At 39.6% G+C, this 238,263-nt stretch overlaps 1 protein-coding gene, 1 non-coding gene and 2 pseudogenes across 12 annotated transcripts; 2 read left to right on the forward strand and 2 right to left on the reverse strand.

Annotated features, from left to right (window-relative positions):
* Positions 1–19,888: 19,888 nt before the first annotated feature.
* Positions 19,889–152,958, reverse strand: ADD3 (adducin 3). Of its 10 annotated transcripts, none has more exons than XM_043475476.1 (16): positions 152,673–152,958; positions 70,034–70,079; positions 48,984–49,207; positions 37,529–37,667; positions 35,665–35,816; positions 34,598–34,678; positions 33,610–33,759; positions 32,994–33,137; positions 32,783–32,881; positions 31,486–31,668; positions 30,671–30,928; positions 29,245–29,364; positions 28,723–28,809; positions 24,543–24,666; positions 22,774–22,869; positions 19,889–22,147 (listed from the first exon to the last, which is right to left on the reverse strand). In XM_043475476.1, the coding sequence occupies exons 3-16, from the start codon at positions 49,176–49,178 to the stop codon at positions 21,855–21,857; spliced, it is 2,121 nt and encodes a 706-aa protein (XP_043331411.1). In that variant the 5' UTR covers positions 49,179–49,207; positions 70,034–70,079; positions 152,673–152,958; the 3' UTR covers positions 19,889–21,854. The 10 variants fall into 10 exon arrangements, with proteins under 10 accessions (XP_043331411.1, XP_043331414.1, XP_043331410.1 ...); XM_043475479.1 differs by lacking the exon at positions 152,673–152,958 and adding an exon at positions 151,517–151,730; XM_043475475.1 differs by lacking the exon at positions 152,673–152,958 and adding an exon at positions 150,500–150,782.
* Positions 113,189–113,295, forward strand: LOC122446867. Its single transcript, XR_006271027.1, has one exon. It is a non-coding gene; the product is annotated as a U6 spliceosomal RNA (small nuclear RNA).
* LOC122445927 lies at positions 129,254–129,765 on the forward strand (annotated as a pseudogene).
* Positions 152,959–166,037: 13,079 nt separating the features above from the next.
* Positions 166,038–167,794, reverse strand: LOC122445926 (annotated as a pseudogene). Its single transcript, XR_006270727.1, has one exon. The product of XR_006270727.1 is annotated as a protein SET-like (transcript).
* Between the last annotated feature and the right edge of the window lie 70,469 nt (positions 167,795–238,263).

Here is a 238,263-nt window from a genome sequence, read left to right on the forward strand (position 1 = left end):
CCTTAGAAGAAATGGAGTAGCCCTCATAGCCAACAAAAGAGTCCAAAATGCAGTACTTGGATGCAATCTCAACAATAACAGAATGATCTTTTGTCATTTCCAAGGCAAACCATTCAATATCACAGGAATCCAAGTCTATGCCCCAACCAGTAATGCTGAAGAAACTGAAGTTGAATGGTTCTAGGAAGACCTACAAGACCTTTTATAACTAACATCCAAAAAAGATGTCCTTTTCATTAAAGGGGGCTGAAATGCAAAAGTAGGAAGTCAAGAGACACCTGGAGTAACGGGGAAATTTGACCCTGGAGTACAGAATGAAGCAGGGCAAAGGCTAACAGAGTTTTGCCAAGAAAACACACTGGTCATAGCAAACACCCTCTTCCAACAACACAAGAGAAGACTCTACACATGGATATCACCAGATGGTCAACACCAAAATCAGACATTATATTCTTTGCAGCCAAAGATGGAGAAGCTCTATACAGTCAGTAAAAACAAGACTGAGAACTGACTATGGCTCAGATCATGAACTCCTTATTGCCAAATTCAGACTTAAATTGAAGAAAGTAAGGAAAACCACTATACCATTCAGGTATGACCTAAATCAAATCCCTAATGATTATAAAGTAGAAGTGACAAATAGATTCAAGGAATTAGATCTGATAGACAGAGTGCCTGAAGACCTATAGATGGAGGTTCATGATATTTTACAGGAGGCAGTGATCAAGACTATCCCCCACAAAAGAGAAATGCAAAACAGTAAAATGGTTGTCTGAAGAAGCCTTACAAATAGCTGTGAAAAGAAGAGAAGTGAAAGACAAGGAGAAAAGGAAAGATATACCCATTTGAATGTAGAGTTCTAAAGAATAGCAAGGAGAGATAAGAAAGCCTTCCTTAGCAATCAATGCAAAGAAATAGAGGAAAACAATAGAATGGGGAAGACTAGAGATCTCTTCAAGAAAATTAGAGATACCAAGGGAACATTTCATGCAAAGCTGGGCACAATAAAGAACAGAAATGGTATGGACCTAACTGAAGCAGAAGATATTAGAAGGGATGGCAAGAATACACAGAACTATACAAAAAGATCTTCATGACCCAGATAAACACGATGGTGTGATCACTTACCTAGAGCCAGACATCCTGGAATGCGAAGTCAAGTGGGTCTTAGGAAGCATCACTATGAACAAAGCTGGTGGAGGTGGTAGAATTCCAGTTGAGCTATTTCAAATCCTAAAAGACGATGCTGGAAAAGTGCTGTACTCAATATGCCAGCAAATTTGGACAAGTCAGCAGTGGCCACAGGACTGGAAAAGGTCAGTCTTCATTCCAATCCCAAAGAAAGGCAATGCCAAAGAATGCTCAAACTACTGCACAATTGCACTCATCTCTCACACTAACAAAGTAATTCTCAAAATTCTCCAAGCCAGACTTCAACAGTGCATGAACCATGAACTTCCAGATGTTCAAACTGAATTTATAAAAGGCAGAGAAGCCAGAGATCAAATTTGCCAAGTCCATTGGATCATTGAAAAAGCCAGAGAGTTCCAGAAAAACATCTACTTCTGCTTTATTGACTATGCCAAAGTCTTTGACTGTGGATCACTACAAACTGTGGAAAATTCTGAAAGAGATGGGAACACCTGACCTGCCTCCTGAGAAATCTGTATGCAAATCAAGAAGCATCAGTTAGAATTGAACATGGAACAACAGACTGGTTCCAAATCGGGAAAGGAGTATGTCAAGGCTGTATATTGTCACCCTGCTTATTTAACTTCTTTGCAGAGTACATCATGTGAAATGCCAGGTTGGATGAAGCACAAGCTGGAATCAAGATTGCCAGGAGAAATATCAATAACCTCAGATATGCAGATGACACCACCCTTATGGAAGAAAGTGAAGAAGAACTAAAGAGCCTCTTGATGAAAGTGAAAGAGGAGAGTGAAAAAGTTGGCTTAAAGCTCAACATTCAGAAAACTAAGATCATGGCATCTGGTCCCATCACTTCACAGCAAACAGATAAGGAAATAATGGAAACAGTGAGAGTATATCTTGGGCTCCAAAATCACTGCAGATGGTGACTGCAGCCATGAAATTAAAAGACAGAAAAGCTTGGAAGAAAAGCCATGACCAAAAAAAAAAAAAAAAAAGAAAGAAAAGCTATGACCAACCTAGACATATTAAAAAGCAGAGACATTATTACTTTGCCAACAAAGGTCTGTCTAGTCAAAGCTATGGTTTTTCTAGTAGTCATAAGTGGATGTGAGAGTTGGACTATAAAGAAAGCTGAGGACCGAAGAATTGATGCTTTTGAAGTTTGGTGTTGGAGAAGCCTCTTGAGAGTCCCTTGGACTGCAAGGAGATCAAACCAGTCAATCCTAAAGGAAATCAGTCCTGAATATTCATTGGAAGGACTGAGGCTGAAGCTGAAACTCCAATCCTTTGGCCACCTGATGTGAAGATCTGACTTTTTTGAAAAGACCCTGGTGCTGGGAAAGATTAAAGGTGGGAGGAGAAGAAGATGACAGAGGATGAGATGGTTGGATGGCATCACCGACTCAATGGACTTGAGTTTGAGTAAACTCTGGGAGTTGGTGATGGACAGGGAGGCCTGGTGTGCTGCAGTCCATGGGGTCGCAAAGAGTTGGACACAAATGAGCGACTGAACTGAACTGAACACGAGATAATGCAAATCAAATGCTCAGCACGGTGCCTGGCAGGTGGCGGGTCGGGAGAGACCCCTTCTCCCCAGGAGGCGGAGGGGCTGGCGCTCAGGTGAGGTGGGGAAGGACACACGACAATGAGGAAAGAGTACGCGCAGTGACACGTGTGTGAGAGCAAGTGGCTAGAGACCGGTGAGTGGCTGAAGAGTGGAAGTAAAGCTGGCCGGTTCCACAGTAGGCTCCTTGAGGGCAGAGAAAGCTGGATTTTATCCTTCCTGTAAGTCATTGATCCTGGGATAGTTGTGACAGGACCACTATTTGCATTTTTTTTTTAAGGGTTATTTTATTTTATTTTATTTATTTATTTTTTATTAGTTGGAGGCTAATTACTTCACAACACTATTTGCATTTGAAGAAGTTCCCTGTCCAGCAGTATGAGGCTGGAGCAGAGAGACCAGTGAGGGGGCTATTTAAAGAAATGTAGGTGAAAAATGAAGAGACTAGGCTAGAGCCACAACAGTGGGAATCGAAAGAGTGGCTTAAAGGGGAAGAAATTTCCTGGTGGTTCAGTAGGTAAAGAATCCATCTGCAATGTGGGAGACCTGGGTTCAAGTCCTGGGTTGGGAAGATCCCCTGGAGGAGGGCATGGCAACCCACTCTAGTATTCTTGTCTGGAGAATCCCCAGGGACAGAGGAGCCTGGCGGGTTGCAGTCCATGGGGTCACAAAGAGTCAGACACGACTGAGCGACTAAGCACAGCACAGCAGTGGATAGGATGACCATGTGGCCTCTGTTCTGGCAGAACATTCTACTTATGGATCTCGCCTACTAAACCCTCACGAGTCTTCAAGGAGGTACCGGTTTCCCAGGGATGGATTAGGAAAGAGGCTGGAAGAAAGTAAGTCACTTGCTCAAAGTCCTAGCACAGGGCTATACTCTGAACCCAGGTCTGCCTGCTTTCTTTATTTTGGTGGCTCTCTGGGTGACGCTTAGCTACACAGCAAAACCCGGGCCGCACTGGATGGGTGGGGAGAACAGGGGGAGGACAGTGCTTCTCAGTGAGGGCTTGATGGCCAACTCAGAGTTCAGGTGGGGCTGGCTGAGGACTGGAAGGCCTCTCCGAGGAGCAAGACAGAAGGGGAAATAAGAGAATTTGCTCCAAAGGCGTTGAGGTGGTTCTCATCCTCTCTCATCCCCCAGGGCTGCCCACAACATGAAACCTCAGAAATGAAAGAAGTGTGTTCAATATAAACCATGATCCAGTTCTCCCAAGCGTGGAGTAAGGGGGACACATGGGCCCGGAGGAGAACACCTTACTTCCTCCTTCCAGAACGCCATCCTGGAGTGAGACGAGATCCCCTGGGCTTGGGGCCATCTCAGGGGGGTCACAGGACTGGCGGCTGAGGCCAGGCTCTCCCAGATAGCCTGGGGCCTCTTCCTGACAGCAGGGGTGCCGAGACCCTCACCACCAACCTGCAGAAAATGTGCACACTCACAGAGCGTGGTGCTGTCCCAGGCCTGCATCACAGGAGCGGGTGATGGGAGGAGCAGTGTAGACGCCACACGAGATGCCCCCTCCTGAGCTGGGGCTGAGGGAGGGGCACCTGGAGGGGCATCCCGAGCTGCCGAGCCTCACACACGAGGGGGAGCCCCTTGCTTCCTCCTCTTCCCCAGGCCCTACCCCCATGGCCCTCTTCACGTGGGCATCAGCCTTTGTCCCTGAGGCCCAGATGGGGACACAGCAGGGAGCCATCTGGTCTTCTCCCAAGACCCTCAAACCCCACTCCCAGTGCCTTGCCTGCCTCACCCCAATCACCCCCTTCTTCTCTGCCCCCTGGGTCTTTATCTGTGTTTACTGTCTGTCAATTAGGCAGCCTCAATACCCTGCACACAGAAAGCCAACCAGCCAAGCGTGGAGACCCGGGGGCCCCCTCCCCTGCCTCTCTTTTCCTTTGGGTTGGGGGACTATGGGGCGGGGAGGAAGTCAGTCTCCCCTCCAGCTAAGTGACCATGGCCATTGCCTCTTTGCAGTCAATGGTTTCCCCTGGACCATAGCTGGAACTCCTGGGGTGGGGGTCGGGGCGAGGAGGGAGGGGGGCCAGCAGGTGCCTGCGAGTGAGGGGTGGGCGGGGGGCTCGGGGGCTCAGGGGCCTGGGGTGTGGCTGTCACAGGTCATGTGATCTCTGGTTGACTCAGACCTGGCTCAGCTAACCCTTACCGTTGGAAGGTTCTAGGCCATCAACAGGTGTGTCCAGTGACCCCTTCTGTTGTCACTGGCCACTCAGCCACATCTCTCGGGCCACACAGAGGCCTCCAACCCCAAAGAAGGAAGAGGGAGACGGAGAATGGAGGAGGAGAAAGAGGAAGGAGACAGGAAGAGGAGAGAGGTGCAGTGGGGTGGAGCGGGGGGCCCAGGGGGGCCTCACAAGCCCTTTGGGGACACCTGAATCCTGGAGTGGCCAGCTCCAGGGCGGGCGCAGGGCTCCCACTCGTTTCATCCCTAATATCAACCCCACGAGGCGTGTATGCTCATTTTCACTTTACAGCTGGGAAAATTGAGCTCAGAGAAGAAATCTGCAAAGTTCACTCAGCTGATCCTCAGCAGAGACTCCGACACCAGAGTTTATGTGTTTGCTTCCTTCTCAGCAGCTTAGCCTCTGCCCTCTACCCCTGGAGTGGAGCCCACAGCCACGACCCAGTACCTCCTTGCCAGGCTGGGCCCTGCCTTCTCCAGGAACACACTTGGCCCTGTTTCAGGCCCCAGATCTGTCCTGGAAAATCCAGTCTCACAGCAAGGGTCACGGGCACTTCCCAGGGTGAGAGGGCCCGGCTTGCGTCCTCGGAGGAGGGCAGAGCAGAGCAGAGGCTTCAAAGAGGCAAGAGTTGGGGGTCCCAAGCATCCAAGAGGTGACTTATCTCAGGAGAGACGTGGTGGCTTGGGGGCACTCTCAAGTCAGAGATACCAGCCTCCTTTGAATCCCGACGCCCACTCATTGACTTCTGTCTTGGGCAGGTAGTGTAGCCTCCACGGGCCTGAGGTTCCTCACTCAGAACAGGGTGAGTAATAGTGAAGCTTGTTCCCAGGGGCATCCTCAGGGATGCAACCATCCTTCTAAAGTGCCCAGAGCACTGTCTTGGACAGTTCAGGGGCACCACACATACTAGCAGAGTTTATCATTCCTGTGCTTTTCAGCCTGGACCAACCTCTCCCAGGGCCCAACCACACACTCTTGGCTTCCCTAGTAGCTCAGATGGTAAAGAATCTGCCTGCAGTGCAGGAGACCCGGGTTCGATTCCTAGGTCGGGAAGATCCCCTGGAGAAGGGAATGGCTTTCCACCCCAGTATTCTGGAGCTGGTGGGCTTCAGTTCACGGGGTCGCAAAGAGTCGGACACGACTGAACGAGTAACATTTTCATTTGGGCTCTCAGGACCACGTGGCAGGAGTTTGTTCACCTGCTTGTAATGTGGTCTGACCCTAACTTGCAGCTGCCCTCCTGGCACCGTTGTAGGCTCACCCTGCTTCTTTCATCAATGTCAGATGTCCCGAGGCTTCCAAGTGAGGGATCTGCCTTAGCTATAAAGATAGGGAAAATTCAACCTAATTGTGACCAAGGTGGACAGCCAGCAGCCAGTGTGTGGTTCACTTCCTCCCAGAGTCTCCCTCTGTTCCAGCGAGGACAGCTCTGATCCACCCCAGAGGCCCTGGCTGCCCCCTCTCACACACTACTCCAACCAGGGCAGACAAGTCCTGGTCCTTGCACATGCGCTGACAGCTTGGTGGTAGTTGTCTGTTGATAACCTCTCAATATTTGTTGCTCCTTTTCTTGGAGAGGAGGCTGAGCACAGACGGAAGGGTGGAGGGCCAAGTAGGGTGGGGTGGGAGCAGCAATGGGCTTCAAATGCACAGACCACACCCGGAGAGAAAGCCCTGCTGTTCACCAGATCTTCACCTTTGGCAATTAACTGATGTGAGAGGTCTCAACGCCTTCCCCTGCCTCGGAGTATTTCATCATAGTATTCTTTGAGTCACAAACGGTTGAAAGATACCTCCTAAAAAGTTGACATTCTTCATCCTTTTTATCTACAAGGATGGTTTTCAGTGCCCTTGTAGACTAGAGCCTCGGTTAACAGCCCAACTGACCTACTTCTTACTCCAGCTCTGCCTCTAACCACAGCACTGGTTCCGCGGCTTCCAAACCCAAGAATTCTCTGTATGAGGAAATGTGACTTAGGAACTGAGATAGCAGTGGAACAGAAGTCCAGGGATTCCCCAGGTGTGAGTTCTCAGCAGAAAGGACTATTGACCAGAGAATCTATCAGCAGATCGTTTGTGGGACTTCCCTGGTGGTCCAGTGGTTAAGACGCTGTGCTCACAATGCAGGGTGTCTGGGTTCCATCCTTGGTCAGGGAACCAGATCTCACATACTGCAACTAAGACTGGGTGCAGCCAGAATAAATATTAGAGAAGGTTATTTCTTAAGGGGAATGGAGTGCGTAATGCTGGAAAGGAAAGTAGGGGTAGAAGGAATTCCCCTGGCAACCAGTGGTTAAGACTCCATACCTCCAATGCAGGGGGTTGCACATTCCATCCTCTCCTTGGGGAGCTAAGATACCACATGTGGCTAGAAAACCAAAATATAAAGCAGAAGCAATATTGTAACAAATTCAGTTAAGACTTTAAAAATGGTACACATTTAAAAAGAAAAAAAGTTGGAGGAGGAGGGATAAGGATTCAATGTTTCTCCATTGCCCCCCAAGCAGGAGCTGGTCTTGCCCTGGATCAGGTCCCACCTCACAGCAGCAAAGAGGCTGCTAGTTACCTGCAGAGAAAAGTACCCATGTGACAATCAACAGATGGAAGGGCAGCGTCAAGAGAAGTCTAAGTGGAAGAGGATGCTGAACTGGGTGGGTGATGCCCTGGCCTTATCAGGGCCCCACAGTCCAGCGTAGCACCAGGGCAGATGGCCTGTTTGATCTCCACCCTATTGGGCTTGGTTCAGTCCCCACCAGAAGGAGGGCCTTGTCCTCACACACCACGGTGCTGTGTCACCCTGCTCCATTGACCCCACTGGCCCCCGTGTTACAGCCAGCTGCAATGGGAAGAGAAGTGGCTGCCTTTCAAAGTCTGGGGTGAGGAGAGGCAGGGCCTCTGCCTGGACACCTACTGGCAATGGCAGAAGGCAGGGGAGGTGCTCCTGAAGGAGAATTAACACGTTTGATTCCAGAGGACTTAGAGGTGAATTAAACAGCTCTATTAGAATTCATTCAACTTGAAGTATTTACGACATTTCTCTCTGGTGGCCCAGTGGCCATGGCTTAGGGAAATCAAGGTGGCAAATAGCTGAGAATGCTTTCCATTTCCCGCTGGGATGGGTGATAACTCAGCTGTGACCTCAGGCTGACGTGTGCTTGACAGGCACCTCTGACACTTACTAGCTCCGTGATCGTGGACAAGTTGTACAACCTCCTTGAGTCTCGCTTTCCTCATTTGTAAAAATTAAACACAATCCCGTTTGTGAAGGATAGAGCTCAGGATAGAGCGGGGTGCTCAATGGGTGTGTCCTCCTTCTAAAAGTGACCTTCCTTTACTTCTTGTGGCCCTTACCATTTCATTTAACTAATTTGATATTGATTTATTTGGATTTTTTATTATACCCTGTGGTGGTTTTTAAATATGACCACAAATTCTTTGACCACCTCTTTTCAAAAGGTGAAGCCAAATAGCCCTCCTCCTGAAGACTGGCTGGACTAGGTGACTCATTTCTGAAGAGGCTGTGGCAGAAGTGAAGGTATGTGACTTCCGGAGCAAGGTCATAAGAGGATGTGGCTTCCACCTTGTTTTCTCTTGGGTTGTCTGCTCCCTAGGCCACCCTGCCCCGAGGACGCTCAGGCAGCACGTGGAGAGGCCGGTGTTGGGAGGATTGAGAACCTCCCACCAACAGTTACCACCAGCTTCCTGACCTTCCTAGAATCAGGGTCTCCAGCCCCAGCTGAACCCTCAGATGACCACAGCTCTGGCTTATGTCTCAGCAGCAATCTCTTGAAAGATCCCAAGCTAGAATGCTTCTGAATTTCTGACTCAAAGAAATATTTCTGTGAGATACAATAAATGTATATTGTTGTTTTACGCTTCTACATCTTAGAGTGACTTGTTACCTATCAGAGGCTTCCCAGGTGGCTCAGTGGATAAAGAATCCACCTGCAATTAAGGAGACACAGGACACGGGGGTTTGATCCCTGGGTTGGGAAGATTCCCTGGAGGAGGGCATGCAACCCACTCCAGTATTCTTGCCTGGAGAATGGGCTGAGGAGCCTGGTGGGCTACAGTCCATAGGGTCGCAAAGAGTTGGACACAATTGCATCGACACATACGCATGTTACCTAGCAATAGATAGCCAATACATAGCCATTGCCTTTCAAAGAAGTTTTGAAACTGCATCTAGGAGAAGGAATAGCTCTAACCAAATGGAAAGCTATGAGAACAAGATTTGAAATATAAGAGTGGAGTAATAAATGGGGTGTGTCTTGGTAAGAGTCTGACTGTCCCCCTCAACCAGAAAATCTGGTTGAAGGCAAAACATAGCTCTAGGCTTCTTGGAAGCCAAGGCAAAAATGGAAACTTGATGACTCATATTAAGGCTAGTTTGGTTTTTTTTTTTTCTTTTGGTTCTAAATGAGGATCTGCATTTGACATGTGGGCCTTTAGATAAATAGCACCACAGAACGTGGTGCAAGGTATCCTGGTATCTTGTAGACATTCTACCTACTGTAGATCATACAGAGTGTGCTTGAAATATATGTATAGTTAATTTATAATGATATGCTTTGTACAATTTTCAGGAACTTTTGACGTTACAATGGGGAAAATATACTGCATTTTAAAAACTTTTTATATAGGCACTCAATTAAAGAAGTAGAGTATCAAAGCATTTATGGTGAAACATCTCCCACAGGGCACTTCTATTTCCCATGGTCAATCCTATGCCACTGATTTCCGGTTTAATTTTCCTGGCATATTTTATACACACACAAACACTATGTATACTTTGCTCCCTTTGTTGCATGAATGGAAGCATATGATTGGCACTGTTCTGCTCTGTGCTTGTCATTCAGGGTTGACATATGACTTAAAAATAGCATTTCCCCTAATTATCATAATTTTTGATACTCTGTGCTTTTCATATTTCCTTATTCAAAATTTGGAAATCTGAAAGAGTCAAATAAAAAGCACATGTAATCCCACTACCAAGATATTACCACTGTTAGACTCAGACATAGAGAACATAGAGAACAAACTCGTGGTTGCCAGGCGGGAGGGTGAATGAGGAGGGATGGGAGTTTGGGATTAGCAGATGCAAACTATTACACAGGGAATGGGTAAACAACAAGGTCCTACTGTATAGCACAGGGAACTATATTCCATATCCTGTGGTAAACCATAATGGAAAAGAATATGAAAGAGAATGGATATGTATAACTGAATCATTTTGTTGTACAGCAGAAATGAACACATCATTGTAAATCAACTTACTTCAACAAAATAAATTTTAAAAAAGATATCACCACTGTTAAACACATTCTGTTTCGGTGTATTCTTTCCTGTCTCTCCCCAATAAATATGAAAGTGTATAATGTGCTTAATTATTCAAACTGTCAAACGAATTTTACATTCTGTGCCCCCTTCCCATTTACTTTTACACACCCCTTTTTCCTCTCCCCTACCTTTAATCAGATTTTGTGCATATGCAGGTTTTTCTTATGAAGCATATTTGTTTTCCTACTAATGTTCTGCCCAGCCCAGGACTGACAAGAACATGCCTTTTCTGGGACTTGTTCATGCTGCTTGGAGAACAGTTTTGGTTAACTTCTGTCACCAGAGCATCCCCCAGAGGGAAAACCAAAATTGTGACATATCATTTAAGCTTATTCATAAAGGACTTTCTTAGATTTCCAAGATCAGATAGTTAGAGCCACAGAGGCTGCAGATGGCCAACCCCCTACATGATGGCACTCAATTTTCAAGGGAACAAAGAGAGCTAGGAAAATCCTTTCCAACAAGAGCCCCAGAGGCGGTTGTTTCCACAAACACTCCTTAGCACCTATGGGATTCTCCATGAAGCTGCCTTAGGTCTAGGCATCCCCTCTGGTCTTGAAGTTGCTGCTCTGGAGTATCCTTGTCTGGGAGTAATCAATGCAGTAATTCCTTTATCCATCACCTTCCCAGATTACAAACCTTGTCTCCCAACAACAAAATTTTTTTCTTACTGGTAAAGGGCCAGTTATAAATTATGTTCATCCCTTGTCATTTCTGCCCTTCTTTTTCAAGATTTTTTTTTTTTTTTGATGTGGACCCTCTTTTAAAGTCTTCATTGAATTTGTTACAATATAGCTTCTGTCTTATATTTTGATTTCTTGGCCCCAGGGCAAGTGGGATCTTAGTTCCCTTACTGGGGATCAGACTAGCACTCCCTGCATTGGAAGGTGAAATCTTAACCACTGGATGGCCAGGGAAGTGCCAGCCCTCTTTCAAAGACTGGAAATCTAGTCATAATTGTACAGAGAATTTTGAAAAGAAAAGGAATGACAACATTTCAGATAGATAACATTGAAAGGGATAAGCCATTTACAGTTTAATCTTTTTTCTAATATGCATTCTCTCCTGGCAGATAAAGGAGACCAAAGAAAGTGATAATGCTAACAATACCAACATTAATTGAGGGCTTATTGATTCTGAGCTCCATGTGAAGTTTTGTGCATATTACAATTTCACTTAATTCTTATAAACATTCTAAGAGTTTAGTACAATTATTCTACCCATTTTACAGAAAAGTAAAGTGCCAGGAGTCAAACTCAGGTCCCTATGACTCCAGAGCATAAGCTCTAGACTATAATGTTCCACTATTGGACAAAGAAAAAAAGGCTACAAGGATTTCAAATGTGGAAATTTCAGAGTATTATTGGTCCAACAGTTGGAATTAGATACTATGTAATGTATCATGTGCCATAGCTAGCATTCTAGAACAAAAGAGTATTCTAGCACAAAAGTGACAGAGTGAAAGAAAATTTGAACCCCGAATCCTGTATAATGTAATAGCATATTAATTAATGTCTGCTGTCCCCAGAGATCCATGTAAGTGAAAAAGATGAATAAAACAGCAGTTATCCTTGGGAATCAAAGACAGTAAAAGAATAAGCTCTCAACTTTGATTATGTAGGTTTCAACCCCGGCTTTTGCCACCTTAGGCATCTTCTCTAAAGCCAGTTTTCTCATCTGTAAAATGGAGGATAATAGTGTTTATCTGGAGGTTTGCAGTAGTAAATTAATGCATCCATTTAAAGCACATGATGCTCAGTAAATCCTAGCTATTACACTTTACCCAGGGAGTTATAATGTGCCAACAACTTCTATCAATGACAGCAGCCTTCAGTTAAACAATCTGCAGAGATTCAATGGGCAATATTGGGCAATACATGCATTAAGAAACCACACTGCTGATCAGGACACAGTGACCGTATCACTGTTAATTTAGTAGCACACCTGCAGTAGTGTTTGCTAAGAAAAGACCAACACCAGTCTTCTTTTCTATACAGATCCTCTAAGCTGTCCTCCGGTTCCTAGACAAAACTATATTGAATATGTGCACAGGACGTTCTCTCCTACTCTGAGTTAGTGATTGCAGTGGGGCTGCCCAGGCACTCTGTCCTGGGTTAACTCTTCCTCACCTAGAAGCCAATTTGGCCACGAGAGAGACAGCCTGGGGAAGGCTTCTCTGTTATTGCTGCAAGTTCTAACACTTGATTTTTCTACCAGCTGACAAGAGGGCTGCATTTGGTGAATAATCTGGCAGAGAGTAAGAAACAGACTTGGAGTTTGAATCCTGGATCTACCATTTACTATGTAATGATATGAAACAAAGTATTAGCTTCTCTCTAAACCTCAGGTTCCCTTCAGTGCAGGAAAGGGAATTAAGGTAATGTTATAAAACATGTGGGACAATGCTTACCTGTGGTGGGTGGGCACTTCGTAAACTGTAGCAATCATTTGCTGTGCAAACTAGTGACTCTAACCATGGTTTTCACCTCAAGCCGCTTCCTGATTTTGGCTATTTAAGATACACAAGAACATCTTTTTGCTATGTACATATTGTTAAGATGACATCAACATGAACAGTATTGTCTATCATAAGCAACAAAAATTCAGCATCTATGTTCAATGAAGCATGGTGGAGGACAATAAGAACAACAAGGTATAACCTCTGCTTTCCCATGGTTCATAATCTTGTAGGGGGGAATACATAACAATGTTAATTTAAGACAGACTGAGATAAGTATGACCCTAAAGTGACATTGGAGTCTGATAAAGAAGGAAGTTATTTTGATGAGAGTAACATGCTTCATCAACAGGGCCAGGTGGAGGATTCCTGGAAAGCTAGGAAGACACCGGAGAGGCTGCAAGCCTTCTGCTAGGTAAGCAGGTTAAGGGAGATGGGTTTGAAGAGATTGTTTGCCAGGGAGTAGGAACAGTTCTACGGACAGCTCCTGGAGTAGAGGACAGAATGATTTAAACAGAGGATAATGACAGACATGAGGTTTGACAGGTAAGGGCCTGAGGAAGTCTTCCTCTTGGCAGCAGGCTGGAGGAGTGGACTGAGAGGTCATTCTTTGGGCAAGTGTGGTAAGACAAATTGGTGAGGACTCCTGCCCCAAGGGCAGAAGCTTGTTACCCATCACCCAAGGGTCTGGAGACATACCATGTAGAATCAAGGTTCTTCTGCTCACCTAAAATCATAGCCTCATTTACTCCCGGAGGAGGAGAAATACAGACCACCCTCTGATTCTCTTCTATCCAATTACTAGTACTCTTTTTAAAGTATATATTTATTTATGTATTTGTCTGAGCCAGGTCTTATTTGCAGCTCACGGAAACTTTTGATCTTCATTGTAGCATGTGGGATCTAGTTCCCTGATTAGGGATCTGCATTGGGAGGATGGAGTCTTAGCCACTGGACCACCAGGGAAATCCCCAATTACCAGCACTCTTGACGAGCAGCTTATACTGACTTCCAGAAGGGGGGCCAGATTTGTCACTAAAGCTCATTTTCTGGGGTAAACTCTGTATTTTCTTAGAGAAAATGAGTTCCTGAGGAACACAGGGCCATTCTGACAGCTAGTGTTTTGGTAGTGCTTGGCCCTTGTCCCCCTCAGCTGGGTTCTAGGGTGAAATATTAATAACCCATCCTGGCTGCCCCGCTGAGTCTGTTATCACGTGGGGGCTGCTTCCATCATGAGCGTCAGGCCGGGTCCCCTTCCTGTCTCTGCAGCACTCCTTGCCCCCATTGGCTGGAGCCACTTGACCCCCTCACCAGGCTGTGGGCTTCAGGGCTGGTCCTGATGAGACAAGAACTAAGGTGGGTCTGGGACTCAGTAAGAAGTCATGCCTGTTTGCAGGCCAGTCATGACCTTGTGTCTTGGCTCCGAGCACTGCTTTGCTCCTGGGACCCTAGGCATTACCGTGTACCTCAGCTCTGATCACAGGATCCCTGTCTGTCCTTCTTCCATCTGAGTTTCTGTTCTAAAGAACTATACTCAAACCCCTAAGCCCAAGTTCCTTCCCCGATCTTGCCATTGCTCCACAGGAAGTGGAGGAAGCACTGCTCTTAAAGCTCAGCCCTGGGCTGGGGCTCCGACACGAGCTACATGGTTGCTACAGTCCGATTCTCCTGCTCCAGGTTCCTGACTGGGTCTTAACTTCCTGGATACGGACCACTGTACCAGATTGTGCTTTTGGTCTACTGCCACGTCCTCCGGATTCCATGCTTCACCCGCTGGGCTGGACTTCCTACTACCTGCTTCAGCTCAAGCTGCTGCCCCAATGCCAGGCTTTGCCCAGTGAGTGGGTAGGATTCCAGAGCTTGCCCCACCCAGTCTGCCCTGTTCTTCTGCAGTTAACTGAGCCACGCTCAGCCTGACTTCAGCAAGGGTATGTGCATGTACTTTTGCTCAATGTTAACCTAAAGGTCAAAATGGAGACAGGAGACCATACCTATACGAAGTTATTTCACACACATGGTACTATAATATAAAATTACCTAAAAGATTATTTTAAAAATGAAACACCTCAATTATCACACACAACGTATTTTAAAGGGCTTAATAGGCTTCCCTGGTGGCTCAGACAGTAAAGAATCTGCCTGCAATGCAGGAGACCTGGGTTTGATCCCTGGGTTGGGAAGATCCCCTGGAGAAGGGAATGGCTACCCACTCCAGTATTCTTGCCTGGAGAATCCCACAGACAGGAGAGCCTGGTGAGCTGCAGTCCATGGAGTTGCAAAGAGTCGGACGCAGCTGAGTGACTAACACACACTAACAGACCCAAACATCCAAGTGCAGTGGGAGCTTCAACCCTCCCCTCTTTTCCCCTCCTCCTCCCAGCACCATGGCCTGGTGGGTAATATTTGGAATACATTTTGGTTTGTCTTAATAGCCTCAAATGACCTTCATTTCAGTTGAAACAATTGAAGCCAACATTTCCAAAATAGAAATCAGGTAAGAAGTAATGTTTAACCTTGTTAGTCCAGTAAACACCTTTGGAAGAGTAGGCCTGTGCCTGCCAGCAAGTTGGCTGTATCTACATGTTCTCTCATAAAACCCAGGAGGTCACCTACTCTAAAGTCAAAGTCTGCCCAACCAGCCACCACTGAAATCCAGCCCCCAGAGCATTACTCAACAGGAAAGGGGTGAGTTATAGAGTGCTGCAACGACTTCCTCCATAGCTCCTGCTCGGTAAGAGTCTTCTGAAGCTATTGCTCTTGGAAAAAACAATTAGTTTAGATCCTGCTTATAAAACAAAGTGCCCTTACATGAAGTAAGTCTAGCAACTCACTGGAAAGCGTCTGGCAGCACTGTACTTCCGAGGTCCAGGCTGGGACTGTCAGGGTTTTTCTTTTTTTTTAACCCAGAAAATATAATTTAAGTCAAGAGGACCAGTGGGAAATTCACAGAATAGTCTGCCTCTTACAACCACACCACTTCCTCATTTCCATTCCTGTCTGTTAGGATATTACTGCTTTGGAAAATTCTTTTTTTTTTTTTTTTTCTTGAAAAACCCTCATGTCTAAATATCAGCCCAATAGGACATTCTTTGGTCTAAGAAGTCCAATAATTAACACTCCAAATTGGTCCTTCCACAGGGCTCATACTACTGACCCTTTGGAGTGAAAGTCGAATATAAATGGACAATGAGAAAAAATCTTGTCTGTAAGAGTTTGAAATAATATGTAGTACAGTCTCTTGCGGACAATATTTTTTACTCGTTTGTCTATTACTTTAAAAGCATATTAAAAATTTTAAATCACTTCTTAGGAATTTATTATTACTTTTGTGTGTTTAAAAGCAAGTTTATTTAGAGAGGTACACATTCCACAGGCAGAATCCAGTCTGATTCAGAAGGCGAGAGCCTGAATGATTTCTCAGAAAAATAGTTTTTCTGTGAACATCCAAACTGGATTAATAAAATCAATGCTATTGATTTTAAGGTATAGAGATTAACCAGGAACTAATATGTTGCCTAGAGATAGGAGTTACTCGGGACTGAAAATAAGGACTTTTTTTTTTTTTTTTTTTACTATTACAAGCAAGGTCAGCACTGGCCCAAGAGTAACAGAACCTAAAGTAGTTTGTGCAGAAATAATCAGTAACTTTCACTATTGCTTCATTATCAAGACTTAACCAACTATAAATTACACAGGCCTTAAAAATAACTGTTAACTGGAGACATGTCCACCTGTCTGCTAGATAAGACATGTAACATTTGCTATGGAAGGAATATTAAAACATATCAGTTTGTCATTTAAGGTATAAATGGCATTTAAACATCACAGGTTGTAGTAGGAAGGCAATCACTATCTGAATTCACTTGAGAGGAAACACAGAAGAGTGTCACAGAGCATCTAACCGACTTGAAATTTTAGGAATAACAATTATTGATAAATAATACATGAGCTCTGTTCTGCAATGTTTCTCTTAACTATTCCTGTAATAAAGTCCTAAACATTAATTTGCAGGGAATTTTAGATAACTGTTTTATTATATATAACTGTTTTATTTATCTGTTTCTAGGTTATGATCCAACGGGCTTCCAAGGGAGACTGCGGTATTGCAGACAAGTGTGAGATGCAGACTTGAAGATCTGTGCTTGGATCTTGGCTGAGTTGTCTCTGAATGACTAGTGTTAGGCAAGCACAACTTCTCTGGAGGACTAATTCTTCCTAAGTCAGAACAAGATAACTAGGCTGTAAGGAATGCATGAAGTAATTCAGTGTTTATAAACTGTCCTCAACCTTATTCTGACAAAGGTCCATCTAGCCAAAGCTATGGTTTTCCTAGTAGTATGGATGTGAGAGTTGGACCATAAAGAAAGCTAAGTGCCCAAGAATTGATGCTTTTAAACTGTGGTGTTGCAGACTCTTGAGAGTCCCCTGGACTGCAAGGAGATCCAACCAGTCAATCCTAAAGGAAATCAGTCCTGAATGTTCATTGGAAAGACTGATGCTGAATCTGAAACTCCAATACTTTGGCCACCTGATGCAAAGAACTGACTCACTGGAAAAGACCCAATGCTGGGAAAGACTGAAAGCAGTAGGAGAAAGGGATGGCAGAGGATGAGATGGTTGGATGACATCACCGACTCGATGGATTTGAGTTTGAGCAAGCTCGGGGAGCTGGTGATGGACAGAGAGGCCTGGCATGTTGCAGTCCATGGAATCGCAGAGTTGGACACAACTGAGCGACTGAACTGATTCTGCATCCAGTAATACATAATCAGAAAACAGATGCAAATCCAAGCCCAAAATAGACATTTTGAAGTAACTGGCCTCCATCAACTAAACTAAATTTAGACCCAGGATTGCCCCCTAATGGTCATCTCTTAGAAATGAAATCTCTGAAAACTCCCAAAGGCTGGCTTCTTGTTCTGATCTCCAGCATGTATGCTAGAATTTTTCTCCAAGGAAGATCATCTCCAAGTATGTCCATTTAAATAAGATTTAAGTTGGTACAGTTTATCTTTAAAAATACTTCTATAACTAGATTAAGCAGTCTTTCCAGGTTTTAAAAATAACTTTCCTTAGAATGTCTCTCCTTGCCCCCAACTTTGGAAAATTTTTTTTTTTTAAAGCAAAGATAAACAGCTTCTGCCCAACTCTTTTTTGCATCTTATGCAAAAGTACAGATATCTTGTCTTCTGGGTGTCATGATGAAGGTTCAAGAGCTGGTTCTTTACCCTAAAGGATCGTATTACCACAGATTGTTCCCACTTTTCAGGTATTCATCAATTTCTTAATTCTTGGGGTAAACTTAAGTCTTCCAAATCAAAAGTTAATGTTTCATCCCAAATCTACAGCCCATCTTATATCATAACATGAGTTCAGCATGGGTGGACTTAAGAGTTCACACTAAGTAAGCTACCACTCCCTCCAGGAAACATACACATCGGACCTGGCACACACACAGTACTAGAATTGTAAAAATTTGTATCTCAAAGTGAAACACTAGCACCTCCTTTTTGTTGTCTGCAAGCCTTAGTCTTTATCTACAAAATGAGGATAATATCATCTACTTTCTTAAGATGTTGGAAAGGCCAGAGGAGGTAATACATGAAAAGCATTTAGCATAGTTTTTGATAACACAGAAGGCGTCAAAAAATGACAGACATTATCAGTTATCTCCCCAGTCAAAAAACTGTCAGTTATTTTTTGGAAGCAGGTATTATATTGCCACTCTCAGGAGTGAAAACTCCCACCATGGTTTCTTTCTGAGACCACACCTCAACAATTGTCAGTGTGTTCACTGGCATTAGAGTCCCTGCTGATGGTATCTGCATTGGTGAAATGGGCCTGCTGAGACAACAAAGTTGAGAACAGTCTAGCTGAGCAGAATGATAAGCAACAAACTCTTCTAAGTTCTGGTATTTGACAATAAACATGGTGGTGCTTAGCCTTTCAGAAAAGGAAAGTTCAAGGACTAGAAATACGCAGGATTGTTAGGTCTACTGCACCCTCTAGTGGCCACAGAGAAGATTGCTCGTTTAAAATTCTAGTTTGGTTGAAATTGCAATATTGATGCATATATACATCACTCTTGAATTTAAAAAATAACCAATTTGCCTTTTTGTGTTCTCTGCCTGTGTCAAAACAAAACAAAACCTACTATTAGGGAAATCCAATGCTGTCACAATTTGATCCATTTGGTTTTCTCTATTCCCTGCTGAATGAAAATACTAATCAATAGAGGAAAAGGTACACAGGCAACGCTACCTTTCATGCTCTATGGACTCTCAAGTGAGGACTGAAGATAATTGCCTTTGTTGCTTTATGAAAGGGAATTTTCAAATGAGCATCTTTCTAAAACAGCAATTTTTTCACCAAAGGGTTATTTATAAGACAAGGTAATAATTAAATATGCCCAAGACTATGAATCTATTCTCTGCCCAAACCCTTCATTTTTATAATGGGTAATTATAGTAAAAACTTCAATTAACCAGAACCCTCAATTAACATGATTTCCCCTCTTGCACTCTATTTTTAGGACAAAGTGGTGGAAAAAAATCATAAGACATCATTCATGTGAGTGATTTAGTTTGAAAATCTTTCAGGATAGAATATGCTATAGTATAGTAGGTAGAAAAAAATCTAGAATAAAATTACATCCATACCATGATAACCAATACACAGGAAATACATACATAACAAGAGCTGGAAGAGAATAAATTATTTTGTTGAATATTGTGGTATAATTGTAACCTTTCTATTCTGCTATCTTTTTAACGTTATGTTGTTACATGAATCAAAATCAAAGAGAAGTAATGTATAACCTCAACATATATACTGCATTTTCTATTCTACATCCATGTAGCACTGAGACTGAGAATCAGAATCTTAAATCCTTCAAAGATCTCTATAGATGCCAGAAAAATATTTAAGACTGTCACATCCTATCAAGAAAGAAAAATAGGTCACTTGGGGAATATTTCCTCCAAAATGAGCTGAAACAAGAAGGGCTTATTAGTTAATTTTCAACTAATTTGAAAATAAATGTATCAGGACATTCCTTATTCAGAAGTGTCAGACTTACTCAAAATCTCACTGCAGTACAAAACTCAACAGTCCACAGAGTAGTTCAGGATAAGTAACCACTCCTCAATAGAAAGCTCATGATACTAAGTCCATCTATTTAAAATACTGTTTATTTGTGATTTTACATTAATTAGCATTACATCTAAGAGCAATATCAGATAACATTTATACATTTTCCACAGGACACAGAGGTTCATTGGCTCATTCTTTATGCCAAAGCAAGTAAATAGAGGCATTAGCAAAAGGTGCAAATAGTTCACTGTTGCATTTAAAAAATACTTATGCACATTGCATTCATTTAAGATATATATATTTTTAAAAAGTTATGGAAAAGCATAGTTCACAGGTTACTGTTTCTACATACGTTGTAATACAACATAAATGATGTAGAACAAAAAAGAATCCTCAAACACAGAATTAAGCAACTGAAGGTTTCCACTAAGATTAAAACACTGACTCCAGTAGTTAGTGAGATCTAGAACGAACTTTCCAGGCTCCATTTCAACTTTGCATCATCAAACACTCACAGTCAAACAGAACCAGCCCCGCAACACACTATAATCCATGGAATTTTTTTTATACACCAACTCACCCTCCAGAAATACTTTGGATTATTTTTTACTCATTGACTATTTTGGATCATTGATTTTACAATGATTTGTGACATTACTTGGGTGAAAGGAAAAAAAAAAACAACTATATTTAGCCTAGGTTTAAATTTGTATTTACATTAGAAAGAAAGTTAACTGAAAAGAAAAATTGGTAAAAATTAAGAAGTGGTAGTTTTTTCATGGTGGGGGTGTGGAGATTAGACCCACTGCTTTCTTCTTGTGCCACCTTCTAAAAATCATAACGTTAAAAAGGATTTCACCCTTTTAAAACTTGAATGTCAACTAAGAAATACAATGGTTTTGGTAGAGAATCAGGATTTTAGCAATTGGGGACATGCTGAAATTACACTTCAAATCCTATCATGACTGTGCAGCATCACCCTAGAACTCTTCTCATAACACCTCTCTTATTCCCTTCACTGCTCACCTCCTCTCTCAGTCTCTTCCTTCCCATTTGGTTACCATGCGAGGGCTTTTTCATTCATTAGCAATACTAAGAGAAAAATACATTGTAAGGTTCAAATATGAATCTTGTTATGCCTTTAAATGCTCTAATCCCCTTTTGATACTAAGTCCCTGGATTCTTTAATTATATTTAAAGTATACTTAGTACCAAGCAGCCTCAAATGTGCTCTACTGTTAAATGATTGGCTAATAGGCTTATGACATTTTTATACTGAATGGTATACAAACGTCTCAACATACAAAAATCGTTTTTGCCAGAGTTAAACTAAATAACCCATGTTATGTGTATAAAATCCCCTTCATTGAAAAATAAGGGGGTTTCTAAACTAATAAAAAAGGAACTTTTCAAAAATTATAGTTTACTAAAATGACCTTATTTTTTTCAAACAAAGTTACTTCAGGTGAGGAAATTTCATACTATGAATAAAATTCCAAATGAATCTTTTCTTAACTTTAAAAAAAACAATTATGTGCCAGTGTATACTAATGCTATAGATTCTTATCTTAGAAGCTTTTAAAGCATTCTGTTATGCCCATTGAAACAATGGAACCCAAAAGTTACAGTCAATAATCATGATAAAAAACTATAATCTCATTACCAAGTGAAGCAGGTTTTGAGAAACAAAAATTCTCTCACTTGTTCACTGGTAATTTCTTTCCAGATATTATGTAGAAGGCCTGAAGTAATTCAGACAGATATCTGTTTGTGGGGATTATAATAATACTTCATGAGGGCAAAGCTAATCAAAACTAGCAATTGTTTAAAAATTCAAAACCTTTTTGGGACATAGAAAATGAGAGATGACTTTGAAAGTGTTTTTCATAATATGTTTTTCTTTTAGTAAAACTCTTTCCAGTTCTTAAAAGTCCAGTTTGCTACAGACCCCCAATCTGATCTACCACTGCATATTAATGATCAACTTATATGTGGTTTTTAAATGTGCAACGTCACATTGTAATAACAATTATAAAAAGACTCTATTTAGGCTTCAACTTTCTCCTTTTTTTTGTTCTTTTTCAGAAAAGAAGGAGTGCGGAATTTCTTCTTTTTCTTGGATGGTGATTTTGAAGGTGAGCCTTCAGGTGACAGGACTTCTTCAATTTTTTCTGGAGACTTGATGGTTATCTCGATGCTTTCTATGGTGGTGCTTGTGGTTAACCTGCTTACTCGCTGAGCAAGCTCATCTTCAACACCATGCATGTCATCCTTGCCATTCACTATCAGGACGGGTACGTCCATGGAGATGAAGCTCTTGGAAAATAGCTCATGGTTTTCTATAAAAGGGGAGGATTTTTTTTGTTATTTTATATAGTCAACATCTTTGCTTTATTTTACAAAACTGAAATGCTTAAGCAATGTACTAAGGCATTACTTTGATCCCAATAAAGACAGATGGTTATTTTAATAGACTATGGGCCTATTAGCATGAAGCTAATGCTCTTAAATGGTATAAAGGGAACAAAGTTGTTAGAACAAAGAATGAAGGCTAGATAAGTCCAGTTTGATGACTTGACAGTTTCATTGTAAATCAAGTCAGTATAAATGAGGAAGACAACATACATATATTTTTCTTTAATTTTGGAGTCATCTGGAAATCAAAGTTGAAAAAGATTTCATGCTTCTGACTGGAAGACATATGACAAACCAATTTTAATTTCACAAATTCTTAAGAACTATTAGGTTGCCAAATATCCAGATTAAGGTAAGTCAGTATAAATGCTGAACAAAAGTAGCACCCCATAATAATAAAAGAAAATAAAATCATTGGGAGCTGTAAGTAAAATGCATGGTAAGAAACTTACTGTATCAGGTGTTCAATTTCTTTATATGAAGACAAATGACAGAGGGACAGACTCTAAAGATTAACTGGGTGAAGGCTGTGGGAAATTACATTGAATACCTTCTAATTTTTCAGGGATATTTTGCGGTGACTGAGTTTGAGACTGAATTTGTGAAACAGATGAAGCGTCATCTGAGAGTAATTCCTGCTCAGCATCTGTTGGATAAGAGTTTAGTTAAAAGCCATGCAAAACAAAAAAGCATTAAGATTTCAGGAAGGTTAGCGCATACATCAAATACCTGCATACACAGGGATGATAAACGCTTCAGCCATGAGCTGAGCATGCTCACAGTTATCCCACACATCGACCATTATGTGTGGAAAGAGGAGGTTCATGTGTTAACACTCCGGCTGCTACTGCTAATTTGACATACATGCTTTAAGGAAGCATGGCTACTGACAGCCCAGGCAAATAATATGTTAAGCATTTAGCTTTTGCTACAGTGTTAGAAAACCAAAAATACATTGAGCAGCCAAATGAAAGGAAATCTGAAAGCCTCACCAATGATGCTACATTAATGAGGCAAAATGCCTCACTGAATTTTTGAATAATATCCAATTAGTGATTCCTCTCAGAGCAATATTAGTGAGCTAATTCAGGTCACAATGAATGTGGAAGAAACTCCTTATAAAGTTATATATACAAGGAGATGGTTCTATTGTGCTATATACTTGTTACCTGGCATCTTTAGGCTTTCAAAAAATAAGAGATTAAAGAGGGACATTTTACAAAATACAAAAATAAAGTTTCCAGCCTTATGTTAGAATGAACATAAGTTGAAGAATACCACTTAGAACACTTAATGTGATTATATTAATGAATCAGGATGACTCCCTTTTGTCACAAAGACACTATCACACTAATGAGAACTGTTTCCTGAATGATCCAGATGTCATTAGTTCTTTCTACATGATATCAAATAGGCACAAAGATTCTTTAACTAGTGGTTCTATTTTGCTTTGGGTAAAAATTTCAACTGTGTGTTGAAGATGCTTTAAAGCAGAGGCTCTTACGCTCTTTGGGGGTCATAGTCTTCTTGTCCTCTACCCTGCACCCCTGACTTCCTCAAATATAAAATTAAGCAAATATTAATTATATTTTATATTATATTTAAGATATTTTTCAGATGGCTCATAGATTGTCTGAAGCTTATCCAAAGAGCCAAGACTGAGAACCCTCTCTATAAAGAATCTCTTATTCTTGAGTAAAAGTGAGCTAGTATTCAATTGGTGTTTTCATGAACAGTTCTTAAATGCAACCCTTATTTAGGGTTCTGAAGTCAGAAAAAAGAAACCTTACTAGAGTGCCCATGTGCTTAAGGGAAGTCACATAAAAACTCTAGCATCCCACTTTATTTTAGATTTGGAAATTATAGTACTGACATCTTGAGACATCCAGGAGCAACAGAGATTTTACAAAACATTAAAGCTACATACCTGTGAATTTACAATTATGTCAAAGTAAAACAAAATTTTTTAAAAAGCCACATTTTCTGAAATGTTTAAATCTATTAATTTATCTACATTTACTTTAGCTACTGATTCTTTACTCATCTGGGGATTTCACTTTACTATAGAAGACTTTCTGCTAGCAATCAGATGGCTTTCTAAGGAAAACAGTCTTTTCTACATGTTAACTTACGTGGTCTGTGGTAACTCTTCACATTTTAATCCTACTTACACTCAAGTAAAGACTGAAAGAGAGCACATGGAACAACTGATGGTAAAGAAACATTAAAAAAAAAAATCCTGACTGCCTTCTATCATCCAACTCAAGGGGCTCTGTTAGCAGTGTGGTTAGCTGGGGCTTAACTTCAAAGTGAACTAACCTTCCAGGCCTTGCTGTTTACGTTCGATTGTCCTCTTATACTCTTCAAGTTCTCCTTCTGTGAGATGACTGAAGGGGTTGGGAGGAGCTGGTGGGGCATGATCATCATCTTCAAACTGCATGGTCTTGCAAAAAAAAACACTGACTTGTTACCAAGAGTAATACTCATATATGTATATTTATTTATATATATTTACATCTACATATACCCACAACTTCATATACACTCACTTAAATGTATATATGATGTGACACCCTAACTCACAACACCCATAAGAAATGATAAAGTAACACGTTTTAAAATATTCATATCCAGATTAGTGATTTTAGACCACTGATCCAATAGACTAAAACTGCCAGTGATGCTTCCTCAAGCCTGCATAGGTCAATTTTAATAACTTTTTAAAAAAAAAAGAAAACTAAACCAAGTTCTAGAAATTTCCATGTAACTAAGAAATATCTTAAAAACCAAGAATGTCAAAAAGCCTTTGTAAAAAAAGGCTTCGAAAAATGAAACGGCACCAAGAGAACTTTTAAAATCTGCCGTGAAAATAAACTTGTACCTATTTGCTCTAGGAAAGAAATCAATGAGACTTTGAGCTAAATATGGCAGATTGAAAGCATGCATTAAAAGAAAATTCCTCCCCAAACCCTACTAAAATGATAGTAAAGGAATAGTAGCAAAAATGGTATAAACTTTTAAGGACAAAAGAATGGAAGAGGAGACAACACAGGATGAGAAATGGTAACACATGGTCTGAAGATGGAAAACAGGTGGAAGAGTAGGTGGCAGAGATGAGAGAACTGAAGCCTTAGGCCTGCAAAGAAGGATGCAAAAAAGAATGCTTGTGTGCCGTGGAGGTCTGAAAAAGGCTCAAGTACCACAGAAAGTTGTGGTGAAGAAAAGCTGAAAAGGGGCAACTTAGAAGTGTGAAGAAGGAACAGATAGATTCTCAGCTCCCCTTTCCTGTTCCACACACATCAGCAGTGCTCTCTCTCTCATCTCTGCAGAAGATCAGGGACTTATTCTTCAGAACGACTGATTTGGGGACAGAAAACACAGTTAAGGGCTCCCAGGATGATGGAGGCAGACTGGCAAGAGACTAGAGAACTCTCTGGATAAATTAAATGACCCCAGATAAAAGAACTACGGATACTAGCATTTGGGCATTCCTGAAAGAAACAACCTGGTCCATATCCAGGCACCCTGCAGAGGAGCTCACCAGTTCCCAAGCTCTGCACACACCTGAGCTCTGACTGGCTTTCAGTGTCTCATTCTTAAATACAGACAGACTACCATGGACTTCCAGACACTTGAGGAAAAGTTTCCAACATGGAGGAGACCAGAATTAAGAAGAAAAAGGGAACTCAGAAGAAACAGACAATAAAGGCAGCTGAAGAAAAATTAAAGTTGATATCCTCAGAATAAGAGGGGAAAATAGGAAATCTATAAGAGAAAATAAGACCAAGATATTATAAGGGAAAAAAAAAGGAACATTCAGGGAATAAGAAGTCTTAAAATTAAAAAAAAAATCAAAATAGAAAATTAAATAGAAGGCTTAGAAAATAGAGTCAAGCAAATCTTCCAGAAAGTAGGATTAAAAGACAAAGAGAAAATAGGAAAGAAAAAAATCAGAGGCTTAATCAGAGATCCAACTAACAGTATATTAATATATATCCTGTGAATAGGAACTGAAGAACCTCTTGATAAGGGTGAAAGAAGAGAGTGAAAAAGCTCAACATTCAAAAAACTAAGATCATGGCATCCGGTCCCATCACTTCATCACTTCCTCAAGTAGAAGGGGAAAAAGTGGAAATAATGACAGATTTTATTTTCTTGGACTCCAAAATCCCTGTGGACAGTGACTGCAGCCCTGGTATTAAAAGACACTTGCTCCTTGGAAGAAAAGATATGACAAGCCTAGACAGCATATTAAAAAGCAAAGACATCACTTCACTAACAAAGGTCCATCTAGTCAAAGCTATGGTTTTTCCAGTAGTCATGCACAATGTGAGAGTTGGACCATAAAGAACACTGAGTGATGAAGAATTAATGCTTTCAAACTGTGGTGCTGGAGAAGACTCTTGAGAGTCCCTTGGACTCCAAGGAGATGAAACCAGTCCATCCTAAAGGAAATCAGCCCTAACCCTAACCCTAACCTAAAGGTTAGGGTTCACTGGAAGGCCGCTGAAGCTAAAGCTTCAATACTTTGCCCACCTGATGCAAGGAGCCAACTCACTGGAAAAGACCCTGATGCTGGGAAAGATTGAGAGCAGGAGGAAGAGGAGGGTGATAGAGGATGAGATGGTTGGATGGCATCACCGATTCAATGGACATGAATTTGAGCAAACTCTGGGAGATAGGGAAAGACAGGGAAGCCTGGCGTGCTGCAGTTAAGGGGAGGCAAAGAGTCGGACATGACTTGGTGACTGAACAACAACAATATATAACCTGACAGAAAAAGAAACTGAAGGGAAAAAAGACTACTTAACTGAAGAAATACTTAAAAAATCCCCAGAACTGAAGGACAAGACTTTGCAGATTGAAAAGGGTTACTAAATGCTAAAAATGGAAACAAAAAAGAAATCTACTACAAAGCACACCAACATAAAATCTCAGAATAGCAGGAATGTAGACAAGGTCTTAAAAAAGAGGCCTACAGGAAGTCACATGAATCACAATACTCTCCTGCTTTCAACATTAATGGGAGTTAGGGGACAACATGGTGATGTTTTTCATATTACTTGCAAAACAGAATTCTGTATCTATTACATGCACATATGAAGGTAGAATACAGGTTTTCAGACTGTTCCCTCTTATGACACGTATCCTTTCTCAGAAAGCTATTAGAGGATGTGCTCAATGATAAAGGAATAAATCAAGAAAGTGGGAGACACGCTGGAAACAGAATGCAGGAAACAGAACCACACAGCGAGAAGCACAGGACCCTCAGGACGAGCCAGTGTGTCTGGCCTAAAGAGCAGCTGGCTGAGATCTGGACCCTAATGACAATGGCAAAGAGCTGGACCTGAGAGACTACCTGTTACCTTTGACTCTATGGAAAATAATAGTAAGAAAAGTTTGGGAAGAACTAAGCCTCAGTTCAGTTCAGTCGCTCAGTCTTGTCCGACTCTTTGCGACCCCATGAATCACAGCACGCCAGGCCTCCCTGTCCATCACCAACTCCCGGAGTTTACTCAAACTCATATGTCTATCGAGTCAGTGATGCCATCCAGCCATCTCATCCTCTGTCATCCCCTTCTCCTCCTGCCCCCAATCCCTCCCAGCATCAGGGTCTTTTCCAATGATTCAACTCTTCACATGAGGTGGCCAAAATATCAGAGTTTCAGCTTCAGCATCAGCCCTTCCAATGAACACCCAGGACTGATCTGCTTTAGGATGGACTGGCTGGATCTCCTTGCAGTCCAAGGGACTCTCAAGAGTCTTCTCCAACACCATAGTTCAAAAGCATCAATTTTTTGGCGCTTAGCTTTCTTCACAGTCCAACTCTCACATCGAACTAAGCATAATGTATCCCAAATACTAAGCCAATGAAAAAAGGAGGCAGCTTTTTCTCCGGAGGCAGAAAAGTTGTCTAAGAAAGGAAATGTCATCTTGGAATACTATCTGGCTCAGCAGTGAGCATTTAAAAATATAAACACTGAAAGCTACCTAGACAAAACATCGTGATACAACCTTACTGGGAGAATGCAAACGGGAAGCCTTGTGTAAATAGGCTAAATCCTCATCATCCATAAAAGAAGTCACTATTATCTTTCATTAATTCTAAGATGTGCTTTTCTCTCACAATTTCTCATCTCTGAAATTGGGATTCATCTTATCATTGGTTTCTTAACAATGATAAATGTCAGCATTTAAATCTCTTTTAGTGATATATAAAACAATGGTTTAAGCTGATGAAGCAGATTTGATGACATAAAAATGAAGTCTAAAACTGATAAATCAAGAAGGAGAATAAAGATGTTCTTTAGAAACCAAAGTAAATGCTAGAATAAAGTCCTTGCCCCTAGAAATTGGGAATTGAAGGTGACATTTTAAGTCTTGTGGATTATTTGACTTTTTAACTTGTGTTTATATTAACTTTAGTAAAAACAATTACTCATATTTAAAAAGCAGAAATTATTGGGAAAACAAAGATCATATTGCTTCATGGACTTACAGAAGGAGGCTTATCCACAACAATTCCAGCAAGCAACTGAGACTGTGGTCCTGCTGTTTTCAAGTCATATCGATTTTGTTCTCGAATCTGAATTGAAAAACAGTAAGAAGTTCTTAGGGGCAACTCTGCAGGTGACCTTTGGTTTACTATTTGACCACCCCGGGTAAGGGCTGCTTTAATTCCCCCTCCATAAAGCTCTCTCTCACCATCTTAACAACTCACATTAATCTCCTCCACTTCTCTTGACATGAGATTTCCTATTGTCTTGCAGTGTTAGAGAGCTACATTTTTCACTAATACAGCAGAAATATGTCTAATACTTCTTCCCCATATAGCCCTCTTATCAGAAACCAGAAAAGAGCTGGAGGTATTCCATACAAGTTAAAATTATACAGAATTAAATGGCAAATTCTTCTGTATTCAAACCTCTAAACTTAGCATTAATCAGATTCAGTCCCTAGTGATTTAAACATAAAACTGCATAAAAATGCCTCCTCCAGCCACAGAAGACCCATGTCTTACCTTATTTCTCTTTTCTAGTACCTCATTCGGGTTGGTGTTTAAAGGAACAAACTGATTTGGATCTTCAATTTTGATAGGTGTTCCGCTACTAACTTTAGAAGAGTCCTCTGCTTTCATCCACTAAAAAAAATAAAAAATTTTCTAGAATGAAGCTTTGTACTAAGGAAATATGGTAGATTCTTGATAACTGTTTATTGACTCAAGAGGGTGGGGGCATATACCACCAACATGTTAAAGAATTTCACTAAGCAGTTTTTGGTGGTAAATTAGTGTATCTCCCATACTAGTTAAACTTAGCATTCACTTAAAAACAAACAAACAAATGTTGGTACCATGAAGAACACTAAATTATGCAGCTATTTAAATTTTCTCCTTTTGGCATTTTAAACATGTTGGTGAAAATATTTCAAGCATATAGAGCTTGATCTCACACTAACTCACATTTAGAGTTGCCACCTGCACTGAAGTTTTATCATGTGATGATGGCTAAGAAGTCATCAAAAAGGACTCAAGAAATCTCTTAGGATTTAGTTTTTCAGATTGAATTTTAAAATTTTGGCTGACAGAATGGGCCAAGCCCCTGATTAGCATTTTGCAAAGGGGATAATCTGGTAGTAATCTATAGTATAATGGCACCACAGGGGTGGAAGAGCCTTATATAATTCTCATTTATCCATCATATCCCTCAAAGAAGGATAATATTTATCAAGATTAATGATGACTAGCCATTAGTTCTTTCAAGAAAATTAATTCTAGGAAACATATGTTCTTTTACTAGGAGATAAGAAATCATATTGACTAGAGAAAAAACACTGATGCCTAGGTATTTCCATACTGAATACTACTGATTTATATGATAGGATGAACTAATTCTGAGTACCTAGAGAATATTTAATGATAATGATAAGCACTCCAAAATTAAACCAAATCTGAGACAAAACGTTGAAAACTTTTAAGATTACCTGTTTCTTTATCTACAAGATCTTGCCTAAGGGTAGCTACATGCAGTAATTCACAAAACTTGGCACCATTAGGAGTTGACAACTTTTATAGTTCTGATTCATGAGTACACTATAACTATAAACCAGTCATCATGCAATGGATAGAACTGGGTTCCAGAGTCAGATTGCCTGCTTTCAAACCCTGATTCTACGATTCACAGATGATTAGTTAATCCCTCTGTGCTTCAGTTTTCTCATCTATAAAATGGAGGAGAAAAACAGCATCTGCTCCATAGTAGGAGAAATAAATAGAGATAATTTATGTACGGCATGTGGAACAAAGTGCCTTGCACAAATGTTATCTAGTAAGTTATAGTCATATTATTATATTCTACTTTCCCAATATCTTCAACACAGACCATTCAATTCATCAGTAACTAGGCAAAATCTTTAGTAAAGGCAAAGCATGTTAAGTAGGGACATACTGTGATTTTGGTCCTGGGGCTCGTCTCCCCATTCCGAGACTCCTCAGGCACGTTCACTTTCATGTAGGTGTTTGGCGAGTTCAACCATCTGGTTTTTTCACGCTGCTGCCTCTGTGCCATGTATTTGAGAGGTGAGAGGGGCACTGTATCATCTTCGAAGGAAAAGGCAGTCACAGTGGCTGGGATCTCTACATCACTCTTGTGCCTTGGCTTTTCTCGAATGAGAGGGTGCCTATAAGCATAGCCTGTTCTATATCCCTGGGGGAGGGAGAAACCACATTTGAAGCAATCAAACTTGTCCCAAACACAGCATTTAGAGGCTAATTCTTTAAACAAATGATTCTTTCGCTGAAAAACAAAAAGGGGGAAATCCTTCCAAACTCCACATAACTGCCACATAACACTAGAGTTGAAGTTAAGCAAATTTCAAGATCTAGTTAAAATTGATTTCAGCTGACAAAGCAATTTCCACTCACACAGCTATTTCTGACAAAGGTAATTTCAAAACTGCTGACCAGAAACACTTTCCAAGATATAAACCGGTTTTCTGGAGGCCAAATCTCAGTGCTCACTTAAGTCTTTGTTCCTGGGTCTGAAGGCAATCTGCTTTCTGACTCTTAGCAGAAGAGGGTAAAAATCTAAGATAAGATGACAGTTGCCTGTTTCACCAATTCTTAAAATACACCAAGTTCCTTCCTAGGGTCACACTGCTCCCAGAGGAGTAATGAGCATGTTCCCAAACCACAGGGAGGAGGGGACATCTGGTCCTAAATCTGGAAACATGAAATCAAGTTCATGGTCAATTTTTTACCTACCAAGTTGTCCAGAGTCCTCATCAGCCCTTCAAACTCAATCTCGCCAACCTTCCACTTTTGATGGGAACCCATATTCACTCCTCCTCCTCCAGATGCCGCTACAGTGTGAGTGGAAGCTTTGTACTTCTGAAGGTCCAGCACAAGCAGATTGTCTACCCCACCTGCCCCCGCCAGTGCCCGCACCTGTAATTGATGGCACAGTATTAGAGGCACAGGACTGGAAAGACTGGAACGAGCACTTCACTTTGAAAAAGGCACAAGTTTGATTCTGCAAGTATTTGTAACATGTCTTCAGGCTACCAACAAAGAAACTTGTGAAAGCAGGCAGCTTTAGGAGCTTTTCCATCTATCCATACCTTCCAGGGCTCTGACCCTCCCTGATGGAAAACACATTTAGAGCCATACCCTTTAATATATTTCAAGTAACTGAATTCTCTTGCCAAATTTTAAAGTTCTTTCCTTGCAGTTTTCCCATGGCCGTCCAGTTTAAACTTTTGTTGAAAGTTATAATTTTAAAGGAATATAAACACCATATTGTGAATTTAAGAATACTGAAGCAGAAGTCACCTCGTTATTTCAATATAATGAAGCTTTTCATAGCCTCATTTGAGAAGACTGACCATTAAAGCAAAAAAAAAAGAAAAGTTGGTAGTTAACAACAGTTAAAGTTGGTAGGAAAAGTACACCCCCCCTCTCCCCTCCTTTTTGCAGCCTTTCCAATAAATTCAGATTCTAACCATTTGCTTCAAGAAAATCTGCCTGGTTTTTCTTAAAGGGGGGAAATTAGGGCTGTTAAATACGCCCAGCTTCTCTGGGGTTAATAAATATCTAATCCATTTTAATAATGAGGCTGAGGCTACGGAACCTCTGGAAATTGCATGAGTTCCTAAAACTTCTGGTGCTGCTCTTACCCTTTTTATAAAAGTGACCACAACACAGCTGACCTTTGATAACTGGCAGTCATCTCTGTTCATCAATTAGCACCACACCGCGAGAGGGTGAAAAGGGAGAAATGTGCAGCTATGCCGTCTTGAAAAGTAGGATTATGAAGAAAATTATGTTTATGAAGCCCTTAGATTTGGTGTGTCTATACATGAATTTTGATTTTCTTTCTTCCTGTTTTCAAAAGATACTCAGTTGACCCTTTTTACTCAAGTAAAGCACAAGTTCTCTTAAAAGACAAAACAAAACAAAAAGACACCAACTGATAGAACCCTGGAAATAAGTAAACACAATACCCAACCCAACAAATAATAAAGCAAAAAAAGGCAGGGAGAGGGGTAAAAATTTTTCTTACTTGAGTCTCACAGGCTATCTGCACATTAAAAATGTAATGAAAAGCCTCCTCAACTGTTTCTCCAAGTGCTACCACACCATGATTTCTGAGTACCAGCACCTAAAATAGAATCCCAAAGCAATCACTTTAAATAACTGGCATAGCTCACACTGCTTTCATCAACAGTAACAGCAACAAAAATAGCTCCTTTGATAGAGACTCTACTACACACCTTACAACTTGGCCCCAGAACTTTCTGCAGTTGAATTCTCTCCTCCTGTTCATCAAGTGACCCTTGGTAATCATAATAAGCAACATCTCCCAGGATCAGGGACTCTTGAGAAATTGGAAGGATCCCGCACTTCATGGAGGACACCTATTTGATCGGGTTCATGCCAAGATAACACATTTGGTTACTGATTACACCTTCACAGGAAGAACTGGATTCTTCAGTCAGCTCACGCAGCACTGGCCTATTCACTGTGCTCAGCACTCCAGACTCCTCCCATTTTAGTTCTTTGCTTCTTCAAGAGAAAGAAAAGAACTTGTGGATTCTATTTACATGCTGTGCCAGATATTAGGAAAGAAGCTTTGCTCTAAAGAACTCAATGACGCAATTATTAAACTGATTCATTAAAAATGCAAATGCTCTCTCTCCAGTTTTTTCCCAGAACAGTAGCATTTAGTCCAAAGGGCCTTTTGCTTTCTTATGCAGAGGATTAATACTTTGAAAATGACTTCAAATGGTGGGGTCTGAAAGAATGAAGATTATAAAGTATCATGGAAGGAAAGCCATGGAAATAACACTTCCCAGGGTCATTGTTGGTTTTGGCCCTTCAGTGACTTACAGCTGCTGTTGCGAGGGTATGGATGTGTATCACACACTTAACATCAGGACGTGTTGAATATATCGCAGCATGGGGACTGAAGCCTGCATGGTCAATTTTCAAATTAGTACTTCCCTGATCAACCACTTCTCCTATTATATTGACTTTCACCTGGAAAAATCAGAAAGACATACTTAATTGGTACACAAGCATCAAAGTTTCCCGTGTTCCACAAGTTAAATTGGTGGGTGGGGTTGGGGTGGAGGGGGTGGCAAACTTCTTTGTCAAAAGCCAGAAGGCAAATATTTTAGATTTTGTGGGCCTCTGTTGCAACTACTCAACTCTACCACTACAGTAAAAAAGCTGCCACAAAGGACTGTGAAAGAATGGGTGTGGCTTTGTTCCCACCGAATTTTATTTACAACATGTAGTCTGCAACAAAATAGCATTGAGCAAGAAGTACAGTTTTTAAGAAACTGAATAACTTAAGCTCTTCGCTGACGGTCTGGCATTTACTGAACTTGCTGGAAAATGTCTATTTGCTAATTAACACCACAGCACTAGAATCAACAAAGTTCCTACTGCTCTAGAGGCCAATGACAGTACTCCAGAGTACAATCACGAAAAAATAAATGCTAGAATGTCACACCCTATACTCACACCAACTGAACTTTGTTTAAATCTATCTATAAAACATATAGACTGTGTGTGTGCATGTTTAAACAAATTACAGAGTACAGAAAAAAAAAATCAAAAGATTCTCTTCAAAACATGAATGGGTTTACTGATTAGATCAATTCATTTATTAGGCTCTTCAACTACCCTGCTTTTCTTGAACCCTAAAGCTCTTCTTAAAAAAATCAACATTAACTTTCCAAATTCTTCCCTGTTCACTAGTAAATGTTTTTCCATCCATACCTCTTCTTGTTCTGTCTGCTACTAAAAGCTAAAAGCTGTCAGAAAAGTACAAGGAAGCACAGAAAAAGTAACATAGGAATGAAAACTGTACCAAATTGGAGGCTGTGGCTTCAGAAAAAGACAGGCCTCTGGGAATTATTATTATGTGGTCTTGCTCCTTACTTATTCTTACCTGGGAGAAACAAAACAAAACAAAATAGAATTAGTATGAGGTGTTTATATTTCACAGTGTAAACATGACTAAGAATATACTCATAATGAATAACTGTAAGATATCTGGGTGGGGGGATGGACAAAGCAGAAATTAAAGGCATGCAACATGAAACTTGCCTTGAAAAGTTTTCTTCCCTCAAGCCTTCAATACTTGCTAAAAAAATCTGACATTAGGTCTTCATTTACTGGACTTACCTAAAGTGTTATTTTGGGAGTTCTAAGGTTGTTTAGGGTCAGGTCATCTCAGGATAAATGAATGCCAATATTATTCAACCTAATGAGATATGACTATAATTTTGATTTACTTTATGGAAATTAAGGGGAAACAGGCAAAGGAAAGAGAAAAAAATCTCTTCCTAGGAAGGAATTAAGGTGGAAAAGAAAGGGAAACCAAGGAATAGCTGGAGGAAGGAATGAAAAGTTGTAGGAAAATTGTATCTCATATCTGTGCCATTTTCATAACACATTATTTCCATACCTTTTGCTTCCAAACATTGTCTTGTTTCCAAGTGTGGCAACATGAAAACAAGATAATGATGAAAAACGGGGAAAATATATTTAAAAAATAAAGACCAAGGAGGAAACCTCCATTGCCTCCTCTACTTTCCCTGCCCCAAATGCTTTTTAAAGCATTAAAAAAAAAAAAATCACTGACTCTCAGATATAATTGATACACAGAGAAAATCCTGCCAGGAGGATTTCTTTTCAGATAGGTTCTGCGACTGGTCTGAATTAAAGAAACAACACAGGTAACAAATGGAGAAGAAAGTTGGGGTTAACAGTAGCCTCTCAAAGATAAGGTTTAAATCAGGATGAGGCTGTGGTCCAGCTTGCTATGTTCAGAGAACAAGGTCTGAAAACTGGACTTCTGAGTAAAGGTGAGGAGAGCACAGTTACCTTCAAGTTGGGATTTTAAAAAAAGGAATTGAAAGCTGAAGGACTCACTGAGATGTATGTATTTGCCAGGTGGGCCCATCCAAACAAGTCTGCAAGTCTGTACAGGCTGGCAAGTTTACAACGAGTAAGCTTTTCTCCCTTCACGTACGAGGATGTATCTGCTCCAGGAAGGTCATTGATAGGTGTGACCATGCCGAGACCTAAGAGGAAAAATTGGGGAGAGAGATTCAGGTCAAATAATTCCTTACCTGAAAATTAGTTGCCAGAAAGTGGCCTGAGTCTGGGAGTGTTCCAGCCTGTAAATGATGATCTGAAACTTACCAGCCCACACAATGTTGCATTAGCTTATCCTCCTTCAGGAAAGTACACTGAGAGTGAAAGTACCTATCAGCTATTGCCTTGCTGTTTCATCTAGTACTTGGTAGGGAGTGATGTTAGGGAGTTAGGCTCATGCCACTGGGGGAATATGGTCACATGATCCCAATGGTAACAGCTGATAAGATCTTAAAAAAAAAAAAAGCTACCTTACCTCTTTTGACTTTTATTCAAATAAAAAATATTTAAGAATGCAATCAAACAGTAGTCTGGTTTCTGCCCTCAACAAGCAACAAAAACTGGTCTTAATCTCTCATGACCTAATTGCTAAATTCAACTTTTGCTGTCTTCATTCTCCTGGTTACCATTACCCACCTCTTTCCTAGACTTCTTCTCTAGGCCTGTGTGATACTATTGTGGGCCTCTTGGCCCTTAGCCCTACATACTCTTGTTAGGGTGCATGGCATATGTCAGATAATCAGTATTATAGAAAAAGTGGACCAAACTAGCTCAACCTTTCAATTTTCCAGTTTCTCCCAAGTGGGAAGAGTGAGTGATGTTGGAACTCATCGTTCCTCTCACCACTGATCTGCCACCCCCACCATCACCACATTCAAACCTGTTGATAAGTCTTCTCTCCCCTTCCTTGGCTATGCCCTTCTCACTGATCTCTTCGTTCTCATTCCCACAACCACTACTCTAGTTCAAGCACTTATAACTCACTCTGGGACTCTTTCAAAGATTCTTTAACCAGATGTGTGTGCCAAGATACTGATCCACTTGAGTTCTACCCACACCTTGCACGTTCCCACCATCATGTCTCTTTGCATGCTATTCCTCTATTTGGGAAGTACTTGAACTCATTGAACTCCTACTTGTAAATCTTTAACAAAAACCAAAAAAAAGGAAGTAACAAAGAAAGAAAGAGAAGGAAAAGAAAAGTCCCTGAGGTCTAGGATTCTGTGCCTGCCCAGGTGCAGCAGTCAGTTCTGTGCATGTCTCTCTGAGATGTAAAGTGCTTGTAATATGACTCTTGGCATCCTGACAGCGTTCAGTCCACCAAACTGGCACTCTCCGTAAAGGCCTGGTGAATGGATAAAATGTGCTAACACCTCTTCTACATCAAGTCTAACTGCTACTGCTCCATCGTTTTAAAGTCTAGTTACTTGAGGACTCTCTTCTTTCATAAAGTTCTTTTGGTCCACTTCACTCCATAATCAAACCCAACTCTGAGTTCATAGCAAGATGACTTAGAAAAAGTCAGTAGACAATTTCTTTTACGTTGCTTTGTAATTTTTTTCCTCTACAGTTATCTTGCAGTTTTAATCTTTTGTGCATTCAGTGTATGTCTCCTCAACTCAAATATGCATTTATCTGGGGCAGGGACCACATTTTATAACTATCCTGTAAACCTCACAAAGTCTAGTAAACGTCTGGTTGGTATGAAAAAGTAAGAGACCCTAACACTATGTTACTCTTAAGTATTAGATGTTATAAACTGAAGCACTGAACCAGATCAGAACATGCTGCTAGAAATGTACACTGTTCAAAGTGGAGATGAAATTACAGCTTTTCAAACTTTACAAAACTGACGTACTGAGGGGAGGTGAAGTAAAGCCCGAGAAAGAACTGGTCATGATGTAATCCGCAATCTGTTGTAACGCTAGTAATCCAGTTGGATTGTGGCCTTTCTTCATCTGTTCTTGAATAAGGCATTCCAGGTCTTCCCGAAAGGCCTGTAATACACAAAAATAATCACTGAGCACATGCGTGAGACGTGGAGCAGAATGACCCCAACATAACTTGCTCTGATATAATCAATCTTTCCCCCATTCCTCTCAGGAATAACTTTCATTTACACTATTTAAAAATAAATATAAAAATAAATAAATAAATATAAAGCACAAAATAAGAAAATTAAAACACTGGAAGCAGCTGCAAAAAGCTTTGCTTTCAGGGGATAGAAAATCATTAGGCATTCTTAATCTCTAAGAAAATGAGCTTTACAACATCCACAATACAAAGGCATGGGTAAAGGCAACTCTGTTAATAATATGCAACTAGAGCACCCAGTATAGCCTGATGTAAAAAGAGACCCATTCCTTGCCCAGCAGCTTATTATCTAGGTTAGGATAGACTCCTTATCTGAATGGAACATGCCTCTGACTATAGCAACTCCCAGCAAAAGTCTTCACTAAGACATAGTAAATCAAGGCTTCCATTTTATGATTTCCATGGCAATTCCTTAGCTCTATAAACTCTGAAAACAAACTCATAAAGGGCAGAGAGCTGATTACTCCCCTCTGCAACACTGTGCTAAAGAACGAACTTTTCTCCCAACTCTGGGTACTAAATGTTCCTGTTTTGGAGCTCTGCTTTTCTTCTTTTGGGAAGGGGGATGTAAGTGTGGCAGATAGTATTTATACAAATAAAAATACTGAATATTAAAAGAACAGTTTCTATTCCAGTAAGTTTTGAGTTGCTAATATAATTCATCATTTGAAAAATCCCAAAAAAAAACAAAAAAAAAAATAAATAAAATAAAATAAAAAAAAAAAAAGAAAAATCCCCCAATCCTTCACATTAGTTGAATTAGCTGGTTTTGTATTTCTATCACACGCAACCAACACTTAGTTTATTAATCACCTATTCTCTTGCTCATGTCTATATTCGTTCACCTTAAACATGAAGGCGCTTGCATTGTAAATTATCCAGACCTTGCTCTTCCATTTAAGATTAGTTACACGTGTAGCAGAATGCCCTGCTGGAAAGTATATTCAGTTTGTTCCCACTTCACTCTCCCTCCCACAGAGGGAGATGGCAGAATATACTGCTTTGTAATCATTTCCTCCAAGAGAGCAGGTATAAACACCGCGGAGATCACTGGGAAATTCTCCCGAGAAGAGTGACTCTCCTTCGAGTCCCTGTGAGTAGTCTTCCTTGTAAGGCTGGGAATACAATCTCCTGGAGTGGCTGCTTAGATGGAGCCTTGCTTAGAGAAGGCTGAATACACCTCAGAGGTTTTCAGAAGGAAGAACATTTTTAAAAAATTTAGATAATGGCATAGAAGCTCATGCTGAAAGGGGAAATGTGGTTGTAAGGCTACGAGGTGGTAGTACATATTAGAACCAGTCCTGACTCATGCTTGCATTGCTTTTAGAAAACAGCTGAAAGGCATCTGTGATGTGAAATGAAAGAGCTGAGTGTTAATAACTGTAATCTTGGGAGCTCAACCATGGAGCACCAAAGAACACCTTAACTGAGCCTAGCACGGGAAGAGCGGAGGAGGTCCTTCTTCCCCGTTGCACCGCGATGGCCTGCAGAGGCATCTGAGTCAGCAGTGAACCTGCATCTCCTGTTGGGCAAGGGTTTCAACACCACCACCACGTGGCAGTGAGAGGCAGGGGCAATGGCAGTCAGTGATGGACAGACTCTGGTGTGACGCTTTCAGAGATGCAGACGCGTGTACCACACACCACAGCTTGGATATGGAAACCACTGATGAACCTTTTTGGACTATGTAAACCACTTTAAGTTCCTGGGACAATTTAGGGGAAAGGAGAAATTCCAAGAGAAAGATGCTGCTTGAATGATTAATTTAAAAAATACTAGTTGTGACCATATTTGAATTCTGAGTTCATAGTGCAGTTTATACCAGTTAAACATGGTTTTCTTTTACAAATGCAAGGGTTGTTAAACACAAATCCTTGGCATAATTATAAAAAAATTCTAACCATCTAATTCCGTTGACTTTTATCTAGTTCATTTAAGTATGTGATTTAAACCAGAGATACTATTGTATAAAATATCCTTGACAAAGACACATTACACTTATCAGAAAAACTCCATTAATATATTTCTAAGACCTTGTGAACATAAAACGGCTGTGAGCTGCATATAAGATGGATGGACATCTTCATATTGATGACTAACATGAGTGTTTTAACATGTTTAAGGCTGAAAGGAAAAGAATCTTCTAGACATACTCATTTATCTTTATATAAACTACAAAAACTTCTAGACATTTGGCAATGGGCCAATCTGTTCTTCTGAAACTTTATCTTCCCTTCAAAATCAAACTCTATTTAAAGCTTCTTTAATTCAAAGAAGCTATAACCAATATTCTTTGATTCAGTGAGAAAAAAAAATTATACCTACTATATGTATCACAATAGCTCTGCGAAGTAGGCATTATTTATTTTATTGAATACTGCACCTTATGTTGGTCCAGCAAGAATTTAAGGCAGATTCCATAGATTAAAATGACACAAAAATAAATATTGGTAAGAAAAATCAAGCTAAAGAGAAAATAAGCATATGGAGGTTAGACTGAGCCAGGAATGAGGTTGAGATACAAACAGCACACTATAAAATTGTATCATTTGCTAGAGATGGGCCAATTTTTATCTAAAGTTTCCAGCAGCCAACGTGAATCAAGACAATTGCTCAGTATGCTGATTTACAATGGCTTTAAGAAAAAAAAAACAAAACCAAGTAGTTGCTCAAGAGAATCACAACTATTTACGATCCTGATGAGAAATTTCTGCTGGGTATATTGAGAAAGCTAAATAAGAAAGGTTGAAAAGTTTGTTCAAGGTCACAGAGCTAGTAAATGTCAGAGACAAGGACTCAGGTCAAATGCTTTTTTCATCAGTGAAAATGCCTTTTTAAAAAACTTCCATTTATCCTATAAGATAGTACCATCCTAAAGCTTTGAGATGATCCACGGTGTCATAGAGGAATGCGTAAGCCCTTCTGAAATTAAGATAAATATATAAATTTCCCTTTTAAGGCTAGTAAATAGCTTCCATGCCGTACAGGAGAAGAAAATAATTTTCAAAGTAAATGAAAAGCCTTTTTATATAGTTGACAGTGCTTCAACAGATATGAATTCTTTTATTCCAGAAGATTTAATATTTTTTGTCATGGACATTTATAACTCAGTTCTTAATGTTGTAAATATTTTTGAAATATTGTTCAGATAATTACCTCAGTCATAAAACTGTTAGTATAAAACTTACTAATGATATAAAACTGTTTCAGCTGGCTTTAAAATTTTATCAATAAACATATTAAGCTTTCATTAAAATATTATGTCAAAAAATAAAAATTTTGTTTGTCTTTATGGTGGATAGTTAATCATGTTCCTACTAAAATTCAATATTAATAAAATAATCCTTTACAGTTCATTCATTTGAATCTCACAATAAAGTCCTAAAACAGGCAATTACTTGCTTGTGGTTGCATAGCTAATAAGTAAATGGAATAGTGATTCAAATCTCAGACTCTGTTGGGTATAGGATATCTGCCTAATTGTATCAGAGATGAGTAGTATCACTGAATCCAGTTACAGGTATGCCTTGTTTTACTGCACTTCACATTATTGTGCTTTTTTAGGTACCATGTTTTTTTCTTCTAAATAAATTGAAAGTTTGTGGCCACCCTGTGCAGAGCAAGTCTAACAGTGCCATTTATCCAACAGCATTATTTTAAAATTAAGGTATGTACATTGTTTTTTTTAAGACACAATGCTCTTGGACACTTAATAGAATATAATATAAACATAACTTTTGCCTGCACTGGGAAACAGACTCTGTGTGACTCACTTTATTGCAATGTTTGTTTTACTGCAGTGGTCTGCCACTGAAGCTGAAATGTCTCTTTGGTGTGTCTGCACGGCTAATAAGGCGGTAGGTGTGCCGTGATCAGAAGCACGAGCAAACCCCGGGCTAGATTAGAGCTTTAGGTCATAGTGAGAGATAAAGCAAGAAAAATCATATAGCAGATCTTGGAGTACCAAAACTCACCCTCTTACAGCTAGGAATTCTCCCACCAAAGCAGAATAAGAAACTCACTTTTAAGTAGGGCAGCAAGATCACATGCTGGGCTTCTGAAGTCAGATTAAACCAACAATTCCCTAGGGTCTCTGTTAGAGGAGTCAGGTTAAAAGATCAAACGACACACACACATATGTGGTTTTACAGCATAAACCATCTTCCTTCTCACATAGAGACCAGAGAAGAGGAGATATTGGGGGCTGTTACACCCTCAAGACATGAACGCGAATAAGGCAGAAAGCCAACGGAGTGATAGATTCTATAAGGCCTTCAAATGCCAAAATACAGTCTAATGAATGATGATTCTAACCTTCAAAAGTGTTGTCACGAAAGCATAAAACCGCTTTACATTAGCAGTACTGTATTTAACCCCATGTACATACATTTCCATAAAACAGTCATCTACTCTGTGCTAGGCACTGCACGATATGCTTCATGTTATTTAACTGTCAAAATCACCATGTGAGGTCCATCTTTGCCAACAAGGAAAGAGAAGCTCAAGTTAAGTGAGTTTCCTAATGTCACAGTGCGATTAAGTGGTGGTGAGCCCAGATCCAAAACAAGCACTATATGCATGTACAAAAAATTGATACAAACAGATTAAAACTAGAAATGATGAGAAAATTGGCTGACTTCTAACTTAGGTCACAACAGTCTGGTACTCCAGGATCCCTACAATCTGTTAGGTTAGTTTTTGGCTGTATCTCCCATTACTACCTCATGCTCTGATCCACAACATGTACTTTTCTATCCTTGCTCACTATATTTCATCAAAGGGAAAAGCTGGCTTCTACTGTTCCTCTACCAGATAAATTCTTACCCTTCATACTCAACACTCATTTTAAATGCCACATTCTCCTTGAAGTCTCTCCTTTAATCACTACTGTTAGGAGGGATCTCCATATTACTTCTCTTCCCACTCCACTTTGAATTCTTTTAACATTTTAACATTTTAACATACTGCATTTAGGGTACTTATCAGGACTGTGATTTATTTTTCCTACTCTACTATACAGTTAAATATCTGATGGCTGGGACTGTGTTTTTCATATTTCTAGAGAATCCCTGAGTGGCTAGTTCAGTGCTGAATTATTATAGTCGATAAGTTAGAGCTTCTTTTCTTTGTATTTTCCTAGATATAAGGAAAGAAAGCAAAGAATCTGATCTCATCTTAATTGAGTTAGTGATAGGAAAGATCCATTTCACAGGTGATTAGCACTGGAATCTGAGGCTCTAGAAAACAGTCTTATCAGTCTGTCACTTGAATGAGAAATTCCTCCTGTGTAATTAGGCCTGTCCATCATCTAAGGGAAGAAATTCATTTTTTTTTAAACTAAGAAGTGAATCTTCACAGAAAGTTATAAATTTTTGAAAAGTCATTTAATTCTTCAACTCAAACAAAATCCTACTTGAAAACTTGATCTGTCCCCAGAACATTATAGTTGGGATAGCTCTCTCAGCAAACACATGTCCAAAAAAATGTGGTTTTAAAAAAAAATCACTAGGTGAAAAACAAAATGTTTAAGTTAGAGAGAGGGTGACTTTTAAAGGCTTTTCTGAATCTCATACTGTTTTATTTGTGTATCTCCTGTCAGTTAAGGGAGTGATCCTGTAATTCTGAATTCATAAATGTATGGATAAAAATAATCTTGTAAAAACATAAAGGATTCAAGAGATTTGAGATTCACGTAAGGTAAGAGTATAGAGTATACACATGTGATGGTGGTTTAGTCACTCAGTCATGTTCGACTCTTGCGACCCCATGGGCTATATGTAGCCCACTAGGTTCCTCTGTCCATGGGGTTCTCCAAGCAAGAATACTGGAGTGGGTGGCCATCTCCTTCTCCAGTGGATCTTCCTGACCCAGGGATTGAACCCGGGTCTCCTGCACTGCAGGCAGTTTCTTTACCAACTGAGCTACCAGGTATACACACATTCATGTATATTATAAAGCAAAAGTAGGAGTAATTTGAAATATCAGATCTTAAGGCTTCTGCAGCTAAAATCAGAACTGTCAGAAGAAAGTGGTAATAAATGAAAGAATTTTTATTTTTAAATCACAGAAAAGAACCTATTTTATAAAAGAAACTGATGATGTGATAGTTTTGGTTAAGGCTAAAAACACGGACTGACCTATAAGTAATGTCTAACTTACAAAAATCAGGTTAACAGAATACTGATAAATCTCAGAGCTGGATTTTAAATACCCACATCTGGGTGTTGTACCTCATAATAATTACTAGAAAGAAAAACTGGAGCAAAAAGAAAAACAGATTACAGACTTGCTGCTCCCAGGGCACCCTGCAATTATGTTATTAGATCTCTCCTCAAGTGGAATTAGGAGCATAACAAACTTACTTAGAATTTCTCCATTAAGAAATGTATTCATTTGGGAATAGATTACCACTGGTCCTGTTGAAAGGAGAAAAAATACATAAACCAAATTTTCTTCTGGATGATCTTTCTCATATATCTACGTGTAATTAATATAAAGCTAAAGATTAGAATAATATCTTTTCTTAAAGCTGGCATTTTAATAAAATCGCAAACAAAGTTAATAAAGAATATTTCCATTTGAAACTTCCAAAGTGACCAGATAAATCAAGGTAATTCTGACCTATTTTAACTAAGGTGACCTGTTAAAAAATTTTAGGCCTTAATTATAGAGACAGGAAATTTTAACATGAATATGACTTTGAAGTTTCTCCTATCTTTAAAATAAGTTTGACGCATTACACGCTGCCCTGTTATTAAGAAACGTTTTACTGTGTCTCAGGATCTACTGTCTAGGACATGGAATTCTCTGCTCAGTGATATGCGGCAGCCTGGGTGGGAGTCTGGGGGAGAATGGACACATGTATATGTATGGCTGAGTCCCTTCGCTGTATACCCAAAACTATCACAGCATTGTGAATCGACTATGCTGCTGCTAAGTCACTTCAGGTTAATCAGCTATATCCCAACACAAAATGAAAAGTTAAAAGAAAAGGCACTAGTGTGTCATGGGCCTGACCAACCAACACCTACACTGCTGTTGTCCTATCTTTCAGAGTAACATTATACACTTCTCTCAACAAGTCTAATTGCTTTGACACTGATATGACTTTAAGAACTTTCATTCTTTTTCTGAAACTTGCCAACTGTTTTTCATTTAAGCAGTACAGTTCAGTAGGAACTTACTGGACAACATTCAAGTGTTTAATGACTCAAAGTCTATTTAGCCATTCATATATCCATCCATCCAAGCATTCAGAATTTACTAAATACCTACAACGGTCTGAAGTTTTCAACTTACACGTTTCTTTAACTTTGATGAGGCCCATCATTAAATTCTAACCATCTGCCCTGGATACTTCATTCTTAGACAAGGGCAATCACATATATGTCTCCAAAGACATATATACAAGTATACTGGACAAAGAAAACTTGTAGATTCTCTTGAGTGCATTAACAAAATCTCTAAATAAGTTTATTCACCAGCACTTAATTTCTAAGACAAATACTTCATTAAAATAAAAAAAAAACATGTCAAAAGGCCATGAAATTTCTAGAAAGAAACAATATTTGAAGTTGAGATGAGACAAATTGCTCTTCTCCTATTTTCTCAGCTCAAGGCAACAAGGCATTGTGTTTGTCATCCAAATTCACAGACACCAAAATGTCTTATGATTTGAAACTCCTCTTGAGCAAGAGAATTTGAAGAAGAATAAAACACAGGTGGAACGTTCTCATAGTTATTGAATGCTTTATGCCTAGCAGGAAAGGGTGTAAGTTTGAAGTTTAAATTCAGACCCCGCTACTTAACTAAGGGTATAAAAACTTCTGCAAGTTATTTAATGGCTCTAAGTTTCAGTTTATTCATCTGGAAACTAGGGGACAGTAATACTTCTTTGACTGAGTTGTTTTGAGGATTAAATAGGATTCAATACTTAATAGTTGTCTGGTATACAGTAAGCAGTTATTTAAAAAAAAGTATTATACTTTGCTTTTATTAGTTTCTTTCCTGATTTACTTTCTTCCCAAATGAACTCAGCATTTCAAAGAGAAAACTTACAATTTGTTTCTTACAACATGTACTAGTAATACCTTTGATTTTGATCTTCATTGGTTATGGGTTTTGTCTAACAGAATGAACCTCAATATTCACAGGAGACACATAAAGTTTTTAAGAAAATTATATTCACAGAAACATTACAAGCTTGGACTTAAAGAAACAAAGAGTACAAAAAGAAAAGAGGTCTTTGAACTCTAAAACCTCCACAAGAAGGAAGCAGGGTGAGAAAAATACACAGCTGCAAACACAGGCTACTTTTTAAGGAAAAGGAAGAGTAATTCAGAGAATGAACCAAAAACCCAGAGGGCAGAGCCAAGAGCCAGGGAGACTCATTTCTACTAAATAGAAGGACTGAGTTCTTATCAAGCGAACTTTCAAACATTGGCCCAGATGGATTTTAGAATTGCTATGAACCAGTGGCTCCTCTGTCCTCAATCTTCTCCCTTTTTGAACAGGAATGTCAGCAGTTAGCTTTGGGTGTGTCCCACCACTGAATGGGTGTGAGGGCACTTCTCAGGTCTACAGATTGAGAGGAACTATATTTAAGGAATTTCACTTGAGGCAGATCACCTATATCTGGACCAGATTTAGACGCCAATATTTTGGATTCAGGCTAATGTTGTAATGGGATGAAACTTTTGCAGGGGTAGTAGGAGATGGTGAGTGCATTTTGCACGTGGGAGGAAGGTAGATAAATTATGGCAGACTGTGGTGCTTTTAAAATAAATTGTGATCAGAGAGTGGACAATCCTCCCCTCCAAAGGTGGAGCTTCATTCCTCTAGAGTATGAGCTGAACTTAGCGACTCACTTCTTAACTAACAAATATGGCAGAAGTATTGTGTGAAATGTCTGAGATTAGGTCATAAAAGGCACTGCAGGCCCCTCTTTGCTCTGAGATACTTCCTCATGGGGAGAGCACTCAAACAGCCTCAGTAAAGGTCCATGTGGCAAAAAACTGCAGCCTTTTGCCAACAGCCAGGTGAGTGACCCATCTTAAAAGAGTGGAAACCTCCACCCCAGTCAAGCCTTCAGATGCAGCAGCCTTGACAGATGCGTCATGAGAGACCTTAAGCTAGATCCACTCAGCTAAGCTGCTCCTGAATTCCTGACTCACAGAAATGATGAGATAATAAAACCTTGTTGTTTGAAGCTGCTAAGTTTTGTTTTTTAGTAATACAGGCCACCATACATCATTTCCTTTGGTGAAAAGTTTGTTATAGTAAAAGAAATTTGAAAGCCATGTCCTAAAACATGGCAGAAAGATAAAATGTATATACTTTTCCAAGTCTTTCACAAACAAGATTTTAAATTCACTAGCAAAGAACTAGGGAAAACAATGACCTATCCACAATTCTTTTAAATCTTCTTTTGTACAAAAAGAAAATTCTTTTGTTTCCTTCTGGGCTGAAAATTATCATTCTTTGCCATATAAACATGGAAATGACAATCTACACACCTGCCCTTTACCATTCTTTCATTAAGTTCCCCAAGGCATAAGTAAAATTGGTATTTTAAAGTCAATCTTACAGTGGCAATACACAAGTAAAAAAAAAAAAGAAAAAATTAGGTAATCTCAGTTATGTTGTTTTAGTTTAATGGAAAAATTATTTTTTAAAAATCCTGGCATAAAAATGTAGTTTGGTACTTTTTCCTTTAAAGCTTTACTTAGAATTGAACGATTCTCTTTGAAGCACTACCCAAAGAAATCTTGGTATTTAATCTTGAACAAAATCTGAACTTCATCTCATTCTTTCAGTTACTTTATCCTATATGCTACCATAATTCTTTGGCTAATTAGTTCTTCAAAGTGGAGTCTGCCCTTCAAGTATTTATAAACACAGAAACTTGTTTGCATAAAATAAGGCACTGAACATTTACTCTCTCATGATAAGTGAAGTCAAGTCGCTCAGTCATGTCCAACTCTTTGCGACCCCATGGACTGTAGCCCACCAGGCTCCTCCATCCATGGGGATTCTCCAGGCAAGAATACTGGAGTGGGTTGCCATTTCCTTCTCCAGGGGATCTTCCCGACTCAGGGATCAAACCCACGTCTCCCGCATTGCAGGCAGACGCTTTAACCTCTGAGCCACCTAAATTTTCTGGCTAATCTCCTTTCCATTAGAAAAGGTTTCTTTAAGGGTTTATTTAAAGGATAGCTTTATATTTAAGCTATACTTGAATTCCTGAAAGCCTGCACTGCTTTTATAACTTCTATTTGCTTTTATCTAGGCCACTGATACAGGAGAATTAGTCAGGAATGGAATTCCCCTTTGGCTTTGGACTCAATCTCTGTGATTAAATCCACAAGGGCACAACAAAAATGATTTACCAGGGCCACCTCAGGCAGTTCTATGTCTTGGTGCTTATTTTAGTACCTAAGTTGGAAATCTAATACAACCCTATCCTGGGCATTGTGTGTCTATGTATGATGAACTCTATCTTAAGGGGCCCATGATCTTCATTATACATACAGTTATGAATTCAATTTGCATGTTAAATCAAGTTGATCACTCATTTTCCCACACTTATATGTGACCTTTACAATTCCACTAAAGGTGTATAGGAAACTTAAATCAATTGAACATGATTTACAAAGTCTGGATATTACTGTGCGGACAGAATTTTCAGCTTGAGTTAAGGTTAGAATCTATGTTTAATCCAGTTACTTTGGTGTGCATGCACATATGTGCACCTACATTAGGTGCATGGAATATTAAGCTGCCAAATGACAGTTATCTTCATAAACCTTAAGTCTTCCTATGATTGTCAAGATACCCAAAGGAAGAAGATATGCGCATGGGGTGTATCTAACTCATTTCTTGGTTCCTAACTCTTCACTCATGCCTTTCTTTTCTTTACAGATATTCAGTCTGAAATGGGAATCCTTGAATTTAGTAGCATCTTTTGTTTCCCTGTAATGAAACATTACACTCAAAAATCACATAAGAAAAGTTACCACCAAGATGGTGCTAGTTTATTATTAAATTGTTGCAAATTAAATTTATAAACTAGGTGCTTACTTTGCCTCTAAAAGATTGGGGACAACCAGTCCCCCTTCCTACACCACTCTTCTAACCCAAAAGCAGATACCTCTGACCTCACTGTATCATGGTTTCCAAAGAGTAAAAAAAATTAATGCTTCTGAATCATTTTGACTCACCGGACTTTGCAAGATCTGAGTAACTCGTTTCCTCTGCTCCATCATATTGAAGTCTTGTCGCAGATCAGGAGACATGTTTCTCTCCCTTATGTATTCTGGGTCATTTTCATTGATGCGGTCAAAATACCTCTCTTTGTGAGGCATGCTGGGAGGAGGAGGAGTAGTGACCACGCCTTGGCTAGCATCTGAACTCATGCTTCCTGTCTGCCAACTCTCCTTGTTATCTGCATTAATAAATACAAAGTGCGACAATCATATTAATAATAAATTCATTATTAAATTCGAATTTTACACTGGTCATGCAGAACTGTTACCCTGTAACGGTGGCCATTTTCTTTAAAAAGCAGCTTTTCAAAAAATGTTAGGACACTTTTTTTCATTAGGGTTAAAATAGATATAATGCTAAATTGTAGATTGAATATTTTCAGAGCTAGGAGAAACTTGTGGTCCAATTACAATAATGTCATCAACTGCCAAACAGATTTTTTAAAGGAGCAATAATCAAAATATCCAAAAGTAAAATGCCACATCTAAGACAGCAAAATTTCATCATTAGTGATTACTGTTAGTGGAGATTCTCTTTTCTCTCTTACTCATGCTTTTATGTTAGACCAAACTTGAGCCATATTTAACAACCACTGTATTTTATAGTGAATGTAGCTTATTAACTTAAGAGAGAGAAACAGCTATAAGTTTTTCAAATGATTCAGTAAATTCTAGGGAAAATGTAGGAATTATTAAGGCTGCCAGACTATACAACTTCAACAGATAGTACTTTAAATCCAGTGAGAAACAATAAAAAGCTATTCAGAAACCACAGGAACAGCTGATTCATTTAATGATTACTGACAGGATAATCCTTGCTTTTATGCCAGGGAAACATTCATTTGGGCTTTGCTACAATTGAGCATGTAATCAATCAACAGTAGATAGACTAATAGGACAGTCATTCAACATCCATCCCCCAGCCCCAGGCTGTGATGGCTTGTATCAGAAGTTGAGGAAGCCATCTAACCTGGTACTTCTCAAATCGTCTATGGTGAAGAACTTTCTCCAATTTGCTGTGGACTAGTATTTTTGTAAAATACAAAATAATGCACTCAGATGTCAAGGCAATGTCAAACTACAAGAAGTTTCTAAACACTTACTATCATATTTTGTCTGCAGACTGGCACCAGATCCTGGACAACACTTAGAACATCACTGCCCTAGCGAGAGCTGCAGTCACTGCACACTAAAGGAATGCTTCCTCTCACTTTTAGATGTGAGGCAGCACAAGGCTAAACCATGAGAAAAGGACACCACTGATTAGTGTACCCCTTTTACCTAGCTGTTCTTTTGAACTGAATATAGAAAGTGCAAAAATGTGCAACAAGGAAGAAGAAAAGGAAACAATTTTTAAAAAGGAATTGTCAAGACAGTTTTGTGTAGCAAAATTTTCTCTGCAGGTGGTAACAAATGCAATCCTTTCAACATAAATGACTGGGTAACAGAAAAAAACATTCTCACTACAAATGGTATTTAACTGATTATCTGCCTGTAAGAAGAATCACTTCATACATAATAAGGGAAGTTAAATGCAGAACAGTTTCTAGATAGATCCAGAAGGGAAAAGGCAAGGGCTACCTTTTTCTTAGGGATCTGAATCCCTGATATAGACCAAAGATACCAGATCTCATCTCCTGAACACAATTAACAGCTAGTGAGGTTTCTGTATTTGTCTCTAATAATAGTCTTCTCTGATAGAATTCATTTCTAAAGCTACCTTGACCCAACTTAGCCCAGGTAAACTCTCTGTAAGATATTAAAAACTCTTGCATTAATTCTGGTCCTGGAAATGTAAACTTATTTTGTTAAAGATAAATTTTTGCAAAACATGCTAAAACTGATTTCTTTTACTTGAAAACATCAATCTGATGTACAACATTCTACAAGCTACCTGAATTGTTCTAGTATACAACTCCTCAAATTCATAAAATATGGTTAAAATACTTTACCTCACATGGCTTTAATGAAATTCTGATCTGATTACTAGAAAGCAACTTATTAATATCAGTGAAAGAAATGTAAAAAATAAGCTTTTCTATAATTGAATCTTCCACATCCTAATTCATTAATTTAAAAATTGGAAGAAAACACTAAAGAATGGATATCTGTTCATTATATGTGTTCTCCACAGGAAAAATAGTGTTGTTTCTTTTTCTTTTTAATATAAATTCACTACTAATGGAATGACCCTGGCCATATTATACTCTTCCAAAAATAAGCTTTTGCTACACTGTTATCAGATTGACATTAACCTATAGTATTTTTCATCATCTTGCTATTATCCAAAAATATGGTGCACAGAGCACCTATCACAAGAAACTTTTTCACACCCATTTGAGTTATCAGCAGTCTAAAGGTCTAACCGATCTCTGGAACCTAGTTTTCTTAGAAGTTGTTTGTAACAAGGCCATTTGAACTCCTTAAAATAGTTTATAGCTAGCAGATAAAAATTCCAAGGAGAAAGTTTTTAGAGAAACAAACAAACTCACATATAATAGTAAATGTCATGCTGCCTTGGCCAAGTACAGACTAAGTGGGTACTCAATAAATGCGACATCAATTAACAAAGAAATCAATTCTCTTTAGTTTACCACACTAGGTCACTGACTATGAATAAGCCATTTTTTAAAAAGAAATCCCATAAATGTTGCCTTTAGTTGGATTTTAACCTATTCCTCAACCCCTAAAGCACTATTTAGCCTAATGGAGGAACAGAGTTAGATAATAAGCCTATGTCTAACTGAATTTGCTGATGCTTATAAACTAATTTTACTAAAAACACAGCAAAAGCAAGGAACCGTGGTAGTAGATTTATTTTGTTGTCCCAGCACTGGTTTAAGAAACTGATAATAGGAACACTGATAAGTAAAAGCTTAAGAGTTTAAAGAACTCCTGATGAACGCATTTTTAGATGAGTGAGGTAAAAAGGAAAATACATCTAACCACTCATTTTAGTATTAAAAGAACATATTACATATGTGTTAACACTTTATATAGTTTATACTATGCTCTTACATCTTTCTATCTTATTCCATCTTTGCAACTACACAATGAGATAGAGATTAATAATCTAGAGATTCCATGGATTAAATATCCTGCCAAAAATCCCACTGTTAATGTCAGACAATATTCAAAGCCACAGTTTCCATCTCCTAGTCCACTTTACAATGAAACGTATCATAAAACACAAGAGGGCTAAAATTTTGAGACTTTCAGTCTACATTCTGTCCTAAATATTAGGCAACTGAGAATATACAGAATCTGTCAAAATTAAGGAAATGATACCAAAAAGGGGAAATAAGATTAGAAATGACTCAAAACACTCTGATCTTTTTAAAACTTCAAAAGCTCAGAGACTTCTGGTTGCCAAGGGGGAGAGGGGCGGGGGAGTGATGGATTAGAACTTTGGGATTAGCAGATGCAAACTATTATATGTAGAATGGACAAACAATAAGATCCTACTGAATAGCACAGGGACTATACACAGTATCCTATGAGGAACCACAATGAGAAAGAACAATAAAAAGAATGCATATACATGTGTAACTGAATCACTTTGCGTAACAGTAGAAATTAACACACACTGTAAATCAACTACAACTTCAACAAAATAAATTTTTTTTAAAAAGTTCATTATTTACCATGGCTTTTTAATAAAAAGAAGTTTCAAAGTTTTATGTACTTGGAGTAAGGATTGGGAATTAACAAGGATATAGAAATAAAGAATAAGGGCAGTAGTCTGTCATGCAGGTGCTCTTCTATACCCAGATGTTCAACAAAAGTTTTACACAGATTTTTAAGCCAATCATAAGCAACAACTGATTATCTGCAATTTTACAGATTACGGACAGAACTGCTATTTCAAGCCTGGAAAAAACCTAGGATCCACAAGATTATCTGAAATAAACAGAATTCAGAAAAAAAAAAGAGAGAGAGAAGCTTTCAGCATCATATACAACAGCCAAGACATGGAAACAACCTTTGTGTCCATCCAGAGAGATGGACGGATAGAGAAGATGTGACATACACAGTGAAATTATTCAGCCATAAAAAGGTGATTCTGCCACTCGCAACTACATGCATGGGCCTTTATGGCGTTATGCTAAGTGAAATAAGTCAGATAAAGACAAATGTGGTATGATCTCACTTACATCAAGAGTCTAAAAACATCAGACTTACAGAGAGTAGAATGGTGGTTGCCAAGGGCTGAAGGGTGGGGGAAATGGGGAAGTACGGGTCAAAGTACAACATTCAGTTGTACATAAAAACAAAGTACAAACATTCAGTTATAAGTTCCAGGGATCTAAGGTACAGTAGGATGACTGTAGTTAACAATACCATATGATATATTCGAAAACTGCTATGAAAGTACAACTTTAATGTTTTCACCATAACAACAACAAAGTAAGTATGTGAGGTAAGACTGCTGTTAGCTTACCATATTATGGCAAGTATTTCACTATACATGTATCAAATCATCACACTGTACACCTTAAACATGTACACTGTACTGTCAATTATATTTCAGTTATATAGTTACCCACAGGACACATGTCACCAAATACCTTTCTGGAAGATTATGATACCAATGTTAAAGACTAAATAATTTTTACTCAACCTAATACATTTTGCTCATATTAATACAAAATTAAGTGATTTCTATGCTTAGTGAGAACTCCTAAAGTAGTCTGAAATAATGATAAACAGGCCACAGTTAAATAACTTGCTATAAATAAGTATATATCAGGTCCTTCTTTCCTTCAGCAAGTATCTACTGAGCATCTACTATGTTCCAGGCCTTATACCAGAGGTATTGGTGAACCGTTCCGTCAAATCCTCTGAGAGCTCTGAGAGTAGTTCAGAGGTTTCTATAACCCAGTGAAAAGGATTCTACCCAGAATAAGGGGAAGCTTCCTAGAGAACATGACATTTTCTCACATTAAGGAGGGTACAAGCCCAGGTAAACAGCAACGTGTCAGGGAATTAAGTTAGCAATGGAATAAACAGCACATCAAACAGACAGCAAAGCAGTTGTTTGAAGATTTGGTTAAAAATCATTCCTGCAGGTAAATTAAATCATTTAACATCAATTTTTTTTTTTCTGTATGCATTTTTTTTATTATTATTATTATTTTTTTTCCAGTGGGTTTTGTCATACATTGATATGAATCAGCCATGGATTTACATGTATTCCCAATCCCGATCCCCCCTCCCACCTCCCTCTCCACCCGATTCCTCTGAGTCTTCCCAGTGCACCAGGCCCGAGCACTTGTCTCATGCATCCCACCTGGGCTGGTGATCTGTTTCACCATAGATAGTATACATGCTGTTCTTTTGAAATATCCCACCCTCACCTTCTCCCACAGAGTTCAAAAGTCTGTTCTGTATTTCTGTGTCTCTTTTTCTGTTTTGCATATAGGGTTATCGTTATCACCTTTCTAAATTCTATATATATGTGTTAGTATGCTGTAATGTTCTTTATCTTTCTGGCTTACTTCACTCTGTATAATGGGCTCCAGCTTCATCCATCTCATTAGGACTGGTTCAAATGAATTCTTTTTAATGGCTGAGTAATATTCCATGGTGTATATGTACCACAGCTTCCTTATCCATTCATCTGCTGATGGGCATCTAGGTTGCTTCTAAATGTAAGACCAGAAACTATAAAACTCCTAGAGGAGAACAAGGCAAAACACTCTCCGACATAAATCACAGCAAGATCCTCTATGACCCACCTCCCAGAATATTGGAAATAAAAGCAAAACTAAACAAATGGGACCTAATGAAACTTAAAAGCTTTTGCACTACAAAGGAAACTATAAGCAAGGTGAAAAGACAGCCTCAGATTGGGAGAAAATAATAGCAAATGAAGAAACAGACAAAGGATTAATCTCAAAAATATACAAGCAACTCCTGCAGCTCAATTCCAGAAAAATAAATGACCCAATCAAAAAATGGGCCAAAGAACTAAACAGACATTTCTCCAAAGAAGACATACAGATGGCTAACAAACACATGAAAAGATGCTCAACATCACTCATTATCAGAGAAATGCAAATCAAAACCACAATGAGGTACCATTACACGCCAGTCAGGATGGCTGCTATCCAAAAGTCTACAAGCAGTAAATGCTGGAGAGGGTGTGGAGAAAAGGGAACCCTCTTACACTGTTGGTGGGAATGCAAACTAGTACAGCCACTATGGAGAACAGTGTGGAGATTTCTTAAAAAACTGGAAATAGAACTGCCATATGACCCAGCAATCCCACTTCTGGGCATACACACTGAGGAAACCAGATCTGAAAGAGACACGTGCACCCCAATGTTCATCGCAGCACTGTTTATAACATCAATTATTTTTATAATAAAAAGTTACATGACTTTTGAAGAAACAGGTGAATTTCATGCTTGCTTAGAAAGCAATGCAAACTTACAGACTAATAAAGCAAGCAAAGAAGTGATTCCTACCATTTCTCAGCACTTTGTACACAGTAAGAAGTGAAAAAAAGGGTTCCAAAGTAAAAACTTTAAAGAAGTATTAGTAATCAGTACTTCTTAATGCATATACTCTACTCTCCTTCACTAAAAAGTTTTCTCATAGTATTTTGTAACAAAGTTTAATGGTTTTACTAAGACTAGGAAATCAAGCCCATGTAACCCATTCATGTTAAAACATTCTTTTCCGGGAGCTGGGGGATAAAGTAGTCTAAGGAAAATAATAATAATAGGCCTTTAAAGACAGCAGTTAAGTTGTCTTCTTTAAATAAAAGTTTTCTCCTCAAGCTAGTTTTAGGAGTAAGATTTTAGGTCCTTGAACTTAAAAACAACAACAACAACAACTAACAATTTATATGCAGCATATGTAAAATGGCCCCAGTTTTATGAATCTGAAGCTGATTTTTCTCAATTTGTTTAAGTTCCTGAGTCAGAAATGTCACAGAAAATACAGGCAAGTCCATTTAAATGGGGTGTGAACACTTTCCCACACCTTTGTGTCAGTCTTGCCTGACTAGAGCCTATATTCCATTCTACCAAGAGTTATCTTTCTTAAAGTCCATCTTTTAATTTGATCTGATTGTCTTTCTTAGAACCTTAAATGGCTTCCTGTCATTCATGGGATAAAACCCTTTATGGACTACTTGTTTTATCTTTTCCTCATCACCTCTGTTTCTTTCATAGAAAATACAATTGCTTTATCTGTAACAGAAATATCCAAGCCTCAACTTTCACAAATATAAAGAAAACTCCAATAAAACCCACCATACTATCCTTACAGGCTCGCATTACAAATTCTTTTGCTTTTCTTCACAATTAATGTGTATATACAGAAACTGTAGGGATAGGGATTCTCTGAAAGCTTTAAAATAATTCTGTTATTAATGGCCCTTGCAAGATAGCCTTTTCAAAAAATAGTGAAGAAACTGTACATCCATAGGCAAAGGAAGAAAAAGAAAAAGAAAACCTCAACCTGAGTCTTGTTGTTCAGTCACTCAGTCTTGTCCAACCTCTTTGCAACCTCATGAACTGCAGCACGCCAGGCTTCTCTGTCCTTCACTACCTCCCTGAGTTTGTTGAAACTCATGTCCATTCAGTCAGTGATGTCATTCAACCACCTCATCCTCTGTCGCCCTCTTCTCCTCTTGCCCTCAGTCTTTCCAGCATCAGGATCTTTTCTAATGAGTCAGCTCCTCGCTCATTAGGAGTGAGGTGACCAAAGTATTGGAGCTTAAGCTTCAGGACCAGTCCTTCCAATGAATATTCAGGGTTGATTTCCTTTAGAATTGACTGGTTTGAACTTCTTACTGTCCAAGGGACTCTCAAGAGTCTTCTCCAGCACCACAGTTCAAAAGCATCAACTCTTTGGTGCTCAGCCTTCTTTATGGTTCAACTCTCACATCCGTGAATGACTACTAGAAAAACCATAGCTTTGACTGTACAGACCTCTGTTGGCCAAGTGATGTCTCCACTTTTTTTCCTTTTTTTTTATGTTTCTGCTTTTGAATATGCTGTCTAGGTTTGTCATAGCTTTTCTTCCAAGGAGCAACCTATGTCTTATACCTTATTAAAAAATTAACTCACTTCTAAGAATCTACCCAAAAGAATTGAAGACAGGTATTCAAATAAAAACTTGTGCATGAAATGTTCAAAGCTGTATTACTCACAACAGCCAAAAGGTGAAAACACACCAAATGTCCATCAACTGATGAATAGATAAACAATAACTGTGGTGTAGCCACTAATGGAATATTTATCCATAAAAGAAATGAAGTATTGCTACATCTACAATATAAATGAACTTCAAAAACATTAGCTAAGTGAAAGAAGCCAGACACAAAAGGCCACATGTTATGTAATTTCACTTATATGAAATATACAGAAGGGCAAATCCATGATACGGAAAGCGGGCTGATGATTGGCAGGGGTGGGAGTGGAGGAGAAATGGGGAGTGACTGCTTAATGGGCACTGGGTTTCTGTTTGAGATGCTGAAAAAGTTCTGGATCTAGAGAGTGGGGATGGCTGTACAATATTGTGAATGTACTCAGTGCCACTGAATTATACACTTTGAATGGCAAATTTTATGTTATATATATTTTACCACAATAAAAAATTAACTCAAACAGAAACTATAAATCATTTAGGAAAAAAATCTTCAGGATCTAGGCCCAGGCAGTGTTCACAGATTTGACACCAAAACATGATCCATAAGAGGAAAACTGACATATTGAGCTTCCCCTCAATTTTAAATATTTATCTGCAAAAGACACTGTTAAGAAGATGAAAAGACAAGCTATAGGCCATGACAAAATATTTGCAAACCACACCTCTGACAAAGGACTAGAATGTATAATATGTAACAAACTCTCAAAACTCAGAAGTAAAAAGAAATCAAACAATTCAATTAGATAATGGGCAAAAAGACAGGAACAGCCATTTCACTGAAAAGGATGCATGGTAGAAAAGCACATGAAAGGATGTTGAACACCACTAGCTCTTATTGGTAGTAGACCACATAAAGGACTGGGTGAGAAATGTGTGCTCAGTCGTGTTCAACTCCTCTGAGACCCCATGGACTGCAGCCTGCCAGGCTCTTCTGTCGTGGGATTTCTCAGGCAAGAATATTGGAGTGGGTTGCCATTTCCTTCTCCAAGGGACCTTCCAGACTCATGGACTGAATCCATGTCTCCTACATTGGCAGACAGACTCTTAACCACTGAGCCACTTGAAAAGCCATTAGTTATTAGGGGAAAACAAATTAAAATCACAAAGTATTACTACACAGGTCCTGTTCCCACAAAGGCTAAAACAAACAAAAAATAATGATAACCTTAAATGCTGCGGAGGGTACAGAGAGACTGGATCCTTCAAACCTTGCTAGTGGCAACATAAAATAGTAAGCAATTTCAGCAAATGTTTGGCATTTTAAAAAACAAAACATGCAACTACGCAATGACTCAACAATTGATCTCCTGGTCATTTAACCCCCCAAAAATAAGGAGAACATATGTTCACACAATGTCACAATCTGTATACAAATGTTCACAGAAGTTTTAGTTGTAACAATCAAAGACCAGAAATAATCTAGATATCCTTCAACATGTAAATGATGAAACAAACTGTGGTATATCCATACTAGAAAATATTATACATGTAATAAATGGAATGAATTACTGATACACATAATAGCCTGAATAAATCCCTGCTGCTGCTGCTAAGTCACTTCAGTTGTGTCTGACTCTGTGCGACCCCATAGATGGCAGCCCACCAGGCTTCCCCGTCCCTGGGATTCTCCAGGCAAGAACACTGGAGTGGGTTGCCATTTCCTTTTCCAATGCATGAAAGTGAAAAGTGAAAGTGAAGTCGCTCAGTCACATCGACTCTTAGCGACCCCATGGACCGCAGCCTACCAGGCTCCTCCGTCCATGGGATTTTCCAGGCAACAGTACTGGAGCGGGGTGCCATTGCCTTCTCCAGAATAAATCTCTAGTGAATCACAACTGAGTTAACAAAAAAAAGCCAATTCCAAAAGATTACATACAACATGATTTCATTTATATCATATTCTTTGAATAACAAAATATAGGAATAGGGGATAGATTCGTGGTCGCCAGGAGTGAGGAAGGCGCATGCTCTGGAGGGAGAGAGGAGTACACAGGAGGAAGGAAGGTATGGAGGATTATAAAAGAAGAGATCCTGGTGGGGATGGAACTCTTTTATGTCCTGACTACAGTGGTGGATACATGAACATACACATGAGATAAAACTGCACAGAACTAAACCCACAAACATACATACAAGTCACTTACAAGCAAAACTGTGAAAATCTGAATAATACCAGTGGATTACCACAATGTCAATATCCTGACTGTGATATTACACTATGGTTTTATAAGATGTCACCATTGAGGGAAAGTAAATGAAGGGTGGGGCTTCGCCGTCGGTTCAGAAGGTAAAGAATCTGCCTGCAATGCAGGAAATCTTGCATTCAATCTCTGGGTCAGGAAGATCCCCTGAAAAAGGGAATGTGTACCCACCGCAGTATTCCTGCCTGGAGAATTCCACGGACAGAGGAGCCTGAAGGGCTACAGTCCACGGGGTCACAAAGAGCTGGACGTGACTGAGCGATTAATACTACTTCAAGATGAAGGGTACACAGGGTCTCTGTATTAATTCTTACAATTGCATGAGAATCTATGATTATCTCAAACTTTGAAAATTTAAGTTTAAAAAAGGTCATTCCATAATGATGGAAGAAGTCAAATTGCTAGTTTCTATTTCATATAAAAATGTGATCAACTCTACAGCAGAATAAAGCTTACACTGTAGTTACTTTTTGGATATTTTCTGTACCAGAATGTATTTTAAAAGCAGTTCTGTCAATACAACTAAATAAAACACATGAATAAAAATGTATACATTCCATTAGCATCAACTGGTCACTGAAAAATACTTCTCACGATGATTAGAGTCACTTTGGAACTTACTATCTGGTTACATAGTAATTTACTCAAATTAAGGACAGTCAGAATATGAAGCCCCCAGCAGAAAATAAAATATTGTAAAAAGCATTTAATGGATACTGTTCAGATTTCACTACTAGTCTTTATAAACCAGGGGACGTAGCGAGTGAAAATACTAACTCAACTGTTGGTTCTGTTAAGGAAATGTAAAAAATCTTGCTGTGGTCAGATCAATTAATATTATTGCTTTCTATGAGAAATAAAGTCACTGAGAAGTAGCTCATTTCAGGTCCAAGAGCTAGCAAGTGCTAGATCAGGGATTTAAATCTACTTTGTTGATTCAGTTCAGTCGCTCAGTTGTGTCTGATTCTTTGCAACCCCATGGACTGCAGCACGCCAGGCTTCCCTGTCCATCACCAACTCCTGGAGTTTACTCAAACTCAAGTCCACTAAGTCAGCGATGCCATCCAACCATCTCATCCTCGGTAGTCCCCTTCTCCTTCCACCTTCAATCTTTCCCAGCATCAGGGTCTTTTCAAATGAATCAGTTCTTCACAACAGGTGGCCAAAGTATTGGAGTTTCAGCTTCAGCATCAGTCCTTCCAGTGAATATTCAAGACTGATTTCCTTTAGGATGGACTAGTTGGATCTCCTTGCAGTCCAGGGGACTCAACAGTCTTCTCCAACACCACAGTTCAAAAGCATCAATTCTTCAGCACTCAGCTTTCTTTATAGTCCAACTGTCATATCCATACATGACTACTGGAAAAACCACAGCCTTGGCTAGATGGACCTTTGTTGGCAAAGTAATGTCTCTGCTTTTTAAGAAGCTGTCTAGGTTGGTTATAACTTTTCTTCCAAGGAGCAAGGGTCTTTTAATTTCATGGCTGCAGTCACCATTTGAGGTAATTTTGGAGCCCCCCAAAATAGTCTGTCACTGTTTTCACTGTTTCCCCATCTATTTGCCATGAAGTGATGGAACTAGATACCATGATCTTAGTTTTCTGAATGTTGAGTTTTAAGACAACTTTTTCACTCTCCTCTTTCACTTTCATCAAGAGGCTCTTTAGTTCTTCGCTTTCTGCCATAAGGGTGGTGTCATCTGCATATCGGAGGTTATTTCTCCTGGCAATCTTGATTCCAGCTTGTGCTTCATCCAGTCCAAGACTTCTCATGATGTACTCTGCATATAAGTTAAATAAGCAGGGTGACAATATGCAGCCTTGACGTATTCTTTTCCCAATCTGGAACCAGTCTGTTGTTCCATGTCCAGTTCTAACTGTTTGTTTTTTGACCTGCATACAGATTTCTCAGGAGGCAGGTCAGGTGGTATGGTATTCCCATCTCTTTCAGAATTTTCCACAGTTTGTTGTGATCTGCAGATGCAAAGGCTTTGGCATAGTCAATAAAGCAGAAGTAGATGTTTTTCTGGAACTCTCTTGCTTTTTTGATGATCCAACAGATGTTTGCAATTTGATCTCTGGTTCCTCTGCCTTTTCTAAATCCAGCTTGAGCATCTGGAAGTTCACAGTTCACACACTGTTGAAGCCTGGCTTGGAGAATTTTGAGCATTACTTTGTTAGTGTGTTTGTTATGACCACTGCGTTCTCTTGGCAAAACTCTATTAGCCTTTGCCCTGCTTCATTCTGTACTCCAAGGCCAAATTTGCCTGTTACTCCAGGTGTTTCTTGGCTTCCTACTTTTGCATTCTAGTCCCCTGTAATGAAAAGGACATCTTTTTTGGGTGTTAGTTCTAAAAGGTCTTGTAGGTCTTCAGAGAACCGTTCAACTTCAGCTTCTTCAGCGTTATTGGTTGGGGCATAGGATTGGATTACCGTGATATTGAATGGTTTGCTTGGAAACGAAGAGAGATCATTCTGTCGTTTTTGAGATTGCATCCAAGTACTGCATTTCGGACTCTTTTGTTGACCACAATGGCTACTCCATTTCTTCTAAGGGATTCCTGTCCACAGTAGTAGATATAATGGTCATCTGAGTTAAATTCACCCATTTCAGTCCATCTTAGTTCGCTGATTCCTAGAATGTCAGCATTCACCCTTGCCATCTCCTGTTTGACCACTTCCAATTTGCCTTGATTCATGGATCTAACATTCCAGGTTCCTATGCAATATTGCTCTTTACAGCATCAGACCTTGCTTCTATCACCAGTCACATCCACAACTGGGTATTGTTTTTGCTTTGGCTCCATTCCTTCACTCTTTCTGGAGTTATTTCTCCACTGATCTCCAGTAGCATATATTGGGTACCTACCAACCTGGGGTGTTCCTCGTTCAGTATCCAACCATTTTGCCTTTTCATACTGTTCATGGGGTTCTCAAGGCAAGAATACTGAAGTGGTATGCCATTTCTTTCTCCAGTGGACCATTCTGTCAGGGCAACGGTTAATAGAGTTTTGCCAAGAGAACGCACTGGTCATAGCAAACACCCTCTTCCAACAACACAAGAGAAGACTCTACACATGGACATCACCAGATGGTCAATACTGAAATCAGATTGATTATATTCTTTGCAGCCAAAGATGGAGAAGCTCTATACAGTCAGCAAAAACAAGACCGGGAGCTGACTGTGGCTCAGATCATGAACTCCTTATTGCCAAATTCAGACTTAAATTGAAGAAAGTAGGGAAAACCACTACACCATTCAGGTATGACCTATATCAAATCCCTTACGATGATACAGTGGAAGTGAGAAATAGATTTAAGGGACTAGATCTGATAGACAGAGTGCCTGATGAACTATGGACAGAGGTTCGTGACATTGTACAGGAGACAGGGATCAAGACCATCCCCACGGAAAAGAAATGCAAAAAGGTTGTCTGGGGCGCCTTACAAATAGCTGTGAAAAGAAGAGATGCGAAAAGCAAAAGAGAAAAGATTCCCATCTGAACTCAGAGTTCCAAAGAATAGCAAGGAGAGATAAGAAATCCTCCCTCAGCAATCAATGCAAAGAAATAGAGGAAAACAACAGAATGGGAAAGACTAGAGATCTCTTCAAGAAAATTAGAGATATCAAGGGAACATTTCATGCAAAGATGGGTTCGATAAAAGAAAGAAATGGTATGGACCTAACAGAAGCAGAAGATATTAAGAAGAGGTGGCAAGAATACACAGAATAACGGCACAAAAAACATCTTCCTTCATGACCCAGATAATCACAATGGTGTGAACACTCACCTAGAGACAGACATCCTGGAATGTGAAGTCAAGTGGGCCTTAGAAAGCATCACTACGAACAAAGCTGGTGGAGGTGATGGAATGCCAGTTGAGCTATTTCAAATCCTGAAAGATGATGCTGTGAAAGTGCTGCACTCAATATGCCAGCAAATTTGAAAACTCAGCAGTGGCCACAGAACTGGAAAAGGTCAGTTTTCATTCCAATCCCAAAGAAAGGCAATGCCAAAGAATGCTCAAACTACCGCACAATTGCGCTCATCTCACACGCTAGTAAAGTAATGCTCAACATTCTCCAAGTCAGGCCTCAGCATTATGTGAACCGTGAACTTCCAGATGTTCAAGCTGATTTTAGAAAAGGCAGAGGAAACAGAGATCAAATTGCCAACATCCACTGGATCATCGAAAAAACAAGAGAGTTCCAGAAAAACATCTATTTCTGCTTTATTGACTATGCCAAAGCCTTTGACTATGTGGATCACAATAAACTATGGAAAATTCTGAAAAGAGATGGGAATACCAGACCACCTGACCTGCCTCTTGAGAAACCTGTATGCAAGTCAGGAAGCAAAGGTTAGAACTGGACATGGAACAACAGACTGGTTCCAAATAGGAAAAGGAGTACATCAAGGCTGTATATTGTCACCCTGCTTATTTAACTTATATGCAGAGTACATCATGAGAAACGTTGGGCTGGAGGAAGCACAAGCTGGAATCAAGATTGCCGGGAGATATATCAATAACCTCAGATATGCAGATGACACCACCCTTATGGCAGAAAGTGAAGAGGAACTAAAAGGCCTCTTGATGAAAGTGAAAGAGGAGAGTGAAAAAGTTGGCTTAAAGCTCAACATTCAGAAAACTAAGATCATGGCATTTGGTCCCATCACTTCATGGGAAATAGATGGGAAAACAGTGGAAACAGTGACAGATTTTATTTTGGAGGGCTCCAAAATCACTGCAGATGGTGATTGCAGCCATGAAATTAAAAGACGCTTACTCCTTGGAAGGAAAGTTATGACCAATTTAGATAGCATATTAAAAAGCAGAGACATTACTTTGCCAACAAAGATCCGTCTAGTCAAGGCTATGGTTTTTCCAGTGGTCATGTATGGATGTGAGAGTTGGACTGTGGAGAAAGCTATGCACCGAAAAATTGATGCTTTTGAACTGTGGTGTTGAAGAAGACTCTTGAGAGTCCCTTGGACTGCAAGGAGATCCAACCAGTCCATCCCAAAGGAGATCAGTCCTGGGTGTTCATTGGAAGGACTGATGTTGAAGCTGAAACTCCAATACTTCGGCCACCTCATGCGAAGAATTGACTCATTGGAAAAGACCCTGATGCTGGGAGGGATTGGGGGCAGGAGGAGAAGGGGGACAACAGAGAATGAGATCGCTGGATGGCATCACCAACTCGACGGGCATGAGTCTGAGTAAACTCCGGGAGTTTGTGATGGATAGGGAGGCCTGGCGTGCTGCGATTCATGCGGTCGCAAAGAGTCGGACATGACTGACGAGTGAACTGAACTGAACTTGATAGTGTGTGAGATGAGTGCAATTGTGCGGTAGTTTGAGCATTCTTTGGCATTGCCTTTCTTTGGGACTGGAATGACTGACCTTTTCCAGTCCTGTGGCCACTGCTGAGTTTTCAAATTTGCTGGCATATTGAGTGCAGCACTTTCCCAGCATCATCTTTCAGGATTTGAAATAGCTCAACTGGAATTCCATCACCTCCACTAGCTTAGTTTATAGTGATGCTTCCTAAGGCCCATTTGACTTCACAATTCCAGGATGTCTGTTTGTTGATTAGAGAAGATTAACGCCCATGGTCTTAATTACAAGTCAGATTCAGGCAGGGGTAACTAGTAGTTTCTTTTCAAATGCTAATTCAAGCCACTATTCAGTGGCACTGAGGGGTTGAAAAGATTTTATTCAGGTCCCAGAACTGCCATGGCTTAAAAGGGAGTCAGCATCTTCACCACACTGAGCCCTAAGGAAGCATGTTTAAAGGGAAGTAAGTAGTAGATTCTATATTTTCTTAACCTTTTATGCTTAATTCTAAAAGCATAAAAATTTCTGCTTCCGGGTGATATTTAAAACAACTCAGTTCTAGGACTCCTTCTCTTTAAAATTAACCAATCCTATTACATAGTCATGTCTTCTTCTTCAGAACAATATGACAGCACAAACCAGTTTGAACTCCACTGGTGGGAAAAATAGTCTTTCAACAATGTCCTCTGAATTGAAAATGAGGCAGAAAACAGATTTTAAAAAAGTAATATAAAACTTAACACTATGGGTTTTCCTCTGGATATGCAGATTAGAAACAAGATATCAAGCATAAACAAAGTTCTAGCTTTAAAAATTTCATCCAAATATTTATGCAGTAACTAGTATGTATGTTTAAAGAACATTGGTTTCAAGACATAATTAGATGAAACATTTTGGAATGATGGCTTTTGAACTTTTAAAAAATGGCAATCTACAATAAGAAATATATTTTATATTATAATCACATACAAATACATGAGATGTACAACTGAAACAAATTCAGGACATGATACTAATACTTTCCCTTACTATGTGGTATATTCTGATATTTTCTATTTTAATCTCTTCCTTTAAAAAAATGCTGGTCAAATTTATTTATGATCTACTATTAAGCTGTAATCTACAGTTTGAAAAACACTGCCCTAGGCACTCTAAGTCATGATCAGATAAGAAATAGAAAGGAGAAGAGTGTATGAGAGAGAGGAGGGAGGGAGATGGGGGGGATGAATATGAGCTAGAGAGATGGAAGGGAATAAGTGATTCCTTGATTCTTTTAACCATAATATTTATGGCAGATTATAGCAATGAGATACTAGTGCTTTGAGGGATAACTAAATTTTCCTGCATTTGAACACTTAGAAAGTATTGTCTGTGTTATTCAATAATAGGGGTTTTTTTTCCTTCATTTTTTCTTGACTCACAGCTACTTCCACTTCACTTTTTGAGATCTCTCTGCTTCTGTTTGTAGTCCCCAAAAGGACAGAGTACTCCATAGCAGCGGCTGAATTGAATTATTTTACTATATCACAACTCTTTCCAAATCAATCTGGTTTGTGTTACTTCTAGGCTGGGAATGGTAAAAACAATCCTATGAAAAGTTATTACTTATAAAAAGTCTTTCCAAACTTGAAACTCTTGGTACTTTTAACAGCTTTCTCCAGAACATAAGCAAAAAGATGGGTGTACTTTTCAAGTACTAGGCCCATTGTTTCGTATTTAAAACAACAATCAAATATATGCTGAGACTTCAAAGCAGCATATTTGGTTAACAACAACAATAACAAATGCTGGTTTATTTAGTTTTTCTTAATGAAAGTTACTATAAAACTGAACGTATTTAAAGTTCCAGAAAACAACTTAGACTCTGCATAAACTACGACAGGCCACATCAGATCCACCAATGAAGTTTTCATTCATTTTACACTATAAAGTACATGAACTACTTTCAACTGCTAGCCAAAATTTTATACACAAATGACATGGAAATTGATAGATATGGAAAACTGAACTAGAAGTAGATAATAGCCAAGAAAAAAGAAAAAAAAAAGCTATGGAGTGGCATTGAGTACTACAAATGGCACTTTCTAAATGCCCAAATGGAAGAAGATTTAATGAGCCCATGAAGCATTGTGATCTTATTGCTATAATGGCTACTGATTCTGAGAGTGCTCTTGGAATATTTCAGACCAGAATCAAGGAACACATTTTACTGATAAGAGGAAACTACACTCAGAAGTGTTGAGCAATTTTTCTTAAGCTACAATGCGGAAGTATCAGATACTGCTATAAAATTATATTAATATTTGTAATACTAATTTATTAGTATTACCATATCAATCACAGATAGCCCCATGGTCAAAATTTATGCCTCAAATGAAATATAAGAAAAAAAGAAGGCCCACCATACACAAGTATTTCATAAATACTATTGACTGAGAGGAATAGGCAATATAGAAAGCCTAAAAATCCCAGTGCTTGTAAATGGACTTAATGTTATGATTGTCTGTCTAGCATGCACAGAAAAGTAGATGCACAAATGAGGTAGCTGCATAGTGGTGCTTTGCATGACTAAAACGGTCTAACACATTTTCTTTAAGTAACTAGACTTTTAAAAATTAAGAAGTATCTACTAACCGAATTACTAGTAAATTAAGGATCTGTCTTTTCACTTTAATTCTTTATAGGCTTTGAAGCAAAAATTAAGAGAACAACCAGTCCAAATGTCTAGTTTTCTAGATTAGATAACTAATGAAAGAGGTCTTCATTCAGAGACATGCCCCAAGATTACACACCTAACACCATCGGGGTGATCTAAGTTCTCCTAGCTCTTTATGCAACACAATATTGCTTCCTCATTCATTGGCCTTCTTTTCTATCAGTGCTCAGCAACCCAGATAAATAAGATACATAAGAATAAGGAGTATTAGGAGATGGGCAGACCAAGAAGTTTAGTAAGATAGGCAAAGATGAGTAGTATCATAAAATATCATGGAACATTCCATACAATTTTGTTTTTCAAACAAAGAGGAACTAATTAACACATGCAGGGTAAGCGTCCTTAAACTGGCTCAAGTCCATATGAAAACACCACCACCCGGGCAATGATCAGTATTTTGGAAGTTGTAATTGTTACCTAGCAGATAACTGTTATGTCTTAATGAGAATTATCAGAATGACACTGACTGTGCCCTGGGTTACCAATAAATTATGTTCAGGTTTATATTTTTATCTCTAAAGTTAATTTAGCATCACTTGAAAAAGAGTTGAGGGTCTTTAACTGTGTTCAGTTCAGTTCAGTCGCTCAGTCGTGTCCGACTTTGCGATCCCATGGACTGCAGCACTCCAGGCTTTCCCCGTCCATCATCACCTCCCAGAATTTACTTAAATTCATGTCCATTGAGTCGGTGATGCCATCCATCTCATCTCATGTATAATGAGACAAATCCATCCTCGAAAAAAAATTATGTTGGCAGTAGTTCCACTATATAGATTAAAAAAAAAAACCCTGAGATTTAGCAATTTGCCTTGGACTACCAAACAAGGAATTAACTCACAGTTATAGACCTTAATTAGGTGTGGAAGAGTGGACCAAAAAAGATGGAACAGCTCAAAGGGCTTTATTTCCTACAAGTACATACAGCTATTACAGACTTAATTACTGTCTTTCTTTACTGGGCACCTGAAAATATATTCTAGAATTAAAATACTCAGCTCCAAAACAGAAATGATAAATATTCTCAAAGTAGTAAAGTAAAAAAGTCTTGGATGGCTACCAAACTGGTATAAATTTAATTCTCTGTGGTCTACTGCCAGAATCCTAAAATTGATCCAAATCATTCTTAAATTTCTGAATCCTTTTTCTGTTCTTCTGAAATGACTTCTATTGCTATTGTTTAGTTGCTAAGTTGTGTCCGATTCCTTTGAGACTCCATGAACTGTAGCCTGCCAGGCTCCTCTGTCCATGGGATTCTCCAGGCAAGAATACTGGTGTGGATTTCCATTCCCTTCTCCAGGGGATCTTTCTGACCCAGGGACTGAACTGGTGTCTCCTGCATTGGCAGGCGGATTCTTCACCAGTGAGCCACCTGGGAAACCTTACTTCTGTTCAGTACACCTTTAAAATAAAACTATAAACTCTAAGCTTCAACACAAAAGTCTAGGATTCAATGAATCTACAGTTGATTGGCAAAAGATACTATTGATTTGGGCCTGAGTTAGAAATTCAACTTAACTCAAAAAACTAAAATAGAATACCATATGATCCAACAATTCCAATTCTGGGTATATATCCAGAAAAACAAAAACACTAATTGAAAAGATAACACACACCCCAATGTTCAAAGCAGCACTATTTATGTACACAAGATTCAGAAGCAACCCAAATGCCAGACAAATGAATAAAGAAGATGTGGTGCATATATATACAACGAAATATTACTCAGGCATGAGGGAAAAAAATGAAATGCTACCATTTGCAGCAATATGGATGGATCTAGAGAATATTATGCTTAGTGAAATGAGTCAGAGAAAGACAACTACTGTATGACATCACTTATATGTGCAATCTAAAAAAAAAAAAGTATATGCAAAACAGAAAGAGACTGATAGATGTAGAAAACAAACCAGTGGTTACCAAAGTGGGGAGAGAGGAGGAGGGGAGCAAATTAGGGGAATGGAGTTAAGAGATACACTCTATTATGTATAAAATAGATAAACAACAAGGATATATTGTATAGCACAGGAAATTATAGTCATATCTTATAATAACTTTTAATGGAGTGTAATCTGTAAAAATAGGGAATCACTATGTTGCACACCTGAAATTAATACTGTAAATCAACTATACGTCAATTAAAAAAAAAATCTGTCTTAAAGTCAAGGAAAACAATGCCAACAATAATAAAACAAGCTAATAACAGTAACAACAACCCTTCATGTTTCTAAGGGTCTTGTACTTAATGGAAACTGATAGCTGGCTCAGCATGAGAAAGGAAACGTATCAATTGGAGAGCACAGCTTTGGGAGTATTTTGGCTTTAAACTGTTTTATAAATAAATGTAATACTTTTAATTAAGATAAACTATTTTAGCAAACATGAAAAATACACCCTGTGCTTGTGTAAGTGGAACACAGTAGTAGTTCTATATATCCATAATACAATGTTGTTCAAGTAGGTCCTTGCTGGGTTACACTGAGCAAAGTGACTCAAAGACTAGAGACATTCACTGTTGGACAAACAAAATGAATCTTTCTCACTAAGGTATTAACAGTTGATGAAGAATATTGCATTGATCAGCATTACCTGTTTGAAGGAACAGTGAGCTGGTCTTCTATTTGAAGAGTAGGGGCTGTGGAAAAGAGAAAGTCACTTGCTTAGACATTGCTAGGACTGGAAAAAACGTTTGTCAGTAAACTGAAAAAGCTCTCATTATAAATAGGTCAAATTGACCAGTTCTAACAGGCATGCAAGGGACAGAGTTACAAACTTGAAGACATGAACCAAAAGTTCAGAAGTGTAATTTTTTGAAGCCTAAACTTAAATCACTTTTTAGGCTTTGCTCAAATTGCTCCCAACATGAATCATTTGAAAAAGCAAATATAAAACTGATTTTTAAATATATATATATTCCTGTAAAATGATGAGTAAAACAACCAGAGAGAGAGGAACTCTCTCAAGTATCTTACAGAATTCAAAAACACATGGCCTCGGTGCCTATACCCTCCTTTCTACAAAATATGATGAACATTCTGTATATATCCCTCCAGTCATCATTTGTCTTCAACATGGAGTGTATTTGGAAATGGTTAGGAAAAAACCAAAAGGTGGATTTTTTTTTTCCCCTAAGAGAAAGTTGACAGAGACTAGTGGATTGATTACTCAAATGTGCCTCTAAGACATTTAGTTTCTGTTATTAAGTCCCCTGGTATCAGTGAAAATTTTTAAATTGAGATCCAGGAAACTATCCAAAACCTGACAGCTCATGATAAATGAGAGGTTTTAAAAAGTGGAATCACTGGAGATTATGATTTTTAAAGAAAGAGGCACTGCTCTCAGTTTCTGGAGATACCTTAAATCTTTGGCTCTTTACTATTTAGTCCTGGAAAAAAGCTTTTAATAAAAAATTTACTCGTGCAGTACTGAGCTTGAAAAATTTAAAGTCGCCACTTTTGACATTTTCTTGAGAGGAATGTTTGAGGAAAATTCACTCTTACCTATTACTGCATATCTCCTCTGAAACCTCAGGAAAATTTTTCCAAAGTGAGTATCAGAATACAAGTAATATATAAAACTTAACTCCCTCAAATTCCAACCTTACATATACCTATTTTTTAAAAAAATTCTGAACTCAAGAAATTCTAGCTTCTCATTCTGAAGAAATGCAAATGATCCTACAAAAGTTCATTACAGTATTAAAAACAAGTTGAATTTGCAAAATAAAACATTCACCCAAAAGGTTGATCTAGTAAACTGAGTTGCTATTGTAGATGGTGCTTCTAATGTCGATTCCTAATGTCATCATTATGACCAGTGAAGACAGGAGGAAGACTGATACAGAAAATATGAGGTAAAGTTTCTTATTTTAAAAATTCAAAGGAAAATATACAGAAAATGTTAAAGAACCCACGGTATGAGTTAGTTCCAAGAATTCATTTTGATCTACTATTTCAGGTATCTCAACTAAGGATTTCTGGATTTCATGATAATAAATTATAAAGTACAGCAAAGTCAATCCAAAAGCTGTAGGTAACTCAATACATAGCTCCTGCAAAGAAATCTGATTTGAAGAAGTTCCTCCTACCAGATTTTGGATGGTAAGTAGGATTTCAAGATCATCACAACCTCATCTGTTTTCTTTCTATGGAAAGTCTAAGACTGTGTCATGAAAAGGTAATTTATTAAGCACAGGTAATAGTGGGGCTTCCCAGGTGGCTCAGTGGTAAGGAACCTGCCTGCCAATGCAGGAGATGCATTCGGTTCGTTCGGGTTCAATCCCTGGGTCAAGAAGATTCCCCTGGAGGAGGAAACCCACAGTATTCTTGCCTGGGAAATCCCATGCACAGGGGAGCCTGGTGGGCTGCAGTCCACCGGGTCGCAAAGACTGAGACAAGACTGGAGCGACTGAGCACACACAGGTAACAGTACTTGAAAATCATTTCCCAAAATACTGGTCATAACCTGTCATTCAGAACTCTGATAATGATTTTAAGTGGAAGTCCATGGAAAGAGATGTTTATCAACCACAAAAGTGTTCATTTTTTAAATTATTAATGTGGAACTATTATTTTCAAATGGATTATCCCTTAAATCTAAATTTTTTTACTACATACTGTACTGGGTTGAATAGTATCCCCTAAAATTCATATCATTACCTAAGACTGTGACCTTATTTGAAAATAAGGTCTTAATTTGTAATCAAATTAAAATGAGATCATAAAGACTAGTGTCTTTATAAGAAAAAACTGAGATGTGGACACAAAGACACACAAGGGAAAAAGCCATGTGATGGAGGCACAGACTGAACTGATGCAGTCACAAGCCTAGGAACACCAAAGACTGCTAGCAACTACCACAAGCTAGAAGAGAGACACAAAATGGCTTTTCCCTCAGAGCCACCACAAGAAACCAACCCTGTTGACACCCTAAATTTTGGACTTCTGTGCTCAAGAACTGTATGAGAATAAATTTCTGTTGTTTTCAGTCACCCATTGTGTGGTACTTTGTTATGGTAGTCCTAGGAAACTAACATACATACTGTTCCAATGGAATTTCCATCCTAATAACACCTATTTTAGGAGGCATTTTACCATCACAACAGTTGGGGAGGATAGCACACCTTTGCAAAATCAAAGTCAGCTCTTTAAGAAAGACAGAAATCAAAATAGCAAGCCAAATGACATTTGATATATCATTTGATATAAGTAAGGGCAATGCAACATAAATGTCTTCCACAATGGCATGATTTTCCCAAACTATCACAATGTTAGACCAAGAAACACTGTTCCCAAGAAAATCTGCAGCAAAAAGATACGAATGTTCCTGTTATATCAGATTCTGAACAGAAATTTCTTTGTAAAAGTCCATGAAGATTCACAATGAACATCAACCACAAATGAAAGATGCAGTGGGCTCTACTGGTTCCACCACAGCTGAAACAGTAAGGCAGTTACCAAATTACAAAACACTGCAGTCTGATGGAATGTCTTTTCATTAAGCAAGAGTGAATTTAAAAAGGCACGCACTCAGTTTTATCAGGTTTCCTGTCACGTGTACACACAAGCTGCATTTCTGCCCTCTCCCCACATTAGGGATCACTAAACCCTAACCTGCAGATTCAGCCTCCTGCCAGGTCTGGGGGCCCCCAGGATTACAAGAAACCTTAAGAAACTAGTTTAGCAGCTCAGCATCAGGTTAGACCTGCTGTTGCTGCTCCCACTCTGATGTTTGACTTTCACTTCAGCAATACTTTTATCTGATTATTAATAATCAAACTCTGTTCTCTCGTAGCCATTCACTCACTCAAAAGTGAACGTGTTAGTTGCTCAGTTGTGTCCAACTCTTTGCCACCCCATAGACTGTAACCTGTCAGGCTCCTTTGTCCATGGAATTCTCCAGGCAAGAATACTGGAGTGGGTTGCCATTCTCTTCTCCAGGGGATCTTCCTGACCCAGGAACTGAACCTGGGTTTACCTGCATTGCAGGCAGATTCTTTACTGTCTGAACCACCAGGGAATGCCTTTCTTGCCTTTCTATCAGGTAAGCCTTTCTATCAGGTAACTCCGAAACACTTTCAAAAGTATTTAAAGTATTTCTAAAGGCCCTCTTTCCCAGATTTTAGTCTTAGACCCTTCTATCAGTTTCTACTGTTCCCTGAGGTAACCTAATAGCACAAATCTTGATTTTTGGCAGGGGACTGCAGATGCCATGCAGACTTCCCTGGCTTTAATTCCCATCCAGACTTCTACCAATGGCCACCCTTTCCAGATCACCCTGTTCCTATGCTCTGCCTACAGGCCAGGGTTTGAAACCTACTGTCCAACCTCCCTTACACTAACAATCGCACACCTGGGCTTTTTCCTACTGCCTGTTGCGAGGAATCTGTCCTGTCCTCAAGGGTCTTGCCTGGATTCCAGATCTTTGTCAGGCATTCAGCCGTTCCAACTCTGTTACTAACACCATCCTTCTTAGTAATTTAGCTTTTGCATTTTCCCACTAAACAAATTACACCAGACTTTTTAAAAACACAATTTTTGAACGTTTTTATGAAGACAGGGATAATGGCCAGTAGTCAACATTTCCTGAGCATATTACCTAACATTGTTTTAAAAGGTAGCATGTTTTAATTCTCATTTAATCCTCATAATAACCTTAGGCAGGTAGGTGCTATTACCATACTCAGTTTACAAACAAACAAACAGCACATTGAAGTTACATGTCCAAGGTGACACAGCAATGTGCGTGTAGCTATGATATAAACTCAAGCATGTGGGCTCCAGAACCTACACTATGTTGTATCTTGACCTTCTACTATACCTGTCCCCATCACTAAACTTCAGGGTTTTCAGATTTTGAGTCATTTCAAATTTATACCTGGTTAAGCTCCTTTGGTAAATGTTTCCAACTCCTCCTCTATCTACTCAGCTCCAAATCCAAGTCCCCACCTCTAGTGTGAACCCTTTGATTAAGACATATGTTTTCATAGATTGTATTTTCTTACAATCAAGTTTACCTGAATGTAAAAGCATGAAGTACAGAGTGTGACTCTCAAGAATTTGAATATCAAGTCAATAATAAATAAGTAAAATCCCTTGGTCAATTAACTATATTTTATCTTCTGCAAAGTACAATCTAAAACTGTAACTTTAGAAAGAGGTGCGGGGAGTCCTTTCAATCCTAATGTCTAGATTACATATGCTTCATTATTTCATCTAGAACTGTATTAGACATTTACTGCCATATAGGCTTGTAGATTCATTTAAAGACGTCTAGATTCTGACCTGGTATACAATAAGAATTAGCCTTGAGAAGTAAGCCTAGTCAGTATGAGTAAGAATCTTGAAAATGTGTGTGCACACATTTTGATATTTTATCACAATTCATAGAAGAGAAAAGAGACAGATTCTTTTCAGACATGAACATTGAGAAGACTGAAGATGATGGGAAGATCAGCTGTTTCCACAGCTGGAAACAGAAGTCTTAATAAAAAGTTAAAAAAAAATGTGAAAGAAGATTTAAAAAATCTAATGTCAGATTCAGGGGAAAAGAGAAAATATGAGAATAACATCTTTAATTTACAGAGGCAAGCTTATTAAAAACAAGAGGCTGGAAAAATACCTTTGTAGGATAACAGAGAAACAACCAGCATTTATAAATCTAAATGGCAACTCCTCCAAGAAATAAATACTGTCTTTCCTAATATTATCTAATTACAAGCAAAAGAGGAAGAGCATCTCTAGAAGTTAAAGGTGTTAGAGTATTATTACAAAGTACCACCCCCTCATGTCTCCATAGGAAGAAACAGGTCCTAAGAGACTGTGACTCACACCAGTCCCGCAATCTATCTTACTCAAGACTTTTCACCTTATTTAGAGTAGCATATGATATAAAGAATGCCAATCACACGATCTCTCAATGTAAGAGATTATTTAAATATGAACAACATTTAAAAAATTCCTTTAACTAAAGGTTTTGGCAATAAACTAATTTTAAAAGTTACTGTACATTAGATGTTAACTTTCATGAGAAAGAAAAATCACCCAGTGCCTCAAGCACCAGTTTCTTGAGTTTAAGGGGTCTGTAGGTATGTATTCAGGGTTAAAAACACACAAAACAGACTTTCTTGGTGTGTGCTTTCATAAGAATTTAGAGTCATTTATACCATTTTTAGATAATGAGAACACTTCTCTTTTAAACCTTCAAGGTAATTCACTAGGGAGAATATATTTTATGACTCAGCTTTTTATGCCCACTCATACATGCCTGAAGGGTCCACTTAAGTTGCCTGCTGTATTTTACATTCAAGCTTGGAGTAGGATTCTTGTTTTTCTGATGCTCACAAAGACTAGACTCTCAGTTTAGTTCTATAGAGCCTATTTAGCTGGATTTAAAGCCTACATCAAGACTTTATTGTCAGATAAAAAGCAATCTTCATGGAGCTTAGTAACTTAAGTAGCTCTCCAGAGTTTGGTAAATACTTTGTGTCTACTTTTTATCTCTACTGTCAGGGAAGGGTATTCTGTAAAGTTGTAAAGTATTATTTTAAACTTCTAAAAGGTAATACGGATACTACAATCCTTTGGGTTCACCGTTACATCTGAGTAACACAAAGTTACCTACCATAATTTTCCAAACACACTATTTTCTTAGTCATTCCCTCAAGTTGTTGTTGTTTTTTTTTTTTAAGCATCCTGGAGTCCCATCTATAAAAAAGAAATTACTCAGAATCAGGCTGGGGGTTTCTAAAATTCAGGCTCTGAAAATAGGATGGAAAAGACTTTAGGATCCTTCACAGATTTAGAGGAAAATGATGACTCTCCCAAACAAAAGCCATTTCCCTGATGCTCTGATCACCTTATTTCTCACATACTTGGAACGTTTTCCCTGCTCATCTCCATCCAGTCAAATCTTAATCCACACCTTGCGGTCTATTAGAAAACCAACTCCATCAGAATTACCCTCCTCATTGCCTCTCCCCTTAGTATTCCCAAAGCACTTGATCATAGTCAGTATTGCTTTTGAATTGTTTATGTCTGTCTGCTCCAGTAACTGGGCCAACATCTTCTTCCTTTCTTCACCGTCCACTTACATTTACTAACATTACGCAGTAAGGGTTTATTAAACTGAGTGAGGTGAGTAGGGCTACTGACTTATAATATCCCATTCTCCAGTAAACTAGGACAGAGAATCGAGAGCAACTCTTGAAAACTGGGCTAATCACAGTTTGATCCGAATGGCCAGGCACCCAAGACGGCTGAGGTAATGAAACGTGTGAAACGTCTACAGCAGACTGAAAAGTAATCACAAAAAAATGTGAAGGTATAAAAAGAGCAATTTAAAAATTGCTCTTTAACCACTGTGTTCTGAGGCCAGATACAAATAATGCTACAAAATATCATCTTAATAAAACCAAAAAAGCGACTTATCCACTAATCCAGCTGTTAGATAAAGAGTATAAAGAGATATAAAGCACAGATCTAGGTCCTGCACTTGAAAACTTTTTTAATTATTGAGAATTAAAATTCTCTATTGACTACATGGAGAGACAACTGACAGTACAAGCCAGTTTACGCCAAATGCCAAATGAAAGATAAATAAAAATAAGATATCTAAGAGCTGAGATGAAGCATGTATGTAATATTTTTATGACGGCATTTTGTTTTATGTCAGCACGAAACAAAGGCAACTGGAGGGGAAACAGGACACCGCCGTGCTGTCTGTTACACTACATATGCCGTAGTACCACTTTGTATGTTGTGTAAAACAAGAAGCATTGAACAAAGCAAAAAGGTGATGTGTGTATATGAGAAAAATTAATTGTACGGTATCATTCCAGTACATTCTGTTGTACATTTTAGCCTTGTTTCCTTTCTCTTCAATATTGCTAAGAGGATGCGAACTGTACTGTTTCCATCTAGTTACCCATATTAGAGAAGAAATAAAAAAAGACAGTACTAAAAGGAAACAGGAAAGAACATGTGAATTGCAGTTGTCAAAAAAAAAAAGGAAGAAAAGTAGCCTAGCTGGCCTTATTTGTGAAGCATAATTGCTTTTAGCATATGGAAGTATTTTTTTTCACATTTTCTTTGTATAAAATTTGTATTAAACTCAAACATCTTTTTTGACAATGGTATTTCTTTGTGACTGAGCCAGTGGACTCACATCATATCTCTTTTGGGTTCCCCATCCCCTAATTTTTTCTGATTCTTCACCTTTTTTTAATTAAACTGTTTTGGAAAAATGCAAAAATAAATAAGATATCTAAGAGTTGCTGAGGACTGCTGATAAACAGAATTCTGGATTAAGATAGTAAGGGAAGGTTTCATTGAAGAGGTAAGGTCTGAATTTCATGATGTATAAAGTGAGGTGGTTTGAAACAGATGACCTCCAGGCCAACCTTCTAAATCTGAAATTTTATTGTAGTCTTATCACATAATTATAGTAGTGACTTGATGTTAACTAACCACCCCCTGAATGGAGTTTTCTTCTTAATCACTCATTATAAAAGTAACAGCTTTTGAAGGCTTGATATTTTGTAAGAGAACTTGAATTGGAGGCTTTTTTCTTTATACCAGTTTCTTGGTAGGGCTTCCAAAATTCAAACCAGGCTTTTAAATGGACATTTTTCATACCCCCAAAAACGTAGCTGAAATAATTTATTCTTCTCTCTCTGTTGATAGGAAGTGAGTAGAGTAAACCTGCAAAAGTTCATCTCCATTATTAAAGCACTTTTTTCTTCTTTGTTCTTTTTAACTTTCATGGCTTTTGTACCCAGCAGTTACTGATGGTCAAACATATTCTGAAGCCTGGCCAAAGTTTTTTTTTTTAGGGCAACACTCAAAACAAAGCAAATATTGGCTTAGTTATGACACTTGTTGTTCTAATACATTAATAGCCTATTGTCCACTGTGGTTGTCTCAACAAGATAATACATTGAAAAACAGCGTTTCCTGATAGGAAGTGAATTCCCACTGTGTGTCACAGGACTCTGGCCAAAAGCTGGGCTCCAAAGGAGAAAAAAGCAGTCCCTTCTGGGACTGCATACATAACAGACCAAGAGTAATGATTAGACCATTTCTCTCTTGTTTAAAAAGCTTTCTGCTTCAGTTCAAACGACAATCTACTTGACTGATTTTGCTATCCTGGGACTGTTTTTCTACAATGGTTTCAAAGGTACTAAACAAAGTTTGTTCAACATCCTGTAGGCAGAAGTATCCTGTATATTTCTAACTCTGGATAATTTCCTTAGTTGTAAATGCCACAATGGATGAAGTAGCTTGACAAGGATATTGTGATATGCCATCAAGACATGATGTGACCATTTTCTAGGTTAGTTTCATACAAGCAATTGTTTAAGCCACTACAAAATACGAGGTACAATAAGTGCAACAATAGGCAAAAATGAGGGCTCAATTAATCCACATATCACAAATGTGTTTCTTTCATTTAGAATTTGATTAGTGGGACACTGATGTCACCAGCAGACCCACACACAGAAGAGTAACTGACACTACCCTAAGAAGACATTAATACCCCTTATTAAATACCGGAAATATACTTTGTTTTCATTTATTTTCTCAAACTTGAAGAACTGTCTCTGCCCAGTTCTACTTACCAGTGGATATTGGAAAACTGCAACAATGGAAGAAATAACAGTTGTCATTTTAGTAGATGATGGTGAGCCTGTCTCTATCACCTGGCATTCCCACTATTTAATGCAGTCCTTGGCTCCTAGAAGGTCCTCAATACATTTTGCTAAACTGAACTATGCCAAACAATTGATAGGAAAACTAACATGGAATACTAGCATTATTTGGATAACAATCTCTCAGGTTTCAGGGAAGCACACTTATTCAAGGTATGTCACGCTTTCTGCTAAGAAGCTAGGGTCACCAGCACACACACACACACACACACAGACTCCTCTACTTCCATGCCAAGAAAATGTCATCTTATCTCCCTGTTGTAATGATATAAATCAAATGAAGACATTCTTATTCCATTTTGCTTTCAGGATAGCTGTCATTTGACAGAATTATAAGAATTGTGAAATAGGCAATGCTAAACATCCTACATGTGATACAGCAAAAACTCCTGCTTCTGTTACTTTGTAACTTCGCTGTGTAACTTGATAACTCTGCTGGCAGGATGGGAGTGCACAGTTCACCTCTAAGACTGCTTCCTCAGCACCAAATCAAAAAACTTCAGCTATGTCAAGCAACATCAATTTTAGCATTCAATGAAACAAGGAGATGGATTAGAGGGCTAGAATGTGAAAACAATTTAAACAAGTGGACTGAAGCCAAGTTTCAAAGCCCTTAGGATTAACTCTGAATGGCTGGATTCATTGAAAATTACAAAGATCCATTTTAAAAACAAACATCACCTCACTCAGAATCTTCTCCTTAAATATTCAAAAGCTTGATAAAAAGATTTGCTTTTACTTTTGGAAAAGGTTTTATACTTCTGAAAGTGATTTTTTTTTTTTTTTAAGGAAAAGGAGAGTTTATGTAAAATACCATATATTATTCAACTTCTCTTTTTATTTTTTTTTTACATTCTTAAACTTTCAAATAGCTTAGACCATATGGCAGGTCAAACAAATTACAGACCACATAATATACACAAAAGATGTTTTTAATTTAAATAACAAACTTCATACAATTTGGGTTCTAGAGCTTAAGCCAATATTAAAAAACACTATGTAACTATTACAATTGGAAGGGACATTAAAGCTCATCTATTTCAATGTCATTTTATAGATGGTAAAACTGAAGATCAAGGGGGTTAAGTGACCTACTCACACTCTAGTTACCAGACTTTGAACCCAATGTTATTTCATTAATCTGCTGAAAAATGACTCCCAGGGCAGTCTTAGACACTCATGATAGTCGGGACAGTGGGGCCTACTTTGGTGTTCTATCCAGAGGAACAAAAGGTGGTGAGGGGTTTTTCCATTTCCACACAGCACTCTCACCCCTTTCCAATAGCACCTAGGTTCTTAGGTTCTGTCCCAAAATGGAGGTAGGAGAGAAGACTGATAGACTAAGTATATCTGATAAGGGAGAATGGAAATAATCCAGGTATCTATCAAAAGATGAATGCTTAAATAAATGATAGTATATCCATCCATACATTGAAGTACCATACAACCATTAAAAAGAATGAGGTAGATACACAATGGTTTATGTGGAATATAATTTTATTTGGATTTTTAAAAAAGATATACACTCATATTCATAGAAATTTTCTGGAAAAAATAGAGAAGAAAGTACCCAGCAGGACACAGGGCTCAAACAGGGTGAGAAAGAGACATTTTGTCTTATGTCCTTTATATTGTCTCATCTTTTTTCATGTGCATTTTTTAAGGTACAAAATTAATACTTTTTAGAAGTCCATTAAATCAGAGAAACTTATACTGAGCCCTGGGAAAACTCTGAGGAAAACAAAGATAGGGTCTATCAAGGCTAATTTGATACTCTATCTAATCTACATGACACACAATTTATTTCTCTGGAAAAGACTTTCTAACCCTTTTCATGTCATGGTATGTTAGTTTTCACTAATACAATAGGCATAAATAAAATTTGTATAGCACACTGGAGGTAAAGAGGAAGGGATTTGATGCCAGCTATATAATAGGGCTAAGAAAAAAAAAAAGACCATTTTCTCTACACTACATAACAATTACAAGAAAAAATAAGATACAGTATGAGATATCTCACCTACTGACTTTCAGTAACAATTCTAAATGAAATCTATCTAGAAAAGCTTTTAACTTCAATATTTATTGAATTTTAACTTCAATATTGTTGGCACGTTTTGCTCTGGAGCAACTATAAAAGTCCAGGAGTAACTATATTCTCCTAGAGTTCAAAGGGATGGCAGAGGTCATTTAACTCAGTGGATTGAAACAATTTTTTTTTTAATGACTCAGAACAGAAAATACAGCAGTGTGTTTTTTGTGCTAAGAGAAATTTATTTTGGGGATTAAGTGGTATGTATGTGGTACATGTATTGGGTCATGATGCAAAATATATATATTTTTTAAAGATTGAAAGCCACTTACCCAAGGTTACAGAACTAATAACTGTACACTGAGTATGCTGCTGCTGCTTACTCACTGCAGTCCAACTCTGTGCGACCCCATGGACTGTAGCCCGCCAGGCTCCTCTGTCCATGGGATTCTCCAGGCAAGAATACTGGAGTGGGTTGCCATGCCCTCCTCCAGGGGATCTTCCCAACCCAGGGATCGAACCCAGGTTTCCTGCATGGCAGGCAGATTCTTTACCAACTGAGCCACCAGGGAAGCCCACATTGAGTATAGGCAACATTTAATAAAATGTCTACAAAACACCTGAGGCAAGAGATTCACCAAGTTACAGCTTGAAAATTTACTTTCTTGTTGAGAAGATGATTTATATATCTAATTCTACTGCTCAGATACTAAATAGCAAATTCCCCCCAAATTTCTGAACATGCAGTTTATTTAAAGCAAAGCTTTAGTTCTAACGTCATTTGTAAGAATGTTTCTGGATTAACATCTGAACATTTTTTTTTCTCAAATCTAATGCATTCCCTTTAGCATCTCTGGAATAGGCATGATTCTTTTACCAAGAGAACAAGAGTATTCTAAGCTGGAAAAGGTCTTAGAAAGCTAACCCAAATTCCTAATTTCACAGATAAAGAAACTAGTGTCCAAAGTAAAAGCCTCTTGGTTTCCAGGCTAGTGTTTCTTTCTATGATACCATGCTTTTACTTTATTCTTATATTCTTGTGATGTTAGAAAATAGCTCAACACATTACTACTACCAAAGAGTAGTAATTCGACCAAGAGGAAGCTGAAGTAGGAAATCCAAGTCCAAAAAGGATGACACAATGTCACCCCTGCAAGCTTTACAGAAAATCTGTTTTCAACACACACCTTTAGATTTCTCCCCCCGCCCCCGCCCAGGAATGCAAGGATTCTTTAATATCTGCAAATCAATCAATGTAATACACCACATTAACAAATTGAAAGATAAAGAGCAACAAAAAACAAACAAAAAAACGTGTCTTTGACTGCTGAGACGTTGTACTCAGCTAAAGCCAGTGTTACTTAAAATATGGCAAAATAATTTTCAGTGCACTCTACAACAGTGAATTATTTGAACAGTTGCAATGGTTTCCAAAGGAAAAATTTGTGCAACTTAAATTAATGCATATGTCCATAAATGGATGTTGAATTTTGTCAAAGGCTTTTTCTGCATCTATTGAGATAATCATATGGTTTTTATCTTTCAGCTTTAGATTTCAACTAAGGCAAATGATTCAACTTGCTTGTATCAAGTGGGTGTGTCTGCCCCACAAGGGGGCACATAGAACCTGCAGGAGGAAGACAGCAGTGGAGACATCACGCAGCACAGCCGCCCTCCATCGTGCCCTCGCAGGTCAGTGCAGAATTAAATACTCACAGGCATTTAAAACCCACTCCAAACAGAACTCCAATATGTGAGAAAAAGAAAAGTTAGCCCCCATTTGCAAAGAATTATTGATGAATGCGGCCCTCACTGAATAACAATACATCTCCTATAGTTCAACTTAACGTTCACGTCACAAACTCTAGAAAGAACACAGAGGCACAGACAAGGCATGGAGCAGAACTTTGGGCTTCAGCCTTCCCCAACGCTTCTGACAAACACCCAACAGCAGGAGGACAAAGCATCATTATGACAGAAATAAAGGCTCTTTAGATGCTGCCTTTTTTTAATTCAATGAACCCACTCTTACACACAAAGTTCATGCCATAATGTCTTGAAATACAGTATTGCCAGATTATGCTATTAATGAGTCCAATATATTCAGTGTAAAACATGACTTTAAGCATTTTACTCTTAAACAATTAGCACATGAGAGACTATCAGTATTTTCCTTAAACAGTCAATGTTATCCCCCCAAACAATTAAGAACAATTCAGTAAACTGTTCAAGAGAGCCAAAAAGCAGACAAGTGAACTAACAGGAAAAAATTTAGTTGATTGGTAAAGACATAGGCTCCTCCCCAAGAAGAATATTGCACATTGGTAGCAACTGGCACAAAATTAACCATCTATCTTATCTCTGCTTCCCCCTAAAGCTGTGAGCTCTCAGGATTACAATGGACAATTTTGTACTTACTTATTAAAAAGAATGGAAGCTGCTGTAATTTTCTTAAGCCGGCTTTTGTGTGGCAACTCTGATGCAACGCTGCCCTAAAAATGAACTTTGTTTTAAACAGTGAGATATCCACACCGTGCGGTTAGAGCAAGGGTGGAGCTCACTCTAGGGGAAACAACACACCCAGGCCGACTTCAGTGAGGGCAAACTGCACGTTAGTGTTGCCACAACACTCTGCAGCGCCTCAGAGTCAAAATTAATTCGTTAACTGTCTTCAAAGAGATGGGGGGAAATTTCAGGTTTGTAGATCAGCTTTCCTGCCACAGAATGAAATACGGACATTGCTTTTTCGTGAAGAAAGTAAATACAAAATGTAAGGTAGATCATGCAGCTCAGCCAACAGAATGATAGGTGGAAGTGGATTACTATAAAGGAAGTCCAACCATGCCAACTTCTAAGTTTAGCAACAGCAGCTTCTGCATATCTCAAGGTGTCAGCAATACTGCTGGAGAACTTGACTTTGGCCTATTTGGCTAAGACAGGGGACTGAACACGTTCAAGCATTACCTATCCTTTTCTACCAATGCTCCAGTTCTCCTGGCAATGCAGAAACAACAAAAGCATTTTCTTATTAACTAATTAGCAAGAGTTGCCTTCAAAAACAAGGAATTTGATTTATGCTTTGACATGATATTGAAATAAACACATAAAAGGGGAAATTATTTTGATGAAAATCATTAATATGCACACTGGGCTTTAAAAAAAGTTGCAATCACTCACTTTTTCAAATAACTCCATGCTTTAATTTTTTCTGATTTATTTCCATATAAGATATTCAATAGGATGTATATATACTGTCTAAAAACCTTTAACAGTGTTTAAAATTTCAGTTATTGAAACTTATTAAACATGATTATTGTTCAAAATGATTTTAATCAATACTACTTTCTCTATGCACAGAGACACAACCAGTTATTATTAACTGAACTCCTATAACTGATGAAATAAAAAAAACAGGTTTCTCAGTAAAATACCTAAGCATGTAAAAAATAAGCTATATAATCATTTATATAGACTTTAACACAAACAATGGAAAAAGCTCTGGGAGAAGACTGGGAAAATATTTTTAATGATACATGCTGTCACATTACCCTCTCTAACTGCTACTCCCTCACAATGGAACAATAAATCAGTCTGGAGTACTGAAATTTCAATATTTTGAGAGATGGCCTAGAACACCCTCTTTCAGGAGATAGGTGCTGACTGATCTAACCTTTTGCTGGATTATAAGGTCACTCTTGCCATATAAGTCAACCCATTCTAACATCTACCTTTCATAGTCCAACTGCCTGATATAATTATTTTTTCATCCATATATGTAATTATGAATCACCTGCTGCCATCCCTTGCTCTTCCCCATCTAACCTCCAAACTGAGCAACTTAAAGGTAGCAGTTAGATATTCTATTTGAAGAGTCCCATCTTGATACTTTTTGGATTTGCACTGTTGGAAATGTCTGTTTTCAAGTCAAATTTCACTTTCACAGCTGCAAAGGAAATGACAAGAGAAGAAAAACACAGCCAATACATATCAACAATTAATTCCATCCACAACTGCCCAGCTGTTTGTGCATGGAAGAATCAGTCTGTTTCCTTTTGGGGCTTTCACCACTGAAAATGGATACTGCACATGCAGAGACACAAGCTGTTTGTAACATGTCAGGAATGTGCACAAGATCACACAGAGTTGAAGAGACAAAATGAAATCCAGAGCTAGTTTTCTTGGGATTTGCCAGTATTATTTCATAGCTTTAAGGAAAAAAAAAAAGAAAAGAAAAGAAAAAGAAACTGTAAGAACACCTCAGAGAGAGAGCAAAATACAGGGAAAAAATTTCTCCCTTCTGAGTATCACCCTACCAATAAGGAGGAAAATTTGCCAATAACATCAGATTTAGTATCAAGCATAGACACTCTGATTTATTGGCATAGACAAGGTGTGACATTTTTCAGAATCCACATGCCCCCAGTACGTTAAATCCAGCCAATACTTTTTGGACTACAGAGCTGCTTGCCCAATGTGTAGTTAGTCCTTAAAAAAAAAAAATCCTTATAAACGTGAAAGTTGTTGGGAAGCAATGCTTTCACCACAGTCATGCAAAAAAGTGAGTTTTTCTGAGTTAGTTCAGACATTATTTGGCACCCACATACACCTGCCCATTTCAGGGATTCATGTAAATTTACAGATCCAATCTTCTAGGATAACTCTCAAGCAATCAAATTTCTCCTTTCCTCTGCCCATCAGTTTTGTGGGTTTTAAATAAAAATACTCTCTACTGAGTGCCAGAGACTCATGTGAAACTCAAGAAGTATTCTATCCCCTTCTCTCCCTTCCCCTCCAACTCCAATTTTATCTCAAATGTCTGTTTCACTTAAATTTTGTAAAATGTCATTTTGTTATACTTTATTTTCAAACACACAGCATGTCAATAACTTGTGTTTTCAGTATGTAAAATGACTTGTGATTAATTACTGTCATGAGAGTTATAGAAAAGAAAAAGTCATTTTTAGAACAAAATAATTCAAAACAGATTTTACCAATTTAACTTTATTTTTTAAAAAATAAACTAGGTATCCCATGATTGAATTCATCGTTCCAAACACCTCCCCTCTCTTCTTTTGCTGCACAAGAGTTCATACACTCCCAATGCCAGTATTTTCAAACACAACTTGGATGGCATACTCAATTTGGGTACCACTAGGGGCTAGGGCTTCCCAGGTGGCACAGTGGTAAGGAATCTACCCGCCAAAGCAGGAGACACAGGAAATGTGGGTTGGATCCTGGCTCTGGAAAACCCCCTGGAGTAGGAAATGGCAGCCCACTGCGGTATTCTTGTCTGAGAAATCCCACGGGGGAGAGGAGCCTGGCCAGCTGCAGTCCATGGGGGTCACAAAGAGCTGGACACCACTGAGTGACTGAACATACGGGGAGGGGCTAAGGCTCAACCAATGAAGAGAAGAAAAGCTCTCTGCTCCAAATAATCTTCAGAATGAAGATGCTCTGAAGTGCCAGAACTCAAACCAGCACAATGAGAAGTTGTCTCCAACTAAAGTGCTGTGAAAGCACGAAGTGTGATTTGTGAAAGAAATATAAGGCATCTCAAACAAGTGGTAGACTGAAAACAAAGCACAAAACCAAAGAACGCTTTTATCCTTAACAATCCTCATCTGATCGAGGATATATCTGGGGTAGGAAAGGGAGGAGAAGAAAAGTTTAACCTTGGCTGCGGGGCACACTAGTTTCTAGAAATATGGTATAACTGTTACTGACTCAAACAGCAAAAGAGATGAGCTTTGCTTGGCAAGCTTAAGCTCTGAGGGACACTTAGACTAGTTTGAAATGTCTAAGGGAAGGAACCTGCCCCACCTACAAGATTGGCTAAGGAAAGCAAAGATCTCCCTGAGTTGTTTATATCAGGTCACTTAAACTCATGACAGTCTAACTAGAGCCTTGGGTGGTACTAACAAAGATCATTCAAATGAGGAGGCTGGAGATATGACACTTTGGCAGCTCATTTTTTTCTCCTCAAGAATTTATTGTATTTAATACTAATACATATGTATTTATTTTATTCTTAAAACTTTTACATTAAAAAAAAAACTTTTACATAGACAGCAAATTAGAAAGAATTTTACAGTGAGCACCATACATGCACTAGCTAGATTTTATCATTAACACTGTACTATACTTTATCACACGTCTTCAACTACCCATTTCTCTTTCCATCCATTAATCTAACTTACCTTTCATGCATTTTAAAGTAAATTACAGGAAATTGTACACTTTCTGTACAATGAAAGTGTACAGATGAAGCACAAATTGAAATCAAGATTGCCAGGAGAAATATCAACAACCTCAGATATGCAGATGACACCACCCTTATGGCAGAAAGTGAAGAACTAAAGAGCCTCTTTATGAAAGTGAAAAAGGAAAGTGAAAAAGTTGGCTTAAAACTCAACATTCGGAAAACTAAGATCATGGCATCTGGTCCCATCGCTTCATGGCAAATGGATGGGGAAACAGTGAAAACAGTGACAGACTTTATTTTGGGGGGCTCCAAAATCACTGCAGATGGTGGGTGACTGCAGCCATGAAATTAAAAGACGCTTGCTCCTTGCAAGAAAAGTTATGACCAACCTAGACAGCTTCTTAAAAAGCAGAGACATTACTTTGCCAACAAAGGTCCATCTAGTCAAGGCTATGTTTTTCCAGTAGTCATGTATGGATGTGAGAGTTGGACTATAAAGAAAGCTGAGCGCCAAAGAATTGATGCTTTTGAACTGTGGTTTTGGAAGGCTCTTGACAGTCCCCTGGACAGCAAGGAGATCCAACTAGTCCATCCTAAAGGAAATCGGTCCTAAATATTCACTGGAAGGACTGATGCTGAAGCTGAAACTCCAATTCTTTGGCCACCTGATGCGAAGAACTGACTCACTGGAAAAGACCCTGATGCTGGGAAAGATTGAAGGCGGGAGGACAAGGGGATGACAAAGGATGAGATGGTTGGATGGCATCATCGACTCCATGGACATGAGTTTGGGTAAACTCCAGGAGTTGGTGATGGACAGGGAGGCCTGGTGTGCTGCAGTCCATGGGGTCGCAGAGTTGGAAACAACTGAGTGACTGAAGTGAACTGTATACTTTCTCTAAATACTTCAGCAGGCATATCATTAACTAAAGTTCAGTGTTTGCTTATCACTTTTTTTCTTTTGGTACAAAATGTACCAACAATGAAGTTGCAGAAAAGATGTAAGTGTACACCTGTATAACCCCAACTCCTGTCTAGATATAGAACATTTTCTTTACCCCAGAAAACCTCTGTCATGTCTTTTCCTAGGCAATCTCCTTCTCCCACATTCCCAGAGGCAATCACTGTTTTGATTTCAAAAGTGATTTTAAACAACTCCAAGTAGTCATGTCTTTGCAACCTGGAGATCAGAACATTCTCTACTACATCACGTAACTTATACTTGGCTGAACAAAATGATCAGATATGAATGAAACAGATGGAAGGAGCCTAAGAAGAAATCATAAGGTTAAAAGGAAGTGTAGATTCATCTGCTCCAATTACTGCATTTCTTGGGCGAAGGAAAAAAACTTAGAAAGCTTTGGTTGTCTGTACCAGTCATCCAACTGCTCAGCAATTTACTGGGTGGACCTAATCTAAGGCTCTTTGGCTGCAGCTCCACATTTTAAGGGTGAAGAGAACAGAAACTTTGGAGATAACACTGGTTTGAAGGAAGAGTTCAACCACTTAAAGGCTATACATCTGAAACAAGTTTTTAAGTTTCAGTTTTTTTAAACACCTGTGAGTCTCAGTTTTCTCATCTGCTAAATGAGGAAAATCTTAGTTCATAGAGTTGTATGGATTAAAAGAAACAGCCGTCGTAAAGTGCCTGGCATACAGTAAATGATTAAAGGGAAGAAACATAGCAAGTGGAGGGAAAATTGACAGTACGAAGTTCAGTTCAACAATATGCACTTTCCACATATTGCTTCTAAGTGCGTGTGCTACCCCACCCCTATATTTGCTCTCATTTTGCATATATATGCCAAGAAAATAACGCAAGCACTGATGCAAGAAGTTTTTCACATCTGAAAAAAAAGGCTTTTCCTTTTCTTCTGACTTCATAGTGACTATATTTACCTTACATTTTTACCTGTCTTTGTATAAACAGCTCATTTTGCCTGAAATGATCTTTCTTTTATCCACCAAATGAGAGGTCCAGCTAAAAGCTAACCTACTTTTCTGATCTTATCAAACAAATTTAAAATTCCTTCGCGTGGGTTTGGGTTTCCACAATGCTTAAAGTAATAGCATTACAGAACTCCCCCTACCAGCTGGCTGCTTCCCTGTGTTTTCCCCTCCTTGAATGAGAGCACCTCTCTATCCCAAAACCTAGCACAGAGCTTAGCACACTGAAACCGTCCATGACTATCTGCTGAATGGACGTGCCTGGGTAAGTGGGTACTTGGTATGATCAAAGAAGCAAAACAACTAAGGCTGAATACTCACCAAAAAAGGAAAGCAAAGTGCCAGAAAAATGGGGGGGGGGGGCGTGCAGGGAGATAATCATAGGGCACATGAACAGGCACAAAATTTTTAGATTAAAAGCCAAGCATGTGTAAACTTCTGTGTTTTAAGAAAAGTGGCTACCACCAAGCAGTTGGAAGTGCCACTAGAATAATTCAGGCTGTGGTGTGCTTCATATACTTATCTCATGTACCACCCACAACAACCCTATCAGGCTCCTTTTATAGATGGGAATATTGAGACTCAAGGAGGTTAAGCAAATAAACTCATACAACCAGTGGCAATGGAGATGAAAAGCAGAGTGGTGATTTTTCATTACAAGTCATTTTCACATAAGACACTTTTACACACAGTGTGGGGAGGCTCTGCGATAAGAAAACCCAGTCGTTGAGGGGCAACCAAACAGTACAAGAGATTCAACAGAAGGAGCAAAAGTCAAAGGGAGAAAAAAGGCCTAGACAAAAAACAAACCAAAGCTGAGGCAGTAAGAGGTGTGTGAGTTCTATGTAGGTGTTATCTTCACAGAAAGTCCGCCACCCAGAGTTATGAAACGTAAGTCAGAGGTGGCCCTGGCATGTGTGCGAGTGCTAAAGAGGAGCTCTTCCTCTCAGCATGGCCTTTCTTCCCCAAACTAATTGTTCTCAGAAGTGATAATACAGCATGGATAACCTTGATTAGAATGGTGACCATGGTGTTCATGTATCAAGAATCAAAACTGTTTATTCACTTTGACTCAACATCCTACTTCCTTCTGAGAATTTAAAATGCTCTGAGACAGGAAAAGGGTACTGACTAGACAGGTTCCTTATAATATTAGAAACAGCTTGAGGGTTTAAATCTGGGGGATAGTTCAACACATATTATGTTCAACAAATATTAATTAGGAGTTTGAGATTAAAATATACATACTACAATATATAAAATAGGTAAACAACAAGATCCTACTATAGCACAGGGAACTATACTCAATATTTTATAGTAATCTATAAGGGAAAAGAATCTGAAAAAGAATAGATATAAATACATGTGTAACACATGAAACTAACACAACACTGTACATCAACTATACTCCAATTCTTTAAAAAAGAAGATAATGATGGCCTCACGTTGGTGAAATGAACTCTTACCTGCGGGCATCTCTGACTATATTCCATAATTTCTCCTTTAGGAATACCCTAGTTTTGTCTCCCTTTCAAAGATGGATTTATGAAGGAAAGCCTCCAGCCTGAAGTTTAAAGCCACAAGTCCCTGTGGCTCACCTCCAATACAGCACCCATTACACTGACTCACAGCTGTCTGTTCACTGACATAGTTCTCACACGTGCTGTGAGAAACAGCAAGGCACGCTGCCTCAGGACCTAGCACAGGCAAATTAAAAAAATATGAATGGTAAATGAATAATGTCCTTCATCTGTTTAATACTTGATAGATGGTTATTTGTTAAAAGAAGTAATACAGGATTTAAAGAGGAAGCAATTACAGAAAAGTCATATAGAAAAGGTTGAAGATAAGTGAGATTTGGTTAATATTCAAAATAGCTTTTTTCTGGATTAAAAAAAAAATATTCAACATAATTTACAGTGATTGATGAGTCAAGCCTAACAGAGCTGAAGCTGAAATTCAGCGAAATAGTAGGTCTAAAGATTAGGCATTATCCCAATTTAAGACAAAAGATAATCAAACTTAAGAGTTTGTATTGGCAGCGCTGCGCGGCGGCCGAGCCGGCAGCGGGCCGCCTCTGGCAGCCCCGGGCCAGGCGCCTCCGTCCCCAGCAGCGGGGGTAAGATGGCGCTGAAGAGGATCCAGAAGGAATTAACTGACTTGCAGAGGGACCCCCCTGCCCAGTGCTCTGCAGGACCTGTGGGAGATGATTGTTGTTTTCACAACCAAAATTTACCATCCCAACATCAACAGCAACGGCAGCATCTGCCTTGACATCCTGCGGTCCCAGTGGTCTCCGGCCCTGACTGTGTCAAAAGGTACAACAGACTAGCAAGAGAGTGGACACAGAAATATGCTATAACTCGGTGCCCAGGAAGGAGCGGGCAGGCTCTCCTCACGTCGTGTCTGCCACAAGCCACATCCTGAGGACTCTCAGCTCATCCCAGGAGTTCTGGGAGTTGGAAACAGCGTCACTGGGAAGTGGAGGCCTCGCCCCACAGCTCCCGCCAGTCTTCCTCAGCAGTGCCACGGGCTGGCACTCTCGCCCCGCACCAAGGAGCTGTAAATAGAAAGTCAGGGTATAAAGCACATAACACGCCATGAGAGGTGACTGTCCTTTTAGAAGCAAGAACAAAATTATGAAGCCTGAAAAGATTTGGGTTATGCTTTTCTATCTGATGCGATTTCACCACCCCTACCTCCTCCCAGCCCAAGCCTACATGAAGTCAGAGTGTGAGCCATTCCCTGAACAGAACACAGGGAGAGAGGGGGACTGTGAAATGTAAATAAAAATGTAAAGCACTCATAAAAAAAAAAAAAAAAAAGAGTTTGTATTGTATCTGAAGGCTGTCAAACTTCAAATGAGAAAAGAAAAAGTGACTGACTCAACCATGGCATAATACTTCCAAAAACAATGCATTTTATTAACCATCTCTTAAAAGGTGAATAGATTCAAGGGAATAGACCTGGTACAGAGTGCCTGAAGAACTATGGACAGTGGTTCATAACATACAGGAGGTGGGACCAAAACCATTTCCAAGAAAAATGGATGCAAGAAGACAAAGTGGCTGTTTGAGGAAGTCTGACAAATCGATTGCTGAGAAAAGAAGAGAAGTGAAAGGCAAAGGAGAAAGGCAAAGATATAACCATTTGAATGCAGAGTTCTAATGAATTGCAAAGAGAGATAAGAAAGCCTTCTTAATTGAACAATACAAAGAAATAGAGGAAAAAAATAGAATGGGAAAGACTAGAGATCTCTTCAAGAAAACTGGAGATAACAAGGGAACATTTCATGCAAAGATGGGTATGTGTCACTCACTCAGAGCCACACATTCTGGAGTGTGAAGTCAAGCGGGCCTTAGGAAGCATTACTACAAACAAAGCTAGTGGAGGTGATGGAATTCCAGTTGAACTATTTCAAACCCTAAAAGATGATGCTGTGAAAGTACAAATGCCAGCAAATTTGGAAAACTCAGCAGTGGCTACAGGACTGGAAAACGTCGGTTTTCATTCCAATCCCAAAGAAAGGCAATGCCAAAGACTTTTCAAACTACCACACAACAGCACTCATTTCACATGCTAGCAAGGTTATGCTCAAAATCCTACAAACTAGGTTTCAGCAGTATGTGCACCAAGAACTTTCAGATGTACAAGCTGGATTCAGAAATGGCAGAGGAACCAAAGATAAAACGGCCAACATCCACTGGATCACAGAAAAAACAAGGGAATTCTAGAAAAACATTTACTTCTGCTTCACTGACTACACTAAAGCCTTGACTGTGTGGATCACAACAAACTATAAAATTCTTACAGAGACAGAACGTCAGACCACATTATCTGGCTCCTGAGAAACCTATATGCAGGACAAGAACAACAGTCAGTACCGGACATGGAACAATGGGTTGGTTCCAACTGGGAAAGGAGTGTGTCAAGGCTGTATATTGTCACCCTGCTTATTTAACTTACATGCGGAAGACATCAAGTGAAATGCTTGGCTGGATGAAGCACAGCTGGAATCAAGATTGCCGGGAGAAATAACAACCACCTCAGGCATGCAGATGATACCACTCTAACAGCAGAAAGCAAAGAGGAACTAAAGAGCCTCTTGATGAGGGTAAAAAGAGGAGAGTGAAAAAGCTGGCCTAAAACTCAACACTCAAAAAACTAAGATCATGACATCTGGTCCCATCACTTCATGGCAAATAGATGGGGGAAAACTGGTAACAGTGACAGATTTTATTTTCAGGGCTCCAAAATCACTGTGGATGGTGACTGCAGCCATGAAATTAAAAGACGCTTGCTCTTTGGAAGAAAAACTATGACAAACCTAGACAGAGATAGCACTTTTCTGACAAAGGTCTGTCTAGTCAAAGCTATGGTTTTCCCAGTAGTCAACGTTCGGATGTGAGAGTTGGACCATAAAGAAGGCTGAGTGCTGCAGAATTGAGGCTTTCAAATTGTGGTGCTGGGGAAGACTCTTGAGAATTCCTTGGACAGCAAGGAGATGAAACCAATTAATCCTAAAGGATATTATCTCTGAATATTCATTGGAAGGACTGATTCTGAAGTTGAACCTCCAATACTTTGGCAAAGAGCTGACTCACTGGAAAAGACCCTGATGCTGGGAAAGATTGAGAGCAAGAGGAGAAGGGGGCGACAGGATGAGATGGTTGGATGGCATCACTGACTACTGAGTTTGAGCAAACTCTGGGAAAGAGTGAAGGACAGAGAAATCTGGAGTGCTGCAGTCCATGAGGTCACAAAGAATGGGATACAACTTAGCAACTGAACAAGAATAAATGATGAGAAACCCGCATTAAAAAAAAAAAACCCTACATAAAAAAAGGGAATAATAATATTCACGATATTCATGTGCTATTAAGAAACCTGCATTCACAAATAATTTTTGCTTTGGAGGAAAGTCCAAAAGAGAATTAAAAATCTATTTAGTTGGGAAAATGTGTCATATTTCAAATAATTTACCCAGTGGAAAAAAGCCATACCAATTTTTAAAAAAATTATCTTCCCCAAATTCAAGTATTTACCTTCAAAGAGTGCTAATTAGCTAGGTGAGTGCCAAGCTAACACATCACAGGACTTAGAGGACTAACAATCTTTACTTCTCCAAGATCAAGCTCTAGAACACGTGCTGCCTACCCACGACAAGAACCACATCCCATCCTTTAAAACTAAAACAGCTTTGAGTCACCAAATACCATCATAAGTTGTACCCAAGACAGGGCAGGAGACAGGTTTAGGAATTTTCTCCCCATGTTCACTCCCATTCCTCAATCCCTCCAGTTCCGCTTGACTTCAGGGAAGTATCTCCTGTGGTTGGTAGATGTGCCAACATTTCCTCAGTCAAACAGACAGCATGATAGGAGGTTTAATTAAAATTAAAACAAACACAGAAACAAAAGTAGCCCATAAACACATTTCTTCTTCACATTTAGAGGCAGTTTACTTCAGTTTACTGCATCATACTTTCTGCCTCTAATTATTATTAAAGTTGGAGAATATCAACTAGTTCTGTGCCAAATCTATAGCTGTACTGATTTTTAATCTGCTCTGAATTTATATTTCAAAAAATTATCTTTAAATTCTAAGTTGGTCAGTCAATTCATCAACTAATATCAACTAATTTTTCTACTTTTCTACTTTAATTCATTCTTTTAACAACTCATTCAACACCTATTATGCCCTACATCTAAGGAGGCAGTACAACTGGAAAATGAAGAAATGAATGAGATATGATCTCGGATTTTAACATACCAGCAACTTAGTGGGTTGGGGACACAGATGTACAGAACAGACTTTTGCACTCTATGGGAGAAGGCGAGGGTGGGATGATCTGAGAGAACACCATTGAAACATGTATATTATCAAGTGTGAAACAGATCGCCAGTCCAGGTTGGATGCATGAGACAAGTGCTCAGGGCTGGTGCACTGGGATGACCCAGAGGGATGGGATGGGGAGGGAGGTGGGAGGGGGGTTGGGGATGGGGAACACATGTAAATCCACGGCTGATTCATGTCAATGTATGGCAAAAACCACTACAATATTGTGAAGTGATTAACCTCCAACTAATAAAAATAAATGGAAAAAAAAATTATACAGCACGCTGTTATTAGAGCTGCATTACAAACCCAGAGAAAGGAGCCAATTTGAAAAGTTCTTGAGAAGTTACACTGGAGTTGTACCTTAAAAGGATGAGTAGGTACTGGAGGTGGGGGGAGCAGAAAGATACGAAAAGCAACATACCTAATAAACCTATGATTTATCACATGGTTTTATTCTAAATAAAATTAATAGAACTAATAGAAAATAGAGACTAATAGAAAAAGGAGATGAAAGTTGTCATTAGTTAACAGTTTACAGTGGTTTGTATAATTTAAGCTAGAGGAACCCTATAATCTACTAGCAAACCATACACTTTTGTGTCATGTGCTTTTGCTTTCACCCAGATCTTTTGACTTGCATGCTAAGAAAAGAAACTCAAAAGCCATTTATATCCTTTCTTGGAACAATGCTTGTTCTTACACTGCATTAACCAAAGACTTAGGAATAATTAAGAGAAACTGTCTTGGAGCCAGTCAAACTGCAATCTGCCACCATATCACCATGAAAGGAGACTTAAGAATGCTCTAGGTTAATACAAAGGTCAGTAAACAATAATTTGGTCAACCTGGCCCAGATATACTACACCCTATAGGCTCAAAGCCTTAATGGTATCTAGTACAAGTATGGTAGATTTTATGGCTCAGACAGTAAAGAACCTGCCTGCAATGCAGGAGACCTGGGTTCAACCCTTGGGATGGGAAGATCCTCTGGAGAAGGAAATGGCAACCCACTCCAGTATTCTTGCCTGGAAAATCCCATGGACACAGAAGCCTGGTGGGCTGCAGTCCATGAGGAAGAAAAGAGTTGGACACGACTGAGTGAATAACAGTTTCAAGGAAAAAAAGAAAAAAAAGAAAGCCATAACTGATCACAAGCATTGTGTTCGAAAGGCACCTAAATGCTCAAACTCACTGACCCAGAAAGATGCTTATACATATGAGAAAGATTTTTATGAATTGGAAAATTTGGCTAATCCAATGAAAGGTGAAAAGAATACCATGTTAAATTGCTGAGAACAGACCTCCCATTTTGACCAAGTTACAACTACTGTTGTTGCTTAGTCACTGAATCATCTCCAACTCCTCAACGGCATGGAGCCTGCAGGCTCCTCTGTCCCGGGGATTTCCCAGGCAAGAATACTGGAGTGAGTTGCCATTTCCTCCTCCAGGGGATCTTCCTGACCCAGGGATCGAATCCTGCATTGGCAGGTGGATTCTTTACCACTGAGTTATCTGGGAAGCCCATTATATTAGGACATAGCCAAGTTTTTAGAGCATATATTTTACATAAAGCAAGTGTTATCTGTACTTTATATTCATGAATTCACACCTATAATATCTAAGCACTGACAAAAAAGCAAAAAAGTTCAAACTGAGAGGTTTAACCCTAGTGCAGAAATTTGTCAATGAAACATGTATCTTTGGATGGTGTATAAGTAACTTCCTTAGAATATTTTGAGAGAAGGAAAAACAAAACCAAAAAAGTCCTCCTGAGAACAGCTTTTGAACCTCTGAGAAGGGAGGTGGCTAGAGCAGTAGAAAAAACTGGGTGGAAGAGGAAAAAGGAGGAGCTAAGATAGTAGATGAAGAGACAACTAAGGAGCCAAGAGTGACGCCAGATAAGGAGGATCAAGTAACTGTAGCAGCAGTCTGAGGCCGGCACACCCACAGAGAGCTGTGTGGCTTATTTCAACGGGGTGGAACACTGAGAAGTGAACAATTTTGGTTTTGTTTAACTGAAAGATTGAGCAATCCTACAAATGGCAGCAGGAAAAAGAAGGGGTGTTTTTCTAATATAGAAAGTGCTGTTCAATCGCATAGTCATGTCCAATTCTTTTCGACCCCATGGACTGCAGCACGCCAGGCCTCTCTGTCCCTCACCATCTCCCAGAAGTTGCCCAAGTTCATGTTCACTGCATCGGTGACGCCGTCCAGCCGTCTCATCCTCTGATGCCCTGTTCTCCTCCTGCACTCAATCCTTTCCAAAATCAGGGACTTTTCCAATGAATCATCTGTTCACATCAGATGACCAAAACACTGGAGTTTCAGCTTCAGCACCAGTCCTTCCAGTGGATATCAGGGTTTATCTCCCTGAAGATTGACTGGTTTGATCTCCTTGCTGTCTAAGGGACTTTCAGGGATCTTCTCCAGCACCACAGTTCAAAGGCATCAATTCTTTGGCATTCTGCCTTCTTTACGGTTCAGCTCTCACAGCTGTATGTGACCACTGGGAAGACCATAGCCTAGACTATACAGACCTTTGTTGGCAGAGTAATGTCTCTGCTTTTCAGCACACTGTCTAGTTTGTCATCGCTTTCCTGCCAGGAAGCAATCATCTTCTGATTTCATGGTTGCAGTCACCATCCGCAGTGATTTTGGAGCCCAAGAAGAGAAAATGTCACTACTTCCACCTTTTTCCCTTCTATTTGCCATGCAGTCATGGAGCTGGATGCCATGACCTTAGTTTTTTTAATATTTAGTCTTAAGCTGGTTCTTTCACTCTCCTTCACACTCAAGAGGCTCTTTAGTTTCTCTTTGCTTTCTGCCATTAGAGTGGTATCATATGCATATCTGAGGTTGTTAGTGTTTCTCCCGCCTAACTTGATTCTGGCTTGTAACTCATCCAGCTCACATTTCTCATGACGTGCTGAGCGTTTGGGTTAAACAAACAGGGTGACAGCAGACAGACCTGTCGTACTCCTTTCTCGATCTTGAACCAATCAGTTGTTCCATACAGGGTTCTAACTGCTGCTTCTTGACCTGCACACAGGTTTCTCAGGAGACAGGTGAGATGGTCTGGTCTTTTCATCTCTCTAAGAGCTTTCCACAATTTGTCATGATCCACACAGTCAAAGGCTTTAGTGGAGTGGATGAAACACAGATAGATGATTTTCTGAAATTTCCTTGCTTTCTCTATAATCCAGCAAATGTTGGCAATTTTATAGAAGATGTTAGGATATAATAACACTATCATTTTTAAAACTATCAAACAAAAAAGAGCAGTAAATACCTGATATATGAAAATGAAAAATTGACACCTTTGAGGAAAAACACTCTAAAGCCCATGTAAATACAGAGCTGCAATATTTATTGTCATGATACAGTTTTTTACCCTGTGGACTACATCATCTTTCAAACAAGATCCTGCCAAAGCATATTGACAAGAATCTGGGGGGTTGTGGATCAGTGCAGTTTTTTTTTTTTTTCCAATTCAACTTTCAATTTGGCAGCTTATAGAAACAATCCTCAATGGTTGAGTTTTAAAAAGTTACTCCAAGATAAGCAGGATTTTGATTCCACTGGGCTATTTCCAAGTTGCCAAATCATTAATCTAACACAGCTCTCAAGTCCTTTAAACTGATTCCCGCTGTTCCAATGTAATAAATGATATGATGTTTTAAATAAAAAGGGGAGAAGAAGAGGGGAAAGAGGCCCAAACTAGTACCTTTGGAGTTCTTGTTAAGTTAAAAAAATAACTGGAAGTGGGAGTAATAAGGTAACACACATTTACTACTATATTTTTGAATCATGTGTAACTTTTAAAATTACAGCAAGAATTTTGGTTAGGCCTTCTATCCGAAGCAAATCAGCTGCTTCAACTTCAAGATTAACAGTTATTTTTACATTTGCTACACTCCCAAAAATGAAAGGTGAAACAATGCCGCCCTGATAAGAGATGTTTCAAGCTTTCTGTAGATGATTTACTACATTAATCACATCTGTTCATTCTTCTAGGCATTAATGGCTACCTTACTACAGGAACTAGAAAAAGGATACTGTGTAGTCAAGCATTTGTCTTTGCCATGACACACAGGATATACCAGATAAATCCTAAGCCATCAGTGCACGGAGACCAGTGTTTTCAGTACAGTGAGAATTTGAGGAGTTGCATCTTCATCAGTTTAACAACAAAAATGTGTAGCTAGCGCTCCAAGGAGCAATCCTTTCTCAAAACAAAGTCATTATATAGATCATACCACTATGAAGAAACACTCATGGAAATAACTCTTATTTCAGTAATTAAAACAAAACAAAACCGAACATTTAATTACAAATACAAAGCAGTATAAACAGCTTAAAACTTATGAAAGAATTTCCAATCAATTTACGAGGGTTGAGTAGGATCAAAAATAAAAAATAGAAGTTGCCTGATCTTCTGAAAATGATGAGCTCAATGTTGTGAAGAAAAAATTCCTCAATTAGAAATCAGATCTTCTTTTAAGTCACAACTTAGAGGTAGATAGAGTTCCTTCCAGAAAGTAGGGAGTTGTTATGAGACCTCTCTACCACTCCCCTCCTCAAAAAGCCAGAGTCCCCAAGGGTAATACCCTCAGTTAAGAGGCAGACCAAGAAAAAGAAAAAACATGTCTACAAACAGAGTGAATTTAAAACACACACACACAGACAAGAGTCTTATCTGTCTTTTCCAGAGCACTGAGTAGCAAAAGAAAAATTTCTCCTGAGAATCTGTAACAACAGGTCTATCCTCCCAAGAATTAGGGATCTGAATTTACACACCAGAATGGTCCACAAAACCTTCCTCCAAGAGAGTAACCTAAAGTGATCTTAGGTTGGTAGCCTCTCCCCCATCGCCACCAGATACCTGGCAGGAAAGAAACACAGGTTTGGAGAACGTTACTCTCAAAACAGGATACCTAAGGATTCCCACAGATAAAAGCCGGCCAAGTTCAAAATTCAAAATTACAAAGCACATGAGTAAACAAAGCACATTAAACAAAAGTCAGCAACAACAAAGTAGAATTTGATACCTCCTCCACCCCCAGAACTGCAGACAATGGGATACTGAGACACAGACTATATAACATGAGTAAAAACTATGTTCAAAATCCTTAAAGACAGAATTAAAAGTATGAGAGAGAAACAAGATAATATAAAGACCCAAGTGGAAAGAGAATAATCTGGAATACAGATTTGGAAAAACTAGTCAGACTGAAGCACAGAAAGACAGAAAAAAATATATACATATATGTAAAAGAGAGGCTGAGATACACAGACAACAAAGAAGTTCAACATACTGGAATTCCTAAAGAGGAAATGGAATAGGGAAGAGGTCATGTTTGAAGAGATCACATCTAGAAGTTCCCCCAGAAATGCCCAGAGACAAATCACCTGTAAAGGACTAGCAGTTAAATTTGTGGTGGACTTGAAAGAAAAAATAGTGGTATGACACCGAAGTATTTCCAAAGTGTTGAGAGAAGATAACTGTCAGTCTACAACTATACATTGAACTATCAAGAGGAAGTAAAATAAACCAGTCTCACTAAAATCTTCTATGAACTTAAAGGAACATTCAAAGGATTAATTTCAGAAAGAAAACTGGAAGGAAGAGCTGAGATGGAAGGAGTGAGCAAAGAAATTGGTAAATGAGTAGTTTCTAAAATGCTATATAAAACGATTGCAATAGCAAATGAAGGGGGGTTAAAAACAAGGTAGAACTAAAATGCCATCACATAAGATGGGAACAAGAACAAAAGTTAAACTGTTTTAAGATCTTTATTTTGTTCAGAAGGGGAGAGAGACAGAGCTATTACCTTTGCCTAGAATATTCTCAAAACCACTAAAATCAATAAAAATAAAACAAGACAACCTAACTCTGCCCACTGGTGAAAGATCTGAACAGGTACTTCACAAAAGAGACTATCTAAGTGACCAATAAATACATAAAAATTGTCCACACCATTAGTCATCAAGGAAATACAAATTAAAACCACAATGGAAAAACAAACAAACAAAAAAAAAACCATAATGGGAAATGGCTATCTATCAATAAGGTTAAAATGTAAAAAACAAACACAAAAAAACTGTGAATATCAAGTCCTGGCAAAGGTGTGGAGCATCCGGAACACTATAAGTCCTTGTGCATTTAGTATAAATATGTTGGAAGATTTTTTGGCATTATCTACAAAAGCCGGACACACACCAGCCCTGCAATCCAGCCATTCCTCTCCCAGGAACACGTTCAACAGAAATGCATGCATATGAATACCAAAAACTGGAAACAAAATCTGAATGTCCATCAACAAAATGGGTAGATTATTGGGTATTCATAAAATGGAATACACACAATGAAAACGAACTACTGTTACATGCAACAACTTGGGGGGAAAATGTTGAGCACAAGAAGCCAGTAGATATTGAATGATTCCGTTTACACAAATCTCAGAAGCCTGAGGAGGAGATGCCTGAGAAGGCACATTGCTGTGCTCCTAGTGTTCCATTTCTTGATTGAGGTGAGGTACACAGGGTGTTCATGTTGTGTATATTCACCAAGCCATATCTTATGATTTGAGCACTTTCCTATGCATTATGTTAAACTTATACTTAAAGGTTTACCTGAAAAAACATTAAAACAATTTAAAAGAGAAAAGCCTCCTTTCTGTATTTAAAAAAAAAAAAGCATATACAAATACTGAATCAGTATGTTGTATACCTAAAACTAATGTACTGTTGTATATCAATTATACCTCAATAAAATACATGTACTGTTGTATGTCAAGTATACCTCATTAAAATAAATATACAAATATTTTTAAAAGCAAATAGTCTTTCATTAGCCAGTCCATTTTTTTATGGTAGATTTCCACACAAATGGATATTCCGTCTTCCTCTACAAGCACCTGGATTTCATCTGTGCGTCACAGCACACTACAGGAAGTTTACTCTGTGTGAAGTATAGCACCCATTTGCTTCACTTGTTACAAAAAACTTCTTGAAGATGCTCTTATTCTGTGTTCCCAAAGGAAGGCTCAACTCCAGTCAATTTTGTCACTGAGACTTCCCCAAGACCACTAGCAGTAAGAGGGAAAAAAAAAAAAAAAAAGACAATCTGTTTCTAGACTGTGCTGTACCAGTAAAAGTGAGTGTCAGTGAATAAGTCAATCCGTCAGCCCCTACCATCAGTCCATGACCCGCACTGTCAGGAGGCCATCAGCATTACCTGTGGCTACTTTGACTGTAGTTTGTGGCTCTGCTAGATGAGTCTCACCATCTGGAACACTGTGGCTTCATCCTTATAAATCAGAAAGTTCAACTGGCTTACCTTCTTTTCATCTTTCACATTACAGAGTGGGTGTTTGGAGAAACAGCCATTAATATAACGAATAAGACAACTGAATTTGTTGAAGTGGAGAACTCATGCTCCCAAAATGTCAAATACAGCTGAAAGGATGTTTAAGCTCAACTAATCCAACTCTCTGTTTTCACTGTGAGAATTCTGTTCCCTAAGGCTGCTACCTAAGGTTGCACAGAGCACTTATCTCTTGACTTCAGGCCAGTACTCTTTCCACTCTTACCATAAACGTTAAAGTTGCCATTCAGGAAAGAATGCTCAAATTGGAATCCTCTCTCCTATGGAATTGTTGATTGTCATTCTGCTGAATCATCAATGAAACATTCCATCCCAACTGAGACGAGATACTGAAAAATGTTTCCAAGCTATCTGTCTCACATGAAGAAATGAACTGGCACTGATGAAAGCATTTTACCAGTGTAACAGACATTAGAAAATGAAATCCCAAAGAAGGAAAGAGCTCTGGGTAATTAGTATTGTTCCAGTGGCAAACAAAGATGGTAAGATGAAAGAAGTAGTGTCCTGAGGTTGTTCTAAAGCTTTGAGAGAGAATAACGTGGTAGAATGGTTACAATACAGAGCAAGTATTTAGTTCTCTGTAAAGGAATTGAGTGGTTTATGTTCTTGGGACCATCTTTTAAAAATTTATTCAGAGGGGGTTTCTCCTTGTCATTCAGTTTTTGCAACACACATATCCCATATTTAATTCACTCTGCCTCTAACCTAGTATTTAACTATTGTTCACATTGTAATCTGGGCATATATCCAACCCCTTGCTCCATAAAACACTGGAATAAACTTTGATGTATTAGGAAATTAGAAAAATGAACAGGAGGGAAAGCAAATACATTTTCACACAAAGTACAGGATACAGCTGTGATCCGTCAAGCTTACGGGACTATCTCCTTAGCTAACAGCAAAGTTACAGAAGTCTCCTTAGTCCAACAGGAAGTAGCAATCCAAAACGTACAAATGTTCCCAAGCCTCAATTCTATTCCTTTCCCTTCACATATTCAGTACACACTCACCCTTTGACCAGGCCTATGCTGAACACACCCATTCAAATAGCCTTGATGAAGTGTCAGTGGTCTATGGATGACAGTCAAGCACTTTGAGAATTCACAAGAATAACCTTTAATCATGATATCTCCAAACAAACAAACAAACAAAAAAAACCCCACCTATGTTGGTTGTACTTTTCTGAGGAAAGAGGTTGTAGTAAGAATGACAAAACCAGTCTTGGCTCTTAAGAAATTCATACTTGAACGAATGATCTTTAGTTTCCCATTTCTGAAAGTTGTTTCCATGGCACCAAAATACAACTAAAAAAAATAGAAACTCCTTTTATATCTTTGCAGGAGGATGCTATGTGAGCTCACAAACAAGACTACCTCACCCAGGCCCAGCACAATAGAAGTGGAAAGGGAGCATTTCATAATGGAGCTAACGTGTGATTATAATGTATACAATGTGTATGAGATTTATAAACTATATATATTAGATTTATAAATTATAATTTAAAAGAACAAGAGTTATCAGTCAAGCAAAGAAGCAGCAAGAGAGAATGTTCTAGGCACTTAGTAGCAGCTTGAGCAAAAGCAACCCTGTATCTGGGACCAATGATAATCTAACAGAAATACAGCAGATTCTTCCTCTAGCTCCACTTCAGGATGGATTTGTTACTGAAAAAGTCCGTTAGCTAGGTATTTGGATGCTGATTACAGGTGCTCAGGTGGATCAACAGGAGATCATATTCCAAATGGTAGTTCTCTGTATATAAATAAGGTGGTGGTTTAGTCACTAAGTGAAGTGAAGCCGCTCAGTCGTGTCCGACTCTTTGCGACCCCATGGACTGTAGCCTACCAGGCTCCTCCGTCATGGGATTTTCCAGGCAAGAGTACTGGAGTGGGGTGCCATAGTCACTAAGTTGTGTCCAAATCCATGGACTACAGCCTGCTAGGCTCCTTTGTCCATGGGATTCTCCAGGCAAGAATACGGGAGTGGGTTGCCATTTCCTTCTCCGGGGATCTTCTCAACCCAGGAAATGAACCCAGGTCTCCTGCATGGCAGGCAGATTCTTTACAGACTGAGCTATGTGGAAAGCCCATTATATATAAGAGAGGCTCAAAACAAAGGAAATAGTGATATGCTCATATGGGTGTGTCTAGAGAAGGGAGGAAGTGGTGAGCATCTTAACCAAGAAAACACTATAGAATTAATTTCAAAAGAATACTCCTTTTACTCACTTGATTTTCTCAGCTTACCTTTTAAATCAATCAGTGGAGAGCACACCAGTGTTGCCACAATCCTTCCAAGTGTTACCACAGGGTCTGACACACACAGAGAGCTCACTCTCAAACAGGAAGTCAGCGTGTTGTCACTTGGATGGTGCACGTTAGATGTGAAAAGGTCAGCGGTGTGGAAAAGAAAGAACAGAACATGTGGAAGGAAGAGAAGGAACTCTTTCTGAGATTGTGCTCTCTGCCACAGCAGGCTCCACAATTTATGAACAGCTGGGAAATTTCCCTTTCACAGGAAAAGGATGACTTCCTAGTTCACATGAAAGTGGAAATGAAAAAAAAAATGACTGTATCACGCAGAAAAAAAGGTGTTTCCTGAAGAAAGGAGACAGAGCACTGCCTTTATTAAAACAAACATACACGCACACACACACAGGAAAAGCAAAATACATGAAAACAGTAAGCAGAAAAAAATCTTTTTCAAGAGATAAAGGAGAAAACTAAATCAAGGAAATATTTCCCATGATAGGAGTTAGCCTTAGTGGAATAATCATCTTGCCCCAGTGGGTTTATCTCAAGTGCAAATGCGCTTAAGTGGAATAAGAACATATTTGCACTTTACATTCATGCAGGAATTTTTATATATTTTTTAAAAAATTAACTTCATTTGTTTTTTTCTACATACACAAAAAGGATCCATGTTTCATCACTAATTTATCAGTAGTTTTTATAGTTTGGATTATTTCAAAGAACTGGTGTTTGAATGGTTTATTCTTTAAATAAATCATACTAATTCTTAGGAAGCATATTCTTTCATTCAACAAAAAAATATTCTCTGAGTGCCTACTGTGCACCAAATACCTGTTTACCTATTTGATACACAGTGGGACACAAGCTTCTTGCCTTCCATGAAGTTATACTACTCACAACTTACTGTAAAGGACACATTTTATAAAGTACTTTGTCTAGTTTAGTTGTACTCAATCACAGCCATGATTTTAAAACTTTGCCGCAAAACAGAATTACATGAGTTTTAAAAAAATCCCAATACCCAGGCTGCATCCCGTACCATTTAAATCAGAATCTTGGGGGTGAGACCCAAACATCAGTATTTTTTTAAGCTTCTTAGATAGCTTCAAAGAACAGTCATATTTGAGTACTAGTGAACTAGTGCATTAGTTCTCAACTTTGAGTCTCTGAAGAAATGAAGATAAAAATAAAGGATGCCTAAAAATAGATTCTTCCATGTTCTTCTCCCAGTCCTACCAACCCAAAGTTAAGGAGGTTTATTTAGAGTACAAGACAGTTTTCTTAGTGAGAAAGTGAAATCTACTTTCTACATCAGCAACTCTTCCACCCCTCTCCCTAGTCAAGATATAATCCCTGCAGGGGGCGGCTATCGAACTTGCTATTTCTGCCTACTGCTAGGACGCCTGGGATGACTGGGGACAGAACAGTCATCCTGGATATGCTGACACACAGGAAGCATATAGGGGTGCTTCTGTAATGCAATAATCGTAGCACAAAATGTAATTGTTTAAAAATTCTGCTAATTGGATTATTTTTTATTTTCCTTAATTTTTTTTTTATTATTTCCTTTTATTTATTTGGCTGTGTCGCTCTTAGCTGTGGCACACAGGATCTTTAGTTGTGGCATGTGGGATCTATCTAGTTCCCTGACCTGGGAACGAACCTGCCCGTCCCCCTGCACTGGGAGTGTGGCGTCCTAGCCACTGGACCACCAGGGGAGTTCCTGGATTGTTTTTTTAAATCTTAGGACCAAAAAGGTACACTGGGGTTCAAATGAGCAGGAAGGGGTTAAGCACCATTAATGCAAATATATGTTCAGGGGAAAATTAAAATAACCCCAAATCAACATGTTTTGGTTCTTAGTGAGAAGAATACATGCAAAATCATTAGGAACTGCCCAAATCCAAAAGTAGGTATTATTAACAATGTTACGAAATTAAAGGGAAGAAAAGACAGACAAAATTAAAGTCCTTTATAAAGCAAAATATAGTCCCTTTAATTTTCATTTTTTTTATATGTTTATTTAAAAAACAATTTAACTAGTATGAGCAAAATGGAATTAAGTTTTTCCCCATGAAAGGTCATTCCTTGTACTTAACTATCTCACTAAAAATCAAAAGCTAATTTAAAAAAATTAAAAACTGATTTATAAAATTCTATAGCATTCACATTCTAGACCTGCACAGAACTTTTTAGAGAATATGCTTCATGATATCACAAAAGTTACATCTTTTAATTGAAAGTCATTACCTATTTTATAAATCCTTGTGCTTTTCTAGTTCACTGTATCAAAAAGCCGCCTTCCCATTAGATTTTACAGCCAAATCCTTCAGGCAAGTCACTGATCCCTTCTTGATTATTTTCATCTCACATGTGAGTCACAAGCATTTCTCAGAATTTATACCATGTGTTGTAATATCCACTGTAATCAGTTTTTAGTATATATCTTTTCTCTTTGAAGTAAATATTCTAAATGCTTTAAGCATGTCCCATTAGTATGTCCCAAGAATGCACTCGGTAATAGCCCATGATTTTAAAATAACATATTGGAAAAGTAACATCGTATACAGACACCACAAAATCACCATTTCTAAAATGGTAGAATCATTCATTATACCAAATGATCCATTTAATATCTTTTGACATGTTTATGTACAAAGTTCACCCCATGTTACAAAGAATGTATTCCAAGTTGAAAACATCTTTCTCTCATCTATGAATAGAGAGATAAAGAGATCTGTGGCTAAAAACAAAGTCACTCTTGGTTAAGTCAAAATGCTTTCCCACATCTTTTCAAAGGAAGAAGTTTCTAGAGCAAACTATTAGGAAAAATTACTGACAATTATTTTTGGACACATAACAACAATGTAATATGTTCAATATAGAGTAAAGTTAGTTGTCACATAATAAGCAGTTAGAAAAGTGTTAAGTAGGATGGGGTAGTGAAGGGGAGAACTGGGGTTATGAGAAAAGAACATGCAAGTATCAAAGATTTCTTAAGAATCTGTGTCACCGAGTAACTACCCTCGCCCCACCTCTTATCAACAAAGGCATCAAAAGATTTTGCAACCAAAGGAACTCTTAAGGAAACCATTGGAAACTGTTAATAACCTAGTGTTTCCTTATAACACTGACCACAGGAATCCAAACAACTTTCTAATAAAGACACAGCTCTGGAAAGAACCAAAGTAATCTAATAATAATTCCAAGTTTCCCACTAGTATAGCTACTGTCCAAAAAGTCCCTTTGGAAGCTGAAGAAAACCCATCGTGAGTTCTCCATTTGCTCTAGATATACGATGAGGGTACCTCTGAGGAAGATGGGCTATAAAGTAACTTCATCACGTTTCACTTGGGAGGGACTGGAGATAAGGATCTTGTATCTTAAATCTATGCCAGTGGTTTTGTTCAATACTTCTGTGAATCTATTCAGTGTTGACTAAATGAAAAATCTGATTTGTCCATTTCCCATTGCCTCTGTTAACTCTTGGTCAGAACAAATCAACACCCTAAACCATGAAGTTCATTTTTCACTTTCTATCCCAAGTCTGGAGTTATTTAACAAAAAATTCCATTTCTTCCCAAAGCATAAGGAAAGGTATTCCCCTGTTTCTAAAAATTATATCTACTATTGTTTGTGAAGGGGGGAAACCCTCAACTTCAGCTGAGCTGTAATCTTCAAATTAATTTTAATTCTCAACATAAAAAGAGGTCAAGACTAACTTTTTAAATCTTTGGTAGTTCTTACTTGCACTCTCCTGCTTTTTATAAATATTAAAGTATAAGTATATACAAGTACATATAAAAGTGTTAGTTGCTCAGTCATGTCCGACTCTGCGACCCAGTGGACTGTAGCCCACCAGGCTCCTCTGTCCATGGAATTCTTCAGTCTGAAGTGGGTAGCCATTCTCTTCTCTAGGGGTCCCAACCCAGGGACTGAACCCAGTCTCCCACATTACAGGCATATTCTTTACAACCTAAGCCACTAGGGAAGCCCATAAGTACACACACACACACACACACACACACACGCGCGCGCGCGCGCACACACACACACACACACGTATATATAAGTTTGTTCCTGAATCTCCCACATTACAGGCATATTCTTTACAACCTAAGCCACTAGGGAAGCCCATAAGTATACACACACACACACACACACACACACACACACACACGAAGCCCATAAGTATACACACACACACACACACACGTATATATAAGTTTGTTCCTGAAATTGATCATTAAAGGAACCAGCATACCATTCAATCCAGGGACATTTTGCAAATGCAAAAATGGAAGTCACTCTGATGTGCAATTTATTCATGAAACTAATTATATATTTGAGGCTCGTCAGAACCCTTCTGAATTATGTCAGCTCAGGGATTAAGGTTTCCCCTCAAGTCGAAGCCTTGGAGATGAAGGAGATGCATTGGAGATGCAGCTAGTTATTCCATTAAGAACACTTGGGATTGTGATGTGATTTTGGATTAATGTCTTTGCTGATTTATAAAAATCTGTTTGTAATTCAACAGCCTTCAGGTCATAAGCTCATATGCTACCACAGGCACTATAATAGTCTGCATGTTCAGCTAGGCCAAAAGATTTCATAGTGGTTAGCCTGTATGTACAGTAAGTGTTCCATTTTTACTGTTACTGTCTAATTCCATCAAGAAAATTGGCATGATGGGCTTTTATGTCATCTAATAAAACATACTGTGCAAAGAAAGTCCAGATTGCAAAAAGATTACATAGCCCCTTCTATGTGCACAGTGCCTTCTAGTTTACAATATACTTTCATAACTACTGTTTCATTTTATGCTTAAAACAACTATGAAAAGTTATACCTCCATTAAACAGAAAAAAACCTATCAAGGACACAGTTAATAAACGGCAGGATTAGGACTGGAATCCAAGTCTTTTGACACCTGCATCTATATTCTTAGGTATACTTTAGAAACAAACTTTCAGCATATCAGTTTTTTTATTAGGATTTTCTTAGGCTTATAATATGAAAAATCAAGTAAAAATAATAAGTTATTAACATTATAAGCATTTATAGAGACTTGAACTTTAGATAATTTCATCACCTCAATAATTAATATGTGAAAATTTTCAACTCCATTGTGATAAAATACACACAACATAGAATTCACGATCCTAACCATGTTGAAGTGTAGAGTTTACTGGTATTCAATATATTCATAACGCCACACACCCATCGCCACCGTCCACCCCCATAGCTCTTTTGTCTGATAAAACCGAAACTCCAACCCTATTAAGAAATAACTTATTTCCCCTCCCCATCCCCTGGTGAACCACCATTGTATTTTCCGTCACTTCAAGTAGTCAAAAATCTTAGATTCTCACATAAGTGGAGTCATAAAGTATTTGTCTTTTTTAACTGGCTTATTTCACTTAGCATAATGCCCCTAAGATTCACCCATGTTGTAGCATGTCAGAATTTTCTTCCTTTAAAAGGCTGCGTAATATTCTATTGTATTTATATCTCATAGCAGGTTTATCCATTCATCCACAGATGCACACTTGAAAGCATGAAAGTCAAAGTCGCTCAGTCCTGTCCGACTCTGTGGCCCCATGGACCGTAGTCCATGGGATTCTCCAGGCCAGAATACTGGAGTGGGTAGCCGTTCCCTTCTTCAGGGATTTTCCCAACCCAGGGATTGAACCCAGGTCTCCCACACTGCAGGCGGGTTCTTTACCAGCTGAGCCACCAGGGAAGCCCATTTCCTTCACTTAGGAACAAATCAGATTTCTTATTAACTCTGCCAAATATGGAGCACTGTTCTCAACACTTAGCCCAAAATATGAATATTTTAAAGCAAAGTAATGTTCAGAAAGTACCACATGTAGTATTTCTGAAATTAAGGGTAAGAGTGATAATTAGCTTAGCAGTCTACGTAAAGATGCTGATTTACCACTATATTCTATATTCACACATCGCCAAAATAATTCAGAACACTTGGGCAAGAAGTTCAACAGTTTAATCAAATATTGTGAATACACCTGTCTGAATGTTTTATCACTCCAGCTTTCTCCTGTTTCCTTCTGGTATTTTTTCCAGCTTGACATTATGTCAATCAGTATACACATTAGAATTAAATTTTCATTTAAGATTTCTATTCCAGGAAACTCTTACTCATTTCTTTACTCAGTGAAAACATTAATGATCAAGGAAAAGGAATCAGTGGTTCTATTAACTTCCCTGCAAGATTAGACTACTAATTATCAGTGAAGATTCCATTTACTGTTTTTAAGTTAAAAAAAAAATCAAACTGAAAAAAAAACAAACAAAAAAACTCAAGTACATTCTGTGAAATAAACCTTGCTACTTTAAGTTCACAGAAGAAGAAAAATATTGGATATTAGAGCATATGTACCTGATTCTATTGTACATATGCTATTCTATTATTCAGCATGAGTATAACTAGAAATGCTGACTTAAAATATGTCTAAACACCCAACAGTGACCTCATAGAATCCAGTTAGACAGCTTCTAACAGCAATAACCCAAAAGATAATATATTGAGGAATGCTCGCTGAGAAGTGAAAAGCTTTCATACTCCATTATCATCTGCCACAAAAAAGAAATTTTCACATTAAGTCCAAACAGAAACTGGCATTATTTACATTCATCTACTTTAGAGTGAATCTAACAGCATCCTTTTTATTACTATTGAATTAAATGTGAAAATGTAGAAAGATGACTAATGGTAAATTGTTGAGTGTATTTCCCCCCTTCTGCTATGATCTTATGCTCTCAGCCATCTGGATTATATTTACTGTACTACTGGGAAGTTGTATTTGCTCACTAACAAAAGTAAAAGCTCTATCTTTCTTATTGTGTTTGCAGTTATTCCCATGAGCTACATCAAGTATTTTGACCACCTCAGAATAGATTCTTGAAGGTCTCATTATTATTTATTAACAGAATATACTATCCTCCTTATAGTATGGTTGTTTCTGCACAACAGTTGAACATCAGTTTCTTTAAGCTGTAAGGAAATTCCTCTCTTCAACTTCTCTAGCAACCCTGGTGCTGAAAGGGTCTTAGTGCCCATAATAGTTTATTTCATGTGTCAGCTTGACAGGCTACAGATGTCCAGATTAAACGTTATTTCTGGGTGTGTCTGTGAGGGTGTTTCTGGATAAGATAGAATTTCAACCAGTGGGTTTATAGACTGCCCTCCCCAGGGGATGTCCATGTGAATGGGCATCATCTAATCCTTTGAAGGCCTCAGTTCAGTTCAGTCGCTCAGTTGTGTCCAACTCTGCGACCCCAGGGACTGCAACATGCTAGGCTTTCCTGTCCATCACCAACTCCTGGAGCCCATTCAAACTCCTGTCCATTAAGTCAGTGATGCCATCCAACCATCTCATCCTCAGTCGTCCCCTTCTCCTGCCTTCCCTCTTTCCCAGCATCAGGGTCTTTTCCAATGAGTAAGTTCTTCACATCAGGTGGCCAAAGTACCGGTGTTTCAGCTTCAGCATCAGTCCTTCCAGTGAATATTCAGGACTGATTTCCTTTAGGATTGACTTCTTGGATCTCCTTGAAGTCCAAGGGACTCTCAAGAGTCTTCTCCAACACCACAGTTCAAAAGCATCAATTCTACGGCCTGAATAGAACAAAAGGTGGAGGAAGGAGGAACTCGCTTTTAAGTCATTCTGCCTTACTGTTTGAGCTGGGACATCTCATCTCCTGCTCTCAGACTGAGATTTACACCAGGAGCTCCCCTGAGGATTTAAACACATTATTGACTGGAGAAGTATTAATGCTACTGGTGTTAGTTTCTACAAAAATCCCCTGGTCAGTAATGTGTTAAAAGTAAAAATTTACTTATTTTTAAAATAACTATACTTCCAAGAACACTGCTCCTACTATAAGACTCTATTCCTATATCTATGACTGTTTCTGTTTTGCTCATTTGTTTTTTTAGATTCCACATATAAGTGAAATCATTGCCATTTGTCTTTCTCTAACTTCTTTCACTTAGGATAATATCCTCTAGGTCCATTCATATTGTTACAAAGGCAAGAGTTCATCCTTTTATATGGCTGAGTAATACTCCATTATATAAACATTATATATTACATATATAATGCATGAATATTATATGTGATGTGAACTCATTGAAAAAGACCTTGATGCTAGGAAAGATTGAGGGTAGGAGGAAAAGGGGGTGACAGGGGATGAGATGGTTGGATGGAATCACTGACTCAAAGGACATGAGTTTGAGCAAACTCTGGGAGATAGTGAAGGACAGGAAAGCCTGGAGTGCTGCAGTTCATGGGGTCACAAAGAGTCAGACAGGACTGAGCGACTGAACAAAAAATATATAAGATATAATATACAGTGCTCGCTTCGGCAGCACATATACTAAAATTGGAACGATACAGAGAAGATTAGCTTGGCCCCTGCGCAAGGATGACACGCAAATTCGTGAAGCGTTCCATATTTAAAAAAAAAAAAAAAAGATATAATATATAAACATACATAATGTTATATAATAATTTAGTCATGTTATATATAATGATATATATATATCAATTTATCAATCACATCTTCTTTATCTATTCATCTATTGATGGGTACTGAGGCTGCATCTATACTGGCTACTATAAATAATGCTGCAATAAACACAGGGCTGTATATATATTTTGAATCAGTGTTTTCATTGTCTTTGGGTAAACACCCAAAATTCCACTGTCTTTAAGAAGACAAATACTTCATCTTAGTAGAATCTGTCACACATGGATAAACCTTAAGGCACATTGTAAACATTACTTCAGAATCATACTGGATCTCAGCACATAAAACAAACAAAAAAAGGAACAAATTGTCCTGCATTATGACAGTATTTCAGGGTTTTTTCTTTTCCAATTTTAAATCAATATTTTCAAACCAGTATTTTATAATGCTTCATCAAGCATTATATATATGAAGTTCCAGAAACAAAACCATAAAAATACACGATTCTTACTGTCAAGGAGCCAACGACCTAATAGGCCGGAAGACACAATAATACAGTGACTAAATTTTCACATAATGTCTCCCATAGGATATACTCATACCTATGAAGTCTAATTAATATAACCATAAGTTTTCTTTTTCTACTAAGTATTTAGCGAATTTTCTTATACAAGATTCAAAAGAATACCATCCCTGATTCTCTTTCCAAATACAAAAATCAATCCTTCCTTTGAACTCCCAGTCATTGATGTCTGTATAAAGTCTGTATAAAGTCTTCACCACTTTATACATATAAGTATACAGCATGTTCTCTCGAAGCAATTTGATATTCCTTAAGGAAAGGATCTATTTTTGGTTTATCTTTGCATCCTTTATCCTGTTGAGTAACAGCAAGAATTAAAATATTTATCGAATGAAGAATTTAGAACCCCATGAAATAATTTGAAAACAACATCTTAGTTTCAATGGATTAACATAGCTTTTAAAAATTCCCAGTCTGTCTTGAGAGAACTTATTCAGTGGAAAAGTGTGGCTTCCAATGGTGATATCTTTTTCCCCTTGAAGAAAGATTGGTTCTTTTCACCATGTTATTCTTCCCAAGCTATTCATCCTTGGTTGAAACATAAGAATTAAAATTGGACTGAGTAATTTAACCATAAAAGTGGAGTAACAGCAAATGGGTAAGTAAAATATCTAGAGATATCCAAATGGAACGTAGATAGTAAAGGTAGAAAGTCATAAGAACCACCCATGGTTCATATCAATGTATGACAAAAAATAAATAAATAAATAAAAAAAAAAAAAAAAAAAAAAAAAAAAAAAAAAAAAAAGAACCACCCATGGAATTCTCCAGGCCAGAATACTAGAGTGGGTAGCCTTTCCCTTCTCCAGGAGAACTTCCCAAACCAGGGATCGAACAGGGGTCTCCCACATTGCAGGTGGATTCTTTACCAGCTGAGCCACAAGGGAAGCCCAAGAATATTGCAGTGGGTAGCCTTCCCTTCTCCAGGGGATCTTCCTGACCCAGGAATCGAACCAGGGTCTCCTGCACTGCAGGCAGATTCTTTACCAACTGAGCTATCAGGGAAGCACCAAGGAAAGACTAACTATACTTTAAAAATAGAATTGTTAGAAAATACTAAGGTGGGGGATCAATTTCTTTACATGATAATGTTAAGAGCTTTCTCTAAAAACATTATTCGGATACACCTGAAAATAAATTCTACTTCTTTCAAAAATATACATGCCTGGATTTGAAACGTTTCTTATTATATGATTTTAAAATACCAAAAAACTTGATGAATATATTAATCTTATTTTATTAGTGCTTAAAGTTTATTTCAGGAAAAAAATTCATCTGGCTTTAAGGACTAAGACAACCTCAAGTTACAGTTACTACCAGAGCAGAAAGAGATGTTCACTTGTAAAGAGCAGATTGACTAAAAATTGGACTGGGCCCAACAACCATATAGACCAAGGTCTCCAGCACAACTGAAATGCAAACAAAATCACTGTGTCCTCCTTAGGCTGTTCCACAGCCTGAAAATAAGTTTTTTAAATCAACATTCTTGACCACTGAACCAGGATTAATCATTACTGCCCCAGTGCATGCAATTTGCCAAAAAGCTGAAATACATAATGATTCATGAAAAACAAAATAAAAGGTAACCCATTAAAATTCTGAAGTGAAAAAACATGCATTCTACTTTTTCTCAAACTTTTAAATATTAATTTAGATCAAAATTAATTTAAATTTTCTTTGGTAGGTATTTATTTTTAAACAAAGAATAAAATTGTTTCACCATTAGTGGAAACCTTCTTATGAAATAACTGGATGATGGAAACTGTTGAAGAAGTACTTATTTGTAATTACCAGGATAATTAGATTTGGTTCCTGAGTTTAAGATGTGAAAAACTTGATGGAAAAAAGTACCAGACACAATCAGTTATGAGTAAGATTGTTAGTATCATATAATAAAGCTAAAGCTAAACTAAATATGCTAACACTAAACTAAAATTCATATTATATGTAATTCCAGAATATTCCCTGATTAAAAGTAGCATTAATTGAAATGAATTATTTTTTCTCTTTTAAAAGTATAAGGCTTTTTGGTAAAAATATCTGTAGGATTATTTCTCACATAGGATTATTCTTATAGGATTTTATTTAAAGAATTTTTTTTCTAGTTCACCTATCATATATACTCCTAAACATTTCCAAGTCACTTGGGCAAGACTGAATTTGACAAACATGTTGTCATAAACAAGCAAAACACTTGTGTACTCATCAAACCTCCTGAAGGCCTGGGCTCTTCGTAACCTTCTGGCTGCCCTCAATGCCCTCCTCCTGAGAAGGTAATATAGAATGTTAGCATAAAATGGGTTTCCTTGGTAGCTGAGACAGTAAAGAATTTGCCTGCAATGTGGGAGACCTGCGTTCGATCTCTGGGTTGGGAAGATCCCCTGGAGGAGTGCATTGCACCCACTCCAGTATTCTTGCCTAGAGAATCCCATGGACAGAGGAGCCTGGTGGGCTAGTCCATGGGGTCACAGAGTCAGACACGACTGAGCAGCTAAGCACACAGCACATTTCAATATAGCTGTGCTTTAAATCACCTTATTCTTCTCAATGTTAATATAGTTTCCAGTTTGCCCCCAGACAAGTAACTGTTTTCTAATTATGACAATCTCTGATATAAGCAATAATGCCTTTAAGATACAACATTATTTTAGAACAACTATAGAATTCCTTACCTATAATTATCTAATCACAAAGTGCATTTTCGAAGAATGAGGACTCCTTTTACAACATATAAAGTCATAAAATCTTCCAGGAGAAGATTTTTCTAAGATAAGGAATTTAATACAGGACTCATGAATTCCAAGAGCTTCCTGGAATGAGTAACTTTAGAAAAATTAATTTGGATTCCCTTAAATCAAATACAAAAATTATATGTATTCTTTTCTGGGGAGAGTCCATAGCTTTCATCAGATTCTCAAAGTAGCCTGTGTCCCCAAAAGAGTTTAGGAAGTGACCTAACTAGATTGTGAGTTTTAAGTATGGTTTCTTTGGCACATGCCTATCAACTGTGAGCTTATCTATTACAAGTAGCTTCTTGCTGATTTAAATACTCAAATTTGCAAAATATTTGCTTCTTGAAATATATAATGGAACAGACCTAAAATTATCTTTATATTAACATAACTCATTTACTTGCCATTTCTTGTATGACAAAGAGAATCAGAGCAATGAATTTGCCCATAATTCTGAGCACACGAGTAGAAATGTGCTATGCATGTGAACATTACACATAACCCTGCAAGAAAAAAAACCTTGAGAATCAGTGGTCTGAAACAACCTCCTTATTTTAATGATGAAGAAACAGGCTCAGAGATTTGAAGTGATTTCTTCAAAGTCACAGAGGAGTCCTGGTACTTCTATCTATGTAATCTCAAGCAGGGCTGGGATTAGAATGGATCCCTACAATGATATTTTTTGGTCTGGGTTGTAACTACAAAAAGAATTGTTTTATACCTTGGTATCTGACAAAGTTTCACCTTTGGCATACTTCTTTCACTCTGCACATTCACCTTGGACAACCTCATCTGCCTCCCACAACCTCAACTATCATCCTCCTCTCCCATTCACAAATCTGTATTTCCAGTCCTGTCAAACTCCTTGTGCTTTATACAAAATGTTCAGTTGCTCACTTGATATCTCCTACTGCTGTCCAAGTCTCTCAACATTCACATGCTGAAAAATCAAACTCTTTATTTCCCACACATCCTTCTATAGAAATAGATGAGGTCTTTGTCACAGCTTTCTTTCTCTATGCCAGAAAACCAGGAGTTTCTTTAACAGGACCTTTACCTCCTACATCAGGGTACTAACCAGCTCCTTCTGATTTTACCATTTTTCCTCTCAGGACTCTTCCTCTCTCTTCCTCTTTATCCCTGAGACCACTAATTCATTTCAGACGTTCATTCTCTCTCTCCTGGACTACTACAACAATCTCTTTGCCTTCAATCCTTCATCTTTCAATCTACTTTTAAATATTGTTGCCAAAATGAAATTTTTTAAACCAATCTGACCCCATCACTCCTTTTCCTATAAATTCTTCAATGAATCCCCCATTTGCCAAAGAATGAAGTCTAAATTCCCTCACATGGAAATTTCACCATGATAAAATCTTTACTATAAATTACTACTGCAATGAAATAAAAGAGTACTTAAATTTGCAATAACCACTAACTGCAGATAACCATTAAAAAAAATTACCATAAAGTATGTGTGTATGCTCAGTTATGTCTGACTCTTTGAGACCCCATGGACCCTGCAGCCTGCCAGGCTTCTCTGTCCATGGAATTTTCTAGGAAGGAATACTGGAGTGGGCAGCCATGTCATACTCTAGGGGCCCCTCCTAACCCAGAAATCAAACCTGAGCCTCCTGCACTGGCAGGCAGATTCTTTACCACTGTGCCACCTTTACAACCAGATATACATATACATATACATATCTATCTATCTATCTATCTCACATCTTCTGTATCCATTCATCTGTTGATGGACATTTAGGCTGTTTCTATGTCTTGGCTATTGTAAATAGTGCTGCTGTGAATAAAGGGGTCCATGTATCTTTTTGAATTACAGTTTTGTGTAGGTATACATCCAAGAGTGGGATTGGTGGATTATATGGTTAACTCTATTTTCAGTTTTTTGGAGGAAACTCCACCCTCTTTTCATAGTGGCTACACCAATTTACATTCCCACCAATGTTGCGGAAGGGTTTCTTTTTCTCTACACTCTCTCCAGCAGTTACTATTTGAAGACTGGTTGATGATGGCAATTCTGGCTGATGTGAGGTGATACCTCATTGTAGTTTTGATTTGCATTTTTCTAATAATTAGCGATGTGGAGCATCTTTTCATGTGCCTTCTGGCCATCTGTATGCCTTCTTTGGAAAAATGTCTATTTAAGTCTTCTGCCCATTTTTTTGAGTCGGGTTATTTGTTTTACTGTAAAGTACACATGTATCAATTAGTACATGTATTAATTGGTTTTGGATGTGTGCTATATAATCCTGCCAGTGTGAATTTGCTCAATTATGTTTCAGGTAACCTGGCCCATTAATCACCTCTCAATCTTGGCAAATGTTTTACATGATCTGTCTTCACCAAGAAGAGAAAAAAAGCTACATCACTTTTCTTCCACTGAGGGTATTCTCATCCAAACCTCATTCAGACAAGCAATGCTGGCAATGTCTAACATCTCCATATAAGATAAAGGTTGGAAATCTGTGGAAACAACAACTTCCCTAATGATTTACCTAAAACACCATTGGTATTTGTGGTGGGCAGCCTCTAAGATGGCCCCAGTGAGTCCAACCTCCTGGTATTCACACTCCTGTGTAGTCCACTCCCACACTGTATTGTGATTGCCAGCTGCAGAAGATTCAAGATCTAGTGCAGGATCTGAAGATCCTGGATGGGCCTGGATCTCAAAATCACCCCTCTCCCATTTACACTGAAGGTCACATAGTGAAAAGTAAATGGTTACATTAAGTCACTGAATTCTGAAGCTCCAATACTTTGGCCACCTAATGCAAAGAGCCAACTCATTAGAAAAAACCCTGATGCTGGGAAAGACTGAAGGCAGGAGGAGAAGGGGGTGACAGAGGACGAGATGGTTGGATGGCATCACTGACTCAATGGACATGAGTTTAAGCAAGCTCTGGGGGATAGATAAGGACAGGGAAGCCTGGCGTGCTGCAGTCCACCGGGTCACAAAGAGTCAGACACAACTAAGCGACCAAACAACAACAGCAAAGTACCAAAGTGACTGTAACGTATTAGGCTCTCTCTGGGGGATGATTTATTCTTGGTTTTTATTTACTAACTTGTATCTATATTTCCTCAACATTTTATAATGGGCTTTCTTACAGTCAGAAACAAACATTTTTAAAAAATGAAACACACACATGCACACAATATATGCCATGAAATGGCAGTAATTTCTTTGGATTTACACAGATTTTTAAATCACCAAAAACATTACAATTTCAAAAATAAATATTGTGTGCCATTAATTTTTAAGAAGTTGAACTATGTGGCTAGTTACTACCCCAATGTGCCACAAAATTTCCCTTCGTGCCAGTGTCAAAGAATAGCAAGAGCCCTGAGGCAAGACGGAACCAGTGGTCAAGTGACCTGTATACGGCTGGCTCTATGACCTTGGGCAGCAAGTCTGGGGAATGTTCCACTTTTACCATGTCAAATGAGAAAGGTGGACTAGATGACCTCTGACGTTTATGAACAGTTCATTACATGTAGCATTTTCTCACTTTTTTATTATGATGTACCCAGTGCTCCTATAACTGTCCATCCTCCAGAAACCCACCTGCTCATTCTCAGAACTCAGTACCTGGCCTATTTCTGGAAAGCAAGAAAAGCACTAGTCTGATTAACCACAAGCCAGGAAGGGACTGAGATAACAAAAGAACAGTTCCTTGAAGAGGAATAGTCTAATGCTCTTCACCTAACTTCTAACTCCAGCAGGCTAGTCCTGACACTACTTTTGACTGCTAGGCAGTAATCTGCACACCCTGCTATTGACATAGTATCCTCCTACCCTAAAATGCCAGCATGAAATGAGAAGATCACATATATGACAATACCTCAGAGAGTGGGAATCATCTATTTAAAAGTTGAAATAAATGGTAACTAGACTTGTGGTGGTGATCAATTTGTAGTATATTCAGATGTCAAATTATGTCATACACCTGAAGTATATAACAAAAAAAGAAATATAGGTTTCTCTGGAAAGGACAAGGAGTAACGAGTTGAAGCCACACAGGTGATCTGAAGCTGCTCGTGAATCTCGTGAAGTCCGTGGTAGAAGGAAGGAATGACAAGGCTGTCCCTGAAGCTTAATGCCTGGGCATGGCAATGGCAGCGAAGGCCCCAGTGTGAGTGCTGCCCTTCCCTAGCAATGGAGGAAACACCAATCTCCTTGGACACACTCAGTGGCAACTCCCTAACAAGTCATTCCCACAGCTCTTACTATAGCACGATGGAATGACCTTCTTGTTGCACACACAGTCATGCTTCCAAGCATGGCCCAACCCTGCAGGCTGAGCAGCATCCACTTCTGTGTCAACCACCTCACAGACTAGAAGCTCCGACCTACCTCTCAACAACTAACTTTTTCGCTTTTTCTCAAGTGGGGGTAAAGCATCTTAAGCCACAAAGAACGCTGTTGATGCTGCATATACATGACTCAGGAAGGCCACTTACATGACTTCTGCATAAAGACTTTCTGGTAGAGTCTACACTGAGGAGCAGCCAGAGCCTTCTTTGACTTAAGAAAGGACACAGGAGTTTTAACCTTCCCCTGAAATAAAGGGTCTGACTCCATTTTTGATATCTGACTTTTCTCCCAATTTTATTGAGGTATAATCATTTACAAACTGCACATAATTAATGAATTAAGTGAGTTTGGATGTATGCATATACTCATTTTACCAGCACCACAATCCAGGTAATAAACACATCCAATACCTCAAAAAAAACACAAAAACCCCTACACAAGACAACTTTAAAACATGTATTTTCTAAATTATGAAAGGGGATGTTTACGTGAGAAATATCAAAGCTTGGAGAAAACATAAAGAATTCCAAGACTGGTAAAAATACTGTAGTTATAAACTGACTTCATTGTATAAAGCTGTCTCACTGTAGATGGTTTTAAAAAATGAAAGAAACCAATGTAGTAAAAGCTTATAAGAAAAGAAGGCTTCTGGAATAGTTCCATAACAGAAGATGGCTGGCTTTTGATGGGGACAGTGGGTGGCCTGGGGGTGGAAAAGGAACGAAAGGAAAAGAAAGATTCAAAAAGATTCCCTAGTCTAGAAAAAAATAACAGCGGTTCTCAAATCTGGTCTCAGAACAGCAGCATCACCTGAAAATGTGTTAGAAATGCAAATTATTGGGCGTTACTCCAAACTGCTGAATCAGAAAGTGTGCGGGTGTGGCCCAGCAAGCTACAGTTTAATAAGCCCACCAGCTGCTTCCAATGCAGGCTAACATGTGAGAACCACAGTCAAAAAGGCTTCACAGTATCACTGGTGGTAAGAGAGTGAGTCCCTCTCCAGGCAGCTAGGATGGTTAGTTCCACAAGTGAGTCTCTCTTTGAGTCAGCTTGTCTAATTTGGCTTGAAAATTTGATCCCGTTTCTGTTGCTGAGCAGTTACTTTCTGGTGGAGTTAGTAATCACTCTAATCTTTTGGCTTTCTCACCAAGCAGTATCTTATGGATGAAAGGAAACTGTGGATAAGACAATTAATTACCTATGTTCCACAAGAGAGCTAGTTTAAAGATCTTGTACTAACATAATACTAAAGGGAAATTTCTTTTTTTATATTTCAGTAAAAGATCTCTCTCCCTCAACTCCATTTGGGGTTTGATGGTCTAGTCATAAATGCTACTTAGCATTAAACATGCCATTTTTAGTTATTCAGCAAATGGCAAGCCAAAGCTAACAGATAACATGGTCTTCCAAATACAACCGAAAATAAAATACTGTCTCATGGTTTGGTTTGGTGGTTAATGGTAAGAGCTATTTCTTTTCTTGTAGGAGATTATATTTATACATTACATATTCCAAAACCTGAAACATGGCTGCCTAAGCTTTTTTGGTTTAATTTAATGTATGCACTAGCTCACACTGGGAAGCCTGAATATGTTTAGTATTTTCTGTTACTCACGATATGACACAACTTTCCAATTTTCCAACCTGGGGATGATTCAAGATCCACATTTAGCTGTAACATTTAAAAAAAATTCTCAGATGTCATTTAAGAAATTCATGAAAAGCAAAAAATGCTTAAAATCCCTGATGTATATTCTGGTTAGAGAAAATAAACAGTAGGCTTTGAAATAGTAGGTAATTTGTTTATTCTTAGAGTGTCATTGTCTAGACTGACAGTCTCAAAACTTCATTTCATAGAACTAATTACATGGCAGTATCTTGGGTTACTGAAATCTTTGGTTCTCCTCCCAGTTCAAATAAAAACAATTACAGACTGGTCTGTTGTTTAGTCGCTAAGTTGTGTCCGACTCTTTGCAGCCCCATGGACTGTAACCCGCCAGGCTCTTCTGTCCATGGGACTTCCCAGGCAAAAATACTGGAGTGGGTTGCCATTTCCTTCTCCAGCGATCTTTCTGACCCAGGGATCGAACCCATACCTCCTGCACTGTAGGTGGATTCTTTGCCATTAAGCCACGAGGAAAGCCCACAGACTACTTTAATTGCTACTAAAACATCTCTTTACCTAATAGTTGAATTATATTTTATTTTATTCTTGAAAAAATATATAATTGGAAAATAGCATGTTAAATTATCTGGCTTACAAAAAGTATATGTAAATTTTAGAGTATAAGAAAAATTATATTTATAAAAAACATCAAAATGCCCCCAAAAGATAATGTCAACATCAATGCAAAGACACACCTCATAAAAATGAACATTTCTATGTAAAATTACAAAATTTCTATGTAAAGTTATCTTGTAAGATAATTTTAAAACAAAAGCTTTAAGCACAACCATGTCTCCCCTAGGCTAAGATATCTGTAACTGCCAAATATAACCTTAAAAAGGGGGAATAATCACAAAAACAAGCTCTGAGATCTGTTAATATATAATTTAAGGCATTATTTCCCCCCAGTATAGTCTATAAAACACGAGTTCCATGGGATATTAATACATTTTACTAGAGAGGCTGCTTTCCCTGGTCTATGTGACATATTCAATTTGCAATACACTGACTTTTTTAAAAAAGGTAATCCCAGTACTTAGCAATATTTCTCAGTCTTTGCTTATGCTAATATGCATTATGAGCCTTTAAGACAGGGTACAGAAAACAGTTTCCCAAACATATTTGGAACTATTTTTCCTGGGAAATCTTTTAGAACTAATGATCTACAGAATATGCTGTGGAAATGCTACTCTGTGACATGAGGTTTCTAACATGATCATGAAAGTGTATATTAACACTTATACGCAGGGTAACTTTGGAGTTTAAAAGGATCCATATTAGTTCTTCAGGTCTAATCGCCATCTACGGTGTATGAATTCCTTTTCATTTACACCAAGTGATCTTTGACTAAGCCTCTCTACCAGTTCACCTTTTAAACAGAGTATCAGTGTAGAGCTTATTCTACATGAAAAGTTAGCTGCCTACAGTTTCTAGGGTTAACCCATCTGCACTTCAGTATCTTTCCTGTTCATAGAGATTAAGGAGGAAACAAGATATAAGAACTCAAAATAGAAAGAAAAACAAATGAGTACAATACAATGAACTTATTGTTCCTGCTATTTATTATTTACAAATATGCATGAAGTATTTGCACGACATATATTACAATGTTTATACTATATACATTTCAATAGAGCACATTACACTTTTAAAATTAAAAATTTACTTATTTTTAAAATAATACTTCAAGAACACTGCTCCCGCTATGAAATTCCATTCCCCAGAAATGGGCTCATCTGATTAGCACAACTGATCTGCCAGCTGGATGGATCTCAAGTAAAGTTCAAACTGGCATTTGGCAAAATATCCCTGTACCCAGCATTTTACATGGAATACAAATTAAAGATGCATTCCGGGATTGCCCTGAGAACTAAAAAATTGCATGGTAACATGAATATATTCAATAGATATCCTCTTTATGCTAATATATTATCCTCTTTATGCTAAATTTGCAAGATGAGCAGTTTAAATAATACTTCAAATTCTGTGCCTGAATTCTGCTTATATTCATTCTGTGTAAGTCTGTTGGTGTCTTAACACTGGATTAAGAAAGACTGCCATCTGGTAGTTATAGCAACCCTTTACTAACGTGATCGGAAGTCAAAGACCATGAGCCTCAAAGAAATGCAAACCAGGTTTATTACTATGAATATATCAAAATCTTAAAAAAAAAAAGGCATTGAATCAGGCCTTTCACTTAAAGAGAACACTGTGTGTGCTTGCACATTCATGCATTATATAATCGACCTACAAAAGTCAAGTTTTAAAAGGGGTTAAAAGGATGAATGATTGAATTAAATAAGCAATTAGGTCTACATTCCCTTCACCCACAAGGCTGCCACTGTCCTTTTTATAAAGCCTAGGGATGAGAGCCAAATTAGTCTGACTTGCTGGCCATTTAACTCTAACTTCCCTTAATCATGTGAGTGTTCTTGGGTACACATTTTTTCCTATCAATGGTGTTTCAGGTAAGCAACACTTCAGATGCAGAGTAAATAACAGTATAAAAACACTAATAATGTGAATACAGCACATGAGCCTATCCGAAGTGTTTTCAAACTCATCATGATCTTATTAAAACATGAAGGTAAAGTCAGAGAGGGAGAAAGACAATGATTATCTCAGACTCTAGTTTCCTAGGGTTACAAGGTTAGGGATGGTAGAGCTGGGAGAATTGAATCTACATCTCCTAGTTAGAAATTCCATTTTCTTTCTAGTATATCACAGTTTCTTCCCTGAAATAACAGTATTTTACATTTACATGGCTTCTAGTACTATAAATATAATGTGTATACATGAATAAAAGGGCTTTGCATTTTGAACTTGCCTAAACCTCCCTGTGGCCCACCTCCAGTCTAGTTTCACTCCTTGAACCTCTTTGATCTTCCTTTTCTCCCCTTATTTTTTCCAAAGTCACTACCACTTACTTGAGCCAAGTGAAGGCAGCAGAGTAAATGCCACATCCAGCCTTCCAGAGCATTCATGAATTATGACTACATCTACTCCAATTTACAGACAAACAGGCCAACACATGGACTATTTCTCTCTTGTTCTCAATTCTTCATGCAATAATGTCAAGGACACAGCCATTAAGAGATGACTGAGGATTATACAAGACTTATCCAGCTCAATATGCCATTATTTCATTTCAACCCCCTTTATTTAAAAAAAAACAAAAAAACCCTTTATTAAAAACAAAAACCCTTCCTTACATGGCCAGTCTCTGAAGTCTTAAGATTTGATAGCCCTGGAATTTAGAGAAATTCTCCTCTTGTGTCTCTTCCTGAAGGCATCTGAAACATTCTTTGTTGACTGATTTTCAACGTGGAAGGGATGCTCTTTCCCAGGAGGCCTCAAGATTATCTATCCTGCTCCACAGGCTATCAATAAACATAAGTCTCTGCATTAAAGTCTGGGCTACTGCTAGGTACTAGACAGGGAAGGAAGGCAACCTGGAGTGAAGAGCACTGAGGTCATTCACCAAGACAAAAGGAACCAAAGACCAGTCAACACTATTCGGCCAGAGACCCCTTTATATTGAGCATTCTTTTTCAGACTAAAGTACACACACACAGTTAATGGAAAACATGAGTAGAGCATAATAAAAGAGAAAGAACAATGGCTCTGGGATCAGAGAGATTTGGGACGGAATCTTGATTTTGCCACATAGCTGCCACTAGCTGACCCAGGGCAAAGAACAATGTACATGGATCTCTTGTCATTTGTAATATCGATCCTGAGAACTGATGGGAGGATTCAAGATTTTAAGTAAAGTACCTAGCACACTATGTGATAAATGGCAGGTACCCAATACATGGTACTTATAAATCTATCTTTTTAATCATCTAGCTTCAAGAAATTTCCTAAAGGAAATTAGTCCTGAATATTCATTGGAAGGACTGAAGCTGAAACTCCAATACTTTGGCCACCTGATGCAAAGAACTGACTCATTGGAAAAGACCCTGATGCTGGGAAAGACTGAAGGCAGGAGGAGAAGGGGATGACAGAGGATAGATGGTTAGATGGCATCACTGACTCAATGGACATGAGTCTAAGTAAACTCCGTTGAGTTGGTGATGGACAGAAAGGTTTGGCGTGCTGCCGTCCATAGGGTTGCAAAGAGTAGGACACGACTGAGCAACTGAACTGAACTGAGCTTCAAGAAGCTGGTCAGGAACTAGCAATCATTTGGAGTGGTGGGCAGAGTGGTGGGTAGAGAAGAAGTGGGGAGAGTGGCTGCTGGTGGGCAATGGCTCTTTGAACAGCACATAACAGGAAGCGGCCCAGCCAAGTCAGCTGGAAGAGCTGTCGCTGAGGCGTCCTGAGGGGGCATTTCCCTGAACCTCTGCAAGCTCCCAACAGTAAGAACACAATGTAAATTCTTTACAACAGCATTGTCCAATAGAAATAAAATGTGAGCCACAACTGCTTTTATATTCTTCAGCAGTCACATTAAAAATGTAAAAAGAACAGGCGTAATTAATTTTAACAATATATTTTATTTAACTCAATATATCAAAATATCATCATTTCAACATGTAATAAATATTAAAAATTGAGTTCCTTTACAGTCTTTTTCTTCTGCAAAGTCTCAGAAATCTAGCATGTATTTTCCACTTAACACTACATCTCAATTAAGTCTTAGTTACATTTCAAGCAGTCAGTAGCTATACACAGCAAGTGCCTGAGTTACTGGGCAGTGGGGTTCTATAATCCTGACCCCAAGCCTGGGCCCAGTCCAAAGACTCTGTCCTTTTAAAACTCATTATTCACCATCCCACTGTGTGCATGCATGCTAGGTCACCTCAGTCGTGACCAACTCTTTGCGATCCTATGGACTGTAACCTTCCAGGCTCCTCTGTCCATGGGATTCTTCAGGCAAGAATACTGGAGTGGGTTGCCACGCCTTCCTCCAGGGACTTCCTGGAGTCCCTTCCTGACCAAGGGACTGAACCCCCACCTCTTATGTCTCCTTTACTGGCAGGCAGGTTCTTTACATTAGTACCACCTGGGAAGCCCCACTATCCCACTAGGGACCTTGAAAGCCTTGTTATTAAAAAACCTCACTTTTAACACCTCTGGAAAAGCAGTGAACTAATCAGCTAACATTTCAACAGAGATTATCTGAGATAGGTTAGCACCTGGAAAGTCAAGAGGAAGAAAGCAAAAAAGGGGTGCTGAGAAGGGAATATTAAGGAAACCAAGGACATATTTTGCCCGGTTCACAGGTTAGCCTAGATTCAGGCCACTTAATACATCTCACAAATCTTTTCTAGGGCCAAGCCCTAGATTTATTACATCAAAAGCTCACACAATCAGGTATGACAAAGATCTATATAAGTATGTAACAAGTAACACCTGTAGGAAGCTGTAAGCAATGGATAGGGGAATGCCAATCACATCAATTAACACCATTTCTTGGTTCCCAATCAGCACAGTGTATTCCAGTCAGGTCAGTACCTTCAAAATTCCATAAACTTGAAAGAACTTTCAATAAGATGACCTCTGTACAGGGTCACTAGAATAATATAAAAGTCTGGACAATTTGAAAAGCTGGTAACTGTAAGAATCTCAGGTTATCCGTGTTAAGAATCCATGCATTTAGACAATTATGCCTTTGTTTGTTAAAGTTCAACTATAACTGTAAACAACTTTCAATCAGGTAAGAAAAGATGTCATGTGGTTTGCTCTTTCACAATTCAAAAAGTACTTTCAAAGTATGTAAAATACAACCAGATGCTATTGGCAAAGAACTGACTCTTTAGATGTGACCAATTTCCAAGAACATCACCAGCAATGTGGCCTACACATACAAAGCTTTGAAAAGTTCATATCTAATCTAATCATCTATTCAAAACACTCCACGCTTTCCCACATTTCAGTGGTATTTCAAATTTATAAATAAATTTCTCAAAATGCACAGAGAATCAGAAATATATGTATGATTGAAACCTCCCTCCTTCCAAATAGATTCAGAACATGCTACCCAGCTAATGACACTGAAAGCCCCCTTTCTATCTAAAAATACAAAATGATGGTAATGTCTGAGCAAGAACAACAGGTCACTTGCATTGTAACGTAAAGCTTAGTCACCAAGTGACAGCTTTCCTTTCATTTAGAAGAGATTTCCTTAGTTCCAGGTACTACACAAGTTTAAATCATCAGTATACTATTACACTAAAGACTAGCCTTCTGTAGATGCAAACGTATTTAAATTCCAAGTTGCAATAACCCTTGTGATAAAACTTTTAAAGAAACGGATAATGATGCATTTCTACCATATCTAGAAAAAGATAAAAAGAGGTATTTTAATAATTGAGATATTTCTCTTAAATAATTAGAAACAACTACAGGTGCTATTTTTACTGATTACTGAAATAAAATTGATACTATTCATTTCTATTTCAACAATGTGGAGTATGAACTATTTCATATTATTACTTTGTGAACCTTCCAGATAATGGTCCTAAATTAAAATCTCAATCACAATGCTTAGGGACTAGTTTGTTCTGAACAAACACTGAATCCTAGTCAGTTTAGTAAATGGATAGCTTTCTTGACTATATTACAACGTTTATTTTAGGTATACCTCCTCTTCCTTATTCCTCTCACAAGAAAGGATTTGAGCTTTTTTTTTTTTTTGTCCAACATCTTAGCGAGGCGGCAGTGGTTGCAGTTGCTCTCTGGCCTTCGCTATGCCACCCAAGGATGACAAGAAGAAGAAAGATGCCGGAAAGTCGGCCAAGAAAGACAAAGATCCAGTGAACAAATCTAGGGGCAAGGCCAAAAAGAAGAAGTGGTACAAAGGCAAAGTTCGGGACAGGCTCAGTAACCTAGTCTTATTTGACAAAGCAACATATGACAAACTCTGTAAAGAAGTTCCCAACCATGAGCTTATAACTCCAGCTGTTGTCTCTGAGAGATGGAAGATTCGTGGTTCCTGGCCAGAGCAGCCCTTCAGGAACTCCTTAGTAAAGGACTTATTCAACTGGTTTCAAAGCACAGAACTCAAGTGATTTACACCAGAAACACTAAGGGTGGAGATGCCCCAGCTGCTGGTGAAGATGCATGAACAGGTTCCACCAGCTGTACATTCTGAAAAATAAAACTTTATTAAATCAAAAAAAAAAAAAAAAAGAAAAGAAAGGATTTGGGAGTGGGAGACATAAGCAAGCAACAATCACTTAACACAAATTTACTTAGCAACTCATAGTTACACATTTCACATGTGTTACCTTGTTTAAACTCCATTGCAACTCAAGAGATGGGTATCTTTATCCTGATTTCACATATGAATAAAGTAAAAAGGCTCAGAGAAGTGAAGTAACTTGCTCAAGGACAGCAGGATTCTGTTCAATTTGTGCTACCTGGTGCTGACCCTTCATTTTGGATCCCAGCTCTCTTCACTTGCCCACAACCAACTGAACTTGCCCTCTGAAGCTCTCATGCAGTTACATTGACAGTTCTTTAGCAATACTAGTTTTTGGTTATCACATTATAAAAGCAAAAATGATCAAAACAAACATGATTGAGAACTTTTTGTTACAGATCATACACACAGATAGATGGCAAAACTTTAGCCCCTGTGGAATAAATTTCTAGTTGAAGAATCTGCAACACTGATGTGGGACAAAAGAGAAAGATGTTCTAGAGCCATGTTGTCCAATTTGGTAGCCAATAGCCACATGTGACCGCCAGTACCTGAAATGTGGCTAGTGTGAACTGAGAGGTACTACAGTGTAAAATCTACACAGGATTTCAAAGACTTGGTAGATAAAAAAAGAGCAAAATATTTCATTAATTTTTCACTGAATCAATACTTCAATGAATCAACATTTCATTAATACTGATTACATGTTGAAAGATATTTTTAAACTGTGTTCAATAAAATTCACACATGTTTCTTTGTAGTTTTTCCAACATGGATAGTAGAAAATTTTAAACTACACTTGTATTTTGAGGAAGGAAACAGCATTAGCCTAGGGCCTCCATATGAGGCTTCAAATCAAACTTTGTACAAAAGCCGTTCTTGAACAGAAGGCCCAAACTATTATGATTAAACTCTTAAAAGAAAAGGTAGTAGGCTATCAAAACACTTTGGGGAAACCTATATAATTAATTATTCTGATCATAAATGGTAAATAATTGTCAATTCTTATAGTAACAAACCAAACATGTAACTTTCTCATCCACGCTCCAAAAAAATCTAAAAAAAGCCATCATTCCAACTTCTGGTTTCATATACATCTGTGAACACATTTGTCTCTATTGCTTAAAAGACTTGTGCAAATATTAGGGTCTTCCCCCTGAATGATTATTCTAAGTACAGTAGACCACACAAGATACAGGAGTCAAAATACACCCACCTACAAGTCACTGCTTCCAATACATCCCTGACACCCTTTTGTATGCTTAATCATTTGGTTATTTCCCAGTAAAGGATCCAAGGAATTTCAGGTAATTGAAGTTTCTATTTAAAAGGCATTTTATCATCTATAGACCAAAATCTCAGGGAAAAGCACCAATAGAAGCTTTTTTTTTTTAAAAAAATCATAATTAAAAGAGACATGACATGGTTTTCATAATAACTGATCTATAAAGTTTGGGGGTTTTTTGGGCTGTGTGGCATGCAGGATATTAGTCTCCTGACCAGGGATGGAACCTGTGCCTGCAATGGAAGTGTGGAGTCTTAACCACTGGAGCACCAAGGAATTCCTAGGCCCATAGTTACCAGGAAACACTGCTAGCCCCCAAGTGGCTTAAATCAACTTAATGAAACACTGAACTCAAAGTTCTCCAGTAAGTATTTTGGTGCTGTTGTTTAGTTGCTAAGTCGTGTCAGACTCTTTGAGACCCTGAGAACTGCAGGCTCCCCTGGCCTTCACTGTCTCCCCAAGTTTGCTCAGATTCATGTCCAAGTACTTTGACTTTGTATCTGTTCCTTAAAATTGATTTAAAAATAGATCAAACTACATCTTTTACACTCACAGTAAAATCAAACGCGATTCTATTTTATTTATTCCCCCCACCATAAGAATGAATTTTTTCAGTTCCTCAGAAGGATGTATTATAGAAGGCCATACGAAGTATTTTGAAAAAAATCCAGTTATCTTTTTAAATTTTTAATTGAGGATAACTGCTTTACAATGTTGCGTTGGTTTCTGCCATAAAACACCACAATCAGCCGTAAGTGTGTGTGTGTGTGTGTGTGTGTGTACATATCACCTCCCTCCCGACCCATCCTAGGAGCCAGGCTGGGCTTCCTGTGTTATACTGCAGCTTCCCACCAGCTATTTTCACACACAGACCTGGTTATCCTAATGCCTACTAAAACTGCTGTCATGGAATTAAATCTCGTAGCAAAACACTGGGAAAAAAATCTGACAGAATCCATTCAAAGTCCTTGTATGATGCAACAGATGGTGATTAAAAACCTTACTTGATAGAGTTTAATCACAAAATTATACTATATCATTAACATTTCTAATATGTCCAATTTCTTCCTTCACTCTGCCTTACGTAAGGCACTATGCCTTATGTGCCACTTAATTGAAAATAATAGAAAATTGAGGCCAGAAGTTCTATAATCTATTTTACTCAAACGAATGACCTAAAACTTTTCCTTTTCATTGGAGGATGGAACTGTTTCTCATTTAAACATGTTCTTTTCCGAAAGAAAAAAAAGTCAAGGCAGCCAAATACATCTAGTTTAAATTTTCAATATAATGTTCCTAAACATGTCAGAAACATTTACCATGTACATGACTTGTTTCAGTGGGGAGCATGCTTAAACGGGAACAATATACAGAAGGTCAGCAAAGCTTTTTGTTACAATAACAAGAAAGTTCATGACAAAGCCCAGATTTTTAGAAAAAAGCTTTACAAAACACTCCCCAATTCATTGAGAGATTAAAACAAACAGAGACAGGTACCAACTCTTTCTTGAAAAGCAGCTTCAAATCCCTAAGAGACCAAGGTCTGCCATCCTAAGGCTAAGTGAATTCTGGTGAACTCCCTCACCCCAGAATTGCATGAATGGGTTAAGATGGCTGAGAATGTAACAAAGTAGAAAAAGCACTGGCCTGAGAGTCAGGGGTAACAGTTTTGAGTCTAGATCAGCCATTTTGAAGATGTCACTTCACTTAATCAAGCAAGGTCATTGATCCATAAAAATGCGAAGGTTTCCAAAATTCTATGAGTCTAGATTTCATCCTCCTCCTCAGTCTACCAAGCTCTGCTTCTCCAAATGTTAAAGCTAACAGAGAATTCACACTTTGACTAATAATAGAAGGTCTGAATGATTCAACAAAGGCAGAGTTTTAGCATCCAATGAAATGTGCAAACCTGTGCAGTCTCTGTATCTATTACTGGGAAACTTCCTTATTATTAGGTAATGGGGGCAGAGGTTGGCTAGCACCAGTTTGCTGATCTCTGCCTCTCCCATAATTAACAACCTCCCTCTCCCATCCAGTAACATATATAAGTTGCACAGCTGAGGGGTGAGGTCTCTTCTAATTATAATGAGGCTATATAATTCTTCACTTTGAAATATGTATTAAAGGCCACAGGTTCTGTGACCCTTGTCTCAATCTTCCAGGGTCCTGAATGTCAGTCATAATCTTTGATGCATAATACAGACCTGTATAGGGATTTCAAATTACAATCTTGATTAGAAATAGGAATAATAGATCTTTGTATCACCCAAAATTTTGATCTTAAAATAATTTTTTTGATCCAGGAATATAGGAGGGGAATGGGAAGTTATTGTTGAATGGGTATAGGATTTCAGAGTTACATGATGAAAAGAGCTCTGGAAATGGATGTTGGTGATGGTTACTCAACAGTATTACGAATGTATTTAATACCACTGAACTGTACACTTAAAAATGGTAAATTTTATATTGTGTATTTTACCACAATAAAAAGTACTGGAAGACAGCAGATACCCAGGACTCCAAGATGGCATCACTTGTATCAGTGAAGAAGAAACTCATGGATTTTAACGTTAAAACGGGAGCTGCCAATCTGGATATGAGGTAGGATTTTGCCCCTAAAGGCACTGCTGGAGTGTTTCAAAGAGGTTACTAGTGGTATGACAACAAGTATGTCTACGTGAAGAAAGGAAGCACTGCTGGGGTTTCTACCGTGCTGGCAGCTTACAAACTTTTCAACTACTACCTTTCTTAGAAGGATCTCAAACATGAGCAGCTAAGCAAGGACCACTGAAGAGGGCCCAGTGCAGGGACACACTCTGCTTCCCTGACCGTGACCTTTGCCCAACACTCCTCCTTGAGGAACATGATCACTGCTGAATATCCTAATTTGCAACAATGACCAATAAAAGATAACCAATACAAAAATGAAAAAAATACATTGGAAAACTTTTTTAAAGGACCCCTCCACATATACACAAATATGAGACTATTACAGTCTCTGCATAGGAATGATGTTCTATTAAATACCATCCAAAGAAGAAACCAAGTCCAGTATTGAAACGTTTTGAGTCAGGTAATCCCAAGGCTTGGGAGGAAAATCTTATGACTTGGTGGGTAGCCAAAGGCAGAATCAACAAAATAATGCCAAGTACTAAAAAATTAAAAGTCAAGCTTTAGAAGCAGTCCAGTCCAGCTGCCCTAACAGGGCAGATACACACGATGGGAAAGGCTGACCATTTTTTTCCCTCCCTACTTGAGGATGTTTTCCATGGGAGCACTTCTCAGCTGGAATTTGCTTTGCTAGCATGTATCATTTCATAAAAGTTACCTGTCACTGCCTAGCATAAAATATGAGTCAACAATGATTACAATGACCACCTTCCACTTTGCATAGCTTTGTCTGAAGGGGAGGGGAAGCTAGGAAAGCACACTCTTTAATTAAGAGACAATGAATCTAGAAAACACACCAAGGAAAAGAATAGGGCTGGCTATTTCCTCAGATTGTTTTGAGCCTAAAATTGTATTTTATGCAGCAATATTACACAGCATATTTATCTACCAGGTGTAGGCAGGCAAAGTCTTGATTCAGGAATTTAAAAATAAACACTGAAAAATATCTCTAGAATAATATAAAAGGAAGAGAGAGAGTAGAGTAGTTCGGGGATAGGGTGACAACTTACTTTTCACTGTACATTCTTATGTGTCTTTTGGATCTTGCTTCATGATCTCATATTTCATATTTAAAACAAGAACAAGAAAAGAATAATAAAACAAAACACAAAAACTTTCATTGTATTGTATGTCCATAAAGTATTTTTAATTTTATTGAGTTGCTTTTAAATAAGTTATTTTAAACATTTAACACTTAGAATCTTTAAGCACGAAAGCAAGTTATACACTACACTAATTCAGTAGTCAGTTCTGTCAAATTTGGTATTTTCTTCTACCCATTTATAAAATCACTGTGTCCTAATGTAACACCCTCTTTGCACATGTTTTACTAAAGGGAACTACAAACAAAAATAGTCAGTCGTGCCTGTAAATAAGCGATGAGAAACATCAGAGGAGCCAAATCTTAATTGTTTCACTAAGCAAAAATACAAAATAAAGTCTTACTGGATTGGATTTGCCACTACATTACACAGAAAAAACAAATGATTTTGTAAACTGCTTTTGACATTTCTAATTGTTTCTTACAGGTGTTTACCATGTGTTATTTTATAAGTTACAAGATAAACCACTAAATGAAATAAGGGGGAAATTCAAGATGGCACAATGACTTCCTGTAATGACAGCATAGAGTACTTGATATTGCAATGGCCAATACCACTTTCAGTCCTTTCTTTTTTATTATTCCACTACACAGAAGTATAAAATGAAACACAAAAGCACAGCACAGCAGTTTCATTTGGAAACAGAAATACTATTCTTTTGCCAAAATGATGATTATTCAACCATTTCCAAATGCACAAATGAAAACATTGCCGAAGACTGGAAAATTGACTAATCACTGACATGCACTAAAAATTAAAGAAGATTATGAAACAGTCACATTTCTAAAGTCTTTTACATATAGTAAGGAAAAGATACATTCAAGCCTTGCTAAATCTACCCAAATTCTAGTTTAACAGGTGTATTTTCCCTCTGTCATAAATCAGAGTATCAGAAATGGAGTAAAATACAACATTTAAATTTCTACACCTGGTGATCAAATGTTCCCTCAACATCTTCATTGTTCAACAAGTTGTATGGATTTCTGTGTCCAAAATGTCCCATTCCTCCCTTTCTATCTCAAAGCCATTACCTTAGTTCATCTGCTTATCTCTAAATGCCTTCTAACTTGTCTCTCTGCCAACACTCTTTATCACCCCATTCTTCACAACACCAAATCTCAGACACATCTGATTATGCCCCTCATTAGCTAAAATCTAAGTGCCACAGAATAAAACTTAAATTTCTTAAAAGAGCACCCAAGGCCTTCATGACCTAGTGCTCTCAACCTTATCTTTCCTGTTTTCTCTTCCATCACATCCATCCACAGACCCGCATGCCCGTTGCACAGCCTATTATTTCAGTCAGTAATTTACTCTCGTCTTCAACAATTAAGAGATCTTCTAAAGCTCAACTCAAATGTCATCTCCGCTGTGAATTACTGCTCTCCACTGGATAAACACTTCCCTTTTCTGTGCCCATCTGCACTTCCTGTAAAGTGTTGTGATAGCACTACTCTCAGGATGGTGTTGGAGTCAGTTACACAAGGATCTATTTTCCCCACTATAGCTCTTGTCTGGTTCACATATGCATTCCTTAAAATGCTGAAAACGTATCAAGCCACCAAAAATATTATTCTAATAAAGGAATATATGAATATATATATTGTTGCTTTTGTTCAGAACAAAGTCATTCGTGTGTGACTGTTTTGAGACATGGTTGTAGTCTGCCAGGCTACTCTATGGAATTTCCCAGGCAAGAACACTGGAGTGAGTTGCCATTTCCTTCTCCAGGGAGATCCCAACCTAGAAATCGAACCTGAGTCTCCTGCATTGGCAGGCAGATTCTTTACCACTGAGCCACCAGGAAAGGTCACGAAAATATATATGTGTATGTGTATGTTGCTAATAAAATTAGGGGGTGAATTTTATGGTATGTGAATTATATCTTAATTTTAAAAAAAACATTAGTGTGGGTGGTACATGAAAGTTAAAGAAGACAATCCTTTCATGTACTTCCTCAACAGGCAACTCTTTGATAGTAATAATATTTTTAAGAAGGTAAATATCATCTTGGGTTGGCTAAAAAAATTACTGGGAATTGAGTTCGCCATACTTTTTAATTATAGGTATGGAGAAAAAAATAAGCCATCTTACTGACTTAAGACCTAATAAAGTTATTTATAAATGAGTTCCTGCTTTATGAAGCCCACAAAACTGATTATTACAGAGCCTTCTTTTGCTTATCTAGGTCATCTCCATGAAACTGGGCATTTAAAAACATTTAGATTCATCCATGACTTGCCAAAGACAGGATCACAAACTGCTTCCTGATTTCTACCTGAATGATCTAAGGATCTTCACTTTGCCTTTTTAAGCAAACCAAGCTAAACCAAGTTTAGCATGATTAATTCCTGCTTCATCAACTGGGGAAACTAGTTCGATTTTGGAAGTAAGATCTATGTAAGTTTTTCTTCAGTTATTCTTGGGTACATATGAATGTGCACAAACACTTTTTTCCTGGTATCTTTCTTCAAAAATTGAGATATAATTCACACACCATAATATAAATTATTACTGCAAAAGGGACAATCTGTTGTTGTGCAGTCTGTAAGTCGTGTCCAACTCTTTGCAATCTCATTGACTGTAGCCTGCCAGGCTCCTCTGCCCATGGAATTCTCCAGGCAAAAATACTGGAGTGGGTTGCCATTTTCTCCTCCAGGGGATCTTCCAGACCCAGGGATCGAACCTGGGTCTCTTGAGTCTCCTGCATTGGCCAGGGAATTCTTTACTACTGAGCTACCTGGGAAGCCCCTCACACACCATAAACTTAACTATTTTTCAAACTGCACGATTCAGTGGTTTTTAGCATATTCACAATGTTGTGCAATCATCAACACTATCTGTTCTAGAACTTTTTCATCACCCCAAAGGGAAACCCAGTACCCATTAAGCAAATACTCCCTCTTTCCCTTATCCCCTTCCCCTGGCAACCACTAATCAATTTGCTTTCAGTCACCATGGATGTGCCTATTTTGCGCATTTCATACCAACTGGAACCATACAATATGTGGCATTTTTGTGTCTGGATTCTTTCACTTAGCATAACGTTTTCAAGGTTCACCCATGTAGTAGAAAGATTTCATTCCCTTTTATGACCAAATGATATTCCTTTGTGTGGATATACCATGTTTATTTAGCCATTAATCAGCTGACAGACATTTAGGCTGTTTCCACTTCTTGGCTATTATGAGTAATGCTGCCATGAACATCAGTGTACACGTTTTTGTGGGAACATGTGTTTTCAATTAAGTATATAATGTAGGAATAGAACCGCTGGGTCATAATGGAACATATATGTTACTATTTTTAACCATTAAACCATATTAACTTTTGGAGGAACAGTCAAACTGTTCATTTTACATTCACATACATGTTTCTAAGGGCAGTAACAACAGTTTTTATTTTCACATTTTGTTAAAAAGTAAATTGTTCTACCCTAGAGGAAAAGATTTCCTTTGGGATTCAGGGTCCTTAGAAGTTAAAGCAAATCCAAGATTTTACAAGACAGATTAAGATTAAACCCCTTCAAAGAACAAAGATGTATAGCGACACATCAAACCCTTACTACAGCAAAGTCTAGTCATCAAAGGGATTAAATATGCAAATATTTTAAATGAAAGAGGAAAATAATAAATCCCAATTTTATAGTCAGTCAGTCAGTAACTAGACACTGATCTCCACTCACAGAATCTTCTACTCCAACATCTCTCAGAGACATTTCAAACTTACTATGTCTCAAACTGAATTTCTACTCTTTTCTACTCCCCAAATTATTCCTCCTGGCCAAAATTACTCCTCCTGCAAACTTCTACCCACACCCCAAACCTTGGTGCCGTTTGACTCCTTTCTCTCACGTATATACTATACTCACATATATACTATACTCCACACTCTAGTCAGTAAATCCTATTGGTTCTATTGTCTGAACACTACATTCAGAATCCACTCAAATCTCACCACCTCTACCAGAGCAATCTCTCACCAAGATTACTGTACCACCATGATCGAGTGTCAAAACACAACCAAAATAATCCTTGCAAAATATATGTCAGATTATGTCCCACTTCTAAGAGTCATCAGTGGCTTCCCAACATCCATCCCCCATTTTGTTTCACCCATACCAGACACCCTTGGGCCTCAAGGCGTTTGCTTGGCATTCCCTCTGCCTGCCATGACCTCCCCCTTGGTATCACACACAGTCCTCTTGGTACTCAAGGGGGACTTGTTCCAGGATCCTACTGATACCAAAATCTGTGGATGCTCAAGACCTTTATATAAAATGGCTTAATATTTGCATATAGCCCTGCACATCTTCCTATACACTTTAAATCATCTCTAGATTACTTATACTGCCTAATCCAATGTAAATACTATGTAAAGAGTTATAAACACTATGTAAATGATATGCAAATAGGCTCTGAAAGTGAAAGTGTTACTCGCTCAGTCCTGTCTGACTCTCTGCAACTCCCTGAACTATACCCACAAGGCCCCTCTGTCCATGGGATTCTCCAGGCAAGAATCCTGGAGTGGGTTGCCGTTTCCTTCTCCAGGGGATTTTCCTAACCCAGGGACTGAACCCAGGTCTCCTGCATTGCCATCCGAGATTCTTTACCATCTGTGCCACCAGGGAAGGCACCCCTGGCACACAGCAAATTCAAGTTTTGATTTCTGGAACTTTCTGGAATTGTTTTTCCCAAATATTTTTGGTCCATGGTTGATTTAATCTGCAGATGCAGAACCCACAGACAAAGTACTGATTGTATCCACTCCCTTACCTTCTTTAGGTCTTTGCATACATGTCAGCTTCTTAGTAAGGACTTCCTCTGGCCACTTAAATTTGTCATTGCCCCCAAACACTTCCTTTATCTCCCTTCCCCCGTCTATATTTCTCCAAAATATTTATATCAACACAATATATATTTTACTTATTTATTTTTCTTTACCCCCAAGAATATAAACTCCATTAGGGCAAGAGAGTTTATCTGTTTTGCTCACTGCTATATTCCCAGCACTTAGAAGAGGATCTAGCACATAGTAAGTGCTCAATAAATATTTGTTTAATGCATAAATGAACAAGCAAAAGGAAGCATAAAGCTGCTCAGAAAAGCTAAAGAAAGGTCAGAGAAATCTTTATGAGGAACTAATATACCAAAATATAATAAAGTTGTGATGTGAAAGGAAAGTACATTTCTAAAAAAAAGGTTCCATGTTTCTAGTTGAAACAAAAGTTCAATGTTTCCTAAAGCCTAGTTGGCTTTAGGAAAAGTTACTATCCTTGCCTATTTCATTGTTTTCAAAGAGGATCTATCCACTGTCCATTGCCAAGGGCCCTTAGCTTCTGAAGAACTGAAAGAAACTCTGGGAATGGACAAGTTCCTAGAATGATGATGTCCTTTTCTCAGCTACCACATACACAAAGAGACAAGGGGCTGTCTTAGCCATCTATCAGACCTAGTCCCAGGACCTTCACAGCCTTCTATCAGACCTAGTCCCAGGACCTTCACACAGTACAATCATATGTTTCTCAGCCACCTTTCAACTAAAACCACTAATTGGTAAACTCACCTTTCTAAGAACTACAATCACAGCCTCTTCAAACTAAAATGGATCTAAAATGATCTCAACCCCTCACATATTTTATTTAAAAAACTACAGTGAAAAAGGAACAGGGACTTGCTCAAAATAACTTGAATAGTTAATTATACTAATATTTTTCGAATAGTAAGTGATAAATGTTACCAAACCTAAGAGAATTCAGACAATTGGGACAAATTTTCTAGTATCCAAAACAAGATAGTCACAAAAATTAAGTCAAAATTATTATATCTCATAGTATCAGCAACACCATCTATCCACATGTTAGATCCAAAAGTTATAACAGAGCCATCAGCAAAACTATACTCCAGTATTCAGCAAACAAACTAAACGATGGATGAATTTAGATTTAAGAAAAATATACACCTTTTCCCCAAAGGAGGCTTTCATTGTCCAGTGTTGGGAATGATGAGGACTTCTAAAGTCTTTTTGCAAGTACCAACTTTCCTAAGCATTACTGGCTTCAAATAGCAGTATAAACATGTTTCTACGAATCAATCATTTTCACATGAGGTCCAGAGGGGACAATTTTTAAAAGGTACATGATTTTCACCACGCCTACCACCCTTTCCTCCTTGCCCTGCAATATTCTAACACACTTCCTCGGCAGTGTGTCCTTGGCACTGTTTCTCATAGAGTATGTGATAGCCTTCACGTGCCTTACAGTGAGACGAGATTGTGAACCATGATTATAAACTATCTCCAGCATGCTACAGGAAAAAGGATTACTATTTTTTAAAATATTTATTTATTTGGCTGCACCGGGTCTTAGTTGCCACATGCGGGATCTTAGTTATAGCATGTGGGATCCAGTTCCCTGACCAGGGATCAAACCTAGGCTCCCTCCTTTGGGAGCATGGAATCTTAGCCACTGGACCACCAGGGAAGTCCCAAAGGATTACTCTTTTCATGGTCAGAAATTTCTTGCCAAAACCCTTTCCATGGTCTGCATCTAGTGAAACTCTACCATGCCTTTAAAGGACCACCCCTATTCTTCTTTCCTGGGGACCTTTTTCTGACTGTTCTATCCATGGTGCTCTTTTCTTGATCAGATGACCTATAGCATTTGTTATCTGTACCTGTAGCATTCATCATACACTGGCAAGTAACATCTTTTGTATAGTCATCTTAGTTGTTGCTGGCTTTTTTTTAATGCTTGACTGGATAGACAGTCAGAATCTCAAAGAGTTACATAATTGATATTCCTAAGGGGATTTTCCAGACAATAAAGCGTAATGTTTCTACATATGAAGGAAAAAGTCAGAAATTCTAAAAGAGCAATTGGGTTTTAGAATACACAGCACAACCATGACTGAACTGTAATTTCAGAAGCTTTGTATTATACCAAAATAATTATTTCCATGCTTTTAAAGTAATAAGGATGCCTTTTAAGGTCAAAACATATTTTAAGGTTAAAATATATGTTGTGTACCAAAAACATACTCAGTATTAGTCAGGTGTAAAATATCTTTTAACAGAGAACACATGCATTCAAAAGTCTAACTACACAAAGGTATGTTAAGATGGTACTTATCTGGTCTAGAGAGCTTACCTGATGTGCACAAGAAGTTGAGGTTACCCCAGGACCTCAGACTGCACATGGTTGAACTTCACTGTGCTGTGGACATGCAATATTACTGCCATATCAAAAAGTACTACAACCTAAAACTATTTAGGAGCAAGCAAAACACAGCTTGCACAAAACACAGAAGCTGAAACTCTATAATACTCTGGCCACCTGATGCAAAGAACTAACTCATTTGAAAAGACTCTGATGCTGGGAAAGACTGAAGGCAGGAGGAGAAGGGGATGACAGAGGATGAAATGGTTGGATGGCATCAATGGACAGGAGTTTGAGTAGGTTCCAGGAGTTGGTGATGGACAGGGAAGCCTGGCATGCTGCAGTCCATGGGGTCGCAAAGAGTCGGACACAACTGAGTGACTGAACTGAAATACAGAAAGACTAACAAATCCCTACCTATACCCATCCTACTCCCTCTCCCAAATCAAACGTAAAATCCTTCATTAACTCAACCTTTCTCTCCGAGCAGCAGCAGATTTTAAGCAATGTGAAACAATTCACTTCAATGCTTCAACAATGAACTTTTCTTGTGGTTTTAAGTTAATATTATAGCAAAAGGAACAAAGAAATGAATATTATAGACAAGCCAAATATTTGAAAGTCCATCTCTCATGTATTTCCTGATTCTACTGAAATCTCAATCCTACTTAACCATTTTATCACCTTCTTCAAACAAACAAGCAAAAACCACCAATATTTTCCAGCAAAGGTAGAAATACCATTGTGATCTCAGTTCTAGTCTTTTGTGCAGTTACCAATAAGAATGAGCTTAAATAAAGAGCAGGTGAGCAGAGTGTTTAAAGGAATTAGCCCTGGGCTCAAGTCTTGGTTCTGTCACTCATTAACTGTATGATCTTGAGCAAGTTACTTAACTAAACTTCAGATAATTTATGTAAAGTGCTTAACAGGATCCTTGGCAGGTTTTAAGGCTGAGAAAAGTGGTTACTGATTAAGTAATTATATATAATAGATACAAAACAAAGATATCCTTCTTACCATAACAATTTCAAAGCTTCCTTTCAATTCCCTCTTGTCTGGCTCTGACAGGTCTGTCCCAGGTATCATAAACCTCCACTCCTGACCCATACCTGGTTCTACTACCTCCAGTTCTACCCTTGGCTATGACCATAAGCAGTTTCTGGAAGTGAAGGAACACATGACAAAAAACAAAGCAGGAGGCCACTTGAGTAAGCCAAAACAGCAACAAAATCCACTTCAAAACACAGAATTCACTCAAGCAGGAATCTGCCTTAGAACCAGAGACAAAGAAAAAGGCAAGAGAGAAAAACTAACCAAATTACTCAAATACTTCTAAAACCCTTACCTCCAGTTAAACAAATGACTGAAGGTTTGAAGTCCAAATTTTAAACAGCAGCATTATTGTCTGCAGGAGCCATCAATACCCAGTGCTACTAATGAAACATGCCTCACTAAAACAATTCTTTACCATTTTTAATTTAACAATGATTTAACCGTTGCTAGACTATTTTTTAAGATGACGTCCCAGCAACTTTTTCAAGTTTCTCCTTTCCCCATGCATTTCAACAGGCAGTGAATTAGTTCTTCATCATGTGTTCCGGCCTCCTGCTGGCAAGCATAATTAAAATTAAGCAAACAATAATTCCACTTGGTGTTAAGATCCTGTCAAATTCTTTGATGAAGCTGAGTCTGGTTTCTCCAGAAGCCAGTTGAAAGTTCTGCAACAAAAACTTGGGGTTGCTCAACTTGATGCTGGTCATTCATTCAGTAGATGGCACTCTTCCCTTTGAGCCCAAATTACACACGTGCCAAGAAGCATGTTCTATAACATTCAGGTGTGATACAAAGCAGGGATTCTCTCTTCAAAGCTCGTAACTGGCCGTCACAATCCCTCCAGAAACTCATTCATCAAAAGTTGATGGTCCAATCAGACACTTTTAAAGAGCCCAGGGAAATTCAGATTACAAAACATCAAACACAATATTAATAAAATCACCTAACAAGTGATTACCAAGTAATCAGCTTCTCAGAGCCTTTTCTATACTTTTTTATTCAGGCATAAAATGTTCCTTCCCTAATACAGAGGTAACGGCCTTTCAGTGGCTACAGATCAAATCTTGTCTATCAAATCTCATTAAGGTATTCAAGACAGCACAGTGTTTGGAAAACTGTGATTGTGTCATTATCAACATTCACTAAGACTAATGAAAGATGTATTACTTTCATATTACTTTCAACATTTTTGGTTTAAAAAATTCATATAATTTTTGATACCCACTTAAAAACAAGCAAACATCCTAATACAAAATTACTGTACATCTAATTTTCCAAAAAACAAATACATATTTCTGATTCATTAATCTGTCTTTTACTTTAATACATATCAGTTCCCAATTATTAATGATAAGTAAGGTTTCCCACACTTCTGCTTCAGACTTTTTTTTTTTTTAATTAAAAAGCATACAGTTGCGGACAGAAACAGAAGGAAATTCTTTTTAGTGTAACCTACAGATGAAAGCCAAACGTTTCAGCAATCATCTTAAAAATTCCACCTTTTCTAGTTGAGCTAAAACTCAGTCCTGGAAGAAAAAAAAAGAAGTCAAAGGAGAAAGGCAAGGTAAAAGTAACATGGTTTTAAAATTTTAAAAAGGAAAAAAAAAAGCACTGGGAGTGGGGATAAGAAATAGGGAAAACATATCAATTTCATCCTTCCCCCTGTCCACTTTCACCCTATGCATCTAAGCTCATTCACAGCTCCACTTGAGCTCTGACCATCATCACCCTTCCCTAAACACTTCCTCAGATAATAAAAGGCTGACCTTACAGAATCTTTTCCTTATGTACTAATAAGACAAAGGAGATTAGAAGTAACAATGCAGCTAACAGTTGCTGGCTCTAATTTCTGAAGGATTAAAAAAGGGATCCCCGGGGAGGCCTTGATCCCAAAATATACTTCTTTAGATGTACCAAATAAGCCTAATTACCTTCTCCATGAGAATACTGAGGAAACCTATCTCTTTGCCGTGGCATGGAGTCATTCCAGCGGATCAAAAGATGACAGGACAAGAATATTGTATGGAAAAGAGAAAGGAAATGCTGTTTTCGCACAGGATGAGCTGAGCCATTGTGGAAGAACTTCACAGAAACACTGCTGACAGTGACAAATTAAAGGCACAGACTAAGTCCCCAAGATACTGATAAAACTCAGCACTGCTCCAACCTGACTGCTTTCTACATTGTTGAAATTCCAGTTCCCCTAGCAAACAACCAATAGCCCTGGGAGCTGAATTAAACAGGCTCCTGAACTCACACCTGCACTGTCCTTTCCTCTTCCATCCGAAGTAAGCACTTCTTTGGTGGGGGATAGGGGAGTGAAAAATTACAAGAACAAATTCAAAGAGGTATGAGAATTAGCAAAAGGAATAAAGCAAGAATTCCATGTATGTTACTTAGAGTTAAGTTTTTATATTACTTCCCTTAATGAACATTGTGAGCATTAAATTTTGAAAGTTGTTTTAATAACATATACAGTGTGCTTCTTGAAACACTGGTTTTAAGAATGTAAGTTGTTATTACTGCCCTTAAGTTTCCAAAAAGTGTTTCACCCCCTGGTTGGCTGGTTGTGGGAAGTTTTTTATCATATGGAGGTCAGTATGTCTACAGCAGAAAAAGTGAGCTTCATAACCCAATCTTCAAACTCTAGTCTAGTTTGAGTCAGTAGCAGTCTTAAATGCTAGTTAATGTACTGCTATATACCAATATCCTCAGATCCAGTTTCAGGCAATTTAAAACAAGAGGTTTCAAAGTTCATTTTATATCAGGGAGTCTTAACATTTCCAATTAAGCTTTAACTAAAACCAACTTTTAAAACAAGTAATTGTAAAGTATATACAGTGGTGAGACAGATCAGCCTGACATTAGGTAAAATCAACTTAGATCTCACCTCATAAAGATATAATTATATGTCAAAGACTAAACACACTGGAGAAGGAAATGGCAACCCACTCCAGTCTTCCTGCCTGGAGAATCCCATGGACAACGGAGCCTGGTGGGCTGCAGTCCACAGGGTCGCACAGAGTTGGACACGACTGAAGCGACTTAGCAAACATATTTTATAATAATAATTCAGCGCTGGCATAGTTAAAAACCAGTCTATACAATCTTCCTAGGAAGGAAATTTACAAAAACAAAAAGCCTTTAAACATCAAGCATGAATTTCATCCATTTTTATACTTTTTGGAGGTCATGCAACTAGTTTTTAAGTTATGCTAGACAATTATGAAAGCCACATTTATTCTTTAAGGTTTCTAGGATACTCTTTTTTAAATTGTTCCTTCAGTGTAGTAAGTCATGTCCTAGAAACCTGAAAGCTACTTTTCAAAGATACCCAACAAGAAAATAATTTAAAGAAAACAAAAGACTCTGATTCTCATTATCTATGCTGTCGTCTAAGACTTTACAGTAAGTTAAACGGTACTTTAATGTTCAAGTATGTTTTCAATTGTGTAATTAACTTACTTTTGAGCTTGATTTTGTGATTAGTCCACATATAAGAGATCAACATTAAAATACACATGAAACAAAAAACCCACACACGTCTTTTTCTCTAATACTTTAACACTTTCAGTTAATTTCAGTTAAAACTGTTCTATGCATGCAGTTAATATTCAAATAATCACTACATGAATGCCAGGTGAATCATTTTGTAATTAACCTGAAAGGAAGAGCATCCTCCATGTATGGTTACACATGTGTGTCCATAACTAGCTACTGCTAGGAAAAAAAAAAAAAAAAACAACTAATCAAATTCATCTAACATATTAGACATAAGGGATATACAAGGGATAACAAACTTTTTCTTTCAAGCCACAGTCAATGAAACACTGCTAACTTGTATGATTTAGAGAGGATTCTTAACATACACAACCCACTGCAGTAAAAATTTGAGACTGTCTTGGCTTTTGGCCAAAAGAATTTAGTCACTAGCAAGACCTGAAATATCTCATAACAATCTCATCTAGAAATACTAGGGCACATACCCCAAGATCAAATGATTAAGCATTAACAGAGACATGAAATAAAGTATTAGGGCACCCATTTTGAATCTCAGTGACTAGCCACAGTCTATGACAGCTCAATTAATTTCAAATAGTTTGTTTATGTTTAAAAGAAAGTACTCTTGATTAAACATTTAAATGTTTTCTATTCAAATTCTACATGTTTAATATTTCCAAAGGAATCTGAAACAGCACTGAATTTTAATATCAGAAAAATGAGTGTTTATTTAGTGTGAGGAACATATTAGTAGCCTGTGTCTTCAATATAGTTTGAGCTTTCTTAATTCAACAGATGCTGTTTTTATTTTTATTTTTTGAATGCTGTTTTTAAACACTGCTCCCTAATATTACCTTTCACTAAATTGCCAACAAAGGACATATTTAATCTCTACAATAGTAATCCTAAACATTACTTCAAAACAGCTACTAATTTAGGTTATAATTAACTGGCTTGACCTATCAACGACACTAGTGAAGCAGCTACACAGAGGTCCTTGAGGAATGGGAGTGACAAAGTAAAAGCCACTTACAGCTAATTGTAAAGGGTAACTCAGGTGGAATTTTGAACAAACTGAAGTTAATATTCACCTCAGGCTGATGCAGTGTTGATAATCAGAAGATCAAGCCTACTGACTTAGTGCAGAACTAGAATCAACAAAGAGCCTGTTGGACCAGATGAGGCCCTACACATCTGGCAAGCTTAAAGAACAACAAAAAAAGACTTGAATCTTCAGTAATTAAAAAGATAACATAGTACAGCCCACATTCTAGCATTCAAGCTACACATATGTCACGTGAAAAGAGAATCCTCTTCCAAAGTCAAAACGTGATTCTACTTAATGCAGATTGATTATCGCCCTTCAGATTTAAACACATCTTGGTGATATTAACACAGGAGGGTGTTGCTAAACAAGGCATACGCACAGTTGGAGTCTTGGAGAGCCTGTGAAGATACTTCATTCATTTGCAGGTATTACCCCAAGTTTAATAGCAGTAGGGGTTACTGGTTATGTGGACTCACTTTCAAATCAGGCTCTGGGTTCAGAACCAGCCAGTCTGTGCCTAGGAGCTATACAAAATACTTAAACCTTTATGTCTGTTTACGCATTGGGTTGTTATGAGGATTAAACATATAAAAGTCTGTGCCTGGCACAGAGGTAGAACAAATAATATTGGCTGTTACAAGTATTTGCTGAGTCTTCACTTGCTGGGACGAATGATATAACCACCTTCAAAAAAAGTAACCTTATAGTGATGCATATAAACACATAAAACACTGAGTACCAAACTGTATTCTAAGCACTTTATATATAAGAACTCATAAGGTTCTGAGAGTATCATTCCCAGCATTTTACAAACCCAATTTGTTCCGAGTTGGGTTTTTATGATTTTTATATGATTTCTTTCTCGAATAGAAATAAAATTTCTTGTACTCTGATGACATACGTAAGTGTTGCCCAGTACTGCTAACCAACTACTTTGAGATGGCAGAGATTAAATAGCTAACAACCTGCATAGGCTTAAGTGTAATAAAAACACTCAGGCACAAGAGACCTACTTCAGGAGCGCTCACAACTTCAGAGGTTGGGCCCTACTCTGCATTTAGGTTTCAGGATTGTGTGTAGGAGGTGGGCTGATGCTTTGTTCTCTTAGTCTCAAAAGACATTCTGGTTTGACAAAGACCACATCCACACTTTAAACACCACTGAGCAGAACCCGCATTCACACCGGTGTAACATTATTGAAAAGGGGCTTAGAAATAGCAAAGTGTGCAGTATCATTTTCTCATTCATTTTCAGAATGTAAAACATACTGTGAAAATACAATCTTTCTATCATGCAAAATAGTTCCTAGATGTCTTATGACCACCTGTGTCATATGTCTACCAACAAACATTTCCTTATAACGTATATGTAAAAAAGCTGCAACTTATTGAATTCCTCATAACCATCTCAAGAGTTCAAATTATGTTTAACATTCAAAATAGACATATCCATTTTTTTCTTTAAAAGCAACTATTGCCAACATTTTTCAGTCAATTTAGAGTTTTAAGAGCAGAGACTGAACTCTTCGGAAAGAGTAACACTTAAATATAGCAAAAGGGGCCTTTTTCCCCCCTGGTCTTCCCTTTGCAAAGGTAATCTGCTCAATTTAAGCAGAGGAAAATGAGTTACAGTGCAATTACAATGCAATGGAGACTTTTAGATATACAAACTTTATACATATGCTCCAAAAGTAACTTAACCCTATAAATGAATGGGTCCCATATCTTAATTACCTTTTTTCTTCTTTAACAAAATAGTCAAGCATCTTATTTAAAAACGACAAATTACGATATTCTTATTTTACTCCCTTTAATAATCTAATTAGAAGTCCTCCAAAGCCCAAAGTAGGATGTACCCAGCATGGTGCTGATGCACTCCATTCCAAGAAAAGCAAACATTTCATACTGCTAAATCTAAAGTGTCATAACATAAAAAAGTTCATGCACCTTTAAAATGTAGCTGATTCCTACCCCCCAAATCTTATCAACTCCCTCACCAAACTTGCATACAAATCCCCACTCAAAGCCTCTTGGTTGATTTAAATTCCATTTCTCTCCACACCACTCCAGCAGGTCAATTACAACAGCACATGTGCCAAAGAAATTAGAGGTTTTACTCACGCTCCCATTTTAAACGGGCACCTACTTGCAATTAAATCTCTCCAACAAGAAAAGTTTACCTGAGGCCACGCTTGCTATTTTACTAGAGGCCTAGCTTATTCTACCTGTCTCTGTGGTCTTGCCTCAGCTATGATGGCATACCTCCAAACAGCCTGGACTCCCCTAAACACCAGCTAACCCGACCTGTAGCCAACTCTTGCCTGTCACCCCGGGCAGGAAGCACAACCTAACATGTATACATTTGTAGGGGTGGGGTGGGTGGGTGTGTCGGGGGGATGGGGACACAGATTACGGTAGAAAGGTTTGGTTGAATACTCTCAACTTGGTAACAGAAGTTTTTTTTAACGAGGAAAACAAACCAACACTTCCTCCCTTACCTCCACCTTTTTCCAAGCGCGGGAACCTCCCAACCCTCCTGGAGCGCACCTTCAGAGCTTAAGGTCCCTCGGATCCCGAAGCCTCGGCCAGTTCTTGGTTTTTAGAACTCCCCGTCCTCTGGGAGAAATCAGAGGACGCCCGAAAGACTCGGGCCCACCCCGCGGCGCCCCGAGATCCTCCCCTGCAGGTCCACCTTCCTCGCCCGAGGCTCCCGTTCCAGTCCCGGAGGGAGAAGGGTTCACCTGAGGCCGCAGGGGCAGCCAATAGGAAAGTCCCCTCGGCCCAGCAAGTCGCCGCAATCCAACCCCCGCGCGACCCCCTTGGAAGGGTCCCCGCAGCCCAGCCCGCGCGGGCGCCTGCCGTCCCCGCCGCGAGAAGCGGCGGAAAGGCCGCGCCTTCTCTCCCCTCAGGATTACCTCGCAGCGCGCAGCCGGCTTTGTGCTCACCTCCCTCCTTCTCCGCGGCCGCCGGGACTGCAGCGGCCGCGCGATCCTCCACCACCGCCTCTTAAGCGCCGCACGGCTCCAGAGGGGAGGGCAGAAGGGGAGGGGGCGTGAGGAGGGAGGGACCTGGGCGCCGAGCCCTGAGAGGCAGGAAGCGGCGACACCTGGGTCGCGATGCTTCTAGCTTTCGCTCTCCGTTTTTAAAAAATACAATATAAACCCCTCTCTTTGCCCTCCCGCCCCGCGCCCCCGCGACCGTTACCGGCAGGCAGCTCACGCTCTGGCGGGACTGGCCGAGAGCCCCTGGAGCGTCCCCTGGCCCCGCCCCAAGGCTCCGCCCTTAGGCCCCCAGGCGCCTCTGGCTCCACCCCCACAAGCCAGCCCCTCGCGGCCCCCGAACGCCCCTGGTCCCACCCCTCGGGTCCCCGAGCGTCCTGGCCCCGCCCCTCGGAATCACAGGATGTTCCTGACCCCGCCTCCTCAAGGCCCCGCCCCCAACGCGGCCCCTCGGGCCCCTCCAGAGACTTGGTACCGCCCCCTACGGCCCCCTCCTCTCCCGCCCGCACCCAGTCTCTAAAGCCGCGGCCGCGGGGCCCTACAGGCCTGGCCTGTGGGAGGGCCTGGTGCGGGGCAGCTGTCTGGCATCTCTTCAGCGTCCTCCTCCAGCTCTACAGCTTCAATCCGTTGCGTGCCTTGCGGGAGGGTCGGAGGAGTAAAAGACCCCGACAGAATCTCGACTCCAAGGGATAGGAGGGGCGCCTTGGAAATGCAGCCCGCCCAAACCTGAGCGAGGCCCCCACCTCCCGCCGCCGCCGGCCACGCTCCTGACGCTGAGCCACAGCTTTCAGAGTCAACCTCGGCCGCCTACACTGGCTGCTGGGTCTTCAGCGGGAGGCCACTGCTAAGGTTCAACCTCCGGACGCCCCTCACAGGAGGGGCTGGGTGTTCTCAGCATAGTTGCCTGTGGGGGCGCCTCTTTCCCCTACTCACCTCCACAGAGGGGCAGGGGCTCTCTCTATCAGCTCCACTTGCACGCCTCAAGGGTCTTCACCGAGAATTTGGCCCCTGGCCTTGAGACTTTATGAGAGCTCATCTCTTGGAGTGAAAAGTCAAGGCACTGCCAGCCTTGAAAATTAATTCGGGGCCGGGTAAACTTTGCAGGGATGTGGATCCATCCACAGGTGACACTGCCCCCCCACCTCCGCCCAGACAAGACCTACCCTAGAAACAGACCTCCCAGCAACGCACACCTTCCTCTACCACCCACGACTTGCACACCCCTCCCGCATCCGTGTACTGCACGGACACAAATCCACTCCCAAGCCCACCCTCTGAGCGGCATTCTGGTTATTCATGGTCTCTTGGGTCAACCCCACCCTAACACACAACAACAAACTTCATTCCCCACCCTTATCTCCCTTCGTTTCCAAGGCATTGGCGACAGTCCACTTCATTTCCTTCCTCCTCTGCAGACTCTTCTCTTCCCCCTCAAATACTTCGTGCCATCCCCCTCATCTTCATCCCCTCCCTCTTCCCTAAAAATGTGCTAATTAAAATGTAGTTTCCTCTTCCCACATATGAAGTGTGGAAAATGAATCTTGTCTTGGCACAAACTGTGATTCATTTATCCTCGCTTTCTCTCTCCACTGGACCAAAGCTATAGAAATTTTAGTCTACCACCATCTCCCATATGCTCAAAATCTAACCATGCCTCATGGTTTTTAAATACCCCTAAAGGATGGTGGGGAAGGCTTCCTGGCTTTGGGGAGAAAATGTTTAGAAAATGCTTGGCCTGTCATTTTATTTGGCATTTTAAAATATCTGCAGTATTTGAGAGAGATATTGGGAGTGGCTGGATGTTTTCTTGCATTTAGAAAGCAAAAAATGAAAAAAAAAAAAAAAAGCTTGGCACGCATCAAGGTTAGCCGGTTTATGAATAGCCCCCCAAAAGTGCGTTAGGGGTACATACCAGACAATAGTCTCCACTGCACAGGACGTTTGCCTGTCACAGATCTAGACCTCCCCCCCGCCCCCAAAGGAAGACAAATTAACATAATCCATTTTAAGCATGTCTGATGAGCAATCCTTCCCGTGATCACTCCATTTCCCACAGTTTCTGGACAAAATGGATAAAAGATTTGCTTACCCGCTTAAGATGCAAGGCTTTCTTGTGTCCAGGGCAGTAGACGTGTGTGTCTTCTAGGTGGGGATTCTGCAGTGCTGCACAGAAACCCACTGCAGCCTCAGACCGGCGGCTGCGGCGGCTTCTCCCAACGCCGAGTAGTAAAGTGTGTGACTCTGGTAGAGACTCCACGATTACCATTAGGCGCTTGCTTATGAGAGAGGAGGCGGAATCTTTCTTAAAGGAATGGGTAGTGTTTTTCCTCTCCACTATTGCTTCATGAGAGGCTGAAAGGGTGGAAGCAGGGAGTTTTTTTGGACTGAGTATGGCAGTACAGCTGTGGGAGGTCAAGGTTAAAATTAACTGGGTGATAGAGGGACCGATTTAGTGTGAGTCAATGAAATGCTAGAAGCATTGGTTTTAAAGAGCCCTGCTAACTTCAAGCTCTGGGGTCCATGGCAAAAATAAAGTGATGTGCCTTGAAACTGACTAGTACTTTGTGTTAATAATTAATTTTGAATCATCGCTTTAAACTGATAACTCTACAAAGGGAGGTTATTTCATATTTAATACAAGAGCAAGAAAAGAATAATAAAATAAAACACACAAATGGGAACAAGAGTCAAGTCTTCCTAATACAAGCATATCTGGTATTTCAGTGAATATCAGTATTAGAAAATATTGTAAATCAACTGTACTTCAGTTAAAAAAAGAAAATATACTATTGACAGATCAATCTGTACTTGTAAAAATTATTATTTATAGAAAAAACAATAAAAATCTAAACTAATTTAAGAAAATAAAAGCTGGCTATTATGCTATTTCAGTGGCAATTAAAAGTTCAGCAAAATTAAGGAACTCATAGGTAGATTACTTTAAATGCATCCAAATTTACTATTTACATTATTAGAATGTGGTGTGTCCACACAGGAGGAAAATGAGTCTGCTTAATAACTTTAATTTTTATCTCAAATAATATTCCTCAATTTAAGCACTGAACATCTGAGATTTTTTTTCTTCAGTAGTAAATGAGGAGGTGTGGTCCCAAAATATGAGTAGAGAAAAATATGGAAAATATTCTGCGATTGATGTTTTTACACAGCTTTTGTTAACTACCAGTGATCTTGAGCAGGTAAGTAAACTTTTTTGTTCCATAGTCCCCTGTTTTTTAAAATAAGGATGTTGCTTTGAAATTTTCCTTTAGCATTCCAAAATACTATGATTTTTATGACAATTAAACATTTATATTTTTGTTATTTGAGGCGTATGTATTTCACCTTACACTCTGCTTCTCCTGAAAACTTGGATTAAAAATGTCTTTATTTTAAATGTATAAGCAGAGCTTATTATTTACAACTATTCCAAAACTATTTTGCAAATCACATATTGTTTTTGTAAAGCGAAAAAACTTAATTTTATCTGACTTATGATTGTATACCCAATTATAACCAATTTTCCTGCAGCAGAATCCTACAATATTGCTAAAAATACTGACTAACTGAAATGCAAAGTATGTGTTTAATAGCAATCGGAACATCATTTAAAAGAACTGGTTCATCATCATTGGTAGAGTTGGAACAGAGTTTAGAGCTCACCAACTCCAACCCTGTAATTTCACAAATGGAAAAAAATGGAAACCCAGAGAAACAAACTGGGGGCTCAGGGAAGTTAACTCGGTCTCTACTCTTCACATAGACAACCCCATGGACTGTATCCCACAAGGATCCTCTGTCCATGGAATTCTCCAGCCAAGAATTCTCCAGGTGATCTTCCTGAACCAGGGATCAAACCTGGGTCTCTTACACTATATGCAGATTCTTTACCATCTGAACCACCAGGGAAGCGCCTTCACACACACAGCAAATAAACAACATGTATGAACATACATACTGTTTCACAGACCCACACTGGGGCCTGAGCAAGACCTGTCACAACATCAAAAAGTCTTTCACTCATTTTGTGTTCATGTAGTATAAACTAAAGATATATCAAACAAGTGCTCGTAATGTGTGTAAATATGAATACAAATATTGCCTTCAGGCTTGGAGGTGTTTATGCTGGAAAGTAAAGAAATTTGTCCCCAGGGAATTTTTTTTTAAGTGACCTCTAAGGAAATTCACAAAAATTATTTGCAAACTCTTATTCATCTTCCACCCAAATGACAGGTCCCTGCACTTCTTTTCTTGCACCCTTTGGTTCCTCAGTTCCCTTTTGTCTAGATCCTCAAGAACGCCTGTGAAGAGGATAAGTTCATTTTGGATCCAGGGAGGAGAAAGTATTGTAGAGATTTAGTTCTGAACTTCAGAGATGCTTTTTGGAAGCTGCTTTTGGGGCTAAGGTCTAGCATTTTTTCCCCTTAAATCCTGATCTGATGTTCCTCATGAGGAACCTGGCATACCTCCCTAGTTGCAAGGGGGCATTACCTTAGATTAGCTGACAGAGCAAACTTGGTGTTTTGTGTACCTGGCAAGACAATTTATCACTTACATTTTTTAAAAAAAAGCCTCCCATAGGGAGAGATGGAGACGGAAATGGCAACCCACTCCAGTATTCTTGCCTGGGAAGTCCCACGGACTGAGGAGGCTGGTGGGCTACATGCGGTTGGAAAGAGTCAGACATGACTTAGCAACTAAACAACAACATAGGGAGAGAATTGAAGGAAATTAGTTGCCCAGTTTCTTCATCTCTTTTTATCTTGCTCTTCTGCAAGGAAGGCATTTGTCTATCAGGTGCTAATGGACAATGAGTAAAATGGCTGTTATTCGTATAATTCAAAGCAACTCCTCAAAATTAAATGCATTTCTTTGTATCTTCCCCAAAGTGCTGAGCATAGTCTCTTATATAAAGGCACTTAATAGATACTTTAAAAAATGAATACACAAATTAATGAAATGAATAGCCCCCCAAAATATCCAGAAACCGATTACAAAGTGTTTTTGTGTGTTTGTAATTTGCATTGTCTAAAACAACTGACTCCATTCTCTACCTCCTTTTTCTCTAACACAGTCATGATCTAAGAGAAACAATCTCCTTTCTGTAGAGCTCTTTAGGCATGCCTGATTTGTATTCTCCAATTAAATTGTAGCCACAAATCACCGCATGAACTCTGGGTAGATCAAGCAGTAGCCGAGACACTCTCTGCCAAGAGAACAGAGGATTAAGTTTCAGAATTCCAGTGCTCTAGTTCTAGTTGTGAAACCAACTGGTTATGTGACCTCAAACAAGTTTCTGGACGTGCTTGTGCCTCAAGTTGAGCCATCTTTTAAATGGTGGTGGAGGATGATAAGACCTGCTGTCCCTACTTCTTAGGGTGGTTATAGAGTTCAAATGATAATAAAAGAAAAAATGCTTTGAACTTTTCAAAGCACTTTGTAAAGAAAAGGTGTTATTATAGGCAGATGTATTTAAAATCAATTATCTAGTTCAAGGGACTTTACCCTAAACAACCTGTTTTACTACTTTAATGGTTCAGAAAGCAAACAGGTTTATCTCTTCCTGTGTGTGTGCGCGCACGCGGGCACACACACTCACGTATGCACCCTGCTGCTCCCAGTTTAACAACTTCTCAGCTTTGATGCTTTTCCCTTGGGCTGGGAAATAGCATCTGTAAAATGAATAGCTAAGAATTTGTATAGAGAGCCCTCCACCATCATTTCCCCCCAAATTTACATTTTTAAAGCTCTCAGACAGAAAGATAAACTCAGAGAAGCACAACAGTCTTTTCATACTTCTTAATGTCATGTATTCAATCAGTGGGGTTAGATGAACCATTCATTTGGAAACTTGGCCATGCTACATACGTTTTGATCACCCCTTTGTGCCAAGTGAGTGTGGAAAGTATTTGGGGAACAGAGGAGGAAGGACTGACATGGAACTCATGCTAATGAGTTCCCCACTCCCCAAGGAGACATAATCAGAGTGATACTCAAGGATGTATCAACATATTTTAATAGTACTATGTGACCATATGGTTTATTTTAAAGGAATTGCCTCAGTTAGATGCCTGACAGTTTCTTAAAAAACTGTTTAAGAACCAGGCCTGATACATATCTGTAACATTTACAAAATACCACCCTCAGAGTCTTCCCTTTTTCCCCAAAGGGTATTTATTGTCATTTATTCATTCTCCACTTGATGAGTCTTTTAAGATTATCATGTGGTTAGTTGCTAAGTTGTGTCTGACCCTTGAGACCTCATGGACTGTAGCCTGCCAGGCTCCTCTGTCCATGAGATTTTCCAGGCAAGAATACAGGAGTGGGTTGCCATTTCCTTCTCCAGGGGATCTTCCCAACCCAGGGATCGAACCCTGGTCTCCTGCATTGCAGGCAGATTCTTTACCGACTGACCTACCAAGGAGTCATCATGGCTAAATAAATAACTGCTAACACACAATGGCTAAACAAATAACTGCTAATACACAAAAAACTAATAAACAACTGCTATAAATAAGATATTCCAATAAGAGCCCCATACATAGGTTAAAAAAAATCAAACTACACAAAAAATCAACGTACCAGTTTCTGTGTAGAGAAACACAAAATGAATACAAAATATGGGCTTCCCTGGTGGTTCAGTGGTAAAGAATCTGCCTTCCAGTAAGGGAGACATGGGTTCCATCCCTGGTCTGGGAAGATCGCACATGTCTCAGAGCAAAGAAGCCCTTGTGGCACAACTATTGAACTTGTGCTCAAGCCTGGGAACTGCAACTACTGAAGCCCATGCACCTTAGAGCCAGTGCTCAGCAACAAGAGAAGCCACTGCAATGAGAAGCCCAGGTGCTGCGACCAAGAGTAGCCACTGCCCATGCAGCAACAAAGACCCAACACGGCCAAAAATAAATATTTTTTAAAAATTAGCACAAAGTATGCAATCGCTATGTTAAACCTAAAATACATTGTTTATTATCATCACATGCCTTAAGATTTCAGGACCAGTCTTTAATATACATATCTGAATTACATGATCTTAAAACTGGGTGTTTTACTGAGGAAGCCAGAATTGAAAGAGACACGTGTACCCCAATTTTCATTGCAGCACTGTTTACAATAGCTAGGATGTGGAAGCAACCTAGATGTCCATCAGCAGATGAATGGATAAGAAAGCTGTGGTATATATACACAATGGAATATTACTCAGCAATTAAAAAGAACACATTTGAATCAGTTCTAATGAGGTAGATGAAACTGGAACCTTATTATATAGAGTGAAGTAAGTCAGAAAGAAAAACACCAATACAGTATATTAACGCATATATAATGGAATTTAGCAAGATGGAAATGATGACCCTATATGAGAGACAGCAAAAGAGACAGAGATATAAAGAACAGACTTTTGGACTCTGTGGGAGAAGGTGAGGGTAGGATGATTTGAGAGAATAGCATTGAAACATGTATATTACCGTATGTGAAATAGATGACCAGTCCAAGTTCGATGTATGAAACAGGGCACTCAAAGCCAGTGCACTGGGACAAGCTTGAGGGGTGGGTTGGGAAAGGAGGTGGATGGGGGGTTCAGGATGGGGGACACATGTATACCCATGGCTGACTCATGTCAATGTATGGCACAAACCACCACAGTGTTGTAATTTTAAAAACTGGGTGTTTTAATCCTTACGGCACTATTTCTAGAATGTGATCAGGAACTATGCGCAACAGAATGACTTAGAGTGTTTCCTGAAATGCTGGTTCTTGGACTCTATCCTTGAATGAGAATCTTTTAGGCTGTGGCCCTGGATTGAGGGTTTTGACAAGCATCCCAGGTGATTCCCGTGTACACCAAATTTGAGTATTGCTACCCTACAGAGAAGGAAATGGCAACCCACTCCAGTATTCTTGCCTGGAAAATCCCATGGACTGAGGATCCTGGTAGGCTACAGTCCATGGGGTCGCAAAGAGTCAGACACGACTGAGCGACTTCACTTCACTTCACTTCACCCTACAGAAACAAGACAATGTTTGTAGAATCTCTGAGACAGGATGAATGAAACACAGGTGGCTCCTTTTTTATTATGTGAGAAGGATTCAGAGAAGGACTAACCCTGGCTCCACTCTTTCTACACTGTAAACTTGGGCAAAACTTTTAATCTCTCTAGATCCTAGTCCTCATCTGTAAAATTATTCCTGTTTGACCATGTTGTTGTGAGGATTGACATAACACAGGCAGAGTTTCTATTCTAGAGCCTGACCCATAATGGAATTTATATATACATATATATGTTCATTCCTTTTCTCTTTGTTAAAAAATGAGTTTCCAGGTGGTTCTTCTTGTCCAGTGTTTTAGTATGCTCGGTAGGGTAATATGAACTAGTAGTTTAATGAGAGCTAATATTTCCAGTACTGATAGTGTGCCTGTGCTAAATACTTTATATGCATTACTTCATTTCATATCCACAATAATCCTTAAAGATAAGGACTATTATTATTTTAAGTTAAAGCAACAGAGGCTAATAGAGGATAAGTAACATGCCCAGAATCTCAGAGCAACAAATTAGCAGAGCTAGGATTCAAACCCAGGCATACTGACTCTAGAGCCGAACTGTTTGTAATACTGTGTTTTGTATATTCTCTAAGTGGCTTAGATTCCAAAATAGGAGCCAGTTTCTTGGAAGGAATAAGCAACTTCAAAAATGGAGTTTATAAACCTCCCAGAAATACAAACAAACGAATGTCATTCTTTGCCTATCTTAGAAGCCTTTGTCAGTTGCCTATAACAGAGCATGGCACCTAGTAAGTGTTCAGAAGTGTTAAATAGATGTAAGGCAGACCTTTCATTGGGCTTCCCAGGTGGTACTAGTGGTGAAGAACCCACCTGCCAATGCAGAAGACATAAGAGATGAAGGCTCGATCCCTGAAATCCCCTGGAGGAGGGCATGGCAACCCACTCTAGTATTCTTGCCTGGAGAAATTCATGGACAGAGGAGTCTGGCAGGCTACAATCCATAGTGTCGTAAAGAGTTGGACAGGACTGAAGCTACTTAACACACACACACACAGACCTTTCACCAGCACACTATTTAAGAAGCTGACATATCTAAGCCCAAGTTTTAAATTTTCCAGAATTTCTAGATCAGCTTATATTCTGATATAACACAAGTCACTAAATTTCAGACCTACAGATAATCTTACCATTTGCAACAAACAAATGGACTTGTGATGAGCTATGCACCAATTTGGCACTTAGAGGATTATTAAAAAAAAAAAACAACCTTGAGACATAGCTAGCCTATGCCCTAAACATCTAGCTGGGAAATGAAACACAAATGCGTGAAGCAACCAGATTGTAAAATCACCACATATGAGATAATAAATGTGAAGCTACTAGAAAATAGTAAACAATCAATAAATAGTATCACCAATATTATATTATCAATTATTACCCATAATATTATTTTCTATTTCAATGATTATTGGTCTAATTGCTATTATTTATTAACAATAAGAAGAAATAATAATTGTTATAGTAGTAGTAGTGTAAGTTGCTCAATCGTGTCTGACTCTTTGAGGTCCCGTGGACTGTAGTCCGCCAGGCTCCTTTATCCATGGAATTCTCCAGTCAGGAATACTGGAGTGGGTAGCCATTCTCTTCTCCAGGAAATCTTCCCGACCCAGGGATCGAACCTGGGCCTTCTGCTAAGCAGGCAGATCCTTTACTGTCTGAGCCGCCAGGGAAGCCCAATAATTGTTACAGCCACCATTTAGTGAGTGATTATGTACCAAGTGTTGTGCCTGGTGTCATATGTATATATATATATATATTTAAGCATCTTATCAATCCTGCTAAATCAGTACCATGAATTATATTCTTTAAATGAGGGAACTGAGGCTGAGAAAGATTAAATAACTTGCCCAAGGCACAGGTCTGGTACATATTCCAATGCACACGACCATTCTAAGTCGCTTCAGTCACGTCTGTCTCTTTTTAACTCCATGGACTGTAGCCCGCCAGGCTCCTCTGTCCATGGGATTCTACAGACAAGAATACTGGAATGGGTTGTCATGCCCTCCTCCAGCGGATCTTCCAGACTCAGGGATCGAACCCATGTCTCATGTCTGCTGCATTGGCAGCTGGGTTCTTTACTGCTAGAGCCACCTCCAGAGTCAAAGTAAATAGTGTACTCAGAGAATCCTCGAAGATTCAGGGAAGAGAGAGATCAATTTCTGCTGGAGAAAAGAGGGAGTATGAAGAGCCAAAACTGTGATGGGGGAAGGATGGAGCAGAAGGGCCTTTGCTGAGGGAGGTGGAAGGAGCACAGGTGTGGACGTGAGTTTCCTGACAGAGGTCACCCAACACTTTGCTCAGGACATGCCCATGGTGATGGCACGACTTGCATCTCTTCACTGAGCAGACAGGAGAGTATGAGGAATGTTGGCCAAACAGCAAGTAAACCCGTCTGCCTGGAATGAAAAGTTTGTGCGGGGCAAAGTCAGAATTTATATAGTCTCCAAACATGACCCTGAAAACTCAGCCTTTGTTCACAGATAACCGGTTTAAGTAGCCCCACCTCCAGCTGGGATCCGGAAGATCCCCTGTAAGAGGGGACAGCAACCCACTCCAGTATTCTTGCCTGAGGAATCCCATGGACAGAGGATCCTTGTGGGCTGTGGTCCATAGGGTCACACAGAGTTGGACACGACCGAAGTAACTTAGCACTCACGTACACACCACCAGTTACTTTCCATTAATGCACTCACTTATTTTCATTCATTGAGAAAATAGTATTTATTGAACTCCTATTATGTGCCAGACAGCCGGTGCTAGGGTTAGAGCAATGAATAAAGCAGACAAACATCTTTGCACTCAGGAAGCTTTCATTGTACTGAGAAAATACAGATGTTAATGTGTAAACAAGTTGACAAGTCAGGTTATTTCAGATGTTAAAGACTATGAAGGAAATAAAACAGACTGTTGACAATAACTTGTTTGGAAGGATGAAGAAAGTCTCTGAGGAGGTAACATTTGAGCTGAGGCCCAAATGACCTGAAGCTGTCAGCCAGGGAGAAAACCAGTTCTAAGGTTATGAAGCCGGACAATCTTGGTATGCCTAGGAGATTGAGAACAAAGGACAAGGCACCCCATAGGTGGCGGGAGTGCTTGGGTGGGGAGGGTGGCTGAATCTTGTAGTTCTGGTAGATCAGGGTAAGTTTGACTTTTAGGAGGTTTCAAGCTAAGGAGGAGCTTCCTGGTGGCTTAGATGGTAAAGAATCCTCCAGCAATGAAAGAGACCCGGGTTTGATCCCTGGGTCAGGAAGATCACCTGGAGAAAGGAATGGCTACCCACTACAGTATTCTTGCCTGGAGAATCACATGGACAGAGGAGCCTGGTGTGCTACAGTCCATGGGGTCACTGAGAGTCAGACACGACTGAGTGACTAACACCACTACTAGTACTTGACATGACTTCAGGCCAGAGTGCTTGTGGCGGGTAAGGGAAGGGAGGGAAAGAGAGAAATCAACCCAGAATAATCTCCAAACCTTTGACCTGAGAATCTGGGTGGAGAAGGGCACCATATCTAAGACAGAGGAGACATGAGAAGAAAGAAAATGACAGGCGAAAAGTGAGCACTTCTGTTTGGTCATGTTAAGCTTGAGATCTACAATTTTCCTGTTCGTTTATTTTTTCTGTTTGTTCATCATTAATTTCCTCTCCATTGTTGTTGTTTGGTCACCCAGTTGTGTCCGACTCTTTGAGACCCCATGGACTGCAGCACGCCAGACCTCCCTGTCCCTCACCATCTCCCAGAGTTGCCCAAGTTCATGTCCATTGCATCGGTGATGCCCTCTTCTCCTTCTTCTTCATAAGAATCTTCCAAAGAGCAAGAACTTTGTTTTGTTCATTATTGGATCTCTAGAGTCCAGAACACTGACTGACGCAGAGTAGATGCTCAACAGCCATTGGGATTTGTTGACTCTGGTTCAGTGGTTCTCAAACAAACATTAAAACTACCTGGGAAGCTTAGAAAAAGTTTACTATCAGTCCCCACCTGAACTTCTCCCCACCAGAACTCTGGGATTGCACTCAGGAAACTGCACATTTAGTTGGGACTATAGACGGTCAGTGGGAGAAGGCAATGGCAACCCACTCCAGTACTCTTGCCTGGAAAATCCCATGGACAGAGGAGCCTGGTAGGCTGCAGTCCATGGGGTCGCTAAGAGTCGGACGCAACTGAACGACTTCACTTCCACTTTTCACGTTCATGCATTGGAGAAGGAAATGGCAACCCACTCCAGTGTTCTTGCCTGGAGAATCCCAGGGACAGGGGAGCATGGTGGGCTGCCGTCTATGGGGTCGCACAGAGTCGGACATGACTGCAGCAACTTAGCAGCAGCAGCAGCATAGATGGACAGTGATCTACAGTCTGAAACAGTGGTTGAGATATATTAACATTCATTCAAATATTTACCTTAGAAACCACATTTCAGCACCATTGCAAAAGACTGAAAAGTATAGCTTTCAGAATTCAATATTTTTCTCAAGTGCAGTTAAACTTTAAAGGTTTTTGAGAGAAAACCATTGAAAGAATGGTGGAGTCGCTCTTATCTCACTTGGCTTATATGCTCTCATTGGAGACCAGGAAATGGTCTCTTTGGAGGGTCCTTCATGTGAAGAAAGATGGTGACCTGAATGTGGGGACAATCTTCTTCTACTGCATCTCCAAAGAGCATGTCCCACACCCATTTATGGGCTTATGAAATGCCTTTACTTGGTGGGTATAGTAAATGTATGTTTTTGTCTGCACAGCATCTGTTGTTCCCTTTTCCAAGAATGCCTCAGTCCTCTGCGGAATCTTGTTTCACCCCACTGCTGCAGTCTTGGCACCCTTTCCTTTCCCTGAGCAAGGAGTTGGCCTCAAGCTAGACCAACCAGATGTTCTTTCCCTCGCATTTAAATATTGAGTAGAATGACACAAAAACTTAAGGAGATCAGAGTTCATCTTGAAGGAGGTCCCTGAGGAGAATGTGATTAGATACTGCTGCAAAGATGTTGCTTGACTTGGCTCCTGTCCTTCCCAAGACCTGATTCTTCAGCTTTCCTTCAATTTTATGAGCCGTGAGCTTATTCTTCCCATAAATTCCTTTTGCCTAAGTTAATTAGACTGGTCTCAGTTGCTTGCAATATAACTCATGACACGGCAATTAAAAACCTTGCGATCTATAATTCGAGGTAAAGTTTTCAAACCAAATCCTTCCTGAAAACAGTAACACATTGACCTAAGTTTTCACCAAAATCTAAATGTCTGATAGCAGAGTCTGAACAAGTAGATGAGAGTGAAAGCGCTCTGTGGCTTGACATCAGTTTTACCACTGAGGTAAGAAAGAAAAGGATGGCAGGGACATGACACATTAACTCCACTTTACAAATTTTCCCTGAATTTACACATGAGATAAATACCTTGCTGGAAACTCTCAACATTTTTATTTCATAGTTTCTACTCAGCTCTACCAGCTCCTGAATTTCTGTCTTTGAACTAAACTTTCAGAGTAATTCTTTCCAAAGCAGGGCACAATTACTGGGACACATAAACCTAAGACATCAATTTATGAACATGAGAACTCATGATATTAAATTTAGTTCTCATTTCCTTCTGTGGCCCTCTAGGGGGAAAAAAGAACATCCTGTCCTTTTAATCATTTGGGTTAAATCCTAGTCATTTGTTGACCTCTCCCCTCCCCACATTTAAAAAAAGACCTATAACTCTTTAAGACGCTGAAAAAATGAATAACTTTTGTATTGTAAGCAAATTTTTCTGGAACAAAGTTTCTCACAATCTCATTTTTAGTGACTGTTGGGATTAAGTCACAACAGATAGAATGCTGAACAAAGCCAAGCACATGCTGAGTGTGAACCACACCCAGGGAGGATAAGATAAAATGGGTAACCAACAAGGACATACAAGCACAGGGAACTCTGCTTAATGTTATGTGGCAGCCTGGATGGGAGGGGGGTTTGTGGGAAAACGGATACACGTATATATATGGCTGAGTTCTTCTGCTGTGCTCCTGAAAATATCACACCATTGTTAACTGGTTACACTCCAATATAAAATAAAAAGTTAAAAAAGTTTTTTCAAAGCACATTATAGTTTAACAGGACCAATACAAATGAAATCTAATCACTTGCAGACTATATGCAGTAGAGAGTGTTGCTCAGTCACGTGTGGTGTCCGACTCTTTGAGACACCATGAACTGTAGCCCACCAGGCTCCTCTAGCCATAGGATTGCCCAGGCAGGGATGCTGGAGTAGGTTGCCATTCCCTTCTCCAAGGGATCTTCCTGACCCAGGGATCATACCTGTGTCTCCAGCTTTGCAGACAGATTCTTTACTGTTTGGGCCACCAAGGAAGCCCATATGCAGTATAAGTGGAGCTCAAATGTAAAGAACAGTATTGTTAATTTAAGCATTTTTAATTTTAATACTGGTCGCTGTTTGTGAAAAGCAGCCATGACAATATATGGCTATAAATCTGTACAGAATCTGCATGGCTAATCATTTTCCTCTCAAATGGGAGGAGGTGGATTACCACTTTCATTATTAAAGCATAAAACAGTATTACAAGCATTAGCTGAACACTTACTATATTCCAGGTATGATTCAAAGTGCTTTATAATATAGATATCTCATTTAATCTTTACAACAGCCTCGCGAGATATTATTCTATTATTTTCCTGTTTAGAAACAAGGGAACTGAGAAATTAAGTAATTTGCCTACGATCAAAGAACTGGTAAATGGCAGAGGTTGGGTTTGAAATCCAGGCAATAAAATGACTCCAAAATCTGTTTTCTCAATTCCATCTTTCACCACCTTCCAACACTACTTGGTCAATCAGTGAAACAGCAGCTGGTCTCTCCTTCTGCCTGTACTTGAGGCCCTTCTAGCCCTCATTTTGAATGTTTAAAACTACATTTTGAGAACTACCTGAACAAGGTAACCAAAATAAATAGACTTTCCAGATGCCAATTTGGTTGGATGTTAATAAACTGAATGGTAAGCCTTTCCAAGTGAAAAAGGAGAGTGAAAAAGTTGGTTTATAACTTAACATTCAGAAAACTAAGATCACGGCATCCAGTCCCATTACTTCATGACAAATAGGTGGGGAAACAATGGAAACAGTGACAGACTTTATTTTTTTAGGCTCCAAATTCACTGCAGATGTGACTGCAGCCATGAAATTAAAAGACACTTGCTCTTTGGAAGAAAAGTTATGACCAACCTAGATAGCATCTTAAAAAGCAGAGACATTACTTTGCCAACAAAGTCTGTCTAGTCAAGGCTATGATTTTTCCAGTAGTCATGTATGGATGTGAGAGTTGGACGATAAAGAAAGCTGAGTGTCGAAAAATTGATGCTTTTGAACTGTGGTGTTAGAGAAGACTCTTTTTTGTGTGTGTGTGTGTACACATTTAGTTTTATTGTAACAAAGCAACTTGTACACTTTTAACGTTTAAAACTGAGCATCATCTTTCCTTTCCAGTGAAACAAAAGGAAAAATTTAAAAATAAACAGGAACAAAATTACAATAGAGAATGTCAATTGCAAATAAGATCCTACAGGTTCTGCTGATTCTCCCATGGAGTGGCAGGGCTCAAGTCATCATTAGGAGAGAATTTTATTTTAAAAGTGTCATCTTAAACTGCAAGGATGTCCGTTAAACATCACAATTAATCATGCCAAAGGAGAAGCCATGTTGTCAAAATGCCCACTTAACCCACCCAACCTCTCAAACCCACCCTTTGCTTACCTTCTATAACCCCATTTTTTTAAGGTTTTTTTTTTCTTTTTTTAAACAAGAGAAAGTAGACAGATACATGTTGGTAAATGTTAACTGTCCATATTCACATAGAAACACAGTGTAATCTCTGAGCCCAATATACAGAGAAAGGAGGAAAAAAGCTAGAATTCTATGCACTACTACACAGGGGCCTAGCACCCTCCAGCTTCCAGCAGAGCTAAGGGAGCAGAAGGTTTTTCTTTTTTTCCCACAGAGCATGGTGGTGTTGATTCCATAGTTTTTGTTGAGACAGGAAGGGATAAAAATGAATTTGAAACAGAAAGGGGTAGAGATTCTTTTCCCACTGGATTCTGCTCAAGATATTTCCCCCCTCCCCAAATAAGTTGTGAACCATGGTATAAAGGAGAAAAGAGACCTCAAAAACAGGGCGACTGAGCACAAGAGGAGGAAAAAAAAAAAGACTGCAACTTGCTCCCAGGAACTGGAGAAAATTAAAAAAGGTTGGAATCCATCAGTGTTCCATTAGTCATCTTCTCCTTCATCTTCCTCTCCTTCCTCCCCCTCATCATCATCTTCATCTTCTTCACCTTCATCCTCATCCCCTTCTTCATCAATATCTTCCAATCCTTCCTCCTCTTCATCATCGTCGTCATCCTCTTCTCCTTCCCCTTCCTCATCATCCATGTCAGGAACCAAGTAGTACTGTAACGGATTTGGCCAAATATCATCTTTGATGACCTCTCCTAATTCATCTGCACCTGCATCAGAATGATCAGTAAACCAGGTGAAGAAGCTTTCTGGTTCCTCATGCTGTCTCTTCCTGCTGGCTTTATTCTGTGTTTGACTTGATCGTTTCATCAAATCCTTTCCAGATTTCCATTTGATTTCAGTGGACTTTGAAGATGGGTTACCACTCTCATTCAGATGAAATTCTTTGGAGAGAATTTTATTTTCGAAGTAAGGGTTTTCATCAAAATAAAAATCTATTCTGTAACCTGATTTAATGTCTCCAAATTCTGTTACTTCAACTCTTGTCAAATAATGCAGCGCCTCTTCATCCTCCTCCCCAAGCAGTGCAGACACTTGTGGATGGTTAACAAATGTTGTTACCCAAAAATTGGGGATTTTGGCGATTAATTCTCTTCTGAAAAATTGGCAACCTCTTCTGAAAAAGTGGTTGGCGGAGTTTGTTATATTTCTGTTCTACTTTCAAAATCTCCTCACTGGCTTGTTCATTAAGTCTGTCTATTTCATTTTGTACTTCATCAATATGCTCAATTGCTTCTTGCTGTTCTTTTTCTTCCTTCGGCAAATTTGAAGAAGCACATGCCTCGTCTGACCTGGAGGCAGGAGTCGGCTTGGCTTTCTTCAGTTTCTTCACTTGGGATGGAAGAGAAGACTGGTGTTTGGGGGCCATGCTGGGGAAAAAAGCCAAGAACCCTCCCAGGAGAAGAAAGAGGAACTGCGAGCTCAGAGAACTCTGGAGAAGACTCTTGAGAGTCCCTTGGACTGCAAGGAGATCCAACCAGTCCATCCTAAAGGAGATCAGTTCTGAATATTCATTGGAAGGACTGATGCTGATGCTGAAACTCCAATCCTTTGGCCACCTGATGCGAAGATCTGACTCCCTGGAAAAGACCCTGATGCTGGGAAAGATTGAAGGCAGGAGGAGAAGGGGACGACAGAGAATGAGATGGTTGGATGGCATCACTGACTTGATGGACATGAGTTTGAGCAAGCTCTGGGAGTTGGTGGTAGACAGGGAAGCCTGGCTTGCTGCAGTCCATGGAGTCGCAAAGAGTCAGACACCACTGAATGACTGAACTGAACTGAAGCCTTTCCAGCGGCCTGGACAGAAATTAACTCAGATTTTACATTAAGTAAAATAGTATAAATTTAAAGCTCTAAACCAAGTCAAGTCTCCAATGCATGAGCAAGGTCTTCGGTTTTTAAATTCCCTCGAGGGGTTTCTAAGTTGTTAGAGCCGATTTGGGATGGGGGAATGGGTGGTGAGCTCTCACAGAAAGGGGTCCTTTCTCTGATGTGTGGATTTTACTTTTTTACCAGAGAGATAATGGAGAGACCAGACTGGGGCTTGCATCTCCGGGCAGCCTGGGTACAGAGTAAGAACACTGAACAGTTTATTCTCAGACATTCAGAGGCGTGCAGATACAGTATAATTTCCTGAGCCCGTCTCCCAGCAGTCTGACAGTGACACAGAATGCTTAAGCCCAGAAGGTGGGTAGTTTCTCTCAGATTCTTCTCAGTTTTTTTTTTTTTCTTTTCCTTGAAATGAATTGATCCAATCCTGGATCAATTAAAAAACTGATTCAATTTTTTAAAAGAGGGCCAGAATTTTAACTGGATGTACCTCTAATCGCGTGTGGCTTTTGTTTTTTTCTGCGAGTATGCCAGCCCCTCTTCTCTCATGTTATTACTTTCGTTGCACACAACATTAGTACTTTTATTACTGGATTAGCAATCCAAGGCATTAAAAAAGAGAGAGAATGTAGGGTGACAACAAATGGTCCCGCCCTTTGTGCCTTGCTCTTTGAAGAGATAGAAGGAAGGGAAAAAAAGGAAGAGATGGGAGCGGAAGACAAAGGCAGGACTGACTCCCTGCCTCTAATCTTGTATTTGTTGTGGAATATCAAAGGCACAAATAAAGGAGTGCAGACATACTTCAGAGATATTGCGGATTCTGTTCCAGACCACCAAGATAAAGTGCATACCATAATAAAGCAAGTCACACGAATTTTTTGGTTTCCCAATACCTAAAAACGTGTGTTTAAAAAAAAAAAAAACAAAGCATGTGTTTACCTTATACCTCTGTCTATTAAGTATGCAATAGCATTATGTCTTTTAAAAAAAAGAGTACATACCTTAATTTAAAATTACTATATTGCTAAAAAAAATGCCAACCATCATCTGAGCCTCAATAGTAATCTTTTTGCAAAAGTAACATCAAAGGTGACTGACCACAGATCACTGTAACAAATATGATAATACTGAGAAAACTTGAAATATTGGAAGACTTACCAAAATGTGTCACTGAGACATGAAGTGAACAAATGCTTTGGAAAAACAGCACCAATAGGCGTGCTTGATGCAGGATTGCCGCAAACTTCAGTTTGGGTGAAAAAAAAACAACTTCTCAGTATCAGGAAAGTGCAATAAAGCAAAGTATGTCTGCAAAGGGATTCAAAATTATGTAGAAAAAGTGCTCAGAAGACTACAATCATGGAAGTAGCTGTGTTCAAGGAAAGGTCAGGAGAAGGGTCGCCGTGCTGCTTGGGTCCTACACTAGTTTAAGGAGTCTCAGCTTCTGTTTCCTTCTCTTAAAATGGGTGTGGGAATCAAATTATACATTTGCAGACTTCGAAAGGGACTCAGAGGTCATTTGATCCAGCCTCTGATCCGCTATAAGAATTTTTTCTACAGTATTTTTGACAGAAAACCAATCACCCAACCTCCCATGAAAGGGCACTTGTAACCTCTTTAATCTCCTTATACTGAGCTAAGTTCTGTGTACCTCAGGAGGTCCATCAGGACCTCCATTTGCTGGTGGTAGTTCTTTTCTATGAAGTTCTGAATTGGCAAGTTTGATGGCTACAGAGATAATACAGTGCTGTGGAAAGGGAATCAGGTGAGCCTGAGCCTGGACCCTATCTCGAGCACTTACCTAGCTGTGAAATCTTGACCAAATTTATCTTATTTTATGAGGAACTCCAGTCTAATGGAGAAACCGCAACCTACCCTACAAGTTTGTTGGGGGAATTAGAAATAATTTATGTAAAATACCTTCACATTGAGAGTGCTTTATAAAAAGGCTGTTAAAAGGATTATTTTCTTAAAATATAATAAAATCAATATTCACTGAAGCCTGAGGAATTTGTGGCATGACTTCATGTCCTTGTTACAATGGTTTGTTCTGAAATTTTCTTAGCTTTTCCCCTTGTTCCAGTCATAAATAAGCAACCACTTCCTATATGTTTCAATCCATTTCCCTTCCCAATAAATCTTCTCTTCCATGTACAATTAGAAAAGGAGAAAGGAGCTTGAATGTAGCCTTAATGAAATTGAAATTGTATGTGGATGTATGCTGACCAATTAGGGAAAAAAATCCACAGTGGAGGTAGCGTTTCATCTTTACTCTGAGACGTAACAAGCTTTTGAGTTTCGAGCTGTAAAGGAATCATTTGCTTCTGAAATAAAGCATGGTTGCTAACAAGTGCACCAGAAGGACTGTGGCAAAACAGAGAACATGGTTGCTTTCCTGGGGTGAAAAGACTTCTGTGAATTTAGGAGTGAGTTACGCAGAGTTGTGGATCCCAGAGTCAATCAAAACCTCTAGAAAGCTTCCTCAGGAACAGACGCTTCAGAGTGTCTCCTCTTGAATTTGGCCATTTAACTGTCAAAAATTAAAACATATGACTCTTTGACCAAGTAAATCCACTTAAAATACACTATGTGTGTTGTGTTACGTTGCTTCAGTTGTGTCCGACTCTTTGAGACCCTATGAATTGCAACATGCGAGGCCCCTATGTCCAGGGGATTCTCCAGGCAAGAATACTGGAGTGGGTTGCCATGCCCTTCTCCAGGGGATGTTCCCCACCCAGGGATTGAGACCACATTTCTTATGTCTCCCTGCATTGTCAGGTGGGTTCTTCACCACTAGCACCACCTGGGAAGACCTAAAAGACACCACCCTACAGAAATCCTGTGTGAGCATTTTAATGAGATAGTTACAAGGATGTCCCCTGCCATGTGGTTTCCAATAGCAAACAGAAGAAACAACAATCCAAATCTTTAAATAGGAGAACAGTAAAACCGGTTATCATGGATCCACAAAACAATACTCTGTAGCATTGAAGAAGTATGATGTTGACCTTGATATACTAATCTGTCATGATGCCCGTGATATATTGTTGAGGGAAAAAGTAGGCTATAGAATAATGAGCTGAGAGTAATGTCATATTTGTATATATACATACATATGTATGTGAATGAATTCATATTTGCATGTGCAAATAGTTATGGCTGCTTAGTCGCGTAGTCATGTCCGACTCTTCATGACATCCTGAACTGTAGCCCACTAGGCTCCTCTGTCCTTGGGGATTCTCCAGGCAAGAATACTGGAGTGGGTTGCCAGGGATCACCCAGGGATCAAAACCAGGTCTCCAGCATTGCAGGCAGATTCTTTACTGTCTGAGCCAGCAGGGAAGACCAAGAATACTGGAGTGTGTAGCCTATTCCTTCTCCAGGGGAACTTCCTGTCCCAGGAATTGAACTGGGGTCTCCTGCATTTAAGCTGGACTCTATACCAGCTGAGCTACCAGGGAAGGGTAAATGAAAGTTGCTCAGTCATGTCTGACTCTTTGCAACCCCACAGATTGTACAGTCCATGGAATTCTCCAGGCCAGAATACTGGAGTGGGTAGCCGTTCCCTTCCCCAGGGGATCCTCCCAACCTAGGGGTTGAACCCAGGTCTCCCACATTGCAGGCAGATTCTTTACCAGCTGAGCCACCAGAAAAACCCCATAGGTTATATGTTTTAGAAAAAAGTTTGGAATATATACACAAAACTGTTAATATTAGCATTTGTAGTTAATTTTGAGGGGTGGGACTAGGAGGGTGAGAGACTTCAATTTTTTATTATAAATGTTTGTATATTCAATGCTTTTACATGTGTACATACTATCCACATTATTTTGAAAAAACAATGACATGAGAATAGCTAAATTCAGAAACATATATTTAAGCTCTTAGTTACCTTTTCCTAAGTTTTAGGAGTCCATCTCTCAGAGAACATGTTTTCAAGGGAAATTGATAAAGTTAATTTGTTTCCCTTCGATGAAAGATGAAAAGAGTCTCAGAATTGAAAACCCATTTTGTTTATTTCTCTGGAAGTACACTCTCCTATCTAAGCCCTGGAGACAAAGGAGGAGTCTGGAACCCCTGACATCCCAGGGTTTCTTCATTCCTCTCTACTGCTTCCTTTGGACCTCAGATAAGGCAAAAAATTTAACTAGTGTGTGAGTGCTATCCTTGAAAGGAAATGAGATTTGGTTATCAGATAGCTTTCCACAACCTGATGTGTGTACTTGAGGTTAAGTGCTGGTCACTATGAATAAAGCTCTGTGGCCCAGGAACTTGCTTTCTAAAGGTCAGCATTGGAAACATCTACCGTTTTCCAGATGACAGTTCTGTTGATTAAAGAACAATGTTAATGAGCACTTGGGTTGATTTTTTTTCCCCAACGGACCAAATTACCTTCCACACAAAAAATATTCTTCAACAACCAGACTTCATCACTAATTCCAGTTGGTTGCATCTTAAAATTACTCTACTAGTTGTAAGGGTTAGGGAACTAGAGGGCGTGATTGGTTACATTTATCAGTTTGTTCATTCACTTATTCATATATTTCTTCATTGTCAGCAGTAAAACATAGTAGTTAGCAGTCGGCTGGCAGCTTTGGAGTCATAAATTCTTGGATTTGAATTCCTGGCCTGACACTGGTTATAGAATCTTGGCAAATGACATAACTATCTAACCCTCCATTCCTCATCTATAAAATAGGGGCAGTTATCAAAAAGCTGCTGTGAGGATTTTTAGAACATTTAAAGCATACCATAGTACCTGGTGGGGCTTCCCAGGTGACTCAGTGGGTAACGAATCTTCCTGTAATGCAGGAGATTTGGGTTAGATGCCTGGGTCAGGAAGATCCCCTGTATCTTGGCAACCCACTCTAATATTCTTGCCTGGAAAATCTCATGGACAGAGGTGCCTGGCAGGCTGCAGCCCACAGGAAAAGACCAAAGCAGCTGAGTACTCAAGCACAGTACCTGGTACATATTATATCCTTAACCAAAGTTGACAACTGTCATTCATGAGTTTGTCATTAAAATATATATATATATATTTATTTATTTATTGAGCACATATGGTATGCCAAGTTTTGTGTCAGAATTTGAATTTTTAATATGGTTAGGATTTGATCCTTGCTTTTAAGAGGGTTAACTTTAGATCAGAGGTGAATTCAGGGGTTTCATGAACTTGGATAGAAAAAAAAAAAAAACAACCCATATTTATTTTTCACTAACTTCAAACTGAAATTTAACATCCTTTTAATTATGGATTTGGGCTTCCGTGGTGGCTCAGTGATAAAGAATCTGCCTGCCAACGCAGGAAATGCAGGTCGCATCCCTGAGTTAGAAGATCCCCTGGAGAAGTAAATGGCAATCTACTTCAGTATTCTTGCCTAGGAAATCCCTTGGACAGAGGAGCCTCAGTTCAGTTCAGTCGCTCAGTCATGTCCGGCTCTTTGCCACTCCATGGGCTGCAGCACGCCAGGTTTCCCTGTCCAACACCAACTTCCGGAGCTTGCTCAAACTCACGTCCATCAAGTCGGTGAGGCCATCCAACCATCTCATCCTCTGTCGTCCCCTTCTCCTCCTGCCTTTAATCTTTCCCAGCATTAGGGTCTTTTCCAATGAGTCAGTTCTTTTCATCAGGTGGCCAAAGTATTGGAGTTTCAGCTTCAGCATCAGTCCTTCCAGTGAATATTCAGGACTGATTTCCTTTAGAATGGACTGTTTGGATCTCCTTGTAGTCCAAGGGACTCTCAAGAGTCTTCTCCAACACCCAGCTCAAAAACATCAATTCTTTGGCACTCAGCTTTCTTTATAGAGGAGCCTAGCAGGCTTATAGTTCATGGAGTCGCAAAAGAGTAGAACACAACTTAGCCACTAAACAACAATTGTAAATTTATGCAACAAATTACAGAGGTATTCGCAATGTATGTGACCTTGTCATCCACAGAAATCATGGACATTTTCATAACACATTGTAATTTTGCAGAGATTTTGAAATTTTATATACACACATCATTGCTTCAAAACTATAATAGTTATTAGACTCAATGCTGGTTCTGGGAATTGTGTTAATAAAGAAGCATATACATAACTACATCTCAAATTTTATAACTTGACAGCTATATATTAATTTATTTTGTGGTCCTATATATTTTATCTTGTGCATTTTAAAACAGCATTTTGAAATGCATATATAACATACATTTACCGTATACTCATACACGGTAAATGTATGAGGGTATCCATAAAAGCACTATTCAAAAAACTGAGAACAAACTACATCTTCATCAAGAGAAGAATGAATAAACCAGTGGTGGTATATTCATACAATGAGATACCACCCAGCAGTAAGACTGAATACACAATTGCTACATTCAGCAACATGGGTGAATTTCACAAACATGATTTGAGAAAAAGAAACCTGACATAAAATGGAACATACTGTATGACTCAATTTATATGAAGCTGGAAAACAGGCTAACTAATATCTGGAGTTACACATCAAAGATAGTGTTTATCCTTTTGTGGGGTGATGGTTGGGATGGTGTGTGGGGCTTTGGGATTATTTATTGGTCCAGATGTTAGCAATGTCAGTGTGTTCACATCATACACTTATTTATAGTTATTGTACTTTGATAAACATTTGCTTGAAAAAGACATCCAGGGATTTCTCTGGTGGTCCAGTGGTTAAGACTTTGCCTTCCAACGCAGGAGGCTTGGGTTCAATCCCTTGTGGGGAGCTAAGATCCCACATGCCTTGGGTCCAAAAAACCAAAACATAAAACAGAAGTAATATTGTAGCAAATTCAATAAGCACTTCAAAAATGGCCTAAATCAAAAACATCTTTTAGAAAATAAAAGATAAAATAAAAGGAGGGCCCCCAACTAATAAAAAAAAAATTTAAAAAAATAAAATAAAATAAAAGGAGGGGTCCATAGACTTCACCAGGCTACCAAAGGAATTCACGACACAGAAAAAAAGGCAATGGCAACCCACTCCGGTACTCTTGCCTGGAAAATCCCATGGACCGAGGAGCTTGGTAGGCTGTAGTCCATGGGGTCGCTAGGAGTCGGACATGACTGAGTGACTTTACTTTCACTTTTCACTTTCATGCATTGGAGAAGGAAATGGCAACCCACTCCAGTGTTCTTGCCTGGAGAATCCCAGGGGCGGGAGAGCCTGGTGGGCTGCCGTCTATGGGGTCGCACAGAGTCGGATACAACTGAAGTGACTTAGCAGCAGCAGCAGCAGGTCTAGGTGGAGACACAAATCCAGAGAAATTACTGTAAAACGAAGTTTCATACACACCATGGATGTTCCAGATCATTCCTGATTCCGGTATTCTATGGATCTATAATTCATACTTTTTGGACCAAGAATCCAATATTTTTATGTGGAAAGTATGGTCACTGCAACTGTAGGAAAGGAACCACAACGTACTGCAAAAGCATAGAGAAGGGAACCACTAATTTTGCCAAAAGCGCTCGGGAAGGACTCTCATGGACTGGGTGATATTTTAGTCGAGCCTCAAAGGATAAGTTGACTTTCAACTAAAGGACTTCCTGTCAAAGGGAGCAGCATCAGGAAGAAAAATAGGAAGCGTGCTGTTTGGAGAACACTGAGTCATCTGGTGTGGCTGGATCCTGGGGAAGATGATTAGGAATGGTGGGGGGAGGGAAAGTGGGACATACATGACAGCATGTGTATCATGCGAAGGGGAAGCAACCAATGCTGGCTATTTCTTTTTGCTTTGTACTGACAGAAAAGACATAAAGAAAGGTGCCTAAAATATAAGTGTGCAGCTTGATATATTTTCACAAACTGATCACATCTGTTTTACTAGCACCCAGATCATGAGATAGGACATTAACAACATCCCAAAAGCCGCTTTGTGATCCCTACTAGTCCCAGCTTTATTGAGACATGATTGACATGTAAAAAGCTAAAATATTTAATGAATGTGACTCGATGAGTTTGGACATAGAAGTATACACCACTATCAAAGCCATAAACATATCCATTGCCTCCCAAACTTTCCTCCCACTCCCTTTTTTATAATTATCTTCGTGTGTGTGTGTTGTGAGAAAATTTAACATGGTATACTCCCTTAGCAAGTTTTAAGTGTACAAAACAGCATTGTTAGCTCTAGGAACTACGCTATATAGTAGATTTCTGGTGGTGGTTTAGTTGTTCAGTTGTGTCCAACTCTTTGCAACCCCATGGACTATAGCCCACCAAGTTCCTCTGTCCATGGGATTTTCCTGGCAAGAATACTGGAGTGGGTTGCCATTTCCTTCTGCAGAGGATCTTTCTGACCCAGGGATCAAACCTGCCTCTCTTGTGTCTCCTACTTGGCAGGCAGATTCTTTACCACTGAGCCACGTGGGAAACCCCATAGTGGGTCTCTAGAACTTATTTAACCTTGCAGAACTGAAATTTTGTACCCTTTGACTATCATATCCTCATTTCACCCTTCCTTGGCAACCACCATTCTACTCTATGCTTCTGTGAGCTTCACTCTTTTGGCTTCCACATATTAGTGAAGTTGTGCAGTATTTGTCTTTCTGTGTCTGGCTTGTATTGTTTAACTAATGTCCTCCAGGTCTATTCATGTTGTCACAAAAGGCAACATTTACTTTTTTTTTTTAAGGTTGAATAATATTTGATTATATGTGTATATCACAGTTTCTTTATACATTCATCTGTTGACAGACACTTAGGTTATTTCCTTATCTTGGTTATTGAGAATAATACTTCAATGAACATGGAAGCTCAGGAACTCTTTGAAATCCGGATTTCAATTTTTTTTTATTTTATAAATACCCAAAGTGAGATTGCAGTACCATACAATAGTTCTATTTTTAACTTTTTGAGGAATTGCCATATTGTTTTCCATAGTGGGTGTACTAATTTACATTCCCACCAACAGAGTATTAAGGTTCCCTTATCTCCATATTCTCACTAACACTTGTTATCTTTGGGGTTTTGTTTCTTTTAGTAATAGCCATCGTAACAGGTGTGAGGTGATATCTCATGCTTTTGATTTGCATTCTCTCAAGATTAGGGATATTGAACACCTTTTCACATACCTGTTGGCCATCAGTGTGACTTCTAACACCATAGATTGGTTTTGCTGGATTTTGTGCTTTATTTAACATATGTACTATTTTGTGTCTGGCTCTTTTACTCATGTTAGTAAGTGAAATGTAACATCATTGTATGTAGTCATGGATCATTGCCACCTAAGTTGAAGCAGGGAAATGGCTTGACCTGACTTCTATTTTAGAAAAATCACTCTAGCAACTTAGAGGAGGGCGGGGTGGTAAGATAAGAGACAAGTCCCATGCAGGGGTCTAGAGCAATAATCTAAGTGAGACATGATGAGGGCTTGACCCAGAGCTCAGGCAGTGGGAAAGGACAAGAGGCGGACAGATCATAGTCACCCTGAGCTCTGGAGAGGCAATTCAAAACATATGTTCCATACAGTGTCCTTCAAACACAGAGGAGAGTGCTCAGAATCAGATCAACATTAATTGACCAGGACATTAGTTTGGGTACTTGTCAAGATTTAAATGAAACAAGCTATATCCCTCTAAGAGTCCATTGTCATAGATGACAGGAATGAGACAGACCAAAAGCCAAAACAATGTGGATAAATGAAGACTGTCCCTTGAGATGTTAGTGACCTCAAATGAAATTGGAGGAGTTTTGCAGTTGAGCTATTTTTCTTAAATTTCTGTTGAGTGGTGGAGCTTCAATATAAAATCTAGAATAGTTAGAAAAATAAAATCAGGATTGGAGAAACAACAGAAATAGGGGAGAATTTCAGCAGAATGTTGGGAGAAATGAGACGGCTGAGGGTATGAGATGGGTGTGTAGGATGACGAGATGGAGAGATAGTTGGCAAGGCCTGAAGTGAGAGCCTCTGTCTTAACTGGTCATGCTTCTCAAACTCAGGAATGCATAACCCTGACAACATGTCAGGAGGATCTTGAGTCACCTGATAAATATGATACATCTTGCTGGAGTGTCCTCACGGTTGAGGAGAAGGATGCCATGTATAGAAAAGTACACAACATGTTATGGAGTAGAATATAAATTTTATGTGAAGTATCAAAATAAAACACCAGACTTTAAATAACTTTTTAGCCACAATGCTTTCACATTCAGCCCCAATGTTCCCCTTCCATTCAGTACATGAAATTTAGAGGAGCAGTTTTAAGAAGCCTTATCTCAGCAGCAAAAACAAAACAAAACAAAACAAACCCTCATCTCCTTCACTTCTAGCTCCATGCTGTACTCTACGATGCTAGGACCTCCACTGAGCTCTTTTCCAGACTGGGTGTTGCTACTCATTCAACAACATTCCTTCCTTTACTCATTCATTCCAACAATATTAAGTAAGAGCTTACCACACACCAGGAGCTGAGAGATGTTTTTCTCCTACATACTATCATAAACTCCAAAAAGGACTGTGCCTTAAAACAAACAAACAAACTTAGAGTCCCCTTAACATTTGTCAAATCTTGCATATATCAGATGTTCTGTTTGTGGACATGAAATGAAATGGGATATTTGCAAAAATCTGAGGAGGAATTAGGAGAGAGACAATAAAGGAGAGAAAATGGGATAAGCATGTGTGAACTAACTGCTAACTATTATGAATTACACATATTGTTTTACCTATGAACTACTCTGAGATAGACTATACATTATATCCACTTTATAGCCAAGGAAATTGAGGTTGAGAATGAATAGCATAACTTGTTTGAAGTAATACAGCTAGTGACAGAGTACAGATTCAATCCCAGCTTTGTCTGATGCTAAGTCTATGGAGAACATTTATGGAAGTATAAACGCATATACCCTTTGACCCAGTAATTCTACTTCTAGAGGAATTTATCCTCCTGATACTGTGATGTATAATAAGAAACATATATTTGGTCTACATCCCATATCTGGCACATAGCTCCTGAAACTCTTGGAATTATCTGAGTGATGGGAGAAATAAAGATGTCTCTTGTTATGTTAATGAGGTGACTCCTATACCACACCTACGAATGCAGTCTGGGTGCCAGTGAAGCAGGCCATGTGGTCAGAGGCCTGCGAGTCACAGCCCCTTTCCTCTCCCTGCCTTAGCGAATAGTGATCTTCATGCCTCTGGAAAGAAGCTCCCTAAAAACTCAAGAAGGATGGGGCTCAGAGGGCTTCCTGGCTGGTGAACATGTAGATATTGGAGATTTCAGAGCACCTAGAAGCTCCATGCCCTTTCCCCGTACCTTGCCCCATGCACCTCTTCTGTCTGGCTGTTAGTGATCTGTATCCTTTTATAATAAACCAGTATTCTAGTAAGTGGGCTTCCCTGATAGCTCGGTTGGTAAGGAATCCACCTGCAATGCAGGAGACCCCGGTTTGATTCCTGGGTTGGGAAGATCCCCTGGAGAAGGGAAAGGCTACCCACTGCAGTATCCTGGCCTGGAGAATTCCATGGACTGTATAGTCCATAGGGTTGAAAAGAGTCAGACATGACTGAGTGACTTTCAGTTCACATTCTTATAAGTAAAATGTTTCTTTAAGTTCTGTGAGGCTGCTCTAGTGAATAAACTGAACCCAAGGAGGGAGTCACTGTAACTTTGAATGTACAGTGGTCAGTCAGAAGCATTTGGAATTGTGATTGGTGTCTGAAGTGGAGGACTGAGCCCTTTAACCCGTAGAATTTGATGCTGTCTCTAGGCAGAAGGTGTCAGAATTGAGTCAAATTGTAGGGAACTTGATTAGTGTCAAAGAACTTCTTGGGGTATGGTGAACACCTACCCTCCTCCACATTGTAAATTGGGTTTAGAACTGTTAATACTGTAGATATTCTGAAATAAGTGGTTAAAGATATAAATACAAGAATGTTTATTTCAATGCTGATTACAATAACACTATACTGAAAATTATCTAAATATCTTTTATTGGTCATTTGGTTGAATGACTTAAGGACCATAAGAAGCATAACTGTGTATACTGATATGGAAAACTTGATATATCAGTAGTTAAGGAAAAGCAAGTGTAAACAGTATATATTATTTGATTATATTTTACCTTTTTGAAAAAACAAGCAAAAAAAAAAGGCAAAAAATGCAAAAAAAAAAGAAAAACCAAATGCACAAATCATATATGCTTGCGTATATAGGCACCAAAAATTCTGGAATCACCAACAGAGATTACCTCTGAGGAGGTTATGTGACATTCCGCTCAAGTGGGAATGAAGAGAGAGGTCTCTCTTTTTTTTTTCCACTTTATTTTCTTTAAAAACTATGTGAAAGTAAATTTTAAAACATGACTGTGTATTACTTTCATAATAAAAGGAAACAAGTTAGTAAATTCAATAAATATAAAGCCTTTTAATATATCATGATGCATGGATAAGTAAAAGTTCCAGGGATAGGGAAGCTGTTGGGAAGACAGTTGAAAAAAAGCAGACAGGCTTAAGGGGCAAAAGAATCAAAGAGGAAAAGAAAGAAAGAAAAGAATCAAGGAAAGGGAAAATGGCAGCATTAAGGAAGCTCATGCGAAGGTTTTTGTTTTTTTACTTTTTACTGGCTCAATCAATAGAAATCTAGTGTGTCATGGTTCTGGGAACTACTAGTCCAAGATCAAGGTGTCAGCAGGGTTAGTTCCTTCCTGGGGCTTGGAGGAAGAAGCTATTCTATAACTCTTCCCCAGCTTCTGGCACTCTTTGGTATTCTTCCTTCTATGACTCTTCCCTAGCTTCTGGCACTCTTTGTTTTCTTTGGCTGGTAGGTCTCTGCCTTCATGTTCACCTGGTATTCTCCTTGGGTGTGTGCCTGTGTCCAAATTTCCTCTTCTTATAGAAACACGAGTCATGTTGAATTGGGGACCCATCTTACTCTAGTGTGACCTCACCTTAACTAATTGCATCTGTCAGGGCCCTATTCCTAAATAAGGTCACGTCTGAGGTCCTGGGTGTTAGTTAGGGCTTCAACAGACAGATGTTTCAGCCAGGAGGGAGGATACACAATTCAACCCATGAAAGCAGATGTTGACTAAAAAAAGATACAACTTGAGAGTTGTGAGTTAAGTTTTATTTGGAGCAAAATGAGGACTGCAGCCCAGGAGGCAGCATCTCAGATAGCTCTGAGAGACTGCTCTAAAGTGGCAGTGGGGGAAAGTCAATATATAAGGTTTTGGTGAAGGGGGAGTTCAGTGCCATGAAGCTCATTTTACAAAAGATTTTTGTTAGTCAGGAGGATCTGATGTCACCATGAAGGGACTAGAGCTTCTCTAGATATGAGGAGATGCAAGGATTGAGATCATAAAATCTGTTCCTAAAAACATCCAACTATCTAAAGACCTGTCCCACCAGATTCCCTGGAGCACAGAGTGCCCCACTGCACCCTGAGCCCGCTCAGGAGTGGTTGAAGGTCGACAGCTCTAGCAGCATGGGGTTCAGTCTCCGCAGAGGCAGATGGCAAGTGCCTTTGTTGTTCAGTCGTTGGCAATGCTCTTGGTAAGTGTCAGTTTGTAGTTGACACACACAGATATAAACATGTTTATGATCTGTGTCATGTGCAAAGATTTGAACTTTAAGATTTTGGATTTTTCCATTTTAGAGATAAACCAAATTTATCCTGTGAAATAATCAACATACTAGTTTTCACGTTTTGGTCAAAATCATATTTTATGCAAGGGAACTCTGGGAATATTGACAAAACCGGAAAAACAATTATCTCTAGCTGATTGAAGGTCATTATGAGCTGAGTGGAAGCTTGAGAGATTCAGAGGAACAATATGTAAATACTTGGGCTTGGATTTCTTTCATTTGTTGTTGACTTACCCTGTTTTAAAGCAGACGCTTTTTCCTGTCTCAGTACTCTCAGATTTTACCAGTGAACCTCACAATTACACTGCAGTAAAATGAGACTATGGTCACATTTTGAACTGTGTTCACATTTTGAACTGTGGTGTTAGAGAAGACTTTTGAGAGTCCCTTGGACTTCAAGGAGATCAAACCAGTCAATCCTAAAGGAAATCGGTCCTGAATATTCATTGGAAGGACTGATGCTGAAGTTGAAACTCCAATACTTTGGCCACCTGATGTAAAGAACTGCCTCATTGGAAAAGACCTTGATGCTGGGAAAGATTGAAGGCGGGAAGAGAAGGGGGTGACAGAGGATGAGATGGTTAGATGGCATCACTGACTTGATGGACATGAGTTTGAGCAAGCTCCTGGAGTTGGTGATGGACAGGGAAGCCTGGCGTGCTGCAGTCCATGGGGTTGCAAAGAGTCAGACATGAGTGAACAACTGAACTGACTGATTGATAATGAGACTATAATAACTGTACGTCTGCTTGTAAAACTGTGTACAGTTTGTTAAGGACTTAGACACTTACCATTTCTCTCTCTCTCACTCTCCTCTCTTCTTTCTTGATTTTTCAAATTAAAAAATTAACTATGTAAAATACACATAACAATAACCATCCTAATCATTTTAAAGTGTACAGTTCAGTACTGTTCAGTACCCTCATTGTTTGCAACCAGCCTCCAGAACTTTTTTACCATGCAAAACTGAAACTCTATACTATCCATTAAACAACAGCTCCCCATTTTCCAGTTCCCCAAGGCCCTGGCAACCACCATTCTACTTTTTGTCTTTATGAATCTGACTACTCTAGATACTCATATAAGTGAACTCATACAGTATTTGTCATTTTGTGCCTGGCTTATTTTACTTAGTATAGCATCTTTAAAAGTTATCCATGTTGTAATCCATGTCAGAATTTCCTTCCCTTTTAAGGCTGAATAATATTCCATTTTGTGTGTGTGTGTGTGTGTGTGTATACATGGATATGTAAATCACACTTTATTTATCCATTCATCCATTGGTAGACGTTTAGGTTACTTCCAGCTTTTGACTATTGTGAAAAATACTACTATGAACAAATATGAGTTTACAAATATCTCTTTAAGACTCTGCTTTCAACTCTTTTGGAGATGTACCCAGAAATGAAATTGCTGAATCACATGCAATTCTTTTTTGAGGAGCAGCCATACTGATACAAGGCTTTTAAATTTTTCTCTACTTACTGCTTGGTTCAAAATATAGAAGGCAAGAAGGTGGCTGTTTTTCAACATATAAACCACACAACATCCAGGGAAGTAGCCTTGTCATCAGTAAAATCGAGAAGATTTTTTAAAAGATCTCTGCTGCTGCTGCTAAGTCGCTTCAGTCGTGTCCAACTCTGTGCAACCCCATAGATGGCAGCCCACCAGGCTCCTCCGTCCATGGGATTTTCCAGGCAAGAGTACTGGAGTGGGTTGCCATTGCCTTCTCTGAAAGATCTCTGATCCTACAGCAAATGTAAGAGTATGCTCCAGACTGTTTCCTTGAGAAGAGAAGGGGAAGCAATTGCTGACTAAGTTGCTTAAGGATCTAAGTATTTTCTGCTGGGAAATATTTATCTGTTTGGTAGAGCTGCAAGTTCTGGGGAGTGCTCTCATTAGAAAACAGCTGATGATTCCAGGAAAACTTGGAAGAATCACCATGGTGATGGGGAGTGACCCATTTAGAGTGTTAAGGCCTATTGTGAGTTGAACTTCAAAAGATGCCTGTATAAAAGTTCCTCTTTCATTTTTTGTTGGACAGACGATATGAAATAAGGTAACATTATTATTATTATCTCCATCCCTCTTGCAGTCTGATGTGCTAGGGAGATGCCTTTGGCGTCTAACACTGGCTTGGTTATACCTTGGCAGGTGAGTTGAGCAGACCACTTAACCTCTCCAGCCTTTGAGGGTTGACCTAAAGAGCCTCTAAAATCCCTTTAGTTTGTGGATTTACTTCTATGCATATTTATAATTGCTTCAGCTTCTTTTTGTTTGCCACTTACTTTCTCTGGAACTTCGCTATTAAGCAAATTCACTTAATCAGACACAGTGGAAAATGAAGAAATAAGCTGAAAGGTGCTGAATGGACAAGCACAACATCAAAGCTAAAGCTCCTTCACCTTATTGCTTTCCTGGGACCTCGGGTGCACAGAAGTGAGCTGACCATACTCAGGGTCAACTCGTCTTTGATGGTTAGTCTGGACATCATTAGTGTTTCAATTGTTAGTCTGGACAAGGCCCTTCTCTGTTTAACCTCACTCTATTTTCTTCTCCTTCATGTCCTATCCCCTTCCTTGTTTCTAGCACTGGGTTTGGTGGTATAAATAGACTATTGTATTAATATGTAATTCTAATGGCAATGCTATGGGATGGACAATGGTGTTATCCCCATCTTACATGTGGGGACACCAAGGATTCTGCAGTTTAAGGGGCAGGGAAGAATTTCAGGCCAGCTAGACAGATCCAGAATCTATACTCTTAAACACTACATCATTTAATCAAGAAAACTTGTTTAAAATACAAAAATTTGTCTCTAAGTTATTTTGAACTTCATGTGGGAAACTCTCCCTCCCATTCTTCAAAGATAATGTTAACAGATCTATTTTCAGGCACTTTGCTTGTCCTCATTCATCTTTTGCAGAACTTGGTCACTGACTTAGGTCACTGACTCTTTGGATTTCCTTTTCCTCCATTCCATTTCTTGAGAAACTTGGAGTTATAATTGTCAGCTTGGCCCTTAACTCTATTGCTTGCTGGGGACATAACTGAAATGTTAAATGATAGCATTTCCTCTCCATAAGCGGAACACCTTTCCTCTCACATTGTATTCTTCATGCATCTCACTTGTAAGAAGATGATTGTTGATATACAGAATAGCTCTTGAAGTCACATTTCTGCCCTGAACGGACAGTGTAGGGATTTATAATAAAATGGAGTGTTTGTCATCTTGAAGGTAAATCCATCCCAAATTGGTGGTTAGCTAATGTGATGGCCACTTGACATTCCTGGCATCCTTAACACAACTATGATAGGTGTTAGGACCAGATAGATTATTGGCATTGGCTGTATTTTGTTTGTGAGCCCTGGTGAGAGGGAAGGACATTCCTGGAAGAGATGCAGGGAAGGAAGAGGTTAAGGGCTTGGTTGATTAAGAAGATTCTTTCCACATTTGTCTGAAGATGGATTGGCAGCATAGAGAGTTCAGATCATAGCTGAGAGGGGAGAAACTACAAATATTGATGATGGTGATGATGATGATGAACTTTGGATCCAAGGTTTAAGGTGAAGATAAAATGAGAGAATGACATTTGAAGGGGGTGACTGAGAAAGTCTACATTGGGACTATGTGAAGGTGTCCCGGTCTGGCTGAGTGGTTCAGGATTTTACTTCTATGTGGAGACAGAGTTCCCTGGGGTGGTCCTCCTGACTGGTGCCAAGCATTCATGAATCCAGGCCAGGGCCACACCCTGTCCTTAGAGTCGTCTCTTTTCTATCTTTTTCCTAGTTTTAAGGCCATGCTATTACATAATTTGTACATAACAGCCAGAGATAACTTTCTGCTTGAAACAGTTGTATTTTTTATTGGATAGGTTTGACTAAGTAAAAGACTTCCTTCTTTAAGTGAGCATTTTATTCTGTTAATTGTAGAAAGTCTTTGCAGAAACATTTTTGCAAATGATGGAGTCCAACACTTCCCCTAAGAGAGTGATCCCTAAGAATCCCCAGAACTTACAAGGAAATCGTGCACCCCTAGCATTAAATTCATTAGAGTCCCATCAGAGCATTCTAATGCAATTTTTATGAAGTGTCTTTTATTTTGTACTTGGTTCTTCTGTAACAAATGAGTCATTGATTTTCAAAAAATTTTAAATGTATCCAGAACCTTTTTTTTTTGGTTTTTGTTTTGAACAGCCACTTAGACGCCAAAACCAGTAACCCTGTCCTGTCTCCCCGCTGTTCTGCTGTAAAGAGAGCTTTCCTCTAAATGGATCACGGTGGTTCTGCTGACAAGGAACCAGCCAAATTGTTGACTAGGTGAAAGAAATGCCTCACAAGTCTTTGTAAAATGTGGCCCAGCAATTATTTTTTTAGCACTTGTGCGCTCTGTTCCAGGAAGGCCTGAAAACAACAGTTTAAAAAAGAATTTTAGGGCTAATCTCGGGTCTCTTTGTGATTTACAAGGTATTCTAATCTTGGGTTTGTTTGGAAGCCTCTCCACGTGAGTTTAAATAGGGAAGCTGACTGGAGCCTCACCATAAAACTGTGGTTGGGTACAATAAACCCTGGAGGACTTAGTCAAAGACAGATTCACTTGATGCCAAATTCTTTTCTCTCATCCAAGAGTGGCCAGCGAGACCAAGGGTGGGAGTGGGAATTCACCAGGGTTTTTCAACAAAGCATTCCAATAAATTAAAAAACAAACAACCTTTGTTAGAATGAAAAAAAAGTGTGTGTAATGCTGGCTTGTTAGAGCGCCCTCATGTGTCTCAGTGTGGTAATATCATTTGGGGGCTTTCAAAGAGCAAAAAAATTCTCTTCTGAGTCACTCCAACATTGTTGAATGACGTTCTCTTCCTTCCCATTTGTTTCCAGGGGCCACAGAGGAAGCTCCTTCTTCTTTAGGTGTTGTTAGAACTTCCAGTGTGATACTTTTTATCAGAGGCTGTAAGCATAAACTACCTCATTTTTCAGAGTCTAACACGCATATAGCATGTTCAATAAGTACCTACCCTGGCTTCCCAGGTGACGCTAGTGGTAAAGAGCGCACCTGCAATGCAAGAGACATAATGAGACTCGGGTTCATTCCCTGGGTCGGGAGGATCCCCTAGGGGGCCTGGCAACCCACTCCAGTATTCTTGCCTGGGAAATCTCATGGACAGAGGAGCCTGGTGGGCTACAGTCCACGGGGTCACAAAGAGTTGGACAGGACTGAAGCAACAGCACGCACGTGTTTAATCTAAACTCAGAACTGGCATTGGCACTGAGCTTAGCTTCCAGAACTCATCAAACCATACACTCAAAAAAGGTGAAATTTATTGCATAAATTAAATTACTCAATATAATATAAACTATACCTCAATAAGCCTCACATAAAATTTTTTCAATTCCTAAAAGAATCACCATGGACTTCTTCCAATCTACAAATCCCCAGCCCTTCTGGGTTAACAAACTCTTGGCCCCCTTTTTTTTGCGCATCTGTAAAAGACACCAGGATGAACTCTTATGAGTCTGCAAGTTCCAATCCATTTCAAAGCCCCTGTGGGGCCAGACTGCATTCCAAGCTGTCCGCTCCCTGACGCTGCCATTGTGCCTGAGAAGGAGTGTGCAGTGACACGGAGCCTCCCTGGCATTTAGATATTGAAAAGGAAAACTTCAAAGTTCCAGGCCAGTGCTAACTCTGTTACCAACAAGTGGGAACCCATTGAGGGGAAAGGAGATCTGGGCCCTGCAGGCAAATTTGTACTGTCAGTTCGCTGGCTTCCCTCCTTGGCAGATAACAGCCAGAAGCCGTGCCTTGTGCAGTCCATCCGTTAGTCACAAGACTGAACGTTCCACCCCAGGCAGCGCCCAACATCTGATTCTAAAGCAAACAGCTTTGATTCAGTGACTCGCAAATGTTCTTCCCACCCTCATTCCCAACAATGGTGACCCACAAATGTTAATCCAGGCCAGTGTTCTTAAACTTTTCTGGGCTCAGTTATCCCCTACCTTGCTAAGACCTAATTCTTCTATGTTCTCATCACACCCACACATAAAAGTAACTATGTGAGATGATGGATGTGTTAATTAGTTTCAATTATAGTAATCATTTCACAGTGTATACATTTACATTAAATCATCACAATGTATAGTTTTTAAAAATCACATTGTACAACCTGAATATATCCAATTTTTTACTTGTCAATTACACTTCAATGAAGTTCAGAAAATAAAAAGTAATAATTGACTAAGGAGTATATTTTCTAAATAACAGTTCCCGGGCTTCCCTTGTGGCTCAGCTGGTAAAGAATCCACCTGCAATGAGGGAGACCTGGGTTCGATCCCTGGGTTGGGAAGATCCCCTGGAGAAGGGAAAGGCTACCTACTCCAGTATTCTGGCCTGGAGAATTCCACGGACTATACAGTCCATGGGGTCGCAAAAAGTCGGACACAACTGAGTGAAAAAAAAAACAAAACAGTTCCCAGCACCCACCCATACCTGAGGTTCCAGTGCAGTAGGTCTCAGAGTACCCCGGAAAATGCATTTGAAAAATTGAATATAAGTTTCAGGTGTGCAACATAGTGATTCTATAGTTTTATAGCTTATACTCCGTTTAAAGTTATTATGAAATAAAGGCTATATTTCCCTGTACTGTACAATATATCCTTGCTGCTTATTATTTTGTACAGAGTAGTTTTTATCTCTTAACCCCCTACCCTGGTCCTCTTTCCACTGGTAACAGCTAGTTTGTTCTCCATATCTGTGAGTCTGTTTCTGTTTTGTTATATTGATTTGTTCTATTTTTTAGATTCCACATGTAAGTGATAGCACAGAGTATATGTCTTTTTCTGTTTATTTCACTAAGCATAATACCCTTTAGGTCTGCCCATGTTGTTGCAAATGGTAGAACTTCATTCTTTCTTATGGCTCAGTAATATTCCAGTGTGTGTGTGTTTGTGTCTCACATTGTCTTTATTTATTCATCTGTCTATGCACACTTGGGTTGCTCTCATATCTTAGGTGAACACTGAGGTGTATGTATCTTTTCAAATTCGTGTTTTTGTTTTCTTCAGAGATATACCCAGGAGCAGAATTGACGGATCATATGGTATTCCACTTTCAGGTTTTGAAGAACCTTCTTATTGTTTTCCATAGGGACTGCCCCGATTTACATTCCCACCAACAGCATACCAGGGTTCCCTTCACTCCACATGCTCAAAATCTCACTCCACATGCTCAAAAACTGCATTTTTAAAAAGTACCTTGGATGATTCAAATGTAAGAAGTCTAAGAACCATACGTTAAGAAATGATGATCTAAAGCCTAGAAAACTTTTATTTTTAGGCTTTTGTTAAACTTTTCAGAAAGTTTAACATTTTACTTTGAAAATATTTGACCTACAAAGTGGTTGAATAGCACTGTGATTAAGAATGGGGCTCTGGAGCAGGGTTCCTGAGTTCAAAGCCCACCTCTACCTATTTTTATCCATGAAGTCTCAGACAGCTTACTTAATCTCTCCACATCATGAGTGTAAGAGGGGGTAAGATCAAATAAGCTAACACTTAGAAGGCACTCAGAACACTGCCAGTAAGCATTAGATAAACATCAAGTATCATTCTGTCTAGATCAATAAAGACTGAGGGGAATATTGCAAACTGTGAACAAAGAGAGTTACTTCAAAGAGCTTTTCATTTCAAGCTTGGACATCTCCAAATATTTCAAATGGTAGAGAAATTATAACCACCTTATGCTTGCCAACTTTCCAGCATTCCTGATTTCTTTACCCTGTTTTCAGTATTAAACATGTAAGTTGGAAAAAAGAAAGCTGCTATTAGCAGTACCATTCTTTGACTGATTAAGAAGCTTAAGACAGCTCACATATTAGCTTGTTCATATTTACAAGTTGTACATAATTTTGGTGATTAATTTTTTTAAAAATAATTTTATTCATTTATTTATGGCTGTGCTGGGTCTCATTACTGCACAAGTTTTCCCTACTTGTGGTGAGTGAGGGCAACTGTCTAGTTATGGCACAAGAGCTTCTCATTGCAGTGGCTTCTCGTGGACCACGGACTCTAGAGTGTGGGCTCACCAGTTGCAGCTCCTAGAGTCTAGAGCACCTGCTCAGTCGTGTGGTGCAGGGGCTTAGCTGCTCTGCGGCATGTGGGATCTTCCTAGACCAAGGATTGAACCCATATCTCCTGCATTGGTAAGCAGATTCTCCACCACTGAACCACCAGGGAAGCCCCCTTTGGTGATTCTTAAACATAGATGCAAATCAGAATCACGTGTAGAGCTCTTGAAAATTACAAATTTTGACTCAGTAGAGATTGGGGGAGGACCTAGGAAATCTGAATTTCTAATTCTCTCTGTAGTTTGGCTATACATTCCAAATTACTGTTACAGGTGACGGCTAGGGTAATCTACCTTGTTTTATACCTTAAGAAATAGACCAAAGTTAAATACTTTGCCAAGGTTACTCAGCAAATTATTTGCAGAGGCAGGAGTTGGATTTTGGTCAGTAATTTTAAGGTCAATATTCTCTCCACTACAGTTCATACTGTAGGGCTATTTGTGCAGGGAGGAATAAGCATAGCAAATTTTCATTTGCTCGTGAAATGATACTCTCTGATCTGGACTTTATTATTGTTTCGATGTGGACCATTTTTTAAAGTCTTTATTGAATTCGTTACAATATTGCTTCAGTTTTCTTTTTTGGTTTTTTGGCCATAAGACATGTGGGTTCTTAGCTCTCTGACCAGGGATTAAACTCCTATTTTTTGCATTGCGAGGTGAAGTCTTAACCCCTGGACCACCAGGGAAGACCCTGATCTTTAAATTAAAGCTGATGATCTAGGATTCTGAATTCCTTTTAGATTGCACCTTTTACCTTCTTACCTGTGTGTCCCCGTTTACTGATTATCCCCATTACATCCCTGGACATGTAAAAGAGAGCTGCCTCCCACGGACACTGGATCAAATCCCTGTGGGAAATATGATCATGAACTTGAGGATTCTTTCTTCTTCTCCACTCTAAAAGCTTAAAAAACTCTAAGAACCACAGCTTCATCATGGACTAATCCAAGATAAATGGCATGTAAAATGAGGAAACGAGGAGCCTCTAAGATCATGATCCTAAGACTGTTATCCTGTTAACAAGTCCCTGGGACATGAATCAGGAGAATATCTGAAAGGTGATTCTAGTGGCTAAAGGCAGTGGCATTTTGGTGACCTCAACTCTGGGATGAGGTTTTTATGGGCTGGCTTTTCATCTTGGGACATATATGTGACCTATAAAGTCGCTCAGAAACCATTTTCTTCCATGCATTATCAGAGAAGAAAATCTGTCAAATTAAAATCTGCCATGTGAAAGGGGTGGCCACCAGTCAAATGAAATCATTCTGCTGAATTTGAGCCAAGGAATCAAACTGGGGCAGTATCATTTCACTTACAAAATGGCCCTGCAGGCTGAACTCCCTGCGTGCAGACCTTCACACATCACCAACCTCTTGTAAATAAAACAGATCTTCATTAGTTACTTCTTGGCATCCACTGGCTGCTTTCCTTTTAGGTTTTCTGTTGCCCAAATTTCAATATCCCGCCTTTGCATTTTACTCCTGATCTTGTTAAAAATACTGTTTCTTTCTTTCTCTTTTTTTAATGAAAAGATCCCTTTTAATCAGATAGCTCTTGCTGGCATGAGTTGTCAGAGGTATTCATTTCAGTGGACTCTGGCCGTATGCTGTATTACCGTGGCAACAAGATTTAGAGGCACAATCCAGGCCTTGAACTTGTCAGAGTCTCCAACGATGTGAACTCAGCACATATTACTCTCCAGCATATTAAGTTGTCATGCCAACCACTAACATAAAATCCATCTCTCTCGTAGGGTTTTAATTCAATAACTTTTCAAATTGGTTCCTTCTGTAATTCAATTTGGTCTGAAATGTAATATATGAGTGCGTGTGTGTGTGCAGGGGGGTACCTGTGTATTTAACCAGTCGCTAATGGTCTTCCACTAAATGACCGGAGATTGGAAAAGCAATTTAGGTCAAAAGTTCATCAAAAAGCAAAGAAAAACCAGTGCGGCTCTAACATAAGGAGACTACAATTTTGGAAATTTTGACAAAGAGGTAACTAAACAAAATCTCAAGAGCTGACTTCTGCCCTTAGTATGTAAGGGACTCCATCTGCCCCACAGCTGCAAAGCACATTCAATAGCCAGAGTGGCTGCACCTCTATATGTGTTCAGAACTCTTTTGATAAGTTTTGAGTACGAACCAACTTCAGTTTCTTAAAAGTACTCCTACTTTCATACTTACATTTGATTTTCCTCTAAGCCAGAAGGCTTTGAAACTGTCCCCTTAGAAAGTCTCTTCAGGCAGACAACTATCTTTATCATCCCAATCTCACAGAGTAAGGAATGGAAACACAGAATTTAAGCAGTGTGTCCACAGCCCCCTGGCTTGTAAGTGTCAGGACTGAGGCTCAAGCCTAGCAGTGCGGTTCGAATCTCAACTTTATGTACAGCTTCATTGGATTCTGGCTGATTGAGGCCCTTTTCAAGATCTTACGTAAGAAGCATCTATTATCTAAAATCACAAACTCCTTGAAGGCAGAACAAATCTAACACTTCTACGTCTTTCTTAGTTTCTAGTTGGGTGCCTTTGGGCTTCTCTGGTGGCTCAGACGGTAAAGAATCTGCCTGCAATGCAGGAGACCTGGGTTCGATCCCTGGGTTGGGAAGATTCCTTGGAGGAGAGCATGGCAACTCTCTCCAGTATTCTTTTTTTTTTTTTTTAATGTCTTTATTTATTTATTTATTCCATTTATTTTTATTAGTTGGAGGCTAATTACTTTACAATATTGTAGTGGGTTTTGTCATACATTGATATGAATCAGCCATGGAGTTACATGTATTCCCCATCCCGATCCCCCCTCCCACCTCCCTCTCCACCCGATTCCTCTGGGTCTTCCCAGTGCACCAGGCCCGAGCACTTTTCTCATGCATCCAACCTGGGCTGGTGATCTGTTTCACCCTAGATAATATACATGTTTCGATGCTGTTCTCTCGAAACATCCCACCCTCGCCTTCTCCCACAGAGTCCAAAAGTCTGTTCTGTATATCTGTGTCTCTTTTTCTGTTTTGTATATAGGGTTATCATTACCATCTTTCTAAATTCCATATATATGCGTTAGTATACTGTATTGGCCTTTATCTTTCTGGCTTACTTCACTCTGTATAATGGGCTCCAGTTTCATCCATCTCATTAGAACTGATTCAAATGAATTCTTCTTAATGGTTGAGTAATATTCCATGGTGTATATGTACCACAGCTTCCTTATCCATTCGTCTGCTGATGGGCATCTAGGTTGCTTCCATGTCCTGGCTATTATAAACAGTGCTGCGATGAACATTGGGGTGCATGTGTCTCTTTAAGATCTGGTTTCCTCGGTGTGTATGCCCAGAAGTGGGATTGCTGGGTCATATGGCAGTTCTAATTCCAGTTTTTTAAGAAATCTCCACACTGTTCTCCATAGTGGCTGTACTAGTTTGCATTCCCACCAACAGTGTAAGAGAGTTCCCTTTTCTCCACACCCTCTCCAGCATTTATTGCTTGTAGACTTTTGGATAGCAGCCATCTCAAAATGGATTAAAGATCTAAATGTCAGACCAGAGACTATAAAACTCCTAGAGGAGAACATAGGCAAAACACTCTCCGACATAAATCACAGCAGGATCCTCTATGACCCACCTCCCAGAATATTGGAAATAAAAGCAAAAATTAACAAATGGGACCTAATGAAACTTAAAAGCTTTTGCACAACAAAGGAAACTATAAGCAAGGTGAAAAGACAGCCCTCAGATTGGGAGAAAATAATAGCAAATGAAGAAACAGACAAAGGATTAATCTCAAAAATATACAAGCAACTCCTGCAGCTCAATTCCAGAAAAATAAATGACCCAATCAAAAAATGGGCCAAAGAACTAAACAGACATTTCTCCAAAGAAGACATACAGATGGCTAACAAACACATGAAAAGATGCTCAACATCACTCATTATCAGAGAAATGCAAATCAAAACCACAATGAGGTACCATTACACACCAGTCAGGATGGCTGCTATCCAAAAGTCTCCAGTATTCTTGCCTGGAAAATCCCCATGGACAGGGGATCCTGGTGGGCTATAATCCATGAGGTCACAAAGAGTCAGACAGAACTGAGTGACTAAGCACTGCACAGTACATAATAGTTACTCAGAAATATGGTTAGCTTGGTAAAGATTGATCTATTAATAGGAGAATCCTATAATAGAATATAAAATTCAAGGTCACTTTGAAAATAATTTTAAGTTGTAACAATAGGGACTATCATCACCCCCAACCCACAGGCCTTCTATAGACCAAACTCACTGAGAACAGAGGCTGTGTTTCATGGTGTGTTGGTGTGCTTAAACATGGTGTTCAGCTCAGTTCAGTTCAGTTCAGTTGCTCAGTCGTGTCCGACTCTGTGACCCCATGGACCACAGCACAACAGGCCTCCCTGTCCATCACCAACTCCTGGAGTTTACCCAAACTCATGTCCATGGAGTCGGTGATGCCATCCAACCATCTCATCCTCTGTCGTCCTCTTCTCTGGCCTCAATCTTTCCCAGCATCAGGGTCTTTTCAAATGAGTCAGCTCTTCGCATCAGGTGGCCAAAGTATTGGAGCTTCAGCTTCAACATCAGTCCTTCCAAGGAACACTCAGGACTGAACTCCTTCAGGATGGACTGGTTGGGTCTCCTTGCAGTCCAAGGGACTCTCAAGAGTCTTCTCCAACACCACAGTTCAAAACCATCAATTCTTCAGTGCTCAGTTTTCTTTATACTCCAACTCTCACATCCATACATGACTACTGGAAAAACATGGTGTGTTTAACATTAAACATGGTGTGTTTCTTGGCCTCACCAGACACTTTCTACCTTTTCCTCCTGTGTTCTCTGCCCAGAGCAAGTGACTTTTAAAAAAAAATGTTTTAAAAATTGAGGTATAGTTCATTTACAATGATGTGTTAGTTTCAAGTATACAGCAAAGTAATTCAGTTATATGTACACATATATATACACATTGTATATGTATCATATTCTTTTCAGATTCTTTTCCATTATAGGTCATTACAAGATATTGAATATAGTTCCTTCTACTATACAGTAGGTCCTTGTTGTTGCTTACTTATTTTATTTTATTTTTTTTAGTGGAGTGCAGTTTATTACGCCGGCGGGCCCAAGGCAGAGTCTCCTCTTAGCCAAGGACCCCGACCAGCATTTGTGAAAATCTTTTATTCCCCATGTGTATGTGTCCAAACCCACCACCCCAAATCCCTTGAGGCTTACAAAGGAAGGGTAAATACAATCACAATAACCCCATCATTCATGTGTTATGTGTTCAAACAGTTAATCATCAATAAGCCCGCGGTTACATTCCAACCAGTTAATAACCGATAGGCCTGTGATTACATTTCGATAGATACTGTCTGGAGGCAGGGATGATTTAGTGTCTATTTTGTCTTCTTCAAGATTCCCCTGCCCAGAGGGGGGTCTTATCCTTCCATTGTCATTCCCACAGGCGCTAAGCACAGAGTTCAGAGTCCACTGGAGAGGTGGCCGCGCACGATCAGCACAGACAGGCCTGAGATGGCGTCCAGGCGCTATGAATTCCTTCTTCATAAGGAATACCGGCCTCAATAGGCCCTGGGGGTCACTCCTTCCGAATCTTGCCACGTGTACCAGGGTCCCTGTTTCTGGGCACCACTTGTTGGTCCTTTTTTGGACCAGAACCTGGTGGTCCAAAGTCGATGATGAGAGAGTGAAAGAAGGAAAGAGGCTAATACTCCCTGGGTTACTCAGCCAGCTTTCGGGCTCCAGGGAATCAGCCAGAAATAGAGAGATAAAGAGAAAGAGAGGAAGAGAAAGAAAGAAAGAGGAAAGAAAGAAGGAAAGAAGGAAAGAAAGAAGGAAGGAAAGAAGGAAGGAAAGAAAGAAGGAAAGGAAGAAAGGAAGAAAGAAAGGAAGGAAGGAAGAAAGGAAGAAAGAAGAAAGAAAGAAAGAAGAAAGAAAGAAAGAAAAGAAAGAAAGACACGGGGACCAAAAAAAAGGAAAGGAAGGAAGGAAGGCGCTTACTTATTTTATATATAGCAGTGTGTACATGTCAGTCCCAAACTCCCTAACTCTCCCTTCCCTCCACCCTTCCCTGCTGGTAACAATAAGTTTGTTTTCTAAGTCTGTGAGTCTGAGTTTGTCTTGTAAAGAAGTTCATTTGTATCATTCTTTTTAGATTCCATGTATAAGTGATACATGATATCTGCCTTTTTCCCTTCTGATTTACTTCACTTAACATGATAATCTCTAGGTTTATCCTTGTTGCTGCAAATGACATTATTTTATTCTTTTTATGGCGAGTAATATTCCATGTATAAATATATCACATTTTCTTTAGCCATTCATCTGTCAATGAACACCTAGGTTGCTTCCATGTCTCGGGTATTGTAAATAGTGTTTCAGTGAACATCAGGGTGTGTGAATCTCTTCAAATTAGTTTTCTCCAGATGTATGCCCAGGAGTGGGATTGCAGGATCAGATGGTAACTATATTTTAATTTCTTTAAGGAACCTCCATATTGTTCTGCATAGTGGCGGCACCAATTTACATTCCTACCAAGAGTGCAAGAGGGTTCCTTTTTCTCCACACCCTCTCCAGCATTTATGTGTAGACTTTTTCATGATCGCCATACTGACTTGTGTGAGGTGATACCTCATTACAGTTTTGATTTGCATTTCTCTCTAATAATTAGCGATATTGAGCATCTTTTCTTGTGTCTGCTGGCTATCTGTATGTCTTCTTTGGAGAAATATCTATTTAAGTCTTCTGACTGAGATTTTATTAATAGACTTTCCAATAAATACATCATTTGTCTCTTGACAGAATCCTGGCTCTTAATTCTGTCATCTGGTCCAGTGCTTCTCACATGGGAATCACTCACAGATCTTGTTAAAAGGCAGATTCTTATTCAGAGAATTGGGGTGGACCTTGAAATTCTGCATCTCTAACAAGTCCTTGAGTAAGTGGATCCTCCAGAGGCCACACTTTCAGTAGCAGAAATCTAGTAACTGGTTATTGTTGTCATTCAATAGGTATTTTAAGTTGAATAAAAGAATGGTAGATGAACAACTTGGATGCCATGCTACATCTGTTGACGTTGGTGGAGGAAGCCATGCCCTCTTCACACCTATCTTCCAATCACTTACCCTTGAGGCCCCTGTGTGGTTACAGCAGACTCACCTGGTCACATCTGGAAGCTCACAGGTGGCTGGTCATCCTTATCTTTGTCCTTCTCATTGCCAAAGCTATCCTGTTGATTCTCATCATCTCTGTGTTAATACTGTTTATTAAAAATAGCAACTGCCACAACCAACCTCCAAGAAATCAAATTCACACACATGAATACTTTTTTCTTCACAGATAAGAGTAAAACACACACTTTCTACATCAACACTGATCCCCTCAAGGGACAATCCTTGCTAAGTGAGAGATGCTGAAGAAGTTCATGGTTTGCCAAACAATAATTCTTATTTGCTCAGATCATGTACAGTCTTGTACAAACAGGTTCTATGCACAAAGGTAAGGTCATGCTCTAAGAGATTATTCAAGACTAGTTACAGCTCAAGGCAAAATACACCTAACTGTGCCCATAAACAAATCAAGCTGTCAGGAGATCTGAGGTCCTCTTTATATGTAGCTTAACAACAGACACTTTTTGAGCACCTACCAAGTGCCAGACACTTTGCAGGCCACGATTATGTACACAGTAAAATCTTACTAACTTCAAATTTGAATAAATTGGGTACGGTATTAATTTGGGCAGATGCTAACCTGCATTTGATTATTTTACTAACTGTGTGAAAGGATTTACTTTGTCAATAATAGGTCAGTAAGTTTGCAAAAATGCTACTGAAGAGAATAAATGATTTTCAAGCCTTTTTAATCAAGTTGTTTGTTTTCTTGATGTTGAACTGTTTATATTTTTTGGGATTTTAACCTCTCATCTACCATATCATTAGCAAATATTTTCTTTCATTTGGTAGATTGTCTTTTTGTTTTGTCAATGATTTCCTTTGCTGTGCAAAAGCTTTTAAGTCTGATGAGGCCACATTTGTTTATTTTTGCTTTTATTTCCTTTGCTTTAGGAGACAAATCCAAAAAAGTATTGCTACGATTTGTGTCAAAGAGCATCTGCCTATGTTTTCTTCTAGGAGCTTCATGGTTTTCAGTCTTACATTTAGGTCTTTAATCCACTTTGAGTTTATTTTTAGGTATAGTGTGAGAAATTGTTCTCACTTCATTCTTATACAAAAAACTATCCAGTTTTCCCAGCACCACTTGCTGAACTTCTCAAGTGTTTTAGAAAAGCAATTTAGGTATTGACCATGGAGTCACTAATTGATGAATTAATTATGTTGATTGTTGTACCAATTAAAAACATTCTTATAAATGCTATGTGATATTCTAGATTATATCTTGGGATTAAAAAAACTGTGAAATCTGAATAAAATGTCAAGTTTAATAGTAATAGATATGCTAATAGTAATAGTAAATAGTAATGTGCCAATGCTGACTTCTTAGTATTGGCAAACATACCACATTAAAATGTTAACACAGAAAAATCTGGGTGAAGTGTACTTGGGAATTGTCTAGACTATCTTTGCAACTTTTCTATAAATATAAAATTATTACAGGATTTTAAAGTTCATTTAAAAAAATATTGTACATTCATGAAGTCTGATTCCCCAAGAATTCCTAGTAGCAACAACAGAAACTGTTTATTGAACCCATATAACAGTTGGCATATTGCAAAGTGCCCCTCCCATGTTTTCACAAAATGTTATGAAGTAGGTATGGTCAGTTATCTTTATTTTCTAGAAACTTGCCTGAAGACACACAAAGTGTGTGTGTCAAAAATTGATGGGGTCAGCATGTAACAAGTTCTGTCTTATCCTGAAGCCTGGACTGTCAGCAGCTCCACCACTCCACTGTTTTGCCTGTCTTAGTTTGAATTTCTCTGTGTAAAGGACAGCTATCACTTATTCACATGGACACTCATCTCTCATTTGAGTTGGTGAAACATGAACCCAATTATTTGCACTGCACTTTTAAGCAAACCAGAGTATCATTTTGAAAGTAACCAAATTTAACACACAATAAAGTTGTCCACCTTTCTGCTTTGTTAAATTGGGCTCTGATTTTCCCAGAGGAGGGACTGGGAGAAAGGTTGAGTGAGGCATCTATCTCAAGGAGCTTGGGATGCTCACAGTTCTAAGCAATGGGTACTTTCTCCTTGGTTCCTCTCTTCTTTTGACCATCATGTGCTCATCTTGAGATGCTGGGCCTGATGCTCAGGGTTCTCCTCACACGTTTCAGTCAGGCTTTGGCCATGGATGGTTTACTCAGAAATGGAAAAAGTTAGCCTGCTACAGTATGACACATGGTCCTGGGTCAAGAATGCCAGCTCTGTGTGCAGAGAGGGAAGAACTGGTTTGCTTAACACAGCAACTGGAGAAGCCATAGAATTGTCTTTATCCCAAGTATCACTCCTACTGCCCCAGCAAGATGCCTGTGATCAATTAATTCATGTTAAATGTAGCACGCTGTCATGGCACACATTCTTCTCACAGCATCTCACTAATTTACTCAGGTACATCTCTTGACACATTCCATGGGTCTGTGCATCCCGCTGGAGTTTGGCCCAGTTTCATCCATCACTCATTCATTTGTGAAGAAATGAAAATTATTACACAGCAGAGTTCCCACCCTTTCCCCTATCTTGATAGCCACCGAGGATTGTGTAATTGTGAATCATTCTGCCCTTTGAGAAGGATGCTGTCATTGCCAGATAAACGGTTCTTTGATTCTAGATACAGAATCAGAAAGAAAGGGGAAGAGTAGGAAGAGGTATATTAACCAGCAAGAAAAGGTTTTTGAAGAAGACTGCAGAGTGGGGCAGTTTTAGTGAATGAAACACAGTAACGGTCTTTAAGCCCCTTAAGAAAGAATTGGGGCTTAAAGAAATATCATCTACACTATTTTTCCATTTTTGGTGTTCAGAAAAATACAAATTAAGGACCAGTTTATGGATTAAAGTCTTGGATATAAGACCTGAAACCATAAAACTCTTAGAAGAAAACATAGGTTGTAAGCTACTTGACATTGATCTTGGCAATTTTTTTTTTTTTTTTTTTTTTTTTTTTGATTTAACACCAAAAGAAAAAGCAAAAATAAACAAGTGGAGTTACTTTAAAAAAACTTCTGCACAATAAAGGAAACCATCAGCAAAATGAAAAGACAATTTATGGGAGAGAAACATTTGCAAATCATATATCTGATAAGGGGTTAATATACAGAATATATAAAGTACTCATATACCTCACTAGCAAAAAAATAAATAAATAAATAAAAGCCTAATTTAAAAATGGGCTGAGGAACTAGATATTTTTCTGAAGAGGATGCACAAATGGCCAACAAGTACATGAAAAGTTGCTCAACATCACAAACCATCAGGGAAATGCAAATCAAAACCACAAGGAGATATCACTTCACATCTGTCAGAATGGCTGTCCTCAAAAGGGAAGGGATAACAAGTGTTGGTGAGAATGTGGAGATAGGGAATCCTTGTACACTGTTGATGGAATGTAAATGGGTGCAGCCACTGTGGAAAACAGTATGGAAGTTCCTCAAAAAATTAAAAACAGAACTATCATTTGACCCAGTAATTCTGCTGCTGGGTATATATCTGACAGAAATGAAATCACTATCTAGAAGAGATATCTGCACCCCCATGTTCACTGCAGAATTATTTACAGTAGCCAAGACAGAGAAACAACCTATGTTCATCAACTGATGAACAAATAAGAAAATGTGAGATATATAAATATGTAATATATATATCACACACATATAAATTCATATATTTATATAACATATATGAAATATATATAATGTTACTATATACACATTATTTGGCCATAAAAAAGAAGGAAATTCTGTTATCCGTGAATGACATGGATGGACATTTAGGGCATTATTCTCAGTGAGATAAATCAAAGAAAAAAAGACAAAAAACTATAACCCCTCTTACATGTAGAATTTAAAGAAAACTAAACTCAGAAAAAAATAGAACAGATTGGTGGTTACCAGAGACAGGGAGGGGCAGTGGGGGAAATGAATGAAGGTGGTCAAAATGTACAAATCTCCAATTATAAGATAAACAAGCACTGGGAATGTAATGTACAGCGAGGTGATTGTAGTTACAATATTGTATTAGATACTTGCAAATTGCTAAGAGAGTAGATCTTAAAAATTCTCATCACAAGAAAAAGAACTTTATGCTAGGTGATGGATGTTAACTACGTTTATTGTGGTGATCACTTCATAATATATAAAAGTGAAAGTGAAAGTCGCTCAGTCGTGCCTGACTCTTTGCGACCCCATGGACTATACAGTCCATGGAATTCTCCAGGCTAGAATACTGGAGTGGGTAGCCTTTTCCCTCTCTAGGGGATCTTCCCAACCCAGGAATTGACCTGGGGTTTCCCGTATTGCAGGAGGACTCTTTACCAACTGAGCTATGAGGGAAGCCCTCATAATATATACATATACCAAATAATTGAGTTGTATCTTAAATGAGCACGGTGCTGTATGTCAACTGTATCTCAATAAAACCAGAAAAAAATCATTCTGGAAAAGTCTAGCTTTGAGGTAATGGGTCTCTGAAAATTGTTAGTGGTCCAAAGCTGGGAGACCTCTACTTGTGACTCAACCTTGGCCAGAAGAAACAGCTTTCAAATTGACAGTAAGCAAAATAGATGGAAAAACCAAAAACATTAAGAGACTTGATATCGAACAGCAGTGGCTGCTAACAGCAGAAAAAAGAAAAAAAACTGCACTTTAAGTCCCTTCTGATTAAAACAAACACTATGAAATCATCTTTTAAAAAAATCAAACCTGAATCTCATCAAGGTTTCAGAGGTAATTTTCAATTTTTAGAAAACATAAAACTCCTGGGCAGGAGTGAGAGGAATATGTTAGGGAAATTCCAAGAGTTGATAATTGTTGAAGATCATCAAAGGGTTCATTATGTTGCCTTTCTACTTTAATATATGTTGGAAATTCTCCTTAAAAATAATCCAACCAAACAAAAAAGCGAGACAACAGCAAAAACAACAACAAAACCCAGGAGAACGTGATGTATAACTCCTGTCATCACTGTTTGATAAAAAAGCTTATAGTGTCTCATTTTCCAAGACAATATAAGTCACCTCTTAAAAGTTATTTCAATAGCACCTATCCAATTTTCTCTCTTTCCAGGGGAGTTACAGAAGAGACCCACTCTCCATTTCTTCCCATTTACTAATACAATTTGGGTGGGGGAGAAAAAGGAAAGAACTACCACTCTATACTATTTTTCCCTTCTAAGTGTTCATAAAATGCAGATAAAGGACCAAGAGAGTTGAATTTTCTTTTTATTTGTCAGACAGTATTTCTTTGGCCGGGACCTTGCCTGCTCCTGGACCACACAGCATCCAGCTTCAGCAGCAGTGCATTTACTCACCACCAACCTCTTGCTCTCACCACCAACTGCCACTCCCCTCTTGCCAGCTCTGTCTTCTTATCCTCAACACTCTGCTGAGCGCTGCCTGAATCTTCATTGATCTTATATTAATAACTGCCAAAGTCAATGCACACTTTCAGCTTTTACTTATGTAACCTCTGCAATATTTGTCTATTGCCGATTCTTGATAGCCGTGTCCCACATATCGAGAATCCTCAGTTCAAGGTTCCAGGCATTTTCTATTTATTATTTGTTTAATCCTCACAATTAATTCAGGAAGGAGGTTTTGTTTCCCACCTCACCCTCAGTTTTGCTAAAATAAGGAAACTGGCTCAGAGACATTAGTAATTTAAGTTCTTAGAACTAGAAAATGACAGAAGTAAGACTTAAGCCTAGAACTGTTTGATTCTGAAATGTTTATTATCATTATTTAGTAAATAGTTTAATAAACCATTACTATAAAATATTTCATTATAAAGTATTATAATACCATAATTATTATATTAGTGCTATATATTACATATTTATTATTATCATGCCAATGGTTTCAACTTTCAGATTTTGTGGCCTAGAGGAAAATTTTCAGCTTCTTTGGGTCTGCCATGTGTGTACGTGTGTGTGTACTCTTTAGGACATTTTAAAAATACTCAATCACAATATATCATCACTGTCACTTAATTTAAAAACATCTTCTCAACTGTATTGATATGGATATATCTCTACAATCTGTTATTAAGTGAAAAAAAATCCAGATGCAGTATGCCGCCTGCTAATTAAAAGTGAGTTTCTATAAATGTATCTGCTAGTGTATGCATACAGCATTTCTTGAAGAATAAGAAATCAGTAATGGTGGCTGCTTCTGGGTTTGGGTACTGGAACTTTGGGGTAGGAGGGAAGTGGTCTACATAATCAATATTAGAGGTTTTTGTACATTTTGAATTTTGTGCAAGGGGCATCACGCATTAACTATTTCAAAAATAAGTAAATAAATGCAAAATAAATCCCTAAAGGAAAATATACTTCTATGGTTTGAATGTTTGTGTCCCCCCCAAAATTCATATTTTGAGATCCTAACCCTTAAAGGTGATGGTATTAGGAAGTAGGACCTTTGGGAGGTGCTTAGGTCATGAGAGTTGAACCCTCATAAATGGGACTAAGGCTTTTTATTTTAAAAAATTTTATATTTAATTTGGCTACACTAGGTTTTAGTTGTGGCATGTAGAATCATCTATTGAGTCATGTAGCATGGAGGATCTAGTTCCCCGACCGTGGATTGAACCGAGGCCCCCTGCATTGGGAGCATGGAGTCTTAGCTACTGGATCACCAAGGGAGTCCCCAGACCAGGGTTTTATAAAAGAGGTTCCCTAGCTCCTTTCACCATATAAGGACTTAGCAAGAAAGTGCAGGCTATGAATTAGGAAGGGACCTCTCAGCAGAAACCAACCATGCTGGAACCTTGATCTTACACTTGCCAGCCTCCAGAACTATGAACAATACATTTCTATTGTTTATAAGCTACCCAGTCTGTAGTATTTTGTTATAGTAGCCCAAAGTAGACTAAGACAGGTATTTTAACATCTTCAGAAAGATGTGGCTAACACAATCACAGAATAATTTGAATAAATTTAACTTTACCCTTATTTTTCTCTTTAAAAAAAATTTTTTTTTATTTCTTTATTTTTGGCTGTGCTGGGTCTTTGCTGCTGTGTGGACTTTTCTCTAGTTGCAGTGTCCAGGCTTCTCATTGTGGTGGGTGGCTTCTCGTTTTGTGGAACATGGGCTCTAGAGCACTTGGGCTTCAGTAGATGTAGCATGCGGGCTCGGTAGTTGCAACTCCTGGGCTCTAAAGCACCGGCTCAGTAGTTATGGCTTTGTTGCTTTGCAACAAAATAAAAATACTGGCTTTGTTGCTCCTTGGCATGTGGGATTTTCTGGATCAGGGATTGAACTTGTGCCTCCTGTATTGGCAGGCTGATTCTTTACCACTGAGACACCAGGGAAGCCCTATTTTTCTCTTTTTGATATGCCTTGGTGAAAACTTGAATGGGGTCTGACAGTAGCCTTCGAACTGACCTTCTATTTCTCACTGATCACTCTGTACACATTATGTACGGAGTTGTTGTCTTTAAGTCTTCCTGAAAAATATCTACTTCCGCTTTATCGACTACACCAAATCCTTTGACTGTGTGGATCACAACAAACTGGAAAATTCTGAAACTGATGGAAATACCAGACCACCTGACCTGTCTCCTGAGAAATCTGTATGCAGGTCAAGAAGCAACAGTTAGAACTGGAAAGGAATAACAGACTGGTTCCAAATCGGGAAAGGAGTACATCAAGGCTGTGTATTGTCACCCTGCTTATTTAACTTATATGCAGAGTGCATCATGAGAAATGCCGGGCTGGATGAAGCACAAGCTGGAATCAAGATTGCCAGGAGAAATATCAATAACCTCAGATATGCAGATGACACCACCCTTATGGCAGAAAGTGAAGAAGAACTAAAGAGCCTCTTGATGAAAGTCAAAGAGGAGAGTGAAAAAGTTGGCTTAGAACTCAACATTCAGAAAACTAAGATTATGGCATCCGGTCCCATCACTTCATGAGAAATAGATGGGGAAACAGTGGAAACAGTGTCAGACTTTATTTTGGGGGGCTCCAAAATCACTGCAGATGGTGACTACAGCCATGAAATTAAAAGATACTTGCTCCTTGGAAGAAAAGCTATGACCAACCTAGACAGCATATTAAAAAGCAGAGACATTAGTTTGCCAACATAGGTCTGTCTAGTCAAAGCTATGGTTTGTAGTCATGCATGGATGGGAGAGTTGGACTATAAAGAAAGCTGAGTGCTGAAGAATTGATGCTTTTGAACTGTGGTTTCGGAGAAGACTCTCGAGAGTCCCTTGGACTGCAAGGAGATCAAACCAGTCAATCCCAAATGAAATCAGTCCTGAATATTCATTGGAAGGACTGATGTTGGAGCTGAAGCTCCAATACTTTGGCCACCTGGTGCAAAGAGCAGACTCATTGGAAAAGACCCCGATGCTGGGAAAGATTGAAGGCAAGGAGAAGGAGAAGGGGAATGGCAGAGGATGAGATGGTTGGATGGCATCACCGATGTGATGGACATGAGTTTGAGTAGGCTCTGGGAGTTGGTGATGGACAGGGAAGCCTGGCGTGCTGCAGTCCATTGGGTTGCAAAGAGTTGGACACAACTGAGTGACTGAATTGAACTGAACTGACCCACAAGGGAAGGAATCTCTTTTCGTGGTCCTTTCTAGGTACCCCAAATTCAAAACAATTTTCCCCACATTAGAGCAAAAATAGGGTAACCGAGCCTTGCTGGAGTCAGTGGTCTGAGATGAGGTAGCTGGATTTGAGCAGTTCTCATCCTGTTACAAATACTTGATCTTGACTGCACTTCAGAATCAACTGGCTAGTTTGTTAGACTAGCATCTTCTCAGAGGCTGTGTCTTGAGGTAGGTCTAGACATTTGAACTTTAAACAAGCATCCTGGGGATTGTGATGGATTGGTATTTGAGAAGCATGAATAGTTCAGACTATGTATCCGCACTGAACTCAAGTTGATGACTGAGTTTCAGTACAATTCAAACTTTTCCTGGGGAAAAAAAAAAAAGAAAAAAGTGGAGGCCCTGGGATCAGTGACAGTCAAAAGTCAAACAGAACAATTCCCCTCCCCTGCTACACCAGAGGTCAAACAGGATGTGTCTCAGATGGAGTCCACTGATGCAAACAGGATCTGGAGAGGAATAGCAATTTTTCCTTTTCATTCTGAACCTCCATCCGACCAGCTCCGGAAACAGTCCTGATTAGAGCATAATTGATTTGGACTCGGCGAGCAGAGCAGGCAGGCCTGCACATGGCCTTCCCGCACAGGGCAAGCTGCGCAGGATCACCTGGCTCTTCACTGCATTAAAAACAATGTGATATGACATGTGCTGGTTTCCTAACAACATTCACAAACTAAGTAAGATTATATACTCAACGACTGTGCCAATTATACTTTAGAGGAGCAGCAGGGCATTTCTACCCAGCCCCCAACGACAGCAAACAAACGACAGACACTGCAGTTGCATCAATACTGACTCTGGTCACACAGGATTTGGGGTCTTTTGCTGGTCAGGAAATGATCGTGTATTGCTTTTCAAAGTTGAATCTGCTATTCCAGTTTAAACAAGGATTCTAAACAGTTTGCCTTTTCGTTTTTTTCCATAACACACATCATAGAGTGACTATAATTCTAATTTATCAGAGATTGAAAAGACAAACCAAATAAACAACACACAAAAAAATAACCCATCATACCAGAAGGCTGGGAGGAAATGAGTTGAGTCAGAGAAGAATTCCAGCAGGGACTTTTTGGTTGGTGTGTTAGACTTCTTACTTTCATGTAGCTGTTTCCTCTTTCTGTCCCAGTCCGTGTCCAGACCCCGCTTAATGGCAAGCAGGACAACCGGTCAACCAAGGAATAACTGCTGGTTTGAAGCATCTCTTAGGTCCACACCGTAAATCCTACTCCTTGAATTTTTTGTTCCCCTAAATTAGGTCGACACCATCCAATTATCCCAGAAAGCAAGAATACCAATGGTAATATAAACACTTTATCTGTGAATTTACAGGAAAACGTAGGCATTCTGCCATGAAATATTCTGAGATATAAGATGTTTAATCTGTAGCTCTAAATGGCTTAATTTTGCCAGTGTGCCATTTCATTTTGTCCTGTGTATACCTGAGATCAAAGTCCTTTATGATAAACAAAATAAAACAAAACAAAACATGTTTTCTATTAGATCCTAGTTTGTATTGTTTTTTTTTTTTGCAATATAAAATAAATGTATCTGTGATAACTTTGATTTAAACCTTTGTATTATGGAAAATTTTAAGGATCATATACAACAGTAGAGAGACTATTATAATGATCTCTAAGTTTATGACCAGTCCCCAGCCTCCACTCCCAGATTATTTTGAAGCAAATTCACATCATATCATTCATCTGTAAATGTTCAGTATGTAGTCCTAAAAGATAAAGTTTCTTCTAAAAACATAAACACAATGCCATTAATTTACTATCAAAATTAACATTATCTCTTTAATATCAACAAGTATCCAGTCATCTATTGATTTTTAAGCAGAAATATTACAGAAAGTCATGCTGATGATAATCTAACAATTCTTGCAGTGCTACAGGAACTGTGTGATTGTCCCTCACCCCCAACTCCCCAAGGCAAGGATGCTTAAGAGTCAGATGCACAAAAGTTCTTTCAAGGACTTGAGGCTGAATTCATATGTCCAAACCTCGCCGGCTGCGGAGACCGGGTTGGATTCCCCAGCACTGTTGACTTTGGTCTGGATGTTTATCCATTCATTTTTCAGACCTCCAGTCGCTTGTTTATCTTGGCCATCCCTTTCCAGCCTGAGACTTCCCACACTCTGCCATCTGGCACCCTCTCTGGTTTCATTCCCACAGCCCCAGTTCTGAGTAGAAACCTTAGCGGAAGCCCAGATCTTGCAAAGGTCCCAAGTGCTGGGCCTGTGGTTGGTACCCTAGTTTTGCTGTAGAAAAGAGGGGGCCAAAAGGACATTTTGGAGAGTGTTCTCAAGCTTTATTACCAAAGACTACAACTCTATTGCCAGTTGATAGATTTATAGTCAATAAATATCTCAGTGCCTTGGTGAATATTATCACATTGTGTTAAGCTTAGAAATCAAGTGTAGAACCGTATCTAGTGGTTCTTCTTTTTAAAAAAAATCCTTCATATAACTGAATATTCAACTTGCATCCTTAGACCTGTAAATTGCTATAGTCAAGGATGGCAGAAATTTTAGCTATAAGGACTTCAGGTTTAACAGAGCACTTTGGATGGTAAAGAAAAATTTTAAGCCATCCCATGCAAACTGAAGCATGTCTATTTGACATTTCTTAAAATTGCCTCCCATTTTCTTGCTGTCCTGAGAATCACAGGATTTTGTCAGATTTACCTATCCTTGAGGGTTCTATTGATCACTCAGGCCAAAGAGCTTTCCTTTCTAAATTCCGACAAGAGTGACACCATCTGCACCCCCAGGATGTCTATGATGGTTTCGGAGAACTTACTATGTCCTGGGCATTGTGCTTCATCCTTAGTGTATATCACTTACTTTTAGTGTATTATCTCAACTAGACAGCTCCAGAAAGGAAGGGGAAAAAAGCCCATCACTTTAGAGATGAGGGGAATAGGGACAGTAAATACAGAGCTGGGTTACAGGGCTCAGAGGACCTCCCCTCAATCTTTACGCTGTATTGCCTTAAAGACATCATACACTACACTTTGTGTATCAACAACATGTTTATGTACATGTGCCCTCTCCTTAACATAGGCAACATAAATTAATTAGTGCAGTGTCTGGCAAATACAGCTGCTGGATACTCAATAAATGTTATATTATGATTGTTGTTTTTGTTATCAGCAATTATGTATTGTCTAGCCCAGAACAGCCTTACTATGACGCTGAGTGCAGTGGTAGATGCGGAAGCATAAGAGACTGACCTTATTGTTGCCAGATGGAGCAAATAAAAATATGAGATGCAATACATGGAGCACATGTATACTGGGAAGCTATTTGTTGCTTCTCTGAAATTCAAATTTAACTGGGCATCCTGTATTTTATCTGGCAGCCTTTGTCGAGGGACTGAACAGCAATCAAGAGAGATGACCACGGGACTGCAGAGGAGGAGGCGTGCTCCCTGCCCAGACATATGGTGTTGATTAGTAGTGTTGCAGGAGTCCGGAGAAAGGACGGCAGATTCCGTATTGGGCAACCAGAGAGGGCTTCACAAAGGAGGTGGGGCTCCCAAATCAGGCAGAGTGGGCATTTTTAAAGACTTATAGGCCAAAGAAAGGATTAATGGAAGCAGCAGTAGATCAAGTGGCTTCTAAAATGTGCTTCTCTTGTTGTTCAGTGGCTGAGTCATGTCCAACTCTTTGTGACCCCATGAACTGCAGCACACCAGGCTTCCCTGCCTTCACCATCTCCTGGAGCTTGCTCAAACTCAAGTCCACTGAGTCAGTGATGCCATCCAACCATCTCATCCTCTGTCTGGAAATAAATTCACAGAACTGAAAGAAAGGGAGTGGCCCCTTTAAGTTTGTTTTGGAAAGTGCACGAGACAGCTGTCCATGACATTGATCCAGACTGGTTCAAACAGAAGAGTTTCTGTGAGGCCAGAGGTATCCACCTTCCTGGTCTCCTTTAGAAGAAGTGGAATAAGCACAGGTCTAACCTTGGAGCCCCACTAGGCCCCAGAGAAAAGGAGTTGAGATGTGCTGAAGAGCAGGAGCAATCTGACTTTTGTTGGGGGTGGGGGCGTGGGGAGAGCATAACTGCTATCTTGGAAAAACGCTCCCTCACAAGCAAAGGTGCTGGCTTAATTCCCTCCTGCAGAGACTGAGGACCTTCTGCATATAGGTCCCATGATGCATTGCATAGGGCAGAGCATTTAGTCAGTGCCTGTGGAATACAACCCACTGGCTCAGGGGTAAAGAAACTGCTTGCAATACAGGAGATGCAGGTTCGATCCCTGAGTTGGTAAGATCTCCTGAAGGAGGAAAGTGGCAACCCACTCCAGATTCTTATTGGGAAAATCCCAAGTACAGAGGAGCCTGGCAGGCTACAGTCCATGGGGTTGCAAAGAGTCGGACACAACTAAGCAGGCTTGCATATGCAATACAAGGCATAGTTTAATTCTCATAGGAATGCTATTTTCTATTGTAATCCTCACTTTATGGAAGAAGAAACAGAGGTTCAGAGAGCTCAGATATTTCACTGCAGGTCACCCAGCTAGCAAGTGGCAGAGCCAGGTTGCAGATTTAAGTCTGCCAGATTTCCAATCCTGTCCCCTCTCCTCTACCACCTGGATATGAGTCAGTTCCCTGCCAGTCATTTTAAAGGAAACACACCTGCCATCTCTCGTCCTTCACTTCCAGGACAATGACTATGTTCTCACTCCTGGTGAATGATGTCTTTGGCTCAGATTGGTAACTAGATTACTCTCAGATAATCAAGTCTTCCTTTTGACAGCACGGCATGTCTGTGTGTCTTCGCCCCCCACGCTTGTGTGCTTGGGAGGGCAAATTCTTCCATGGCGCTTTGATCCAGATCCCTCAGGCACCTTTTTCTAGAATCCGAGGGGGGTTCTTTGTACCATGGAAGCCCCCTGAAAGGCCTCCATCTGGCTTAGTGACTCCAGAGACCCCACCTCCTCCCAGATCCTCTGTATATGGTGCTGCCACCAAAGGAAGGTGAGGAATAAAAATGCATCTAATTAAAATAACTTTCCAGGTGCAGGACTAAAATCCAGGCTGATTACAGGCCAGGGTGGGTTTTAACCACTAGGTTTTACAAATGTCTAGAAAGATCCTACTTGTGACGAGGAGCAGACGAAAAGACACTTCCAGCCACAAAGAGCTGAACGTTGACGTTGAAGGGCTATGAAAACAATATATCTAATATATTGGAACATGTTTTTCTAGGAGCTTTGGGTTAGAGCTGTGATTGCCTCCCTACAGGGATTTGTGACCTCATCCTTTCTCTTCCCCTCCCCCTCCACCCGCCTGGCTCTAAACTGTAACTATAGGGTTTTCCTGTCATAACCTAACATATGGTTTGCAGCAGGAAGTGCAAAATCCCAGGAATGAGTTAGAGGCTCAGGTTTCAGGCTCAAGAGAGACTCAGGTGAGCTACAAGGAATGGGCTTTGTTTCCTACTAAAACAGAGCTGAAAAGAGCGTGTTTAGTGAGCCCTTGGTTTGGAATGAGGTAGTTAATTCTCCAGAAACTCCCTCTAGTTTCCGGGGCAACAAAATCAATGTGTTGTTGATAGAAAAACTGGGAACAATAAATTGGTTTACGTTGCAGATTTTCTTCTTTTGTTTAAAATAGGGACTTCCTCCTCAACCAAAATATAAAACAAAACAAAAAGCAAACAAAAAATTTAAACAACCCACACAGCACCCACACACAAACTCATATAAACTTAACTTTCCCTCACACCCTTTGACTCAGCCTCACTCTTTAAAAATTTAAGTTTAGTGTTGTGTGAATATTACTCTGCTCAAGAAGACAGGGAAGTAGAAAGGTGGGTCAAATCCCATGCATAACTGTACACAGAGCAAGAGCATTTTGGGGTAATCTTCAGCCCACAGACTCTTACTCTGAGTGGGGTGACGGCAGGGTCAGTATATCAGAATTCCTGGGGGGTGTCAGAGGGAGGGAATAGATATGAGGTTTGTGTTTATCAAAAAGTGGTGAGGATTAAACAAAATAAAAAAGACTGAGAAATTGGCTTAGACTGCTTTGGCTCCCCTCCCCACCCATTTTAAGACCATATAAGTAAAGTTTAGCTTTTTAATGACCAATTGAAGAACTAGGGAAATGGTGTGGTCTTCTTAGAAAGCTTTCTCAGAGCACTTTCAGAACTCCTAGTCGAAATCAAAGCGTATTTCCCACCCACCCCTCGCCCTCCCTGGGGCAGTAGGAATCTCTTACTGTATGGCCTGACAACACAGATGCCAGAACCAAACTGCTTGGACTTTATGCTGGCTCTCTCACCTTCCACATCTTATTACACTTAAGATGCCATTGACTGTAAAAGTGAAAGTCGTTCAGTCATGTCTGACTCTTTGCAACCCCATGGACTAACCGTCCATGGAATTCTTCAGGCCAGAATACTGGAGTGAGTAGCTTTTCCCTTCTCCAGGGGGCACACCATTATTTTAAGCATCACTAAGAAAAAGAGCTGCCAACTAAATTATGACACAGTGCTAATATGCCATCAATTGTAGGGCATATCTTAATTTCAGTGATGTTAAAATATGACAAAAATTTGTCTTTGAATTGATGAACTATGGCACTTGTTTAGGAAATTTAATCTTCCTCATTTAACCTTTCTCTGTTTCATCTTCCCACTTAGAAGATAAAAATAATAATGGTACCTACCTCCTGGGATTGTTGTGAGGATTCACTGATAATGCTGAAGCACTTAAAATGCTGGTTCACTTAAAATGCTCGGACCATTCCTTGACACATAAGAAACACTGAATTAAAAAAAAAAAAAAAGAAACACTGAATTAGCTATTATATTCAATATACAGGCTTCCCAGGTGGCTCAGTGGTAAAGAATCTGCCTGCCCATGTAGCAGATGAAAGAGGGTTTGATCCCTGGGTCGGGAAGATCCCCTGGAGTATGAAATGGCAACCCACTCCAGTATTCTTGCCTGGAAAATTCCATGGACAGAGAAGCCTGGTGGCCTGCAATCCATGGGGTTACAAAGAGTCAGACACGGCTGAGCGACTGAGTGTGCGTGTGTGTGCATGTATGCGTGCACACACACACACACACTCAATATACACCACTCCAATTGATAGATACTTTCTCAAGCACAAGGTAGAGTTTTTCATGGCTCTCATTTCTGCTATGGTAAAAAACAGCATGGTAATACCCACACACTGCAAACAGTGATTTCAGAGGAATAGAAGCGGGCCAAATTAGGAGAATGGTAACAGATCACTTCTCTCTGCCTTGGTCTTTGTTTCTTAAAGTACACCCTGGTTCCCACAGACAAGTACTTGGCTTGTCTGGTAATTGTTCTGTTGTGGGGAGAGTTTTTGTATTCATGATGCTCTTGTGGATTATTTTTTGCCAAATTTGTGTTGCTCTAAGCGCTTCCTGGAAGCACCCCAGTCACAGGAGGGTTCTGACCTCTGAGGGTTGCCAGGCAGGATTTGATGCAAACAATCCATGCTCTGCCTGGGCCAGATGGCTCTACACAGCAAGCGCTGTTATTTCATTCACAAAAGTCAGAAATAAGCTGACTTTTCCCTTTTAGCCCTAACAAATGGAAAAGTGAACAACTCTATCTTGATAAGCCAGGCCCATGTTGAAGCAACTCATTTTTGCAAATAGATGAACATGAGTGCAAATGAGAATTCCCAAAGTAAATACTGCTTAGATGTAGTTGACTCAAAATTAAAACCCGTAAGGGCAAGACTCCAAGTCCACATATGTTTTCCAGACTCTTGGAAACTCTTGCATTTTGTTGTTGTCCTTAGCCTTCTGCAATCCCTAACTTCCTCCTGAAGTTATTGAAGAAATAGATATTTGGATGATTAGAATGTGAACTAACTGGCATTCATTTAAAGGCACATGTCTGTTTTTATACCCAACCGAGTTTGATCAAAAAAAAGAAACTGTGTGGGAGTTGGCACTGGGGCTCACCTAGGATGCTTCACTACAGAGTTTGAGAAAAAGCAATGACTGGGCTTCAGGAGACATCAAGCCAAGCCTCTATTTTGGGCCCAAGGTCACGCTTCACCATTCTCTGGTTCTTAGATTTCTCACCTATAGTGTCTCTCTGACCCCTAAATCTTTTTCACATAGGAACTTAGTTTTGCTGGATAACTTTATTTTTTAATTATTATTTTTTGAAAGTATTTTTATTTGTTTATTTGGCTGTGCTGGGTCTTAGTTGTGGCACACAGGATCTTTTTAGTTGTGGCATGCAATCTCTTAGTTGCAGCATGTGGGATCTAGCTCCCTGACCAAGGATTGAACCTGGGCCCCCTGCATAGGAGCAAAGAGTCTTGGCCACTGGGCCACCAGTGAAGTCCTTCTGCTGTGTACCTTTAAACAACACATGGTAGTTAATTTTATGTGTCAGCTGACTAGGCTATGGTGTCCAGTGGTTTGGTCAAACACTAGTCTAGATATTGCTGTCAAGATAGATGTATTTAACATTGACAATCAGTTCACTTTAAATAAGGGTTCCAGGTGGTGCTAGTGGTAAAGAACCCACTTGCCAGTGTAGGAGATGTAAGACACGGATTCAGTCCCTGGGTTGGGAAGATTCCCTGGAGGAGGGCATGGCAAGTAAGTGATTCCCCTTTATAGTATGGGTGGGCCTCATCTAATCAGTTGAAGATTTTAAGAGCAAAAACTCAGGTTTCTTGGATAAGAAGGAATTCTGTCCTGAGACTATGATAGAGAAATCTTGCCTGAATTGAGATTTTATTGACCAGCTACACATATTTAGTACTCAAGCCTGCAACACTGGCTCTTACTTGGATTTCCAGCCTGCTGGCTCTCTCTATAGATTTTTGGAGTTGCCAGCCCCTACAAAGGCATGAGTCAATTTCTGAAAATAAACCTCTTTATCTCCTCTTTCTCTTGATATGAATTATTTCCTACTGGACCTTTTGCGCTGATTCACCTTGCACCTGACCTCCCTATGTGACTGTCTCAGTTTTGGGCTTGTTTTTCTACACATGAACTTGCTTCACCTCTCACCTCTACTTTTCTAGTTCCATCCTTGTGTTTTTCTCTTAGAGGACCAAGATTTTAACTTTCTTTTTGGCACAGTTACTGTTTATTTCCTTCAATAAAACTTCCTCTGATCTGCCTCCAACTCTGAAACCTCACAGATTGACCCCGAGAGACCTGAACAGGTATGACCGAAATCAGCTCGGTACCTGCACCATTGTGCCCATGCTTACAGTCTCCAGGACTTCTACATTTTTGTGCTTCAGTGGCTTATGGTGTTCTTGACCTATATACAGAAGCTCAGAAGCCCCGTTCTTTCCACAATGCCCCCATACTTTAACAAAGGGTTAAAACGCAGTCCAACTCATTTCCATCTCCTGGGGGTTGTATTTCTTATTCATGTCACAGGAAATATGTGGTTCTAGAAGGACATATTTGTTAATTAAAAGGGAGTGTGTACAATTAGTTTTTGTTTACTCACAAGAGAGATTTTAAAAAGTAAGCATAGTTGCATGCATGTGTGTAAAGTTATTTGACAGCAAATATTTTCAAAGCTCTTGGAGATCCATGAAGGGAGATTGCTTGGCCAAGGCCAAGAATTATTAGAAACACAGGCTTTGCTGTTGTTGACTCTGCTCTAGAAGACTCTTATCATATAACAAGTGTTTGCCTTCCTAAGCGGCACCTCGCAGGAAGTCTAGGGCAGATTCTGATTTCAATGCATTGCCTGTCTGCCGGAGTCTGAAGGGCCTTCTGTATGGTCTCTCAGTGTGCTGTGTCCTTTAGACATTATATATGTTGCATTCCTTTGGACTCTGGTGGAATTATGCCAAGTTGGCGTTATATAACACCCCCATCTCACTCTGTAATGAGCAATTTCTGAGGAGGAGGCAGCAGGGGGATCAAAGCCACCTGCCCTTTGCCAATCCCTCCATGCTCTGCCAGTGCACCTGCAGAGATCTCTGGGGGCTCAGCCTGGAAAAGAGGCTGCTTATTATGTTTCATTGTGTAGATGACACAGGGCCTTTACAAGACAGGCTGGACTAAGAAAAATCTCTGCTTTGTTTCTTGGCCAGGTTTTATCCAAGGCCTCCTAGGTCTGAGGTATCACTAAGCAACTGCCTCACTGAACCCTTGACTTTCGCTTCACCTGTTTTGAGAAATTTGATCAACTCAGACAGAGACATGAAATATTCAAAGGAAGCTTCAGCAACCAGTGTCTCAACAGCTTTCAGGGTTTAAATTGGGGATGTGTCACTTGTTGGTTACAACATGTAATTGTTGCCCACAGTTCAAGTCTGACCCATCGGTGTGCTAAGTCAGACTGAAGTTTCATCAGTGTTCTTAGTTGTAAGGGAAGCATCATTCTCTTCCCCATGGTCTGCCACTCTGGGGTGGAAGAGGTTATGAGATAGGGCCCTTTCTGTTGAGACAGAAACTCAGCTCAAATTGGTTTAAATGAAGCAGGACATGAATTGGATCAAGTAAGTGAAAAGCCCAAGGCTAGCTTGGCTTCTGGGGTGGCTGGCTTCACGGCTTGAATGAGGTCAGCAAGACTTGGTTTCTCTCCATCTCTAGATTCTGCCTTCTATTTGATTGGCTTCATTTTCAGTGGTCAGGTGGTGGGCCCCAGCAGTTCTATACTGCCCCTTGTGGTGGCAAGGTGGCTGCAATTGTTCTAGCCTCTTTAATATCAAGACAGGGGTCAGCAAGACATTTCTTTAAAGGTGACAGAAGGGAAATATTTTAGGCATTGCAGCTATTCAATTCTTCTTTTAAAATGCAAAATCAGCAATAGATAGTATGTAAATGAATGAATATAACTGTGTTCCAATAAAACTTTATTTAAAAACATGCAGTGAACTGGATTTGGTCTGTGGTCTATAGTTTGCAGATCCCTGGAACTAGAGTTGCTATTGGAAAAACAGCTGCCCACCCAGGGGCTAATCTCCTAGCCTCCTTTATAATTGGGTGTGGCCACATGACTGGGTTCTAGCCAATGCAACATAAGCGGAAGCTATGTAGACCACTTCTGGGTCAAAGCTTTTAATAAGCAAGTATACCCTTTCATGGACTCCCCAGGCGGCATAGTGGTAAAGAATTTGCTTGACAATGCAGGAGACGCAAGAGATGTGGGTTCAACTCCTGGGAAAATCCCCTGGAAAAGGAAATGGCAACTCACTCCAGTATTCTTGCTTGGAGAATCCCATGGACAGAGGAGCCTGGCGGGCTACAGTCCATGGGGTCTGACATGACTGAGCGGCTGAGTGACTAAGCAATGTATATGTTTCAATGTTGCTCTCTCAATTCATCCCACCCTCTACCTCCCTCACTGTCACAGAGATCAGGCAAGGCTTTATTGGGGCTCGTGCTGCAGCTCAAGGGAGCGAAAGCAAGAAACAGGTCCCCTTACCCGCTTCGTAAAAGGAGACACTTGGGTCCTTAAATGAGATAACAACAACGGTGTATCTGTGGGATGGGCGGGAGTTGTGACTTAGGTGGTCTGTCCACCTCTTGGTAGTTCTGTGTGTAGTGATCATACACAGCACCCTGCTTTTGCTCCCAGCATCTCAAAAATGAAAGTTTGCTTGTGGTGGTCTTTTTATATTTTATTGCTCATGATTCCCCCAACTGCACATGCATGCAGTTATTTTTAGTCTCTTAAAGTTTATTTATATCTTATTGCTCAAGGAAACGTTCGTCCAGGTGCAGAGCATGCTGGTAGAGGATACGGGAGTCCCAGCCAGTCTCACTCTGGGACTGGACACAGACGATGAGAAAGTTCCAGAAGTGGCAGAACCACAAGATAAAGGAGTCCGATTCCTGAATCACTGTGTGGAGGGGAGACATTCAATGGCCACGAACACCTGCCTTAGACTATTAGGCGAGTGGGAAGTCAGTTTCTATTTTGCTCAAATCATTTTACCTTGGGGCTTCCCAGGTGGCACTAGTGGTAAAGAACCTGCCTGTCAATGCAGGAGATGTAAGAGACACGGGTTTGGGAAGAACCCCTGGAGAAGAAGATGGCAACCACTCAAGTATTCTTGCCTGGAGAATCCCACGGACAGAGAAACCTGGCAGGCTACAGTCCACGGGGTGGCAAAGAGTCGGACACGACTGACGCGACTTAGCAGACAGAGCTTACCTACCTTAAGTGATGCAGAACCTGGTGTTCGGAAAGGACTGCTAAGGAAGAAACACCTACATTATGTGGCACTCATTTAGCAGTTGTGCAGTGAGAGACAAGAAAATAGAGTGAGCTGCAAAAATGATGACCCATGTAATGCAGTGGCAGAATATTTATTCAAATGACTGTTGCCAGCAGTCATTTGGAATACAGATCAATATGAACCTGTATCTCTAGGAGAAGCCATGAGAAAGATACAGAATGTTAGTGTATGTTAGAATTGAGTTCCTTGCTACTTAAAACAAATTACTACTAGAAAAATATGAGCCCTGGCAATACTCGACTAGTTTATAAGCAGAAATAGAAAAGACTGAAGAAGGCCTCCAAGTCTAAAAAGCCTCTTGATTCTGGATCTCAAACAGTAAGAAATAAGATTAGAGAAAAAATTAAAACCCCAGACTTGGAAAAAGGACAAAAGCCCATTAAGAATCCTCAGTTAAATATAGCAGTTTGGTCTCTGCAGTTAAGATCAGATTAAGGGTTTCCACTCAAGCCTTTCCACTTGAGTCAGGTTGGCCTCACTATATCTGTCCCTAAGTTGGGAGAAATCTATAGAGACTCAGAACTAAGTTTAGGAAAGAATTGGGGGTGTGGTTATTGGCCTTGGTAATTTACTAGAAGCAAATAAATGACAAACTGACTAAAATTTTTGAGGGGATTGTATTACTAAAAGAGTCACAAACCTGGATGAAACAATCTTTGATTGGTCAAACCTTACCCTTTTGTCTTAAATTTACATGAGTAGAAAGTGGATTATGAACACTGTGGAGTCTTCAAAGAGGGCACTTCAGAAGTGGCCCAAAAGAATAGTGAGTAAGGAAGGATATTGAGAGGATGGAGGAAGGGGCCCTAGAGAAAAATAGAGAGTGAATTCATCCCAGAAAGCAGATTAAAGGACTAAGCAGGAAATTTATTCCTTCTTACCAGACAAAGGATTTTCATACCATCTACCTAGCAGGGTTCCATCATGCTGTTAACCAAAGACTCTGTTTTTCCTATTGTTCCTTTTTCTGAACTAGGGTCTTGCCGAAGTTGTCAAGTCCTATTCCATCATGTTATAGTGGATGTGTGTTAGAGGCCAGATAACGTGTCTTTTATTGATAGTTAATATATCATGGGACTGTGAGGAGCCACCCACAGATATGATTGAGAAAACATTGCATCCTCAGGAATCCCATACTTTGAGGTGAATGTAGTGACTAAATGGAGCTTTGGTTGTCTTTCTTGAGGAGGGCACAGGTGTAGGCTCTTTATGTGGAAAGAAGGGTGCAAATGGATAGTTAGTGTCTGGAAGGGTGGACCATGATAGATTGAAGCTATCTACTAAAAATCCATTTCCTCTTCTTGAATGCACAGCTAGACCATACTTCCCGGGTTACATATGTAGTAGAACAGTTACATGAGTGAGTTCTAGCCAAAAGAATGTGAGTGAAAGTGATGTAAGCCATTTCAAGGCCAAGAAGGTCATATGTCCCATCCTTGCTTCATTCCTTTTCTGTTGCCTGGATATAGATAACGATGAGCTCCTAGACCCTGGAGAATAGTGAAGGCACAAGCTAGAAAGAGCCTGGGTTTCTTAATCATCACATGGAAACGAGCTGTCTTCAGACTGTTGAGTAAGCAAAAAAAAAACTCCTATTGTTTTTGAGCAATCATAAAAGTTTGTGTATTTGTCACTCCAGCTTAGCTTACTTAATTAATACAAGAAGCAAAATGGTCTCTGTGTCTGCTTAACCCTTTTTCTCTCTGAAGATGGGCTTTCATTGCACCTCTGTATGTAACTCAGATGTTAGCTGAAGCTCCTCTTCTCCTTGAGGTCTAGGTGAAACTGGAATGGACTCTCAGTTTCTTCTTCTATCAGTATCCAAAGACTTTCCCAAGATAGCTCTAAATTCCCAGTGAAACTGCTGTTCTTATGGATTCCTTTCCCTGTGAAGCTCTGCAATTCAAATGGTCTTTGTTCTGTTCCACAGTGACCAGACATGAAACTCAACCCTTTTCCGACTTAGACACACACATATACATCACACACACCTCTCATTCACACAAATTCTTTATGAGCATGAGAAACTTTACAGAGAAATTGGTGAGGAAGAATGGAGGAAGAGCTTACAACCACAAAGTGTAAACCTTAAATGAAACAGTAGGTGTCACCATTCTTAAATCACCCACCCCTGGCGAGCCTCACTTGCCCTTCACTTCACCTAGCCTGAACTTTCCTCTTTAGTTTTCACTCTTCTCCCCCCTCTTTCTCTTTCCCCTTTATTTATACCAAGAACCAGACAAAAGCTCTTGGATGCAATGGACAGATTAACAATTTGGCACCCTGGGAAGACTGATAATTAGATGTCTTTTCCATATGCACCCCAGTGTTCATTGTAGCACTATTGACAATAGCCAGGGCATGAAGCAACCTAAATATCCATAGACAGATGAATGAATAATGAAGATGTATACACACACACACACACACACACCATATATATATATATATACACACACACACACACACATACATACGTACACACACATACACAGTGGAATATTACTCAGCCATGAAAAGGAACAAAGTGGGATCATTTGTAGTAGTGTGGATTGACTTAGAGTCTGTCATACAAAGTGAAGTAAGTCAGAAAGAGAAAAACAAATGTTGTATATTAGCACATATATGTGGAATCTAGAAAAATGATATAGATTAACTTATTTGCAGGGCAGGAATAGAGACACAGAAGTAGAAAATGGACACGTGGACACAGAGGGGGAGGAGGGGGTGAGACAAATTGGGAGAGTAGTGTTGACATGTATACCCTACCATGTATAAAATAGATAGCTAGTAAGAAGCTGCTGTGTAGTACAGGGAGCTTAACTCGATGCTCTGTGATGACCTAGAAGGGTGGGATGGGAGGGCTGGAGGCAGGTTTTAGAGGGAGGGGATATATGTATATACATCGCTGACTTTGTTGTCCAGCAGAAACTAACACAACATTGTAAAGCATTTATACTCCAATAATAAAATAAAAAGAATTGGATGCCTTTTCAAATGGGTATCTGGAGGGGAGGCAATGACTTGCCCGGGTGCAAGAAGGGAGAGCAGAGGAGGAGCAGCACACTCAGCCTGTGCTTCGTCATCCTGAGCAATTCCGCTCTGGGCCCAAAGATGCACAGCTCACCGAGTGAAATAAACGTATCGTGTGTAACTTGACCCATCCTCCTAAAAAGTTGTTTTAAAAAACAGTTATCTGTTTTTACACAATCACGTTCCTGGTGGCTCTTCCCAACCCACGTGGCTTATCAGAGTATCTGTTGTAAACTTACCTTTCTATATCTGAGAGAAGTTTTGGTAATCTCAAATTTCCCTTTCCCTTCATATTTCCAGGGTCGATTTTATAATGAGGTTTCACTGCTATTTTTGTTGGCATTCCAGGCAGGGGCCTACCAGCTTCCTCCTAAGACATCATTGCTCAACTGCCTCCATTCTAGGAGAAAAACCAAGAAATCTTTCCCTTTGCCCCAGGCAGTGTGGTTTTCCTCCTACTCTGATGTATTGGCACCAACTTATATTTGTCAACGAAGGGTTCCTAGCCCATGGTCTATAAGGTAGCCTAGTACAAAAGTTTTGCACAAGAGGATTGACAGTGATTAAGTAAACAAATCAGATGTTCTCTCTTATTGAGTTCTCAGGGCTTCCCTGGTGGCTCAGTTGGTAAAGAATCTGCCTGCAATGCAGGAGATACAAGTTTGATACCTAAGTAGGAAGATCCCCTGGAGAAGGAAATGGCAACCCACTTCAGTATTCTTGCCTGGGAAATCCCGTGGACAGAGGAGCCTGGTGGGTTACAGTCCACGGGGTCACAAGAGTTGGACTTGACTTCGAGACTAAACCTGCTCGAACTCAGTAAGAGAAGGCTGAGTCAGTTGGTAGGAGAAACAGCCTCCCAGCACCACCCCTCAGGTCTTACTGCCCTGTGAATCTCCAGATACTGAAACCTGCTGGAACCAGCCAGGAACTTTGTACCCCACATCTTACACCCCTGCCTGCCCATCTGAAATCTTGGTCCTGGCATCATCCTGCATCCATTGACCTAACGCCTAGCCCAGCGCCTGGTACGAGGCTAGAGTTCAGTGGAAGCACACGTCATTGTTCTCTATCCCTTCTGGGTTGAGGTGACGGTGGTAGGAGTTAGACGCCCGGCCTGTGAGTTCTGGCTTTGTTTTTTCCTGTTAGTGTAAACTTAGGCAAGTTACTTGAATCCTCAAAGCCTCCATTTTCTTCTCTGTAAAGTGAGGGCGATATTATCTACTTCTTAGGCTGTTGTGAAGTTTAAAATAACAGATGTGTTAAATGCCTGTACTTAATAAGCCCTCTAAAAACATTTAGTGCATCTGAGTATAAGGAAGTTGCATTTTATATGAGGGTTGTACTTTTTAAGACCTCATGTAAGTGAAAAACAAACAAGTCTCATGATGCAAGACTCTTCCTGGCAGAGGATGGTAGCCATCATGATGGCCAGCTGGCAAGAGAATAAGCAGAATTTCCAATTCACTGGGCTCTTGAGTTAAAAATTTTGCAATTTTGAACAGATTTTAAATTTTAGGGTATTTTCAAAAAATGAGTCTTTATTGTTACTTTCACATTATGCACTTTTAAATATACTCCAATCAAATTTGCTTAAAGTACACCAAACTCCGTGATTTGAGAGAGAAGAAAATGAAAAATGCACATTGTGATTCAAAATGAAAGATTCTTCATGGTCCCGCACAGCTGCATGTTCCCGCATTGCATTAACCTCTGGATCTGCTCAGCCTTCACTCTGGAATTTTTTAAATGTCATAACAGTGTACTTGCAAAATCATATGCTCGTGCACCCTCCACTTCCCCCAAGTGTGTAATCTTGTCAGGATGTTTTATCTGGTGCCATATATCTTGCACATGAAGAATCCATTTCCCCAAACAAACCATCACGCATGTCCACAGTGTCTATAAATTTTGAACCCTGATGTTATAACCCTCTGACGTTTGGATTGGCCTGACTTGGGCATAATTTGGGGGCAATGTTTTTAAGGAACAAAGGGGATGTCATTCTTTTCTTCCTGATGGGTTCCCACTGCAGAAAATAATGTCAGAAACATGCAAGACTTAACCCTGTTGGAGAAAGCCCCAGATACTCTCCCCAGGGTACCAGGAGATTAAGCAGGCCTGATCTGTAAGCATCCCCACTGTAGGGGTGATAACAAGGTCATTCTGTACTTAGGTTTGGCTTTATAATAATACATCTGGCATCGATAGAGTTTCCTTCTTTCCAAGTGCTTTCCTATTTATGACCTCATTTTGCCCTCATAGGAGGAGGAAAAGGAGTTGGTTGGGACTAGCAAACCTGAGTTTCTCCTGCTCTGAATCTAGGCAAGTCACTTTTCCTCTCTCGGATTCAGTTTTCCCATCTGTAAAGTGGTACCATAATCGCTGTTGGGTTCTTGGGGTTGGATAAGTGCAAACGTGCCCATAATCTGACTGGGGAAGTGCTTTGGAAAACTCCAAAAAGCTCTGCAGGTTTATCTCATTTTCTTGTGCTTCACGTTATTATGCTTCACAGATGCTGCATTTTTTTTAACAAACTGATTTGTGGCAACCCCTGTGTTGTCAGTTGATGGTTAGCATTTTTTTTTTAGCAGTAGGATAGTTTTAAATTAAGGTATGTGCATTTTTTAGACATAACGGTGTTGTACACTTAATAGACTATAATATACTACAACTATAATATTTCTATGCAGGAAACCAAAAAAATCCATGACTCTGTTTATCGTGATATTCACTTTATGGCCGTGGTCTAGAACCAAATCCGAAATATCTCTTACAGACAGAAATATGCTGTCATGATAAAAGTCATTTACACACTTGAAAGAACTTTAGAAATAAAACAATGAGGGGTTTTCAACCTTTCTCTTGTGAAGACCCACAGATGAATGGTGGTCATAAACAGGGCACATTTCTTTTGTAGATTCAGATTTTTGCTCTCTCACTTCAAATGATACCTAAACCATAGGTCAAATGCTTTTGTCTGTGTTGGCTCTTTCTCCACCTCATTCTCTCTCACTCAGGAAAGCATATCAGAATGCAAGCAAGAGAAATGTTATTATGAGAGTAACCTTGATTTCACTCAATTTGTTTTTTTCCATTTATTTTCCATAGATGCAAACTCGTGATTCTTATAAGTAAAAGAACCCTAACCCAAACTGACTTAAGCAAAAGATAAAATGCACTGACTTGTATCAGATAAGAATATGCAAGGGAACTTCCCTTGTGTTCCAGTGGCTAAGACTCCCTGTTCCCAAATGCAGAGGATCTGGGTTCCATCCCTGGTCAGGGAACTAGATTCCACATACAGCAACTAACAGTCTGCGTGTTGCAACTAAGACCGAGAGTAGCCAAATAAATAAACAGATACTAAAAAAAAGAAAACGAATATGCAGGGGCAGAGGCTTCGGTCATGGCTGCGTTCAGAGACACAGCGGTTTAATCAGGGCTTAGACTATTTATCCATCTCTAGGTTCTACTTCAGTTTGTATGGACATTTTCAGACAGAATCTCTTCATGAGTGATAAATGGCTGCTGGCAGCCTTAGGTTTGTATTCTCAAAGCTTAGCACCCTCTGTGAAAAGAGAGCTTTATTTTCTCAGTACTGTAGTCCTATCACAAATCCTAGGATTAAGACTCTTCGGGTTGATTTGGAAGCACTTCCCGCTGCCCCTGAATCACCCACTGGGTTCTGGCCAGTGGGATGTGCTGATTGGCTGGAACAGTATTGCCTCCCTCTCTCTCTACTGTGGCAGCTTGGGGGATGGAAGTGGGGTCAGTCTTGCCCAACCATGTAGACTAAGAGTGGGTGCACAGTATTTCCTAAAGGAAAATTGAGGGGCTGTTGTTAGAAACGAGGAGAACAGAACTGGGTGGGCAAAACCATTAGAGGATCACTATGGTAAACATGATACCATGTTGTAAGAAATTACAACACACAATACAAATCGGTTGTGATTTACCGGTGTGTTAGAATAGTGTGACTTGAAAACCTCTGATCTAGTTCGACCCTCTCATTTTCCAGATTTTCTTGTATCTTAACAAGTTTGTTTCGAACATAAAGAGATCAAGTCTTAACAAGTTTGTTTCGAACATAAAGAGATCAAGTTTTATGTGTGATTTTGACACCTCGTTAAAGGTTTTCTCAACATAAGGAGCCAACCTAAAGGCTCTTCTCACATTTCCAAGAAAGAAATTGTCCCTCCAAAGGTGAGAAGATGGCTAGGGTCTCCTATATATAGATAGCACCTGTACTTCTGTGGGAAGAAGAGCTTACAAAATTTAATACCTCTGATTTCCCAATTATTTCATACCCAGGAGCCATAGAAGGAAGTGCAAGTTTTATCACCTGAATTTAGAGGCCAGGAAATTGAAACAGAAAGAGAAAACCAGGTTTATGTGTAGGCAACCTGACTAGCTACTCCCAGAGTTATGATTGAGGTACTTCTCGAGGTCCCCTATTTCTGGAAATCTCTAAAACAAGCACTTGGTGTCATTGAAATGCTCTCTTAATGAGATGTGTGTAGTTTAACGGCATCAAGGCATTATACTGCCTGGAGGCCAATGCATAATTAATATGCTGTAAGGGGTCAGTTCAATTCAACAGATCATTGTCGAGGACTTATTACTAGCTGTATTGCTTAGGGTGCTTTTGGTTGCAAAGAACAGAAAATCCAGTTCCAACAGTCTTAAAAACTTATTGTTAAGCCCAGTGCTAAGGTGGCCTTTACCTGAGGCTTGATTCAGAACTTCACCAAAGACCCAGTTGCTTCTCAGACTTCCAGGCTGTCTGCTTCACCCTAAGGATAGCTGCCAGAATGGTCTGAGAGCTACATGCTTCCTTATTTACTTCTATCAGAAGAAAACCAGTTGTCCAAGGAATTTATACGGGTGAGGCATGTTTTTTCCCCCAGAGAATCTCCTCACATCTCACTATTTCAAACTAGGACATTCCTGAACCAAGCTCTGTGACCAGGAGGATGGGATACGCTGGTAAGCAATGTCCATTCCTGACACCCTCTTCCCCAGACACTAGGAAAAATAACAGGGGCTGGGTTGGGGGTGAGGGTGGGCAGGGTTCTTGCCTGAATGGAATTCCATGTACTGTCAATAGAAATAAGGGGAATAAAATGCATCTCATTACAGGCTGGCTTTTTGTTAATGAGTAGAAAGGTATTGAACATTTGTAAATACAACAGGGGAATCAATTTTCAAGGAGAGAGGAGAGAATAATCTTAATCTTGAGCATATTGAGTTTTAAGTGCTTGTAGAATATTTGGATAATACTGTTGAGTAGAGAGTTAGTAAGGACCCAGTACCTGGAAAATCAGGGTTCCCCTGGTTGCTCAGTGGTAAAGAATTAGCCTGCCAATGAAGGAGATGCAGGTTCGGTCCCTGGGTTGGGAAGATCCTCTGGAGAAGGAAATGGCAACCCTCTCCAGTATTCTTGCCTGGGAAATCCCATGGACAGAGGAGCCTGGTGGGCTACAGTATATGGGATTGCAAAAGAGTCAGATACAACTTAGCAACCAAATAACAACAAAACAGAAAATCAGGTCTGGGCTAGAGATTTAGATAAGGTGCCTCCATGACAGTGGAGGCAAGTAGCTTCAGGACCAACATCTAGGGCAGTACAGGGTGAGTGAGAAGGAACCCTGATACCTATAGCAGTGGGAAAAGGAAAGGGGACCCAAGGGGCTGGAGAAAGTGAGGCAAGCACTGTTTCAAGAAGGCCTGGAGGAGAGCAGTTCATGAAGGAGGGAGGGGTCATCTCAGAGGCCAAGTTAGATGAGACCTCCGCAGTATTCTGTTCAGGTTGGCAGCTGGGAGGTCTGCAGAGGGTGGAAGAGAGTCAGTGGAGAGAGGGGCAAGTGAGGGGACGAAGGCAGTGACAGGGCTCCTCACCCCGTAAACCTGTCTCAGAAGGTCAAAGGGAGTGAGGGCAAATCTCAGAGAAGACAGAGAAGACTACCTTTTTCCTGACAGGGTCTTAAACAGGTTACTGCTTTTTGTCTCAGGCCATTTAACCTTTTGATGCTCCTCTTTCTGGACGGGAGGGCATGTGTGGGCATAAGAGGTGGGGCTGGGGTCTTCTACAGATGGCAGACCCCAAATCCTTCCTTCTCCTAGACTAGGTAAGGGCTGATGGTGCCCCAGGGTGATCTCTAATGCATCCAGGAACCCAGGTACCTTCCTGCTCTTCCTCTCCACCTGGAACAGCCCAAGGGCATCTTCAAGTGGTAGCTTGGGCATCCTAGGTGGTAGAAGGTATCTGTACTCCTCTCCACCTCTGCTGAAAGGAAGTACTGAAGTAAAAGTGAAAGTGTTTGTTGCTCAGTCTTGTCCGACTCTTTGCAACCCTATGGACTGCAGCCCACCAGGCTCCTCTGTCCATGGAATTCTCCAGGCAAGAATACTGGAGTGGGTTGCCACTTCCTTCCCAGGGAATCTTCCCGACTCAGGGATCGAACCTGCGTCTTCTGCATTACAGGTGGATTCTTTACCATCTGAGCCACCAGGGAAGCCACCAAAGGAAGTCCTGAGGCTCCTCCAGCTCCATACAAAGACCTCCCAGATTGATGGGGAGACCACCTGCCAGGATGTCCAAGCTTCCCCAGTCCTCTCCCTTTCATTTCTAGCTCCATCTTGCTGCTCAGCCTACATCTGTTTCAAAATTCCTGTTTGAGCTATGGGAGCACCTGGGCCTCAGGACACAGCACCTGACAAACATTCTTTAACAGGCGTTAGCTCCCGTGTGTCTTCCATCCTCCAGTATCATGGGACTCACAGGCCCTTCTCCTTTCTAGCTCTTGCTATTGATGCCCCTGTGACCCCCTTCCTTCCTGCTTGTCCCCAAGAAGACACCCTAGGCAGGTGGGCAGAGCCTAAGTTCAAGCTACGGGGACTGGGACATGCTGGTCAGTCAGCACTTCAGAGAGTCAGAGAGAAAATTTCCCCAGGGTGCTTCTGAGACTTGGAGAAGGGAAGGGGCGTTCACGGAATGCTATGCTTAACACCTTTAATTAGTAACCAGAGGGGCTCCTGCATACCAGGCTCTTCAAAGGGCCTGCTGTCCCATTGCATTGCAATCATCTCTGCACTTGGCCTCAGACCTGGGCGGTTCCTGGAAGCGTGAGCCACTTCTGAGGTGCAAGAAGAGGATTCCAGGAAACGCAGGAGGCCTCAGAGGAGTTGAAGTCCTTGGCCGGCACCAAAGCTGCCCTCATCTGGGGGCTGCGTCTGTGACAGGGGAGCTATTAGCTTTTAGCTTCTTCCCTGGAATGGCCCCCACCCTGCACCTCCCCCTGTAGTGAAGCATCAGCTACTCTGGGTTCCAACTGCTGCAGACTTGCATTCTACCTCTGCCTATTCTGACAACAACTTATTTTAGCAAGAGACCAATCTGATCTTGCTTAGCTTGAGCATGGAAATGGAAGTGTTAGTCACTCTGTTGTGTCCGACTCTTTGCAACCCCATGGCATAGTAGGGCCATTAAAGTAGATTTTTTTCTACTTTTAATTCCCTCTTTATGCTAATGGTTCAAAGGCAAGACTTAGGCAAATAAAATCTTCAGAGAACCAATCAACATTGTATTCTGTTCTTTGAGGAATAAAGAAGTGAAAGTGAAAGTCGTTCAGTCATGTCTGATTCTTTGCAATCCCATGGACTATACAGTTGATGGAATTCTCCAGGCCAGAATACTGGAGTGGGTAGCCGTTCCCTTCTCCAGGGGATCTTCCCAACTCAGAAATTGAACTGGGGTCTCCTGCATTGCAGGCAGATTCTTTACCTGCTGAGTTACATGGGTAACCCTAAGTCAAGGCAGCTACTAGTCACATGTGGCTATTTACATGTAAAGCAAAACTAAATAAAATTAGTTCAGTTTTTAAGTCATACCAGCCAGAGTACTATTCATGGGGTTCTCAAGGCAAGAATACTGAAGAGGTTTGCCATTCCCTTCTCCAGTGGATCATGTTTTATCAGAACCCTCCACTATGACCCGTCCGTCTGGTTCATTGTTTTACTTGGGGCTCATTCTAAACTCAAATGCATGTGAGCTAAGTATTAGGAATATATACAGGTTGCTTCACTGGAGTTCAGTTCAGTTCAGTTCAGTTCAGTCGCTCAGTCATGTCCGACTCTTTGCAACCCCATGAACGGCAGCACGCCAGGCCTCTCTGTCCATCACCAACTCCTGGAGTTCACCCAAAACCATGTCCATCGAGTCGGTGATGCCATCCAACCATCTCGTCCTCTGTTGTCCCCTTCTCCTCTTGCCCTCAATCTTTCCCAGCATCAGGGTCTTTTCAAATGAGTCAGCTCTTTGCATCAGGTGGCCAAAGTATTGGAGTTTCAGCTTCAACATCAGTCCTTCCAATGAACACCCAGAGTTACTACTTATTAAATGAGTAGGTACTCGGTAAGTACTACTCTGTAAGAGCCAGATTAGGTACTCTGTAACCACATGTGGCTAGTGACCACCATATTGGACCGAGCGAAATGAATATTTTTCCTCTCCAGAAAGTTCTATTTGGTAGGGCTGGCCTTTAGTAATAGAGACCAACTGCATTCAATAGGTATGCTTGGGCTGGGCTGGGACAGATAGCAGAATTAAGTAGAAGAGAAGGGGAAGGGCCTTCCAAGTGGGAGAAACTGTGAAACTGTGCTCGGATGTTGGAGTGAACCTGACAGTTTGGGGCGACACCTGGGGGGAGAGATGAGCTGGAACACAGAATTCCTCTTGAGGAACTGCGGAAGCCATCAGCACTGATTCCCAGAGTGAGAATGAAAGGAACAAGGCTATCCACCTCTTCTCAGTTCTCAGCCCCAGATGCCATCCTTCACACTCACTCTACCCCCTCACGGGGAGAGGGTTCTGACTGGACCCTAGCTCCTGATCTCAGAGGAGGGACATCTTGGCATCATAACTCTTGTCATCTGCTCTTTTCAAAAACACTGCTGAGAATGGACTAGGATGGGAATCTAGGACCTGTGACCTCTCTCTCTCTACAACCTGGATGTCTGATGAGCTGACCTCTAAACCTCCTTGGCCGAGTAGAAAGTGGGGTAAGCCTAGAAGTCAGGCTCACCTGAGTTCAAGTACTGGCTCAGTAGCCATATAGTTTAACTCCAAGCCTCAGTTTGAAGTGAAAGTGAAAGTCACAACTCTTTGTGACTCCAAGGACTATACAGTCCGTGGAATTCTCCAGGCCAGAATACTGGAGTGGGTAGCCATTCCCTCCTCCCGGGGATCTTCCCAACCCAGGAATTGAACCCAGGTCTCTCACATTGCAGGCGGATTCTTTACCAGCTGAGCCACAAGGGAAGCCCAAGAATACTGGAGTGGAGGGCCTATCCCTTCTCCAGGAGATCTTCCTGACCCAGGAATGAAACCCAAGTCTCCTGCATTGCAGGCAGATTCTTTACCAGCTATCAGGGAAGCCCCAAGCCTCAAGTTTAAGCATCTGCAAAATAGGGGTGATAATAGCACTGAACTCATAGGGTAATTATATGTATAATGGATATTCAATAGATAATGTTTGCAAAAGGTGTGGCATAGTTTATGACAAAATAAATGCTACCGATTCATTATGTTATTCCTTAGGCTGAAGCTGTTTGCATGTTCATTGCTGTTGTTTGTTTCCCTCTTTAGATAATTTTTGTGTAATCGATTAATCATTTTTCCTTAAAGATTTGTGTTCTTTGTGTTTTATTTTAGAAATTGTCCTTACCCTAAGATCTTAAAGAGAGTTTTTTTTTTAATTTTATTCTGAAAGTACCTTTAAGTAAAATTTTCACTAATTTGTTTATAGGCAATTGTGTGAGCTGTAATAGTGCGTCTCTATGAATTTTCACAAAGTCAGCACATCCGTGAACACAAACCTAGATCAAGAAATAACATCATCCACTCCCTGGAAGCCACATTTCATCCCCGTTGCTCTCTTGCTAGGCTAACTACTAACCTGACTTCTAATGTTACAAATAAGTTTTTCCTGTTATTGAACTTTATAAAGGCAGATTCATACAATACCTCTTAGATGTTTGGGTCCTGTTTGTGAGAGTCATCCATGTTGTGCATGAGCAGTAGTTTGCTCTTTCTCATGGTTTTATTCTATCGATTGTATGCATACACCACAATTTATCCACTTTACTGTCTATGGACACTCGGGCAGTTCCTGATTTGGGGTTACAATAAACAGTACTGCATTTGTAAGTGCCTCTTAGTAAACATATGTCTGTCTGTCTGTAGGCTGTGCAGACTCAGGAGAGGAATATCTTGGTCATTCTTCACTTGATATTAGAGTCACCAAATGCTAGAGCAGGGGCAGGGCTTGAAGGACATCTGATCTTCCATATTACAGAGCAGGGAATTTGACCCAGTGGGGACAGTGACCCCTGAGGTCACACAGTTCAGCAGTTGGCAGAAGCAGGTCTCCAAAGACACTTTCTCCTTCCAATTCTTCCTCTGCTTCTCTGAGAAATCAGTTGGATCTCCTTTTCCTTAAGTGCCATGCCAGTCCCCCACCCTCTGCTGCCCCCAAACACACACACACACACACCTGGAAGCACAGCTGCTGCTCCAGGGAACCTACAGCCTTTTAGAGCATTCACCATGTGCAAAGGTCCTGAGGCATAAGGGAAGGTCCCACTGAGGAACTTGATGGGGAGGCTGGAGCCCAGAGTGAGGTGGAGGGTTGGACAGAGCCTTGCCCAGCACAGCAGCAGCTTAAGGTTTTTAGACTTTCAAATCCTGTTTGCAGTAGACAAGTGATCATGTCACACTGTTGCAGGGAGGAAGCCAATTTTGACTTCATGTTGGAAACTGTTTGACTTGTTTTTATTATTATAATCATACTCAATGGCTTGCCAGGAGGACCCTGCCCCTCTGCTTAACTGTAAACTAAAGTGCCTTTGTTCAGCTCATGGAGATATAGTTTGTCCCTGCCACCTGTGAATAGAAGAGATTAAAGAAATTGCACACCCCTTCTGAAGGCTTTCCTTTCCCTTGGAGATGTTTTGCAAGACTCAAGAAAGACCCTTTCGCTTTACCTCCCCACTGCATCTCCCTCTTTATTCTGCCTTTTGACTTTAGTTCCTCATTGCTTCTTTCTCTCTGAAAGAACCTGGCATCCAGACCCCAAGAAGATGGTTACTTTGAGGCACTAGCCTGCCACCTTCTCAGTCTGCCGGCTCCCCAATTAAAAGTCTCTTCCTAGCTTCAACACCTCCTTTCTCGATTCATTGGCCTGTTGTGCAGCGAGCAGAGCGAGCTTGACTCGGTAACAGCACAACAAAACCTACTTTAGACAGTTTCAATCTATTACATTTATTTTTTATTACTTAACACCCACATGATTCCAATTCCACCTAACTTCAAAGGAAGGAAGAAAGACCTGGTTGGTGATGAGGTCATAAGATTGAATACTTTGTTTTCCTCTCTCTGTTGAAGAGCAGTTCCGCCTATGCTCCTACTTCCTGAAGCCACTGCATGGCTTCTTTGTGCCAGAGAGCTGGGGGCCGCCAGGGGGCCGGGCTGTTTTCACAGCTGTGCTGAGCTCCCGCCCGAGCTGTCCATCCCACTGCCCATACACTAGGGCTACCCCAGCGAAGAGGGGAAGGATGTAAATCATGCTCTCCCACATGTGTTCCCGGCTCATTTGTCTCTGAGCCTCACCCAGGGGCCTCTTAAGTTCTGACTATTAAGTGGTGAGCCAAAACTGCCAGGAAAGGTGACTCTTTAGCATAACAGTGGGGCCTACCCCGCGGGCAAGTCGACCCCGGAGTCTACAGGTGCGCCTTGCTTTACACAATAGGGGCATTGACAGGACCCTAGACGGAGGGGACCACACACGGATCCCGGCCACCGCCTCATCTGAGGGAGGAGGAAACTGCTTTCCCTGTAAGTTTAGGGAACTGGATGGTCTCCGCCGGCTCCTCAGATTTTGACAGTTGTGATTTTATGAAGATGTATCGATATCAGTTTTTTTCAAATGCACTGGGGGAGCTCGCCAGTAATAACAGAACCAACACGGCTTGTGTTCTTTCTGGGCTCCAGACACAGCGCAAAGTGCTTGTCTGGCGTTCTTTTGTTTAGTCTTCGGAATCGCCTTTAGCGTCCCTCGTATTCTTTTTCCCGGGTCACCAGTTAGCAATTGATGAGATGAGCTGATGGTGCTGCACCGCAGAGCAAACTAGATGGCACTTTCTGGAAACAGCAAAGCCCAGCGCCTCCAACCTAGGGGGCGGAGGGGTGGTGAAGGGCCCCAGCTCACGAGATGGCCTGCTGTTCCCAAGAATTTCTCTTGCTCTGAGGCTACATACCGTCCCCATTTCTCTGAAATCTGTGGCGGCCTTGCAGCATCTGCTGCTTATTTTTTGAACCGAGGCAAAAAAGAGGCCCCACAGCCCAAACCCCCCCCACTCTGCTTCTCCCAGCACTCTGGTGTTCCTGTTTTGATTGTCTGCTCCCCTGAAAAGTCCTGCAAAGATCTCAACTGCCCGCAGGTATTTGGCTGGCTGGCTGGTGTGCATCTTTTCTCTTTAACCAGGGTCCCATGCAGAGAGGGAGTACTGCAGACAGCAAAAGCACTGAGGCCTCACATAGATCTCAGTTACTTGGACTAAGAGCCCTAAATTCAAGTACTTTCAGGAACAAGGCAGGCTGCATGATGAACGGAGCCCACTGGGATGGGCATTGGGTGGTACTGCTCAACTCCAGCTTGTTTGTTGCAGGAACCACAGACCCAATATTAATAGATTTGGGGGGCGGGGAGGTGAAATCTCATTTTTATGAGTTGGCAACTATTTTTAAAAAATCTTAAAATACCATGTGTGTGCATGCTAAGTTACTTCAGTTGTGTCTGACTGTGTGCTATCCCATGAACTGTAGCTCACCAGGCTTCTCTGTCCATGGGATTCTCCAGGCAAGAATACTGGAGTGGGTTGCCATGCCCTCCTCCAGGAGGAGATCCTCCTGACCCATGAATCAAACCGATGTCTCTTATGTCTCCTGCATTGACAAGCGGGTTCTTTACCACTAGTGCCACCTGGGAAGCCCCAAATACCACGTAGCCTAAGCTAAACATACCTATGAGTTAAGCTCAGTTCTCGGGTACCCAATTCACAATCTTTGATCTAGGTTTTGACTTGAGTCGGTTTTGTGGTAGGAATTATCCAGAGAATCATCTCATTCTTCTCTTTGCTTGGTGTGTGTATGGATGCAGTCCTTGCTCTTGAAATTATAACTGTCCTGGTATTTGCTGAGCTGGGTTTGCTCAGATCAGTGAATGATAGTAGAGAACCAGCAGTGCTGGGATCCAGGCTTATTCTGCAAGAAACCAGCTGCGTGGCCTTGCTCACATGAATCTCCTGGGTTGAGCACTCTCATTGATAAAAATGAAATCACTGGTTGAGGGACTGCTAGGCTTCCTTCCAGTTCCTAAATTTCATAAATCTATAGCTTTAATTTACATAATTGAATTACTTTCCTTTGTGTGTATCTAAAATATCTAGACTAGGTACTTACAGACTTTGGTACTTACACATCTGATTTACTGGAGTAATGGGGACCTTTGAAATATAATTTTTCCAATGACTTCCCTGAAAAGAGAGGCTAAAGTGAGTGGGTTCTCTAAAATGAAGTGCCTCTTCACTTCCGCAGTGGCAAAAACCATTTGAAATTTCAGTGAAATCTGGGGAGAGTTAATGGAGAAGGAGGGCAAACATTTCAATCAAGAATAGTAAGAACAGGGACTTCCCTGGTGGTCCAGTGGTTAAGAATCTGCTTTGCAATGGACAGGATGTGAATTCCAGCCCTAGTTGGGGAACCAAGATCCCATATGTTGTGGGGCAACCAAGCCCATGTGCCATAACTAGAGAGCCTGTGTGTCACAACTACGGAGCATGCATGCTGCAATGAAGACCCCGCATGCTGCAACTAGGACCCAATGCAGCCAAATAAACATTAATGTGTATATATATATATACATATATGAAAGAATAGTAAGAACAGATAAGGATGTGAAGGAATTGCAACCCATATTCATCACTGGTGGGCGTATAAAATGGTGCAGCCACTTTAAGAAACAGTTCCTCAAAATATTAACCATAGAGTTACCATATGACCCAGTTGACCCAGCAGTCTAGTCGTAAGCATATATCCAAGACAAAGGAAAACTTATATCTACTCAAAACAACTTAAACAAGAATGTTCATAGCAGCATTATTCATGATAGTCCCAAAGTGAAAACAACTTAAATATTGATTAAAAAATCAAATTAATTAATTTTTGACTAGTAAAAATTATATATATTTAGATGTACAATGTGATGTCTTGATATATGTATACATTGTGGAATGATTACAACAATCATACTAACACGTCTATCACCTCCCATGGTTATATTTTCAGTGGTAAAAACACTTGAGATCTACCTTTTCAGCAAATTTCAACTACATAATACATTATTATTAGCTCTATTCACCATGCTGTACCTTAGGTCTCTAGAACTCATTTATCTTATAACTAAGATAACCCTTTGATCAATATATCTTCTGTTCCCTATCCACCAGCCCCTGGTAATTGCTGTTCTACTCTGTTACTAAGAAATTGACTTTAATATTTCATACATTAGTGAGATCATGTGATATTTGTTTTTCCTGTGTCTGGTTTATTTCACATCATATAATGTCCTTTAGACTCATCCATATCTCAAATGAGAGTCTTTCCTTTTTTTTGAAGACTGGATGATATTCCATTTTGTATATATACCACATTTTCTCAATCCATTCATTTGTTGATGGACACTTAGATTTTTTCCATATCTTGGCAATCGTGCACAATGCTATAATAAACATAGGAGTGCAGATTTTTCTTTGAGATTGTGATTTTATTTTATTTTTGGCAGTATACCCAGAAGTGAGATCACTGGATCACATGGTAGTTCTATTTTCAACTTTTAGAGGAACCTTCACACTATCTTCCAAATGGCTGTACCAGTTTACATTCCTACCAACTGGGTAGAAGTGCTTCCTTTTCTCTACATCCTTGCCAACATTTGTTATATTTTTAATTTTTTGAAATCATAGCCATCATAAGAGGTGTGAGATGATGTTTCATTGTGGTTTTGTTTTGTAATTTCCTGATGATTAGTCATATTGAATACTTTTTCATATACTTATTGGCTGTTTGTAAGTCTTCTTTGGGAAAATCTCTATTCAGGTACTTTGCCCATTTTTAAACTGGATTATTATTATTATTGCTACAGGTTTGTATGAGTTCCTTATATCTCCCAAATGTCTATTTGGACAGATAAATAAAAAGTGGTATACCCATAAAGAAAGAAAGAAAGTGAAGTTGCTCTGTTGTGTCCAACTCTTTGCAGCCCCATGGACTGCAGCCCACCAGGCTCCTCTGTCCATGGAATTTTCCAGGCAAGAGTATGGGAATGGGTTGCCATTTTCTCCTCCAGGGGATCTTCCTGACCCAGGGATCGAACCTGGGTCTCCCACATTGCAGGCAGACGCTTTACCGTCTGAGCCACCAGGGAACAATGAAATCTTATTCTGCAATAAAAGGGAATGAGGCACTAATGCATGCTACAACATGGACGAACCGTGAAAGCATTATGCTAAGTGAAAGAAGCCAGACACAAAAGACGCCATAATGTATGATTTCATTTATATGAAATGCTCAGAAGAGACAACTCTACTGAGACAGAAAACAGATTAGTGGTTGCCCGAGACTGAGGTAAAAATGGGAGAAATGAGGAGTGATGATGAAAGGTAAGAATTTTCTTTTTGGGGTGATGAAAATGTTCTGAAATTAGACAGTGTTGATGGTTGCACAGTTCTGCAAATATACTGAAAACTACTTACTTGTCCACTTGAAAGGGTGATTTGTTTGGTATGTGAATTATACCTCAATAAAGCTGTTTTTAAAAAAGAAGAGTAAGAGGACTTCTCTGGTGGTCCAGTGGTTAAGAATCCACCTGCCAGTGCAGGGGACACAGGTTCAGTCCCTGGTCTGGGAAGATCCTACATGCTGTGGAGCAACTAAGCCTATGTGCCACAATGACTAATTCCGTGCTCTAGAGCCCGTCCTCTGCAACCAGCCCCAGTGAGAAGCCCAAGCACCACAACTAGAGAATAGCCCCCGGTCGCTGCAAGACCATGTGCAGCAATGAAGACCCAGCACAACCAAAAATAAGTAAATAAAAAAAAGAAGAGTAAGAATAAAAATATTTAAATGAAAGAATGGATGAATAAAGAGTTAAACAAAAATTAATGAGAAATAGGGGAAAAGAATGTTCTATGACCAGGTTAAATTACTAATATATCTTTTTAGAGATATTTTCATTTTATTCTAAGAGAGGACTCTTTTTTTTTTTTTTTTGACAGGCAAATTATGATCAGGGAAAAGGATGGTTAGCAATCAGAAATTGTGATTTTCCACTCTTGGCAATGGTTTTAAGCACAAAATTGTTTTCTGGTATTTTTGTGCAGTGTTTTGAAGCTCAGGCAGCCTGTTACTTTATTTTTCAACTACATTTGTTTGGCTGGTTTGAGTTAGTGATGAGGACGCATTATGGCAAGGGACACTCATGACATCAGTATCAATAGGGCTGCCAAAACTCTGGAGCCCTTGCCAAGCCCTATGCCTTACAAAATCCAAATCACAAAACAGGAAGAGTGGGGGAATTTGCTGAATTATGCTATGTTTTGGGGAGTTGGTGTTTAAGTGCCAAAGGTGAGAAACATTCTAGCAAGAAGTATGTGTGTTAGTCACTCAGTTGTGTCTGATTCTCTGTGACCTCATGGACTGTAGTCTGCCAGGCTCCTCTGTCCATGGAATTCTCCAGGCAAGAATACTGGCTTGGGTAGCCATTCTCTTCTCCAGGGGCTCTTCTCAACCCAGGGATCGAACCTGGGTCTCCTGCATTGCAGACGAACTCTTTACCATCTGAGCCACCAGGGAAGCCTAGCAGGAAGTGCTTGATTAATTGCAAGGGTCATTTCAGTGGAGTGTAAATTCAGTTCATGCTTTGTCAAATTCTCTAAGAGAAGGAATTACAAACTAAGATGTATACAGGGGCCTAGCAGGTAAAATAGAAAAGATCACGTGATCCCATCCCACGGGAGTAGCGCCTTCTCCGGCTGGTTGCTGCTACATAGGAGGAAGGACTAGTGTTGCC

Source organism: Cervus canadensis, chromosome 8 (assembly GCF_019320065.1).
Source record: "Cervus canadensis isolate Bull #8, Minnesota chromosome 8, ASM1932006v1, whole genome shotgun sequence".
Taxonomy (NCBI): domain Eukaryota; kingdom Metazoa; phylum Chordata; class Mammalia; order Artiodactyla; family Cervidae; genus Cervus; species Cervus canadensis.

What these genes read in the sequence shown, in the direction of transcription:
- ADD3 (XM_043475483.1), bottom strand. Translation starts at nt 49,178, where the DNA reads ATGAGTTCAGATGCTAGCCAAGGCGTGGTCACTACTCCTCCTCCTCCC. An exon ending in CTTTACTTCACCTCCCCTCA is followed by an intron (nt 35,817 to 37,528) that starts GTACGTCAGTTT and finishes TTTTCCTCTTAG; the next exon opens with GTCTCGGCATGGTCACACCT. An exon ending in TATCCCTGAAAAATTAGAAG is followed by an intron (nt 22,148 to 22,773) that starts GTATTCAATGTA and finishes CCCCTTTTATAG; the next exon opens with AAAACCATGAGCTATTTTCC.